Raw genomic sequence first — 241,530 nt, forward strand, 5'->3', positions numbered from 1 at the left:
GCAGTGGCTATTCACAGGCGCGATCCCGCTACTGACCGGCACGGGAGCTTTGACCTGCTCCGTCTCCGACCTGGGCCGGTTCACCCCTCCTTAGTCAACCTGGTGCGCCTCGGCTCCCCGTGGCTCACCATATTGATGCCGGCCTTAGCGCGGACGCCCGCTCGGCATAGCGCACTGCAGCCCAGAACTCCTGGGCTCAAGCGATCCGGCGGGCTCAGCCTCCCGAGTAGCTGGGACTACAGGCGCGCGCCACCGCGCCCGGCGCTGGGCAGCGCGCGCTGCCGCCTCTACTCCCCTCACGGCGCCCGGGACAGCTCCGGCACCCGCCGCTCACACCCAGCACGCGCTCACCCGCAGCTGCCGACGGGAGCGCCCGGGCTCCGAGCTGGTGCTTCCTCAGTACAAACCGCTATTCCTTCTCAGGTGATTTGTGACCAGTGCCTCATCGTGCGGTGTAGCTGGGGATCAGGGGCGTCTCTGTGATGGAATTTCTTTAACAGAGTGTTTCTGTGCCTCCTCCCTCCCCTTTCAGAAACTTCTCATTTGTTCCCTCTGTTTCTCTCGTTTCCCCCAGAGAAAACCCCGTGACCCGTGCCCCTCTGTCCCGGTAGGGATTCCCGGGTGTGTCAGTGCTGCTCAGGCCTCAGCGTTCACAGATCCTAATACCTTACTGTCCTGTTCTCCATGCAAAATAAAAACAGGTCTCGGGCGGCACTACAGGGACTGTTTACACACACCATCCCACTACTGAGCGGCACAGAAGCTGCTCCATCTCCAATATGGGCCAGTTCATCCTTCCTTAGGCAACCTAGTAGCCCCTGGCTCCCCCAGGACCACCACCCCGATGCTGGCCTTAGCACAGACACCTGCTCTGACCAGCTCACTGCAGCCCAGAACCCCGGGGCTCAAGCTATCAATCAGCCTCAGCCACCCTGGCACTTGGATTACAGGCACAAGCCACTGTGTCTGGCTGTTTTTAAGGCTTCTGGAGGTTCCTTGACGGTCGTCTTGCTTGGGTTTTGCCTGGCTACACAGTGGCAGTGGGGGACTGAGAGAATGTCCTTGGGTTGCTTGTATTTTATGTTTAAAGATGGGTAGATGGATAGATGGAAGAAATTTCTGAGCACAAGTAGGTTTAGGCAGCTGAGAAAGCCCAGACTTCTTGTTTTGAGCCAGAAGAGGCAACTTGTGATGCTTTCTTTTCATTTTAAACCAAGTGAGTTGTATCAGGGAGTTCTACCAGCAGCTCAGTAAGCTTGATTTACTGAAAAGCAGGTGAGAAGTGTCCCCACACCCTGCTTTGAAAAACTCATAGAGAAAGCCTTCTTGATTCACCAGTATTTTCCTAAGAGTGAAAAGCTCAGTGACAAGGACATAAATGAACTGTGACAGTAAATACTTGATGGAGCTGAGTAATGAGATGCTCCTGGGAGCTACAGCTTCATCTCATTCTGGAGCAGACTGCCTAAGCTGGCGGTGTTGGAGGGAAGCTGACTGACTCACAGGTGAGTCAGAAACAGAATCCTCTGAGCCAGAAACACAATGTGAAGTTCTGCTCCCTGTCATTTCCCATTTTAATAGTTACATCTATTGGGATCCCAAAGGTCTGCCTGTGTCCTGCACTGTGGCCTTTCACCGCTACCAGAAGTCACAACACACGCCACCAAATCACGAGCGCACCTGAGTGAGCAAGGCTGGGGCAGCACCTTCATGTCAAACATCTGTGGGAAGTGCTTTTGCCTTTTGCCAGTATTACTCCGTGCTTTTGTGATTCTGGCACGGAGAGCTGGCGAGCATGGAGGAACGTTGCCAAAAGAGGCTGGGTCCCGCTCTCTCACCCAGGCTGTGCTACAGGGGCTGTTCACAGGCGCGATCCCACTACTGACCGGCACGGGAGCTTTGACCTGCTCCGTCTCCGACCTGGGCCGGTTCACCCCTCCTTAGGCGACCTGGTGGCCCCCGGCTCCCCCAGGACCACCATATCGGTGCCGACCTTAGCGCGGACACCCGCTCAGCACAGCTCGCTGCAGCCCAGAACTCCCAGGCTCAAGCTGTCCGCCAGCCTCAGCCTCCCCGGCGCTTGGATTACAGACACAAGCCACTGTGTCCGGCTGGCCACAGCTCCTGCAGCCTCCACTCTCCAGCACACAGGGAGCAGCTCCTCTGTGCTCACCATGGCAGCCAGGAACAGAGGCAGCTGGATGCATTAATGCTTCAGTAACACAGCAGGAGCAGGGAATACAGGAAGCAAAATTTAGCTCTTCAAGTTAAGATACTTTGCCTTAGAATCACAGAATAATAGGGGTCGGAAGGGCCCTGCAGAGCTCACCCAGCCCAACCCCCTGCTAAAGCAGGTTCCCCTCCATCAGGTCGCACAGGAACATGTCCAGGCGGGTCTGGAAACCTCCCAGGAAGGAGCCTCCACACCCTCCCTGGGCAGCCTGGGCCAGGGCTCCCTCACCTCAACAACAAAGGAGTTTCTCCTCCTGTTCCGGTGGCACTTTTCGTGTCTTAGTTTATGTCCATTATCCCTGGTCCGGTCACTGGACACTATAATAAACAGCGTCGCCCCATCCTCCTGACACCCCCTCTTTAGGTACTTATCAGTGTCAATGAAGTCCCTCCTTAGTCTTTTCTTCTCCAGGCTGAACAACCCCAGGTCCATCAGCCTTTCCTCCTCACAGAGATGTTCCAGTCCCCTGATCGTCTTGGTAGCCCTGAGCTGGCCTCTGTCTAGAAGTTCCAAGCTGTTGTAGGCCAAAAAATTCAGTTCATTGTCTTTCTCTAGGATGTGTCCAGTGAGAGCTCAGAAGAATTTGCTTAATATAGTCTAAGAGGCAGCCTCCTTGCTGTAGTGAGTGCCTGCAGATGTAAAGAAGTGTTTTGATTCTTAGAGAACAATACAAAAGTATCAAAAATGTAAGGCAAGAAGTAAAACGTAGGAGCTTCTTGCCTTTATCCATTCACCACTGCAATAGATAGCTGTCCACAAACACTTTCACTGGGTATTTGAGATCTTCACTCTGTATTTTGCCTCTCTGAGAGGCCTGTCCAAGAGACCTCTCTCAGATATCCCATGAAACTGTGCAGCTGGCCGGGGCTGGGGATGCTGCAGGTCCCTCATCTCTCTCTGGCTCCATGAAGACCTGCAGCTGCAAGGACAGCTTGGGACCACCGTGTTCAAAGCCAGCATTTAGTCTAATCCAGAAGTGTAGACTGCACTGCTGCTTTCCTAGCAGTGCAAGGCAAAGCTGATCCCAAACAATGCACTGCCATTCACAGAATGGCTTTTTTTTTTAGGTTTCCCCGTCTTCAGATACACATTATTTCATCAGACACCCTTAGCACTAGCCTGAGCAATCCCCCTCTTCAGATACACATTATTTCATCAGACACCCTTAGCACTAGCCTGAGCAATCTTTGGTGGCTGCTGCTCTGCTTTACTCAGGTTGTCCTGTGTATCCAAAAGAGCAGAACCAGATCCTGAGATCGTAAACACTGCCAGAGAGCAGCATCAGCCCAGCTAGAGCCTCTTGCTGCTGCATCCACCTCCACCAGCCCTCTCTGGGCTCTCTCCTCCACAGCTTCTTGCTGGGCTGTTGCAGGGCTGGTGCTTAGCCCTTGGCCCTGACTAGAAGGCTAAAGACACCAAAGGATGGTGTCTGTGTTGCATTTCTGATGTGCAGAGGTCAGGGTTACAGGTGTAACTCCTGCCTAAGCATGGACTAGTCTCTTGTTCCAGGCATGGACATAACTCCTGCCCAAGGCTAGACCCACCAGCAGCCACCCAGGAGGCATCTAAATATTTCTTCCACATTGCCAGACCCAAGTTAGTGAGGCAAAGTCCAGGGCTAAAGTACACACACAACACTCCCATCTCAGAAAAGACAAACAAGATATTCCCCAGTGCTGCAAAGTCCTTAAGGGTGTCAGGGCTGCATGGAAAAGAGAGAGACATCTTTTTCTGGGCTCCTATTATCTACTTAAGGAAGAGCTGTCTGTGACAGCTGGAGTTTTGGTTAAAGCAATTAGGATAATGACTACGGGGTCATGGGCATGAGGAGATGTAGGCTTGACGTCCACAAACAGGGGAGAAACGCAAGTTGTCTACACAGAAATAACAGTGCTGAGCTGGGAGCTGGGCATGCCACTCCCCTCCTCCTACCAGTGACACAGGGACTTCTTCCTGCCACAATAAGCAATTTTTTCATCACATGAAAAAAAAAGACAGCAGGAGGGAATCAAGACAGCAGGGGCATGAGAAAATCTGATAAGAATGAGGTTGGCAGACTGAAGAGGGACAAAGCACAGCCAGGGCACAGATGCAGAGTTCTGACAGGGGTGCTGGCCCACCAGCACAGAGGTGTGCCCTGGAGCAGCTCCTGTCCGCCAAAGCAATACCTGAAATAAAAAATGAGGCCACTCAGAGCTGAGGAAACCTCAGCTGCTCATCTGACAGCCAGTTGCTGAGTCTAGCTCAGCAGGAGCTCCAGGCTCCTGCTGTGCTGTCCTTTGCAGGAGCTGCAGCTTTGTGAAAAGCTGGGCTCCAGCTTCCTGGGCTCTGGATCACACTGAGCTCCAAACTTCCACTCACAAAGCTCTTACTGTGTCTGGAGCCAGAGACCCTTGGAATGACAATAAACCACACCTTACAGGGAAAAAAAGCGCCTTTGGAAATTGCCTGCAAAATCCCTCTGCATTAGAGCATGGATACAGAACACAGCAAAATGCTGACCTGCAGCACTGACTGCAAAGTACCATCAGCTGTGCTTCTTGGGCATCCCCTTATCACTGCCATGCTTAGCAAGATACCAGGATGGCTCAGAGCAGCTGGACATCTGGGATCCAAAAACCTCAGGGTGCAGGTCTTCATGGGGTCAGGCACTACATAGAGGCAAGTGCTGAAGGTCACTGGTACATCTCCTGCTCTGCTGCTGTGGGTAAGTATGGGGTGTGAAAATGCAAAAACCAAGGGGAGGAGGAAAAGTCTCAGAAGTTATTTTTAGTGTTGTTCAGGCTTCATGATTTTGCAGGCTGATATTGTCACAGTGGTCATTCAGTATTTCGACATATGAAAACATTCTCCACCTACATTTCCCCTGTCTGCTCCTGAAAATAACCTGTGAAAGGAGAAGCCAGCTTGTTTGCCAATAGTAACTGCAAAGGCATTTGATGTGCTTAAGATATGAACCAAAACCCAAATAGCCTGGAGACCAAACTGTTTTTCCTGCTGGGAAGCCACTTTGGAAGAGCTCTTCCATGGGAGGCTAGAGGAATATCAGAGAGACAGGACAGGGCTTTCTCCTGCGGAGAAATGTGAGATTTCCAGCGATTCTTCAGGGCCCTCATCATTACACTGCTCCAGCACACGCAGAGGTTAACAGAAATCTACTGCCAGCAGAATACAACACCCCTTTCCACCTCTACTCCTTCCCTAATGCTGTCACAGTGACCTCATGGGAAGGGCCCCTGGACGTGTTTAACGCCAGGCTGCCGGTAAAGCACACGCCTCTGGAGACGGCAGGTTCAGTTTCCTGGCCAAGCCCAGCTGTGGTTGCACAGACACAGACACGGCAGAATCACAGGAAATGGGCTGAGGCGCCCAGGGGGGCCACCTCCACCTCTCCCTGCCTACAGGCAGCAGGGACCACAGCCAAGCACTCATGGAAAGTGCTTCTCTAACCTGACTCACCCCCAGAGAGGACACTTGGCCCATTGTATCCGGTATCTCAATGATATGAAATCTACCAGTGGAATGCGATTGTAATATCAAGGCTGTAATTTGTTTTCACAACAGAAGAATTCATCTAACATAGATATTAAACCCAAAGCATTATTTATATTCCCTTTTCCTTCCTTGGAAAGCCACAAAGGTCTTTGAAAGGCAACAGAACCTTTTCACATCTCCCTCTGCCAAAAGAGGAGAGAAAAGGAAGAACTTAGGGAGAACTTCTTCCCTGAGAGGGTTATCAAGCGTGGGAAAGGGCTGCCCAGGGACCTGGTGGAGTCATCATCCCTGGAGATATTTAAAAGACACATAGATGAAGTTCTGAAGCTTGGCAACGTGAGGGGAGGGGTTGGACTCAATGAGCTTAAAGGTATTTTCCAACCAAAATGATCCTGTGATTCGTCAGCAAGATGAGCCATGTCATATTAAAATAGGTTTGTTCTGATAATCCAAACTGCTTGGGAAGGTAGTTACATTCAAAGAGATAAAACCAAAAAGGGCTATCGAACCATTTCCTTGTTCTGATGTGCTGCCTAGTACTTCAAATTGAAGGCTAGTGCTTTCATTCTCTTTGCTGTGACAGCACTCGGATCACTGCTGCAGGACAGAACATGCAAACACAGCCCTACAAACTCCTGGAAAATATAGTTGGAAACCTTGGTCCCTGCACTGCCCATGTGTTCAGGAACAGGCTACCCTGCGGCCAGGCCTGGATGACTCATCCAAAGGTCCCACAGATATTTGCCATCTCTTCCCCCAGGCTTTAACCCACAATCACTCTCTAACCATAATTGCTTTTCACTCTCTGGGCTGTAAATCCATATTGGCATACAGCAGGCAACCCTTCCAGCGACAGGTTGTCAGCCAGTGCTTACTTTTAAAATATTTAACTTCTGCAGGCTACCCAGTAACTCACTGAGTGTTGCCAAGGACCCAAGGTTTTTAATTCTTAAGCAGGCATGTGAAACTGAACCCCTTCTGAGAGATCACATTTTTCAGGTAATCTAGAACATGGTCTGATTATTGTAAACGCTTTTGTTGGGTATTTGACCTTGAAAATCAAGTAGCAACCTAAGAACCTATGCTATATTGAATATATATTGCCTAACCTGTACTTCTTTCCCTGTGGGGGCTGGTTACAAGGCGTAGACTAGTATCAACTTTCTGCAGCTGAGCACTGAGATTAAGAGTCTGTTTTGCTCAGACCATCACACTTCTTCATCTTTAATGACACATTTCCATCTCGCAGTGACTTAAGTCGCTATCTTAAAAATAAGAACCTGTCTTTTGAAACATCTTGTGCTGGGACAAATTCACACATTAAATGCTGGTAGCACAAGCTGCATTATCTCCTGGCTCTCCACAGTAAGATGCAGTAACTCTGCAGGGACTCAGCAGTGGGGTTCCTCAGACAACAAAGCCTTTGTTTGGTTTACTAAGTTACACTGGTTACATTCTGCTTCCTGTCTACAGTCCTTTCTGTTCATTTACGGAAACAAATATGACTCTACATAAAAACGTTTCAAAAGCAGGTGGTGCTCTCTCACCAGCTTCTCACCCATTCTCTGTGGGGCTGGTAAATGTGAGCCACAAGGATACACGTGCACAGGGTTTATTAGTGACTAATTTGAGATCTTAACTATCGAAAGTGCTGAGTTCTCAAATGTCTTTTTGCTGTATATCATCCTGAAGTGCAATAATAGTTACTTCAATAACACATGCGAAACCATGTAAAATCTTCTGGTGCAGAGACAGTATGGATAGAATGTTCTCCTGAAGGGCAGGGAGAATCCCAGAAATAAAGCCCAGTCCAGGTGAAAAATCATTTGCCTGAGCAGATCCCACTTCTCTTCTACTGCATGTAGCCACATCCCCATGTTCTCAGATCAGTTTTGGATTTCCTGTGTGAAATAGTGCAGCACATCGCTTCTCCTTGTCAAGTTGTTAGGCTTGCATGATGGCAAGATCAACTTTGGATGCTGAAGAACACAGCACTGTGCAGCAGCTCAGGGCTGGTCCAAGCTGAAACGTGCTGATCAGCAGCAGAGGCAGCAGTGGGAGAGGTCAGGGAGTCGTCATGATGCCCAGTCCAGCTGCTGAGGGACAGGACAAGCAGCTGCTGAATTCTCAGAGACCTGTGGAGCAAAGGCAGTTGAGCAGAAGGTGCTGACCACAGCCTGGACCAGCACGGCTTGTCTCAGCCATGGGCCCACCCACGGCAAAACATGCAGCAGGAAAGGAGCGGGCTCAAGCTGGCAAAGGCACAATACAGATTGGAGCACCCTCTGGTTTGCTGATATCAAGCACAGGCATGCAGGAAGCCTGTGGGGAGAGGAGGTCCTCAGGAAGTGGCACTGCTGCTTACTCAGCGGGAGGCCTCTTTGCTTGGAGATCAGCTTCTCAACTGCTCTAGTGCAAGAGCAGCTGCCTCCCTCCCTGAAAGCAACTGCCCTCCTCGGCATGCGTGCAAGTATTTCACAGGTCTCATCACTTCCAGTTTACCAGGAGGGAAGGAGCTCAAGAAAAATGGAAGACTCACCCTTCCAGCTATTTGCCAGGTGAAATAGGTAAAGGTAAAGCCTGCCAAGCCCCATCTGCAGACAGTCCCCAAGGATGAAGGGCAATGCAGCCACCAATAAACCTCAAAAAGCCACAATTCAAGAGGAGAGGCCCAAGGGACAGTACATCTGAGTCCAAAACTGAGGGAGAAGGTGACAGAAAAGACACTTCCCAACTCTGCAGTTACTCCTTTCAGTCTGTGCCTCGTGGTACCCGCTGGCAGGTGTCACGGGGCTGCAGCACAGATACCAGTTGGTGTTTCACTGGCTGTGCTGCTTGCCAGGCACTGTCCTCCTTAACGCTTAAGCTCCACGATCCTCAACTGGTGGATTCTGGGAGAAAGCACCAAAGGTAACTGTCAGCTATGAAAAAGCAGAAAAACCTCACTTACAGTTGCACCTTCCCCTTAGTGCTTTACACAGTCAGAACAGAAACCCTAATGAGACATCCACTTCCTGAAGCCAGAAAATGCTTCTCCGAGGCCAGTGGGCAGAGCAATTAATGCTTGCACAGGGATAAAGGCAGGATTTTAAAGCTCCGATGTCTCCTTTCCCAAGTATTTTGGTGAAGACCCATCATGTCATACTACTGCTGCCTAATAAACTGCCCTAAGCATTTACTGGCACGGCAATGGTCACATGGACCAGAGAGGAGTAGAAACCCACTAATATCCACATCCTGATGTTAATTTTAGCCCTGCTGGGGAGTAAAGTTGGCAGTAAGCTCTATTTAGATAAATTTCTCATACGAGTGAGAGGAGACTGAACCGGCTGTATTCAGCAGGATCACCCTGGCTTGCTGCAAAATCCCACGCCAGTACAGTACTTAGCAGTATTATCTGCTGCTTTAAACACAAGAGTATGACCTTTGGCACTGCCTGATGCATGCAGGGAGGCTCTGAGCCCCAGAGTCAGCAGGCTGAACCCTTGGCGCAGCCTGCACGTGCTCATTAGGAGAGGCCACGGATGGTGTGTTTTCCTTGGCATCCTCGCTCTGTGCTCGCTGCATGAAAGGGCAAGGCTTCCTCAGAAACTCTTATTGTCATCCCCTTCGTAATTCTGTCGTCTAGGAAATCTCCCATTCTTCTAGACTTTAAAGACACCGAACGATTTCCTTTTTGCTGTCCCAAGGGGGATTTGCTTTGCATGAGTCACGTAATCACAAGATTAAAAAAAAGCCTGCCATAAAAATTAACCCCAAATTGGGTATTTTGAAGGGATGGGAGGATATGGTGAAATCTCTCTCACACAATCGCAAAGGAGAGTGCAGGATTTGGTTGCGTCCAGAAGGTGACCATGTCACCTGACCTTCCTAAAGGCTGACCCCAAAGTAACTGCGGCACATTTTGCTGGGTCTGTTTTGGATGCTGTTTCCTGCATCTGCTCCATTAGCTCAGAAGCAACTACCAACACAGGCTTTCTTTCCTTTTCCCTTCCTCCACATGCCCTGCCAGCAGGAATTGGACAGCTGTGGGTACACATATGACTTGGACCTGCCAGAAATTTATTTAATAAAGGTGATACAGCTCACAAACCACTTCCAGTTATCAGAAACAGTTGCTGCTGGTTAATCAATTGAGCCCTGGGTAATCATGCGGGAGGAGACAGCACACATAAGGAAGAGGAGGACCAGCAAGGGGCTGCTTTGAGTCAACCTTACTGGTTACTATGTTGCCTGTGTGTGTCTTTGTGCCTTTCCTAGCTTCTCTGCATCTTTGGACAAGTATTGCTTGCACCATTACAACAGGCAGGCAGCCCCCTGCTCCAACATGCTAGGCCTGGAGGACCAGCCTCCTACTGCTTACACGTACCGGCCTCACAGGCACGTCAGTGGGAGCGCAGGGTTGTGACATGCTGTGCCTGTGAAACCAGCCAAACGTGTGTCTGCCATGTATGTGCAGAGGGAGCTGCTCTGCGTCACACAGGGCGTGCTGGGGCACCACTCCAGGGAGGGCGGGCAGGGACTGCGGCCAGGTCCATGAACGCTGCGTTTGGTTGGCCACAGCTTGAATTTCACTGAGCTGAATTATAGGGAGCGACCCAAGGCAACAAAGAGCCACAAACCTTATGACACTACACATGACAGAATGGCTGAGGACCTTTGAAGGTCATCTACTCCAATCCCCTTGCAACAACTAAGGACGTCTTTAACTAGATTGGGGTGCTTAAAGCCCCATCCAATCTGACCTTGAATATTTCCAGGGATGAGGCATCAACCAACTTCCTGGGCAACCTGGGCCAGTGCCTCACCACCTTCCTCGTAAAAAAAGCCCACCTCAGCATCCTAAGATGGGATTTCAGTTTTACACAGGGGAGGCTCTTTTCGGAGAGCTCTGGCAGCGGCCTACCACAGCAGGTCACAGGTATGGTGGGAAAATTGGTCAAAGTTACATCCTCACCTGGGTGCCTGGCTCCTGCTGCCCTTACTCCTGCCGACTGCCCTACACTTCTTCCCCATCACACTGGCCTGAGGGTCCCGCCGACAGACGGAAAGCCCAGTGCCCACGCAGCGCCCCATGCCCCAAAGCACTGGAGTGCAAACCCTTGGAGCCCAGCCCCCGCAGCCTCTCCAGGCTTCTCCTGCCTGAGGATCCACGGACACCAGCGGTCGCCCGCAGCTGTGCCACGGCTGTTGGCCCAAAAAATCGGAAACGAACTCCTTAGCACCGATGTGGCACAGAGCAGCGGCGTTCCTCTATCACAGCGGCGGCTGCGCAAGGTGTCCCTGCACCGGCCCTGCGCTGCGGACGGGGCGAGAGCGCGCCCCGTGTACCTGGCAGGGGAGGGAAGCCGTTCTCTTGTGTGGGGCACTGGGGCCTCGCTGGAACTGTTTGCGAGCTGTTTGTAAGCTCGGTCCCGCCATTCACAGCCAAAGCATAACCACCTGCTGTCCCCAGGCTCCCTCCCTCAGCCGCTTCTGAGGCTGATTGCGAGGGCGCCCCGCTCACAGGTGCCTGCGCGGCAGATGAAGCCGATAAAACACTTTTAACCCTTCGCTTGCAATTCCCTCCCCACTCGAAGTCCAGGTCACGGCTGTGTGAAACAGCCGGGGCGGGCGGGGACTTGGGGGTCCATAACCGGGAAACCCCTGCGGTGCGGTACGACCCGCGCCCGCTCCCGCCCCGCCCGGGCCCGCTGACGCGCGATCGCGCGGCGCCTCTCCCCACGCAGGCCCCGCCCCGCGCCGCGCGCGCGCAGCCGCGCTGGCCGCGGGGGGCGCGGCCGGGCCCGGGCTCGCGCGCGCACCTCCCCGCGCGGAAGGGGCGGGACTCCGGCCGCCGCCGCCGCCGCCGCCCGGGGCCGCGCGGGAAGCGGGCAGCCGTGCGCCGCCCCGGCCGGAAAGGGGCGGTGCGGTGGCGGCGCGCGGGCCCCGCCCCGCCGCGGTCCGTGCGTGCGCAGGCGCGGGCGGCGGCAGGTCCCTGCGGGCGGGGCGGGGCGGGGCGGCGCGCGCAGGCGCGTTGGCGGCCGAGGGGAAGTGAGGCGGGCTCGCGCGGCGCCTTTTCCGGCGGTGCTGGCTGAGGGAGCGGCGCGCAGTGGAGCCGGCCGCGACCCCGCGGGCGGCCCTCAGGTAACTGCCGGCGGCTCCTCGCCCCTTTTCCCGCCCGCCGCGACGCCCCGTCTCACGCTCTCTCCGTCCCTTTACAGGCAGGACGCGGAGCCGCCGCCCCTGAGCCGGCATCCATGAGCTGAGGCGCCGGGGTGGGAGCCAAGGCAGGAGCCGGGCGGAGCCGCCGCCTCAGGCCCAGAGGAGGAACGGAGCGCCGCGCGGCCGCTCTTCCCGCGGCGCCCGGGCGGCAGCGCACGGCCGGGCCTCCCCTCGCCTCCCCCACTCTACCCTCCCGCCCCGCTTCTTCCGCAGCCGCCCCATGCGCGGCCGGCGCTGAGCCCCGCCTGCCCGTGCCCTGACACCCTCCCCCGCCGGGCCGACCCTGCTCCGCTCCGGCCCCCGCCCCGCGCGGGCTGCTCGGGTGGGTCGGCGCTCGCCCTCCGCTCCCCACCCCTCACCCCGGAGGCGCCGAGCCCCTTGGATGCCGCCGAGATGGGCAAGGTGCTGTCCAAGATCTTCGGCAACAAGGAGATGCGGATCCTGATGCTGGGTCTGGACGCGGCTGGTAAAACCACCATCCTGTACAAACTGAAGCTGGGCCAGTCCGTCACCACCATCCCCACCGTGGGCTTCAACGTGGAGACGGTTACTTACAAAAACGTCAAGTTCAACGTGTGGGATGTCGGGGGCCAGGATAAGATCCGTCCCCTCTGGAGGCACTACTACACGGGCACGCAAGGGTTGATCTTTGTGGTGGACTGCGCCGATCGCGACCGCATCGACGAGGCCCGCCAGGAGCTCCACCGCATCATCAACGACAGGGAGATGCGGGACGCCATCATCCTCATCTTCGCCAACAAGCAGGACCTGCCTGATGCCATGAAACCCCATGAAATCCAGGAGAAACTGGGCCTGACCCGAATCAGGGATAGGAATTGGTACGTGCAGCCCTCCTGTGCTACTACAGGGGATGGACTCTATGAAGGGCTGACATGGTTAACATCCAATTATAAATCCTAATGAGAGAATAACTATTTAGTCTACAAAGAATTAAAAGAAAAAAATAAACCCACGTGGCTTTCCAGAAGAATGATTCTCTACTGAAAAGCAAAAACAAAAGCATCCATAGGATTTTGATCACCTTTCTCCAGTTACCACCCTTTCCTTCTGCACACTTGACTGGATTCCTGTTTTAACTCTTCTTGCTTGGCGTTAGGATGCTCTAATCTCCGAATGTGACACGAACACAAGCCCTAGATGCTATGGCAGACTTCCAGCAAACAGGGGAAAGACACATTGTAGACTTGCTAAGTAACTTTTTTTTCATTTGTTTTTTGTTCCTCTTGATAGCCCTTAATGATGGTTTGGTTATTTTGGGGGATGGTTGGGGGAGGGGTACCGTTTTCAGTGTATGCTTTCTGGTTCTACTTTTTTGATGATATATATCTATTTTTTCCCCCCTTCTATCACTTGCTGTAGATTGCTACTTTTTTGCATTCATGCAGAATATGTTGATAGGTCTCTACTTCATCTAGTAAACTGAAAATTATTGCTTAAAATCAAACTGCAGTCTGTCTTTTTATATTAAGGACTCTTTTTTTTTTTTTTCCTTTGAAGTTCTGTTAATCTGTAACTAAGTGGCTCTCAGTCTGTCTTCATATCTCGGACTAATAGCGAAACGAATTCTTGCCTGCAGTGGCCGATAGCGAGAATGCCATTGTAACGTGTTCAAAGTGCATCTCGGGCGTCGTGTTAACTAAGTCATGCCAGAACTGCTTTTGAACTGTCAGCTGTGAAGTTCTGAACCATACATCTTGCATGAGAAGGGATGCAAATAAGTTCCCCATCCTGCATAGAGACCATATAGCAAATAAGACATGAATGATGTAATAGTCCCAGGGTAGATAGTGTTCGGTTTTTCCTCTTGCATTGCGGACTTCACTGCCGTTCAGCTGCAGTTTTTGCTCCTCGTGGCAGTCTCCTGCTCAATGCAAGAGAGGTTCCTGCTGGAAAATGCAGCAATAACGTGTAAGCGGTGCAACAAGTTTTACTTTAAATCACAGATGTTTAGGCAAAAATCTAGCACTGACTTGCCTGTCTTGTGATCGAGACCAATTGCTTTCATCTCAAGACAGCTGAAGACATCTAAACCTTGCAAGGATTTCTGGTTTTATTTTTTTATGTGACATGAGTGTAGTGGAGAAACTCTCCTGTTTTGGTTTTTTTGGCTTTTCCATTTTATTGCTTCTATGATTTTGTAGGCTTCCCCAGGGGCAACTTTTAACTGAACTTGGTAAATCTGACACCTGAAAAATAGTCATTTGGAGGAAAACTCTTATTGCTTTAGTTTTTTTTTCCAAGACTCGGCCGACCTCGTGCGAGTTGTCGCAGCCTTCACCGTCTTGTCTCCATCGCCGGTTGTTGCTGTAGTCCTGGAGGCAGGGAACTGTGTTGGGTGTCTGAAGCCAGTTGTTGAGTAACTAACTCCTGAGAGCTGGGAGGAGAGAGAGAGAGGGGGAGTACACGACTATGAATGTAAACTTCCATCATTAGTTCTTAAAGGGCAAGCAGCTCATTTGCCAGATCACAGTCTGCGGATGTGACTGGCAAAAAAGAAAACCCCACCCAGAATGAGTGTTAAGTAGGGAAACTCAATCAAGTATTAATGCTGGGTGCACAAAACCACGTTAAAGCAGCTGGTTCTTATTCAGCCTTAAGGATTAACTTCAGATTTCCTCGAGGAGTTAAACTCAGTTGGGGAATTCTAGGAATGTATGCTACAAAACCAGAAGAAAATGGCTTTTTTTTTTTTTTTTAGCTCTTTTTGTTTTTCCCAAGGCTGTAAGTTTTACATGAAATCGGGGGCATTACACTACATTTCTACAGTGTTGACTCTGCATGCGAAGTACATTGTACATGGAGCTCTTACCAAAGATGTACGGGAAGCTAAAAATACTGAAATCACTTCTGAAGTTGAATGCTTTGGACCACTTAAAACTTTCTTCAGAACCTGTTTCCATGAGACTCCTCCTGGCCTGAGCCTTACATGGGACTGGAGGGGCTCTTGGTGCTGGAAGATAGAGCACTGATGGACTGTAGGCCTTTAAGTTAGAGTCTGCCAAGGCTTCATGTAGAGTAACTCTTAAATCTCAGCTGTAAAGAGGAGGAGGTGAGGGTTGGGGTGTTTTTTTCCACTCAAGGCTTTTTGCCACTGGAATATCACTGCTCTATTTTCTAGCTGCTTATTTTATTTTTCCTGTTGATGTAACTTAACAAACAGCGTGGTTGGTATAAAGACTAAAAAAATACAAGCGTATGATTACTGTTTTCTTCTGGAGCATAAATAAAATAGCCAAGCACAAAGTAAATGCCTAAACTGGAAAACTTGAAGCTCTATTAATGGTTCTTGAACTTTCTTAAATCCATTCTCAGTCAACATGACAACTCGGATAACTTCACTTTTCATCTAAGTTGATTTACTGCGTTGGGGCAGACGTCGGGTTAAGTTGAACTCACGGTTTTGTATTTCCTTAGTAACTTTGTTGTTCTGTTTTTGTAGGTGAACAGAAACTGATGTTGCTTCTGTTTTTTTTTTCTCTTTTTTTAATGTCCTTTTTTTTTTTTTGTGTGGGGGTGGGGGGGTGAGAAAAAAGTTACTGAAACGTGCAGCAGAGACGTCAAAAATAAATGGTCATTGCTACTGAACAAGAGACAGAGGTTTCACTTTCAACATGTCCTTCCTTTAGAGGTTGTAGCTGAAGCTCACCACGAGCTGGTGGCTGTTGAGCAGTACACGCAGCCTGTAGGGTAAAAGCAGCAATCTGTAAGAAATCCTGTGATTTGATAAAACAAAAAGCTTAAATCTGGAGTTTCAAGTGCATCGATTTGTGTTCATGTGAATTTATGGAGTAAGTTTTGAATGGCGTTATTCGTGTCTGACAAGTGAATGAGTCTGTAGCCTGTGATCACCCTGACTTAAAAAGTAAACAGGAATTTTGTGTTCTCAATATGGCTGTAGTGTTGGTAAAGAACTAATAAGCAGAAAATAAAGCAATTACACAGCGGTGCTCTCCTGGTATGTTACTTACACTTAATGATGAGAGACACAGAAAGGGGCAATATGGTGCTGGAGCAGAGCGTTCTGAGGCATAAAGAGGTCTCTGTTCTGTATCTCACGGGTCTGAAAGCCTAGCAGTAATTCCTCCGAGACTTAGATTAGTGACTATTTTTATAAGTGGCAAGGATGATACTTCTTTAATACTCCCACGTGCAGTTAACAGTCTTTTAGCAAACTTTTGTGTCACCCTGGGAGTGCCTTGGCTCCGTGCAGGGAGGCAGAGGGGCCGTCGCTGCGTGGGACGGTGCCCTGGCCCATGGAGGACGGGACTTGGTCGGAAAGGGAAGATTTGAGGCTGGTGTAAGACAAGGGAGTGATGCACAAGCGGGTCGATGAGTGAATAGGGGTGCTTGTGGCATGACAGATGTGGCGCTGGGGTGTCTTTGGTGCCTGAATAGGAGCCTGTGAAAGGACTTGGGCAGGTGCAGCAGGGAATGTGTGGGGAGGGCCAGGGCACAGGCAGTGGGCTACAGTTACTGCAGCAGCTGCTGCCCCAGGAGAGGCAGGGGTGGCACAGGAGCCACCCCAGGGCCCAGCTGGGCTGGGTCAGGGGTGTGAGGCCAGGCATCTGCCCCTCAGTACTGTGGAGCTCTAAGGAGTCACCAGGAAGCATTGCTGGGGCAGGTGGGAGCCCCTGGGTGTGGGGCAGCCGCAATCCTCCACGAAGCCTTTTTCTTCCCGGGTATTTAGGCTGGGCTCTGTCTACCTGACTGGCAGTTAAGGGTGTGGCTGTGTAAATGAACCTGCTCTGACTTAATTAAACTTCTTAGCGTTTGGAGACAAGGCTCCAAAAGAGTAAACTCATGTGTGTGTGTCTCTCATTGTAGTAGTTAGTCATTTTTCAAAATGCCAGCACTTATCTCTTTCCATCGGACCTTTGTTCCAGCAGCGGTTAGTGTGGCTCTCCCAACACCCTCCTCAACCGTGCTGTGACTCACCCTTCAGCAGGGCTTTTTCCCCAGTCACAGGGCCACACTCCTCGTGGATAGACCTCGGAAAAAATGTGCCTGCCAGCCCTCATTGGGAATGAACCCTGCTAATGTGACAGCCCTCTCCAAGGAATCTCTCTCAACTTAAGGAAAAAAAATCAGTTACACGGTCAAAACAGCTGCTGGCTGCAGGATCTGTGGTGGCTGTGGCTTTGCTGATGGACCTGAGAGTTGTTTCCACTGGGAGTGGAGAGCTTGCCCTGGAGCAGGGAGGAGCCTTGGTGTGGGCACCGGGACTCGAGCTCCCATGAGCACATGACGGCCTTTTGATCTTCATTTTTTTCCACTCTCTGTCCAGCCTGCAGCGCTCAGTGTTTGGGATCTGAAATCACCTCAGCTTTGGTGCTTTCTGGAAAAAAAGAGCTTTCCCACCTTCCCCCTCACCTTGAGGAGAAGGGTCAGCTTGCAAGGGCTGGTGGTGGCCTCTCCAGAGGAGCTCTGTTCCTCTTCTGCTACCTCAAACACAACTCTGGCACGGCCACCGCCTCGGTCCCTGCGATCCAGAACAGTGTCTGAGGAGACACTTGCAGGGCTTCAGGCTGGGCTTGGTGACTTGAGCACCATGATCCACCTGACTTTCAAACCTTGGGGCCCATCCGCCAGCGGGAAGGGGGAAGGGGGTGAGTCAGCGCCCGGCAGCGCGGCAGCGCCGGCAGCTTGTGGGAAAGGCGGCTTTCTCGGGCGGCAAACCGGGCGCGCGGCGCAGCAGCCAGGAAGTCGCTCTGCTCTTGCTGAAGAACAGGTATCTCTGGCCTCCTTAAACAAGAGGAGGGGAGGAAAAAACCCAAACTGAAGATGTGAGTCATCTGCTGAGTTCTTCAGTCTCAGAATCTGGCAGCGTTTAACAGGCCCAGGCCCTCATTTCGCCTCAGGAGAAACGTCCTGCCTTCAAGAGGATGCATCTCACTCCTCTCTGACTGGTTTCTTGGGTCGTATCTTTTAGGATGGCGTTAGAAAAAACACTTACTTGGGATCAAATGAGTATTTGCTTTGTGAGAAATTGATATCACTTGAATGCTGACAACACTTGAAATGCTTCTTTTGTTTCATAGGAGTATTTGGATGAGTGCAGCCCCAAATCACCAGCAGCCACTGGCTCAGTGTAGGTGCCTCTTGAGCCTGACTGCCCTTCAGAGTTGGTGAAAACTCATCCAGTGCTTAAAAAGAGGAGGAAGCTGAGGTGTAGATAACAAGCTGAACACCTGAACTTGTGTCTGTGCCTAGAATGGATTCCTTGTTTGAAATAGAATGGGGTAAAGCTGCCTGGGCTGGGCGCCGGCTTCATCCAAAAGTTTCTTTCTGATGCAGCAGGAAGGGAGGTTTTCTCTCACTGTTGCAGAAGACGAAAACTTGTGGAAAGCTGCAGCAAGGCACTGTGTTGTGTGCCAGCCGCTGCTTGGTTGGGTTACAGGGATGCACTCGATTCACATTTTGGAAGGGGAAAAGTGAAAGACCTGGAGGCAGCTTGTGCTGTACTCGGCTGTCCTCCCCTGGCCCCAGCAGTTCCAGGAGAGCAGGACGGGGCCCTGGCTGGCAGCATTTTCCCAGGCTTAGCCAGGACTATTTGGGAAGCTGCTGCTGCTGCTCTTTGTGTGCCTGACCTGTGGCCATCCTTGTCCCCAGGCCCATGGGTGTCCCTCAGAGCAAGGCCCATGGTGGGGCAGGCGGCCTCCAGCCCCTGCCTGGATCAGCAGACAGGAATGAAAGAGAGTGTCCAGGACCAAAAATACCTCTGGCCTTCATTTGATGTTGGCATTGGAAGAAAACACGGGTTCCCTGCAGCAGGGCAGTTGTGTGGCTCTGTCATGGTTGGCGGGGGCACTGACAGCTTCTCATCCGGGACTAACATCTGCTTGGCTGCCTTCCTCAGAAGGAGACTTTGCACTCCACATGTGGATTGCATGGTCCTCCTGCTGTTGATATCTGCTGGTTTTGCCCCAAGGAGCTTTCTGCATTTCCCCTTTGAGTAGAGGGGCCTGCTGTGGTGAGGACACTCCCCTCATGGCTGTTACCTCTCAGCAGCAGCCCGAGGAGCACTCGGGCAGTTATCCCATTAGCTCAACATCTGCCAGAATGCCCTTTCCCCACAGGGGCTGAATTAGTCTGGAACGGGCCCAGCTCTTTGGGAAGCTTTTCCTGTCATGTACTTAGGGCTTTCAATCTGCTGCCCAAACCGCGACCAAGCCCAGCGCCTGTCCCTCACTGTAGAGCAGGAAGATTTTGCAAGCAAAGCCGTGACATGGCTCTACCTTTCCTTCCATTTCACTCCAAAGCAAGTCTAAGTGTAAATTGCATAGTGTTTAAATGTTCAAATAACATCCTACACATCACATAGATCCTCATGTTTTCCATTGAAAGGTCATTTTGGCTGCGATGACCTGCACTGGGCCTGGTTTTCATGTTGGAACTGAAAACAAAAGCATCTCAAGGGGGATGCGAAGGGCAGTGGCAGCAGGACTGATGCCGCTCGTGTGCTTGATTTCTTCTTGCTGCCTGATACAAACGTTGGGGACAAACTTCCCCAGGACCTGCTGGTGTGAAAGTTGCTGGCAGCCGGCTCTGCACTGACTCGCTGCCAGCGAGCTGTCCCTGGATCTCGTCCTGGCTTGTCTTACAACCTGGGAGCAGTTAATGAATTCAAAGTCCTCCAGCCCTTGCCTCCAAGCATCTCGAGTATGTGGCGTGTGTGAGGCAGGGACGCTGCTGCCCGGGCACCGGTGGTGCTCCTGGGCTGCTCCTGACAGGCTCCTGTGGCTGCAAAGGCACCTTTTTGCCTCAGACCTGCTTCTGGCCATGCTTGCTGCTGCTTTCTGGCCCTTTTTAGGGAGGAATGGGAATATTTTGGACCAGGGTAGTGGTAAGTTCTCCCTTAAGTAGCACTGTCCGTAGCCTTGCAGCTGCAATCTCAGCTCAGGTCCTGCCTTACCTGTTTGGCTGATACCTAATAAAGAAACGCTCTTCTGCATTTTTCCCCTTGATATCAGGTTACTCTCTCAAAGCCGGTACCAAAGCTTCCCAGCTTTTGTTTCCATTATGGACTATATTAATGATTTCCAAAGGAGGATGCATCTCTCCACGAGGATCAGCTACAGCTTTTCACCTTGTTTGAAGCTGCACACGCGTTTCCTTCAATCACAGCCATCCATGTCGTAGCTTGAAAACCCCTTTCTCCAATGCTACCCTCACTTTGCTCATAGTTGTCTCTTTCTCACATCCCCCCCTAGTTCTGCTGTGCCACAGTTGTGCCATGGGGGACGAGAGACTCCACACCTTTTCCTTCTTTCAGCTCCTGGTCTGCCCAGAAACGCTCCAAGTAGTGAAACTGGTTAATGACATTGATGCCGAAGCTGAAGGAGTGTTGGCATCTGAGCGGCATCTGTGGATTAACTCGTTCCGCCCGGTGTTTGCCAACTCCTCGGCAGCCTGATGCATTATTCAGCGACCAGACCGCTTTCGGGCCTTTGGAAAAACTGGAGCTTCCCACCACATGAGGGTTCTATGAATTGTGTCTCCTCCGAAGCACACAGCTTCCTCCTCTCTTGGATTGCTCATGAACCACAAGCTGCCGAATGCCGAGCCCCGGAATGTTTTGCTGCCGCTTCCCGTAGCCGGGAGAGGAGGCTTATGGCAAGCAGGCTTTACTCCTGAGCTCCAGCCCACCTCCCAGCCAGAGCCTTGGGAAAAAAGAAGGTGCTATTTAAGGCATTGGATCTGTGGACGTGTTTAACCTCTGCACAACTCCCCAGCATTCCCAGGGTGCCAAAAAAATGTGTGTGGCAGCGAGGAAAAGGCTCCGGGACAGCCGCGTGGGTATGGAGCAGCCTGCTCACAAACCTGCAGTTCAAGCTGGGGCACTCACAGATGACAGATAGGGAGGGTGAGGTGACTAATGAAGAATAAATATCCTGTTGCACCCTCCTTGTAGGCAGCGATGGCTCAACACATGGAGGGAGGTGGGAAGGGGTGCAGTAGACTCCATCCGTTCTCCTTTTGCCTGCAGGTGTAGGAGAGAAAGGAGAAAGGGAGGAGCTGTTACAGCTGGGCTTCTGCCTAGAGAGATAGGGGATGAGTGAGAGGAGAGGGACTGCGAGGGGATGGGACAGTGACAGAGAGACTCTGTCTTCCTCAAATGCTTTTGTTTCCATTGGTTTCAACAGCAAAACCTGGATTGCTGCATCCTTTCCCATACTGCAATGACACTTCAGAGCTTATGCCAGCGGGAGGGATTTGTGGGGCCAGCAGGCCCAAGACAACAATTTTACATCTCTGATTTTTCAAGGTACTGAGAAGTTGTTGTTATCAAAGTCCCTTCCTCATTTTGGAAACATAATTGAGATGATGCAAATGCCAACACGGCGCTGGTGAGGGAGGGAGTGCATGAGTGAGTATGTGAGGGAGGGAGAGAAGGAGGGAGTACCTGAGTGTGTGAGTGATGTCCCAAACACCCATGCATGGCATCACTTGGATGTGATGTGGTGGCCTCAGTGGGAGGCCCTGTGCCAGGCTGGGGTGGAGGGTTGAGGGAGCCTTTCCTATTGATGCTCAGAGCAGAGAGCCCAAACGTCCAGTGCTTGGGGCACCACACTGTTGCTTGTCCACCCTGGTGTTGCCAAAAACTGTGGTGGTGAAGGTCCAGGGCTGTGTTGGGGGTTTGGATTGGCTGAGCTTGTGACGGAGTGACTTGAGGGGGCTGTTTGATGGGATTAGAGAGCGGAAGCTGGAGCAGGAGACTTGAGGGACCAGAGCAAAACTTTCTCTGTGAGGCTGGACTTTGGGTTGCAGCCCTGCTGCCCTCCAGAAGCCCACCCTGCCTCGATGCATAGTGGGGTATGAACACATGGATGGTGTCTGGATGCAGACCTGAGATGTGGGTCAGGTACTGGCCAGCTGACTTGGCCTCAGGAGGGAGCGAGCCCCAGCGAGGTGAGGGGCTCTCAGGCTCCCCCTTGGGCTGGGCAGCACTGAGGCTGCACCCGAGCTCTGCACCTCAGCCGCCATGGCCAGTAGTGGCAGAAGTGCCCAGTAAAGTCTAAGGCTTGTGGGAAAAGCTGTCTGGGTGGCACCTTGCTGTGCTCTTGGAGCAGGATCCCAGGAGGGGCTGCTGAGGCAGAGGCAGGCCCTCACACTGCGCAAAGTCCTTCCGCAGAGAGATTTGCAATAGGGAGGAGGATTTTGCCAAAATAGAAGAGCTTCCCCCCACCCCCTCTAGGTCTCTCCAACCACACAGCACTCAGCAGTTCCTCTTTTAGCACCACGTCTCCTAAATAGAAAAAAAAAGTGTCGAGTGCAGCTTTTCGGGAGGCTGCGGCTCAGTCGGTTACAGCCCAGCCTCTCCCCTCCCGCCTCCCGCCGCGCTCCCCGGGCCACATGCGATCCTTTCCGGCCTGAGCGCACGGCCAAGGAATGTATCTGCATATACACTCTGTGTCTGGAGTAAGTTAAGGGCCAACAGGGAGGCTTTTGCCAGCAGCAAGCAGGAAAAAATGATGCCCAAGTTGCCGCTTCCCCGGTTCCCTTTGGGTTTGAGACGTCACCCGGGAGGCAAGGGGCCGCTCCGTCCCAACCTCGGCGTCTGCGCCTGTGCCACGGCGATTTCTGCCTCTCCACGGTCCATAAAATCTTTGCCAACTGCAACCAAAGTATTAAATCTGGTTGGCTTGGAAGGTAATGCTGGCTAATAAATAAACAGGCTTGAGAACCGCCTCCCCCCATCTAGTGATCCAGTATTGCAAACGAGCGTGTCGTTCCACGCTCCGTGAGACACCACAGGAGGGTCTGGAGGGTGACGAAACCAGTTAATGCTGGACATGAAGCTGCCTCCCAAAGACACCAGGAAATCCAGAGTACAGCTGTCCTGGCATGGCTTGTCTGGCAAAGACTCTCCCTGTGTTGGGAGTGGGGGTTGCGCATGGTGCATCCGTTTGTGGGCTCCTGGTCCGTATCCTGGGAGAAACACCAGGTCTGGGACTGTGGTCCAAATCCTCTCCAGCAGCTTTGGTGGGACTTGTGCTGCCCCTCTCTCCCACCAAAATGTGCCTGGAAACTGCCAGCTGGGGTGGAGGAGCGGGAGGACCAGCAGCAGACGGTGATCCAGTGCAGCAGTGTGAGCTCCCTGAGCATCTTTCCACGCCAGCTGCTTTGTCAGCTTGGAGCTCTTGGAAAAGAAAAGCGAGGGATGATGTTTCCATAGCAGAGCCAACATCTAACGCACTCAACTTGGCTGCAGTCCGTGCATGGGGCCGTGGTCAGGAGCGCTGCTGGATGCAAAACCCCCTTTAAATGTAGATCTAAATTAGATCTAAACCCAGTTCTGTGTGTGTGCTGGTGGGGAGCTCACCCCAGCCAAAACCTCACGCTGCTGGAGACAGTCACTGGAGCCCAGCACAGCAGCACCAGCAAGACTTTTGCCAAAATTTTGGGCCCCTGACTACAAGAAGGAGATTGAGGTGCTGTAGAGTGTCCAAAGCTGGGCAACAAAGCTGGGGAAAGGTCTGGAGAATGTGTCTCATGAGGAGCTGGTGCTGTCCAGGCTAGAGAAGAGGAGGCTGAGTGAACATGATCACTGTCTGCAACTCCCTGAGAGGCAGTTGTAGTGAGTTAAGGGTCGATCTCTTCTGTCCAGCAATGAACGACAGGACACAAGGAAATGGCTTCAAGTTGCCCCAGGGGAGGTTTAGATTTGACCTGAGGGAGAACCTTTTCACCAAGAGGTTGGAACAGGCTGTCCAGGGAGGTGGGGGGGTCCCCTACCCTGGAGATATTTAAAAGACACATAGATGGGGTGCTCAGAGACATGGTTTAGTTTAGTGATGGGCTTGACAGTGTGAGGTGAGTGGTTGGACTCGATCTCTAAGGTCTTTTCCAACCCAAGTGATTCTATGCTTCTAAAAAGCATGTTGGAGGGGCTCTGTGCATCCCCCATCCAACCCAGTCCCTGCAGCCACAAACGAACAGGGGAGACTGGATGAGGGCTAGCACAGGGGGAGGAATGTGGTGGGGAGATCCTTTCTGTGCCCACTCCTGTGGGCATCACTCTGGTTTTTACATTCACACCTCCCAATTGGTGAAAGCAGAAGCCCCCAATGACCTCTGCTAGCTTCAATTGCAAAGCTTTATATGCACATAACAATGAACTGCAAAGGTTTCTCTATCCTGGGGGTCAATAGATCCCCAGCTAAAAGCATCCCCTCCTTGGAGTGTCTGCAGGAAGCTGGAACTTGCTCAGACCCCAGAGGAGATGGAGATGTTCGTGAGTTGGGACTCTGGAGACAGACGTGAGCCTGCACAGACATCCTGAACCTGGGGCTGGTGAGGCCTGTTTGGACCCCGTGTTTTACTCCAGGGTAAAACCTTCATGCTCAAGTCACAGTATCTCCTATTTTTAAGATTAAGCAAAAGCCTCTTTACACTGCTGGACGGCTGCTGAAGGAGTCACGGCAAGGAAAAGGACTCCGTCGTGGCTCCTGGTGCATTTTGGGCAGACACAGCATCCTCGCTGGGTCTGTGGAAGACTCAGGGACTGGATCTGAGTGCTTCTGCCCTTTTCTTACATGAGCATGAAGCCTTGGGAGTACCCCCCACCCCTCAGCATCCCTGCCTTCCTGGCACCAGCCCCCCCCTTCCCAAAACATGCCCTCCACAGAGCTCTGTCAGCGCGGGCCGCCCCGGCAGCGTTTGCAGGGCGTTGCCCGCAGGCCTTTCCACTGAATTATATGTAACACTTGGGTTTGGGGTTTGTGGATTTTTTTTGGAAGGAAATCGGTTGCCAAGCAATGTATCCATGGCCCTGCTTCCTCCTCACAAACCAAGCCCTAAAAGCACAAGTACATCTGCAAATATCTGTCACATCCCAAATGGGGTGGCAAGAGGCTGAATCACAGGTATCTGGTGGAAAAGCCGCTGGCAGGGTTGGGGGAAGGTTTCCTTTTTGTTTTCCAGAGGCTGCAAAGCTAGAAGCGGAGTGTTGTTTGATCCTGGAGGATCCAAGAGATGTGGAGGGATCCTGAGGCACCCTAAAGGCAGGGCAGCAGTGAGCTCTCCCCATGGCTTTACACCTGGCATGTATACCATCTCCTGGATGGCACATCATATAAAAACACTGAGGTTTCCCCCAAAGGAAGGAACAGCCCTGACACAGAGCCCTTGGGGGGATCAAACCTCAGAGTGTCAACGCCAGAGAGCGAAGGTGGGCACCTGCAACCACGCTGCTCCTCCATCACTGTCACCCACAGGATGCTGGTGGGTGTGGGTTAACAAGGGGGTCAGTACTGACCCGAGTCTCACCCTTGAGAGGCTGTTGGTGCCCATTTTGCCTCCTTGGGGAAGCTCTGGTGGGAATGATGGCACCAGCCCCGGGATCAATGTTGGCCCTGGTGCTGACGAGCATTGCCCACAACGCAGCCTTGGGTGAGGCCATGGCTTTGCCTCAGGCACAGCCCTGGGCTGGCACCCCAAAAGACAACCATGGGAGGGTTTTACCTCACGGCAAAGCTGAAGGATACCACAGCTTCTGATGTCTTCCCCATCTGTTCAGCTTCGGGGGGAAATCTCACCCGTGTGCTTTCCTCATTAGCCGCTGTCATATTTTCCACACACAGCCTCAGTGCTGTAAATTATTCTCCTTTCTCAGCTGAGGTTTCTTAAGGAGCTTTGACTCAAGGAGGTGTCAGCAGCCCCCCATTTCCTACCTCGAGCCTGCAGCGGCACTGAGATGCCCCTGCCCCCCACATCCCTCCCCACATCTATCTCTCAAATATATCTTACACATAACATGCAGCTAAAACGAAAGCAAGAAGGTTGTCTGTGCCGCTGCAGCTCTGCAAACTCCCCGTGCCAGGGACAGGCTGTGAGGTGGGGGACAGAAGGGTGTTTTAGCCCAGGAGCAAACCCCCAGTGTCGGCACAAGGCTCGGCGGATGGTGCGGAGGGTTCCAGCAGCCTGGGTGTGTGCAGGAAGGCAGGCTGTGATTTGCATCACCAGATCACAAGTTGCTTTTAAAGGACGTGACCTAATTAAGTTTCAGCTCTTTTCAATATGATTTTCATACTCACATGGCTTTTTTTTTTTTCTTTGGACCTGAGTAACCAGCCATCCCTGCAGGGACATTTCGGGCTTGGAAGAGGAGAAAACATCTAAATTCTCCCCAGGAGTGGCTGTGGAGGCAAACCCCAGGTCTCTGCAAAGCCCTTCTCTGCTCCCAAATTTCACTTCCCCTCATGAAGTTGACAGGCTTCCCCTCATCCCCATCAAAGCTCATCCAGAGATAGGCTCAGTGAGTCAGGACTCCTGGGGTTGGCAGCAAGCCCTTTTCTTCCCCAAACCAGCTGATTTGTGCAGGAGAAGTTTGCTTCACCACAGGGCTTTTAAATTCTTATTTATTATTCCACCATTTTTGCTGCTTAAGGCCAAAAAAAGAGAGAGAGTTCTCATTGCACCATGTTTGCTCCCCATCCCAAATACCACCATGACCTTTGCTGTCTGAGGTGGCTGAGCAGATGCCACGAGAGTGGGAAAAATAAATCACTTGGGTGGCTGCAGTGGCGTGTGATGGATTGAAAATGGGAGCAAGGGTTTTCTTCCCAGTTCCCACGGCTCATGGTGTGAGGGTAGGCTCAGTTAGGGTTAATCTTGTGCCCCCGTGGACCAAACATCCATCCCAGAGCCGCGTTGGATCTTACTCAAGATGCCTCCAGCCAAGATGGGTCCCATCAGACCCCCATTACCCTATCAGGGCTTCTGAGCAGAAGGTGAAAACAATCATGCCTCGCAACCAGACCTCCCCAGGAGGCTTTTAAACCCCAGCAAATATTGCTTTGTGTCTTCCTTTTCCCCGCAGGGCTGTGTGGGGAGAGCCCATGTCCCTGAGGAAGGAATCCTGGGTGGGTTTTTTGGCCGGGTGCATGGAATACCCTGTGTTTCCTCGTTGCTATAGCAAGGAGGAGAGATGGGATTTTTGTGCATGGGTTGGTAAATCGAACCCGTTCTGCACGGCTGATTTGCCCTGCAATTAAGGGCATTCTTCACTTCCCCTAGCAATTAGCATAAAGAAAACCAATTAACTCCTGCACAGTGGATGCTGAGTGCCGCTTTCCACAGCGTAAAGCCCTGCTGCTCCCCTGCGTTTCCACACAGCCAAAACCTGTTGATGAAAGGCATTTGTCATAGAGTCAGGGAATCAGTTTGGTTGGAAAAGACCTCTAAGCTCCTGGAGTCCAAGGCCTCCCCTCACATCGGCCACCTGGGCACATTGCTGGCTCATGTTCAGCTGCTGTTGATCAACCCTCCCAGGTCCTTTTCTGCCAGCCAGGCTGAGAGCAGACTCCATGCTGATGCCTGGTGCACTCCAGCATACGACACTGTGGCTGTGGGCTGTGGCCCAGCCCCTGTGGGAGCACCTGTGAGTCACTCTCTTGGCTTTGCTGCACCTCATTGATGTTAGAGTTCGGCTGTGAAATGGGGATTTGGGTCTAAAAGGAGATTTGTTGAAGCTTCCTGGCCATCCTCAGGCATGCTAGGGTCTGTGTCTCCCCTCTGCCTGCTGCTCCCAGCCTGTACCGGCCCTGTGGCAACGCCGTGCAGCGGCATTCACTTTGCTGAGCGCCCCGAGCAAACCTGCAGCGGGTACAAAACACACCTCCACTTCCCTCTGGCCCCCTCTGCCACTCATCCTCCCTTTTGCTCATGGCTGAAGCTGTCTGGGAGCGCGGCGTGGGCTTGGCCACGGGTTTTACCCGTCCCACCATGGCTCTCACACCACACACGCCCCAGCTACGCCCGTAATCCTGGCCGTGAGGTGTGGCAGGTATTACCTGTTCCCAGAGCGCTCCAACTCGCCCTGCACAGCTCAGGCTGTCCCAAGCCTCTCCCTGGCTCCCCCAGGTCCTCCCCCCACATGAATTTAGGTCCCACGTGGCAGCACGCTGGCTGCTGCCTCTCAGACCAGCATCAGCTTTGCCTCCCTGGGAAGTGGGATGGTGGCAGCGGGGACGAGTTGAGCTCTGTTTCCTGCCTCCCAAAATAAATACAGACCTTCCTGGCAGGAGAGGCTGGCAGTGCCTGCCAGAGATAAGGGGTGACAGGCAACACAGTCTGACCTGGCTCCTGCAGCACCACCGAGTCCCTGGGATTTGTCCCCAGGATCACCCATTGCTGCCACATCCCACTGAACTTACCTGGTTGACACTTCATTTCAGAGGCCACCCCAGGTGGCCCTGGGCAGCCTCTGGGCAGGGAAGTGACTTGGTGACTTCCAGCTACCAAACCACGTTGCTCTCTCAGCTGCACCAGCTTCTCCTGAATTGTGGTTTTCTGAAAGAGTGGCCAAGCTCTGACTGATGTATCAGCTCCGGGAGCAGAGCCAGTGCCCTCCCAAGCTCAGCATTGCCCCAGATCCCAAGTGCTGCTGAGGGATGTGCCCTGGATGGCGGGACAGGCAGTGATCCAGTGTCTCCTCACTCCATGGCAAGGCCCAGAAGGGTCCCAGGGGGTGTCTTGGGGCCCCTACACCACAGCTCAGGGCTTGTGCTTTCCTCAGGAGAATTTCTCTCATCCGGTGCCAGTCACCCCCTGCCTTACCCCCATCTTGCTCAAGAGGAAACGAAACGGCTGCCGTTAACGACGGGTGGCCACGTGCAGCCCCCCTCCCTTTGGCACAGCTTGCGGGGGTTATCCATGCCACCCACCACAAACTGCAGGAGATATTTGGGTTGGGTGGGTAGGGGGTTGCTATTTTAACACTAATTAGGTGTTTGTGTCCTGGGTCTGGGGACTGCGTGCCCATCCTGGTTGGATCATCCTAATGGGTTCCCTGAAATCTTATCAGCAGAATGGCCAACATCCAGAGGATTTGGGGAGCTCATTTCCCACTCATTTCCATGGAAATGAGGCGTTTCGACTGCTCTGCCAGAGCAGGAGCCTCATGGTGAGGCAGCAGTGTCAGAGGAGGCCCCCGATGCTCCTCTCTGAGGCTGGAGATGGCACATCCACACCATCTTTATGGGGCATTTTTGGTGTTACTGCCCTCTGTGAAGCTCTGAGCTGCTCTCTGTCAGCGAGAAATGAGAGCAAAAAGCACAGCCCCATCCTGGGAGCTGCTCACTCCTCTGCCTCGCCTCTGCATCCCCGTTTGTTTCAGCAGCCTCAAGTTTCAGAAGGGGCAGGATTTGACCCTCTGGGTACGCTCAGTACTTGTAGCTAAAAGGACTGCAGAGAGAGTGTGTCTAGCTGCTATCAAATCCTGCAGAATGTCACTGGGACAGGACGGCTCCATTGTCTGCTGGCAGCTGCTGGGTGGGTTTCAGGAGCTGCCACTCGGATTAGGGATGTGGTGGGGGGGATGGCCGTGTCCCATCGCTTGGCACTGAGCAGGTCAGCCTCCTCCATGCCCAGAGCATCCATCATCCCTGGCACCCAGCCCTCAGCCCCAGCAGAGCCAAGGGGTTTGTCCACAGTGGTAGTGAACCCCGGGATCCCCCCATCCCCGAGGGCCACCCACGGTGCTGTGACAAGTGATTACACCAACCGTCCTGAATACACCGAACTCCATCCCGCAGCCCCCACCAATAATCCCCTGGGACAAAAGACCCCTGAGGGCAGCTCCTGCTCCCCACAGTAATTCCTCCCCTGTGCCCTAATCCACATCCCTTCTGTCGCAGCGGCCAAATCCAATTAACCGTGCAGGGATCGCTCACTGCCCGGCCCTGCTGCTGCCCAGCGGAGCCGTTATCGTGGCTGCCGCGTGTGGGGACCGTCTGTGGGGTCCTGCCGGGCTGGGCACTGCGGGGTGGCACTGCTGGGGCTGGAGAGGGGCCATCCCTGCAGCTCGTGGCCGTCGCTCTGCTTGGGGTGACTCTTTTTCCCCACTTTCCCCTTTGGCGTGGCCATGGCACTGGCACCCACGGTGCTGCTGTGTACAGCAGCGCTACGGCAGCTCTCACAGCCACCCAGGGCAAACTTGCCCTTTGCGTAGTTTACCATGAGCTGCTCAGCTCCATTTCACATCTAATTGAATCAGAGAATCATTTCTGTTGGAAAAGATCTTTAAATTTATTGAGTCCAAGCCCTCCCCTCACCCTGCCCAGCCCACCACTAACCCATGGCCCTCAGCACCTCAGCTCCACGGCTGTGCAATAGCTCCAGCGATGGGGACTCCCCCACCTCCCTGGGCAGCCTGGCACAGGGGCTGACAGCCCTCTCAGGGAACAAGTTGTTCCTAAAACTGAGGAAGACTCAGAGGAAACTTGCAGAACGAGATGCTCTGGTCCCAGTCCTCAGAGGCTGGCTGGGGTTGGCTCTGACCTGGCCGTGCTCCCAGTGTCAGGATGGCTTTTCCCATGATCTGATTTGCAAACAAATCAAGGCTGGTGACAGAGGTACTGCAGTGAGAGGACGTCCCAGGAGAGCTCCTGCCACGAGCAGGGTGCAGCCAAATAAACTGCCCAAATGTTTGTACTTGCAGCCTCTGCCAGGGCAGTGAGGATGAACTTCAGCTGTGAGATTGGGATGTGAAATCAGAGGCTTTGGGGATGGCTGAAGCCCGTGTGACAGGAGGGAGGAGCATTGCAAAGGGGAACTGGAGGGTGCAAAGCGGTGGGAAGGGGTTTGGTGGCAACTTCCAGGGATGTGTTACTGGGGAGATGCCACCTTGCTGTGCACAGGCTGGGGGAAAAGGTGCAGCAGGAGGCTGCAGAGTACCAGACAGCACCTTAAATCCAGCAGGGAAATGTGTGGAGGTGGAGGCTGAGTCCAAAGGGACAAGGTTGGACCTGGCCAGGGGATGGCTGAGGGCAGCACGAGGCATCAACCGCTGCCCCAAGACCCGAGCTAATGTTTAGCTTTGGACTTTGCCAAGTTGTCCAAGGGGCAGAGGAGGACAAGGGCAGGAGACCTGTGAGGGGTGGAGGGTGGCTGCAAGCCAGGGCCAAGGCTCCTGCATGAGCTCTGGCTCAGATGGGAGTGATTTCTGGGTGTAATTTCTACTGGTTTGGTCCTGCTTCAGGAGAGGTATATGTTTGCTGACAAGGCCTAGCCGAGCTCCTCAGTTTACCTCAGCCCTTCATAAAACCCTCAGCCCTTCCTGATTTATTTTCCCCCTGGCACACGGGGCTTCAGGGGAGTGTTTGTAAGGGCTGCACTAAGGGGACAGGGTTGTGGAAAGGATGAGGAGCCTGGTGGCATGGCTGACAAGGCTGCAAAAGCATCCCCAGGGCTGGCCCGCGGCTAAGCATGTCCTGCTGGCCTGGATAACCCGCCCTGCGAGGCACCTTGGCTCTATTTAAACCCCCCTCTCCTGGGACACTATTAAGGACATGTCTGTTCAATTGCTCTGTCACTTGGGTGCAGCCTGTCCCCATCTCCACCCCTGCTCTCAGGCAGCTCTCGTTTGGCCATCGCTCCGAGCCCATCACCTTCACCCTGCAGCATCCCAGATCTTCACGGTTTGAGTTTTGCCTTGCTGGGAAATTTTGCACAGCAACATTTTCCAATCCCAGATTATTCTAATGACACTGCCGAAGAGCTAAAAATAAGAGGAAGGCATTTTCTGCCTCTCCCCCACCAGCCGCTGCTGGGAGCGCAGGGACGGCAGCGGGAGCCTCCGAGGTGTCTGCAGAGAACGTTTGGAGAGCATCACACCTCCCCTTTCCTTTCCCAGCCGTGGATCTTTAAATATCTGGCCCAAATCCACATGCGTCTGGAGCTGCTTAACTCTTTGCACTCAAATCAAAAGGAAACTGGGCACTGAAGTTGGGCTGAGGGAAAGGGTGCAAAACTGCCTTGGAGCTCCTGTGCACGCTGGGGCAGGGAGCACCCAACCTGCAGGAGGGACTCAGCCATGGCTGACGGGACAGGGTAAAGAGAGGATGGGACCACGGGAATGGGGTGAGGAGATGGGGTGATGGGGATGGGGCCATGAGTATGGGGCGAGGGGATGTTGCGATGGGGATGGGGTGAGGGGACAGAGTGATGGAGATGGGGTGATGGGGCCTTCCCGGTGACCATGGGGACCTCCCAGCTCCCACGAGGCTCGTGGCATCCACCTGCCCTGACCCATCGTTTCTTCCCATGCCAGGGCCCTTGGAGATCTCCAGGTCCTGTGCGTGATGGAAAAGGCTGTGATCCAAGATGGGAAGTGACAGCTGAAACCACACAGATTCCCTCAAAGTGATGCACATCAAAGCGATGCATGGCCTAAAACCCAACCCAGACATGTTGGGGTTAGCACCTGAACACATTTGGCAGGGACAAGCAGTCAGTGAGATGGCTGAGCTGTGCTGATGTCACGACAAGTAGGGTTTTGAGAGCAGAAGACAGGGGTGGAGGGACATGCTGCTTCCCAAACATGGCTTTTTGGAGCTGCTTCCTCCCTGCCGCATGCCCAGCTGCCAGACTTACCTCCAATTTACCTCAGATTGTACCTGATGGCCTCAGGCTCAGGAGCTCGTTCCCTGCCCAGGCTGGGGATGGCAGATGAGCCAGCATCTGCAGGAGGCAGAGCCCGGACGAGCTGGGCTCAGCAGTGATCTTCCTTTCAAGGCAATGCTCAGCATGGCATGTGCCGGGTTATTTCTCTGTTTTAGTTTTATTTGAGGCATCTTATGGGGTCACTGAGGGAGGCTGGGGTTTGGGAATCCACAGGGTTGTGTGGACAACTTTCCCCCCATGGCCTCACCAGCCCTCAGAGGCCACCACACCTCATGGGTCGAGCCTGCGCTGCCGACCTGCGCGAGGAGAGCAAAACCTGCAGCTGCTGCCGAATACGGCACACGGATAAAACCGTCACTAACAACTCCATTCACAGCTTCAGAGCAGATTCCCAGAGCCTGCACCGGGAAGGGCTCTGGGCATCGCCCTGAGCACGGAAACTAGTCCCAGCACACAGGCAAGGATGCATGAGGCAAGCTGGGGACCAGCCAGCCAGCCCAGGGGCAGATCCAGATCCAGCAGACACAACTGCACTTCTTTTTTCCCCTCAGGGCTGCGCAGGTCCTGATCTGAGGCAAATCAGCCCCCTGCAGCAAAGCCCTGGGGCCAGGACTCCGCTGAAGCTGAGCTGGAGAAGGGCCAGGCTCGAGGAAGAGAAGTGGCTGATTCCTGCCAGGGTGGAGGGGAACAGAAACACCAAGGGGTGGAATGGCTGCCCCTGTCACGCGCCCGGGACCGCGCTGGAGCGGGGCAGCTCAGCCCGGAGAGACAGATGAGTCAGAGGTTTCAGGCACAATGGGAAGCGCGGGCTCAGCAGCGACAGGGACGTGCCGGGACGGGGACGGGTTGGGTTGGGGCCTGAAGGCCGCTGAGCGCTGCCTCACCCTGAGCAGAACCTGCCGGGGCTGCGGGAAGGAGCGAGGCGTTTGGTGAGGAAGGGCCAGGCTGCGGTGGGTGATGGTGTGTGAGGGCTGTGCCACGGGGCTATGGCGTGGGGCCACGGTGTGGGGCTGCCTGCCCTTCCCAGCCTGCACTGGCAGGGCCACACCGACCACAGAGACGTTTCCAGCCCGGCTGCTTCTCCACCTCTCTCCTGCCCACTGACACCTTCTCTCTTAAAAAACCAAAACGTGAACCCAGAAGTGGAAGAGGAGCAAAAAAAAATCACCAGCCCTGCATGGCTGCCCATTTCCAGTCACCCTGACAAGCCCTCAGCTGCCCCACAGCCCCCAGGGCAGCTCGCCAGAGCAGAAAGAATTGGTACTCACTAATTCCAGGTGTGAAGATGGAGGGGCTGTTGGCAGCCACACAGCCTCAGGAACACGGGTCTCTCAGCTCGCAGCAACAGGATAAACCTCCCACAGCAAACCTGGGTGAACTCCACCATCCACCCCACAGGGCAGCAGGAAGCAACTCTAGAAATGTCTCCAAAGGCTAAGGAAAGTTGTCCAGAATTGCAGCCACTGCTTTCTCTGCTCACCAACATCTTCCCCTTCCCATGAGAGGAGTTCCTCAAAAGAGGTGACTGAACTTGGGTGCCAGCATGAACCACCTGCACCACCATCCTGCCGAGGCCCCAGCTTGCAAAAAACCTCACTGTTTGCTCAGTAGCAGGAAATAAATCTTTTATTTGAGACAGGGAACTGCTGTAGAGAGGCCAAGGAAGGGCCATCATGATGAGGGGACTGGAACATCCCTCTGATGGGAAAGGCTGTGGGACCTGGGGCTGTTCAGCCTGGAGAAGGCTGAGGGAAGACCTTATCAACAGTGATAAGTACTCAAAGGGTGGTGTCAGCAGGATGGGGAGACACTTTTTATTTCTGCAGTGTCCAGTGACAGGACACAGGGTAACAGGTGTAAGCTGGAACATAAAAGTTCCACTTAAACATAAGGAAAAACTTCTTTACTGTAAGGGTGAGGGAGCCCTGGCCCAGGCTGCCCAGGGAGGGTGTGGAGGCTCCTTCTCCGGAGGTTTCCAAACCCGCCTGGACACGTTCCTGTGCCCCCTGATGCAGGGGTATCTGCTTTGGCAAGGGCTTGGGCTGGATGAGCTCTGCAGGGCCCTTCCAGCCCTCACCAGTCTGGGATTCTGTAATTCTTTTCTCTGTTTCAGGATGTGCTGGACTACAAGATGGGGGTCCCACAGCTTGTCCACCCTGAGGGTGACAGGGCATTGTGTCACCTTCAAGCCCTTGCAGACTGAACTGAGGCCATGCTGGGAGGCTGTGATCCCCGTCCTGCATCCCTCCTTGCCTGCTCACGGGACAGTGCCTGCAGCATGTGCTGGGCCAAGGAGTCACGTCAGCATTGCTCAGTGGCCACTGCCACCACAGAGCATCCCTGTCCCACACCACCAAGAAGCAACTCCAGGCCAGGCTGTCTCAACACCCAGGGTCCGAAATGCCCCCCCGCAGTAGCTATCTGTATCACAGGCACCCAGTCAGCCTTGCCCAGCCCTTTTACATAAAGTAAGACAAAATTGCCACAGTTTTGGAGTGGGTTTGGATTTTTTCTTTCAGCCCTGCAATCTGGGATCCTGTGCTCATCATCTCTGTCCTTCAGCCGGGCATGGCCCACCCCTCAGGGACTTATGAGGTGAAGACCCATCACGGCTGGGGATAGGAGCCCTTGTACATGACCCCCCGGTGCCAAGTGTTGCTGCGGCCTCTGCAGCAGCTCCTCAGCTGATCGGTCCCAGGCTGGGGGGCATCTGATTCTTCTAAATGAACAAGAGCAGAGCTGAGCCCTTTGCCCCTTTACCCAGGACCCACTGCAGCTGGTGGCAGCAGGAGCAGACCCGCTATAATGGACAGCCTTTTCTAACATCATCCCTTAATGCTGCAGGCAAGAGGCAGTATTTTCTGAGGAAAACCCATTTGTCCAGGATCACATGTCACAGAAAATTGTTACACAGCTGCAGAGGACAGACTTTCCCAAGCAAAGCCACCAACCCCGTGGGACATGTGGGAGCGGGTCTTGACCCCGCGTGGTCCCAGGCTGGGCTGTGGGGCCAGGGGACGTGTGGGAATTGGATGTCTGGGCCTGGACACTGGCACAGCCCAGGGCAGCTGCCCACTGTGCCTTGCTCTTCCCAGGGAAGAAACAAAAATAACCACAGAGTGACAAGGGTGAATCTCTCAAGGTGCCACAGATTTCTGAGCTGTGTCCTGACTAATGTTGTGACAAGAAGTGACCAGTGATTCACACGGCTGGTGCTGAGCAGGCATGAAACACTGAGGTGGTGCCCTCAGCGGCTGTCTAGGTGGGAGTGGAAGCCACAGCGGTTGCCAGAGCAGAGGAACCAGCCCAGCAAAGCCCTGTGGGGCCACGGGCCACCGGCCCCACCATCAGTGCTGCCGTCGGGACAGCAGGAAGGAGCCACCCGCAAGGCCGCAGTCCGAGGTGAGCGTGACGCGATGTCCTGGGCTGCAGGCAGCACGGCTCTCTCACGGCAATCACCCACAGGGCACAGTTCCCACCATTCCAGCAGGTGTTGAAATGACTCCAGAAAATTACCTATTGTTTGTGACGTTCAGCAAACACCCTGGTGTCCCAAACGTCTCTGCCTGAGACTAGCGGCACTGAATCAGCTCCACAGCCACGGCACAGGGAGCTCTGCTGCTCTCTGTGAGGCTGCAATCAGACTTTGGCAAGAGAATGGGTACCCAGCTCAGACATGGTGGCTTTGGTGTTACAGCTTCTGTGGCAGAGAAACATAGAACTGTTTTGGTTGGAAAAGATCTTTAAGCTTATCCAACCCCTCCCCTCACCCTGCCCAGCCCACCACTAACCCACGGCCCTCAGCACCTCAGCTCCACGGCTCCCCCACCTCCCTGGGCAGCCTGGCACAGGGGCTGACAGGGAAAAAGTTCTTCCTCAGCTCCAATCTAAACCTCCCCTGGGGCAACTCGAGATTGTTTCCTCTTGTCCTGTCATTCATTACTGGAGAGAAAAGATTGACCATCACTTCACTACAACTCCCCTTCAGAGAGTTGCAGAGAGTGCTCCTGTCTCCCCTCAGCCTCCTCTTCTCCAGGCTGAACACCCCTATTCCCTCAGCTGCTCCCCAGCACACTTGTGCTCCAGCCCCTTCCCCAGCTCCGCTGCCCGGCTCTGGACACGCTGCAGCCCCTCAGTGTCCCTCTGGCAGTGAGGGGCCCAACCCTGAACACAGCACTCGAGCTGCAGCCTCACCAGGGCCCAGAATAGGGGCACAATCCCTGCCCTGGGCCTGCTGCCACACCAGTGCTGACACAAGACAGGATGCCCTTGGCCTTCTTGGACACACTGCTGGCTCATGTTCAGCTATCTTGGGAGGCTGCTGCTGGCCTGCTGGAGCTGAGGGAGGGATAAGTTCTCCCGTGGAGAGCACAAGGACAGATCTGGGCCAGCACACGGCTGCAGTGGCCTGGGCAGGAACAGGAGCTGCTCTCAGAAGGCTTCGTGTCCCCTGGACCAGGGGAAGCCCAACACTGGCAAAGCTGTGTGCAGGCACTGCCAAGTGCCACAGCCAAACCCTGCCAAAGAGAACAGAGGCTTGCAGGAGTGGTGCCAACACATGCTGTCCCCAAGGGGACAGCGCCAGGACAAAAAGCCAACGGGGACAAACGGGACGGGTAAGGGAGCAGAGAGGCCAGTGAGAAGCAGCATTAGCACCTGCCTCTCACGCCGTTCTCCATGAGGGCCCCAGGCCCACTCCTGGTTAACAGCATCAATCCCTGCGCCATGGCACCCACTCCCCGGCTCAGCCTCAGCAGAGGATCCCCATCCCCTTTCCAAAAGCCCTTTTTCCCCTCCAAAAAAGCCGCTGTTTCATCTGGTGGCTGCACGGACAGGATGCAGGAGGTGGCAGCCAGCGCACAGCTGGCCCTGTTTCCTCTTCGCAGGGCCCAAGCAGAGGCAGCAGAAGCGGTTGGCTTTTGCCTCCCCGCTCACAGAAGGCGCAGATGGCGATGGGGAGACAAGGTGGAGGGTGACAGGACCCAACCCCCACCCCCAAAAGTCCCTCTCGCCCAGTGCCGTTCAGAGCTTCAGCGTTACAGGCGTGAAGTTGAGGGCACGGAGCAGCAGCCAGCGGCTGCGTGGGGGAAAAGCACCACTTCCTCCCTTTTTCTGCCAAGCAAGATCTGAGGCACAGACAAAAGGAGGTGCCGAAACTGCACACCCCGTAGGTAAAACACAATGATTGTGCCAGCACCAAAGCCCAGGGAAACGCTGCTCCCCGCTCCCCAGGGCCTGCAGCCAGTGAAGGGGCTGCCAGAACACGGCCCAGCTCTCGCTCTGTCCTTACAGCACACCTTTGGCCAGCTCTTCTGGAATGGAAGTTCCCACCAGGGAAGCTGTGCTGGCATAAACACACCAGCAAATACCTTCCTGCAGGCCACTGCTTAATTAAGGGGCTCTCTTCATAACACCTTAACAAACGATGTGTGCAGTTAGGACAAATTGTGGTGCTCTGCAAGCCAGGACAGCGCTTCACAGCGTGAAGTTCACAAGGAAAACTTACTGGAGATGCCAGGCCTGAGCTCAGGGCAGGTCCAAAAAGCCCCCAGGGTGCCTGAGAACCCAAAACCACCACTCTGGAGACAATTCACCAGACTTAGCTGGAATACTCGGGTTTCCAAACTGGAGCACTTGGGCTGTGCCACAGACCTACAGGGCACAGTCCGGGCTGTGGGATGCCACAGGCAGCCACCACTGCTTCCACTAGAGTAGATGGGAGATTTCTTTTGGAATGAAATCTGAACACCATGCCTGCACAACAAGAAGAGGCATCTTGGTGAGGGAAACTCACCACAACAACCAATTTTCTCAGAATCGTTTGAAGGTGTCAAACTTCATTTCTGTTGGAAAAGACCTTCAAGATCAAGTCCAAGCCCTCCCCTCACCCTGCCCAGCCCACCACTAACCCATGGCCCTCAGCACCTCAGCTCCACGGCTGTGCAATAGCTCCAGGGATGGGGACTCCCCCACCTCCCTGGGCAGCCTGGCACAGGGGCTGACAACCCTCTCAGGGAACAAGTTCTTCCTCAGCTCCACTCTAAACCTCCCCTGGCAAAGCTTCAGGCTGTTTCTTCTTCTCCTGTCACTTTTAACTTGTGAGAAGAGACTGATCCCCACCTCAGAGAGTTGCAGAGAGTGCTCATGTCTCCCCTCAGCCTCCTCTTCTCCAGGCTGAACATCCCCATTCCCTCAGCTGCTCCCAAGCACACTTGTGCTCCAGCCCCTTCCCCAGCTCCGCTGCCCGGCTCTGGACACGCTGCAGCCCCTCAGTGTCCCTCTGGCAGTGAGGCGCCCAACCCTGAACACAGAACTCGAGCTGCAGCCTCACCAGGGCCCAGCACAGGAGGAAAATCCCTGCCCTGCTCCTCCTGCCACAAGCCAGGATGCCCTTGTCCTCCTGGGCCACCTGGGCACACTGCTGGCTCATGTTCAGCTGCTGTTCCATCAACCTCCCCCAGGCCCTCTCCTTCCAGCAGCTTTCCAGCCCCTCTGCCTGGGGTTGTGGCACTGCCACCTGTATTTTCTGTCTGCACAGTACCTACCACATGGCAGCCCCTGCCCCTGGAACAAGACTCCCAGGAGCTCTGCAACAGAGGGACACCACAAAACCCACAGGCTGAAATAAAACAAACCACCCCACCATCTGAGACCCAGCTCAGGTACAAAGCTTTTATTGACTGGCTTCCTGGGCCATGGGGTTGTGGCTGCTCGCAGAGCTGCCTCCTCACAGCGTGGTGCCCAGGAGCTGCCGTGAGCACCACAGGGCACGGTGACCGTGGCTCTGCCCAGCAGAGGCAACTCCAACACTCCCCACATCTGCCCTCTCGGTCAGTGCCACGAGGATCCAGTCCAAGGAGCCCACTTCTCCCGGGGCCTCATGCCAAGTCCACCACCCAGAAGCCATTTTCTGTAGCTGAGTCACAAACCACACTGGAGACAGTCCCTTTGTGGTGTTATTCTATATCCTCTCCCTCTTCTCCAGAGCTCTACCAAGCTGCCAGAGGACAGATGCTGTGGTCAAAGATCTCACGCTGGAAAACTCTGTGAAGGGATTTAAGGCATACGGGGTACAGATTTTTAAGTGGCTCGTTTCTGTTTAAGCATTAGACCCACATGTTGTGTCAGCACAAGATGCAAAGTAGGTTCTTCATGCATAACTGTCTGCTCCAGCAATTCACCAAAAATGACCTAACCAACCCAGAGAGGTGCTGTGTGACCTGATCTAAGCAAATCTGCTTTAGCAGGGGGTTGGGCCAGCTGAGCTCTGCAGGGCCTTTCCAACCCCCATCATGCTGGGATTTGGGGATTCCAAGCACCACCCCTAGAGCCCGGCTTTGGGGAGAGGGCTGTACAGCACAGCACACCATCCTAAATGCAGCAGTGGGCATATTTTTATGACTTCGGTGCCTCAAAACTCAAGTTTTGAGATATCACTGCACTGCAGTGTGGAAGCAGAAGGGCAAGCCAGCACACGGCTCAAGGACAGCCCTGCTGAGGACAAAGGCTGGCCCAGGCAGAACACAGGGTTTCGAGACAAGGCTATGCACAGGCAGGGCTCTGGTCTGCAGCGTGTCAGGGTCCCTGATGGTGTTTCACAGCCTGAAGCATCACCCCTGGAACACTCCACCGTGCCCCACAAGCAGCAGCTCCACGAATTCCTGGCAGCTTTCGCTGTGCCCATCCCATTAACCCACCGTTGGTCTCCTGTGGATGTTGACGATATGAATGTCCTCACTGCGATACTCCTCATCGTGCTTGTCCAGAGGGATTTCCTCCAGCTCAAAGTCCATCTGAAGGAGCTGGTTATTGGAGAACACACAGATCAATTCATGTGACACCGACTGCCCTTTTGAACTTACCATTTTCAGGTACAAAGAATCCCAGAGTGATGGGGGTTGGAATCACAGAATGTTTAGGGTTGGAAGGGACTTTTAGAAATCAACCAGTCCAACCCCCCTGCCAAAGCAGGTCCATCTAGAACAGGTCACACAGGAACATGTCCAGAGAAGGAGCCTCCACACCCTCCCTGGGCAGCCTGTGCCAGGGCTCCCTCACCTCAACAGTGAAGTAGTTTTTTCTTATGTTTAAATGGAACTGTTTGTGTTCCAGCTTCATCCCATTACCCCTTGTCCTGTTGCTAGATACAATAGAAAAAAGGGATGCCCCAACCTCCTGACACCCACCATTTATGTATTATAAATATTAATGAGATCCCCCCTCAGCCTTCTCTTCTCCAGGCTGAACAGCCCCAGTTCCTGCAGCCTTTCCTCATAAGGAAGATGCTCCAGTTCTCTCAGTATCTTGGTAGCCCTGCGCTGGCCTCTCTCCAGCAGTTCTCTGTCTCTCAGATCATCCCACTAAAGGCCTTCAGCTGCTTCCCCCTGCTCTGTGCAGCATTTACCCACACTTTAACTTCCCCAGTGACAATTCAGAGCTACAGACGGAATGACATTTAAGAAAAATCTAAAAGCTTGTGGTAAAACATTTTGCTTCCTCCAGTCTCCAAAGTGCCAAGTCCAACCACAGCACCTGCCTCTGTCTGCCAGCCCTCTTCAACCAGAGGGGAGGGGGCAAAAAACGGTGGTAAAACCCTGCATCAAGTCTGCAACGTGCTCAGAGGATTAACTTGGCTGAACCCTGGCAGCCTAAAGAGGGAAATAAATTACAAGAAAGCATAAATCATCCAGAAACACCCACACCTATTGTGTTTATTTGTGGGAGTGGCACCTCATCAGAGCTGATCTCAATTAGAGCAACCCTCCTCGCAGCCAGGTCCCCACAAGAGTTGGAGGCATGGCTAATTACCAAAGAGGTGCTTTTACTAACACATACAAATGGCCTGCAAGTCTTGCCCTTTCCTTTTTTTCTGTAGTACTGTTATTACTATGTACAACTCAGCCCTCCTGCAGGAGGGCTACTTTTCAGCAGGCTTCACAGGCACACAGCTACATCCTGCACCAACCATCACCCCCACAACCCAAGGAGGGATTCAGCTGTTGCCTGTCTTCCTTTTGTTCACCTACACACAAGATACAGCTGGAGTAATTAATTCCATCACCCATTAAAGACGTCTGGGTACAGGGGGGAAATTTTGGCAAAAGCAGCTATAGCACTTAGCAGAGAGTCTTGAGTTCCTTAAGCTGCTCTGGAGAACTTTACCCATACTTTCCCTCTGCTTTCAACAGAACATGCTAAAAGAAGAGACATTTTCACCAGTTCCTCATCTTCCCAATAACCCCTGGGAACACCAAGACAACCACTGCAGAAGGAAGGCAGCAACCAACTGCCAACCCACGTGCTCCTACAAAAAGGACTGTTTGACCTGCTTCTGCAGGGGCGTTGGATGAGATGATCTTTAAAGGTTCCTTCCAACCCTACCATTCTATGATTCTATGATTTTGGAAGGCATCCCAAGCTCGAGAGGCTCACAACAACCTATGTAAGTCTGCCTGGATCAAAAGCATAATCCAATTAGGATTAATAAGGCAAGAAAGGTAATTTCAAACTTTTGAGGGAAGGAAAGCTCAGCCAGCATCCACAAGGTCTCTACTGGCAAGCTGGACAAGAGTTTCAGGAGCCACCATCCGGATTTTCTGCCCCATCTAAAGACAAACCTGCTTCTCCTGCTACAAACCCGACGTGCAATCAACATCACTTGGTATGTGTAGTGACTGCCATGGACATTCAGCTGATCACAGAATGGTGAAGGGACCTCTAAAGATCATCCAGTCCAACTCTCCTGCTCAAGCAGGTCCACCTAGATCAGGTCATGCAGGAACGTGTCCAGGCGGGTTTGGAAACCTCCCAAGAAAGAGCCTCCACACCCTCCCTGGGCAGCCTGGGCCAGGGCTCCCTCACCCTTACAGTAAAGAAGTTTTCCCTTATGTTTAAGTGGAACTTTTTATGTTCCAGTTTATGTCTGTTACCCCTTGTCCTGTCACTGGACACTACAGAAAAAAAGTTCACCCAATCCCCTTGACATACACTTTTCTGAGTAGCCCCAGGTCCCACAACCCACAATCTCTCATCAGAGAGATGTTCCAGTCCCCTGATCATCTTGGTGGCCCTGTGTTGGCCTCTCTCCAGCAGTTCCCTGTCCCTCTTGAGCTGGGGAGCCCAGAACTGGACACAGGACTCCAGATGAGGCCTCACCAGGGCAGAGTTGAGGGGGAGCAGAACCTCCCTCGACCTGCTGCCCACCCTCTTCTTGATGCCCCCAGGATGCCAATGGCCTTCTCAGACACGAGGGCATATTGCTGGCTCATGTTCAGTTTTTTATCAACCAGAACTCCCAGGTCTCTCTCCACAGAGCTGCTCTCCAGCAGGTCAATCCCCAGCCTGTAGCCTGATCCCCGCAGCCTATAGCCCGATCCACTCCAAAGACCTCCCGTACCCAAGCTATTTCCCTGCTGTTCAAAAAGTACCTGTTAAAAACACTCACCTCAAAGTACTTTCTCTCGATTTCAGGATTCTTTCCCATAGTCCTCTGTTCATAACAGCACAGGACACACGTGTCAGGGCCAGTAAGGTCCTTCAGCGTCTTCAGTAACGGCTCTAACGACTGCCCAAAAGAGTTAAGTATTTCCCACTTAGATCTCAAGTTCATTTTACCTGTACAATAACCTCTGACTTCAGAAAGTCTTCACCCAAGGGAGAACTTCTCCAGTTTTGCTTTTTAGGGAGTTATTTTTAGTTCTTTAACTGGGACAAAAAAAACCCCTCTGCTGGAAAGCAGAGAGAAAGGGAGAGGGCACAGGAGAAGAGCTTCAGACTGACCAGGGAAACTGAGCTAGCACCAAAGCTACAACACCCCCCATACTGCTGAGTGGGCATTTCCTTGAGGCCCACAACAACGACTATTTCTTAACATATTTCAGGAGTGAGAGTTTTCTTAAACGCTCCTGGAATGTGGCTCAGATCCAGACCACTACGTGTGGGCACGGGACCACCATGCAGGGAGCCAGCGTCAGGGGCTGATAGACCACTGAAAGGGCACTGGGACACAAGGTTCCTCAGGACATTTCCCTTCTCTTGCAGCTTCTGTTAGCAATCTGTGCACATCCTACAGAGCTCCAGATATAAGGAGATGGGGCGGAGCACAGCAACCACTTTGCTGGAGCCCGACATCTCCTTTTGCCTTCCCATGGGAAGTGTGAGGAACACTGAAACAGTGCAGATGTGGCACTATAAAACAAATCTCCGGTTGAATCCCAAATGGCCTTTAATCTGTTAAAAATGCCTTTCCCAGTCTTGTTCTATGTGTTCCTTTAAACCACGGGGCCCATGACACAAACACAACATTTATTTGAACACGCTGCCCAAGGAAACCCTCTGTAAGGCTTTTGCAAGGTCCTTATTTACCTCCTCATAGTAAATGCAGTCAGCCATCAGTATGTAATCCGGGGGAGGCTGAAATTCTGTTACATCTTCACCCCTAAAAAGCAGAACAAAAAGAAACAAGCTTCAGTAACGATCCAGCACAAAACGAAAGGACTGAGCATTCAGTTAAATACAGTGTTCTTACACTGAGCTGCTCTTTTGCAGAAGCGTTTTTGAGTGTACTCAACTTAACAAAGCGAGAGGAGCCCCGTTAAGAGCCGAACAGAAGCATTAAAGGATCATACAAACCATTTCAGTACCTTGGCTCGGACTGACCCCGTGACCAGGTGTTTGTTGTTCTCTATATTAACCATCAACAGCTCCTGCAGCTCCTCGAGGTCGGTGACCGTCACGTTTGCCCTGAAACACACCCCCCGGCGTTACGGCGGCGTCCCACCCACGTGTAAAAGACTTCGCGGACGTGAAACGGGACTAAGAGGCGGGGAAAGGGGCAGCCGAGCCCCGTCCCCAGCACGGGCCCGGCTTCGCCCCGAGCCGTGCGGCGCGGGCCGGTCCCATCCCCATCCCACCCCCACCCCCATCTCATCCCCACCCCCATCCCACCCCCATCCCATCCCCACCCCCATCTCATCCCCATCCCATCCCATCCCATCCCCACCCCCATCTCATCCCCATCCCATCCTCATCCCATCCCCACCCCCATCCCATCCCCATCCCCATCCCCATCGCCATCCCATCCCATCCCCTGCCCCCGCCCGGCGCCGCTCACCCCAGCGTGGCCGCCATGATGCCCACGGCGCCGGTGCCGGCGCCCAGCTCCAGGACGTGGCGGCGGGCGAGCGGGCAGGCGCCGGTCTCCAGGAACTTGGCGAGCACCAGCGCGGCGTCCCACACCACGCAGCCCACGCCGCCCGCCGCCCGCTGCTCCAGCCGCAGGGCCGGCCCGCCCCGCCGCTCCAGCTCCCGCACGAATCCCGCCATGGCCGCGGCGCGCCGCCGGCCCCTCCTCCGCGGGCCGCCCCGCCCGCCGCCGGCAAGCGGCCGTGGCCCGGCGCCGCCTCGGCTGGGCCTGCCCGGGCGCTCCCCGCCGGCCGTGCGCCCGTACGCGGGCAGCTCTGCAGCAGCGCCCGGCCCGCGCAAGCTGCGCCACGTAAAGCGGGCCCTGGCAGCTCCTCCGAGGTGACGTGTGAAGGCCCTGCAAGCGTCGTCTGGGCTAGCCGTGGTCGTCAGGGAAAAGAACTGAAACAAAGTAAAGCATTTTATTTTAGCGTTTGGCGGCAGCACTGGAGCAAATGTAAAGGTGCTGCTTTAACAGGGCTGCTAGAGGGGAGAAGATTAGGCACAGCTCCTCTGGTGCTGCAGCCTCGTGTACACTCGCCGCAGTCCCGTTTCCCTCAGAGGTGAGAAACCTGTCTGTTAGCATTACTGTATATGGAAAGTTAGAAGTAGTTAGGCTAAGGTCTGTATCGAGGCCTAGTGAGCAGTGTGGGATGTTGATGTAACCTAGCAGTCTAGGGAACTAGTGGGGCATGCTGAGCTTGTGCATTCTTGCTTAAACAAAGCAAAGAGATTAGTGAAGAATACTGAAGGCTGAATCTTGTTTTTCTCAAAGAAATCGTTATCTCGAATGTTTACCTGTTTGTTATCTATGGAAATTTCTGGTTGAGGATTCAGATAAGCATAGTCTCAAGTAACTACATGAAAGAGCACAACATAATCCTAAAGTCTAAGAAAACTGGTAAACATCACGGGGACCTGATGAAGTAATCATTTGTGGAAAGTATATAAACTCTGTGAAATTTTCTGTTAGTGGGGGCTCTGACTTTGGACACTAGTCCTCAGGTCCCTAGGGCCCTCAATAAAGCACCGCATAAAACGACCTCGGTTGTTTTGTGTTTTCCTTCGGGAACGGGCAGCAGTTTTCTGGCGACCGCGGCAGGACTCCGAAGGTGGCTGGGGCGGTTCGCGTGCTGATTTACTCCACGCCGGCACCGAGAGTTTCTCGGGGAGTCATCGGTTCGTGCCCGACCCCCGCACCTGGCGGACGACTGCTATAAGGTAAGCCCATAGGTGCTTTATTTTCTGGTATGGGTGCCTGCTCATAAGACGAGGCAGCGATCCTCGCTGAGTTGGGCTAAGACGTCTTGGTGGATGCCTAGGCGCCGGCTGTAAGACGCGGCGAAAGCTGCGCAGGTCCGGCACTTGCCCCTCGCGGCGTCGAGAAGTGGCAAGTTGGTTTGGTACTGGTTATTGGTTTTGTGGTTTTTGTTTGTATCGTTACAGTGTCTGTGTTTGCTGTTATTTTGTCTGCTGTTATTTTGTTTCGTGAATACTTGAAATGATGCCGCTTAAAACTTTTAAGCCGTTAGTTCAGTCTAATAGTAAAATCCCAGGAAACACCCCATTAGGATGTTTGCTGGGAAGATGGAGGAGTGCTGGATTTTATCAGGATTTGAATAAGGGTAAAACGATAAACTATTGTAATCATTGGTGGCCTTTATATGAGTCAGAAGGGGGACCAGCGTGGCCCCTAAACGGTACCGTCTATCTGGGTATTATATCGCCTTTGATGCAGTATTTACGGGACAATGAGAAATGGGATGAGATCCCGTATTTGGATTTGTTTTATTATTTAGGGCGAAAACTGGATTGGCAGAAGGAATGTGGTATTTTAGTTTTGGAAACAAAGGAATTAGGGTGTAGTGAATGTAAGAAGAGATCGATGTGTGTTAAGTGTTTAGCTGCCTCCTCTGGTCCAGAGGAAGATTTATCGTTATTAGTTGCTCATAGTGGACAGGGTCCCTCTGCTCCACCCTATGTTCCGCCTCAGATGGAACAGGATAGTGAGGACGATGATAATGAGGAGGAAGAAGAGGATGAAGATGAGGACACCAGGAACTTGGATAAAATGTTAGAAGTTGCGTGGAAGGTTTATAATAGTAGGGGAAAAAGAATCAGCTAAGCGGCAACAAGCAGGTATACTGGCTGCAATTCAACAATCAGGAGGACAAAGGGGCCGAGGTCCTGGTAGGGGAGGCTCTGCCCAAGGAAGAGGTGGTTATGGTCAGGGAAGAGGGGGATTTCGAATGGGAAACATTAATCAAGGAAAGTTAGGTTTTAATCAGTGTGCTTTTTGTCGACAGATAGGACATTGGAAAAATGAATGTCCTGTGAAAAATGGAATGGGGGGTGGCGCCGGGACAATGGGTAGTTATCCTATGCCTCAGGCAGATGTCGCCTAAGCCCTGGTTTTGGGGAATTACCAAAATCAGAGCTGACTAGAGCAAGGGTTAAAGGTAAGGTTAGAAATAAATGGTAAAGAACAGGAATTCACAGTTGATACAGGAGCTACTTATTCAGTTCTCAACAAAAGACTGGGAACAATAAGTGATACCACCGTACAGGTGGTAGGGGCTATGGGTCAGCTGGAAGAAAGACCATTTTTACAGCCTCTAAATTTGAAATTTGGGGGAAAGGAATTGGATCATCAATTTTTTTTTATATGCCCAATTGTCCCAAGCCCCTGTTTGGAAGGGATTTATTGTCTTTGTTAAACATGAAAATAATATTTGAAAATGGGAGAGTAAAATTGGAGATTCCAAATGAAGAAATTGGGAAAATTTTTGTAATAAAGGAAATAGAACCTACTCCCATTCCAGAAGAAATAGATCAGGCAGTTGTACCCTGGGTATGGGAAACAGGGACCCCAGGAAAGTCAAAAGCTGCCCAGCCTGTTGTTGTAGAACAGGAGAAAAAAAAAGAAAAAAAAAAAAAAAAGCCCAGCCGGTTAGGGTTAGACAATTAAGTTGGAGGCTAGGAAAGGAGTGGCTCCACTGATAACCCAATTTGTGATTCAAGGAATTTTACAGGAATGTGAATCTGAGTATAACACTCCTATTTTTCCTGTAAGTAAGCCTAATGGTAAATATAGGCTAGTGCAAGATTTAAGGGCCATAAATGAAATTGTAAAGGACATTCACCCAGTGGTCGCTAACCCTTATACTCTGTTAACATCTGTGTCGGAAAGATTTAAATGGTTTACAGTAATTGATTTAAAAGATGCCTTCTTCTGCATCCCGCTGGCATTACCAAGTAGGAAGTATTTTGCATTTGAATGGGAAGATCCAAATTCGGGAAGGAAGAAACAACTGACATGGACACGGCTTCAGCAGGGTTTCAAAAACAGCCCCACTATTTTCGGAAATCAATTAGCCAAAGAGTTGGAGGAATGGAAGACTGAACAGGTAAGAGAATCTCCATTCTCTTATGTGATTTTGCAGTATGTGGATGATATTCTGTTGGCAACTGAGGAAAAGGAAGTTTGCCTGAAGCTTACAATTGCCTTACTGAATATGCTGGGACAAGCAGGATATCGAGTATCTAAGGAAAATGGAGGTCTTTGTGCCCCATATGGTCTTGGCTGTCCTGGAACAAAAGGGGGGTCAGTGGTTATCATCCAGCAGAATGTTACAATATCAAGCTATATTAAGAGAACAAGATGATGTGGAATTTAAGATAACTAACCATATCAACCCAGCAGAATTTCTTCACAGCAAACAGGAAGAAGGGGAGCTGGTTCATGATTGTGTAGAAACAATTGAACAGGTGTATGCGAGCCGAGCAGACCTAAAGGACACACCGTTAGAAGATTCAGATTGGGATCTCTTTACCGATGGATCCAGCTTTGTGGAAAATGGAACCAGGTATGCGGGATATGCGGTGGTCACAGCTGCACAAGTGATTGAAGCAAAGGCTTTAGCCCCTGGGACATCTGCTCAAAAGGCAGAGATAATTGGACTTACCAGGGCATTAATTTTGAGTACTGGAAAAAAGGTAAATGTATGGACTGACTCGAAATATGCCTTTGGAGTTGTACATGTTCATGGTGCCTTGTGGAAGGAACGGGGACTGTTAAACTCACAAGGGACTATGATAAAACATAGATCGGAAGTTCTCGCCCTGTTGGATGCGGTACATAAACCAGAAAAGGTAGCAGTAATGCACATCAGGGGACATCGTAAAGAAGAAGGAAAGATATATCGAGGGAATGAACTAGCAGACATCACTGCTAAAGAAGCTGCTCGACAGGTTTGGACTCAGATGGCTTTAATACCAACCAAGGTGAGCCCTGTTTCTTGTTATATGATTCGGGGACCAAGCTATTCTGCTGATGATGAGAAATTGGCGACATATCTAAAGGCCCAGAAGAATGCAATTGGATGGTATGTAACGACAATGGGACAAGTGATGGTGCCCAAAAATGTTATGAAGTCCATATTAGAGACTGAACACAATAAATGCCATTGGGGAGCAGAGGTGTTGGTAAAATTTTTGAAAAAGGAAATAATTTCCAACCAAATGTTAACGCTGGCGAAAAGGGTGAATGCCATGTGCCCAGTTTGTTTTATTTAAAAAAAAAAAAAATCCTATTGTAAGGAAACAGGTGCAGTTGGGAAAATTACAAATAGGACCAGAGCCTGGAGATTATTGGCAAGTCGACTTTTCAGAACTTCCAAGGGCTCAGGGACTTAAATACCTGTTGGTGTATGTGTGCACCTTTTCGGGGTGGCCAGAAGCCTTCCCTTGTAGAACAAACCAAGCAAAGGAAGTGGTGAAAACTTTGTTGAAAGAAATAATACCTAGATTTGGAGTACCACTGGGATTATCATCAGATAGAGGCCCACATTTTGTGGCAGGGATAGTTCAGGAGGTGGCTAGGACGTTAGACATTACCTGGAATTTACACACTCCATGGAGACCCCAGTCTAGTGGTCAAGTAGAAAGGTTGAATCAAACATTGAAAAATCAGATCAAAAAGATATGTCAGGAAGCCAAACTTCAGTGGCCCCAAGCTTTGCCGTTAGTGTTACTTAGGATTAGGATAAAACCTAGGGAAAGGATAGGAGTAGGTGCGTACGAGATACTGTACGGCAAGCCTTATCATGCCACCGTGTTAAAAGGAGACCCACATGTATTGGGAGACCAGGTGATTTTAACTATGTTATGTTGCTCAATAGAGTTCTCAACGCCTTACGGGGTGCCCTTCAATGGAATCGGCTGCTCCTGTTGGAAAATCCAGTGCATGATATTCAACCGGGAGATCAGGTCTATGTGAAGAATTGGTTCACAGACTCACTGAGAGAGACATGGGACGGTCCCCATCAAGTGATCTTGACAACTTTCACAGCCATAAAGGTAGTGGGAATCGACGCTTGGATCTACTACACTCGAGTCAAGAAGGTTCCAACCGAATGGGAAACCCAAGTGGTATCCCCCACTCGAATGATATTTCGAGCCAAACAGCATTCTTAACTGTTGTACTGTTGATATTATTGAAAATGGTATCGGTCAATGGATTTGTATTTGTCACTGTTACAGAGCCTGTGGTTACTGTTATGGAAGGGATGGATGTCAATTTAACCTGTGACATTGCTGATGACCAAGGAGCTGGAGCCGAGGAAATAATTGCAATTTGGAAACAAGGACAAACCAGATTGACTGCAAGTATTGTTACTGTTTGGAATAAGGATACCCAAAAAAGGAAGTGTTACCTTGCAATTTACTAATTTAATGTTAGGAGAAGCAGGAGTATACATGTGTTTGGTGTTAATTCGGGAAAATTTTGATTATAAGCGAATAGATTTGAGAGTAGTACCTTGGTCCCCGATTCAGGAGGGAGTAGAACTAATACCAAAAATAGCTTTAATGGATATGTGGGATGGCCCACCCTTGAGGATAAACTGCGCATTTACTTCACAAAGAGAATGTGAAGCCCTGGTTCAAGTTAAAGGGTGGAAAATGGGACCTCAAGGATTGTGGGACAGGATCGAGGAAGGAATCAGTTGGTGGAATGTGGGGAACAGAGGGATAGGATGGCTGAATTATACTCAACCTCTGTTGGGTAAGATGGATGGACAATATCTATGTGTAGTTGTATGTGGACCCTACTCTAATTATGGAAAAAGAAATGTGCAGGGCCGACCTCATTTGAATCAAGGAATTAGGGCCACACAAGGGGTGTATCAGGCCAATGAAGGGAAAATAGTTATTTTAACATGTAAAGTGAATCCCAGAATGAGTTTTTCAGATTTTGGGTGGTGGTTTGGAGATAGCAGTATACAGCCTGGAAGGAAATATCGGATAGAGAAGAGGTTAGGCGGCACCATAGTATTAATAATAAATGATGTACAGTCAGATGATGAAGGGATGTATTGGTGTTGGATAGCCAAAGATGCGTGGTGGGCCCACTCTAGGATGTTAGTATCATTAATTAGAGGCAAATATAGCCGAAGGAGAATACGGGATCTAGGAAATGGGACAATAAACTTCCATCGAGATGAAGGACGGGAAAACTTAGTGGTTGGGTTGATTAGAGATTTTGGAATGATTCAGAATGTATCTAAGATTACAGCATGTTTGCCACTACCTCAGGCTGCAGGTGAACCTATACCCTGGGGAATTATTCCAATAACAACCATGCCAGAAACCTCTGTTAATTTTACTTGGAACTGCAGGCAAGTATCAATAAAGTATGAAGAGTGGATAAATGGGTGTTTAATAAAGGGGGATTTAACGGAAAAAGAGTGTAGATCATTGCCAGAGTATTATAGATGGGTTAGAACAGGTCCTTATGGGAGAGGTGGCAATATTAAAGGTCGCTGTACAGTAGATAGTACTCTTCCAATAATTGGATATTGGTGTAGTAGCACAAAAATAAAAGTTGAAAAGATTAGGAATGAAGAGATCTTCCAGAATGTTACACAACAACAAACTTTGGAAGATGAATGGGACACAGTATGGGGACCTGGTTTGTTGGAATCATATAGTTACCTAGATCCAGTACAATGGTGTATACAATGGACAGGGGAGAAAGATCAGACTCACGATAGTGTGATGGCTACATACACTTCCGTGAGACCATCCAGAGATCAGAAAGAAATATGGAACTGTACGAAAGTTTTTACTTGTGACTCTCCAGAGAGTCAGATAGGTTTAGTCCCTGTTAGAGTTCTGCTGAAATGGGGGTGTGAATGTCGGGGATACAATCATACGATTAAAGACTAAATAAAGGGAGATGTACATGAGAAAGGGATGTATGGAAAAAGGGTCATCAGTTGCAAATCCACTACAATCAGAAGTCCAGGAAACTTAGTTTGGGTTATGGGTCATGGGCAATGGACCACCCATTTACCAGTTGATGGTCCAGTAACTCAAATAACATTGGGAGTTCCCACATTATGCCCATTTTGGAGACAATTATAGCTCGGAAGAAAAGGGAAATAGATGATGATATCAAGGTAGAAGATGAGTGGCATGAACCAAGTGATGGAGTAAAATTTGGCTGGGCTTTAGAGTCTTTGTTTGCACAGGTTGCATCTTACCGTAATAGGGAAATGTTGTATAAGCTACTGGGCCAGACTAAAAGATTAGCAGCAGCCACCAAGAAAGGGTTTAAGGATATGAATTTGCAGCTACAGGCAACTAGCAGAATGACTTTGCAGAATAGAATGGCCTTAGATATGTTGCTGCTGCGGGAACATGGGGTCTGTGGTTACCTGAGCAAAAGAATTGATCACTGCTGTATCCATATTCCAAACATGACAATCGAAGTAGAAAAAAAGATATTTTAAAATTGGAAAAGGTTGAAACCGAAGCCAAAGAAATTGAAAAAGAAGCTCAACATAATTGGATAGGAGCAATATTTGATTCATTGGGGCTCCAGGTCTCTGGGTGGATTTCCTCAGTCATCCAATATATAATTATGTTTGTTATACTATTGATGATAATTTATATAGTTTACAAGTGTATTTTAGGAACCATTACCAGAGAAAAGCTCAACACCTGCAGATTAATGAATGCGATGACCAGAAATGGAACTGGAAATGGGTCTCCTCCTCCATCATATAAGGAAACCACTACTTGAGACACGGACAATAAAGACAGATGATGTTGAGCATCCTTGCAAGATAGAAGAATGCTCAAAAGGGGGGACTTGTTAGCATTACTGTATATGGAAAGTTAGAAGTAGTTAGGCTAAGGTCTGTATCGAGGCCTAGTGAGCAGTGTGGGATGTTGATGTAACCTAGCAGTCTAGGGAACTAGTGGGGCATGCTGAGCTTGTGCATTCTTGCTTAAACAAAGCAAAGAGATTAGTGAAGAATACTGAAGGCTGAATCTTGTTTTTCTCAAAGAAATCGTTATCTCGAATGTTTACCTGTTTGTTATCTATGGAAATTTCTGGTTGAGGATTCAGATAAGCATAGTCTCAAGTAACTACATGAAAGAGCACAACATAATCCTAAAGTCTAAGAAAACTGGTAAACATCACGGGGACCTGATGAAGTAATCATTTGTGGAAAGTATATAAACTCTGTGAAATTTTCTGTTAGTGGGGGCTCTGACTTTGGACACTAGTCCTCAGGTCCCTAGGGCCCTCAATAAAGCACCGCATAAAACGACCTCGGTTGTTTTGTGTTTTCCTTCGGGAACGGGCAGCATGTCTTTGGAGGCCACGTGTAGGAGCTGCCCTGGCACCATGTCCCCAGCCCTGGAGGGATTCCACAGCCCTGTAGCTGTGGCGCTGAAGGACAGGGGTTGGTGGTGGCTGTGGCACTGCTGGGTTAACAAAAGAGCTATAGACATCGTGATGTTAAAGGTCTTCTCCAACATAAACCACTCTGTGATTACTCAGACCTTCCTGATTTAGCCCACAACACTAAACATGACATGAAACACCAACCAGCTAGAGGAAAGATGGCCATGAAGAAAATTTTCCCCCTGTGAACTGTCTGGAAACTAACACACAGTGATTCAAAATCTACTTTAGGCTGGCTGAAAGCTAACACATGCCGATTCAAAATCAACTTCCCAAGTTCCACCGTGCTGCCTGTAAGCACGTGCAGTCCCACTAAAGCCAGGGGATTGCTAGAAATCCTGGGTGTTGTACACCCTCATCCAACATCTCAAAGAACAAAAAAGCTTTTAAAAAGCAGCTGAATAGGAGTTGACTGTGCCTCAGCATTTTTAAGTGCACGGGCTCTTCATTTTTACCTTGGGCATGTGGAAAGAAAGTTTATATAACTTTATTTTTTAGCGTTTCTAATGCTAAAATGCTAATGCTCACTCCCTTCCCCAGGGAGGAGTTACTCTATGTGCCAAGGATTCCAAATCCTATATCCAAGACTTGTGTATTTCTGAAAACTGGAGTAAATCTGCACAAAAACCCCTCCAGAACCAAAAGATGTTTCCTTTGTCGATTCTTGGTTTTGATCTGCTACAGCAACATCATAGCACCCAAAGGTATTCTGGCTCCAGGGCAGGGGGAAACGCTACATCTCAGTAATTCAGGTTAGGGTCACTGGAAACAACTAGAAAGATGTTTCTTTTGCTGTTTGCCTTCACATCCCGTGCATTTATCTGCAGTTTTCTGAGGAACTGCCTTTCCTCATACAAGTAAACTTCGAACCCAGCAATTCAAGTTTCCCCTCTCTAGCGTTTTCCTCTTTGTCTCTATCCCTCTAATTATGAAGTCACCAGAATGTTAATTTATCGCTACCTTGGCATTCTCTCAAACCATACTGGTGGGAATCCGACTGCTTTTAACCGCTTTGGTGGCCAAGCAGTTGGCTTGGGAACGTGTGTTGCTGTACCTGCCGAGGGGCTGAGGTGTCTGGCAGGTTAACAGGCACAGGGGATGGATGCTTAAACTCCCAGGGAGCTGCCAGGCCCAACTGCAGACCAAAGGCCAACCAAAGCTGAGAAGAGCAGCGTGGAAAACTGGGGTGTTTCTGTATCGCCAGAGGCTGAACCAAACGCAATTCCCAACCTCGTCCTTCCAAGGAACACGCACTGCTCAAGTTCTTACAAATTAAGACTGGGGTGATTTATTAATCTTGTTAAGAACTCTGATACAAAGCACAGTAAAAGGCCACAGACCAGTAAATAAAATGTGGCTTCTGGCCACGTTATAAATGCTGCTACAGTACTACCAGTGAAACAGACCCACTCTCACACCGGTTCAAACAAGTCGTTCGACTGGCAAAGAAAAGTTCCATTCACTTATCAGTTTAAAAAGTTTAATAAAGCTTTAAGTGTTTGCTGGTTTAAATGCTACCAATGTCCAAAACGGGCTCACGATCGAGTGAAGTGAGATCTAGAGAAAGGTATTAGGTTTGGAAGGCGAGACTGTCCCTAAGCCAGAGGAAACGCTTCTGACCCTAGGAGGTTGCAAGAGTAGCAGACTGTATTATAGGCCTCAAGTCACTTACATTTATACAGGTTATTAGCACGATCTGTAAATATACAATATAAACAATTGTACATACACGGCAGGGAGCTTTGTTCTGCAGGACAGCATACAACTCTTTAGCTTAAGACCTCTCTTCTCCTACCGAAACAAAAAGGCACATCTGAACAGGATGCATGCTGAGCAGTGGGGATCCTTTCCCGCATCCGAGACGCTCCGTCCCCGCTCACCCTTTCTGCAAATAACCAAGGCCAACAGAATGATTTTGGTATTTAGATTTCCACCTGATACTTTAGATTCGTTTCTCCTTCTCAGCAACAAATCAATGGCAATTAAGACACAGCATGACAATACTTGAGGAGAGCAGCTCTCACCCACGAGCCTCCGAGCTTACACCGTCAGAAGGCAAGTGACAACGGGTGAAGGCAGCCCATTGCTCCTTGTTTTCCTGGTTGTCTTTTTTAAAAACCCCAAAGGCCACTAGTGCTCAAATCTGACAAACAAACAACAACTCCACAGACACACCTTTTGTGTTTTTTTGGCTCAGTGCAATGAACTGATGTCAGTTTAAACTCCTTTAGTGTAGTTTGCAGTGCAAAAGGCCTGGTTTGTATACTGGCATAACCGTGGGCACTGTGGGTGTGAAACAAGGCCGTGCTGCTGGTCACCTGAGGGTAATGCTGTCGGGCTGGAGTGTGTGTGACTCTGTGTGTGTGTGTGTCTGTCTGTCTGTGTGTGTGTCTGTCTGTCTGAGTGTGGTCTTGTTTCCCCCCCCCCCCATTTAAACTTAGTTGGGTGTGTTGTTGTTGACCAGCAGCACTTTAAGAGCGTCATTTGTGAAAGTACTAAAAGACACTGCCTTTGTTTTTCTGAATAAATAAAACAAACAAACAAAACAAAAGGAACTTTACAAATACTATTCCAGTGTCAATGACTACAGCGGCTACAGTCATTGAGGAGTTTCTGCGTTTTCTAGCAAAGACAGTCTGTGCAAAGGAGGGTGGGAGAGCTCCCGTTTGTAAGTCTTTGGTGGCAGTTTTGGTAACTGAGGGCTGGAATTGTGCCGGGGGGGGACGGGGGGCGCGGGCGGGTGGGCCAGGTTGTTGTGGCTGGCGCTGAGGACGCAGCAGCGGCGCAGCAGCCTGGGGGAGGGTGTGCTGGGAGGGGTGCCCGGAGAGCTGGGGCCCGTGCTGGCCTCCCGCAGCCAGTCTGGGTCCCTGTGCAGGCGTCCCACCGGCGGCGGCTGCAGGTTCAGGGGGTAGTTGATGAAGTGTTCGGGCGGGCGGAGAGGAACTGGCGGTGGGGTGTCAGGTAGAGGGTCCCGGGGGGGTGGAGGAGGGGGGCTGTGCAGCGGCTGGTCAAAGGTGCCGGTGTGAGCAGGAGCACGAGGCTGGATCTTTGGAGGTGGAGGCTGCCGAGGTGGGATTGCTGGGGGATCGTCATCCGGCTTTAAACTTCCCTACAACGTTACAGAGAAGATAACATTGTAAGAAATGTGGCTGTGCAGGCAGAGGAGTGTCTGACTGACAGCACTCTGCTCCTGGGGCTGTCAAAAGCATGGTACTGCCACAGCCCTGCCTTTGATGTGAGTGCAACCACTGTGCTCCTAAAGCAGCTGGCAGAGTTTGGGCATAGAATCCCAGCATGGTGGGGGTGGGAGGGGCCCTGCAGAGCTCATCCAGCCCAATCCCCTGCTAAAGCAGGTTCCCCTCGATCAGGGGGCACAGGAATGTGTCCAGGTGGGTTTGGAAACCTTCTGAGAAGAAGCCTCCACACCCTCCCTGGGCAGCCTGGGTCAGGGCTCCCTCATCTCAACAACAAAGGAGTTTCTCCTCCTGTTCCAGTGGCACTTCCTGTGTTCCAGCTTGTGCCCGTTACCCCTTGACCTGTCACTGGACACTATAGAAAAAAAGTGTGTCCCCACCCTCTCGATACCCACCCTTTAAGTACTTATCACTGTTCATAAAGTCCCCCCTCAGCCTTCTCTTCTCCAGGCTGAACAGCCCCAGGTCTCACAGCCTTTCCTCCTCATAGAGATGCTCCAGCCCCCTGATCATCTTGGTAGCCCTGTGCTGGCCTCTCTGCGGCAGTTCCCTGTCTCTCTTGAGCTGGACACAGAACTCCAGATGAGGCCTTACCAGGGCAGAGGGGTAGGAGAACCTTCCTTCACCTGCTGCCCACACTCTTCTTGATGCCCTCACCAGGATGCCATTGGCTTCTTGCCCATGAGGGCACATTGCTGGCTCACGTTTATTTGCTGCCCACCAGCACTCCCAGGTCCCTCTCCTGGAGCTGCTTTCCAGCAGGTCACCCCCAGCCTGTACTGGTGCAGGGGTTGTTCCTCCCTAGATGCAGGACTCTGCATTTGCCCTTGTTGAACCCCAGGAGGTTCCTCTCTGCCCAACTCTCAGCCTGTCCAGATCTGGCTGAATGGCAGCACAGTCTGTGGTGAATCAGACACTTGAAACAAACTTCAAAAGGGCAACTGGAGCACTGCATTTCGAAGTCTTTTAGACAGCAAAGTCTGTTTGGCTTAATGGTTAGCCTTGATAATCTGAAAGATCTTTTCCAACCTAAACAATTCTACAATTCCATGATTCTAGATGTTCCCTGATTTATTATCCAAGTTAGTCAGCAGAGGAGAGAAATACCTTTGCATTGGAAGCATCCTGATCCATCTTTTTTCGTGGAGGAAGTGGAGGTGGGTTTTGAGGCTCGTCACTTAGTTTAGGAAAGCTACCCCACGAGCTGAAGAAAGTCTCTGCAGAGAAAAAAAGCAGGTATTTCACTGCTTGTGCAAAGTCTGAAGAATGTATGCTGGAATATCAAAACCCAAGTAGAAGCAACTCAAATAAGCAGGTCTTTGTGCTCAAAGAACCATTAACTTCAGTTGTACAAAGTCCTCATTTGTTTCTTTAATCAGATATAGACCTCACAAAGTGATCTCCTATTTCCAGAACCTTTTTAGCAGGCAATGCTAAAGGACAGGAAAATTAAGTGAGCTCCCAGTGAGCACTTCACTGTCTCTTCAATCCTCTTGATACTGCAGAAGTCACCCCATTCAGCACAGGGCCTGCAGTGTGCCCACGTGCCTGGGTGGCACTTTGGAGTGGAGGTTTGTTCCCTCTGCCATATGGGTACACATTCAAATTTGGAGATTTAGAGGCTCTGTTAACAGCTCTGCAACACTTCTAAAGCAGGAGGATTAGATACTGAAGTAATCACATTAACTCCTACATTTCCAGTCCCTCCTTTTAACAGAGGAGAAAAAAGAATCCTCCAAGTTAAGAAATAAAACCACTCCCTGACCTTTTGTCACACCTTTCCTTTTTCCTCTCAGCAGAGAGAGTTCTGTATCAGTACATTAGGCACCACCTGTACTCTCCAGCTTGAAACTGTAATCATGTTATAAAAAAGTCTATCTGCTTGTGTAATAAAGGAGTAAAAAGAGACGCTGAAAACACAGATCAACACAGGATGTCTCACAGCTGGGGTACAAAAAGAAAAAAGCCTCCTCGTTCCCAGCAACAGAACAATTATCTTCACTAAGTGGTACCATGAAATTAGCAGATTGCTTCTTCTGCAGCATTAGTCAAACAAAATAATCACCAAGGACATTCAAAATAGAAGCAAAATCGTGCTAAGGCCTGGGGGAAGAAGACCAAACCAAACCCAGACTGAGAATTTTTAGGCTTTACTTGCCACTTTACTGGACACTTAACTTTAAACTTGTACAAAAAGAATCCTCTCAGAACCCTGATGAACACAGCCCACGTTTTGACCCCAGATTTCACATCTTAATTCCCATTCAGCTCTCCTGAAACCAGGAGCAGCAGAGTGAAGTGAAACATTTAACAGAGTTACGGTACTCACTCGACTGTGGCAAACTGACAGGAGCGAAGATGCTGTTGTTACCTGTTCAATGAAAAAGAGATTACAGACTTTCCAGGCAGAACAGCTGCACTACAGCACACAAAGTGATTGACCTCAGAAACCACCACAACCCCCGAGTTTAACTACTGCTACCATGAATTAAACTCTCCCATGTAAAATATTCCTGAACTGCAGATTTAGTTTTGCTGGGAATTAAACTTCATTATTGTACCCTGCTCTGATGCTACCATGTTGATGTTCACTTCCTCTGATGCCCAAATGTCCTCAACATTTGCCAAATAAGAATTGTTCATCCCTTTTGCCTGCCATCCTAGGCTTAATTAACCCACTCTGCAGCCTCTGCAACCCTCCCTGCCCTCTGGGGCAGGGCCAAGATTTGGCACACGCTGCTTTCAGGACCAGGCAGCTGCTCACAGCTACAAGCAAAGCTTGAGAGCATTATCAGTTCATCCAAGTGTCATTCTTTAAATCTAGACTGTGTTTTGGAGTGAGTGCCCTGACTATCCCCACTTTTGGAACTCATCTCAAAACACACAAGACTGGATTCCCTCCAAAGGGGATGAAATCAGAAGCACTCAAGTGTGTTCAGTCCCTGGGATCACTCCAGAAACTGGCGCTGAAGGGGATGCCCGGTCCTCAGCATCATCTCAATACTGTCTGTGGCAGAGTAGGCACGTCCCCTGCATGGGACAGCCTCATGGGGACCATCTCCCATAGCAGATTGTCTCAGCTCCCATAGGCAAAAAAGCCTGGCAATGCCAGTGTTACTTAACTCCTTATAGCAGGGGTTTCCAAACTGAGCACTCACACAAAAATGTCACACACAACTAAATTCTGCAACTTCTGCTTTTAACAGGCTGGTGTACGCATCAACACACCTTGGCAGCCTGAGGGACAGCAACACCAATGATTACAGAATCCCAGCATGGTTGGAAGGGCCCTGCAGAGCTCACCCAGCCCAGCCACCTGCTAAAGCAGGTTGCCCTTGAACAGGGGGCACAGGAACGTGTCCAGGTGCTTTTGGAAACCTCCTGAGAAGGAGCCTCCACACCCTCCCTGGGCAGCCTGGGCCAGGGCTCCCTCACCTCAGCAACAAAGATACTTTTTCCTTGTGTTTAAGTGGAACTTTTTGTGTCCCAACTTTTGTTCATTACCCCTTATCAAAACCCATAGCACATTTACCATAAGAACTGTTGAGATCGAGGTCCAGGAACACGCTGAAGTCTGAAGAGGCAGACACTGGCGGTGTAGACGGTGTGTTGGGAGACGTCGGTGCCGACGCTGCCGTTTCATGCTCCGCCTCAGTGATTCTGCTGAAACTTATCTTGCTGGGTTCCTTTTCCAGAGGCAAGGGATGACTTCTCAAGGTGCCAGAGGTGGAGCCATGCCTGCCCGTATTGGGCCTGATCCCGGGAGATTTCAGGGGGTACGTTGTTTTTCTAGGCTGGAGAAAGCAGAGCTGGGTAGTACTGCTGACATCTCAGCCAGCAGAACTGCCACGTCTCTACGGGGTGTTATTCAAAAGTACTTCTCAAATACACCTTAAAAAGCAGTACAGCCTTTCTACAATTGACTTAAGGTACGTTGTTACCTGTACAGCAGCAGTTTACTGAAAAGCTCAATAAATCTTTTTTCCCCAGCTTAATATTTTAAAACTAATTTAATCTTTTGTCTCCCCCCAGCTATGAAGAATGCAGACTCGGGTTTCCAATCAGGACAAGACACAGCGAAGAGCAAGGCACAACCCTGGGAGAGAGTCCTTTCAAGTGCTCCCCCAGGCCTGCAGAAGAGCCTTCTAACAACATCTTGTAAGAGATGCTTTGTGCTTTTATCACAGAAGGTCATCAGGCCGCTGTGTGTGTCTGAGATCAAGGACACGCTGGGACACACGTTGTCTACCTCCTCTGGGTTAGTCAGGACAAAATTCTTAGACACACCTCAGTGGTGTGAATGAAAGGAGCCTCATTAGACTCAAGTGTAACACAGCACAGATCAAAGCCAACCCTTTGAAAGTGAACTGTGTTCCCATCCCATGGTGACATGCACGGCTTCACCGCGTTACAAGACCCAGATCTGGACCTGCCTCCAATTCCAGTAAGAATGTCTAGTTTGGGACTGGTGAACTATAAAGCATCGATGCTCAGCTGAGTGAGACTGGCAGCATGGATATCTATTTGTAGAAAATATTTTAAGAGAAACCACTGTAAGCAGCACTTTTGCAACAGTAATTTTCTTCCTGCATTTGTAACACCACCTTACTCATTCCTCTAACAGGAGACTGCTAAAGTGCTCTCCCCAAAGTCAGAGATGTCTCCAGTACAATTCCAATATCTAAACCCCAAGTATTCTAGAGCAACTTTATGCTTAAAAAAAGAACCCTGGGCTCCAATAGCTATTTTTTTTAAAGGCAGAATTGCTGCTCCCTTGAACTGAACTGTATTTTGTTTGGCAAAAAGGCTGCACCTGGTCAATTCTTTGGTTTATGCAACCAAGCAAAACGTTTACACAAAAGAAAAAGAGAAATTGGCTTCCACTTAGAGAAAGTGTAATACTACTTATGTATAAAATCAGTATTTCAATTCATGTTTCATAACATTTCTTTGATACTGTGAACTAAGAAACGTTACCACGTGTTCCATCAAATGACTGTGTGGTAAGAACCCCAAATTTAAACAGTTACATTTTAGGCTTTGGGGGAAAAAAAACCTGTTCATTGAAGTAAAAGTACTTTTAAATCAAGTTTTGCTGGAAAATCATCTCATGATACCGAATTCTGAAGGAAATATAAATAGCTGATTGAGTGAAGTACACTTTCCTTTTCACAGTGGCTAGTGGTTTCAGGCAGTTTGTTTGCAGGACGAGACTTACAAAGCGAGGTGGTTGCTTGCAGTTTCGCGGCTCGATTTCTAACGACTTGTTGAACAGGTAATCTGTAAACTCTTTTTCTGGTATCTTCCCCATAGGATTGAGGTTTTCAAAGAATTTCTAAATGAAACAAGGGCATCAGTAACAATTCAAAAAGAAGCATGCACATAGAATTTGAATGAAATGCTCCTAATTCACTGACCAAAGGAAAAAACAATCTAGCTTTTCGCTATTGTGAAGCTTAGCTCCAGGAAAAACAGAGGAAAAACCTTCCCTGAAACACACACAAGACAATCCAGTGCATGAAACACTCAAGCTCATGCTCTGTTTTCTGACACAAAAGAATGACCTTGAGTCAAAGAAATGGAAATTTAAGTCTTCTGTAAATTGTTTGCTAGTATTTTTGCCTAGTGAATCCTGCACAGCAGTGATAAAGGCCAGGCAACAGCATCCACTACACTTGCCTCAACAACATGGATCTGGGAAGGAGCAAAATCCAGATGCTGGAGCTGTGGAGGCAAAAGCCGTGCTGGTGCCATTTCTCAGAGGTGCTTTGGATGTGAACAGTGAACTACAAAGACAAAGAAGGGATGCAGGACAAAAGCAGGAAGGCCAGAGGCAGGGACAGAGCATGGTGCTCCAGCACAAGGGCTGGAGGGGAGGCATGGCAAGGATAGGAGTGGCACTGAGGGCACGGAATGGGACAGAGCCCAGCAGCCCTGCACTGGCTGCTCCTGATGCAGTGGCAGTCTCTGGGTGGTGAGATACAGCATTTGACAGTTGTTCTTTTGGCAGCAGAAATGCTGTCATCCCATGAACTTAAATGTACTTCTTGGCTTAACAATACTGTAAATCTAAGCCCTTCCCAGACATGTCCACAGAAATTAAACCTCCAATGCAAACAACATTTTTAAAGGCAGCATTATTGCTCATTTCATTCTCCATGTAACCAACTCCTTTGCTGCTTCCTGCTTGCTGATGTTCACCAGCTGGGACTGAGAGCTGCCCACACTGCTTTATATAGAGAAGGTGACAATTAGCCATGCACTTAGGAAGTAGGGCTGGGTACTTAAGCTAGGCTTTTCAGTCATTATTACCTCCATATAAAAACACCTCCCTACTGTTACCTGGCTTCTTGTTTCAGCATCTTCCCTTAAATTATCTGGGATTCACAGAATCCCAGCAAGCTGGGGGTGGGAAGGGCCCTGCAGAGCTCATCCAGCTCAAACCCCTGCTAAAGCGGGCTCCCCTCCATCAGGTGGCACAGGAACGTGTCCAGGCAGGTCTGGAAACTTCCCAAGAAGGAGCCTCCCTGGGCAGCCTGGGCCAGGGCTCCCTCACCTCAACACCAAAGAAGCTTTTTCTTGAGTTTAAGTGGAACTTTTTGTGTTCCAGCTTTTGTCCGTTACCCCTCGTCCTACCACTGGACACTACAAAACAAAGACTGGCCCCATCTTCTTGACTCCCACTCTTCAGGCATTGATAAGCACCAATAAGGGCCCCCTCTCAGCCTTCTCCAGGCTGAACAGCCCCAGGTCCTGCAGCCTTTCCTTCTCACAGAGATATTTCAGTCCCTTGATCATCTTGGCAGCCCTGCACTGGCCTCTCTCCAGCAGTTCCCTGTCTCTCTTGAGCTGGGGAGCCCAGAACACAGGACTCCAGATGAGGCCTCACCAGGGCAGAGTAGAGGGGAAGGATTCACTAGGCTTTGTCTAAGGCAGGTGACCACACAAGTATGCTCTCACTCCTGAAGTATACTGTCTGGCCCTGGTGCCTCCCCACACTTGCTCAGCTCTGCCATGTTGAATGACTGTCAGTATCTGTGCTGGCCTACGTGTCCCCTGACTGTGAGCAGGGTTTGCAGACTTTGGTCAGAGGTGTCATAAAAAAATGTCGAAAGGACTCTGGCACACACAGAGCATTTTAGGTCAAAGGAACCAATTTTTCTCCAATAAGTTATTCTGTTTAGTCAAGTGTGTCTTCTTCATTCTGTTTTGTTGCCAAAAAAACCTCACTGATGTCAGGCTGCAGAACAGTAACAGAATGAAGAAGACTCAGAACATGGAATCCAAGGAAGTAAATCCCCACTTTTGGCCAGTCCTTTGTGGTGGTACTTGGTTGTCTACCAGCCACTGTCCCCTCTCTTCCGATGGCCACTGTTCTTGCAAGATTAGGGCTAGTGCTAAAAGATTATTTGGCAATTTCTTGTCTTGTACATTCTTTTCCCTTTCTTATCCCCAAAACAGATATTTAATGTTTGATTACCCGAATTTCTGGCTCTACCCGTAAACAGTAAGGCTGGTTTTGATACTGCTGAATCTCTCCTGTAATTTCAGCCACTTTTCTTCTCTTACTGAAGTTAATTAATTCTTTCCCTTGTCTTTTAAGGAAGTCAGGATTCCCTTCTTCTGTCTTCAAAATATTTGTTAGGTATATTCCTGAGAAAGAAAAAGGGATTTTTTAAAGTTAATTTTCATTCCCAAGAGCCGATTTTGTTCTTTTTGAAGAATGCCAAAGCCTGAGCATCTGCAGTCCATTCCCTTTAACATCCCAACAGTTTATCAGCTGGCAAGACTGAATGAAGTCTGCATTTTACATAGGAACAATGAATTATTAAAATGTTTTATTTCCTTCACATGAGCTACTGAGTTTAGAAAAAAAAATCCATCTTCAGGTCACTGCCAAAACCAGAACACCAATGTGGAGGGAGGCAGTGTTTAACAAAGTAAGGGCATATGCATATCAATAGAATACCACCGACTTCCATAGAAAAAGACCCTAGGTGTTTTACCTGGTCTGGTGGAAAGTAACACTGCCCAAGGTGGGGGGGGTTTGGAACCATGCAATCTTCCAACCCCAACTATTCTATGAAGTCTAAAATCATTACAAACTCAGGAAGCCAAAAGTCACACATTGTATCACAGATTTGGTCTTTTTTAGAGCTAAACACTTTAAGCACTATTTAACACCTCTGCACCAAACAACTTAAGACTGCCAACACACACGTCAGCCTGCCCTCGTGTTACTTACCAAAGAAAGGCACACAGGGTGGATTGATGGACTTCAGCTTTGCTAGATACTTTTTAAAATGATCTTGACTTAATTCTACTGCTTCATCCAAAACTTTTTTTTTCCTTTCCTGTAGTGCCTGAGTTGTCAAAGAAGAAAAGAAAAGCTGTGCAAATCTTGTCAATAGGATGGTTAGCAAAAAAGACAGGCAATTCCCCAGCTCTCTTAGCAAAACTGAGGGAGCACGATGCAGACCTGAAAGAACCTCTTTTGTAAATGTTTTGCTCTGGACTACAGCACTATCAGTACAGCAGTTCAGGCATGTGAGGCATGAGGCTACTGTAAACAGCCTCATATTATTTGGTCTATCAACTGTACCAGCATAATCCTGTCTCTTTAATAAAAATCAAACACTTAACTGAAAAGCCTCATACTGCCTTTCAAAGACATGCAAAACCCAAAATATTTATTCATGCTCCTTTCCATGATAGTCAAGGGAGGCTTTGCTGCCACATCCTAGGCATTTCTTTTCTAGGCAAGGGAAAAATGAGAGTCCACCGCTTGTGTAGCAGCTTCTCTTCCCATTGTCCATCTAAAACATTTCAGTGGGTATTTGTCTGTCTCTGACAGTCTGAATTTTCTGGGACTCTCTCATCCAAGAGAAGTTCTTGTGATCAACTGAAATCTGAGTTTTAGCTATCCCCTCCCCATGTCCTCCTACCCCCAAATTTCTTCTGTAGGTAGAAACCGTTAAAGTGTTCCAGGGTTCTCAGCCCTAGAATTCTGCTTTTTCATACCCATACAAAACTGGACTGAAGCAACAGGTTCATTTCAGACAGGTTAAGGAACAACAACAGAATGGCCACAGCATTTCCACTTTTAGGGCTGAACACAAGTGAGAAAACATCTGCCAAAAAGCTTCACTTCCCATTACAAACCCTTGGAGACATCCAGCCCATCTCATGTTTTCTCATAAATAACATTTCACACTTGTTTTCCTCCATGGAAGCAAGTGTGACATGGAGATGATCTCTAAAGGTCCCTTCCAACCCCTGCCATTCTATGATACTGCAGATTTTCCTTCAGAAGTGAGTGTGACACATATCTAGATTCTGATTATTTGGCTTTTCACCCCCCCTCCCCCCCCAAAGCAATGCCCAAAACTTACCTCAAATGTGTGATCTAGTCTGTACACTGACACAGAATTCATTGCACTGACAATCTCTAAAACACCATTGAAGTTATTCAGATCTTGAAACACCTGCAGGATCTCTATGATCCTGCTCAGCACAGCCACTCTCTCTTCAAAGTTCTCTGTTTCCACGATGCACCTAATTAAAAGAAATAATTAGAGAAACACTGATGAATAAAAGCTGACATTTTGCTGGATACTAAATCTTTTTTTTTTTTCAAGCAAAGACTGTACAGTACATCCAGTATATGCACATTTTGGCTTTCTTTCAAGAATCTCAAGCATAAATTTATGTAATCACGTCTTACATGTGTTCAAGTTGGAAAGTCAAGAAAGGTTTTGGCATAGCCTGTAAAATAATCAAGTGAACTACAAACAAAATCACAGATTCCCAGAATAGTGGGTGTTGGAAGTGCCCTCTAGAGCTCTTCCTTGCTAAAGCACATTTCCCTTGAGCAGGGGAATTGAATGGGATCCAGGCAACTAGGGTATCTCTTCTGCCACTGTATATGCAGTGGCATTTTCAGCTCCGTGGGTTAGGTATACACATCTGAGGTGCTACACCCTTCTGACATCAGCATTATCTATGTTCTCAGTAGTACTTCATCATCTTCCTTCCCCAGACAGTGCAACAGGCTGGGGCAGAGGTGCTGCAAAGCTGCCCATTGGAAAAAGACCTGGGTAACTTATTCAACAGCAGCTGAACACAAGCCAGCAGTGTGCCCAGGTGCCCAAGAAGGCCAAGGGCATCCTGGCTTGTGTCAGCACTGGGGTGGCAGCAGGACCAGGGCAGGGATTGTCCCCCTGTGCTGGGTTCTGGGGAGGCTGCAGCTCGAGTGCTGTGTTCAGAGGGGCTGCAGCATGTCCAGAGCCAGGCAGCGGAGCTGGGGGAGGGGCTGGAGCACAAGTGTGGTGGGGAGCAGCTGAGGGAATGGGGGTGTTCAGCCTGGAGAAGAGGAGGCTGAGGGGAGACATGAGCATTCTGCAACTCCCTGACAGGAGGTTGTAGCAAACTGGAGGTCAGTCTCTTCTCCCAAGTAATGAAAGACAGGACAAGAGGAAATGGGCTCAAGTTGTCCCAGGGAAGGTTTAGATTTGAGCTGAGGAAGAACTCTTTCCCTGAGAGGGTTGTCAGCCCCTGTGCCAGGCTGCCCAGGGAGGTGGGGGAATCCCCATCCCTGGAGCTATTGCAAAGCCGTGAAGCTGAGGTGCTGAGGGCTGTGGGTTAGTGGTGGGCTGGGCAGGGTGAGGGGCGGGCTTGGACTCGAGGAGCTTAAAGGCCTTTTCCAACCAAAGTGATTCTGTGATTCCATGGCTTCATACAAGAAGGGAGACAGACTAAGATAAAGGGACAGACACAACAGTGCCGTCATCAGAGATGTAGACAAGCAGTGCTGAGTCCTGCACTGTCTTTGACAGCCTTTGATGTACTGTAGAAAAGTACATAGCACCCATACTGACCATGGAGTCATCACTGGAAAAGAAGTCTTCCAGTCTCACGTGACTGGCATCACACGCACCCCAACCCAAACCTGCCATCCCAGTAACGCCCTATCGCCAGCTCCCGAGTCAAGGCAATGCAACTCCAACCTTTTTCTCTCTGAATTTCAGGAGGAGTTAATGTCACCACGCTGTTACACCGCCTGTACTTACTTTTCAAACCACAGAGTAAGATTTGTCGTATGACGAATCATTTTCAGTAGGTTTGGGGAGTTAATTTCCTTATCGTCTTTAGTCCACACACTGCCAACGAGTTCAGAAGGCTGCACGGCCCTGGTGTGATGACACAGCAACATGCACAACAATGATCAATACAAGGAATAACTGTTAAGTCCCATGTTTGCATTCAAACACGATTTCTTCCCTTAATCTTGACCTGATATTTCGCAAAGTCAGTCCCATCTAACCCACTGAAAACAGTTACTTAAAACAACCTTTTGACGCCTGTTTGAGCACAGGAGGAAATAAGGGGTTTATCTTAATTGAATCTGGCATTTCTGAATAAGCATTTGCAGATAAGAAAATTACAAAGCAGAAAGTTTAGTTTCCCTAAAATATCTTGAAGACAGGTTTGGTTTGGTTTGGGTTTTTTTCAAATGGGAAGCTGGTGTATTTGAAGCAATCTGCTAGAAAAGCGGCTGATTTCAATAGAGAACCTGCTGTCACTGAAGCATGAAAAGATGCTTCACCTTCGAGCTTTGTAAGACCTCAAAGAATTCCTACCCAGCAAAACCTGAGTCTCATATCAAGGCTGGCTCTACTCCAGAAGACAGTGGAGCACTTTACAAAGAAGTTTTCCACTGAGAGGGTTGTTGAGCACCGGAACGGGCTGCCCAGGGAGGTGGTGGAGCCCCCACCCCTGGAGATATTCAAAAGATGCAGAGATGATATTCAAGAGATATCAAAAAGATGCTGAGGGACATGGGTTAGTCATGGGCTCAGCAGTGAGGTTAAAGGTTGGACTCAATGATCTTAGAAGTCTTTTCCAACCATAGTGATTCTTTAATTCTTACAGTACCAGACTGAAAAACCTCTTCAGAATTAGAGGACCCTATATGTGTGTGTGTGTGTGTAGCTATATATATCAAAGGCCTTTGCTGTGCAGTTAGAAAGGAAAAGGAGACAATTGTGTTCTTATTTGATGATGCAACAAGCATTTCTTATTAATGTAACGCTACATTAATAATGTGTTGCTTTTTATATTATATAACACTATGTAGCTTTTATTTCAATAGCATATAATAATATATAATGTTACAAACTATACTAATAACAATAACGTTGCTTTTAAGGAGGAGATGATACATGTTAGTGTTATCCACTCATAATATTTTAGTGTCCTTCCTGTACTTATTTATGTTGTCAGAAGGCTGATGTGGAGATAAAAACCACCCTTTCTTCCTCCCTGCTTATTTTGGTATCAAACAGATGGCATGAAAGGCTCTTTCCATAAACTCTGAAAGTCAAGAGGATGTGCTTTTTTTCCCCCCCCTCATTTTACAAATCTCATCTCTTTCTTGCCCAAATAATCTGAGACACACAGCTGAGCTCAGTCCCTACCTGTAGAGGTCGGACTCGAGGAGCGTGAGCTGCCGAGCGATCTCGATGGGGTGCAGAGTCATGAGGTCCAGCGCCTCGCTGTGCCCCACGCGCCAGATGTGCCACTCGATGGGCGGAGGAGGGCTCTCAAAGGTGATGTTGTGACTGACTCCATTTGCTGCAGCTTTCTTTCTCTTGATGATTTTAGCAATCGATTCCACCCACTTCTTCATGGATTTTCCTGCAAAACAAAAACCATTAAAAACGCCTCATTTTTTAATACCATCTCCAGTGACTTCTGATAACAAAACCAGCCCCCCAAGGAGTTGTACGTGCCCTCAAAACTCTGCATTTCTGCATGCAAATGTGTTAGGTTTGTAGTTCCTTTTCTTTCAGCTCTTATGGGCTGTTGCACCTGTATCAGTTGGTAAACAGAGACTCGTGAACAAATTTTTGGGGGCCCAGTTGAGTTTAAAGGCATCTACTGACAATTTGACTGGAAAAAAGTCATCTTGTATACACTGTATTTTATTTTCCCCCCCAGCTGCAACCAGCTCCACACTGACTGCTGGCTTCTCTGCTTAGAGAGGAACTAAAAAGGTAAGCAAGCTTCAAGTGAGATCTCTGCAACATGCTGTTCTAGTGCACTGCAGAACAAAAAGGCTGGGCAAGTACGTGTTTATGGTAACAGTGCAACGTTTACAGTACACAAATCGGTGGGCAAGATGGGAAGTACATTCACCATCTCAAGAGAAACAGCCTTTAAAGAGCTAACCAAAATGGAATTATTCCTCTCTGGTCAGCAATAGTTAGCATGGAGATCTCTGCAAAAGATAAACTACCATTCTCTAAGATTGTCTCAGAATTATGTTTCCCAACGTATATTTTGGCAATCTAAAAAGGAAAGGCTAGAACTGCCAGGATAACGACTCCAACTGACATGCCAACACTGTCACCTTCCACACAGGCTGCCAAAAAACCCCTCAATCTACTAGTTCATAAAGGATTGCTCCAGAAGAAGCAATACCCAATAGCTCAAGTATCCTCTCCTAAAAGGATAAGGATTTTCAGATGGAACTTTTCAATACATGGGAAAAGAACGAGATGGGAAAAAAATAGCCTCAGTAACCAACAGAGAAAGAGCTGTCTACAGACACAACAGGGAGAGGAGGAAGGTGAGAGTCTGAATGGCAGGGTCAGGCAAGGAGGAACATTACTGTCCAGAAGTAAATACACTGAAGAGAAATATCATAATGCTTGATGTAATTTTTGGTAGCTGTTTAGGCTCTGGGCCAAAGCTTGCTCATGCAAAGGAGAGTCTCATAAACAGCTCAATTAAAGGCATTAAAATTACTCATGTGTGTAAGGACATTCTCCTGGCAGGATTAGACCAGCAGGTTGTAAAAAAACATGTGGAAGAACACCAGGACCACCAATGACCATACCTCTTACACTGGAGATAAATGTCTCCAGTCTCTCTAGTAACTCCAGATCTCTTTCAAAATCATAAAAATGGTGCTCTACCCAGTGACGAAAAACATTCAATATCCTGAAGAAAGAGAGAAAAAAACAGTTATGGTTTGGTTTTAAGGACTGCTGAGGCTTATTCCACGTAAACACTGAACAAAGCACAATTCCACAAAAAAACCAAATTGCTGATTAATATAGTTGTCAACTAACAATATAGACATGTGGACAGAGGGGTAGAACAAAGATTAAGCATGGCACCCATAGTCGCAGAAGTCCCCAGGTGGTTTTCTTACATAAAGAAAGCTACTGTTGAGGAGGTTTCAGAAGAGGACAAACTTACCAAACTCAGACAAAACTGGTATTTCTACTGTAGTTTTAGTATTTTTGTTTAAAAAACCTAAAAACACTAACTAGGATCTCCCATTTGGTAAGAAACAAAACTGCAATTGTTTCTTTCCTACACACAAATTTCAGCTTGGAAGTTGTTGCAAGTGTACTGCCCTTCTTTTACAACTCTTTAATTGTACAAATGGCCACACTAGATCCAGCACTTCCTTTCAGCATACAATTCAGAGAATGCTTCGTGTTTTCTCCACACTTTGTTAAACAGATTACTAACAAGTAACCCTCTCTCTCAAAGTGGACTACAGCTGCTCTTCTGCCTTCTACTCTGAGGGTGTATCAGAATGCAAAACTGTTTTGCCTCTTTTTCAGGTAAACAAGTTGAGCTCGTACCTCCACATTTTTTATTTCAAGTGTGCCATATCACCTTACCTGAGGGGTGAGCAAAAATCTCCTGGGCCAGCTAACACAACACATGTTCCTTGAGCCAACTCAGCAAGTGGGACAGGATGATGAGGTTAGTGGAAAGCCCACAGCCTCAGACACAGCAAAGAATGAGATATGGTTACTCCTGCCACATTGTCTTTGCAGAAGTGGCTCAGCCATATGCAGAGCACTGTTAAAACTCCTCCACTCTTCCCAGCTCAGGATATTAAGGTAAACCAGAACTAATTGAGTATGAAACTGTTTGTGGTGGCTCAGTGCTGTTGAGTCAAGGAATGAACATCTGAGAGGGACAGAGCTGACAACTGATTGTGATCTGCCCGTCTGTTGTGAGTCAGAGCACTAGAGAAGTTGGCTGGTTTAGCTCAGCAGATGAAGGGTGCTCTCTGTGAACAGATGGAGAATTAAATATTTCTCCTCTTCCTAATCTCTAAGTTAAAGAATAAGATTCATCCCATGAAAGAATGGCTACCCAAACAGATCATTTTGGCTGGAAATTAATGCCAGCTTCTACCTGTCAAAAGGAGCAATGTTTTGAAACAAGTTCCCAATAGCAGCAATAAAGGATGTCATCTAATCATCTTTGCCTTTGGGATATCACGGTAGTAACGCTGAAAAAGCAAGAAAGACTGCCTGGGTCTGCTGACTGCATTTCCAGCTTAGCATCTCCACTTTCCCATGATCTCACATGCACTTAATTTTGTCAGATATGACCATTCCCATGCCTGTGCACTGCACAGCATCTCTACAGCATTTGCTGTGAGATGGGGGAGGAGGGAAGGATGAGCATCTTCATATTCTCCACCTTCTTTCCAAACCTCAGATCTCTCTGAAGTAGAGGTCAATGCTATTAACAATATTGGAATTTACAATGTGCTGGGCATGTCAACCTAACAGCTCAAATTCAGGGCCTTATTCTCAACTGTAACACAGTTAAGAGTTTCAAGCTACTGGAAACATGTAGTATCTCCTGAATTCAAAGATTAACTGTGAGCCACAGAAGGGTGTGTGATAAATAGCAGATTTAAAACACACCTCCTCAAGCAGGCACGGGGAAGGGGACTCAGCTCACCAGCCACGGCATGAATTAGGCAGCAAACAGTAGCTGTCATGATAAGAGTGCCCTTATCTCTCAAAGAAAGCCAGAAACCAACACCAAAGACCCTGGAAACTTTGGAATCGTTCAAAAGGTCTCAACTCAATAATAACACGTGAAGGCAAAAGTGATGACTTGTGCTTGGAAATTAAGAGCATGAAATATGGTTAATTGCTGCCCCAAGTTTTTTTACACGTTCCAGTTCATTGGTAACCACTTGTCCTGCTCAGTCAGCCGTGCTGCAGGAAGATGCATTTGTACCATACAAAGGGGCACTGCAAAGAGGTCCTCAAACAACTTCCAGCCTAGATGGTAAAGGAGGTTATAAAAAACTGCAACAAAAGTGATACAATGATATTTTAACTTCAGTTATGTCCTAAAAGCCCAATCTGTGTGAGTTTCTATGCAGGGGCTCTGAAGGCACCTATGCAGATGGTTGCAGAAACAGTTACCAGAAAACAGCAAGCTGAAATCAGGGCATGTATGTGCCCAGAGGCAGGTTGCAAAGCTCTCTCAGGAGCTGATAACTCTGGAGACTAGAGCTCCTGCTGAACTCACAGGAGCTGATAAACTGAGAACACCAACAGCCTGATAAATATGTACAAGGCCATGAACACACACAAGTAGCAAGGTTACACCGAGGCTGTATAACCTGGACTGCATCCAAGGTGGTGGTGGCCCCCATACAGGCATGAAAACTACAGAATTCCACACATATATACTTACATTTCTTAATTGCATTTCTTTTTATACATATGTATGCAGGCAGGTACTTGACAAAAACGAGACCCCTACGTGGCTTTCTGAGCACCTGCCTTGAAGGTAGTGGCACATCAGTGTGACCCTTCAACTTGGATTAAACTGCTGTTGCTCTGAACAAGTAGCTATGGATGGTTGTGTGTGGTATGGCACTAACTGAGGGTACTGTGCTCAGAGTATCTGCCATTAATAGTAACATCTTGATGTGACTAATAAAAACAGTTTAACAGCAAAAACTGTTCTGGCAAATATTGCCTGTGACCTGTGTCCCCTCCTGACTTGATTCACTGTCAGGAAAACAATTTGCCTCATTCATGCTAGAAATTCACGTTGAATTGTTCCCCAAGTTAGCTTGGTCAGCAAGACCTTGAAGATTCACTGCAGCCCACTGCAATGTGCAGTGTAGACAAGAGTCTCCGGGTCAGTCTGCAAACACACTAACAGGGCTGGGAAAGGGAGTAAAACACCAGTAGGAGTGAGGAAAAAGAAAAAAGAAATGGAGAAAACTATCTTTATAGGGACTGTTAACACAAAATCCATTCAATCACACCTGCTTTACATAGCAGCCACGCAGTGTTCTTGTGGGTGGTGATCACAGCTGTGAGCAGGAGAGAACCGAAGCACAGTTGCAACAACAACAGAAGTCAGTATGACTAATCAGAACGTGGTTTGGGATATTAGTCTGGTTGCAGACAGTGATAAGTCCCTACTTGACAGCACAGCAGTCTCCAGAAGAGATTACTGTCTCCAGGATCACCATATAATCAGTGAACTCAAATCTGGCTTTAAGAGAACAAATTTAAAGGCAAATAAACCTGAGTTGCACTGGTTGGACATATTCCTTGCGAAATCGCTTCAGGTCCGCGCCGATGGGCTGCTCCCCTTTCTCGATGGCCAGCCTGTCTGCTTCTGTAGGCTCAGGCTCTGGGATTTCAAACCTAGGAATAAAAGCACCAACAAACTGATGGCAATTAAGATAAACCACAAGCCCTTTATGTAGGACATGAAGAGCAATTGCATTTACAAAAAAAACGAAATAAATTCAGTGTGGTGAATCTCAAGCACCTGTCTGACAGCCAGTTTGCCTGGAACTGCCTCCTCCCCTGCCAACACACCCAGCTCTTGCCCTGGTCATTAGCTAGCAAGATGTCTAGACTGGGATGTAAGGTTTTTAACTACCTGCTAGCTTGATTAAATGAAGATTAGAAGAAAGCTTAAGAGCAGCTTTATCACGCTGTATTAAAATGTTGTTTACAGTTAGAGTCTGTGCCTTTCAAACAAACTGTTTAGAATACTTCTGTTCTCATTTGCATCAAGATTCTGTCAGACTCAAAAACACTCTCAACAGTTCAAAACATTTCAATTCCACATCAAGTGTTCTAGTTAATACTTAATTCAGGTCACTGACTTAACCAACTGGGGAAAGGAAGCTTGCATCAAAACCTTGCATCGCCGTATCCCGTTTGAAAAGTTACTCTTCCGTGAGCTTCACTAAAACATTTGCCACATTGGCACTGAGAACCAGAGCAGAAAAGGAGCAGGTAAATACACAAAGCCTTTCCATATCTTCAGAAAGGACGAGCACTGCTTACCTTTCAATCAGTAAACTCAGCAGCTCCTGGGGCTTGCAGAAGGAGCGGTATGTGGTAAGGAAAGTACGTACAAAATTAGGATCTGGAGAGACAGAATAAGAAAATGGTGTGGGGGTTTTTATCCAGTTGTAAAATATCAACAATAAAAGACACACTCACAGAAAAGGCTTAAAGTCTGGAAAATACACTGAGGTTCTAAGTCAAGCACTGTCACTTGAAAAACACCAGAAATTATACTGCTTGTGAAATCTTCGTTGAGTTCTTCCATGCCTTTCCCCTGCAGAAGCGTTCACCTGCACATACTACATTCTCTCAACAACTGTGTCTCAGCTGTGGCTTGCTAATGGTGTACACTGTGTATGCAGCTACTGTAGGGTTTCATAAAGACAAAGCAAACACGGCAGAACTAGGCTGTCTACTCTCTCAACACCAAAAAACACCTACAGCGCTCCAAGAAAATGTTTGCCTTACCTGCTCTGAAAAACTCCCCAGCAGTGCAGATCCCACACCTGCCCCAGCCACACACAGCAGCACCCAGCCACCCTCTGTAGAGCAGCAGAGGCCTCACAAAGCAAATACCTGCAGCAAGTTCCAGACGTTGCAGCTCTACATGCCACCACACCTCCCCCTCTTGCTTTTCTCACCGCCACAGTAGGCGTGTTACCATGAGATGTGCCTATCCACAAGCCACCACGTGTTTTATTGGGCCCACCTCGCTATACTATGAGTATTAAAGAAAAAAGCATTGTTCTCTTAAATCCTTTGAATGCCACTCTCTTGTTCAGAGTTTGATGTGAATGAGCAAGTTGATAAATCACTTCACAATGAGTCATGGAGGCATCATCTGGTCCTACTCCTGCCACCTCCATAGGAGACACCCTCACAAGGGTAACAGCAGCAAGCTGTTGCTCTGGTACGGTATGTAGCAGCCTCCAGAGCTGCCTGGGAGCAAATGAAAGCTGAAATACAGGAAAACCAGGCCTAGAGAAGTGCTTGTGCATATGCTCACTCGGAAGTATGGATTTTGGATTGCTGGGAGTTTCTTTTCTTCTTGCTGTCCTATGAATAGCCTTGAATCTGTCAGCGTTAGGTGCAGGTGGCTTACACCAGCAGTCTTCCACTGGTGGGCAGTGAATTTCTTTCAGTAAGCCCACAAAAGATTAAGATAAACATTGCTTTTAAGAAGCTTAAATTCCCTGCAGAGCACTGCTCGGTATTTTTAAGGGATCCATATATAGGAACGTACTTGCAAGCTACAATAGTGCTCTCATTCTGTGACAATGCTGCTGAGTTTGCACCGCAGCCCTGTGCTGGCCTCTCTGCTGCCACAGCGCATCTACATTCACTCTGCTACTAGTTACAACATTTTAAAAGTAATCCTTGCTCCTACCACTGAACAGGCAGGTAGTATCTCTGCTCTGCAGACAGGAGCTGCAGTTCTCTTAGCACAGGGGCTGCTGCTCTGCTCTCTAACCTGTGCAGGTTCCTTTATGTTAGTTCTGAAATGATTTATTTTTGTAAATGACATTCTCAATGAAATAAAAATTACAAACAATGTGCTACTTATAGTGGCTCACAATTTAAACTCAAGAGTTTACTAACTCTGTATCTGCTACCTCCCATGGTATCCTGGCCTCAGCTGGGAAAGCAGAGCCTGGTTGCTGGACTTGCCTCAAACCAACCTGAAACTAACGCAAACCTACAATAAACTGACAGTTGAAAGAAAACCCTCATCTTGACCTAATGACAAACAAAAAGCAGCAGCAAGAACTGCTGAGAGTCACTGCACATGCTGCCAGTCATCAAAACACCCTTGTGGAGGCTGAGGCAGAGGATTTTCTTAGTCTTGGCTCCAAACACTGTTTGGAAAAAGCTCACAGAAACCCAAGAGGCAATGCTTTCATTGAAGATTCCCAAGGCCCACGTGGCACGTACTTGTACTATACAAGCCTGCAGATACACTGTCAAACTAATACTCAAATACAACAGTACATTCAGGAGAAGAGCTAAATTCACAAGCCACTGAAACCCACTGCATTTGAGAAATGTGATGACACAACTACAGATGACTTGCATACCAACTAGTCACATCACTACTGAGCTTCAAAGGGGGAAATGCTATGTGAACATTTGTTTTTTAAAAATAAACTCCATACAGCTCCACACTACCCAGCCTTACAAAATAGACTCACTTAAATACCAGGTATGTTTGTAAAAAGCAGAAAGGAGACCATTATCGTTTGAGAAGTTGTACAAGAAAACCTGCATGCCACTTCTGCCAGTATTCTTCTGCCAGCCTCACTATGGCCCCTTTCAGGGCACGCTTCTCACCCCAAACCCAAGGTCTAATATCTTCATCAATGTTAGCACTTCATCTAACTGCTTCCAGGTTTCATTTCTGTGGAAAGGCTGAAGAATGCCAACTGTGATCTGCACCCTTGTCTACCAAGAGACTTCACACAGAAGCAGGCTGACACATCATAAATATAACCTCCAACCTGCTTTAGCCATGGTAGTCTCAGATGAAACCCACTAGTGCCTCCTGTTAGACTACTGGTGCTTTTTTAGGGGAAGAGGGCAAGGCTTGTACACCCAAAGTGTTTTTACAGCTTTGCCAGTTGATTTAATAATAGATACTGTGGTTTGGTTTCTTTTCTTTTCTGCAAATCTTGCTTTACATTTAATTAGATGCAGAAAAACACCCCAATCAACCAAAAGATAAAAGGATTAATTTCATCACCCACACATGGGTGATCATAAAAACCCAAAGGCATACCTGCATACATATGGTAGGTCAGCCTTTCGATCAGCTTCACAACGGTCCCTCCTTTGATGATAGGAATGCCATTCCTGCTTTGCAAGTTGTCTTCAAACACAATGTTATCTTCAGAGTCTTCCACTACAAAACGATACACGTTTGGGCTGGGCAGCCTCAGCGGCTGTTCATTTTCCTCTTGCAGCAACACTGAATCCAGCATCCTATCCAGAGTACTGCGATACTGGAGCGAAATCAGAGCGGCCATCCAATTACCCTTCTCCTCAGCAGACTTGGCAGCAAACAGGATGCTGTTGTCATCTTTAGACACCAGTTCAAAAGCATGTTTATATTCAGACGTGTCATCTTTGTCTATGATCTGTATTTTCCTCATGACAATTTTCTCCTTCAGTCTATACTCGGCGCTGCTGTAACCGGGAAGCCGGGACTGACCGTGGTTAGTTTTACAGCTGATCATTAAACCATCGAAGAGAAAGATGTGGCGTTCATGTTTGGCCCCTATCTTTGTCAAGCCACCTTCCATTATGAACTCGTTACAGCACTGCCCAATATCTTTGCCTTCCCAGCCATCGATATTTTTCTGGATTTCATTCATTTTCTTGATGGCCAAGTGCTTGCTTCTTATTTGCCTGTTATAGAAGCGACACACTGGATCCCTTGAATGAATAAAAGAAAAAGTCAGGACAGGTACATTCCACATTTGCCATCGCAAGAGACCAGAATCCCTCCCCCCCAAACCAAAATTACCTGTTTATATTATTATTTCTTTGCCCTAAATGTGTCCTAACCAAGTTTACTGTTCCATATAAGCCACTGGCATTGTTTTGGCTAGGGAAGGAGGACGATATTGCCACTATTCACATAAGTGGACTGTGAAGGTTTGGGCCTGTTATTCTGTTTACAATGAAAACTGGCACAAAGACATGCCTTGAAAACAAAATACACAGATTCTCTAACAAGAAAGAAAAAACCCAATCACAATTCCTTCCACATCATTTATCTTCTACTCTGCCAACTTTTGCAAACCAGTTTTGTGGATTGAGAGGGGATCTTATTAACATTTACGAATATCTAAAGGGTGGGTGTCAGGAGGTTGGGGCATCCCTTTTTTCTATTGTATCTAGCAACAGGACAAGGGGTAATGGGATGAAGCTGGAACACAAAATGTTCCATTTAAATATCAGAAAAAACTATTTCACTGTTGAGGTGAGGGAGCCCTGGCACAGGCTGCCCACAACGTTGTGGAGTCTCCTTCCTTGGAGGTCTTCAAGACCCACCTGGACGTGTTCCTATGCCACCTGATCTAGGTTGATCTGCTTCTGCAGGGAAGCTGGACTAGATGATCTCTAAAGGTCCCTTCCAACCCCTACCATTCTATGATTCTATGATTACCCAGGCCGCCGTCTTGGGGAGTGTTTGCTGTAAATGCGCTCCATGCTGCACTGAAGGTTCAGAAGAGCTGTAATGGCTTGTTTCAAGCACTCCCGATCCTCTTCGTCTTCACTGCACTCCTGCAGTTGCTGGGGCGTAAGAAACATTTTTTGTTTCAGACTTGTCTAATTTATAGAAGGGTAAGAAGACTGCTAAACATTCTTACACGGTGTTATCTACAGGACTGCTTGAAGCCAGTGACTTCAAGTCAATGAGAGAGTTATTACCAGAAGCACACTCAAAACTAGGTCTGTATGGAACTAAAAAACATTTGTCAGATATTCAGGAAAAGTCAGTAGTAAATACTCAACAGGAGAAAGCAGCAGGGAGTTTAGAAAGATAACCCTTTACCGAGAGCCAGTGCTAACTGTCAAGACACTGTTTTTCCTGTTACCTTGTCAATAATAATCTGTTTCACGACTGATTTTACTGAATAGCTTGGAGGTTTGAAATAGTGGAGGAATTAACTGTGAGTAGTTATGTAACTGTGAGCAGTATTCCTTCAGTGAGTCAATCTCAACATTTCAGACCAAATTTAAAAGACAGAATGACCAAGATTCTCTCTTTGCTGCTTACCCTTCTAAATTCTGCCATCTTCAGCGAGCTCATCTATTTCAAGAAGAAATGTCAATTTTGTGGGGTGTCAACTAAAGTGAACACTCTTAAAATATTACCAGTGTAAATAAAAGAGAGCTTTCTTTTTAACCTCTTCCATGCTCAAGACTGTATAATTGGGTTTTTTAAGGAAAATTCAAGCAAATAGATTGCTGGGCAAACTCAAAACAATATGCCACGCAGTTTTGGATACACTCTGCTTTACCTACATACTCAAAGAGAAATCTTACTTACAATCACTCAGCATGGCAGAAGCCTTCTTTTCCTTTCCCCACTATGTTCCCTCAGCAAGGATATGTAGCTTCCTCTAAAAGTAATTGAGAGAACAGGGTTTGACCAGATTGGCCCACTCTCTTCATGTAATTTAAATTACTAAAATGTTTATTTTTTCACATGCCCAAACATCTTCCATCTTGCATATTACAGAAATGAAAGCTTCACGGCCAGAAATTTCTGGGAAGTTTATGAGCTGAGGAACAGTACAGGGAAGGGAAAAATAAGATGTCTACCTCAGTGGAAACCCTTCTTTTCCTTGTTATCAGTCACAAAAGAACATAAAAACAGTGTGAAAAGATCACAAGTGCCAAATCATAAAGGTGGGAAAAGCTACTGAGTCTTATGATAAGAGACTCTTTCTCCTCACGTGCCCTGAGCAGATTTTCTTAAATCTCCTTTCTAACAGGGACATGTTTGTCAATCAACAGACATCAAATGGGGCAAGCTTTGCTTTTCATAACAACTCCCCCCTCCCATTTGGAAATAATCTAATTCATTTCTACACCTCAATGCATAGATTCCTGAAGATGAGGCCCATCACGTGAAGCATATCTCATTCTCTGTAATTACTGGACTAACATCTGCTTAACTTGCACCCTTCTGATTAAACAGTAGATGCAAAAGATATGCTTGCTAGACAGAGAAAATATGTCAATCTCTAGAAAAAGGAAAAGAGTGTCCTGCTTGTGCCAGATGTATTTAAAATAACAGTGATGATTAACGGTGAATACTCACTATTCAATTTATTGTACAGAAAACAGTAATGAAAAACACTGTGCACCTAAATTACAGCACAGTGATCCTGTAGAATACTGAATGGGGCTTCTCTGCCAGTCAATGATTAGGTAAGAGTGGAAAAGATCAAAAGGCAGAATTTCATGTGTTTTGGGTTGCTTGATAACAGCACAGCGAGTCATAGGCAAGAGTTAGGGGTAGTCTTGTGCAAGGCACAGGAGAAGGAAGGCTATACTTTCTCTTTAACACAGAAAAGCCTTCCTGGACTTGAACAGATCTCTGCTTACCTTCAGGATTTTAATGATATGGGCTTCTTGCTCAGGATTTGGATGGATTATATTGCCCCTTGAGCATTGCATTCAATGAATAATGTTTGGAACTCTGGTATCCACAGGTGCATTTATGAAAGCATAAGCCTGATGAAACATTAAGCTCTCCCCTACATTGCCACCATTAAGGTGTTCATCTTTGGAAATGTCAAGCATAGCATCTTAAACCTGAATACTCTGTTATTCAATTAAAAATATAAGAATATAGTTGGGTTACTTGTATGCAAGATCTAACAGCTCCTGATCACTACCACTAGTTTGATTTCTTTAGTGTGACTCTCTTCAACCTTTGCTACCATCATTCATTCCAAAACTACCTATGGCAGGTTCCTTTTCTGTCAATATTTGAACAAGGAAACAACTCTGAAGTGACATCAAGGCCTGCCCTCTGCCTCCACGTGCCCAAAGGCTATTTCCTCATGACCTCTACATGGCTGCTAACGAACAGCTGTCAAACCAAATTCAACTGGAGATCTCCAAACGACATACAACCCCTCTGCCTCTTCCACAGAAGAGCCTCTGCTGCAGACCCTGCATCAGAGGCTGCACAAACAGGTTTTTGCACTGAGGAGAAAAATTCTAAAGCTTGAAAGAGTTTTCAAGCTTTTCACACTTCAGTTTCACAAAAGAGCAAACACTGAGGTCTACGCTTCTGTACATCAGTTATTACTTATCTCCCAATTCAGTAGGAGGTCTTTGGTGACTTTCTTTAGGAGCAACAGTCTCAATCTTAGCCTCTATCCCTACCAACACCAGGAAAATATGAGAGTTCTGTTGCTTTTCTGCTTCCCTTTTTGCTGCATTTTTTTCAGCCAAGGTTCCTAGAGACAAATACAGTGGTAACAGAGTGGCAGTACCAACAGTTTGTAATACATCAATATTGCTGAACAAATACTTTCTCTACCCCTAAAACCTCTCTGCTTTTTAAAAAAATCACTGCTGTAAATTTAGGATGTTTTAAATAAACCTGCAACTGAAGTGATCACAACAAAAGACTCTGTATTTACCATATTCACTATGGAACGCTTTGTAAGATTCCTGCTCTGCTCTGTGCTCAGCCTTTGCATCTGAATTCTAATTCTATTCAGAAATCTTGTATACTGTGGATAAAGGTCAAACTTAATCATTTTCACTGCTGAAATTCCCTGGCTAAGAAAACACATTGCCTAATACTAAATTTCAGGCAGAATCCTGCTGCATTATCCAAGTGAAAAATAGGAAAAAGAAACAACAAAATGTGGTTTTTGCACTATCTGCCAGACTTCATTCTTCAAAGACACGAGGAAATTTAGGAATGTGTCATGTATAACCTGATCCTACCAATATTAATGGGAGTTACAAGCAGTCTCAGGGTCCCCAAGAGACAGAAAACTCTTGCAGTATTATAGATTTAAGACAGGCTATCAGAACCAAAGTGTGCCATGGTTTAAAATATAAATAGTAACCACCGTTTCCTGTCACTGAAGAGAAAACTACCAAGTTTGCATGCAAAGCATTTAATTTCTTAAGTTCTGACAACACACAAACTCTGCTCAATAAGGCATGGATGTTAGTGTTTCCCTAAAAAACAGACAGAGGCTGTGCAGCTTGTAAAATCAGTCAAATGCTTTGTTTCTTACAAAGCTGTACCACATGACTTCATTCTTTAATTTCATACTGATGCACTCCATTTCCCAGCTTTAAGACACAACAGGTCATTAATTAGCCTGACCTTCAGCATAATACAGGTCACTAATATAATTTTGTCTTTTAAGTATGAAAGAAAGACATTTTAAGAAGTTCCAGAGAATCACCATATGCAACTGACCCTCAAGGAAAAGGAAGCTGCACTAATTTGAAAGAGACCTATCAACAAAGCTATCACTGCTCACTTCACAGAAAGTCTGGCAGAGCCATGCCATGCTTCTGCCCCTCATCCTTTAGTTCCTGGATTGGTTTGTTTTCCTTTCACAGAATCATAGAAACATTCCGGTTGGAAAAGAGCTTTAAGCTCATGGAGTCCAAGCCCTCCCCTCGCCCTGCCCAGCCCACCACTAACCCATGGCCCTCAGCACCATGCCTTTGCAGAACACCCCCACCTCCCTCTGCAGCCTGGGACAGGGGCTGACAACCCTCTCAGGAAAAAAGTTCTTCAGCTCCAATTTAAATCTCCTCTAGGACAACTTGAGACTGTTTCCTCTTGCCCTGTCACTCATTACTTGGGAGCAGAGACCAACCTCCACCTCACCGCAGCCTCCTGTCAGGGAGTTGCAGAGAGTGCTCCTGTCTCCTCTCGGCCTCCTCTTCTCCAGGCTGAACACCCTCATTCCCTCAGCTGCTCCCCAGCACACTTGTGCTCCAGCCCCTTCCCCAGCTCCGCTGCCCGGCTCTGGACACGCCGCAGCCCCTCAGTGTCCCTCTGGCAGTGAGGGGCCCAACACTGAACACAGCACTCGAGCTGCAGCCTCACCAGGGCTCAGCACAGGGGCACAATCCCTGCCCTGGTCCTGCTGCCACACCAGTGCTGACACAAGCCAGGATGCCCTTGGCCTTCTTGGCCACCTGGACACACTGCTGGCTCGTGTTCAGCTGCTGCCACCAACACCCCCCAGGTCCTTTCCCTCCATCAGCTTTCCAGCCCCTCTGCCCCAGTCTGGAGCGTTGCCCGGGGTTGGTGTCGCCCAAGTACAGGACCTGGCCCTGGGCCTCGTTAAACCTCATATATTTGGTCTTAGCCCATCCCTCCAGCCTGGCCAAAACCCTCTGAAGAGCTTTTAAAGATGTTCTTATACAAACAGAAGCTTTATGAAGGCAAATATTAAAACTATGGCAATGTAAAGTTTCTATTCTCAACAGAGACAGTGCAGCAATCTGGAAAAAACTTCATTAACTCTTAGGGTTGGTTTGGGTTGGTGGCAGGTTTTTTTTTAAGCTTTGTGAACTGTTTTCTAAACTGATTATCAATAGAAATGCTTAAAATATTTACAATTTCTTGAGACACTTGGATACAAACCTTTTACAAAACGTTGGTAATGGATACACTGGAGATGGGTTGTTCTCAGGTCAAAACAAATTACCTTTATTTTTACTTATCTAAATGAGGATATGCAAAGCATCAGAGTAGACATAATGAAAACAGGACTCAACTTGAAAATAAAAATAAAGAAAAAGGGAATATGTGCCAGATATTAACTACAGACCTGGGCTTGAAACAACTGCTATTTTTTGGCTTGATATTCCTTTAGGAAATTTTATAGTGTATTATAGATAAGTTCTATGTTGCAGTTTCCTTTTCTTCCCTGGCACAAGTAAATCCTTTGAAATACAAACTCCATGGAACATGTTGTACGTTGAGAATTTAATAGTGTAATTTCTGTTGCTATTTCAAAATGTCAGCTATAGCCACAGGATATTTCAGCCGCTTAATTTATGTATATCCCAGTTAGTTAATAATTCACTTACCCTCATAAGCCTTACAAACTTTCCCAACACAACGGGGCAAATAGTGACTTTTTTTTTTACATTATCCTCAGCTACTTTAAAAAAACCTCCAAGTAATATCCATGATTTTCTATTTGCATTTTCTACAGTAATAGTGTTTTTTCTTATTCAAGAATGATTATTAAAGATCTCAGACGTTAAATTTCTGCTGACTGCTGGCTTCTCTTCTCATAACTCACAGCAAAAACATTTGCTTGTAAGCATAAAAGATATACGCTTAGTTACTTTTTGGCTCTTGGCTGTTAAACCTCAGGGAAATAACTACTGATGTGAACCACCTTGCTAGCATACATCAGAATAAAATACATGCAAGTGATCTGTGGTCAAACCAATAGGGACTGTTATTTTCTAAAATAAGTAATGCCTCAGTAGGCAAAATTGCTCATAAATACGGACTAGATGCCAACCTAAACAACTTGTATGGTAAAAGTCCTGAAGTATGTCCTACAGGAATAACTTAATAATCTGAATTAGAAATCCATCAAGCCTGACATTTCACCCCTGTCATTTCTTAGAAGACAGAAAATGAGAAAATAATAGTTCTTTTTTTTCATTCCTCCTCCATATGGAGAAAGTGTGCTATGCTATGAAAAATTGTGCTTTTTGCCCTACTTCTTCCAGTCAGGATTCAGGATAAATAATTGAACATTAAGAATGAATTATTTTGGGCCTGATAAAGGAAGTGCCTCCCCAATGGCCAAAATAAGATCAGCTGGGCTGCAACTGGAGCGTGACTTGAGACTGCAGATACTGATCTCAATTATGCTTGGCTTTTTGTGAACAGACAAAAACTTCAGAACTCAGGGAAAGAAGAAACTAGATTTGCATATTAAATTTTAAACTCTATTACAATTCAAGTTCAATAAAGGTTTAACACAATATAGTTACTTTAAATGTTCCCACCAGAGCAATAGATGCTTTTGAAGGGTTTTTTTACAGGATTTTACTTTTCAGACATATACTAAGTGGTGCTTTATTCTCTTTCAGTTTTCAGAAGCAGTAAGTAAAATCTCTTTGCCTACTTAAAACCTTAGATTCTCTACACTAAGAAGTGTTTTTAGCAGAAAGCAAGAATGTGGCTTTATTTACCTGTAGTAACTCAAAGTAGTGCAAACAATGATAGACTGGGATAAGCATGAGACGTGGGAGGACATATCGTACTGCTTCTTTAAAGCCCTCAGCAGTAGACTGAAAAGGAAAAATGAACAGGATTACTTACACTGAAATACTCAAAATGGGACTGGACAAGGCTGTGAAGTTGGTACACCTTTGAGGAAGATGGCTGTGGACAGGGTGTCCCAATGACATTACTCTCTGCTTGCATCTAGTAGTAAGGAACACGATAAAGTCTGCAAAAACATTTTTGTCTACTGAGACTATTCCTGAAATTCATAGACACATAAATGCTCCTACATCGAGAAAACAGAACCTGAAAACACCCTCTTCCAGACACAACATCTTTTTCCATCAACAGTTATGAGTGGATTTTGATGCACAAATCACTAGTGAACCCACAGCTCTGCAAACATCCTTAACCTCTGCAACAAATGCTGGCACAAGCTGCCTCCTTAAAACGGTAACCAGCTGGATGGTCCCTATTTTTGCCTGAAGTAGTAAATCATATCTAAACAGTCAGAGGACCAAGTCCCCACAAGTCATTTTACAAGCATTCTTTAATTCATGAAGAGGTGCTTGTATCAGTCTCTAGCACCTCTGTGTTTCAGCATAGTCTGCAGAACTCAATTAACAGCATTAGTCTGAGGTGATAGCACCTAAAAATAACGTCTACGGCTACACTGCACACCTTACTTTCCAGCGAATGGTCACATCCCAGAATGCAGGAAATGGTTGAATGTATTTTGAAAAAAGCTTATATCCATTTCCAAAATAGCGTGTTTTACCCTGGCACACAGCTTGCTGCCGGGAACACTGGAATGTTAAAGACCAGCCAGGACTGTCACACAATCTAATAAACTCGGCACCAACTTCCCTCTAATGTTCTCCCCTCCCAGCTGTGCTTCAATTTACATCCAATGTACCACAGAAACACTGAGGGCTCATCAAGTACCTAAGAAACTGGTATTAGTATCTCCTCTCCCTCAGAAGCTGAGAATGCCAAGTTTATGACTTGGAAATCTTTTCCCATTCCCAGCAGCTAACCAACACAGTAATTCAGGCTGTGAGATAAGGAGAAGTTTTCCAAATGATGGTGAAATCCCTGGCATCTTACAGATCAAGATAACTATTGAACAGAAACTGAATTACCTGATCTCCTTTTTGGAAATGGTATCTCCCCCTGTTTAAGACCTCTAGCTGCATCTCTGCAACTGCCAGAGACAACTGTCCAGAGCCCTGAGTTTGCAGAAGCGTGAACATTCCCAGGAAAGCCCAAACCCCTCTATGGTGAGGAGAGGGAAAGGAGGTGAGCTTCACTGTCAAATGACTGTGACCAACTCAATCTGGAACAGGGCTTTGGGCTTTAAATTTGCTAGGCAAGTGGGCCTTACTTCAATCACACCAAGTAGTATTTAAGAGTGAGACGATCCAGCTTACCGAGCCTCAGAGCTGAAGAGGAAACATCTGGAAGGAATGGCTCAGAGGAACCTCAGCTTGCAGAGGTGTGTGTCCCAGTGAACTATACAAACTAAACACTACTACCATGGGTTTAGCTGGGAGCACCACTGACCCAACATTTCCTCAGCAGCCTTTCTGAACACAGCTCAGTCTCCTGAGCAATAGTCTTTCACAACTCTGCCACATTGGTGAAAGGAAGTAATAAAAATGAAAAAAAAAAAAAAACAACAAATCATGGCTGACCTTGCTGGATGGTCCTATTAAAGCAATGACTCAAGGACAACTGTCAGTCCCAGCTTCAATGCTGAACAAGGAGGCCTGGGATATGTATGGAAGAAAACTAAATTATTGTGCCTGGGTGCCTGTGTTTGGCACTAAAAGGCAAAGCAGAAATAGAAGTGGTGGGTGTGAGAAGTCAACATCTGTTCTCAGGCAAGAAAGTGATGTGAGGACAAAAACAACCTGCAAAGATTCATGGATGGGTCAGAGCTATGTCCAGTTTTCAGAGAAAGAGGTAGAGTCCAAACATCTTACACTAAAGAAAGGCCAGAATGGAGAGGTGTTCCTGCTCAGTAGGAAGTAAAGAACTACTGACAAAATTAAAACCTTTGAAATATGAGAACTCAGTGGTTTTCATTTATACTCACCTGGAAGTGGAGAGCAACAGCAGGTTTTGCCATTAAGTTATTAAAATGCTCATTAAATTGTGGAGATAGAATATCCTGGGACAACGTTTCATATGGATCAAAGGCTTGTTCCTAAACAAGAACAGAGAATTATACACATACATGAAGGGTGCAAGATATTTCTGTTCCAGTTGGTACAATTAATTTCTTCAATAAAACTGATACACAAGGGGAACTCTTCAAGAAAAGATCGATTTTGCAAAACAAATATTCAGTAAGCCACAAACCTTTTTCACTTCCAATTTTCAAACACACACCAGGTTTTCTCAGCATGCCTCAATCTCACCACACATCACTAACACAAACTTTGTTTTCCTGAAGCACTGGGAGCCAAGAGAATTTCTTGCTTTCAGCTCATCCACATTTCACACAGAATTGCAGTTTACCTCCACTCTGTCAATGAAGACTGACACTTTGGAAAGCAGTGCAGGTAAAGATGAACTTTAGGGACTGTCACAAGGAGGCATTGTTGTACTACCACCATTTCAGGGGACATCACCTAAGAATGGTCAGTTGTAGGCACTGTGCTCCTCCTGCACACTTCTCTGGCTGGGAAAAGTATCTCACTCTAGGAACAAAGCAGCTACTCTGAAAGAGTCTCAGAAGAAAGTCCTCTAATGACACCAAAGGTTTCAGGTGCAAAGATGATGGTTCTGGATGGAGTACCCATGCCTGTGATTCTGTAATATCAACTAGAGCAGGATGGGTTGAGAACCTGACTGTACATGAATCTCTGCAGGAATAATTTATGGCTGCTCATAGATCACCTGCTCTACAGCCTGTCAGACTGTTCCAGCCTCTACAGATTCATTGGGCTGAATCACTCACGAATCACTAGGTTATCTGGGAGTGTGGCAGGATGCCCAGGATAAGCACATACCTCTTTTCACCTTAATGCAGAAGTGCTTGTCAGAATACAGGCTGAAGAATTTGGGAGTTCTAAAAATCACAAAGGCTAATTTGCACATTCAGGTGAAGCCTCAAGTCTTCCATTTGCAGAGAGACAAGGGGATTTCCTACCTTACTCATGGGGCTACTGCAATGAAACTCTTTGTGGGGAGGAAAGGCACAGAATGCACTCTCTTTTCACATGCAAATTATCATCATTACTCCCAACTCTCATCAAGTTCTAATCACCTCTGTCCATTCCCATTACATTGCATCTGGGAAGGGGTAAAGAGGGGGGGAGGTTTGTCTCTTCAGCAGCAGCAGCTGAAGAGAGATGATCAGACTCTATCTGAACAGGCTGGTTTTCTTAAACAGAATCTGAATCCAGTTTAGAGCCTGGATTTTTTTTGGTTTCGTTACTCCACAACTGCCCACTACCTGCAAGCATGCAATAAGAGGGTCTTATTTTACAACATCCAGATTAGAGACACTGGACAATAACATTGCATAACACAGTTTCTCTTTGCTGTACTAGCCAACAAAAAATGAACATAAATCTCTGCAGAAGCAGTAGGCCAGCCATGGGGTGTGGGTTCACCTGCATCCAGAGGTAGTAGGCACAAATGGAGAGATGGCTGCAGGTGCTCCCTCCACTGGTCCATTCTGCACTGCAGAAATGGAACTGCTTCTCAAAATGTAGCCTTGCATGCAAATCTGCTGGGGGAGCCAGGCCAAGACATTTTATTCTGTGCTGTTTTTTAAAACTTTTCACTGCATTTTAGAAGGGTTTTCAGTTCCTTCCACTCAGGCTTTGATCAGTATTTTTAGTTTTTGGGTTTGTTTTTTGAACACAAGATCGGAACAAACTGCCTTAGGTATCTTCCCCAAGAGAATAATAGAAAAGGGGGGTTTTACATCTGCAATGTTGCAAAAGTTACTGAAATATGAAAGGTGTTAACTTAAGGCCTATATAAATTATCTTAATGCAGCACATAGTTCTGGACTGGAGCTTGTACATTCCAGTCCATTTTACTGTACTGCAATGTTGTTTCCACCTTTTTTGCTTTGTGGATACAAACTTCTGTGTAAATGAAAATACCAGCATAGCAAGTTTACAACCTACTGATAACAACCTTGCTTTATTAGCTGCCTTCTGAAGACCACTTCAAGATACAAAGCCCCTCTGCCCTCAGTTCTGAGGCTCTCCAGACACCAGCTGAACTAAAAAGATTATCTCAGGCAATCATTAAAACACATTGTTATAGATAAAACTGTAAAAGTTACCACAGAGTACATTTTTTTAACCAGCACATTAACAGACATCCATCTCCCACTCATATATGTCAGGCATCAAGTTTTTTAACTCCTCCACATCAGAAAAAAATGTTTTATTTTTCCCACACTTCCTTATCTCACAAACACTACAATATTTATGTTTAAACCTTCCAAAGAACTGATGCAAAAAAATCCAGACAAAGCAGGAAGATTCCAGCTTGCAAAGGTTGTTTGTATTTAATTATCCTTCCAAACAAGTTGAAGGACCTTTATCGTGGAAACACTAAGTGAACAAACCTGGCAGTGAGATAGGCAGAACAAATAAACACTTCACTTTCATATCTCTCTTTAATGATCCCTTTTGCAAATACTCACAGAAAGATGATCTCAACACACGAGATGATCAAATGAACAGCCTAGTTAAAGTAGGTCTTGCTCTGTATTAACTGAATTATTAAATTCAGACTTACTATTTGCATGAAAAGGTTTGTAGAATAATCTGTTCTTCATTTCTTGTTGAAGTTTTTTCAGTTAATGAAAATCAGGTGAGATTTTTACTTGTTTAAAAGAATTTGTCTCCCTTCATGCACAGGATTGCCTAAGAGTAGCTTCTGCAATAAACTGAGATATGTATGTTTTCCAGGACAGTGCTGTACTACTTAAAATGTTAAGGGTTTGGGTTTTTTTTTTTTTAATTTTAATAAAATAGCTGCTTTATTTCATTGCTCAAATGTTTCTCATCTTTATATAAGCAATTATGCTTTAACAACTAACGAGCTAAGACCTAGGCAACTGGACTTTCCTACTGAGGGGTCACGAGTAGTTTATTGAAGTAAAGGCAGGAAAGCTTTCTGGTATGTTCCTAAGTGAGTGGCACATGGGCTGAAGAACCTGTATTCTTCACATCCACAAAAATGTAAAGCTTTTTTCAAACAGTACTGGTGTGTTCATGCAGTCCTCACATTTCAGAAACTGAACATATGTAAAAGCAAAAGTTCTCATCGTTTTCTTTACAAACACTGTAATTCTAAGATAAAACTCATAAACTTCACATTCACCATCTGGTTCATCTGAGATATTCTTTCTCTCTCAGGCCAGAACACCTCATTTGACTTCCTCTAATACAGTCAATGTGGTTTACATCACTACGTTTACATTTTGGTTCCAAAAACAGGGCTCAATACACCTCTCAAGAAAAAGCAGACTCCACTGAAACACGTCTAAAGACACCAAGAACCCTACACCTACCTCTGTAATTTATTCCAAGAGTTAGCTCCCCTGAACATTAAATAGGTGTGGTGGATTTCTAAGCTGAACTATCCTCTTGCCTTTCAGATACTGCATTTTTGCCATGTAACTCTCTGCTGAATTCCAGAGGAATTTTTATTCTGTTTTCTGGTCATGAAGGTACCTATACACTCATCCTATTTTGGATAAACTGAGTTCTGTCTCACTGTAAAGCACTCACTCAAAAACTTTGTGACTCTCTTGTAGTCCTTCCTGTATTTCAATGCCCATTTTTAAAAAGACCCCAACAGTTAACAGACTGTTAAGAATATTCCAGTGCAAGTCACATAAAATCCTTGTGCAGCATCCTCCCTTAGTCCTACTCCTTAATATCCAATTTATGGGTCAGTGGGTGTCTGTAACAGTAAGCTTCTGTTGAGTTCCATGTCTGTTTTGATCCTTGAGTGATTGTTTTGCAGAGACATTTCCTATTCCAGAACAATATATTTGCCTGAATTAAGAACATATTTTGTTTGAATTAGCTCATTGCCCAGCCACGCAAGTCACTCATCTTGCAGATCAATGTCCAACTGCTATGATTTTTGGCTAGCCCTGGGCCTGACACCAACAACTACAAAAATCAAAGCACCACTTTCTTTCAGTAAGCAATCCCAGTTAGTTACTTTTCAAATCCACATCCCTACAGGGTCGTAGCAATTAATTCCCACTCTGAAATAACATTTTAAGCTTTGTGCTTACCTGCTTGATATAATTTCTATGACAGGTAGAAAACACACTTTAGCTTACCTGCTAAAGAATGGGTAGGGCAGATTTCTGTTTAGAGCTTATTGGAAGGACATTTTACAACTGCAAGTTTACTGGAGGTAAGAGTCACAAACAAAAGTTTACCAAGAAAATAAAACAATCAGCGATTTAAAAAAAACCCCAAACTCCCCAGACTCAAAGCAGCACCATACCTCTGCAAGATCCTCAAAGCAGCTGCCAGCCAGAGGGTGAGGACTACTTTCATCAGTCATCTCAACAGTATCCTCAATCAATCCTAAAAGCTTCACTGTCAACTCATGGATGTCTGAAATGTTGCTAAATATCACATCGATATCCTGCAAACACAAACCGTATCTTAGTTGTGCTTAGAGTAGTTTCTTTTGTTTATGTAAATATCAGAGCATTTTTCATGAAATCTGAACCAAAATGGAGATGGAGACAAGAAAAAACTAGGAAGAAAGTTAAAACTGTGTGGTCTTGCCAGCCCTGCAGGCTTGCCTGGGCACATCCAGTCTTACACAACTCTCACCCTAGTGAAGAAAGCACATCATCCTTCCCAGGCCAGGGCTGCTGCCAGCCCTTATGGGACAGGCTGCTCAGGGCTGTGGACAGAAACCCCTGGCATCTTCAGCCACAACTCACAGCTGTTATTTTCCCTCTTGCCCCTCAGAACACAATAGGAAGGAGGCTATTTAAAGTAGCTCCAAGGTCAGATCCTCTAAATCACAGGTAAAAGTGAAAGCAGCTACTTGGCTACTTTAGTAGAGTACTATCTGGGTACAGAGGAGGCATTGGCAGCTTCCTATTCCAAACTCTCCTTTCAGATTTTTCAAATCCACACACCACACACAAACCCAACTAGTCAGACCTTTCCAATGACCTGCACTCCTCTCTTCTGACCCCTGTAAAACACACTTCTTGGAAGCCTTCTCTACCCCAACCTAAGACTGCACAGCTTGCTTGACCTCCTGCCAGTGACAAGACCATGGCAAACTCTCCGTGGGAACAAGCAAACTCAAAATTTCTCATACCCACTCCCACATAACAAAAGAGTATTCCTCAGCTCCAAAATACCACTCTCTTCTTCTCCCATCATCTTCCTTTGAATTCTCTCCCTACATTCATGTAATTCTCCAATATCCCATCAGCTGAGGAACCTCCCCACTGTGTCCTGCCGCCTCTTTTTAACCTGCTGGTACCACTTAAACATCCAAGTTCAGGTTCTGCTGATCTCATCCCCTTCTCCTTCCTCCCACAGGAAGGATTCATCAATCTCTTACTATTACTACTTCTCTTAGAAGAGCTGGGCTTCCTTTTTTGACTGCAGCAGCCTGAAAAAAGAATTTGCCACACATGTAATTTTGGTCAAATACTTCAATCATTTATCAAGCAGAGATTCCCTTCACAGTCAGTCACACACTACAGAATCCAGGGCCAAGGGCTGTTTAACTTGTAGTTTCTGCAGATGGGGGGGTGTCCTGGGGTAGACCTCAAATGTTAATTCAAGGATTCACCTGCATTCACTGTACACACAAGTAGATAACTGAGAATTTTTGTGTGAAGCAACAGCGGAATGATTACCTACATGACCAAAAGACTCCAGCATTGCTGACATCTCACAGGCAATCATGTCCATTAAGCTTCCCTCCAAGAGCAGCACTCCTAATGGCAATTCCTCCCTTTTATTCCACAGTCAACACTCACTAAGCACTGACACACAATAAATCAAATTGAATTTTTGCCTCCACACAGTTAACACAAAATTGATACGTTATGGCAGCTAATGGAGCAACTAGCATTACACATCAATAACCTACTAAAGGACTTACAGTAGGTGTGAACAGTTTTCTGTTTGACAGGAAAGCTTCCCGAAACACTTTGATGATCAGATTCAGCTCCCGCAGATATTGCCTTTCCTCTGCAATTTCATTTCTCACTAGGTCATAGTAGTTGAGTTCCCCAGAAGAAGAAGGCTCATCTTCACAGAGAGAAACCAAACCAATGTCATCTTGATCAAACATATCCATCAAAACCTAGCAAAGAAATTGATAAAAATTACATGCAAGCCTGATTTTTACACTTGGCTTAAGCGCAGCTATTTCAGTGTGTTCAGAGAAATCCTCTGAGTTTTTAATACAATACTTTCTGTGATCACTTTCACAAGGGAGTAATATTTAAACGTTGGCAGCAGAAGGCTGGATCAGTTGCCAAAGCCATTTTCCCCTTTATAAGTTAGTATGACCTAGAAAACAAGTTACAATTCATGCAGAACCAACTTTAAAAACAAGGCATCTTGCATAACCCTTTGACAAAACCCTCCTGATAAAGATAAAATTAAACAAAAAATGGTTCTCATTTTTCTTGAGATTAGAACTAAAGGTCTTTTCTGTATTACAAAGAAGGAAAGAGCTGCCATGACAAAGTAGCATCAGGACTGTAACACAGTCAGGAAATAGAAGATATCATCATTTTCTGTCTTCTCATTGCTGTGTGAACTACTACTGTTCCAAAACTTAACAGGATCGACCTAAACTTAAGTCTTTACTGTGACAGCTCTGGTATGAGTGAGGAGAGAAGCTTCTGCATTTGACTAACTCCAGTCTCTCCTCCCTCCTATCCTACTCTGGATGTACCTTCTGAAAAACCGAAACCCCTCCACCACTCTTTCAATCCCAACTCCTTACCTTATCAGCACACATTGATACTTTAATGTCCTGCTGGGAGATCTCAAAGTGTCGTATATTGAAAACATAGTTTCCAGCCAGCTTTAAAATATCAGCCGAGATGTATTCTAAGACAGCCACAATATAGAGAGAGACGTGGTAATCTACCTTATAACCCAGGACCTCCTGCAAAATTAGAGAGAAAAAGAGGGAAAGAATCCAACTCAACTATTTATTACAGAAATTAATCAGAATAATTAACACACCGAGTTTTCTACTGAAATTAATCTTTTAATAACCTTTCCTCTAAAAATGACAGTCCTGAAAATAGGGTGTTTTCAAGGAAGGGACTTCACTGGAGCCACTCTTGTATTTAGATTTTAGCCTATATCAATGATAACTGAAAGACTCTGTCTCTGATCTCTTTTTCTCTTCAGAAAAGAATATGCTTCATATTGAATTGTTCTTGATGGAACAAAGTTGTATTTCATCAAAATACAGCCTGTACGTTCAACCTGTTAAGTACTGCAATCCATTTTAGTCTTTGGATGAACAACTAAGCCATCTAAATCCTTGCACAACATAAAATCCTTAAAGTTAATTATTAAAGTCTGAACAGAAAACAAACAGGATGAATTTTGCATGTTCTTCTTGTGCTACATGCTCCATGTTCTGCAGAGCATGCACCACATGGCTTCTTACTCCTGAGGGTTCTATCACAGGTAAGTACAGGTAAGCTCGTGCATTTGAAGGTGTCTATGTACACACACTTCTAAATCAGATAGCATTAAAAAAAAGCACCAGTGTTGCCCTGGAAGATCTTATTTAATGCCAGTTTATTTCCTAAGGTGTCCTCCCCTCTCATTAACGGCCACAAACTGAGACACTGCATGTAAGAACACAGTGACTATGCCTGAAAAAGTGCTTTAATTCCTGCTGATGCTTGAATAACGTTTTCTGGATGCAGCTGGAAATTCTGGTGCAACAATGCCACCAATGGAGAAAAGCATCTCTTCAAGCTATGAACAAAAAGCAAAATCAATACCAAAAAAAGTATTAAAAAAGAGCAGTTTGAATGAACCTCAAGGTATTGATTCAGCACTGATCTAAAAGTGATTAAACACTGATCTAAAAACCACAGTGCTGCTTTACCATTACCATAAAACCCTTGTACAGTGTGAATACATGCTTACTGTGTGACACTAACACCTGCCTGTAAGTAAGGAGCTGTTCTAAGTAACATGACATCTAAGTAACACGACATCTCCTCAAAATCCACCAACAATAAAGTCAGTATTTGGTCTTCTGTCACACCTTTGCAGATCTATTGATTTTAAAACCAAGGCATCAGTGACATTCAACAGTAACTGAAAGGACATTGACACACGTCTTAGTTGACGGTATACAAGGAACAGGACGTTCTTGTTCTCTCTCCTATTTTGGCTTCTGCAGCACTTTGAAACAAATAAAGGTGTCAAAACAGCGCTCCTGAAGTAGGTAACATCTTTGTTTGGATTTTATTTATGGTAAAAGCTAACTAGTCATACTTCAAAGTAGAGTAATACATGTCTACAACACAATGAATTTAGGGAATCTACTCTTCTTACTACAATATACTCATCCTGTTCTATTGTGACTCTTTACTTTTTCAGTCAATATATAAGAAACATCCCTAATTTCACACAAATGAAAGAAACAGTTTAAAGGTTCTGCTGGAGGGCAACAACGCAGCTGGGGGTGCAAGGTGGGCAGGAGTCATCACAGGTTGCTGGTTTAAGCACCTTTAATAAAGGATGTATTTTGTCCACTGGTAGCAGGAGAGGGTTTCTTCTCTTTCGTTTCTCTATAGCAGACTGCGCGTCGGCAATCGCCCACTTGTCTATTGGATGAGGAAATGTCTTTTGAACACGCTCCTGTCCAAACAGAAAGATGCACTTAGATTAACCACACTAATCAAAGAGAAGTTTTAAAAAAATAAAACAGCAAATTACTTCCCCTGTAGTATAGGCAATTATCCTCCTCCTCAGTGTTTGCAGTACATTTTCCTAACTGTTCACTCCTCCTGGTTGCCCAACTTGGCTTCACTCCTTTCAATCATCCCCAACAACCTTCCTTCCCTACGCAGGAAGAACTCCTTCAAATCTCTTAAAACAACTCTTGCTCTATGATCTTTGCATCAGAAGAGCAGCAAGAAACCTCAGCTGAGACCAGGAGCCCAAAATATAAACAACATCAGGAAGTACTAAACCGTTTACAGTCTATATTAAAAAAGAAGTTGGTATTGTTCCTATTTCATGACAGAGCATGACTTGCCCTACATCAGATTGAGTTCATGACAGAAATGGAAAACAAGTGCAGGATCTTCTAACTAGGAGAGCTGTGATTCAGGAAGAAGGATGGCTGTGATGGACTCCTCAAGCCCACACAGGAGCATACTCCTCTGCACAACCAGTCACCTGCTCCAGTTTACAGCCCCCACTACCATGGGAAACTGTATGCAACTTTAGGTTACTCCTACATAGATTCACATTTCAACAGGTGAGATGACCCCCACAGCCGAACAAACAGCAGTCCCACACTTCAGCAGCCCTACCTAACCATGCACAAGGCCCCAGTCCCGCTTCTCATGAAGCCCTCCAGCCCTCCTGCTGCAGCCCCTGTGAGCTGGGGAATTAAACGCTGAAAGGATGTGTCTAAACTGAACTCTGATGGCTGCTTAAGTGACTTTGGAAAACTAGTTTTTTTAAGTGAGACCATTCAGGAGGGAACAGTGATCATCATGTGCTGCTGGTCCCTTAGCCCAGCTGGCCCTGCCAGGCAGGCATGGGATGCGCTGCAGTGCCGTACCCCATCTCTGCTTTGAGCCTGTAACCCGGGCCACAACGAGGTCTGCACAGGTGGTAACTCTTAGAGGAGAGATTTTTATAAATGAGCTGAAGAATGAGCTGAGAAAAATGGTGAAAAATCTTTGATAAAAACATTTTTGCACACACTCCAAAATCTCACAGGAGGCCTTCTCACAGGTCTTCTCAGAGGCAGCTTGCATGTGGCCATTTAAGGCTCAACTTAACAGGCTGTGCCAGGTAAACACATGGTGACCTTTCCTCTTGGCCAACAGCCCAAAGCCCTGGGCTGGTTAACCAAAGTGAACTTGCTTTGAGATTCTACCAGGAGATCACCTGCGACACAGACGTCATGTGGCATTCAGCTGTCCTTCAACTCCGCAGGGCACTCCACAACTAACACACGCCTTTTGTGCCCAGACTTTACTGGCTCCCAGTGTTTTCTTGGGAACAACGTGAATGGCTTTTTCTGTTTATAAAACTTCCATAATTTGAGATTTTAGACCTTGATCTTGAAAGTATTTAAGGATAATATTAGGTACAAATAGTTCCATTAACTCCAGGCTGTTATGTAAGTATCTGCACGCTAAAGTTTAGAGATCACAGCTCTCATGTTTTCTCTTAACAGCTAAAAACAGGAGGAGCAGAGGCCTTTACTTGTGTGCCAACACTGCAATCTCACCAACAACCCCTAACACAAACCTGAATTCTGATTTCCCTGCTTTGGAAGACTCTGAGTGCATTAAACTACACAATAAAAATGTTTGGGGGAACCCTTTCCCATTAGTTAGTTAATCTTAGAACACAAAGCTAGTTTTAATTGTTACATTTGCCAAGTGCAACAAGGTCGTCTTACAGCCTTAAAATGCCAGGTACATATAAAATACAACACTCAGGATCTAGTGTTGGCTGTTAGTGCTAACCATGATTCAGAGCTGTCAGTTGTCTCAGAAGGCTGGCTGTATTGTATGCAGTTTTGCACCCAGTGATTTGTGGAGGACACACATATACACTGAAAGTTATTAATTCATACATAGACAGGGTAATTTTATCATCTCGTGACTCAGAAGTAGAAAACTACAGAGCTGGTGTGCAGAACAATCAGTGTTATCTCAAACTGTCCTCTGTGCTGAAGGACAGTTGGGATCAGCTGGGAACTGGCTAATGAACAAGGAATTTCTCAGCTCCACAATCAAAGTTCAAATCCAGACTCAAGGTAGTAACAATCCAGGGAGATATTAAGGGACTACGAAGTTTTGCTTTTATTTAGTCACACTATACTCTTTATGCATCAGTATTACAAAATACATTAATCATAAACCAAAATGAATAATTAATGAATTAACTCCATGTTGAATTAAGAGCAATTGCTGCATCTCAGTAGAATCTGAAACCCCTCAGGCCATTCTTTTGTAATTTTATTTCCATGACACATATAGAATATCAGAAGAGAACATCATTTTGGTTTGTGTTGAAAATTCCAGACATACAGATTGCTTTACAATTAATACTCTACAAAGCTATAAGGGGTCACAGCTACACAGGAGCACTTTCTCCCTGCAGACTGTACATGGAAGTGCACTCCACTGAAGCCCTCATTTTGTAACTGATGACATGAAAGCAGACAGCTGCAATAATACGAGAGCCTCAATGAGTTCAGTAAAGTTCCAGGAACGTACAACTCTATTCCCTCAGCATCACACTCCAGGCCTAGCAACAGTAATCTTTCATTCCAATATTACTTTTTTTCCTGTTACAGTTATGTAAAAAAGTAGGAAAACTTGCAACATCCTTCCATCCTTGAGTCCACAGTGTATTTATGCAGCAGAAAATCCTTCAAAGTACTCTGCATTTCTAAAAATAATGCTGAAACATAAAATTCTCACCACTTCTATTCTGAAACCATGTATAGAAAAAACGATTTTCCAACTAAGCTTGCTTTGTGAAATCTCAATACTATATAATCCTTTAGCATTAACAGGCTCTGCTCTTCAGGCTCACCATGCTTTAACTTCAATCTGCACTGCACAAAATACCTCAGTCATTTTGCTAGCAAGCCCTTGGTTTTCCAGGATCTAGTCTTACCTCTACATCTTGGACAGTCCGTGGCTGAGCAATGCATAGTTTGTTTAGCAGCTGCAGTATTAACTCTTCAATGTAATAGAGAGAATCTTCTTTTGCTGAAAGGTTTGGGTGAACCTGTTGCTGAACCTGTCCAAAAGAATTGAAAGAATCAGAGTGGGGATTTTTTTCCCATTTAAAACTGTACAGATGGGAGAATCAGGAAAAAGCACCTCCAGTGATTTCTCACAAGCTTTCCTATGTAATTAGGATGGCAATTCCAACTCCTGCAAAGCTGGCATCTCTATTCAATTAAAACCCAAGTGTTTAGCCTCTACGGTGAGGAAGAAATTCCAAGCCAAGGCAGATTTCTGGCAACGATGCCGTGAAAACAATCACTGCAGGTAATTCTGCAGTTACTCATCCACAGAATGAGTAACATACAGTTATGTTACTAACCCTATTAATGAGTACTGGGTGACTGTGAACAGAGAAGGTGCATGGACCCACCAGAGGAAAAGACTTAATGGGCAAGGACACCAGGATAAGAGAACTAACCAGTCTGGCCGGGAATCGGATTGATGTGCTGTCAAAACCTGTGGCAATAAAAACCCACAGCCATGACACAGGAGAAGGGCAGGAACAACTCTTTGAGATGCCTCAGAACCCAAAAACTAACTAGGACATGACACACTGTCTGAGGCTTGAGAAGGAGAGATGTGAAATACTTACAACAGAGAGGGAGACCTAAGGAAAAGCATGAGTCAAAAAATCAGGAGTGTCAAGACTAGGAAAGGGGCTGTGAGAAAAGCTGACTTCCACCTCCCTCTAACCAAAGGCAGGATAATGCCTTTTATCTCACCTCAGCAGAGATTAATCACAGCTTTTGTTTCCAAGGCTGAGCTAGACCAGTCAACCTCAGAATGTGCCCACACAAGCTAAAGGGCCACAACCAATTTGCCCTGGTCCAGCGTGGATGTTTTCCTACTAAAAATCCCCTACAACCAACCAACCATCCCACCTTAAAAACAACAAGAAAAGGGCACTCAGGAGTTAGTCTATATACTCAGTTTTCCCTGGCAGCCTCTCAACCAGGAAAGCACTAACTAGATCTTAAAAGTATAGCCAAAAGATTCTTAAGCAATACAATCCAGGGAAACTCCCTGCTCCCCCCATACAAAGTTTATGCTAATCACCTCAATAAAGGTAATCTTACACACTTACACTGGCACTCTGTATGTGGTTTCAAGCACAAGACAAATGGCTTGTAGTTCCTTGGAGCAAGAAAATAACATTTTGGGGTCAAACACTGATCCTCTGAAATACAGGCACTCCTCCCTCAAAAGACAATGGGTGAGTGCACAAACACTGGGGAGGCTCTGAGGGCTCCCTTCAAATTAATTAAGTAATCACCTCATAGTGATACTTTGGGGCCATTCAATTTGCAGTCCCGTGGGCTCTTGTAAACTGTGCAAAACCAGCCCAACAAGGAAGTAAGGTGTCTGGCTGGCTTCCTTCCCCACCAGCCGCAGAGGGAGGCGGGCAGAGCTGCCCAGGAGCCAGAGTCACTGCGAGGAACACTGGCTGCTCCATCTCCTGCTGTGCCACAGCCTGGAAGAACTGGGAACAGGACTGCACTTTGCCCCCACACCTCTGCATCAGAGGAGAGGAAAAGCCAGGACTGAGGTTCAAGGGTAAGTGCAGAGTCCTGCACTTGGGGAGGAACAGCTCCCAGCACCAGCACAGGCTGAGGGTGACCTGCTGGAGAGGGACCTGAGAATTCTGGTGGGCAGCAAATGAGCCAGCAATGTTCCCTCATGGGCAAGAAGGCCAATGGCATCCTGGGAGGCATCAAGAAGAATGTGGGCCGCAGGTCAAGGAATGTCATTGTCTAGTTCTCCTCCCACTCTACTCTGCCCTAGTGAGGCCTCATCTGGAGTTCTGTGTCCGGTTCTGGGCTCTCCAGTTCAAAAGTGGCAGGGAACTGCTGGAGAGAGGCCAGACAGAGCTACCAAGATGATCAGGGGACTGAAGCATCTTCCTTATGAGGAAAGCCTGCAGGAACTGGGGAGAAGAGCCCGGAGCAGAGAAGGCTGAGAGAGAATCTCAATAACACTTGCAAGTATTTAAAAGGTGGATGTCAGGAGGATGGGATGACACTTTTTTCTGTTGTGTTCAGTGACAGGACAAGGGGTAACAGGGGTTAGCTGGAACACAAAAAGTTCCATTTAAACATAAGGAAAAACTATTTCACTCTTGAGGTGCAGGAGCCCTGGCACAGGCTGCCCAGGGAGGGTGTGGAGGCTCCTTCTTGGGAGGTTTTCAAAACCCATATGGACATGTTCCTGTGCAACCTGATCCAGGTGGTCCTGCTTTAGCAGGGAGTTGGCCTATCCCTTCCAACCCCTCACCATTCTATGATTCTATGACAAGCAACAGGTAAGGAAAAAAAAGTTGAAGATCCATGGAGGGGACCACTAGAAGGGGCTGCTGCTGTACATCTTCAATATCCTAGAAGCAGAGATGATGACTTGGATGGAAAAGCCTACCAAAGTATTGCTCGAGGTCAAGGGAGCACAGATGGGGAACTCATGTGCCATCAACAGGATCCCAGTGTCTTGGGGAAGTGGGAAGGGAGATACACTGAAAATGTGAAAACATACTCTGGTGCCGAGTGTGTTGGAGTTGGTAATTAAGGTGTTACACAGTGGTGAAGACAGACTGCTGATCGTGGGCTCCTATGAGATGAGATACTCAGGGAGAGACATCCTTCCAGGTAACAGCACACATTTCTAGTGCTTAATTCCTCTGGCAAAGAAATATGTTCATAAAGCTGTTCAAAAGTGAAAGGAATACACATTCTTCTCCTCATCCAGCTGTCCGGTTTTCTTACAGAGTTTTTCTATCACTTCCTAAGTATCATTTAGTTTTCTGCACCTCAAACATGACAATCTCTCTGCTTCATGTGACTTGCACAGCTGAAATGTATACAACATCACCTACTACTGAAAGAAAACAACCACTCACCCTCAAAAAAACCCAAAATCTCTCCTTGAAAACACTTACTTAAGGCTGTAGGTTTTCAACAATAGCCAGTGCTTTTCATGTTCTTCCTGAACACTAGAGTTTAATTCAGAAAACAATGGAAAACCAGGAAGTGTGGAGTTAAGGTCCCGCCACGTCTCTCTTACAGGAGCACTGCTACAGTAAAAGTATTAGCTAGCTAATTAGGAAAGAAGATGAAACTGTATTTCCCTTACAGTGAATGATGCTCCACAGAAGTGACAAGAACAGGAGATGTAAGAAGATGTGAAAGGGAAGCTGTGCTTCCCCTGTAAGGCAAGATGGGGAACTCCCCTTTACTCTGTCAGATCACAGCCATTCTCCTCCTCTTGTGAAGGTCACTGCTTTTAAAAACAGACACCACTGCCACAAATAAAATGGCTTCACTTGTAACTAACTTCAGTTCACAGCACTAAGCAGCTCGTGCCATACTTTTCTTAGCTTTCTCAAGAGCACATGGCTATCTAACATGGTTGAGGACAAGCAGAGGGGCACGCAGCCCTCTTCCAAGGCTGGCAGAGGATCTCAGCTTCACACAATGAACACAAATTTGGAGTCAATTTTGTTTCAAAAGGAGCACAACTGACAAAAAAAGCCCAACATCTCTTGGTTAAGAAAATTCTTCCCAGAGGATTTCGAAATGAGCTTCCATTTGAAACAATACTGGCAGCAGCAAGGGCCCAGAGGCACTCATGCACTCCCTGATTTTATGAGAAGTTACTTTGACAGAAGGGCCTCTACTGAGAAAACACAATTTCATAGCAAGACACTCTTCAAATACTTAAATCCACATATTGCACTAACCAGCAAGAACTCTGCTGCAAAAACTCTGAGACAAAGGTATCAGAGAAAACAGATTTTGTTACCTACAGATTAAGAGTAGCAAGATTATTTTTTACAGCATAATTCACACGGGATTACTCCTTCACGAGGCCATCCACGGAACAGAAATAACAGGTATGAGTCCCACAAGCACGGCATTTAAACATGGCCCTAAGGCCTTTCTGGGAGAGATGCTTTTATTTCAGATGGAAGTTCTTACACTGCTCCTTCCCTTACTCCTCCTCTTTACTTCTCTCTGCTCTTCCACCCCGCAACATGGGTGTATCTGATGAAAATCCAGGGGCTTCTCCTTCCTTCTGCTGTACCCTTCAGCAGATTTAGGAGGGGTCTCTGAGAGCTCAACTGTATCTGTACAAGCAGTGGCTCAAGAGGAGACTGAAAAACCCTCTAAAGGTAAACCTGAGATCTTTCCCTTGGTTCCTTCTGAGAGGCAGGTTCTGCACCACACCACAAAACTTTCTAGAGAAAACAGGCATCTGCAGAGATGAAGTCAAGCTCAGAATTCCTTCTCAGTGAGATGTTAATCACCCTCACAGGCCTCTGGGAAGAAGCCTGTAAAGAAAAGATGAGGATGAAAACTGTTCAAGGACATAAACATTATAGGACTAGAAACATGCTGATCTTTTTTAGAACTAATGTAACAACAGGCTTAATTTTGAACTGCAGGAGTTCTGGCATGAAGCCTGAATCTCAGTAATATCTGGAGTTGGGGAAATTCAGAAGACCTGAGTACGAAAGCAATGGTCAATGGGTTGTATCTGAAATAACAACAGCCAAGAGTCAAAACTGCAAGTCAGCATCTTTTTAAGCTGTACTAATGAGACCAGCTGGCAGGCTGGCTACACTGTCTAAATGTATTTTTACAGAATACACGTCTTTTGGTAGCGCAAACATTTTCAGAAAGCTCCACAGTAAGCACATGAGCAAAACAAGAGATTGTTCATAAAACAACCCAAGAAACAGAAAAATCCCAAACCTGTGCCATGCACCTCGAGTGGCCAGGACAGCACATCCCACCAGAAACACAGGAATCCATATTGCTGAAAGATTAGATGACAACACACCCCTTTTCCACTTAAATTCCAAACAACCTTTTCAGAAAACAGAACTGCACCATCACCTGAGATTTCAGAACAAGTTTCTCATTTTAAAAATGCCACCACAAAATCCTTTAGCATCATAATGTAACGTTTCTGTACTTGCTAAATTGCATGTCCAACTTGTAAACTGTTTATAACAGAAACTACTCATTCCCCCTCTCCCCTCAGAGACTGATTTCAACTTAGAAATTATTCATATTTTACTTGCCTAGTAAAAACACAGTTATACTAAACCAGTGGAGAAGCAAAACTTTGCAAGGCTGTTTGTTTACTTGAGGAACAAAGCATATAAATTTGGGAGCATGAAAAATAATTAGGACACACAAGTTAAGTATTTAATATAGTAGGCTGGTTATGGTCTTGCCAACACTTGTCAGTGTTTCCATACACTGTGTCTGAGGTGAGGAAAACAAAGCAAGCAGCACTCACCCCACACCAACATGCCGAAGGCCACGAGAAAAAATGAACCCGACAAACATCTGGTCTTAGGTTGGGTTTTTATTCCTTCTTATCTTTTCTTTTCTGAAGATAACACTGCCCATCAGAGACATAAAACATCTGCTCCAAAGGCATTTTTAATCACTCACCAGGATGATGCTCCCAGAAGAAGAGGGGAACCAGATATAGTAACTTAAAGGCCCGAGATGCTTTTTGTCAGTAAAAGATGACAGCATTGATCTTCCCAATTTTCGAGTACAACTACAGTATAGTTCTTCGGAAAGAGACACAAAGATTTACACATTTGAAAGAGATATCCCAAATAAAAATGCACTGTCAACCTTTAAAAAAATGCACTTATTTCTGACTTTATTTCCAGTACAGCAAGTTCTAGATGGCCCATCTCTCCAGTCAAACTAACAAGTGCTGAGAGAGGAACAGTATGAAATAGTCTCTTGAGGAAAACAGAGCTGAATGATTGAGCTACATACAGCATTTTAGCTTTTTCATTGCAATTCTAAGCATTTGATGCATAGTTATCAAAATAAAAAATATTCAGATAACACAGTAACTGAGCTACAAAAAGCATCTCAGGTGTAGATCACCCGTCAGCTGTCTGACCTCAGAACACTGTTACGCGGCTGTTACAGGGTGGCTTAACAGGGCTCTTACATCACCACTTCAGGGTAAGTAGCATTTTTTCCATATTTAGCTGTTTAACTACTCTTCTCTGCTCATATATTCTAGTTGAGATGAGAGTGAATTAAAGGAGAATCACAGCGGGTGGTGCAGAGAGCAGACTGCTTGGGAAGTCTGCTTGGGTGCAGAAACTGAACCCCACAGTTAACGGCACAAATGCTCCTAAGCTGATGAGCAGTTGGTTGAGAAATGAATGGTACATCAAATGTGGAGCACCATCCCTCCCATCTGCTGCTGCAACAAGCTGTAGCACAGAACACATCTCAATGTGGCTGAGAGCCCTGGCAGTGTTCAGCCTCGAGAAGAGGCGGCTGGCGAGGAGCATGGTCACTCTCTGCAGCTCCCTGACAGGACACTATAGTGAGGTAGGGGTTGGCCTCTGCTCTCAAGTAACAAGTGATAGGACAAGAGGAAACAGCCTCAAGTTGCCCTAGGGGAGGTTTATATTGGAGCTGAGGAAGACAACCCTGAGAGGGTTGTCAGCCCCTGTGCCAGGCTGCCCAGGGAGCTGGGGGAGTCCCCATCCCTGGAGCTATTGCACAGCCGTGGAGCTGAGGTGCTGAGGGCCGTGGGTTAGTGGTGGGCTGGGCAGGGTGAGGGGAGGGCTTGGACTCCAAGAGCTTAAAGGGCTTTTCCAACCAAAATGATTCTCATATCTTCACAGTCTCTGCTTTTCTACACAAACACAGAAAATCTCCTTTCTCCAGTTGACTTGTTTCCTTTCACTCACAGTCAAGGAGAAACAAACATGTGGCTGTTTACATGGTACACAAACACCTACATTTTAATCTTAGAAAGAGATGGAAAATTATTTGTATTTTATCCATACATATAAAATGCCTTGTTTAAATTGAGATAAGCGCTGAATGAGCTAGGCACAGACTCTGCTCTGTGATATGGAAGTAAAACACCATAGCCAGTGTGGGGATGGCTGCACATACATCAGTCTTGAATGCTGCAAGCTTCTAAGTCTCCCTCAACTCTTCAACACATCACTTGCCCAGAACACACTCTGAACACAGCACCCATAGGTTCCCTCTCCCTGCTTTTTACACAAAGCCCTTCCCAAGAAAAAACACTCATTCAGGTAGACTGAATTATTCAAACAGGCCAGTAACTTTTCAATTAGGTCTTTAGGAGATTTAAAAACAGAAGCTAGTTCATGAACAACACAGGCCAGCAAGGTGAGTTTGGAGATTATGTTTGAAGTGAACAGACATGGAGGTGCAGAAAGATTAAGTGGTGAAAAGTAAAGGTTACATACTACTCAAAAGGGGGGGGGGGAAGGCCAAACCTTAAATTTGGAGTCACTTCTTTGTGAACCAAATGGTCAATGAAATGACATTTTAAAATTAGGGAGAACAGAGGCCACAAGTATGGGAAAGAAAGATGTCCTCCTCAGCATATCTTTTGACAGAAGTAACCTGCCACACGCAACGAATGGCAGCACAGCACTCATCTGAGCAGCCTGGCAGAAAGGCAATCGCTGAGGTAATTACAAAAGCAAACAACGACTCAACAGGTTCTCCAGAGGAGATTAGATAACGCTGGAGCTGTGCAAAGAGGAGAGGTGGAAAACTGGGGAAAGCAGGAGAGGTGGTGGAGAGGAGACAAAAGAACACGGCAAGAAGTGAGGTGTTTGAGTGAGAGAACATGCATGGAACTGGGTGAGAAATCATGAGAAGCACAGGCTGCCCAGCTCTGCAGCATTTGGCTTACCCCAGACCCAATGGCGCAAGGGGAGCAAAAGCACAAGAGCCAAGTGGACTCCCTTCTGCAGCTAGATAGCCTCCCAAGTCTGAGCCAACACAAATGCTCATCTCCATGTTCCAGCTTAACAACACAGGTAGGAAGTGTTTCTTCTGCTACTGCTTTTAAACACCCCAGATTTAATTCATTTTATGCCACTGGCTGAAAAAACTCTTCTAGTATCATTTGCCAACTGCAGATTCCAGTGACAGGACTGAAGCTGAACAGTGGAAAACACCAAAAGGCATTTCTTTCTTTTAAAAAAAGGATTTAAGTAAAAGGACCAGTCTCTTTGGTTCCAAATTTTATTTCCAATAGTGAATATTTATTCTAGAACAATAAAAAGCCAGCCCACATACTCATAGGGGACTAAAGTCAACCTGTAGTGACAACCGAATGCCAATGGGAATAAAGATGTGGAGGAATCATCTTATTGTTCACAGGCGGCTTCGCAGCCTCCACTTCATGGGGACTTGCTGTTCCACTTCCCTCCAGCCCTCCAGCCAGTACTCTCTGTGAGCACAGGGTTGGGAGAGAACAACAGGATCTCTGCTTCAAACCTGTCCCGTCTACCTGTTGCAAGGTAATTATCACCAGCACTTCCCCTGTTTGCTGTTCTTCCAAGCTGAGGCATTCCTGTGTGTAGCAACTACAAATCTGTGAAGGTTCAGGCTTCAGAGCTCCATCAAGTATCTTTACTCCAAGCCAAACAACCTAACAGATTTAAAAACTAAATATAAACCATTACTTTGAAACATCATAATGAGCAGCTTTACAGTTGAAATTATAATGCATTAAATAATAATGCATGCAAATTAAATTAGCAGGCATTAAATAATAATCCATTCTAATGACAGTATAATGCATTAAATAATTCTAACCCAAGGGAGCCAGATCCTGCAGTGAAAAGCGTGCAGGATTCTCTCCAGCTCAAGTGAGACAGGGATCTGCTGGAAAGAGGCCAACACGGGGCTACCAACATGATCTGGGAACTGGAACATCTCTCTGATGAGGAAAGGCTGCAGGAACTGAGGCTGTTGAGCCTGGAGGAGACTGGGGGGACCTCATTAACACAAGTATTTAAAAGGTGAACACAAAGAGGATGGGGTAGCACCTGTTTCTGTTGTATCTAGTGACAGGACAAGGGGGAAGGGACATAAGCTGGAACACAAAAAGTTCCACTTAAACAGAAGGAGAAACTTGTTTGCTGTAGAAGTGAGGGAGCCCTGGCACAAGCTGCACGGGGAGGGTGTGCAGTCTCCTCTGGAGGTTTGCTAAACCCACCCGGACCTGTTCCTGTGCCCCCTGATTGACGGGGAACCTGCTTTAGCAGGGGGTTGGGCTGGATGAGTTCTACAGCTCCCTTCCAACCTCTACCATTTTATGATTCTGTGAGAGGGCAGTGGAGCAACCAGGCAGCAGCCCCTGCACAAACCCTATTACCAACCAGAACTCAAAGCACGCAACCTCACCCCAGAGCTGCGGCATTCCACATGACCTCCCTTATGCCTTAAAATCAGAAGAGCAGCAGCACTAAATTAATGTAAACTTCAAAAACGCCCTCAGAACAGGCTTTTATATTTCTGTATGCAACATTTGCTAAGAATAAACCCTTTAGTCATGCTCCAGAAATCTGATGAGTGGTCCAGAGCAATAGTGGAATTGTTTTAGAAAATGCACATAGTGTAGAGTGCCACAATTGCAGCGACGTGTGTAGTGCCTGCAGAAATACATTAACTGTTTGACAGTCTCCATTTGCAGATAATGGAGAAATATCAACACAATAATAATTACAAGTTGCCTGTAAGTTTGATTTAGAAAAAAACCCCGAAGAACAAAGTGACTGAATGTGCAGCTTTTGGTTACCGAGATGTATTTTTAATTTGCCAGCAGGTTTGTAAGAGCCTGCACCAATGCTAATGCATGCTAAACACACACACACAAGTATTTTAGGGCAAATAAATCCATATATATATGTCCAACAACACGCTGTGCATGACAGTTAAAAATACACACTAGTTCTGCGGAGTCACAGGCTTTGTTTTGAAGACCTATTCCAAGTGATTTGGATGGGGGTTCACTCCATGTAGCCAGGGAGGATGTTTGGCATTAATGATGTTTCCAATTATAATTCTGAAAAAGCTTTTATACAATGCACATCCAGCACATTAAAGCTGGGACCTTCAACAGGTCACTAGGAGTTGCATACTCAGCTGCTACCACGAAGATTCATGCTTAGTTTTGTTAGGCTTCCCTCTAATCCCAGTCTGAGACTAATAGATATCTCATAAAATCATTGATATCAACCTGCAGGATTAATTCAGTTCTGAAAAGCTTCACCTGGAAGAAAGTTGATCGGCCTGCAGGAGCAAGCTTTGGCACAGGATCTGTGCTAGGAAACCCAGTTATGAAATCCCAGTGCCAGCTTCAGAAACAGGTTTCATGATTTGACATCTTTTCCCTCAAAGGCCATTGGACCACAACAACGAAAAACCAACCAAACCCACCTGGAGAAATCGAAAACTAGGAGAGAGCCCCCAACACCCTGTCCTAGTTTCAGCTGGGATAGAGTTAATTTTCTTCCCGGTAGCTGCTACAGGGCTGTATTTTGGGTTTAGGCTGAAGAGAATGTTGATAGCTCAGGGATGTTTTGGTTAGCACAGCATCGGGACATTTCTGCTTCTCCCCCTGCTCCGCCAGTGAGTGGTACTGGGAGTGAGAGGAGGCCAGCATGTGCACAAGAAGCTGGGATGGAACATGGCAAGAAGAGTTGACCCCAGCAAGCCAAAGGGCTATTTCATACCACACAATGTCATACCCAGTATAGAAACTGAGGGGTCTGCTGAGGGGGGTGGATCATTGCTCAGGCACCAGTCAGCAGGTCAGAAGCAATTGCAGTGGGCAGCACTTGCCCTTTTGCCTGGGATTTGTTTTTCTTCATTACTAATATTTATTCTTCTCATTGTTGTTATATTTTATTTTATTTAGTGTTTATACTTGTTCTTATCTTCACCCATGAGTCTTGATTTTCCTTTCCGACTCCCCATCCTACAGGAGGTGTGGGGAGGGAGCGAGAGGCCACCTGGGGCTTTTTTGCTAGTCTGGCTGGAACCATGATGTACCCCCTTCCCTTCCAGCATCCCCCTCCCACAGGAGGAAAACCCCCTCCCCAGAGGGTCCCGATCCACAGGGACATGGAATAGGACATGGGCAGCCGTGGTGGGGGAGCAGAGGAGCCCCAGAGCTGCACTGCCCCAGCGTTGCGCGGCTGCCAGCACCGACATCCTGGGATCCCAAGCCCAGCGGCCAAGCTGCGACACGCGAGAGGTTTCGGCTGGAACAGCAGCCTACATGCTGCCAGAATCGTTCAAAGAGACACTGTGATCCATTAATAACTAAAGTCGGTGTCTAGATTAAAAGCCTTCATCAAGCTTAGACCGTAGATCTGTTTGAAGTGATTTACTTGCTCCAAACAGCAGTTCAAGGAACCATAACCTCAATGACCAGATAAAAACCATTGCTTACGATTCCTTTGTGTTGACAGGACTTTTATAACGAGTTTCATTCCACTCACTTCCTACTTTGGTTTCCAGCACAGCAACAGGAGAAAGTAAAATGTTTTAGTCAGGACGTGGTTGTCCTGGAAGACAAGGCAATACACAAAACTGCTTTAAAACTTCCAACTTGATTCCAACGTGCCAGTGCTAAGGATGTGACAAAATAAATACAATAAAACCTACTTTAAAACCTAGTTTAATGATGTCTTGCCATTCAGCTTTGTTTTGTCCGCACAAAGACTCAGGCTGGTAGGTACAATTTAGCACCTTCTACTCACCTTAAAGACATATGACCACTTAAATGCATACAGGGCACTGCTCAAAAGATAGATCCTCAGTATTTTTTTCATATGTTAAAGTAAGAACTGATGTATCTTACCATTTTTACCTGACTTGTTAAGTGTCAGCTGCATAGAATTAAAGTAAATGCAAGGGTTTAAAAGTGGCTTGAGAAAAATAAGTGACCTTAAACTTGCTGAATGTATAACAAAAGTGCCCAGAGCTCTTCAAAGTGTATTATGGACTTAAAGTTCCTGAAAATACTACCTGCTGTTAGTGAACTGTACTGACTTGTTATCCAGCTCCACATCCCTCTGCATTTTAGAATTAAGATTTCTCATGCCTTACCATGCACAAGGAAAACCAAAAACTCCTCTTTTTGTACTACCAGCTTCTCTTCTTTAAGCAGTGTCCATTAAAGGCAAAAACACTTTCAACAACGAGAAACAGAAGACTATCTCTGCACTTGCAGCACAGGCTACTGAGACAAGGACTCAGCTTAGAAGATCAACATTCCAGGCTTTTTAAGTAAAAAGTTTCTGAAGCACAGATTTTCTTGAAAACTTCCAACACAAAAGCAACCGGCTCAAAAAGACCAGACCAGAACTGGCTGAGAAGTGGACTTTTCAACCTCTTCAGAAGGAAACTGCAAACTGTTTGGAAAAAAAAAAAAACAAAGAAACCAAACCCAACCGTGGTAACGTTTTCTAACTCCTGAAGCTAACAAAATCTGCTGCTCTGCCACACTCTCCGGAATCAGTGCCACACTTTTCAGCTCTCCTATAAACAACGGAAATGCTCTCGTCTCATTATTGAAGTGAAAACACGAGATATAAACAAAACAACCCATCCATTTTCATCTCCAGCGTTCCTATTAGGGCATTTGCATCCTTTAAAGAGATATTAAAAGTGACAGCATCTCCCTAACAGCCTGGCTGCAATAACTGGAACAATGATCCAGTTTTGCTTTGACTCACTGATACTGTGTGTTCGTAGAAGAAATGCACGTTACAGTAGGATTGCCTCATGCTGAAGGGTGGGTACTGCAGGCGAGGAGCTTTCCCAGGAAGGAAAAAACAAAACTGTAAGCAACTACAAACTTTTACAAGCAGTCACTGCCATCAAGACACTATTTCCTCTGGTTTAGAAACTCTCCGTTTCTTTTCACCAAAACCAAACATACAGAGAGGTCAAGAATTAGTAACAGCACCATGAATCCACCAACTTTTACACTGTGTTTTAGAATGATGATAACACCTCTAAAGTTTTAAAGATGTCGTTTTGGTCAATCTGACATAGCTATACCTCACATTTGGGTGGCTGCTGGTTGGTGTCAAGATGCTGTTTTAAGTCAACGTCCAGGGATGAGAAAAAGAGCACTCTGCCATTCTCTAAGCTTCCAGAGACACCCTGGAAAGCAACTACCATGAGAAGGAGATTCAAAGTAAAGAGGAAAAGATCCGGGATCCTTCAGACAGGCGATTAGTGGTTTTTATGCCAGCCACAAGACTACTTAGCTGCCTTCAGTGGCTTTTAATACAAGTTACACAGAGACCCAAAACAAATGCAAACCTGTGATTCTCAAGGAAAAAAAAAAGATATAGAGAGAATCATTACCCCACATCACTAAATCTATTCTTGGAAAAACAGACAAAACAGCCTCACGTGAGTGCCTGCACTACTTGTCACAGCACTGCCCAGCAACAGAGATCCAGATCAACTACAGAATGGTCCTCAACCTTTGCAATGGTAACACAGCAGAACAGCATCACTCTGGCCATGTCCCACCAGCCTCAATTTAACCCACTCCCTTTGCACCTGGGGGTATCCCACCAAAGGGTGGTGGGCTGGGGGCTGCGCTGCTATGCAAAACACACCACAAAATGATAAAATCCTCTCCCAAGTCAGGCTAAGTGGTTTCCCCACACAGTTTATCTCATTCACACAGAGGACTGTTGTTTCTCTCTCCTAAGAGAAGACTCTCTGGCTTTAACACGTACCACATAGCCTTGACAACTTGGCATTACAAGAACAGCAGAAGCACCTCAGTTGGGTGGTCAGCCAGGGAGCCTCATTGGGGAAGGGGCTCGGAGGAGCTGTCTGGAAGAGTGTAGCAGGGAAGGGATGGAAGGGTGTCCTCCCACAGCACACCTCAGAAGCAAATCAGTAAGATCACCAGCGGCCTCAGACCGAGCAGCCCGGTTAAGAAGGCGGGGAAGGGACTTTTGGCAAGTGTTGGTGAAGGAGGTGAAGCCTCTGACAGATGGAGCAGAAGTTGCTAGGCACACATCCTCACCTGACAGCATCTTCACATAAAGAAGCACCGAAAATACGGCAGAAGCAGGGGCACGGCCCGGTCAGCCTCTTGCGGGGGACCCTGCCTGAGTGGGAAAGGAGGGGGTAGGGGGGAAGACGCACCTCCAGAGGCCCCTTCCAGCCCCCATCCCCCCTGTCCGCGGGTCGGGCGAGCACACGGGGTGAAGGGACAGGTCGGAGGAGGTGGCGGGCAGGGCACGACACGGTGCAAGCAACGGGCGGACGCCCCTGCGCTGCCCGGGAAGGCTGCCGAGGGTACGGGCGTCCGCAGCACAGCCGCCAGCCGGCCCCAGGCGCAGCCCGACGGGCACCTGCACCCGCCGGCGGGGCGGCCCCGGCAGCCCCGGGACACCGATGGGCGGGGGGGGGGGGGAAGGGGCTGTCCCGGGACCCGCTGAGCGGCGAGAGGCGCAGGTGCCGCCCGTCCTCCCCCCGCTGCCGGCGGACTGACCTTGCGCAGGGCGGGCACGAAGAGCCCCCGCCATTTCGGGCCGTTCTCCTCGCCAAAGAACTCGTAGGGCTGCGGCGGCGGCTGCATGGCGCCCGCCGGCGGCTCCTCCGCATCGGGGCCGCCCGTCTGGCCGCTCCCCGCCGGCTACGGCGCCCGGGGCATGGGGCGGGGGGCGGGAGGAGGGAACGCCGAGAGGAAGGAGATGCCGCCGCCGGCACTCGTCAGGGCCGGGCCGGGCCGCGCTGGGCTCTCAGCCGCCGCTGGGCCGCCGCTCACCCCCCCGCCCGGGCGGCCATCACATCCGGCGCGGGAGGGGCCGGGCTGCGCGCCGCGGGCTGAGGGCTGAGGGCCGCCCGCCGTGCGCTGACGGGGCGGCGGCTCCGGCGCCCTCGGCCCCGCGCGCTGCGGCCCCGCTACCGCCACCGCCCTCCGCGCGCCTGCGCGCCCGCCGCCATCGCTGCCCCCTGCCGGCCGCGCACACAGCCCGCGCACACGGGCCCGCCGGCCGGCCGGCAGCAGCCTCCCTGCCCCGCGGCTCCACTGCTCCCGCCCCGAGGCGCTTCTCCTCCCTACCGCGGCCGTCACCGTTCCCTCCACTACCTGAACCGCTCCGGTGCAGCTTTCCCTCCTTTCCCTAACTCTCACGTCTTTACGTGCACCGCTCCCACCTTTGAGGACTTGTCTATAAAGCGGGCGGAAAAATTAAATCGGGGTCAAAAACCCGCCTTTCCGCCAACAAGTGTCGTCCTTTGTGGCGACAGATCTCCCGGAGGAGATGGGCTCTTGCAGAGGCAGCGACAGCTCCTTTTGCTCTGTGGTCCGAACCTTCCCACTGCATCAGAGCGGCCTGGGAGGTTTCCAACAAAATATTTCTTTCCCTGGGAAGACACTTGTTCATCAAATGCAAACCACGAATAAAAAGGGCAATCCCGAGTGCAACTTCAGGGTAACCACGGTGAGATCTCCAGACCTGCAGAGCAGACAGTATTCCCCTCTGCAGCCCCAAATGCCTGTGCTCTTCAGAGTAGGATGGTCCTCCATTCCCTCATTCCCCATTGGAGCCCAGACCACTTCACAGTGGGCAGTGGTGACCAGACACAATGAAGTGCCCTTGAAAGAGCTAATTTTCTCAAGAGCAGCCTCCCAGTAAGCTATGACCCAGGGCACTCATTTCTTTGCAACAAGCCCTAATATGCCACGCTCTTCCCAGAGTTTAGGACTGATGTTACAGGACGCTTGGGGGGAATAAATGTGTTTGTACGAAGCTTAATCAGAATTTCAAAAACTACCAGGTGCCATTCCAGGTCCAGATCAGGGTTAAGACCAGTTCTGTTCACTGCATCATTAGATCCATGAGAGAAACTGCTATGACGTGTGGCAGGCGCAGGTAAGATAAAGGTACTTCAGAAAGACAAGTTTGGTCATGTGTTCCCCTTTCAAATAAAGTGATCCCTATTCTATACAGCTATATCCTGCCTAACTCAGATGAGAACTGGCACATACCAGTGACACTCTGTAATTCAGGAGAAATACACAGGCCTTCCCAGCAATTAAAGCCCCAGTTATTTTAATCAGAACAGAGAACGACAGAGTTATTCATCAGCCACCCAAGGGAATCAGACTTTTAGGAAACAGAGGCTTTTAGAAAATATATTTATACATTTTCACACTCCATGGGCTGCAAAATTTATGTATGAAACCCCATTATCACACTTCTCTGGGGTTATTCCTTTAAAAAAGATTTACCACTAGCTCTAAAAATATAACCATTTCCAGAGTGCTACGCAAAGAGTCGTCATTTCAAAAGCTTCAGGTAAACTCTACCCCGAAATAATCACCTCTTGAGAGTGAGCAACACAGCAGGCTGCGCAGTTAGACGTGGTACATGGCTGCTGTACCTTAGTGCTCTTTATTCTGTTAATACACGTTAGGGCCACGCCTCGTGTGGGAGGAAGGTGCTTTTGCAATCCTTTTGTAGCATTTACTGTTGGCAGGCAACACTTGTGGTGGGGAGTGGAGATAGGGTTGTTGCATTGTGGAGATACAACTCTTACCCAGCACTAGGGCATTTTAGCTTTCCAAGTGTCTGAATCTCTGTCTAGTGTTACTGTGGCTCAGGATAACGACCAGAGTTTTTCCTTGAAGGGCTTATTATTTGAATGTCCAGGTTGTCTTTGTACAGGAGTCACGCTTCTGGTAAAGCAGATGTCACCAAGGGGAAGGAAAAAACAAAGACAAGAAAAAGACAGGTTAAGTCCTTCCTTTCTCCCTCAAAAGCAGCTCAGCTCTGTGCAGTACAAGCATGCACTGGCACACCTGACTCCTGTGCTCACACACTCCCTCATGCATGGCAGAGTATTGAAAGGAACTTTCAAACAAACAAACAAACTAAAAAGAAAATAGTATGGCAAATTGCCTGGCAGCAAACTCCCCACAATTATCTGTATTACCCAACATCCTGTGAACATCTGCTGCAGAAGCATTCGCAAGTACTTTGTCCCTGAGGCCACATAATTCTTTTTTGTAGCAATTATGTAGAACACACCAAGGTACTCAGCTAGCTTAGTGCCAGGCTTAACGTCTCTCTCTAGTTTAAAGCACGTTCTCCACACAGACATCCTTCCAGGTGCACCTTTGATAAAACTTCAAAACATCAGTAAGGGTTCAGAAGAGACACCAGCACTTTCTAGGCTGCCCTCTTGCCAGCCATGTGGGACACGGGAAGTCTTCCTGACTCACTGTTTGGGCTCCAAGGGAAGCAGTATGCAACATGACTCAATTCAGACAAGTTTCTGTAGCTTCCCTCCCTCTCATTTGCTCTTACAAAGACCATTTCCATTGGATTGCTCAACGTGTTGTACAAAGATAAGCTCCTTTTCCATTACCAGTATTCAAAGGAAAAAAAAACCCTGATCCCAAGCCACTGAAGTAGTTTCTGATCAGTGCTGACTTCCCAGACCTGAGTTAAATGAAAAACGACTGTTTATGTACACACTTTAATTTCAGCTCTATGAAAAAACAGAGACAGCAATCAGATAGAGCATATCTGAATTGCACATCTAAATTGACTTGGGTTTGGTAATCCCTTGTTAGGCTTATTTTTCTCTGAAATACTCTGCATTCATGTAGAAGGCTCTGAACAGTGTATTCAGTCTCTGATAAAGCCCTTAATTCCATATCAGCAGAACCCTTAAGCGGGTCTTATCCCTCTATCTCCATTACTTTAATGTAAGCTAGGGGCCTTTAGACTCCACTTTAAACGGAGTCAGAGAGAAAGCACACAGAGAACCATCCCACGCTTGTGGGTTTTCAGAGGACCCACTGCCTTCCCAGAGCCTGAGGAGGAGGCAATGTTTAGAGCACAGGCATGAGAAGACCATGTAGGGAACCCCATCACAGAGGCTCCTTCCACTCTGTTACAGTCCTCTCATGCTGCACCTGGCACCAGCCCCTCCACAGGTTGTTCCTGTTCAGGTGCACAACCCTTCTCTGTGCAAGGGCCTGTTGGATTCCTTCTAGGAGACAGCTGCATTGCACTGCTTCCTGCCAGGCACCAAAACTCCTTCATTCATGAAGCAGAGCAGCTGCGGGCCAGCAAACATCTCAAACGCTGCTCTTGCAAGCAACAAGTTGCCTGTTTGATCTTTGTCAGCAAAGGCTGCAGAGTTCACTAGGTGCAGACAAGCTGCTACACATACAAGAGGGGTAGAGCTGCACTACACCTGCCAGTCAGTCACAGGTCGAATCTTCGCTTCACTTCATCTGCGATCATTTTTGCGATGGCAAGGGAGGAGGTAGCAGCAGGAGAAGGGGCATTTCTGACATGGAGAATTCTGCTTCCAATATCTCCACTGCCTCCATCGAATACAAAGTCATCTACTAAATTTCCATCACTGTCCAGTGCTTGAGCTCTCACTCCAGAGGGACCCCTGCAAAATAAAAGAGAAGCTCACCATGAGAAAGAAAACAGTTTCTGCAGTCAGAAAATCAGTTGTGTCTGACCTTGAGAAGGTGCCCGGGGTAGCAGGAAGGAAGGCAGGCTGTGGAGTCAAAGCCCAGTCAGGCTTTTAGGGGAGCTCAGGGGAGTTTAACACTTGTGAGACAGAGTGGGAGATGTCTCACAGATGTTACCGTAAAACAAGGGCAGGTAGCCAAGCAGAGGATCTTCCTGGTTATGAAGTTACTCTCCTCCCCACATACACAAACATGCCCTGTCTTTTCAAAAAGGAAACCTTTTGTTCTGAAATAGCAAGTCTTGTCAAACATGAATTTCATGCCAATGGTATACTGCCTGAGCTGGACAACTCCCTTTTACCACGCACGAGCTTTTCTTATTCTGGGTTTTCTCCTTGCAAATATTTGGACAGTTAAACCACCCTCCACACACTTAAATGCCTCATCTTTCCTCACAAGTGACTTCAGCTCCTTAGCACTTCCAAATTCCTTTGAATTACTTTCCTCTCTCTTCACACAGTAAAAGGCTGAATACAATTTTACTGAGATGATTAAACTAAGTCAATATTCGCTCAGTAGCAACTCACAGTCTGGCTTCCCCTTTGAATTTCTTCAGTGTTTTGCTTTCTTTGTGAGCTCAGATTATGTTCAGGCTACTGACTGCATCACTAGGATAAAGAGACCCTTTCTTTCCAGTGAAAATGTCACAACTGTACATTTCAGCCTATGGAGAGTGTACAAAGTCATACAAACATCCATCAAACTTGCCTGCACACAAGCAGGCACTATACAAAAGGCCTTCCTGTAGACATTTTCTGTGCTTTGGTAGCACTCACAGCTACACTTGCTACTGTTAAAGAGAATAAAACAAGAAAAGTCTTCTTCACCTGAGTACGTCACTGACGGTGACCTCGGGGATGAACTTCTGCAGTTCCTTCACCTGTGCACTCAGGAAACAGGCTCTGTACATCTCACTCAGTCCATAAGACAAGTTCCTCAGCACAAGCTTCCACAACCCACTGGAGAGAGAAAAAGCAACTGCAGGAAGAACAAATCTTGCACAATAAATGCAGCTGTGTTTAACTCCAATGAGGTGGCAAGTCCAACTGCATGGCCAAAGGTGCCCAACATCAGCAATATGACTATATCTTCTACTCGACAGATGTGTGTTTGTCTTTCCCTGCCTCAGTAAACCTTGTTAACAGAGTTGCAGCATTGCTTTTACATGCTTTTTGGGGGGAATTATCTCTGAACTCTAGCTCTTCCTATGTCTAAGACTTTTCTCCGGTCCAATCAAAAGTCAAGAGACTTGAAAACCCACACCATGAGGGTAGACAGACACGCCGCTCGAGACTTTTCCTCCCCAATCATTCTGAAAAGATTGGCACACTCCTAAGCTTTCAGTCAACTAATCTTGCTATGTCTTTGCAAATCTGGTTTGCTTGCTTTGCTTTCCTCAAGCCTTACTGTACAAAAATATAGACAGTGATCAAGATCCTTCCAACTCTTTAATAGACTGCGTTGAGCTCTTTGCCAGAAAGCTATTTCCCAGTTCCCTGACCTGTTTTTCAGCCTCTCCTGGGATCTTCTCCAATATTTTCATGTTCTTTTTCAAGTCGAATTTCTAAAATTGAGCATTTGCTCTGTCCAGTCCCTCATAGAAAAGCAAGATTCCTCTCAACTTCCACAGATATTCTATTCATGTATGTTTGCAGTTTTAGCAACGATCCATAATTCCTCTGACATACTTTCTAAGTCAGCTTCCTGGACTGCATCACACAGGATCACAGAATGGTTGGGGTGGGAAGGACCCTCCAGAGCTCATTCAGCCCAACACCTTGCTAAAGCAGGTTCCCCTCAATCTAGGGGCACAGGAACGTGTCCAGGAGGGTTTGGAAACCTCCCGAGAAGGAGCCTCCACACCCTCCCTGGGCAGCCTGGACCAGGGCTCCCTCACCTCAACAACAAAGAAGCTTTTGCTTGTGTTTAAGTGGAACTTTTTGTGCTCCAGCTTTTTGTCCACTGCCCCGTTTCCTGTCACTAGGCATTACAGAAACCATCACCCCATCCTCCTGATAGGCTTGTTAAGTGTTGATGAGATTCCCCCTCAGCCTTCTCTTCTCCAGGCTGAACAGCCCCAGATCCCACAGCCTTTCCTCCTCACAGAGATGTTCCAGTCCCCTCAGAATCTTGGTAGCCCTCTGTAGCCTTTTGTAGCATTCATGGCCTTAAACATATATCCTGGACATTCTTTTATTAACGCAGCGTTTCAGACAACTCTGTGGTCTCCCTTCCACGCATCCTCTGCAAGTATTTTAATCACACTGTCTAGGTTGATTAAAATACTACACTGTATTGGACCAAAATCAGTCCAGGAAGAGCTCCACCAGTACCTTCCGACAAGCAGCCACATTCTCAGACCAGCTCAGACATGTCTTGGTAGTTAGATCACGTAAGTCAACTGTCCTGGAGAAGTGCACCCTCACCAGCACAGCTGCCTTGAAACACACCAAAAACTTGGCAAAAGTAGGCTTTTTGACAAGAACTAGCTTCCTTGGAGTCACAAGCTGACATTTAAATCACGGTGTTTAGCAGACAAGAAGACATTACCTGTATGTTACAGCATCTAAAAAGTCTCCAGGGCTGAAGTCAAACAATCTGTAGCCCTCTCGCTTGAAGGCCAGCACTGCGTTGGGACCCAGCCAAATGCTGCCATCCATTCTTGGTGTGAAATGAAACCCCAGGAAAGGGAAGCGAGGATTGGGCACCTGAAGTGGGACACAACAGTCATTACAGCTGTTACAAACCAGCTCTGGGAAACAGCCACATAACCACTGGAGTCAACAAACTCATCCAGGTAAGGGGCAAAACATCTGAGAGGGAGAAAGTAAGAGACTTTTACAGCCTGTTGTGTGAGAGAGTGAATAAAACAAACTGAAACACAGAAAACAAGTTGTCCTCCTGATAAATGGAAACAAGTGAAAAAGAAAGTCAATTTGCCATTGTATTTCCAATCACTACAACAAAATTGGTGTCATGTAACCATATAACCGGCTCCTGCACCGCTTCTTCTGCTTAGTTGTGCAATTGTAGCAGGTAACTAACTTGAAAACAGAGCAGGGCCAAGTAAGACTCCATCTTGGGTAAAAGCAAAACAAACAACCAGGAAGAAAAAAAAAAGTACACACGATTTCTCAGGGTATAAATCAAACCACAACAAAACCAATTCACCAGTAGTAATTAGACTGCAATAAAATAGGTGATATTAGGAAAACCTCCCCGTTCTGCAGGGCTCCAACAGCATGTAGTTAGCAAGCCTGATTAACGCTCACAGCATCTGCAGTTTCTTTTCTTGCTTGCTAACAGGATACAGTGTAATTGTGTGCAAAGACTGAAAGAAGGAAGCTGTCTATGTGCAGACACAAGCATTAAATTCTCACACCTCCTCATGTGCTCCCGCTTCAAGATCTTTAGCTACTTAGTAACGGTGACTGCAGAGGTGACACTAAAGAGTACTTCTCTTAGAGAAGCATTGTTATGACTGAAAAGTGCTTTAAGGCACTTTCATTTTCCAAAATAGGCTTTTATACAACCACCTCACAAACTGCATCCCATTTCTGGTAAGATATCACTAAGAGTCATGCAATTTTCTAAACTTATTACCATATTTGGCCATAACAACAACAAAATCAAAGGGTACAAGGTATCCTCACATAGACACAAAACAAAGCTGGACGGCACCCTCCCAACCCAGCCAGTTCCTCCCTCCCATCCCAAGACAGGATTCTGAATCATTCCCAGGTGAGGTCAGACAAACATCCAACATCCAGGTCCCAGGATTTCTCAGGGGTGATCTACCCCGGTGTTTATCAGGCAAACTGATATTCCATCTTTAGAAAGGCTGTATTCAATGTACTGCATGAATTAACTGACAAAAAAAAGGGGGTGGGGGTGGTGTCAAAACTGGTGAACTGTGTTCAGTGTTGGGCCCCTCACTGCCAGAGGGACACTGAGGGGCTGCAGCGTGTCCAGAGCCGGGCAGCGGAGCTGGGGAAGGGGCTGGAGCACAAGTGTGATGGGGAGCAGCTGAGGGAATGGGGGTGTTCAGCCTGGAGAAGAGGAGGCTGAGGGGAGACAGGAGCACTCTCTGCAACTCCCTGACAGAAGGTTTTGGTGAGGTGGTGCTCGGTCTCTGCTCCCAAGCTACAAGTGATAGGATGAGAAGAAAAGGCCTCAAGTTGCCTCAGGGGCAATTGGAGATGAGATGAAGAACAATTTCATCTCTGAAAAGGGCTGTCCAGTCCTGTCCCAGGCTGCTCAGGGAGGTGGTGGAGTCCCCATCCCTGGAGACACTCCAAAGCCACGTATCTGTGGGGCCAAGGGCCATGGGTTAGTGGTGGCCATGGCAGCGATGGATAAACAGTTGGACTATGATGAGCTTAAAGGTCTTTCCCAACCTCAACAATTTTATGATTCTATAAAATAAAATGCTACCCTAGGAATTCACCCTCCTTGCCTCCTACCTGCACTTTCTGTCTGGGACTGCTTTTCCTCTTCACACTGTCTATATTAGACGGTAGAAAGATTTCCCTTTTTCTCCCACATCTATTTTTTGTCACACAAAGCTGACTCAAGGATGAGGTTGAGAGGCAAACACCTAGATCTGAGCTTTGGGTATTAGTACATAAGAATAAACTCTCCACCTCAGTAATTCATTATTTACTGTTGTAAATAATCTGCCTACAGATTTATTTCATAACACAACGAAAGAAGGCAGGATTTTGCGGGCATGTGGCTGTCGTACTTCATGTTTCATTACTTACTGACAAAAAGTAGCAAAAACATAATAAAACAATTACAACTGGCAATAAGTGCCCACATGGTACTTCTACTAATTGCTTAAGAATAAAAAATATATATATCAGGCTGTCCTGTAGGAAAGGAGAGGGACTTTCTACAAAAGCATATGCTGACAGGACAAGGGAAACGGCTTCAAACTGAGAGGAGATTGAGATGAAGTATGAGAAGAGGTTCTTTCCTGTGAGGGCAGAGAGGCTATGGCTGCCTCATCCCTGAAAGTGTCCAAGGACAGGTTGGATGGGGCTTGGAACAACCTGGTCTGGTGGTGTCCTGGTTTAGCAAGGAGCAGCTTTTGCTTGGCAACAGGGGGAGCGGGTTGCAGTGAAGACCCGGTAAAGAGTTTGCGGTCTCTCCCCCAGCTCCTGGGTTCACACCCACCTCCAGCCCGGCTGGGCCAATCTGGCGCCTCTGCCATCACTATTTAGGGATGGGAATTTGAAGTGCTGGCAGGAGGTGTAAGAGTGATACAAGATGGAGGTGACCACGCGGACCCTTCAGCCAGAGAAGGAGGAAGGAAGGAGAAGCAACAGACCAGAGACCCCTCTGCAAGCCGTGGCGAGGATGCAGCTGTGCCCCTGAAACCCATTCAGGGCCATGGCAGGACTGAGAGCCACCAGCAGCTCCGTGTGAGTGAGCCCGGGCGGGCGAGGGACTGTGTGGGGAGACGGCCATGGCCCAGGCCGTGCTGGAGAGCCTGCACGCCGCAGAGCAGCCCCACACGAGAGGCAGAGAGGAGCTGCAGCCTTTGGAATGGGTGCGCGTCGGAGCAGCCCGTGCAGGGCTGCCATTTGTGTAAGGTACCCCATAGACTTGCAGGGAGGACTGGGTGCAGAGTCCACCTGTCCTGAGGAGGGAATAGACTGACTGAAACCCCCACTCCCTGCCCCCCAAACCCCTCCCCCCGCCCCCCCCAGGCCGTTCGGGAGTGGGGGGGAGGAGGTAAAAACCCCGGGATCAGGGCAGGAGGTGTGGCAAGAAGGTGTTCTTAAAAAGGCTGGTTGAACTCTTCATTGTTGTACCACTCCGTGTTGTTTTATTTTGGTTATGTTTTGGGTTTTGGGGATATGTTTTAGTTGTTGTATTAAATTATTTTCTGTTTTCTTCCCCAAGCTGAGTAGCCTGGTTTGTTTTGTCCTGAACTTTAAGAAGCAATTAAGCTCTCCCTGCCCTTTGGCAATTCTCAGCCTCTTTGGTACCTGAGGCTAATTGTGGTCTTTTGTTCCCTGATGGGCCTAAACCAGGACAGGTGGGAAGTGTTCTGGTCCATGGCAGGGGGTTGGAATGAGATGAGCTTTAAGGTGCCTTCCAACCCAAACTGTTATGGGCTTCTGTGAAAGCAACTGAGCCTCCGCCTTCCATCACTGCCTGCAGCCTGCCAGAAAACCCCACGGGATATTGCCCTCCTCAGAGCAGGCCGTGAAAGACAAGCGAGAGCACATACCGGATAGATATTTCCTTTAACCATGTAGCACTTCTCCGGCTTGAGCACCAAATAATCTCCCCGGAAGGGCACAATACGTGGTTCAGGGCTGCAGCCACTGATCTCAGACAGGCGGTCTGAGTAAAGTCCTGCACAGGTCACAATGTGCCGACAGGAGATTTCCTCACCCTGGGGAAAAAAAAGACCAAACACATAAAAATTCAATGTTTCTACTGAAAAATCACCCATCACCTATGACTCTTGGGGAAAAAAAATGAGTTAGCATCAGAAAGAAAACCAAGCATGGTTTTAAAAGGAGGTAAAACATTTAATTGCTTCATTTAGTTCTTTATAATAGACTTCTTTATATATGTATCTGGAGGATAACTACCCTAAAATGGCAGTTTATTGGACAGGTAAGACTGGAAGAATCTTTTTTACAGAAAAGGGGTGGGGAGGGGAAGAAAAAATAAACCAGAACATAAAAAGAAGTCCCCATAACACAAGAGCCTCGTGCATTACACAAGCACACTTATACAGGGCAGAAGCCCTGTCAGCAGTGAAGACTCTGCTCCTCCAGCAGACTAAGGGTCTCCCCGTGGCACCCCCTCACCTCTGCACCCCACAAAGCCTATGCCAGGCTACCTGCAGCTGCAGATTTCACCCCATGCACTGGCAGAGGTCACACCACTGAACAGGAGTTTATCCAGAAAGCTACACAAGCTCATAGCACACAGCTCAGAGAACCACAGAATATCATCTGGGTTGCAAGGGACATTAAAGCTCATTGTGAATGTCCCATGGGCAGGGACAACCTCCACTAGGCCAGGTTGCTCAAAGCCCCACCCAACCAAGCCCTGCTGTACAGAGAGCTGTCCAATATGTAAACATCTTACCATCTAAAGAAATACACACAATCACAAACTGTTATTTAGCTAACTCATAGTATTTATTTTCAAATACTATGGGTTTCTTTTTCTTCAACTAAAAATGTTTGCATAAAAATAATAAAATACAAATGACTTGGTGAGAGATTCTATGATTCCATGAATCTTACAGATTTTGGCAGCTCCTTTTGAATGAAAGAGCAGAAATAGAGCAGGAAAGCAGCAGCACTAACTTGAAAAACCACCACGGGAAGGTGAGGTTGGAGTTTTTGTTTCCTTTTTTTACCCCCAAGGAGACTTCAGATATTCTCTCCTGAAGGTGAAAAGATTACAGCTACATTTCTTGTGCAGCATTAACTGACTTGCACAGACAAAACCAGTAGATTTATCTGTTGTGGCTTTCTGATGACAAAATGATCCTAAATGCCTCCTTATCATTTTTATAGATGCCAAAGATCAAAAGCATACATCAAAAGAGGTGTTTCTCACCAAATTAAGGAGTCCTAAGTGAGTCATGAGAAACAACAGGCACAGGAATGTGCAAATACAGAAGACTAGGGACATACATAGTTAAACACAAGTTAGGCAGCAGAAAGTTACATCTCATTATTCTTCCCAGTACACAGTAAAATCTGAGCATGCTCATTGTTAAGAATGGATGGCAGTTGTTTCATAAAAGCAGTCCTAGATGACAGTGATCATGTACCAAACAAGAGCTTTTTAAACTTTCTTTTAGGGAGCTGATTAATTTGTCAATTAGAATGAGAGAAACAGCTTCCCCTTCAACAAATAAATCTTCAGCTTTGTTCTTACCTTTGAGTTCCGAACGAGGACTGGGTAATTTAGTCCTGTAAGAGAATTAGACAGGAGAACAGATTAATAGAGCATGTGAGAGAATGTGGGTTATGGAGCAACTACTGGACATAACTGATACTACTGGACATAACTGTACTTCTGAATTAACAAGGTTTTCTTCTTCCAAGATACAGACCCAACCCGCCTTTTAGGATAAAGAAAAGGCACTATCACAAGAATACACAAGCACTATTCAGCTAAATGGGATTTTAGTAGGAGCAAACAACTTCCTTCCTCAGTTTTACTACCATTTTCTTCCATTGGCTTTAAATGATTCAGCTGAAGGGTGATTTTGGAAGAAAAAAACAAACCCAAGAGCTTGCTTAATATTCTCACTGACATAATTCTGCCTTGAAAGGTTCAGAAACGTCATTTCAGTTAAAGCAACCGTGTTTTGAATAAAATCTTTGGTGTGACTGTAGTAAATGGAGGACAAAAAGCCTGCCTTACCCTCTTTGCTTTCTGAAGAACTTTCTTTAGCCATCTCCATGTTTGTAACTTCAAAATCAGTCAAGATCGTGCCACCTGCTTCCTGGAAGTCTTCGGCATAGGACTGGGCCACTTGCTTGTAATTCACAATGCCAGTGTACGGAGAATCAAGGGCCATCAGACCCTGAAATAGTAGTAAGCAGAGTGAAGGCTGTATGTGGACTTTGGTGTTCAATACAGAAATCATTTTATCTAGAACAACGTGTATTGCTCCCGAGAAGGGTGTACCATTGTATCCCCATCCCTGGCTGCTTGTTTCTAGTCCCTCCCTGTAACAGCTCCAGTCTTTGTGTTTGACGACAATCAACTTGGCAAAAGCTACTTCCCGTGGATTAAGGGATCATGTAACTACAGCACACACAAATCTTCTTCACAGGGCACTTAAATAGGTTACCTAACTTTGGCTTCAGCTAGTACGTACTTATATTTCACCATGCACTATGCAATTTCACCTTCAAATCACAGAATCACAGAATGGTGGGGGTTGGAAGGGACGTCTAGAAATCATCTAGTCCACTCCCTGCTCACTCACGTCCACCTAGATCAGGTCATGCAGAAACGTATCCAGGCGGGTTTGGAAACCTCCCAAAAAGGAGCCTCCACACCCTCCCCGGGCAGCCTGGGCCAGGGCTCCCTCACCTCAGCATAAAGAAGTTTTTCCTTAAGTTTATGTGGAACTTTCTGAGTTCCAGCTTTTGTCCATTATCCCTTGCCCTGTCACTGGAGACTACAGAAAAAAGTGTCACTCCATCCCCTTGACAAACATCCTTCAAATATTTGTAAGTATTAATGAGGGTCCCCCTCAGCCTTCTCTTCTCCAGGCTCAACAGACCCAGTTCCCGCAGCCTTTCCTCATAAGGAAAGATTCTCCAGTCCCCTGATCATCCTGGTGGCCCTGTGCTGGCCTCTCTCCAGTTCCCTGTCTCACTTGAGCCGAGGAGTCCAGCACTGGACACAGGACTCCAGATGAGGCCTCACCAGGGCAGAGTAGAGGGGTAGGAGAACCTCCCTCGACCCGCTGCCCACACTCTTCTTGATGTGGCCATTGGCCTTCTTGCCCACGAGGGCACATTGCTGGCTTATGTTTATTTGCTGCCCACCAGCACTCCCAGGTCTCTCTCTTGGTGCTACTCTCCAGCAGGCCAATCCCCAGCCTGTCCTGGTGCAGGGGGTTGATCCTCCCCAGGTGCAGGACTCTGCATTTGCACTCGTTGAACCTCACGAGGTTCCTCTCCGCCCTACTCTCAAGCCCGTGGAGATCCCACTGAATGGCAGCACAGCCTCTGGTGATGGGAGACTGGGAGCTCCACCTGCCGCACAGCTGCTGCCAGTGCCTCCTGTGAAGCCAAAAGCTGACACCCAGCACTGCCTGCCCTGCACAGCAGGCAGGCAGAAAAACCCCTTCCAAGTCAGTCAACAGCCTGGACTTGTCCCAGCCGAGAGCAAGGTTCAAGTCCAGTGTGCATCTAGAATTTTTAACATTTCTCAGAGATGTTTTACTACCTTTTTGGTATAGAGGCCCAGTTTCTCACCTAATTTTTAACATGCAAGATAGCATCACAGTATTTTCCTAGTTGTGGCTATAAAATAAGGATAGAATCATAGAATTGGTAGGGTTGGAAGGGATCTTTAGAGATCATCTAGTCCAACCCCCCCTTGCAGACTAGCAGGACTTCTTTACCTCAGAGAGACACCGCAAGTGTAACTGCACCTAAAGACTTTCAGCCACTTGGATACTACAGTAGCAGCAGTGTCCAGGACAACCAGAATGGTTGGTAAAAGTGTATCTTCCACAAAACCTTCCTCACCACTTGATACTCAGTGCCAGGGTTTATAACAGCACTGAGCTCGGCTCAGGAAACCAAAGCAAACAAAGTGAGACCCATCTGAATCTATTCACCTGCAGAAGCAAATGCTCAGCTGGATCTTGAACATGCAAAGAAGGTTTCAAGGAGTGGACACAAGATATTTATGGGAAGAGCAAAAAAAAAAAAAGGATTCCTCTCCAGAAAATTTTTGGCTGGAGCTCCAACCACTCACAAGCAATGAGTCATGCAGCTACAGCAATAGCAAGCTGCCAGATGAAACAGTGTGAGGAATTTACGTGCAGGTTTTCCTTTCAAGCAAAGATATACTAAACAACAGCAAATCTGTATTCCGTAAACCACCCACGTTTATCCTGCTGTGAAAATAAACAGGCTGGGAAGTGCTACCTAAAAACCACACATGTAGGAAGCAACGGGACTGAAATTGGCTTGATCCAAATCTGCACTTCAGATGGGAAGGAATTTTCATTGCTGCACTATTAAGCTTACTGTAAGTGAAATTAACTTCAGTAGGAAGAAGAAGAATCTTCCTAGGATACACTGAAGTATAGCAGCTCTAACCCGGGCAAAGGAAACCCTGCCTATCAACCACAAGAACATACAAGCAAGCACCTGCAAGAGGGAGGAGAAAAAAATAAAAGAAATCTCTCATTGTTGTTGGTGAGAGAATCATGGAGGGGTTTTATTTCTCAGCATCATCAGGGAGAACTTTATGTCTGCCTAAAGCTGGGAAAAGGATGGAGCTTGCACAACCCGCAGGCTCTGTCCATTTGCCTAAAAATTCAGTCCTGCACAGGGACTGAGGGACTACAGAGTCTCCTACCTGAACTCAAGTAATTCTGATTCTTTTGTAGGATTGCTTGCTCTGTAATTTGTGAATTGTGAAACAGCCAGAGCATCGTTTGCAATTAGCATAGCAGTAGCTCTTTATGACTTCAGCACACAGAGAAGTGATGAACTGTGAACTGACATGAAAGAGAATGAGGGAAGCAGGAGAAACTTGAACGGAAAATGTCTTCAAAAAGGATTCTGCAGGATCACTCTGTGCTGTGTTAGACCTGGTCTGACCTGTATGTGATAGCAAATGCCTATGAAGGGTTAGGCAGAGCTAAAAAGCTCCAGTAATAAATGGATGCATTTATTTTTGTTGACAATTGTATTTCTTCTGGGTTTTCAGGCTCTTTTGGACTTGTCATCCACTCAAATCACCTCAAGGCCAGAAACATACCTATCTTAAACTAAAAGAACAATGTCACCAGAGAAACTGAGGCCTCCAATGCCAAAGAAAAAGCCAAGCAAATCCCTTACCCTGCAGAAGGGCTCTTTTGCCTGTATTTCCTTTGGTCCAATCAGCTTCAGACCTGGGACGTTGTTCTGCAGCCCTCTCTCGTACAGAGCTTTGAGTCGTGGAATTTCATCTTGTTCAACGGCCACAATTAGCTTCAAAAGAAACACAAGGCACACCAGTGAGCAAAATACACAAAGCCAGTGCATGGTTGGCATCAAGCCCAAACTATCAAGCAACAGTGAATGAGTGAACTATAAATCAGGGGAGGGAAAATATGTTTTATGCCATTAGTTGCACTGGACTCTATGAAGATCTGCTGTTACCCAGAAAGCACTAATATACTAGCAAGAGTGAAAAGCAAGTGCTAAACTGTAGTTTAAGTTCCTGTCAATGGATAATACTTGCTACAAGTACATTGAGATTGCAAATCTCAACAGGAAAGAAGAGAATATGACTTTAAAGAGCCACTAGGATGCTCCCAAAAATAAAACCAAACTTAGCCTGAGATGCACAAATCTCAAACACTCTTGATATGAGAGCAAGGACATGTTCTGACATGGTGTCTAAACTCAGCTCCACCAGCTTCATTTCATTTAACCACATAGTCGGCTCACAACTATCACAAGAGATTTATCCAGACTATAAATTATCTGTGCCTTGTTTGCCCAGACTGTACAACTAGTAGGTCCAGCTCAGGTCTGGCAACACGGGCATCTTCGTGTTGAGAAGGCACCAAGTTCTCCAGGCCTGGGACTGCTTTGTGTGAAACAAGCTGTGAAGCCTCACCATCACCTTCCCTGGAATAAATACTGCTGGGAAAGGTTATGTGGAAGTACACAACCTCAGTGCCAGCAAACGACTAACAGTGCTGCTGGGTCAGTGCTAGCCCTGCCCAAGCTCAAACTGGCTCCCACAAAACAATTCTCAGAGCTTCAAATTGAGTGCAGGCTTTTAACATCAGGTGCATTGCTGAGCAAATCCACAGTGCCACCTTGTGACCAGCGCTGAGGCGTCAACACAGCACTGTCTGCACCACCCGCCCAGCTGCAGGGCTCACCAGCACTGCCACATCTGAACGAGCTTTGGCTTCTACCATTGCCTGGGCTACTTCACTTCAAGCCCCAGAGTAAGAGAATTATTATTTCAACACAGAAAGGGAGCAGAATTGAGTTGCTGGAAAGAATCATAGAATTGTTTTGGTTGGAAAAGACTTTTAAGATCATCAAGTCCAAGCCCTCCCCTCACCCTGCCCAGTCCTCAGCACCTCAGCTCCACGGCTCTGCAATAGCTCCAGGGATGGGGACTCCCCCACCTCCCTGGGCAGCCTGGCACAGGGGCTGACAACTCTCTCAGGGAAAAAGTTCTTCCTCAGCTCCAATCTAAACCTCCCCTGGTGCAACTTGAGGCTGTTTCTTCTTCTCCCGTCACTTGTAACTTGTGAGAAGAGACTGACTCCCACCTCAGGGAGTTGCAGAGTGCTCATGTCTCCCCTCAGCCTCCTCTTCTCCAGGCTGAACACCCCCATTCCCTCAGCTGCTCCCCACCACACTTGTGCTCCAGCCCCTTCCCCAGCTCCGCTGCCCGGCTCTGGACATGCTGCAGCCCCTCAGTGTCCCTCTGGCAGTGAGGGGCCCAACACTGAACACAGCACTCGAGCTGCAGCCTCACCAGGGCCCAGCTCAGGGGGACAATCCCTGCCCTGGTCCTGCTGCCACACCAGTGCTGACACAAGTCAGGATGCCCTTGGCCTTCTTGGCTACCTGGGCACACTCCTGGCTCATGTTCAGCAGCTGTCACCAACCCCATCAGGCCCCTTCTTTCCATCAGCTTTCCAGTCCCTCTGCCGCAGCCTTGAGTGTTTCCTGGGGTTGGTGTGGCTCAAGTGCAGGACTCAGCCTTGGACCTTGTTGAACCTCATCCCATTGCCCTCAGCCCATTTATCAAGAACAAATCAAAATGGCAGATTCACTCTGAAGGTCATAATTTCCAAAACTCATCTCTTGGAAGAAAAACCACAACCAGGCCTGTGCCATACATTGTAACACACATTGTACAGCCCCGGTTTTCAAAGGTCAGCACACACAGCAGTTCCTGTACCTTCCCACACTGTTTGTACGGTATTCCCTTCTGGTCACAGTACTCGTAGCAGAGGGCTGCACCTTGCACACACAGCTTAGCTTTCAGAGATCCAGGTTTGTAGTAAATCCCGCTGTGAATCACACCACTGTTATGTCCACTCTGGTGATGAGCTAAATAGAAAGAAAAATATGCTATTAAAAGACATGTTCCCCTGTCTGATTCGTACCTTAATTACTTCAGCTGTCAGAAGAGTAATTTGATGCCCTGTCCCCCATCAGTGTTACGAGAGATGCTCAAATAAGGTAACTGCACAACAAACAATTCCTCTCTTGGTCTCAAAAGGCTAGAAAAACACTGACACAGCAAGATCTAGTTAATAATAATCCATCACAGCTTGCAATGTGTTGAATCAACAGGGAAAAGAAAAAAAACAAATGACAAGTTTTTCTCCAAGAGCTCCAACTGCAGGCCAATCAGTCCAAATTCTCTGCATGTTAAAATGAAGAAATCCAATTTTTAAAATGAAATGCATCATTTTGTGTCTCATCTAACAGTGTCTGTGCAATCCTCCATTTCTTCAGATGTGCCAGCAGGCCTGGTAGGCTTTTCATGTATTTGTGAACTGCATGAAGTCACTACCTCCTGTCTGTAACTAAGCAAAATAGAGGTGAAAAACATTACAGACATTTTTATTGTAGTAATTTGGGCTCATTCTCCTTAAAATGTTGAGTCACAGAGGTCATTCCTGCTTCACACTCACACAACTCTTAAGGGCTTTGTGTATGTCCCATCTAGGGGATGAAAAGCCACTTCCTATCAGACTCATTAACATCTCAAGAGCCCCCAGGGCCAAAGAAGGCCAATGGCATTCTGGGGGGGCATCAAGGAGAGTGTGGGCAGCAGGCCAAGGGAGGTTCTGCTCCCCCTCTACTCTGCCCTGGTGAGGCCTCATCTGGAGTCCTGTGTCCAGCTCTGGGCTCCTCAGCTCAAGAGAGACAGGGAACTGCTGGAGAGGCCAGTGCAGGGCCACCAAGAGGATCAGGTGATCATCTCTCCTCATGAGGAAAGGCTGCAGGAACTGGGGCTGTTTAGTCTGGACAAGAGGAGACTGTGGAGGGAACTCACTATCTAAATGGTGGGTGTCAAGAAGCTGGGGCATCATTATTTTCTGTTTTATCTGGAGACAGGACAAGGGGTAATGGACAAAAGCTGTAACTCAAGAAGTTCCACTTAAGGAAAAACTTCTTTACTGTTGAGGTGAGGGAGCCCTGGCCCAGGCTGCCCAGGGAGGGTGTGGAGGCTCCTTCTTGGGAGGTTTTCAAAACCCACTTGGACACATTCCTGTGTGACCTGATCTAGGTAGACCTCTTTTGGCTGGGGGGTTGGACTAGAGATCTCTAGAGGTCCCTTCCAACTTCTACCATTGTGTGATTCTATGAAAGTGTAGCCTACCTGATGGAGCCATTTAAAGCAAGAGCTTGGGCTCACAGGTCTTATTTTGAGTTAGTCACTGACATGATCATTTGGAGTTGCTCCTGTGTACCTGTACAGGCACTTGATGTGAAAGACTGCTTACGATGAAGCTGTGCTCCTACTTGAGTGAGCCAGAAAAGCTTTCCAACAATGAAGCGACAGGGCGCATTCTTTCTAACTTCAAAGCCAGGACAGATGTCCAGGTGCACAGAGCCTCCTGTGGGACTGGGAGTTGTGCCACCTTACTGTGACTCATGCTGGGTCAGTAACCAGCGATATATTCCCAGTTATTCTTGTTAGTTCTTTACCTGCAACCTCCCATGCATGTGACAGGACTTTACAGAGTGTATTCAGGGATATACAGGAACACAGGGCAAAGACTGGTTTACACTTTTGGCAATTAACAGAGTAGACTTTGCCCAAATCAGCAGCTCCCACACACTCTTAAGCAGCTGTGCTTCCCAACCCTGCCTCTCTACCCATCAACCAGAGCTGTTTGCTGCTCGCTCCTCATGCCCCATGAAAGTGCTGTCCTAGCACCATTCCTCAGCTCACCCTCTCTGCCTCCCATTCAGTGCAGCACTAAGTCAGGCCTGTCCTTGCCCCCCTGAAACCTGCACTGCTCCTGAGTCCTTCACCCCCCTTCTCCTTTTCCTTGAGACCCCTGCTGCTGCCATTAAGAGCTCCTACTTTCAACTATTACGGGGCAACATTCAGTCTTTAAGTTCTAACCAGAGGTCCCAGCAGTGAAGCACAAAATGGTGACAACTTGGGTTCTCCACTGAAAGACACATCTCTGGGTGAAGGGAGGAAGAACCACTCCTCTCCCTTCCCCCTGTCAGGGCAAAGCCAGCGATGCCTGGGAACAAAGACGCTCATCCCGGGGGCAGTCTATCGCCCGCGTCAGTGGTGAGGGCAGATGCTCTCACTGCTGCTCGCCCATCCAAAAGCAGAGCTTCCCTTGACACGTATGTTCATGAAATACGGGGGTTCTGCCGAGCGTGTGCTTCAGGAGGACTTTCTGGTAACCGCAGATAGGGGGTGAGGAGGACGCACTGGCACCGTACCTATCTCCTTCTCCTTCTCCAGCACGGCGAAGGAGAGCGAGGGGTGTCGCCGGATGAGCTCCCGGGCCGAGGCCAGCCCCACGATTCCCGCGCCCACCACCGCCACGTCGAAAGTGCTGCACAGAGACAGACCCGCGCCGTGAGCTTCCCCGGCCGGCCGCCTGCCCGGGGGGAACCCCGCCTCCCGCCCCGGCCCGGCCCGGCCGCGGCCCCTCCACGGCCGCCCTCCCGCCCCGCGGGACGCTGTGAGAAGGCGCGGGCAGGGCCGCTCGGGGAAGCGGTGAGTGAGGATGGCGCAGGGCCGGCCGCCGTCCCGCCCCGCGGCCTCACCTGCGCTGGCGGCGCTGGAGCCGCCACGGCGCCGCGGCCCCGCCGCCCGCCCGCTGCCGCCTCAGCGCCGCCGCCGCCATCTTGAGGGCGGGGACACGCAGCGCCGCGGCGGCGGTGAGGGGCGGCCGGGGCCGGGCCGGGCCGGGCTCTGGCATGCTGGGGTGCTTGGTCCCACGGGAGGGCATCCCGGCCGGGCGGCGGGGCCTCCTTCCCTCAGGGCGCCGCGCTGCGGGGCTTCGGCCGGGCTGACGGTTCGCTAGGCCGTGAGGGGAGGCTGGCGCGGGCTGTCCGTCCTGTGTGTTCGGGGGCCGACGGTCCCAGTAACGTCTCCGTTTCCCCTCTCTCCTTCGCTTCAAGATCGTGATGCTGTTGCGAAAGCTGGTGCCGTCGGTGTGCGGCCAAAGCAAGCTGCTGCTGCCAGGCGCCCGCAGGCACTTCTGGGGCTGGCTCAATGCCGTGTTTAACAAGTAAGAGTGGTTCGGCGTGCACAAGTCTCTTAACGGGTCCCACTGCCTGGGTGTTAAATCCCAGAGCAAAGCCATTATTTTTCAGTGCCCTTTCCCCATGCCGGGCGTTGATGCTTGGCAGGTTGGTTCCTTCCCTGTTTCCAGTTAAAAAGCTGTGTTCCAGAAGCAGGTGTGTGTTTTTGCTCTCCTGCCTGGGGTGGCCGAGGCAGTGTGAGTTCTCTCCTCAAATGCTGGCCTTCCTTTGACCCTCAGCTGTGTTTAAATCAGTAGCACAACTATCTCCCCTTTGCTTATTCAGAAGAGCATCCAACCAACCTGTCTAACAATGTCATTCAGCCCCAAGAGGGTTTCACATTAACTTTTAGGAAGATAAAGCCTTTCTGTGTGAAACCCTTTCTCTACTCACAGTTCTTGCCAGTAGCTAATAGTTTTGTCTTCTGTCTTCTAGTTCTGTGGAAAAAGTTGCATGCTGTAGCTGATTGCTGTAACGAGGTGGGAAGCTCAGCCAGACAGGAGTCTTCCAGGTCTCTGCTTCTGCCTTCAGCATTCCTCATCGGTTAAAATCCTTGGATCCAATCAGGAAAAGGATCTCTTTCCTAATCCTTTTCCTGAATGGATTTTTTTTTGGGAAAAAAAAGTAATTATTGAGGTAGAAGGGTTCAGGAATGACATACATGTGACAGGCAAGGAGAGGTTTTTATGTAATCCATGCTTGGGAAACAAATTTGCAATTGTTGTAAAGCCTTACTTGGGGTAAAGGCATTTTTTTCCTCTCTTCTTACAGACATGGAAGGAAACAATCAATTAGAAGGACTAACACAAGCCAAGCCAAGTTGCATTTGTATTCTTATTCTACCAGAAGTACCAGCCATTTAAAACAATTTAAACCCCCCTCATGCCAGGCTGATTGAGAACCAGCACCATCCAAAGAATCACCTATAAACCACTTCCAGTAAATCATACTCATACTTTCCTGACATCTTACCTTGCTCATCACCACATATTTGTCCTGCAGCGTCGTTATCACCAAGGCAATAAAGGTGCCAGGGTGTGGAACGCGTGTGAATGCTCTCTGTGTCTCTGCAGGGTGGACTACCAACGGATAGAAGCTGTTGGCCCGGACAGGGCAGCTTCGGAGTGGCTGCTGCGCTGCGGCGCCTTGGTGCGCTACCAGGGCTCTCAGAAGTGGCAGCAGGACTACAACGCTCTGCCAACGGGGTCCCTGGGCAAATATAAGATAGAAGCAATCGATGCCACTGACTCTTGCATCATGTACAGAGGATTTGACTATTTAGGTAATGTGGACACAGCTGAGCAAAGATGAAGCCGAGTGGTCTTAGTTCTTTCCATTCTGTCAAAATGTGAATAACTGGGTCATCTTCCTTAGCAAGAAATCTTTTAAAATGGCTCTACACGTATTCAGTGGTTCCTAAGGCTTTGCAGGAGGTGTAGTGTGAAGCAGCAAGAGAACTTCAATAGCCCTTACCCGAAGTGACAGAGCACTAAAAGAATGTGACAAAGATTTGCTGTTTCATTGAGCTCACGGTTTAAGCAGTGAGGAGCAAAAAGCACTGCTTTAAATGTTCTTTTTCTTCTAAACCAAGTGATGTTTTTGGTGGTGTGTGAAGTCATAGTACTGCTTGTCCTCCAGGCACTCATGGTGTCTTCAAAGACAAAAAGAAACAAGCAGCAAACACTCAGTTTCATACCAAATGAGAGATTAAAATTGTTAACAAAAAACAAAACGGGGAACAGTTGGGTTTTTAGTTGCTTGCCCATGTCAAAGCTCTTGCAATCTTACCAGAGGACACAAACCCTGGGGGCTTCGTGTGTTGGGTTTTTAGTTACTTGCCCATGTCAAAGCTCTTGGAATCTTAACACAGAATACAAACCCCGAGGGCTTCAAGTGCTGGAAGCACCACAAAGGGACTTTGGAGATGGATGGTGTGTCATAGCCTCACTGGAGAGAGGAGCGCGTTGCTGTATGGGTTTGGTGGCAGTTACTAAATGGAAAACTTAACAACCAGCCCAGGTTGTTCCCAGTGCTCGGAAGCCAGCACTCATTTTTCTCTTTCCAGATGGTCTTGAACATGTCACAGAAATCAAGCTGCAGATGTGTATTTACATCCAGGACCAGTGTCTGCAGAGGCTCAGTGAGACAAAAAATCTGCAGCAGAGTCTCCTCCAGCTGAAGATCATTTCCTGTGGGAATGTCACAGACAAAGGCATCATTGCCCTCCACAAACTGAGGTGGGTTTGCTGACGAGCTCCCCCTGCTCCCTGGCTGTTACTCCCAGCAGTTTTGGGGTTGTGCTGACTGGAAGGGCTGAGGTCTGATGTCTCTGGGCTGTCTCAGCCATGGCAGGGCTGGGACCTGACCTGAGTGGCAGCCTGGAGAGGGTGGCACTGCCACTGCTGGCACCGGCACTTCAGGCCTGGTTGAAGCCAGTGTTGAGGACAGCTCTGAAAAGAGACGTGGGTAACAGTCACATCTTCATCAGCCTTCTCAGTTACTGTAATCCCAGTTATCTCGTGCTCTCTGTGGGCTGAAGGGTCTCGGGGCAGGCCTGAGTGCTCAGGCATCTGCAGCACATCCGGGGGTGTGTGACCCACCATGGCCTTGAAGTAACTGGGAATTGGTTGGTGAGCCACACAGTTAACAGACATCTGTGAACAGAAAACGTGGTGGCTTGGACTTCACCACAGAATCATCCTACAGAAAGACTGTTACCCTTGGACTTCATCCCACAGAAAGTTATTACTCGAGACTCTCTATTACTCTGATTACTATTTACATTAAAATAACTTCTACTCAATTGCTATTGAAATTATTAACTACTGTTTAATCTAAAGGAAGCTTCACAGTGTAGGGGGGCCTAGGGTCTCTTTCTATGCCATATAGAAGAACTGAACTTCTGGTAAGCTAAAAACTTTAAGCACCCACTTCAGAAAAAAATGGGCCATCAGAACCAGTAACCTTTTAACGTACTTCAAACAACTGTGGTAGAACAATCCTTTGTCTAATTTCAGTGTGGACAGTTAAATAGCTGTTACTGACCTTTCTTTTGAAATATTTACAGGAACCTTGAATATTTGTATCTGAGTGACCTTCCTGGAATAAGAGAGAAGGAAACCACTGCTCAGGTCCTTCAGCAGGCACTGCCAAACCTCCAGCTGGAGCTGGATTTAGAATAAACACAGTTGCACGGAATTGACACGTATTTGATTTCACAGTGTTTATCTTGTGTTGCAAAAATGAAGTTGTAGATGCTATTGTATTTCCAGGTGTGGAAATCAGCCCAGGTCTCCCCGTCCAGCCTTAAAAGCTCTGTGTGGTCTTTTGTGCAATTAAGCTTTATTAAGCTTTAACTATATTGTTGAATCAAGGACAAAGAAGGCAGACTTGTTTGTGTGGCCATGTTTTCCCTGGTTTTATAGGAAGCTGTTAATACCTCGATTTGAAGTTCTCAGAGCTTTTACTGCACAGAAATTCTTGTGCACAAGGACAGTGGGAAGGTGGTCAGAAGCAGCAGTGCTGTACACGTGCTGCATGCTGTGGCTGCTGTGGGAAGGAGAGCTGTTTACTCACTGGGCAGCTTGCCCAGGCAGAGGGTGCTGGGTTACTAAAATGGAATCATAGAATAGAATCAAAGGATGCTTTTGGTTGGAAAAGACCTTTAAGATCATCAAATTGAACCATTAACCCATCACTTCCATGGCCACCAGTAACCCATGGCCCTCACTCCCACAGCTACATGGCTTCGGAATCCTTCCAGGGGTGGGGACTCCACCACCTCCCTGGGCAGCCTGACACAGGGGCTGACAACCCTTTTGGGGAAGAAATTGTTCTCAATCTCCAGTCTAAACCTTCCCTGGCACAACTTGAGGCCATTTCCTCTTGTTCTGTCAGTTGTTACTTGGGAGAAAACACCGACCCCCACCTCACTACAGCCTCCTGTCAGGGAGTTACAGAGAGTGCTCATGTCTCCCCTCAGCCTTCTCCAGGCTGAACACCCCCATTCCCTCAGCTGCTCCCCATCACACTTGTGCTCCAGCCCCTTCCCCAGCTCCGCTGCCCGGCTCTGGACACGCTGCAGCCCCTCAGTGTCCCTCTGGCAGTGAGGGGCCCAACACTGAACACAGCACTCGAGCTGCAGCCTCACCAGGGCCCAGCACAGGGGGACAATCCCTGCCCTGGGCCCGCTGCCACAAGGCAGGATGCCCCTGGCCTTCTTGGCCACCTGGGCAGTTAGAGCATATGCGCTTTTTTTTCTGTTCTTCACACTCTGACACAACCTTTGTCTGAACTGGGGAGATCTACAGGCAGGCAGTGTGGCCACATTGATACTGCACTGAGGAAGGGAATGGGGCTGGGTTTAGGGAGAAGCAGGGTCCTTTAGGCCCTTGCAATATTTTTGCTGTCTGCTGGCATGGCCTGAATTAGTTCAGTGTCCTTTAACGGCATCCCTATCACTCTATCAAAGAAGAGCATGACATCCCAGGTTTGGTGGCAGGGAAAAGCAGTGGGCAGCGACTCTGAGAAAGCAGATTTTGTAGCCATGTGTCAGACACAGCTTTCTCTGCACAGCTGAGAGACTCTTCTCCCTGATTGTCTCATGTCCTAGGAGGGAATGATGCTGAGCACTGGAAAGGATACCACTCTGCACTAGGTACCTCACAGAGATGAGTTACCTCGGTGCCTTCTGGCACAATGGGTAGCACAAATGGTGTCCAGAAACAAAACTCCCTCCAGCCTGGGCCATGTCCAGGGCTGCTGGGTTCTGCTGCTCACACATGACATGTGCACTGGATGAGATGGATGAGTATCCGTACAGAAAACACTGGAATGCCAAAACTTCCTAAGAGTAACCAAAACTACCTTTGGACACAACATACAAGATTAAAATATATCAAATTATAGTAAGAAATAAAAGGTAGACAGGTTTGCTGTGAGGATGTGGCACCTGCCCCAATGACAGGGCTTCTACCGTTGAACACGGAACAGCACCAGGAAAAGAAAACATTTTGCTCTGGGTTTCAAGTAGAAAGAGGATGTTCCCTGCCCAGCAGTAAAACTTGGTGCAGTAAAACACGTCCAGTAAATTGGAAAAACAAGCTACATTTATTCAAAATCAACACAATATTACATCCTGAGATTACAGAAAACCCAAGAATCACTCTAGTACAGATGCTTGGGCAGAATTCCTGCCCCTGTCTGGCCAACGTTATAAAGTATGTTCATGAATTGCTCTTGATAAAAACAACTTCTGCAACACTACAGGCAAAGGACTTCCCTGTTGACAAAAGCAAATGCCACCAACTTCACCATGCAAAGAAGAAACTAGCAGGAGAAATGCTGAAAAGACTTAGTGGTTATTACTAAAATGCTCTCCAGGGCCTGCTGAGCCTTCGACCCAGTTCCAGTCATTACCAGTTAGTGCTTTGTGATCTCTACGTGGTCTGTAAGCCAGAGGTACCTTTAAGCACTGCTATGGCAGCAGGTTTACAGCCACCTGGAGTGGTTGAGTACCTCCTGTCAGGTTTGGCTCCACCAACGCCTACACCTGGCCTCTACTCCTGCGGGCCACAGGTTTCCAGCTCCCCAGGGGACTGGGGACTTGGAGCCATTGGCAAGGTTGTGGGTACCCCTTCTGCCAAGCCTGAAACACAGTGATGGGCAGGCAAGGGGGTCTGGATTCACACTGCAAACACTGGGCTGCAGTGGTCCTGAGCCAGGGCACCACCACAAGGCAGGGCACCACAGCAAGCCAGTGCACAATCACCTATTAAAGCAGAACAAACATATTGTCCTTTGTTCAGAGAACAGTGACTAATGTGAGCTTGGAGTGCTCTCTGTGCATCCCTTCCATTACTGACCCAGAGCACATCACAGACCATTTCTGTATGTCAGAACATCTATTGATTTAGTTTTCCACCACCTATCCTCCTTTTATAACTCCTGAATGACTTGACCTTTGAACAATAAGTTGTTTTTCATCCGCTGTCCTGTTAGATGTTGGGGAAATGGCAGTTTGATTTCCTTGTTTTGCAGCAGTACTTCTTGCTGTCCAAGGCTGGCAGAGCATTACTGATGGTTAACTGGGGCAGGTGCTGTAACTAAAGGAAAAGTTACATCGTGTGTGTGTGTGTTTGAAATGAGAACAAAGCATGCACATCCTGCTTCGAATGGAATATAAGCAATAAAACTACTCATACTGGAACTCCTTACTGTTCAGAGAGTCATGGATCTGGGGTTCTACCTTGGGACTGCAACCAGAACAGCTCACATAAGGGATTTCCTCCCATCATCCTGGGCAGGAAAGACATTACTCTTATAGCCTATGTCAGTTTGCTCTAGGAATTTATATGCTGTAGCAATTCTCCATCGTACACCTCCAACTGCCCTGCCTGTTACCCTGCAGTCCAGCAGGAAAGCTGCCACAGGGAATGCGGCTCATGGGAAGAACGAGCTGCTCAGTGACTCTCATTTGAGACTTGGCTGGAGCCTGCAAAGGCTGAAATGTCCGGGAGACATTCACTTGGTGACTCCAGCTGCAGAAACACCCAGTGCAACATCTGCAGCTGAGGGAGGGGATCACATCTTGTCAGCAGTTCCAAACTGAACTGGGCATTTCTGACATCTCCACAATTTGGGATTCAAAAGCATCGAAAAGCTGCCAGAGCACTCCAAATCAAAACAGCTGCACGAGCCTGTCCAGTTTGTCCAGCTTTGCTGCTATTTTCTGTTAGGAATGGCCACTCCTGGATAAACCCTGTCTGTGCTGCTTGTCCCCAGTGACCCCAGCGCAGAACAGTTTGTACTGTGCTACCCTTGAGCAAGGAGTTTCTTTTTCTCCTCTGGCCTGAGCAGGAGCTCTCTCACTATGAAGTGCTATAGTGTGAACCCACCTCCCGGGAGCTAAACAAGGAGAAGCAGCCCCCTCCTTAGGCACAGAGCAATAAATACTACTATGAAAATGTTACCCCTGGCACGTGCTTCCGAGGCAGCCTGGCTGGTTTCCGAGCTGTTTTTTCCTTCCCCAGCTCTGCTGCCTCCCCAACGCTGTTAAAATAGGGCTGGTGCAGCAGCTGCTCACATGTCTGCCTCTCCGCAGGGTCCATCTGAAGGCAACCCTTAGAAAAGGTGAAGGGAAGTGTCTCACAAGCTGCTCAATAAATGGGCCTGCACAACTCCAGCTACTCACCATAGACAATGAGTATTTGCACAGATACATGTGCTAATCTTTTTTTTTTCATGGATCTAGATGATCTCTAGAGGTCCCTTCCAACCCCCACAGTTCTGTGATTCCCAGGGTGGCCTTTCGCAGCAACAGCAACTGTGGCCAGAGGGACAGTTACAGTTGCACAGTGGAGCAAATCAGCGAGCCTCCAAAACCACTTAAACCCAATTACTTTCATTTGAACTAGGACAACTTTCTTAGGCAGGTGAAGGCCCTTCTGCACTAGCTGTGTTCATCCACTGTTTAGCAGAGCTGGTACTACCCACAGCTGTGCTTTCTTTTTAATGCCTCTATCCTCACCATTCCCATTCACCACATCTCAAGGGGAAAATATGTTTTCCACCTCTAAAATAAAGATGAGTGGATTAAAAGTCCTCTCCAGATCCCCTCCAGCTTTATTTCCCAGTGAATCCCTAATAATTCAGTAGCCAGCTCTGAAACCACTGGCAGAACAGACTATTTGCTAAGTCTCAGTACAGAGCTCTTCCACTAGCTGTAGTTTTCTTACCTTCATGAGAGATAAAGCAGAGTATGAAATATTAGGGAATTTCATTTCTAATGGCTCCTGGAGGGAAAAAAAATAACCCAATGAGTGCACTCATGACATTAGCAAGCTTTTCATTCCTCAGGGCACAGCTCTCCACAGCAATATGCCCAGTACTTCACAAAACACAACTGCCACTTTGTGTGCCCTGAGGAGAGCTTCCTGGCACTACCGTGGGTGGGCAGGTGGGCTGCTTTGCCACCGAGCACAGAGAAAGCATAACCCAAAAGGGCTGTCCACCCTTGGCACAGGCTGCTCAGGGCCATAGTGGAGTCCTCATCCCTGGAGGGATTCCAAAGCTGTGGAGCTGTGGAGCTGAGGGACGTGGGTTAGTGGTGGCTGTGGCAGTGCTCTACTTCCAAAGCAGATGGGCAAAGAGCGGCAGGAACATTTCTCTGTGCAAATACCAGGTCTTAGCACTGGGGACAGGTTGCTGGTCAGTGTGTGCCTGGAGGCAGCTCTTACCATGCTCTCTGGATCTGGAATTCTCACCCCACTGAAGAACTGGTTGGTGCTGAACACTTGCTGGTGCCTGGGGATAAGATCTCCTTTGACCAAGAATAAGAAAACACAAAGTCAGATTAATTGGCTGGTTTTACAGTGCCTGCATTGAACAAGCTTATATCCTCTAATGAGGTTGATGTCATTCAAGAGAACATCTAAAGAGACCAAGTACCACCAAGTGCTCTAAGTAGCTCAAAGAAATTCAGCTGGTGGGAGCAGTTTTTGGAGAAGCACTCAGATACTGGGCATCTTCCAGGCCCTGAGCCTCTGTGTGTGAAGCAGAGCAGCTTTCATGAGCTGTGGCCACTACAGCCTTGAAAAAGACACATCACTATCCATCTCCCCATGACAAATGCCCAGATGCCATTCCTGCATTCTTTTGGCAACTGAGAATTTGGATTTACACTCACAAAAAGGCCCCTCAGTAGAACACCACAGAGTGAAGTGGGAAAGGCCCTGGGCTGCACCATTATGCCTGCCCCATGCCAGCCCATGTCTCCACTGTGCACTGTCTGAGCTCAAGATCCACATGAGAGTGAGCAGGAGAAGGTTGCTCAGCATCCTTTGCAAACACCTCATAGGATTTGAAACTCCAGCCATGCCACAGCGTGGATCCTTGCCCAAGCATTAAGCTGATCTGGATGATGTAGATGAGGGGATTGAGTGCACCCTCAGTTAGTTTGCAGATAACACCAAGCTGGGTGGGTGTGTAGATCTGATTGAGGGCAGGAAGGGTGTTCAGAGTGCCCTGGCCAGGCTGGAGTGATGGGCTGAGAGCAATGGGATGGGGTTTAACAAGGCCCGTGGCCGGGTCCTGTAGCTGGGCCACATCAACCCCAGGCATCGCCACAGGCTGGGCAGAGGGGCTGGAAAGCTGATAGAGGGAAAGGGCCTGTGGGGGGTTAGTGACAGTGGCTGAACATGAGCCAGCAGTGTGCCCAAGGGGCCAAGCAAGCCAAGGGCATCCTGGCTTGTGTCAGCACCGGTGTGGCAGCAGGCCTACGGCCTTGTTTCCCTGTGCTGCGCCTTGGTGAAACTGCAGCTTGAGTGCTGTGTTCAGTGTTGGGTCCCTCACTGCCAGAAGGAGACTGAGGGGCTGCAGCGTGTCCAGAGCCAGACCTGGGGAGGGGCTGGAGCACAAGGGAGCAGCTGACGGAGGTGGGGGTGTTCGGCCTGGAGAAGAGGAGGCTGAGGGGAGACATGAGAACGCTTTGCAACTCTCTGACAGGAGGCTGTGGCTGAGTGCTGACAGTGTTTTCTCCTAAGTAATGAGTGACAGGACAAGAGGAAATGGGCTCAAGTTGCTCCAGGGGAGGTTTAGATTGGAGCTGAGGAAGAGCTTTTTCCCTGAGAGGGTTGTCAGCCCCTGTGCCAGGCTGCCCAGGGAGGTGGGGGAGTGCCCATCCCTGGAGCTATTGCACAGCCGAGGAGCTGAGGTGCTGAGGGCCGTGGGTTAGTGGTGGGCTGGGCAGGGTGAAGGGAGCCGTTGGACTTCATGAGCTTAAAGGGCTTTTCCAACCAAAACAATTCCATGGTTCTGTGGTTCTATAATGAGAGCAGCAGCTAACTCCCCTGCTCCCACCATCCCTGGGCTGGGATGAGGGCCTGGCAGAGCCCTGCTCGGTGTTGCAGCAGTGAGCAGCGTGGGAGACCACAGTGTGTCGCAGGGAGGGTGAGTGGGGCTCCCATATCCCCTCTCCTCAGGAACACTGCCCTTCAGCATCTTCAACGGGAAAGGGCTCCTAAGAGGCCGCCTGTCTGCATAAACATTCCTGTCTTCTCTGACTGTGGGAAGGGGCCAGGCTAACCACAACCATTCCAGCTTTGTTGTAATGTAACTTACAACGGGTGAAACTCATTTTGTACCCTCCTGGGGCTGTTATATAGAAAAGAGCTCAAATGTGGCACCAAGAGGAACGTGCTGTAGCTTTTCCCCAGTGCAGCTTAATGGCCCCTTTTTTAAAGCCTGGAGCAGCTCAGAGCAAGCAAAATGTTAAAACCAATTCTATAACCAAAAAGCCTGCACAATAGCCAAGCCTCCAGAGTCACACAGCTTTGACCAAGAAGCACTGCATTAGTCCATCACCTGGATGAACAGGCAATTTGTTCTGGCTGAAATCCTCTCACTAACAATCAATTACACCTCAACAAGCCTGACAGAAATGTATTCTGGAAGATGAAGCAATCAATGTTGAACTCTTTTTCTAGCTAAGGAGCTTATCTGTTTAAAGCCATTAGCCACCTTTACAGGTTTACAAACTGCTCAGTAAAAATCACAATTCTCAGTTCATTCCCACAGACTTCAGTCAGAAGTGGAGGTTTGCTCCATTCCACTCAAGAAATCATCTTACACCTCAACATCAAATAGAACTGATGAGACTGGATTAATTGATATGTTACAGGGATAATGGCTTTTGTATTTAACCTCTGTTCCAAATCCAGAATGACTTCCAATATTCTTTGAATAAAGACATACAGGTGGGACAGTCAAACCTCAGTGTTCACGCTCTCCTCCTCAAGCAAAGACCTCCAAAGCTGCGATGAACTAAATCCAACTATTCATTTTCTGGGACCACTTTGCTTGGTACCAAATGATGAACAATACCTGAATCTTTCAGATCTTTATGCAAAACATACCTGGTCCTTTCTGACTTGAGTATCTTACTTTCCTTTCTTTGTGGTGGCAGGTGAAGATGTGGCAAGGGCAGCAACAAAGGCAGGGGTTTCTGTGCCTCCAGTGGGGCTGGCCCTGTGCTCCCCACACCCCAGTGGTTACTGAGCCACCCCAAAAGGACCAGGAGGGGCATCTGGTGGTTGCCCAACACATCCCACATCTTTTTTAAACCATCTAGCACAAGAGCCAGCTTCCCAGAGGCCACTGCTGCTAAAGAGAGTGGGAGAGTGGTTTCAGGCCGTTTGCAGGCCATGATCCTCCTTACACAGCCCTGTCCACGGCCAGCCTTCAGCTACAGCCTGACATTGCTGGCTCAGACAAGCTGAAACCAATTCTGCCCCTCAGATCATTTTCTGAAGAACTGCCACCACCCATGTGGATGCCAATTTTTGTTTCCCCAGATCCTGCCAGGATCTGTAGAGGCATCAGCTACTCTAACAACACAATCTCCTGACAACATCATAGAATCATAGGATCCTAGCATGGGGATGGGGGTGGGAAGGGCCTTGCAGAGCTCATCCAGCCCAGGCTCCTGCTAAAGCAGGTTCCTCTCCATCAGGGGGCACAGGAATGTGTCCAGGTGGGTTTGGAAACCTCCTGAGAAGGAGCCTCCACACCCTCCCTGGGCAGCCTGGGCCAGGGCTCCCTCACCTCAACATCAAAGAAGCGTTTCCTTGCGTTTAAGTGGAATTTTTTGTGTTCCAGCTTTTGTCCATTACCTCTTGTCCTGTCACTGGGCACTACAGAAAAAGGTGTCACCTCATCACAAAAAATGTCAGGAGGTTGGGGCAGCTCTTTTTTCTATTGTATCTAGCAACAAGACACGGGGTAATGGGGTGAAGTTGGAACACAAACAGTTCCATTTAAACATAAGAAAAAACTATTTTACTGTTGAGGTGAGGGAGCCCTGGCCCAGGCTGCCCAGGGAGGGTGTGGAGGCTCCTTCCTTGGAGATCTTCAAGACCCACCTGGATATGCTCCTGTGTGACCTGATCTAGTCAGCAGGTGAGTTGGACTAGATGATCTCTAAAGGTCCCTTCCAAACCTACCATTTTATGATCCTATATTCTATTCTATGATTCTATATGATCCTCTTTACATCCACCCTTTAGGTACTTGTCAGTGTTGATGAGATCCCCCTCAGCTTTCTCTTCTCCAGGCTGAACAGCCCCATGTCCCACAGCCTTTCCTCCTCACAGAGGTGCTCCAGTCTCCTGAACATCTTGGTAGCACTGTGCTGGCCTCTCTCCAGCAGTTCCCTGTCTCAAAGATGCGTATGTGGAAGTCACGCTAGGAAAACCCATCTCCTTTTTAAGGCAAATAAGACCTCAAAGAAGCCAGCACCTACTAAAGGGAGGGATCCACTGGGTAAATTCACCTCCTGGCTAACCCCATTTCCCACCAGAGAGGAAAAGTCCTCCCAGAGAAGTCCTAGAGCTGCAAAAGGCCTCTGGACAGCCAGGACTGTGTGTGGAGCAGGGGAGACACTTACCCAAGGTTCTCAGGGACACTTACCCAGGGTTCTCCGGATGAGGTACAGCTGGTCGACGTCAGACTTTCCAGGCCAGAGCGGGGCCCCAGCCAGTAGCTCTGCAAAGACACAGCCCAGGGCCCACACGTCCACGGGAGGCCCATACTGCGTGTCTCCCACCAGTAACTCCGGAGAGCGGTACCACCTGGTAGCCACATAGTCTGTGTAATAGTCACTGGGGCCAGCTAGGTTGAGGTCATGAAGGAGAGAAACAAACAGAAATGGGGGATCAGAAGGATGCAGATGAGCTGCCACCAGTTGTTACCCACGTTGGGGCACTTCCCAGGCGGGCAGTTGTAGGAACACGGTGAGTCACTGGCCACTAGCAGAACCCAACTTTGGAAACACTTAAGATCTGTCAAAAATTAAGGCTGTATTTTTCCTCCAGATAAAAACATGCCGAGCTCCACAGCAGGGCCCTGCACCAGTCAGTGGTCAGTTCTTGAAGCCCACGTGATTTGTCTGAACAAGAGCTAAACCAAAAACCTGATTAGGGCGTTATTTACCATGGAAAATGTGAAGCCATTGTTTGCAGAGCCAGAGGGGCTCCTCCTGCCAGGGAACTCCAGCTGTGCCTCCAGCGTTGCATAAGCAACAACATCTGGGCAGCTCCAAGATGCCCAGGACCGGCTTCCATCTGCCAGTGCCAGCACCACCAGCTGCGCCCGCAGCGAGCTCAGAGTTTGCTCACAGAAGCATTTGGCAGCACAGTGTCTGGGCTCACTCGCTTTAAGCTGGTTTGGGGCTCTCTGCCCAGCCTTTAGCAGAGCTGCTCTGTGAAAACACACCAGCCCTTTTACAGGATAATTTATACCTGCATCAGACAAAGACAAGGCTGGTGTCTGAAAGCAGGGCCCTACACTTCCTTCACAACTCACTCAGTATGCGAGCAAATCCAAAGTCACAGAGTTTGACAACAGAGTGCTTTGTTATCAGGATGTTCTCTGGCTTTACATCCCGGTGGATGCACTGGAAACAGAAAAAAAAACCAGGTTAGAAGCAAGTACTTAAGCTGATCCTTGGAAAAGAACATCTTAATTCAGCCACATACACCTGGCATGTTGTGGAAGGCACTCCTCCTTGCTGAAAGAGATGATGAAAGGTTTTACTAACAGCAGCTAATGCCATGTAGTGCTAGGAAGGACAACAATCCTGCCTTTACCTCACCTTTGGGATGAGATACTGTGCAGGCTCCCAGCTCCAGCTGCACAGCCCTGTATCACTTGGACAACACTGAGTCACCTCCAGCTAGGAATCTGTGAGTGAGGTTTGCATAGCAAGGATTGTTGTTAACTCGGCTCTGCAAATGGAGCTCACTCCATACAGCTCCAGGTAACACACTCCTAGTAAGAGACTTGCCTTTGCAGTTCTAATGAGAAGTGCACAGGTCCTCTGGGACCAGTTGCTGGATGAAGCCCATGAGCTGTATTTACTGAGAACCTAGTAGACAAGCAAATGACTTTGCTGGCAGAGCTCACAGATGAGATGAAGGCTACGGTTTAGATCTATCCTTGTAGATTCCAGAGCATGCCTGGTATTCTCTCTGCTCAGCACAGCTGAGACACATCCAGAGTTGCGACTTCAGCTTTGGGATCCTCAGTAGGAAGACAGGGACATACTGGAGTGATTGGAATATCTGACATCCAAGGAGAAGACGAGGGAGCTGGGACTATCACTGAGCCTGGAGAAGAGAAGGCTCTTCAATCTATTACACAATTTATCAATGTGTGTAAATTCCTGATGGACAGGGTCTCCTCAGTGGTGTCTAGTCAGAGGACAACAGGCAATGGGCACAAACTGAATACATGGGAAATTCCATTTAAACATAAGCAATTGTTGTGGTTTTTTACTGTGAGAGTGGCCAAACACCCAAGCAGGCTGTCCAGAGAGTCTGTGGAACCTCCATCCTTGGAGATATTCAAACCTTGAATAGAAAAGTTTCTACATGACCTGTTCTAGCTGACCCAGCTTTGAGTGGAGAACTGGGCTGGGTGATCTCCAGAGGTCCCCTCCAACATCAGAAATTACGTGCTTCTTGAGAAGTTGCCCTGCCCAGTGAAGGTTCACAACAACTGAATTTGGGCTTGGGAAAGAAATTCTGCTGGTCAAACTAGCAGAGACCTTCCTTTCTTGTGCCTGTGTGTGAGAGGTGTGCTCCACTGAGGGGTCTAGTTCATGTTGTCCCTCCTCTGCCATCACCTCAGTGCAAACACCTTGGACTTTTCCTAGTCGAGCTGCTGGTATATTGTGTCTCCTCCTGAGGACCGAAATGCTGCTTGTTAAACCAGCATCACGAAGTTCCAAAAAGGGCAGCTGCATAAAACCTCATTACCTGTGATTTACAGCAGGTCAGACTGCAGCATCTCTTTGTTCCCTTGGCTTTAGAACTCCATTAAATCTTTCAGACTGAGTGGGAGAACAGAAAAAAAAGCGCAAAACAAGAAATGCTGGAAGCAGGACAGACCTATGGCCGAGTTCCTGTGGCTCAGCTGGACGTAATTCTCCCAGCAAAGACAAAACACTCATTCCACAGCGATCTCCTGCCTGACTCCTAAATCTCTAATATTGGCAGATAAACAAAAACAAGGATAATTCCAGCTGTTTGCCTAAAGAATTTATCCAAAAGGCTCTTTCCTTCCCTGCTGCTTTCTACAAAATATTTCCCCTCAGAAACCAGAGGAGGGGCTGTAAAACTGGTTTACTGCGTGTAGTTTTTGAAACCTTTTTAACTGGACACACGCTTTCATGCCAATGGCTATCAACAGAAGGACTTTCTGGGAAACCAGTAGCAGTTTCCTCAGCTGATCAGATGGCTAAGCCAGTTTTCTAAATGTCAGTTCTAACACATGGCAGGGGAGCACACAAAGATCTGGTACTGCTCAGCTTTGAGGCTTATCTAAGGTCATTAGTGCAAATCATTCCTTGACAGCAAACCCAAGGGATCTGTGTGATAGTACATGCAACTGTTGTGAGTATACAGTACTATTTTAGATGTATGTTTCCTGCTGAAAAGAGGAAATTTCATCTGGCTTCATCCCATGAAAGCTCTGTCATCAGGAAAATGGCAACAGAAACTCCTTCTCCTGCACAGCCACGTTACAGCCATTGTTAGTGATGTGAGGGGACTTACATTGTGCTTATGGCAGAAGTTCACAGCTTGGAGGGTCTGCCAGGTGATGCTCTTCACTAGATGCTCTGGCACTCTGTTTTTAAAAAAGCACATTTTAATTCTGGCTGTTAAAAATAACTTGACTATTACAGGAACAAGGAAGAGGAGGCCTTTGCGTGCTGACATTGTACAGGGCTCTCTGAGCAAAACCTGGTCAGGGACCAAGTCGGAAAGCTCAGAAAAACCCCACCAGCTGCATTTTGTGCTATAAATAAGTTACAAGAAATACACAATAACCCTCAGTCTGTTGATCTTCCACTGCAGGAAACCTGTTATGCTGGGCTGCTGATGGTGGAGAGGCTGTTTGTACCTCTTGCCACGTTTCAGAGCTGAGGCTGAGCTCTCACCTGCACCTCCTTGCAGAAAGCAATGCTCTCCTGTGAGGTCACCCTCCAAGCATCGCAGAAGTAGCAAAGGGAATGGCAACAGCACTCCCAAATCAGGCAGTGTGATAAGAGAGAGAGGATTTTATGGCAGCTAAGGACATGCCAGAGTGTCTGGTACCCCTCAGTCAGGACCAGCATGAGGCCTGCCCACTGGCAACCACACATCAGTGCCTGTGAGTCTGTGTTAAACCCTGTCTGGTGGCTGTGCTTTGGCCTCCTGGCAACCCTCCCGAAAGGCCAGCAGGCACCTCTGACTCTGCAAGTGCACAGAGAATTGGAGGTGATGGACTATCTGTGACATAGATGTATGCTCTGACTTGCAAAGCTGTCACCTCATTGATTGTCAAGAGCAGACAGGTGACCAAAATAAGATAGTGTGCATCTCCTCCCCTTCACTGGCTGGCAAACACCTCAGATAAAGAAAACCTCTGTTAAAGATCCATCCTCCGTTCTCTCAGTCACTGTGCAACAGCTCCTAAACTTCCTTGGCTGTCTGTAGTGGGAGATGGCAGAGACCTCAGAGATGACAGCTTTGGCACTTTCAAGCTCAAATCCAATTTTATTTCATGTGTTTAATGCTGAAAAGCTTCTGATTCATCATAAAGAAAAAACAGAACAAAACACATCCGAAACTAAACCAAAACAATATGCAGGAAGCTTGTTTTTTTCTTTAAGGCACTATCTGCTGTCAGCACTGAAGGCCTTGTGCTGGCAATGCTGTTGCAATGCTAGTTTCCTTGCAGAAACATCCAAGAATGATGCTGCACTGACAGCCTGACAAGGGATGAAGTCAGTCAAATGACCTGGAAACATGGTGCAAAAAGTCATGTGCCCGCCTACCTTAATCCTGACCACAAAACACTTGACCATCTGCTGTAGCAAAGATCAACCAGGCTTTACTCGTTTGCTCACAAGGGAACTGAAAGCAAATGTGGTGTACTTTCTTCAAAGAGGGCTATCCATCCTCTTCAGATTCCAGGTGAAGAGGTTCAAACTGGGGTGAAAGCTGCTAACCAGCTCACAAAGCAATCTGCAGGCTCTGTTCTCCTTCTAGAGCTCCACATCAGGGAGAAAGAGAGTAACAGGCTCTTGTTTGCGCAATCCCCAATTAGTCTCCTGCAGATAATTCATTTCACTCCAGGCCAGCAACATGATTTATGAACTCGTGCTTAGCATTGCCACAGCACCAAGTCACTGTAAATAATTAGGGACAATGTATTCAGCAGGAGTGTCATTTACAATGTGTCAAAAGAGCAAGTCTGTCCTAGAGAATGCTCCTTCTGTCCCTGCAGCTCACACTTTGTGCAAGGGCCTGTCTAAAGAAGAGGGAATTTGACCTGAGGCTGAGCAGTGAGGTGCAGGCACAGCTCTTGCTAATTCCTGCCAATCAACACATACTTCTTAGCACTGCAGCATGCCAGGGGGCTAGAAGTCAATGATCTGTCCTATGGGCCACCAGTGACATCACCACAGAGTGTTTTAGGTGCTCAGTGACATTGCCCCAATGCCCATGACCCATCTCTGCACAGCCTCCCACACAGCAGGCCTGGGGAGCAGCTGGCAAGTGGGCTTCATGCCCCCAGCCCACCCACCACCTCCCCAGCAGCCCAAACCTCTTTGCAGTGAGAAATAAGATGCTCCCAAGCCACAGGGGTTTGCTGCTGCAGAGCCAAAGATCAGCCAAACGCTCAGGCCCAGCATATTGGTCTCCTTGGTGAGCAGCTCTCAGCAGCAGCACACACAGGCCATTGTTACACATGTCATTGCTAAACCCCAGCAACAGAGCAAGTCCTGGGCACTGGGCTGAGAAACCCCTGTAATTAATGAAATTCCTCTGAAAACTCTGCAAAGCAGCAATGCCACAGACACTCCCTGCCTCCTTTGCTCAAAGCTCCCCATGAGAGACGGGCCACTCACCCCTGGGGATACTTGTCCAGCTCGTGGAGAACTGTGCGGTCACAGTACTCAAAGACCAGATGCAGCCTCCTCTTCCTCCTGAACACTTCCAGCAGGTTCACCAGGTTGGGGTGTTTCAGTTGCTGTAACACACAGTTGGAGGGACTGGTTAGTTGGGAGTGGAGCAAATGAGGAGCTGCTGAGGGAGCTGAGGGTGTTCAGCCTGGAGAAGAGGAGGCTGAGGGGAGACATGAGCACTCTCTGCAGCTCTCTGACAGGATGCTGTGGTGAGGTCGGGGTTGGTCTCTTCTCTCCAGTAATGAATGTCTGGACAAGACAAAACAGCCTCAAGTTGCTCCAGAGAGGTTTAGATTGGAGCTGAGGAAGAACTCTTTCCCTGAGAGGGCTGTCAGCCCCTGTGCCAGGCTGCCCAGGGAGGTGGGGGAGTCCCGATCCTTGGGGCTATTGCACAGCCGTGGAGCTGAGGTGCTGAGGGCCATGGGCTAGTGGTGGGCTGGGCAGGGTGAGGGGAGGGCTTGGACTCCAGCTTCTTAAAGGGCTTTTCCAACCAAAATGATTCTATAAAAGGTGAGTGGGACGGTGCTCTTGTTACCTATAAGGGTCTCAAATCCTTGAGCTGAAATCTTTTACACAAGCACAGCACAATGTGAAGCAGCAGCTCAGCTACAGCTCAGCCTGTGGTGTAGTTATTTTAGGAACTATGGGTAACAAGTCAGCTCAGCTTCAGTGAGTGCCACGTAGAAAAGATGCTCACACATAAAGGAAATTATCCTGGTGCCCACAGCTATTCCAGCAGCCTTTCATGGTACGTGTGCAGCCTTTGACCGTACCACAATGAAAAGCAGCTCTCTCTAGAGAATAGCTTGGGCAACCACACATGGTGAGAGCTTGTCACGGGCAAACAGCCATTCAGGAGAAACCAAGTGCTTCACTGACAAGTGTAAGTAAAGCACAAGTTCTCAGCTTAGAATCCTGGAATGGTTTTTTTGTTGGAAGGGACATCTTCCACCAGACCAGGTTGCTCCAAGCCCCATCCAGCCTGCTCTTGAACATTTCCAGGGATGGGACAGCAACCTGTGCCACCCTCACATGGAACAACTTCTTTGTAAATTCTAATTTAAATCTACCCTTTGGCTTCGCCAGTTTATTGTCAGAATCTGAAAGGGTTGATTAGAAGAACTTTTACTGCTGCTTCTGCCTCTCAATCCACTTCACCTGCTCATGCCAGCCCTGGTAGCTCAGACAGCTTCTTCCCACACACAAAGCCTGAGCACAGCAGGGTTACGCAAATGCAACAAGGGTGGACATTAATGGACCTTCTCATTTCCTGTTCTTTCGACCACATTTTGGGGGAGGGCTGGGAGGGGCATCACACAGTGTTCAGAAAAAGAAACAAAGAAAAGCCAGACCCAACTCTAGAAAGTAACTTCTTTCCAGATGACTCATGGCACCATGAATCCCCTTGGCTTGCAGGGACCTGTATCCACAAGGGCTTTGCTCAACCAAGGCTTTAGAACAAACTTTTTAAGCAAGGAGGCTGGAAAGGGCATGGCCTAGGAGTTATGCTGGCCCCATCCTCCAGTGTGCCACTTAAACCACCTGGAAAAGCCTGCAATGGAGAAGGAAGCAGAGGTTCAACACTAGAGAAAACTGCAAGAGGCCTCAACTGAGGAACACAGCTGTTTGGGGAGCACCCAAATATCCCCAAGGTGAAGGATCACTGACATCCACAACTTAAATTCTGGGGCTAACCAGTGAAATCAAGTAAAAGAGCGGGTCAGTAGAAGACCCCACCACACCTCACAGCCAGGGGCAGCCTGTCACAAGCAGGAGGGCTATGGCAGGGCCTGGTTCAGAGCTCCAATGAGCATGCTGTGGGAACCTTTGCAAAATGCATTTTATTCAAGTGTGTCACTGTAAAAGCTCAAAGAGAGACCTTCCAGTAGCTCCCTGCCTCTAGGGGACTTACACTGAACCCAAACTACACTAAGCCCTCATGCCAGCACACACGGTCCTCGTCAGTGTATGGAAGGGGGCTGTTCCAGCCCTACCAACTGGCAGCAAGGAGCTGATCTGTCTAAACAGCATCTCTTCCCACATCCATGTCTTGTTCCTTCAGTCCCACCCACACAGTGTAAACCATCTGCCAGCATCAAAGACCTTCGTGCTCATCTGGATCAAAACTGGGTTGCAACCAAGATCTTACGAGCCCCTCTCCTATGGAGACACACTGAGAGTACTGGAATTGTTCAGCCTGGGGAAGAAAAGGTTCTGGGGAGACCTTCCAGCAGCCTTCTAGTCTCTAATGGAGATGACAAGAAAGCTGACGAGGGCCTTTTTACAAGGGCCTAGAGTGACAGGATGAGAGGTGATTGCCTCAAACTGAAAGAAGGGAGATTGAGATGAGATGTAAGGAGGAAGTTCTTCCCTGTGAGGGTGGTGAGGCCCTGGCACAGGTTGCCCACAGAGGCTGTGGCTGCCCCATCCCTGGAAGTGTTCAAGGGCAGGTTGGATGGGGCTTGGAGCAACCTGGTCCAGTGGAAGGTGTCCCTGCCCATGGCAAGGGGTTGGTGTAAGATGAGCTCTAAGGTCCCTTCCAACGTAAACCATCCCACGGTTCTATGATATTGACCACTTCATCAGCCCTCCATGGGGAGTAAATAGTCCTCCATGGTAAGCAAATACACCAGGTGCCTTCACTGTTTAGCACAAGTGTCAGAAGGGCTGTCAGGGAAATCTTCTCTGACCTGGCTACATCTACTCATATAAGAGACACCCTGAGTCCCCATGGCAGGACTGCTGGGTAAAGCATCACACCACAAAGGAGAAGGCTTGTAACACCTCCTAAGCTGGGTATTTATCTAGTAGCATCTCCATTCATTTCCTTGTCCATTTTACAGAAGATGGTGAGATACAGAAAACTGCCTACAAGACTGCTGCAAACCCCAGCAATGACAGTGATTGTCCCAGGAACTCTGTGTACACCATTGCCACCTATCCTCTCAGGGATACCCACAGCGAGCAAAGCACCGACTTGCCAAGTGCATGTTAGACAAAACCCAGCCTACCAGCTCAGACCCCACCACGAAAGCCAGGCAGCTGCCGTGGCTCTGGTACAGCCCCTTCCCTCAGCAGTCCAGCAGCTCCTGATAGGCTGTGTAAAGTGGCTTCTTCCCTTCCCATGCACTCAGTGTGTTGGCATATTATGTTCTCAGTGATAACAGAAGTATCTGAGAGCAAGCTGGCCCTCCAGCAATGATGTTGTCTAACTTTCCCCTGTTGCTCTCCACAGATCTGCCTGTCAACATGGGCAAACTGCTGGGCATGGCCAAGCCTGCCAGCGGGAAGAGGCAGATGAGCCAATCTCTGTAGTGCTTAGATTGCCTTGTCTTTCAGAGACAGACAAGGATGAAATAATTGCCAACTGACTGTAAAGCAGGAAGAAAGCTGAATAGACAATAATTGAAATGTCTGGAAAACCACGAGCCAGCCTTTGGGAGTGACCCCATTATCACTTAGAAGTATCTAAAGTGTGGATGTCAAGAGGACACTTTTTTGTGTAGAATCATAGCTCATTAAGCTCATGGAGTCCAAGCCCTCCCCTCACCCTGCCCAGCCCACCACTAACCCATGGCCCTCAGCACCTCAGCTCCACGGCTGTGCAATAGCTCCGGGGATGGGGACTCCCCCACCTCCCTGGGCAGCCTGGCACAGGGGCTGACAACCCTCTCAGGGAAAAAGCTCTTCCTCAGCTCCAATCTAAACCTGCCCTGGGGCAACTTGAGGCTGTTTCCTCTTGCCCTATCAAAAGGAAATGTATGTATGCATGTATGAGATGTAAAGCACGTATGACAGCTGGAGCAAGGGATTGCTAAAACAGCAGCAGTGCATCTCGCCACCTGCCCAAAGCCCATGCAGCCTCTTGAGATGATCCTTACATGAGTCTCCCTCTATTCCATCTCATCTGTGGAGAGGTGTATCTTTAAGGAGAGTCCAGTATCCACTGACAGGACACAGGGTAGTGGACATAAGCTGGAACACAAAAAGTTCCACTGGAACAGAAGGAGAAACTCTTCTGGTGTTGAGGTGAGGGAGCCCTGGCCCAGGCTGCCCAGGGAGAGTGTGGAGGCTCCTTCTTGGGAGGTTTCCAAACCCACCTGGACACGTTCCTGTGTCCCCTGATGGAGGGGAACCTGCTGTAGCAGGGGCTTGGGCTGGATGAGCTTTGCAGGGCCCTTCCCACCCCCAGAATTCTATGATTGCATGATTCTATGAGTGACATTCAGAGAGCAGCATGTGCCTGGGGACAGTCTGTCCTGGCCATCCTCATGCATGCGTGGAGCTGGGGCTTCTGGAGACAGCAAGCTTGGGCTTGGAAGCACGAGGTCTATCTGTGCTGCTTCAAGGGGACACAGCTGTGTGAACAAGCCCTTGCGCACACAGAAGTAAATGAACCTGCCTGTGTGAGGCCTGGAGAAAGGCCTCTGGGAGTAACCTTGCCATGTCATGTCTCTGTGTCTTGCTCACAGCCAGTCTACATGGTGGGGGCTCTCTGGGCAGTCAGCCCACTGACCAACGTCTCTTGTGCACACAGAGCCACCACAAATCTGCCGGTGACCCAAGCAATGTTCATGTCTTGTGCCACGGGGATTCTAAAGCCATCAATGCTGCTGGTGGCCTGTTGCTGGCAGCATCAGGATGGGCTTCCCTTCCTTGCCCTTGCTTGGGTGACAAGGCCACTTGTCACCTTCTGCATACTGGCCACATGTCCTGTACAGGCTCTTCCCCGAAGTTATAAATGTTCCCATGACAAGATGCTAGGGAGTACTTTCTGTTTCAGGTGTGAACACAGCTTTGCACTGCATTTTTCTCTCATCTTCACAATGTCAGAGCAAAGGACCTTCTCAGCCTCCATACAAAGCTGGGGAGCCAACACCCTTCTGGAAGTAGCAGGCATCAGTCACCACAGACACAGATGGGGCTTACACAGAGACTCCCTTTGTTTTCATGTTATTTACAGCTTTTCCTACAGAACTGGGATCACACAGGGCATTTTGACTCTCTTGCATACAGCACTGCTCTCCAACCCCACCTCCCATGGCTCCTGGCCATGAAAAGCCCTTTGTCTACAAGGTATTTACTGTGTGGAACAGTGATTTACCAGGCCCTGCATTTTTCACTGATGAAACACAACCTCACTCTATCTTTGACAAACAGTTGTTGCCTAAGCCAGGAAATACTCAATAAACAAACAAACAAACTGTTACTATTTACAGAGAAAAAGCTGAAAAGATAATCAAGCAGGTCTGCCCTCGTTAAAATCAACAGCTCTCGCTGAGGAGGCCCTGCCATGGTGATGTCAGCTCTGCAACCTAAAGGGTGATACATTTCCCATCTGCTCTGCAAGAGCATTCTGCAGCGATTATTTTGCTTTTTCAGATCCAAAGTATCATTTAAATTCTAATGTAGCTCCAGCACTTTTTACTCAAACAATACAGCTACACGTCATCTGTTTTGAGATGGAAGAAAAACTTGGGCTGTTTCTCCTCAAAACAGAACTCAACCAGAAATGTGATTTTTTTTTTCCTAGATGACAACACTTCCAGGATGGCATCCAGGCTTACCTTGCCTCTTTTTGCAGTGGGTAGGGAATAAAGCCTTCATATTCCTTGGGCAGTAACATTTACACCACTCAGTTATATCTAAATGCTCGATAAAAGATAAACTAACAGCACAAAGAGATTTTGGGAAAAGAAATATCACAAATATTGTACCTGGCTGAAAAATTTTCACTAAGCTGCAAATCAGAAAGTTCCTTGGTCCCCAGCAAGCACATTAAGGCAACTCACTGGAAAGCAACATTGAGTGCAAGGGCCAGCAACCGCTGCTGGGCAATGAGCAACGGGCAGAGAAGAAGCCTGGGAGGGTTGGACTGAAACCAGAGACCAAGGCGCTTATGAATTTTGGGAAAGAAGTTTTAAACAAAAGGCAACATCTTTGTGTGTGTTTCTGTTGAGTTTTGTTAACTCCAAAGTCCTAAATCATTGGCTGTCTACAAGAATGTTATGTGTCTAAGCTGTTTCTTGTAAAAAGGAGACCTACTGGAAGTCATCATTTTAAACTAACGTGCTGTTAACGAGGTTCTTTAATCAGTTCAGTGTATTCAAACTATGGCACTTCTGCACGAGAACAAGAAAGCTGAAGAATGGGGAGATGATAGAGGTGTTTAAAATCATTACTTCTGTGAACACACAGCTGAGGGTGCTGTATGCCAGCACCCAGCAGGAATTTTGTAGCAAATGAAAGGAATTACTTTCTCACACAACAGGCTCCTAAAGTCATGGCACTCTCTGCCTCGGGACACTATGGAGACCAAATAAATACAACAGTCCAAAAAGAGACAGGATAAACTCCCAGCAGTCCATGAATGTCTGCTAAGTGTGAAGCAATGGGTAGAACCTCTGGATAGAAACTTTGCCCAGAAACTAGGTGTGTAAAAGGAAACCTCACCCCGTCCTTTCTCTCTTTCTCCTGGGTTTCTCCTCATTTCTGCATGCTTGATGGACCCAGGGCAGGACTCACTGCAAATGTTCCAGTGCTTTTATTGCATCAGGAAAATGAACACAGAGGCTGAACGAGTGACCTATCTTTATGTGAGGGTGAGCTTTCACACATTAGTCAAGAAAGCATCAGCAGAGACAAGGTGTCACCATGGTTCAAGGTGCCTGCTCTGCAGTTGCTTCCACCTGTAAATACCTCTGAGCCTATGCAGACCCCAGCATGCAGTACACGGATGGATCCCACCTGCATGCCAGGCTCTGACACAACCAGAAAGGGCTCAGAAAGGGTGCTTGTTTTAAGGAGCTCGGGCAGATTTACAAAGCAGGGAGCCAGGTGAGCCGTGCCCCAAAGCTGTCCCCCACCTTGAGCTATCTAGGATTACCTTTTGCTTTACACTGCCTCCACTGTCTCTGGGGGTCATCAGAGCGGGCAGAGGGGCCACGGCCACCGGCCTGTCATACGCTGTGCACTGAGGACAGGAGATCATGGGCCCCACAGTGGGACAGAGCCTGGATCAATCCCCTCCTAAAAGGCATAACAACGACTCTGTTGATCTGTCTCCACTACCTACAGAAAAGCCTACAGGCAGGTCGCTCTTTTCTGTGCCTCAGCTCCCACCTGCACCATCTGCAGTGTGACAGCCCGGGCTGAAGAGGATCACCTTGTCCCCAGGCAGGTCAGTCCCAGCCCCAAAACGCTTCCAAGTGTCGCTGGCACCGACCTTCTCCCAGAGAACTGATTGACGTGGGCACCGTACGTACCGCTCCCTCACGGCCCTGCTCTTGGCTGCTCCCCGCACCCCATCTCCTCGCTTCGCGCTCACGACGCCCCATCTCCACACGGCCGCCCTCATGCCCGCCTTCTCCCCGCCGCCTCGTTCCGTCCCTCAGGCGCCCGCGCGGGCCGCTCCCTCGGGGCTCCCCAGGCGCGGCCCGCCATGGCGGGGCACAGCCCGCTGCCCCAGCCCCGGCAGCGCCCAAGGCGGGGAGCGAGGCCGAGAGGGGCGCGGAGAGCCAGCGGGGCCGGGCGCCCGCCCACCTTCAGCATGCGGATCTCCCGCAGGGCGATCTTCCTGATCACCGGGTCCTCCTCGGACTCCAGGAACTTCTTAATGGCCACGATCTGGCCGGTGTCCTTTCTGCGGCACTTGAAGACGACGCCGTAGGAGCCCTCCCCGACCTTGCCCAGCTTCTCGTACCGCTCCATGGCGCGGGGCCGCCGCGGTGCAGGTCCCTCGCCTCTGCGGCAGCACCCGCGCCCCGCGCCCGCCCTCCCACCGCCTCGCCTCGCCTCAGCTCCGGCGGGGCCGGCGCCCGCCCTCCCACCGCCTCGCCTCGCCTCAGCTCCGGCGGGGCCGGCGCCCGCCCTCCCACCGCCTCGCCTCGCCTCGCCTCGCCTCAGCTCCGCCGGGGCCGGCGCCCGCCCTCCCACCGCCTCGCCTCGCCTCAGCTCCGGCGGGGCCGGCGCCCGCCCTCCCACCGCCTCGCCTCGCCTCGCCTCGCCTCAGCTCCGCCGGGGCGGGCGCTTGGGGGCGGAGGGGTCGCCCTGGCAGGGGCGGCCTTTGCCCGTCGCCGGGACGCTGAGGGAAGGCTCCTCCCCGGGGCGGAGGAGAAGGAGGAACCGCCGCGGTGGAGCCGGAGAGCGGCAGAGGCGGTCCCCAGGGAGGGAGGGTGTTCCCTGCCGGGGCCGCACGCACCCCTTGCGGGGCTCAGCCGCCCACTCCGGTCCTCACCTGCGCCTCGCCGCCCCCGTCGCCGTTTTGTCTTCAGCCCTCTCCCCCGCTCGGCTATTCTGCGTGGGTCGCTTTTACTCAGGAAGGCTTCTGACGCAGCTGTCCCCAAGCCCTGCAGAGCCACCTCAGAAGTCCATGGACTATGCCACTAAGGAAGCTCCTCAAAGGAGAAGTCAAATGGCAGGTCAGTCCACAATCCAAACCGCCTTTCCACATAACATATACAGTCTGATGCTGAGATTCATAGTGGGAACAATGTCCTGCAGAAGAGGAATATTTACCTCTATTTATTTATTTACCAGTAACTAACAGTTGTGTTGTCCAAAGGCACATTCACAACCCTCCTTTTCGCTCTATCTCAGCACATCCCTGTGTACAGATGGACTGAAGGGTGAATCAAAGTAAGGAGATGGCCATGATGCAAGGGCAAAGCTTGTATAAACTTCTCTAGATCCTGCTGAGATTGAGCTACGTCCAGGCTGGAGCATCAAATGCTCATATTCATGTTTCTTACTCTTAACCAACCCTCCTTTGGAACCCAACAGCCACCTACCTTGCTGTTTGCTGGATGAACTGGGCAGGAGGAAATCAGCCTCTGGTTTTCAAGCCAGACAACTCACAGGCACAGTGACTCCAGGCTACTGGCTGCAGCCCTGTGCTGAAGCAGAGCTCTGGTGGCACATGGCTGGGAAGTTTGCCACAGCTGTCCAAATTTCTGTGCTATCCCCCATCCTTCCCTTTCCTCCAGCTGATCCACTGTATGTGGGATGTGCCGTGTGGCTCCCAGGCAGGCTGTAGGATTGAGGCCACACTTGGTGAGGCCTGGATCAGGCCCTTCCCACTGACTGCAATAAACCCCAGTGTGTTGTTCCCAGCAAGTCCACCACACATCTCGGTATCAAATAAAGCATAGTTTATTTGGCATAGACTGAAATGAATTGCAACAGACATTTAGGTCTAACAAAGCCTAGTTACACAAACTGGAAGGAGTGCAGTTAGATTCTCAGTTACAATCTAATGACTAAACAAGGTAAAAAGTACATTTCAGAAAGTCTCCCAGTCTTGTCCTTTCCATTCGGAGACAGAGTGGCTCACTGATGTGCTGTACCTTTCATCTTTAGAGATGTCACCACAATTACAGTTGTATTTTTCAGCTGCAATGAGTTTCGTCAGGAAATCCAGAGACTAATCAACAGGCTGCTCTTAAATACTCTTTGTACTTCAAAAAGCCTGTTTTACGGCTTTCAAGCTGAATGTGTGAACGTTTTGCATCAGATAACTAGTATCTGGACAGCTGTCAAAAGAGTACTGAGGGAATGAGCGAGGTTTTGCTTTATAAACTCCAAAACCACACACTAGGCTTTCTCAACCCCAGCTGAAATGTCACAAAACCATACAAAGATCCCAGAATAACCTAAAGAGTCTACAAATGGTACTAGTCAGAGACAGCGAGAGCGGCCGGTTCAGCCACCCAACGTGCAGATCTGCTGTGCTGTACTCTGCTGAGAGGAACGAGTGAGGCTGCAACACCAGGAAACAGATCATGCCAAACATGCCACTGCCTATAAAACCAGACCAGCCAAAGCATTTTGGAATATGCCATTAGAAACGCTTGAAGAGCTACAACAGGAGGCTTGATTCAATGAGGACCCTCCTAGATTCCGTTTTTTACGATTCAGCAAATCACCAGTCATTCATGTCATTCAAAGGAAAATACTTTCAGTTCATTACTTTTGCATGACAGTGTCATGACCTAAGTTGTTTACTCCAGTTACTCCCCATAAATATCCAGATTTTATTTACAGATTGCTCTAGTCCTTTAGAGATCTTACTTTAAGTGTTTTCAAAAGACGATGCCAAGGATTAGGTCTGCAGTGAATGAGGTAAGTGGAGTGAAAGCATTTGCTCTACAACATCTACACCTGGTGCTTCACCTTAAAGACTTTGTAGACTAGAAGTTACATCTTTTGAGGGTTAATCACCAATCACTGACACCTACAGAGAAGTAAATTCAGTACTAACTCAGTTTCTTTAAAACACGTCCTGCTTTTAGTACTGCGGATCCAATGACAGCTGACCGCTTAAAACACTCTGATGCTTTTGTTTGTGGACTGATTTTAAAGTTTTACCTGTACAGTTACTATTTTCTAAACCTTGACACAGTTTCAGAACTGAAAAGCTTGACTTGATTTAAATATCAAGTCAATAACAAGAATTAGTTTTGAATGACAATGCTAAGTGGATAAAATGCTAAATTGCACGCAGGTCTGTTTTTGCCTTCCAGACCTTCAGAACAACACAGAACTCCAGCTGGACCGAGGAACACAAAGGCATTACTGAGTGATCACGTGTGCCGAGTTCATTCCGTGGATGTTAAATTATGGATCACATAGGCTGGTGCCCAAGCAGACAACCCGGTGCCCCATTCCTCAGGTCGTGAGTTAAAGATCAAACCGCTCTGGCTCTGCTCTGGCAGCGGAGCCCTCAGACAGGCTAAGCCACTACAACACACTTACCTTGACTACTTTAGAAGAATGATGTGTGAAGCCTCTTGTCTGTCTTTGCTAGGAGAGCAGAGCACAGAGAAGGAACGGGCAGCAGCACGCTGCGGGATTTAATCTAATCCCCCCTCAACTGCAGTGTTCATGAACCGCTACTGTCTCTGCCTATGGACTGTGTTTACTTACATCAAAGCTAGCAGGTTAACGTGAGGTAGTAAAACCAGATGCTCTCCTGTAGTCAGTCTACATTTATATTTAATGGTACCTCAAGAATTGTAATTAATGAGGAAGACAAAAGGAACTGATGTGACTCTTTAAAGGAGAAAGACAGTGAGAGAGAGAAAAACGCAGGTAAAAAAAAACAGGGAAAGGGACAAAGGGATTGAAAGCTCGAGTATAGAACACTGGTTCTTATCATATTTATTCATACTGCACAGCTGGGGAAACAACCATTCACTCCCAAGCGAGCGTCTGCCTGACAGCAGCTGGAAGGCTGTACAACAAGGGAGCTGGTGAGCTCAGGCCTCGCTAGAGGCTCCCCTCTGGCGTAGTACAAATAAACTACACGTCACGGGAGCTCGGTACGTGGTGCTTCCATTCGTTATGGACGAGGGCTGGGTACGGTCGCCACGTCACGTCACGAGGCTTACCCCTCATTTATGAAAATAAAGCATAGCTATTTTTGTACATTTATATATATATATAAATATATATATATAAAAAATACACACTGCTGGTCAACTGAACACACATGCACACACACACACACGTATATTGTACACACCCACCCGGTAGCAACATGTCTGATACCAATATCCTACCTTGTGTACACACACCCTACGTCTAGTAAATAACAAAATCCCTTTTTTTTTTTTAATGGCAATTCTGCAGGCAGAAAATCAATACAAAATACTTTGTTGTACAAAATTGCATTTTTACAAGGTGGACCAACGTTGTGACATACCCCTCAGTAATGCACTACAGCCCTACAACAGAAAAAGAATAACCAAACCTTTATACAGTTGTAAAAAAACCAAAACTTGTAAGCTGCTCTGCAACCTTTCTTTGCTAAAGTTAGATACATTACACCATTCTAGCAGCAGATTAATAAATAAGGATTAAATAGTCTATTATACAAAGCCATACTGAATGGCTGATTTAAAACCAAAAAGCTTTGCAGGTACTTTCACTTCCTACACACACCTTTTTTCTTAAGAATAAGACTCAGTATAAAACAGGGAAACAGCCAGCACTAGACCTGTATCTACAGAATACAAGGGAAAACCAAGGGAAGTAAAATATTTAACAGTTTATGGCACCTTTACTGCATAACGTTTTCTTAAAGGCTGTGTTTCCCTATAACTCATGAGTAAAGGTCTATTTATCTCAGCTTTTATTAAGCAAACTTGATATAACCAACCACACAGTGGCAAGAGACAGATCAGCTGTTCCCAGCTGCAAAAATGTACTGATTTCCACCCTAAACCAACATCATTTAGGCGTCGAGAAAAGAAACACAAGTCACAGTCCCGCTCCTGCTGAGTTTTCCTAATGCTTCTTTTTTCCTGGTGTGGCAAGTTCAGGCTGTTTATTTGCGTTGGGTCACTGTTGCTTAGTAACTATTTTCATGTCCAGCCAAGATGTAGAGATTGCTGTGTGCAGTTGGATTCTCGGTTGGCCTGCTTTCTAACACTACCACTCTGCAACCAAACACAAACAGAAGCCAACAGGGTTAGTGACAAAACACAAAGCTCATGGGATAGCTACCGAGGAGGAACAACCTCGTTGGTCCCAGGGTTCTACAGACTGGAGGGATACAGGTTCTCCTAAAGATCTGAGGTATTTTGTTCTTCAAATCAGTCTCATTTCCCAGCATCACTTCAGATACAAACAAGGAACAGAGAACTAGAAGCAGCTTCTTGAACCAGAGTCTGCTCTTCTCAACCACAGGCAAGTGTGATGTGTTCTGAAACTCTTCCAAACTGATAGCCTCCACCTTGAAATAAGCCATGTCTTCTGCTTCTATTGAGAAGTTATCTCTGAGCCACAGTGCTGTCAGGAGACATGACTCTCCCATCATCTGCAGCCCCAATCTGTTGACACCTCCTGCATCTCCTGATAAGTATCAGCCACTAACCCATGAAGTTCTCCTCACTTCTAAATATTTATCAGCTGATGGGTTCATAAGCAACACTCAACCCCATCTCAGCCTTTGTCCTGATGGATCATGTTTCTGTAGGCTTCTCTGGAAAACATGTCTCTCCCTGTCTTGGAACGCTGACCACCGTCTCCCACACCTCTGTCCCATGCTGACCCTTGACGATATCTCAGCAGCTGATACGACTGGGCCTTTGACTTCCCCTTTTCCTTCCAAATGCTTAGCTCCTGACTTTCTCTGCACCCCCTCCTAGGACAATATCCTGTCATTTCTCTCTGCATTTTGTTTTCAAATAAGCCAAATGTGCCGCTTGACCTCTGAGATTCTTCAAAGGGAGCCTGTCTCAGAGTTAGCATTGCACACACTCCCCTCCCATGGCACATTTCTCAAAGTTTTCAAATCAGTCTCACTCTTAATAGCCTGTGCCCCTGATCTTCACTTCCATAACTGGATATTTCTAAAGTGATCCAAGCCAAAAAGGTGCTGCTGCATCTCACTCACTTGAACAGTAGAAAAGACTCCTGCTCCATCAGTACTGAGATGGAAAAATACAAAACAAAGGATTGGGCAGTTCAGTGAGATCAGAATGGAAGAAAATGGCTTTTTCTGCACAACTGCACACAGTACAAGGTCTTCACCTTTACCTCCAACCTCAAAACACTCTTTGCACCAAGTTGTTATTCATTGTCTGCTATGTAAGTGCAAGCAGAACCAGATGAGAGGCTGCTTCCCACTCCTCTGTGTGTTTTGGATAGTCTTGTGTTCACCAGTTCAACAGAAATATGAAGGTATCAGTTCCAGTACAGAAAAGCCACTGAAGGTGGCACAGACATGCCTACGCTGACACACGTGGCTTGGGTACCTCAGCAGACCTTAGTGAAAGCTCATTCTAGTAATAAACCGTCCCCTGCTTTGCTGGGGGTGACAGGGAAGGCAATGACCACTGCCTGTCTGCACAGGGGGATAACAGACTGAAGGGGCATTGTCAGAGGTTGCTCTGTGTTTGTATTTCTGAGATCTCAGAGTCAGCAGTGGCAAGTGATGGGGCACAGTGCATCCCCGGTGACTCAGGTGCAAAGCAAAGCCTTGGGCTGTTTCTTGTGTAGGCTGCCTCTCCTCTCCAGAAGAGCTGGTGTGCTCTTGGACTGGGGATCCACGTACTTACAGGAAGCAAGTCAGAGACAGGCTTCTCAAAGGCCAAACAAGGGAGCAGATCAGGGATTAGGACTGATTTCTTGACTCTCTACTGTTGCATTCAGTACCCTGGCTATTTGAGAAACCTCAAGTACACATGTCCAAATCTGGAGACTAGGCAGCTTCTGCTAAGGTTTCAAACCTAGAGGCAGCTGCAGCTCTTCACAGCCTCTGTACTCAAAAGGAATCACTTGGATGTTACAGGTAATGCGTGAATTTAGCCCACTGTGCATTAGGATCTCTGTGCGATTGAGTTTGTTTTGCCGTTTCCAGACCTCAAGGTCCAGAGCAGCAAAGACTGTTTTTAAGTAACAAACTGCCAAGATAATTCACCAGTTCACCAGGAAAATCCAAACCAGATGCAGGCTTTTCCCAAAGTGCACTGGGCATCCTGCTTACCACAAGACAAGGGCATCTCTCATCTCTCCCTGTCACTCATCTCACTCTGTACCTCTATGTGCTTGTGTTTGTGTCCACACTTCTACCTCTGCAGTGGAAACTGGGGTCCCAGGGGCTCTTAGTAGTAATTCTGGGTGCAGATGTAATCACTACTTAAATTTTTGGCTATTGCAGGCAGAGACAGGGTTAGTGCCTCCTCCAGGACTGCCTGCAGATAGATCTGTGGTGGGCTGGAAGCCAGTTCCATCTGGAAGCTGGAAAGCTGGTTTAAAGAAAAGGTTTCTGTTTCTTCAAGGTGATTACCTGTCTGAGCCCAGCAAGCGGAAAACCCTGGTTTCATCTGATATCTCTTGGGTGACCTGTAGAAAAATAGAGACATTTAGGTCCATTTCAGTGGCAAAATTAAATGTATTGGTCTGAGCTGGAAGGAAAGAAAACCCAAAACCATCAGCCTCTTCAAAAATTCCAATCCAAATGACAGGACTCAATCAGATTAATTGATGACATGCAAAAAAACCCCAGTGGAATGTTATGAAATTAAAAACATTGTGAATAATTTCTGTATTGTAGACTGTTAGCAGTCTAAACGACTTAGTGACATGGATGGAGTCTGTTGAGCAAGTTTTGTCAGCAGAGGCTGACTGGCTTTCCCAGCATTTTCACAGAGGATGCCATCAGAAGGGACAGTGTTCTTTTGGAGAAAAGGACACAAAAAGGGTGTCGTCTCATTTTTTTTTTAAATAAAAAGTGGGATGTTTCCAACTTGAGGTTTTGATCCAAGAAACCCAAATGCTGCTTACACCAGATCTGTACTGGCTCTGTGCAGAACCAGTTCAGGAATCTCTGATGGAGACAGAGCTGGCTAACAGCCACTAGCAGAGCAGCTAGAGGGGCCAAAGGATCAAGTGGTAAATAATGAGGAAGAAGAAATTCAGCCTGGAGAGACTGGGAGATTACTTACTTCATCTGACTTAAAGCTTTTGCCCTGCATGCCATGTTTCCAGAAGGCCAGCACACTGTCTTGAAGGCACACTGCAAAGGAGAAACACAAAATCAGACCCCAGGGCGGCTTATCTGAACCGGAGAAACCTGGGTTTCTCACCAGTGGTGTGGAGAAAGTTGTGTGGTGAGACTTGGACTCCTGAGAGAAGAACCAAACTCCAAAATCACTGTAGAGAAACTAGACTGAAATGACTACTTGGATGTGAGATGCACATTACTTTTTAAAGTGCAGTTCAATCCATATCACTCAGCCATTCCCTGATTGCAAGGACAAGGTAGGCATCTTTTTCCTTTTCTCCCTTTCTCTTCTGTTCTCTGGATCTTTGTTTTTGTAATGACTCTGGAGCAAACACCAGGAAGCATATAAACATTTTGCCAACCAAAACACCATGGGCTGCTGGAAATTACAGATCGTTGGAGTTGTTATATTTACTTCAAAATATGTGTGAGTGTGAAAAATGGGAGGAGCCTTCCATTCAGGGCCAAGAAGAAAACACAGCAGCTACCAGCTCTGAATGGTTTCATTGCCAGCCTGCTGAACATAATGGAAGAAGAGCCTGGTGTTCAAGCAGTGTTACAGAAACATATTTTACATCCTGTTGTATTTTCTTAAACACTACTTGTTTTCCTTTACTATTCCTTTGAGTCTCATTTTGTATCTGCTCAGTATTAGCCATGTCCTAAATACAGAGAACAAAGGCATTCAGCAGAATGCTGAGAGCAACGTTTGTCACAACAGCCTTCTACTAATCTTCACCTGCTACTCCCCACTCCACCCTGCAATCAGAGAACAGAGAGTTGTTTAATACCCTGAATTCCCAAGAGATCACTTGGAGTGCAAATTACTGCTCACATTATTCAATGTCAGCTGGTAAGTGCAAGACTTGGGGCTAAATGCTTCTGTCTACGAATTCCTTCAGGGTTCAAGGAAAAGGCTGTGGTTGAGTGATGCACATGTCAGCAGGACACTGAGTGACACAAGTACAGGAATTCATTAGAGCATGTCAGAATTCAGGGGAGAATCACAGGCTTGATTAAAAATATCTTCCTTTAGGATGGGTCTGACATATCTAAATAGAGATGCTGTATAAAAGAATGTGCAGTGCTTCATCAACTGCTGATAAAACACAAAATACCCGTGTCAAGAATCCTTTAAAGGTCAAGAACCTCAAATGCAAACTGTACAGAAGAGCCAACAAAAGCAAGTTGTGTCTTCACTGACTTTGATTCCAGAAACAACTTCAGTTTCTGAGATACAGAATTAATAGATACTGCTGAGAGCTTATTAGAGTGGAAATACTCACTTGACAATTACAGTTCAAGTTTTAGAAGCCAGGCTGCCTTCCTCTGGTAGTCTAAAGACAGCAGCCTGTCCTCTAAGAATTGGATTCGAGTACTGTCACCCAGACCATTAAAAAAACTGACGTGCTATCACTTCAACTAAATCTTAGCTTTTAGAAGACTAACACAAGTTTCTGTGATACTAAACCATTTTGTCCTCCCCAGGGGTTTTCTCAGAGCTGTGGAAATGAACAAAGACTAATCAGCCTCTTTTTTTTTCTTTTTTTTTCTTTCCAGACAAATCATGATACACGTTACTTATCAAACAGAAATGACACCAGATGGAAACACACACAGCTTGGACACACTGTGTGGCTTGTCTGCCTTGCTTTCCTCAGCATGTCAGGAGACAAAGACAGTTCACAGTATCCTGACACATGCAATTTTTAGTGTTCTGGCCCCACTGGGTGCACTAGACTAGTCTAGATTATTCAAAATCCCTCATCACTCATCCCTCTAAGTTCTGAAGTCCTCGAGAGACAATAGAGAAGCAAATCACTTACCCACTGACTCAATGCAGAAATCAAAGCTCAGCTCGGAGGCCAATTTCTTGCTTGACTTCAGTTTCCCTTGTAAATTCACAATTTTCACAAATTCTCAAGAAAAAGAGAAAAACAAATCTTAAATCCCACTGCTTAAAAGGTTTTCTGACAGTTTGAAGTATGAAAAACTAACTTCATCTTTTAGGCACAAAGAAACACACAAGCTCGACATCTCCAGTATTTGCCTGAAATGAATCCGAGGGCATCCTTCTCCCCAAATAAACACTGAAAATCGTCTTAAGACACTTTGTATGTTTTTAGACTCTACTGACAGCCTTCCTGCAAACAGCAAACACTACAGAGATGTGAATACAACATAAAGGCTGGAAATTCAGGCATACTAAGTCATTGCAAGGTTCTCACTAAGGTGTTAACCTCTGAAGAATGCCTGTGATGGAGTGTTAGCTATTGGTGCTGCTAGCACATGCAACTGGCAAATGTCAGCTTTTTCCAAGTAAATTCTGAACATTTCTGACTGGCATATATTTGAATTCTGACCTGCAATGCTGCCTTACATTTCATTTTGAAAATAAACATGAATGATACACACTTGAAGAGGGAAAGTGGAATCACAAGAGTCTTTGAACTGTGTCTTTGGGGAAATATTCCAACACAAAGTAAAAGTGAAGGGAGAAAAATTAACTTGGGCTAGAGTTAAAATCAGTAACTGTGACAAAACAAGTTTTGCAGTAAGTTGCCCAACAGAGATGTGTTACTTACTGTCCAGGCAGACGAGAACAGTGTCTCTTTCCAGCTGTGTCACATGAATGGCATCTAACTGCTGATTGCCTTGTCAAAAAGAGAACACATTATTTTATATCACATCATAAGATTGATCTCAGCCTCCCCTCAGCTTCCCACCAAGTGCTACGGCCTTTTTCACTACACTAAGAGTCTTTTGAAATCTACAATATTTGTGACTCTTTTAAAATTGTTTAAGGCTATAAAATCCCAGAATGTTAGAGGAGGGGTGCAGGGCCTAAAGGACAAACCTGTGAGTTCAAAGCAAGTATTTAATGTGAAAGCACTACTGTTTATTGGCATAAACTACATTTTATGTTACAGTTCAGCACAGCAAGTCAGCTTCTTTCTGAAGGGGCACAATAATCATAGAATCATAGAATGGTAGGGGTTGGAAGGGACCTTTAGAGATCATCTAGTCCAACCCCCAATAATGAACAAAAGCATCCCCAATAATGAATAAAAGGAATCATCGAGGGAATCTTTGCTCTTAAAAAACTGCTCTTTTCCTCATAAATCCACATCTGGAAAGATGATTGTGCTGATATTAAACTAGATTTAAGACTTTATATAAATGACATTCTTGGTACAGATGCTAAAAAGCAGCACTTAAATGTATAAAACTATATCCAACAAAGCCAGCAGAGCAAAGCATCTGCAAGATATCAACTAGCTTTTGAAGATAAACCAAAATCTTCTACTTATTAATAGCCAGATGAAGATGACAAGCCTCCCCTAAGGGCTGGAGGACAGACAAGAATGCATTTATGTGAATCTTTACACAGGAAAGAAGGGGAAAGAGGAGTAAGACTGATCCCAGGAAAAAGTATGCAACCACAAATGAGAACCCAATCAGCAGGGTCTGCATTACCACTTAGGGAAATGTATCAAATAAAACATGTGTCTAAAACTCAAGTCTTTCTTTAAGAGAGATAGTTTACACTGAAGTTGGCAGGTGATCACAAGAAGAACCCAGGAGCAGCTTCTATATGCTTTAGGTTGAGCAGCTGCAACACTTGCTTAGCCTAAAGGGTTTCCAAGGGCTTCTGAGGAAGGGGTATCCAACAGTCACCAGCCCATAAAATGGCTCCAAGATGGACCATCACTCTTACCTGCACCAATTTCTGTAAACCATGAAGAAGCAGAGTTCAAGTTGATTGTCTCAAAGTGAACCACCTGGTTTGGTTCAGATCCCTTACTGATAGCTACGCAGACCATGGGGTACTCCTGCTCTGGTATCACCAGCATCTCAAACACATTCAAAGGGCTCGGCAAAGGAAAATCAAAGTGCTGCAAAACACAATCAGGAGGCATTTGTAAAGTCTATTTTTAACCTTGAAATAAGAAGCCTAAAAGAGCAGGCACAAAGCATAAAAGACATAGCAGCATTTTTCACTGCTAGTAAGAGTGCTTTTTTAAGGCAGCATGAGCTGTGGAGCAACATTACGTTGTGCAGGGGTATCTGCCAGCCTGTTATTGCTAGTACTGGGCTTGATCCAACTGACTGACTTCAGTCACAAGATTTTCTTAGTCAAAATGTGTCAAGCCAGATTTTCAAGTGCTCAGAGCCCACAAATGGGACTGGACTGGGATGTAACTTTCCATTGCAAATTCTGGAAAGGTTACTTCATCAACCATGTAATGATTAAAAGTTCTAAACTAAAGCAAAATACTCACCTTTATCAACATGAATTTCTGCATTGGCTCATACCACTGTAGTAGAACAATTCCAGACTGCAATGCACCACACAGGTATTTGTGTCCTGTGTATGGATTTCGTACTGTACAACACAAACAAAGAAACAGAAAAACCTTTTTGAGTCAAGGAACTTCAGTGCATACTTGAAAAAAAACCCAACCCTGCAGCTATTTTTACAAATAATTTAAGAAACAGCATCAGTTTCACATTGCTAATTGCCTTCTGGCTTGCTATTCCAATAACTATAGTGATTAATTTTGTGCTGCATTCCAGGCAAATTCAATTATGTCTGTAATTAATAACTAGCATGTTCTTTGAGTCCCAGTATAGAGCCCAAATGCTGAATGGCCAGAAAAGCTGCAACACCTTCCTCCTGGGGCTGTGTGGGAGAGGCAGTGAAAGACCCAAGGTCAAGTTGTGATTTAAATAAAATATTCCCCAGCAGTGAAGATGGCCCATAACTTCTGGTGAGCTTTGACAGCTGATGCAGTGATATGATGAAGGGCTTGGGGTTTGGTTTTTTTCAGCTCAGTTGGACACAAGATCAGCCTGACTTCAGGAATCATCTGTAAATATGCCTGCTGTAGACACTTCACTTGAGCTAAACAGGATAGTCAAACCTACAACCAGGTACTTTATAGTCTGCTTAAATATTTTATGAGCAGAAAGGTACAATTTCACACAGTACTAAGGCCAGTTTTCAAAAGGTACTCTGTAGAAACCCCAAGCCTTTCTGAAAGTCAGAGAAGCCACAGACAAATCTGTAACTTCAGAAGCTTTAACTCTTTTGTGTGCACTTAGAACTTGAGCATGGCTTCACTCCTCAATTATATTCATGTCCAGCCTTGTCTTTGTGAAAACATTCAAGTTAGCACCACTAAAAGTTGGATTTAGGTCAAAATTTGAGCCAAACGGACAAAGCAGAAAGAGTATTTGTGTATGTACAATGAGTCTGGGATTCTGTAAGAAGTGTTACACGGTCAGGCAGGCTGAGGGTGTAAGGGACTGCCTGGCTCGGGTGCCAGCCTGACACTGCTGACCCCACACATTCACTTAGTCCTCTAGAGCTTTCACAGCTCTCAAAGAAAGCCTCCAACACCCATCAGCTACATGCTACTGGCATTCGCCAGGGCTCCTCTTTGGACCTCACCCCAGACAGCAACATTTCTAGGTTAAGAGCTGACGTGAAAGATGCATTTCTACTGAACAGCATAAAGACCCCTGCATTACTGAAAAGGAAAGCTAGGCACCAGTTAGGCAGAGCATTAATGCAGTCTTATTGTTTTCTGAACAGTGAACTAACTAGAAGTTTATTAAAAAGCAATGAGTTTAAAGCTTCCAATGACAAAGGCCAGGAAAAAGAATGGCTGAACTGAAGAGCTACTCACCTATACAGCATTTGTGGCATCCTTTTGTATCAGGGATCTTTGTTGTTAAGGCAAACTTCCTGCAATAACAGTTGTGAAAAAACACATCAGCAAGAGATGTCAAATGCCCTTCATGCTGCCAGGTCAACAGCACAAGCAGTATTTAGAGGAATCGTCACTTGTTAATAGTTGTCTAGAAAGGAAAGATTTGTACCTTGGTAAGATTTTGTCAGGAAACCTATGGGTTTGAATATGAGCAGCTAATCCTGTTTTTTTTGCTTGTTCAAACAAAGCTATTAAATTATGAGAGTACAGCTGGAATGTTTTCCCTGTAAGAGAGAAACACAGAGTTGACATCATGCCCACATCTCCAGCAGAGAACATGTTCAAAAAAAGGTAGGTACAGAAAATTACCTTCTAGAAAAATGGGCCACACACGCCAGGTATTTCAAGTCCAGTTAGAGAGAAAAATAAAACAAGACAACAATAATAATGCATATAGAGAAGAAATGGCATTGAAATGGCAGGGAGACTTACAGAAACATTTTTAGAAGGCTGTAATTATACAACAATTAATTATAGCTGTATTTTCCATACTTACAAGTCAACAGAAGTGGTGTTACACAAAGCTCTGCATGTTAAAGGCACACTCCTGCAATTAGTCTGCTTGTCACAGTCCCTCTGAGTCCTATCTAGAATGTCCCATGCCGGAAAAACTGATAAAAAGCCCCCTTTTTTTCAAGAATCAATCTGACAGATCAGTAGTATCTCACAGCCACCTCATTCTCCTTCAAACTGAAACTGGTTTTGGTTTAGGGTGGATTTATTTTCTGAATCTGCTCCATACCAAAGCTGCTGCCAGTCTACAATACACTGAGAGGGATTAAACCCTACAGCTGTATTTTGTCAATGTAATGTACCTATGTTAATGCTCTCCTTGTTCTGTCCTGATGCATGAAAGCCATCCCAATCCTGACTCTCCTAGGTCAGGGAACAAAGAAGAAGATATTTGGATTCTCCAGGCACTTTCAGTCAAATTGCAGCCTTGGCAATTTAACCAGAAAACCCTATGGTGGGACACTGCAGTCAGCTGCCTCTACTACTTGTAAGCATCCAGTTTTATCTCTGAATGACTTTCCTGTTAAAACACTCTTGAAACGAAGCTTCTTATACAAACACAAGAAACAATTCAGAGTTTTCTACTTCAGTACAATCAAAATACATTGTACTGAACTTTGACTTTAAAAGTTTCTCTTTATGATTTTATTATTTTTCCCTCTATTGATACATACCTGACAAGGACATTAGGGTGTTATTGATAACATACAGCCAGGTGCACTTTCGGGGAAATAACTAAAGAAAGAAAATATTTCCATTAATAGAAACACACAGGAATGTCCAGCCATGGTTTTCTCTGCCTCCAGCACCACTCCTGCAGGGATCCACACTGGAGAGGGTCCCAGCTGCAACTACAGTTTACCCTTTTGGACATTTGTTTAGTCTTTTTCTCAAGCTAAAAGTAGTTTTCATTCCTTCCCTCTTCTATCCCTGAAACTTTCAAATTTCATTTTTTTTAAAGCTTCTTAATTAGCAGCACAGAGCCCGAGTGGGACAACTGGCAAGCCTAGAATACTATATATAGAAAGATACAGCTTGCTCAGGAACAACTGCCACAGGAAGAAAGAGAACATTATTACAGAAACCTACTAAACCCCACAAATGTTAGAAGAGAAGGAAAAAAAAATCCTGTATTTTGTGGGCCTTATCTGCTTGGTCATTTGTGTTAGCATGTTTCTCTCTAAACAGACACTTCATGGAAGGTATTGGGACTTTTTTGTTTCAGAGGGCAGATATTACTCACAGGCAGCTAGTCTACATTTGAGAAGATTGAGAATCACAGAATGTTAAGGGTTGGAAGGGACCTAAAAAGATCATCCAGTGCAACCCCCCTGCCAGAGCAGCACCACCTAGAGTAGTAGGTGGTTGTAGAAAAAGACAAGACTAAATGTATTGAACAGTTCTCATAGGCAAGGTCCTTCCCCAGGAAAAGAATTCCAAGAAGAAAAAAAGGTGTTCAAAGGATTAAGGTGTTTCTAAAGGAGACTATTAGATAAAAGTCAACAGCAGATGTTCCACTGAGGGAAGTCTTTGCAAAACACAGCAGAAGATGCTCAAATCAAGGCTGTACAAAAGAATGACTGTACTGCCTAATGCAAATGTCCATCTACCCTAATATCCATTTCCAACAGTCACCATAAAGTGATGTGATCTCTCCTAAAAATGGTGAAAACTGGAAAAAAATGTCTATAATACTGCACTTAGCACAACTGTGCCAGTCACAAAGTTCTTCAGCTTAGAAACCTGCTGAATTAGATAGTGGCTTTATGCATTTCAGTGAGCTTTATGGATTCATCTTCTATAAGTTTGTCCAGTCTCCCCTCTGAACTCTGATAACTCTTAGCATTTGCACCTCCACACTACAAAAAGTCCCAAGCACATTACCCACTGTTTATTTTTAATTTGGCTCCCACTAGCTCCATTTACTGGCCTCACTGGAAGAGAAGGAGAATTGTTGTTCCCCATGAACCAGCTCTGAGCCACTCCAAGACGTGCAGATACTTCTTACTTCCCTCCTGATGCCTTGAGCACCACAAATACATAAACAGAAACAAGGATGCCATGCTAAGGATGAAGAAGTAATCACAAGATAAGCCTGAGGGAAGATATAATTAGAAAGGTTAAGATGTAAATCAAATTACCAACATAAGAGAAACAGAAATACAGGGTGAGAAAACAAAAGGCTTGGCCCACTGCATGACAAGAGAGAAAGACTGCAAGATGAACACAGTTAACTGCACTGGGGTAAAAACTTGTGCTAGAAGCAGAAAAAGAATACATTACACACTATTTTAACTGGATGTACTCATGTCAGCAGGTCCCAATAAAGTTTACTTTACAGTACTTAAGAACTGGCTCAACCCCCAAGGTCTCAGTAATGGTTAGCTTCGAGAACTGGTAGAGGACGACCAAGGACCTCAACAAGGACAAACACATAGCTATGCCAAATAAAAAGGGTAGTGGGAATTGCAAAATAGTCTGACTGATTGTCTGGATATCCAGAGGAACACAGGAACAAGCCACACGCTTTTACCAAGGGGTAGCAAGAGCTGTTAGTGCAGACTTGTGCAGGACAGGCTATACCTGAACATCTCAATTTCATTCTTTAACAGAATAACTGCCCTGCCAGGGCAGTGAAACAATAAGATGTGAAATGTATGTGAATGACCTTGTCCTGTGTGCCACTTCCATGTGCAAAGTGAGAAAATACAGGGTAGAAGAAATTGCAGAAAGAAAACACACAAGTGTTGGACATATGTTGGGACCTGGGCTATAATGAATGTTATGGACTCAGTCAGAAACGAAGAAAGTCTGGAGTTTGTCTTTGAATTGCCTTCTACAGCAAAAAAGGACAGAAAGGAATGCCTATGTGATAGCAAGTTTGAGCAAGGGGAAAACCAAAACAGCAGATTGTAACAGAAACAAGGTCAACGCAAGAAGATAGGACAGGACATTAAACTAAGCATTGCTAGAAGACTGAATAGAGCATTCAATTTAGCATTATATGATTGATTGTACTTGACTTATAAATTGTAACATATGTAATTAACAATAATATAAAGTTAACTAAATGTAAGGTAAGCATAACCATAGTGTGAGAGAAAACTAACTGAAGGCTGAACAGATGGGCTGATATTTTAGACACAGTAAGGCCGATGTTTTAAGCACAATAAGGATGGTGCTTTTACACAATGAGGTTGGAGTTTAAGTTGTTACAAAAGTGAAACTTTGAGGCCTTATGCATAGCGTGTGATGCTTAGTATTAACTTTTTGCCATGAATTGTAGCACGTAGACAGCATTTGAAAAAGGTATATAAGTGATGATTATGTGACAATAAATTGGAGCTGATGCACATCATATTGGTGTATGGTCACTCCTGTTTCACGCAACAAAGAAGAAGAAGAACCCCTGCACAAAGAAAAAGGAACCCTGCAGACATAAAACCAGAATATCTGTCAGCAATTTGCTAATAGAAGGAAAAAGTAGCCTGCAGACATTTAGTGTCTTCTCTGGGTCTGGTTCTATTCAATATTTTAATGGAAAAACTAACAATGGAATAGAAGTATGCTTCTGAATTGCAAGATATTAACCTTGGAGAGACAGGAAGCACTTTGGAAGATACAATCAGAACTAGAAGTTGGAGAAACAGTTAAAAATGTGCATTTGGTGGGCACAAATCACACAATAAACTCAACCAAGGAAACAAATGGCACGGCAGAAGCACCGGGGCAAAGCCTCTGTGGTTCAAAGTGGCCCACACCTGACCTCTGCCAACCGAGAATGCTCTCACAGAAAAAAACCCTTTTGTTTTGGGGTGCACTGAATGTTCTTTACCTCCCCATCTGCTGAGGCTACAAACTGATAACTTCGTATTCAACGCTATCCTATTGCATTCAGGTGCACCCTCATTGCTCAGTCTGAAAGAATCTTCTAGTTGAATTAAAATTCCCAATTCTCAGCATCAAGCCCTTTATAACCTTTTCTTGCTTTTGTCTGTACTAAACTACACCCTTGGTGAATCTTCTTAAGCACAGATCTCTGTGCAGCACTCCTTCTGTGAAAACATCTTTTTTCTCACAATTACTCATAGGTAGGCCCACTCTGCCACCTCTGCTTTCTGTCCTGTTCCATGTCTCAACAGCCTGAAGTGCCTTTGTGAACTTCCTTACAAATCTGCAAGTATATAAATCTCATTATCAAAACTCTGCTACTCCTGATGCTAAAAAAGCAAATGTAACAATACCATGATTGCATGAAGTGGCTTTGGAAAGGGTTAGAGAGTCCAAGAAAAACAAGCCAACAGTTATTCATTGGTGGTAACAAGGCCAGCTAAATGATATGGCTGAGGGCTTCGGCAGCATCATGGAGAAGCAATATGCCATCTAGTGGAGATGAACTGGGGAGAAGGCAGGTAAGCAGTCATCTCCAAGGCAAAGGAAGATGTTAGTAATGAACTCCTTTGAAAGCAGCAATGCACATGCAGCAACACAAAATTCAGGTAGGCAGGGCGACTATCAGATTTTTGGACTTCCATTGCTGGCTTTGATGTGAATCAGGTCATGCCACAAAGCCTGGTATCCCATCTATCTCCTCTAATACCAGCCCTTCTTGCTCCAGAATATCCTCAAACCTATTCTGTATGTTCAATGTATCAAAACTTACCTGTTCCATTGTTGCTTCGTGAAGTTCATTCAAATTCAAAGTATAGATACCTTCTTCTGTGCCAAAGATAATGTACTGATCTGAAAAATATAAGAGAACAGGATTATTTCACAAGCTCATTACCCCTTTGGCAGCAAGTGAGTTTAAAACACATACCAAAAATAACTTCACCTTTAGTATCTGGATGTATCCATGATGTTGCACAATTAATCTTCAAAGGACATCCATCAAAGACTTTGGAAAAACACGCTCCCATCTGAAAAACACCAACACTTAAACTTGAAACAAGTCTCCAGTACTAAGTATCTTCCCTTCTGGCACTTCCCTCTCTTTTTTTTCAGACACAAACTTACTTTAATACGTCTCGACGTAAAACATTTTTATAGTCCCCAGAATCTACAATGCAGCTTTCCAAACCTTCTCATAACTCATTAACCTCCTCATAGTACATTAACAAAGAGGGATCAGAATGATAGGAATGACTTTAGAACCTACTGGGTAAGAACAATACTGAGTATAGAATGATAGAATCGTTTTGGTTGGAAAAGGCCTTTAAGATCATCAAGTCCAACCACTAACTTCACACTGCCAAGCCCAGCTCCACCTCCAGGGATTGGGCAGCCCAAATATGAAGGGAAAAACATGAAGGGAATACAGGAAGAATATGAAGGGAAAACAAGCAGAAATGTTGAAGTAATAACACCCTCTAGCAAAATCATATCTCCTTTCTCTTTTCTAAGCAGGGACTGGCACTGGAGATCCACAGAGCCTCCAACCTTTCACATCCAGACTGAATGGTGAAAGGAAGTTTTTAAGAAAAGGAAACAAATACTGTGGATCCAGTATGCAAAAAGTAACTGGCTATGAGATGCAGAGAATCACCCCAGGTGAGCTGGTGGCTTATTCTAGCATAAATCTTCTAACAGGAGAGTGATGCCACGACGTAGGCTTCCAATAACCCCTACTGCAAATGAGGTTCCTTACCAGCACCTTCGGCGTTGGTGGCAAACCATTGATTGCTGGCTTCTGTGGGAAGAAAGATAGATCATTAAATACCTCCCACACACTGATATAAAACCACCTAGCTAACATGACAGTGAAATCAGACAGAGCACCATACTTACAGGAAAATCTCTTTTCTCTTTTTTCCGTGGCAGCTGAGGGATTTGTCCAGACCCTTCTGCATTTTCCTCGATGAGTTTCAGCATGCCATCCGTATTTCCTGAAATGAAACCCAAGGGCATTTTCTATCTCACTTGACACACTGAAAAAGAAAAGCTTTTGCTGTCCTACCCTCTCTTCTCCCCTGCACCTCACAGGAGTGGAGAAGCGAGAGCTGCAACTTCCATGTGCACATCTCAAGTAGCTGAACCCTTCCAAGGACAGCTGGCCACTCTTCTGCATGCTAAGCTACACAGTAATTCAGGCTTTCCAGTATCCAACAGTCCCTGGGCCAAACACAACTGAGATTAAAGCTGTGGCAAAGTCCATCCTCACAGATGATCCTCCCTGCACACCTGCTGGGTTTATGCTATTCCTGCAGGCCAACACAGAAATGTATTAACTGGCTGAGTGGGCACAATGTTTTCACCATGGGTCATGGCCCTAATAAGAGCCAACACACAGATAAAAGGGAAAGTTGCACCTCGTGATCAGCTTGTATTTAAAAACATTACTGAAAATAGCTCTAGAACTCCAGAAGTGATTTCCTTCTACAGGAAGCAAGTCACCTTTAGGAAACGGAACATTTACCTAAGTCACTGTATCTCGCTGTGAGCAATCCAGGGCTGCTGATGCTGCTAGTCATACCAAGGAGGGAAGAATCAGCCTGAGGCCCACAAACAGGGATACTTTGTCTCCTGTGAGCTGGTGGGGCTCTGTTCTGTGAGTCTGGGAAGTGTTTTATTGTCTGACATTTCTCATCATCTGGGAGGTTTTCCTCAGGATAACTGTTCATTCTCGGCTGCAACAAACCAAAGAGGTGAAGGTTACCTGGGAAATGGCAACTGGAAGCATAAACTTCAGACACGTTTAATTCAAGTTAGACTGCTGCTACATCAAAAAAGATAAACATCAGCATTTGAAAAAAGAAGTTTGGCAGCAGATTAATTTAAGAGGTATTCCTTCTTTGACAGAAAATCCCAGCAGCAGGCAGAACACTGAACAAGGGGACATCCCACACAGCATGCTCTCGTTAGAGGGAAAATACCTACAGGTCACACTCAGGCAGTGTGCAAAGCCAAGAGTACCCAGAGGTCAACTGCAAGGCAGCAAAAAATATGAAGCTGCATGAAGTCTGTTAGTAAATGGTATTTGTCAGAATGTATTGCCTACTGAGAGCATCGGACAGAAGTGCTGCAGGTGCTGCACTAGTGGGAGTCGCCATCTAAAACTCTTAAAACCCATCGTGTCTTACCTTAGGAGGTAGTGGAGGTGGCCCTGCTCGCTTTAGTGTTGATCTGCAACGAAAAAGTGCAGGAGTCCTCTTAGTCAAACCAACAACAGAAACAGAATTACTTGAGAGCACAGACCATAAATGAGCCAGATGCATAGAAAAGACGGGTCACAGCTTTGCACAAACTGGGTTAAACCAGAAGTCCAAGAGTGGGAAAAAGGACGTTAATCTTGTTAGAAGTGTTGTGTTCTTTATAAACTCATGTTCTTTCATAAATGCCAATGTTATAGAGCATTCTGCGGCAAGGGGTATTTGATATTAGCAAATAAATACATGTTCAGGAACTAGTTTGGTGCAATTTGCAGCTCTGGATCAGACAAATGTTTGGGCACCGGAGGAGTTCACATACCCCACCACAGCTCTGCAGGAATACTTGCCCGTCCTGTCATCACATGGCTCATGATCAATGGATTAATCAACACAAAATCAGCTTTAATATATTAGGCATTTCCAAATGTACTCTAAGATAACCTAAGGAAGGAGAGCAAGGGAAGAAAGCATTGCTTTGCAGACATTCTCCTGGCGGTCAGGTAAACAGTGAAGCGTGTGTTAGGTCTTTGAGTGCAACCAGCCCTCACTTATTCATGAGTGGCAAAGCTGCCTGCAGCATTTTAAGGGGAGAGGTTTTGCCAGAACGCTGCCTGCTTTAGCGAGAGCCACATGGAGTAAACACAGCAGTACATGAAGGACGTCCACTCACTCTTCAACATCTTCACTCCCATCTCCAAATTTTGTAAGCAGTCCCCTAGGTAAAATGTTTGTAGAATTAAGAGCTCTGCTCTAAGGTGGACACGTGCAACTCAACCGATTGTGACGCCATTTAGTTTCATAACAACCATCTCCCAGCCTTTTGCAAGATTAAGTGTTTCTCTCTTATTCACTGCCTTAAGCCCTTTTTCATTGAGTATGGTCCTTCTCTTCCCCTCACTCCCCAGTGATTACTGTAACTCTTCCATCAACTCATCATCTTTCATTTCCCGACCTGGTATTTTCAATAGTGCTGAGAAGCCAAACAACGGTGTGATATAAAAGAAAGAAAAAACAAAAATATGAGAATAGAGGAAGTTACTGTGATACAAATGGAGAAAAGTCCACTTGCCTTTCAAAACACTTCCAAAAGGAAGTTTCCTCCTTTAGTGATAGACCCTAAAGACACAGACTGTTTCCCATTACAGTGGGAATTTTTGTTCCAAAGCTACCCAGGGTCAAAAAAAGAAATTGTGACTCGAGGATCAAAGCACCCCTGAAAACACAATACTGAAACAAACAAAAACTGATAAATTCTGCAAAGTGATAATTCTCAAGCTGTGTCTTACAAAAAATAAACTGCATTAGATTTAAAAAAATCTAAACCATAAATCTAAACCTAATAAACAGCATTCCTTAGTATCCTGTTCTGATGTGAATTCTAGGCTCCTGCATTTAGGAATTGTGAGGTGGAAGAGATAGTTTGGAAGCTAATCTCAGTGTTCAACCAGGGCCAGGTTTCTTCAGGCTGCAGCAGCCCAGTGCAGTCCAAGCCTCTGCATGCAGAGCAGACATCCCAAATACCCCACCAGCTCACACAACCTTCCATGTTCCATCATACTTCACATCACCCACTGAGGAATGACCATCGGGGTAACAAACAGGAAAACAAAAGCATATTTTACAAAAAGCAACCCAGTTAAATTTTAGATTGATGTAAAATTTCCCTGAAAGTTACTTGTGAAGGGAAAGCAGCAGACACTTGACAACAGGAACTGTTAACAAATTTAAACCACCAACAAAACCACCTCGATAATACAGAAAATCTAGGAAAAAAAAAAGGATTTAAAAATGCTATTATAAGGATGAGAAAAAAACCAAAGAAACAAGTTCCATCATTAGGTACACACTCTGGTATTCCCCCTTGCCAATCCACTAAGTCCTGGGTCAAAGATATCAATCACCACGCACTCTGATAAAAGCCAAAGGGCATGAAAAGCACGGGCTCCCAGCACACATCCTCTCTGCACATCCCTGGCATTACTCAGAATTGCTGGGACAGAAGAGCTAAGCATTTCCTGTTTATCTTTTCAAACTGGAAGTGGTTTCCAAATAAGCAGCACAGATTCACCATCCAAAAACTTTATCCTGTCCTCCTTTCAATACTAAACCTGTATCTATGTACTGATTTACAGCCCTAGCAACATCTGCTACAGCTACACTCATTCTGCTTTTAATACAGCCTGGTACAGGCAATCTTAACACTGCTACAGAAACAGAATCAAATCGATAAGTCACTTTGCTGGGAGGAGTTTCCCTCCCTCCCTCCCTGCTCCTCGACCCCGCAGATTCCAGCTGTCTGCAGAAAAGCCAGCACTCATGACAAAGGCTTTCAATCTGCAGCTCCTCAGGGTCACACAAATAAGCCCAGAGAGGAAGGAAAGCAGTCACTGTCATTCCTGGCAGGGGAGAAGCAGAGCCTAGATGGCCACCCCAAACTTCTACCATGATGACAGGGAGAACAGAAAACCAGGTTAAACTTATAAAGACCCAAACACTGGCAATCATCTCATCACAGCCAGCCTTCCAGGAGGCTGCAATGTCAGCTGACTGTTTATGCAAGACTTTATCTGCAAAAAAGCCAAAGTAATTGTCTGCTATTCGGTTCCAAAGAAAGATGGGAACCAGCCTCTTTTAGCTGAGCGATTACTTCAGCTGAAATTCCAACTTTCTCTACTTACGTGCATCAATCAGTATTACTGAACCTCCATATTCCTCATTTCAAGTTCAAAGATTCCCTTTAAGGGCAGAATCCAGTATTTTTCAGCAGAAGGAAGCCACATGGCTAATAAATTCAGTCCTAATTTGGACAGTTGTGCTGCCTTACCTCAGACCTGCTTTATCCCAGGGGAAATCAGTTACAGCATATCTTTATCTAGTAGATTTCACCTCAGAACTTGACTGTATTACAGATTCCACAGATCAGACATCCACAACAGAAACAATCATGCCATCATACTGAGCTTGGTAAAACTAAATCTTCAGAACTGGTTTCTCCTTCCCTTTCCTGGAAGTACATGACTTCAGGGCTGCAAAGATACTTTGCCACAGCAGGTCATAACCACAGCTGTGGCTCAGAAGTGGAAGGGCAGCACAGGATCCTGAGCTCAGCCCTAGCGAGGTTATCAGCTTTGCTTTGGAGGATTGACTTCAGCTGTGTTATTTCTGTGTGGCAGCCATAAATCTTCACTTTCCTGCTACAACAAATTCAAAACAAACTACTGTTCAGAGATGAAAATCCATTCCCCAAGGGAATGATCAACCAACCACAGAAGGAGCACCACATAACGGGTAAAATTGTGTTTAACTTTACAAATATTACCGTGCATTATGGCTTATGATTTTTCCACCATAGATGAAGTATTCTTTCAGAGTGCATTTTCATTCTAAGTCAAAGAAATAAAATATGTTTGCAAACTCTGGACTTACTTGCTGCTTCCACCATCAACAAAAGGATTCCAATGCGAAGCAAAGTCAGTGCCAGCTGCCACAACCTGAAGATACAGAAATGTTGGGTTTTTTCCCCTCTGTCAAACTTCAGTACTTTATCCACAGCATATGAAGAGGCCTGGGAGATTCCCAAGCGCTGCAGAATGACCCATAAAGCAGTAAAATAATATTCCAAGGTGAGAAAAAAGGGTTTACAATCTCATCATAAGGCAACTCTTGAAAAGCTATCTCATTCTTCTTAGACTGAGACTTCAAAGCAGCACCTGGAAATGGTGCAGTGCCACTATCAAGTGGCAATAAGTAACAGGAAAACAAATTATTGAAAATTCAGGAAGGATTTGCACTCAGGGCACTTCCAAGACAGTCTTTCAGCAAGAGAAGACCCTGCAGCCCCCTCCAAACCTGTATGGGATGCCAGCAGCAGAGGCTAGGAGCATTCCTGTCAGTAGATGTGGCACTAAGGGGAGTCCACCAGTAACGTGAACCAGCTGAACTCGTACCTACCTGGTGAACTGCAGCACAGCTGTAAACACCAGGGATGGGGCTATCTCTGGAGTGCTCAGCACTGATGTCTCCAAACCTCAACTAAGAGCAGCTGTTGTTATTCACAACACTTATTAAAAAATGGAGCCCTTGTGTACACAGGCAAATACTGAGGCTAAAGAACGTTAATTAGCTGATCTGCAGTAAACTGCTGAGGGCTGGAACAAACAGCAGCAGCTCACAGGGGGTAGAACAGGCTGCATGCAAACTGGCAATCTTCCAAACAAGCAGCAGCAACTGAACCCCAATGACAGAAAGATCAGGGACTCAGATGCTGAGTGGCCTCTTCACATTGTCAAATTAATTGGCACAGGTGGGTTTTTTCTCATCTGAGCATGACTTTCCACACAAAGCATGGAGGGCAATTCATTTTCTTTAAAATGTAGCAATTGTCTGGGGACCAAGAGAGCTCACGACTATTTTTCAGAGACACCTTACTGAGACTTGAACCACAAAACAAACAAGACAATGATTTTAATAAATGAAGGAAAATCCAAACCCATCCTCACCATTTCATCCCGAGCTTCTGTTTCTTTCCGCAGAGGGGGCTCAAACTGCAGCTTATCAACTGCAAAACATTTACATTTTCAAATGGAATACACACAATTTTATACTAGTGCCCTTCTCATGCTTACTTCAGTGAAATGCATGTTGTGACAGATATAAATATTATGTACACAACACTTAATTTACCTATAAAAATATGACCATTGCTTAAATACCAGCCTTATTACCTAAATGCTTGTTTGCAAACACAAAACCCACAAGAAAGAAACAGGCCAGAAGTAAATACCAAGTCATTATATGAAAGTACACTAAAACGTTAACTGCTTAACCACATGTTACTTCTGGTGCATGTGAAAGAGAAGAAAGAGGCTTTTGAACAGCAAGCTCCTAAAAGTGTGATGTATATGATGCAGAGGAGCAGAGAGCATTTAAACTACAAAATTCATATGTTCAAACTTAGAGAAATATCATTTCTTGCCTCAACATTCCAACTTAGACCCAACTGAGTAGTGTGTTTGTATTGTCTTAAAAGAAAAGAAAAGTCATATTAAAAGAAAATGCATTATGTTAATGTGCACCCCGGTGAGGACAGCTGTTTTAACAACAAGGGCTTCATCGAGGTCAAGGAAAGGTTTCACTTACAAACTTGAAACAATGTGCAAACACAGAACACTACAGTTTTTCCTGTATTTTCTTATCACACTGTAACACCCAAGGCCCTCATGTGAAAAGATGCCCTCCTAATTATCAAGTCACTCATGTGTTTTTGATGTTTGCACATGGTTTTGCTGCTTTAAGCAAAGCTGCACGGTCTGACAGGAATCACAGAGCTGGAAGGCCACACTCATGCCAAGGTTTCCACATAAACATTACGATGCAGCAACGAGATGGAATGAAATAGCAGAAAAATATGCAACTTTGCATTTTGGTTTTGGAAAAATATTATTGAAGAATCACGTCTACGTGCTATTTCTTCTGGGTTTGTTGTGCCAACAGTAGAAGAGATTTTCCAGAGTACACAATAAAAGAATGACACCAACAGCCTCCATTGGTAGAAGCAAACCATCACCACGAAATGGACAAAGCACATGAGGAACTTACAGTTTATCTCTGAGGCCGTTCTTTCTGCCCTAATGTTCCTGTTTGTAGAACGAATCGTATGGCGGATAACAGAGTGAGGCTGCAAGGGTTATAAACAGGAAAGCTGAGAGAAGTTGTGTGGCTTTCTGTTGGATCTCAATCAACAATCAAGCCACCAAGAAGAATAGCTGTTGCAGTCATACACTTTAATATGCACAGGATCCTTCTATACACCCTCAGCATATGTGTGGCAAGCACCGTAGCAATTTTTCCTGGCATCTCCTGCACGGCAGCCCTAAGAATGTTGGGGCAGTGCCTCTGTCAAGTTGCAATCTTACATTCCCAAAGCAAAGATATTTAAAACCATAGTTTTACATAAAGACAGAAAACAAATATGTTCTCACCTCAAAATCGTCATCATCGACTTCACTGTAGTGTGTATGGTTGTCAGGATTATTAACTTTGTCCAACAGCTCAACTGCTAAAGATCTTGAAAGACCAGGCTGCCCTACAAAGCTATGCTAGAATCACAGAAAAGAACAAGTTACAATATGCAAGTGATATGTAACTTCTATGAATACACATCCAATACAGAATGTTACTGAATTTTGCCTGCTTTCTGGGGACTCCACTATTTCTTTAATGACTCCTTAATGGACAGACTTTCTAACTCTTCCATAAACATGGAAAAGTCACACTTTCGGCCACTTGTCAATTAAACTCTGAGTCAAACAAACAATTACACTCTAACTTAACTTTTTACACAAGTAGTTCAGTTGAGTTTATGAAGCAAAAATAGATACATGAACAACTGCTCAATACATTTGTTTTCTGCTTCTGGGTGACAGGAAGGGTCAACGTCTTACACAGCTGTGTCTAGGAGGCTGAGACACCCATTTGCAGGAAGGACAAGGCTGAAGACAGAACATGAAGCAGACTTCTGTAATTGTTCCTACCAAAAACTGTTTTAAGATCTTGATACTGAACAAAATCTTGGTGCTTCCTACAGTTAACCAATGTCTCTCTCCTTCAGATTTCATCACTCATGTTTTAAGATGAGAGAAATAAATCGGTTCTAGTTTGCTCTGTTGTCCACTGAGAAGCAAGAGATCTCTTATGGCAATCAGTAAATGTTCCAAGTTACTTACAGCAAGGAGTCTGTCTGCTGTCGGTCTCTTCTTTGGATTTTTTGTAAGTGCTATTTTGACAAAATTATGGAATGTTGATGACCTTAAAAGAAAAATGAGGTTTTACATCTAATTTGTCAAGGAGGTATTTTGATTTTAACACAGTTACTAACCAGATTACAAAAGGGAGTGCTAAATTACAATGTCATCCAGGTTCCTCATCTCAGGTTTGAATAATTACATTTCCAAGTTACCAAAACAGAGGAAAACCCATTTGATTAATGGAGATTATGTGGAAAGTTTTGGTACAGAAAGTAAACCAAACCTGTATGGTGCTATTTCAACTTTTTCCCTTTTTAATTGTTACAGAATTAGGTATCAGAAATAAAAATTGTGAACTGTGTACCGAGCAAACCCCCAAAAACTAGGCAAACTTATCAATTTCACTGTTCTGGGCTACAGGCAGGAAAAGAAAACACAAAGTTCTAGACAGAGACTCAACCTATTCTTTAAAATGTTTTGTTGCTATTTTCAGGACAATTTAGGTGACTGTGTCATATCTGGATTAGGACTCAATGTCATGACTGGACCTACAACCTTTCAGGCATTTTTCTCCCAGTTGCATTCGTGGTAGCGTGTGTCTCTGGGGACAACATTAGCCCAAGTTTGCTTGCTTTCAAATCACATTACAAAATACATTTCCTCTTCCAGTCTTAGCACCTGAGAAGGCAGCACTGCAGAAGTGGATTGGCTGGCGTTACACTGAGCAGTTCCAATACAAGAAATATGCACTTAGAAGTTATATTCTGGGAAGTATTCTTAGAAGTATATTTCTGGGAAGGAACAACCCCAAGCACCAGTACAGGCTGGGGGTCAAACTGCTGAAGAGCAGCTCTGCAGAGAGAGACCTGGGAGTCCTGATTGATAATAAGCTAAATATGAGCCATCAATGTGCCCTCATGGCCAAGAAGGCCAATGGCATTCTGGGATGTATCAAGAAGAGTGTGGGCAGCAGGTCAAGGGAGGTTCTGCTCCTCCTCTACTCTGCTCTGGTGAAGCCTCATCTGGAGTCCTGTGTCTAGTTCCCCCTCAAGAGGGACGGGGAAGTGCTGGAGAGAGTCCAGCACAGGGCCACCAAGATGATCAGGGGACTGGAGCATCTTTCATATGAGGAAAGGCTGCAGGCTCTGGGGCTGTTTAGTCTGGAGAAGAGGAGACTGAGGGGTGATCTTATTAACACTTATAAATATCTAAAGGGTGGGTGTCAGGAGGTTGGGACATCCCTTTTTTCTATAGTAGGTAGCAACAGGACAAGGGGTGATGGGATGAAGCTGGAACACAAAAAGTTCCACTTAAATATAAGAAAAAACTACTTCACTGTTCAGGTGAGGGAGCCCTGGCACAGGCTGCCCAGAGGGGTTGTGGAGGCTCCTTCCTTGGAGGTCTTCAAGACCCACCTGGACATGTTCCTATGTGACCTGATCTAGGTGACCCTGCTTCTGCAGGGAGGTTGGATTAGATGATCTCAAAGGTCCCTTCCAACCCCTACCATTCTATGATTCTAAGTGTTTTCTCCTTTTCTCTAGCACACATTTGCCCACTCAAACAACCTAAGGTAAAAAGACTGAATAGGAGCATCTTGAGTAAAAAATCCAGCACTGTTTTGGGCCTCATAAATAAAACGTTAGTGAGTGTGGGACAAAATCCTGCAGGCCCAAGGAAGGTAGCACAGGTTAAAGAAATCAAGAAAGGATTAAACAATTACCTGTCCCACTGACAGTGGCTAATGCCCTATAATAGGAATTAAGGGAAAAGGGTAAAAATAATGTTTTTTCCTAGAACAGAAAAAGAAGACCTAAGAAGGGAGTTTCACTTCCCTCTGGATCATTGGCAGGGATTGATTTACATAGACCATGTCCCACACTCCTGGTTTTGCTATGTCAGAAAATATCTGCTGCCGGACCTTAACCCTCTCATTTGCTTTCAGACACCTATAACGACCAACTAGTTGTTTCTCAGTGAGACTTCCTACATGTGAAATCATCTCCCAGGTTCCTGGGTTTAAAACTAGCATGCACTATTTTTCACTGTCTCCCTTCCTCATTAATGACAAATTGTTTTTTTCACGTTATCTACAAAATATTGAACAAAGGAAGGAGCTGAACCTACCATTTTGCTTTTTCCTTTAGTTTTGGTGGTTGAAAATTACTTTTTGACATTAAAAACAGAGCTCTAAAGGTAAAGGAAGAATAATGTTATTATATGGTTAAAAAAATAATCAATATCTAAACACTTTAATACTTTACAGTAAGAATCAAACTAGTGAAACAGGATTACAGCCTATAGTGTGTTAGAGGACAGACAGTAAAACTGGCAATTTTCTTATCTTTAAGTAAATCTTTTTATTGCCATGGATAATCCTGTTAAACATAAGGCTACAGCTTCTGTAGCAATTTACTATCCAGTGACAGCAAACCTGTACCTTTTCTTAATCAGATTGTTGATGACACTAAAAACAAATCAAAAATTTTGTCTCTAATTCAAATTCTAAATGTAAGTCTTCAGCTTCAGGCCAATGCCTTAAAACAGACACAGCTGACGCAGAAAGTAGATGTCTGATGAAGGAATCCTAGCGTGAGTTTCTAGGTCTGAGCTATAGAGAAGGTTAAACTACATCAAGACAGTCCCTGCTGGGACTGAAGGTGGTCCTAGAGATGTAAGCAAGCCCCCAGGCAGCAGACCTCATGGGGTGAAGATCAAACATAGGTGGCTGAAGCTCTGCAAGTTCAATTGCCGTTATGCCAACTGCCCAGATGTCGCAGAGCTGGTTGTATCCACCGTTCTTCTCCACCGCTGCAACCTCTGGGGCCATCCTTGAAAAGCAAAACGCATTGTTCATGGAGAGAACCAGCTGCCCACACACAGGGGCACAAAGCACATGACAACCCTATAGCAGAACCTTCCCCGAGGAAGGTCTGTCAGGGAAAAGCCTGACGTCCCCCTCCCCTCTCATGGCATTAGGGGAGCAGAGAAGCACACAGACATGAAGTGTTTTGCCCGAGGTCATGGGCTGGACAAGGGCTAGGAATAGAACCAGTCTCATGATTCCTGGTGAAATGCTTTAATGACCAGATAATCTTCCTGCCCTCAGTCCTCCTTCTCCAACAGGATAAAGAGGGCAGCAAACAATTAAAAGCCATTGTCTGGCTAAGCTGTATGTGCTCGTTCAGTCTATACCAAGAATAGTTCCTCAGGCACCTCAACTGCATCACAGTAATGCTAGAAACCAACAGCAGTTAAATTTGCATATATAATCCACCTCAAGAGTCACAATATTTGCATATTAAATGCTGTCTTGTACAGACAATCATCAGAATAGATGACTAAAAGACAGTCTAAAATCTGTTTCTCTTCACAATTCTTTCTGTACAGAAATCAGAAAGACATCATTTTGTTTATTCACTAAAAGTAAAAGAAGTTATCGAGAAGCTAAACAACCATTACATCTCCAGCAAAAGGATAAACCTGTGATAAACAGCAATCCTGCCTCAAATATCAGATAGCTTGTGTTAGAGCAACAGATCAACTCCAATCAGTGCTTCCCAGGCTTTTACCCTTTGGGTATTTTACTTGGAGGAAAGGGGATTTAGGTAATCGCTACATATAATTTTAAAACACGTGTCCATACTTCAGTGTGTGTATTTTGGAATTCTTAGCATAAATACAGACTTAGCTTTGCACACAATCACAGCAATCGATGTAGTTTATTACCAGTAAGGGGTACCAATAAATGATTTCCTCTTTGCAATGGTGGCTGTTATTTTTGCTGCTACACCGAAGTCAGCTGGAAAACAAAATAGTCATAGTTTTAGTAATCTCATTTTAAGGCCTCAATTCTACTCTAGGAAGTATCATGCTATGAAAGAACAATCAAGTTTCTCATCCAATTTAAAAATTCATTAAGCTTCAACAGTTAAAGATTAATAACCATATCAGCTAATGTCTTCACTGACATGACTTCAGATTGAAAAGATTAGTTTCTACATATAGCTCACTCATGATCCTGGCTCTGGTATTTTTCCATCTCACAATAAAGCAACCTCACAAAATTCAGTGGACCTCCAATCTAATATTCAAGAGGAAAAACAGCATCATGCTTTGGAAACGGTGCTATTTCTGTGTTACTGAAGGGGGAACTGTGTGGGGACATACATCTGCTCTCATTTCTGAAGACTCTGTCTAGGGGACAATAATCCTTTGCTCTCAGAGCTGCAGACAATCAGGTAGTCTTGCAGAGCCAAAATAATTCAAGTCCTTTTTTGGTTTTATTGCATTTGTAGTATGATAGCTGGAGGATAACTGTGCGCAAATCTAACTACTTTAGCAGGCAAAGGGAAGGTAGGAGTGCATGACCCAAGTTTAATGCAGTTAGTGGAATCTCCCCTCAGTTTCAAGGTTTTACTTGTTTTGGTTCCTTCTTTAAGAAGCCATATCTTCCCGGCACAGCACGCCTGTCCACCACAGGGGAGGAAACATGTTGAACCACATAGCTTTTCTGATGAGCACCCCATTCCTTCTCCCAGGATGTCTGCTCCCTCCTTCCTGCAGAGCCCTAACTACATGTAGACTTCTATGAAGTGAGGCACCAGACAAGCACACAGGGGTTTTGGAGGCAATGTGCTGAGATAACATGAGATTCAGCCTGTTTGTGCTGTGCTAAATGCAGAGCATCACCAGAGGAAGACAGCAATATAGATCTCTTCTGAGTTTTTAGCTGTAGACCTCAGAGCACTTGCAAAGGAGGAGAGTTTCCCCTTCTGCAGCTGTATGGAAATGCCCATCATATGCTGGGAGAGAGGCACAGCCAGGATTAGGCCCTGCCTTGCTTTTCCACGGGCTGCTAGGCTCAGGAGACACTGTCTGACCCAACGGATCACTGGAGGCTCTGAGGAAGAACTGCCATTCTGGCTAGGAACAAACATGTCAATATTCAGGTAACCCCAGCCTGGCCAATTCCAGGGAAACCTGGGAAGCTTCAAGGCTTAGTGGGTGAAAAAAGAAATTATCTGTATCTTCTTGACAGAAAGCAAAACTTCTCATCTTGTACATATACTAGGCCACGGATACACACCTTCTATAGTCAACTATTGCCCCAAGTAAGAGTAAGAACATCTTACAGTGCAACACCAAAAGGTTCATGCTGCTGAGAACTATAATAACATTGACTGCAACAATACAGGAGATCTGCTGTATTATGCTTTTTCATTTGTAGCAAGCTCAATCTTTGTTGTGCACGTGCTGTCCAACATAAACTAAAACCTTCCAAGAGCTGAATATTCTTCTTAGAAGATGTGGTGTCTACATTCTGGTTATTTTTTTTGTCTTAATAGAATGAAAAAAGTAAAAGACAACTTGCTAAATCAAAGTATCCCAGATTGTACCATAGCTTTTGATTGATCAAATGAAAACCTTCCCATTTGCTTTCTGTCTCATTATTAAATTCAGAAAACTTACCCAATTTGACATCTCCATGGTCTGTTAGTAGAATATTTGCACCCTAAAACACACAAAAGATAAAGCTAAGAATCTTTAATCAGGAGTATTTTTTTGCACTAGAAAGTCTAGTTTCTCAAAGTTCCAAGTTACCTTTATATCCCTATGCATTTTGCCCTTCATATGCAAATAAGCAAGCCCCTAGAAATAAGAGAGACACATCATTTTGCCATTTGTCAACATGCTGCAAAGACAGTTCCATTTAATAAATTTTAATTATTCTATGTGTTTTATCTGAAAGCAAGGAACTTTGAGATCTGCAGATAAGGTGTATGCTGGATTCCGTTCCTCACCTCTCCCAGCTCATTTAAATCAGCTGTGGTATAACATTTTGCATAGATCACAGAATCACAGAACCTTAAGATGCATGTGTATTTTCAAAACAAATCCCAAGATACATCACCTTTTCCCTTTACTAAAATTAACTCTATTTTTGATGTCCTGAAGGTTTCACCAAGCAGGTGTTCAGCCTTTAAGCTGCCCTTCCAGCAATACGAGTCCCTGCAGTAAAAAAATCAAGAATAGAACTGACAGGCAGATGAGTTCACAGATGAGCCTCTGGCAGTGACCAGTTCAGCCACAGCTTCAGGGAGAGGTGTGCGGCTTTGTGGTTCTGTCATGTAATTACCCCTGGATATACAGAGCAAGGAGAGAAAAGTTCCTCTAAGAAACAAGCTGCCTGCATCTTCTTATCATGTAATTAGCAGTTGCAAAAAGAATGAGAATGTCAGTCGTCTGGTTGCAGTATTTTTCCTCCACAAATTATCAGAATTTACTCCCACAGACCAAGCAGGGAGTTTAAAATGTGCTTTTCTCATTACTAAGCCACTTACTGTTGCTTACTAGGTATTGGCTGTTTTCCACAACAAGATTCAAAAATTTGTCCTAAACAACTGCTGCATTGAACCACTGCATTAGAACAACCGATGAGAATAACCCAGTCAACAGTGTGGTCACAGCCTGTGAAGACCCCTGTCCCCTACTGCTCCCTGAAATCAAGAGGCTCACCAAAGAAACTGGAGCAGGGTTGAGTTTCAGTATTTTGGTCCTGCAGTGAGGTCCACAGAGGCACTCTCCCTTGTGTAAAGCCCTTTACAAATTACAGCACAGAAGCAGCACTGCTCTGACAATGATTTTAAGCAAATACTTGTACTGCATTACTGGAGTTCCTTGATAACTTTTATTTACATTATGGAAATTAATAGATTAACCCTTCTTAATTAGTTTCAGTTGGATTCTCAGTGCTTATAAACTTAAGTGTTGCATGGCAGCACGTTCTGAAATCATCTTCTGTATCTACTTTCTACACATGGAGCAAACACTTTATTGTATACCTGTGAAAGTACAGTACCTGTAAAGTTTCTCTGCATACATATGCAATTTGTAACTCTGACAGAGGTCCTGTCACTGAAAATAAGGATTAAAAAGTGTGTGAGTCTACAATATATAACACACAAACAGCATTATGAAGCAGCCAAAAAGTGGTATCTCCATGCAAAAGTTAAAGACTCATTTCACATTAACTGTATTTTACATTGAGCTGAGAAGAGGGTTTTGTTTGCTTGTTTTACAGAAAGGCTTTCTGTAAAAAACCCAGCACCATCACAGAAGACAATACCCACAGTGAGAAGAAAAGCTGTTTTGACAGAAATCTAATTATCATTTTACAAGTAACTTCACAGTAACGTAACATCCTGTATTTTGAGGAAGGTAAAAAACAACAGAAGTGACTTTTGCTAATTTTTGTAATATGAGAAATGGGAATGTTCTATACTGGAGACCTACGGGACTTTGAATTATTTTAAAGGTATTTGTAGTAACTGGTTAAAAAAATGAAGCAGAAAGAGCTCTGGTATACAAAAACTCCATGTTACAAGTTTAAGGCAGAACAAGTCCCCAGACCGTTTTTTAAGCAACATCAATAAATTCTTCTGCAGAATCAATGATTCTAGATGAAACCTCAGAGAGGAAAATAACAACAGAAGAGTGGTATGGTGCTGCAAAGGGGAGGGAATAAAAAGTATTTTTTACACTTTAAAGATCAAATTTTGAGATTTCCCAGTGAAAATTGCTTCCTCGCAGCATGTACATTGTCTATATCCAATTAGTGTCATTTCTGGTTGCAAAACTTTCAGAGGCCTTTTTCCACTCCTTGGGTAAGGAGATAACCTGCTTCTGCACGTGGCATTGAAACATGGGCTGTGAGAAGCCAAGACGCAGGTGAGCTCCGAGTGTACAGCAAATGCAGCTGCTGAAGAGCTCTCTACTGCAATAACTCTTTGGGTCAGTCTCCTAAGCTCATACAGAAAAATAAACAATGTGATGATTAAAAAATAAAGCATGTTCCACCCTAGAATGACAGGGCATTAGCCCAAACCAACAGTCATCCTATTTGAAAAGTGCTCTCAACAAAATCTGTTGACTGTGGCTGAAAACCACTCTTTGTGCCCTAAGAAAAACCACGTGCAGTGCCTGTCCAGTAGCAACCATTCCCTGATAGTTTGCTTATTATTTGTTTTTTTTCTTTGCTGAAAGCTTCCAGAAGGTATAAATGTTTAAATACGTTTCAAAGTACCATGGTAAATATCTTGGAGGGATCCCCCACCGCAGTATTCCATGCATATCCACAGCTTCTCACGGCTATCAAAAGAAAGTTAAAACACAGGCATTAGAAGCTGATTGATCTGTAGACAGAACAGAGCTAATAATGGTTACGTAAAGGATTTTCTGCTGGTCTTGATCACTCTGTTAAAAACATACATTCTGCTATATGAGTAGCAGTTACACATTCTACATGGTATTAATAATCTCAATGTAACAAAACAAAAGTTCTATGCCAGCCACTGAGAAGTGTTTAAACATTAGCAAATGTAAAGAGTGTTGCTTCAACTTTTAGCCACAGTGGAGAGGATGCAGAATAAACACCTGAGGTTTGTCTGCTATCAACAAGATTAGATAACAGAAAACTCAAAGTTTCACTCTTTGTTTGAAATTATTTAATTATATCTAAAACAACACTTCTCATGGCCTCCAAGAGGGGTCCCTGGAATTTAGAAATTCAGCCATTTTCTTCCTGTTGAAGTCCATTTGGGCTGTACATATTACTTCAAAAAATGGAGCCCTTCAAGAAATCAAAGGATGAAGCCTCACAGAAAAAGACCAAGCAGACAAAGTAGTGATACATATTCTCACAGAGCCAATTGATAAATAGCAGAGTTCCACAGAAATGGAAAATATTCCCCATCTTTCTGTATAACATTTAATGTGTGGACTTGAAGATGCAGCCAGTTGGCATCATCTTGTCTCTGCCTCTCAGAACGTTCCATCTGTTACACTAGAATTATGAAAAATGTTATTAGCAGCAGCTCAGATTTGGTGTTTTGCTCTTGCAGCTCAGCAGTTATACTTCCCCAATACCAAGACTACCATTAAATAAAATACCTTAAAGCAATTCTGCTCTAGATAGAGAATGAGTTGGCTTTATATTGGAAGTGCTAAACGTTTAAAATCTGCTCTGCAAGTGAGTAGGACTGGATACATTGCAAGAATTTCTAGAGGAAGTTTCTGTTCTTAGTGATAAAAATATTCCAGCCTTTTGGCCAGTAGAGAAAACAAAGTATTAGTCACTTTTTTTTTCCAAAGCCAACTGGGAACTGAAGGGAATTCAACCGAGACAAGAACATTGAGAGAGGACATAAGCACTAAACCAGGCTGAGCATTGTTTTAGGAAAGAACAGCAGAAATGCAGGCATAAAAAGTGGAGTTTACCTGAGATAGCTCCCAAAATAGGCCACTATGTTGCAATGTTTGCATTCTTTAACCATATATATTTCTTGCTGTATCAATGAAAAGTCATCTCCTGAAAAACAGGAAGCAGCCACAGTTACACCACACACGACTGAACACTCACAGAGATCTGAAAGTGTACACATAACTCAAAAACAAGCCATGGGCCTTGATAAATGCTAAGCCCTTCATGGGGGTTTCCTAGCACTGCTCAGCAATGGTTATCTACATACACCATCCTCTCAGTTTGCATTCTTTGTTACATGCTTTGCACGAGGCACAAATATTTCTTGCAGATCAACAGAGAAGGGCTGGCCTGGTGGCCTGAACATGATCCATCAGTTAAGACAGCTCAGCACACAGTGAGAAAGCTCTGAAAAGAAGCAAAGGGATCTGAGAGAGGGAAGGGAGCATGTGAGAAGCCTCTGGAGCAGCCCCTGTGCAGCTGTCAGATAGCCCCAGCTGAAGCTGATTGAGTTTTACAGGGACAATGCTGCTCACTGCACAAAGGTACCAGCAACAGAAGGGAAGATTGCTGCAAGCTAATTCTAGTTCTTTGCCTGAAACCCAAAGAGATCACACACCGTAGGCTCCTCATTAAAAAGTGTTTCATTTCAAGAGGACTCTGATAGAGCATATGGCCTGCACACCCACTCAGCCACCACTGACTCAGAAGAGAAGCAAAAAGTCCTCAGCACAGGCTGCCTTGTCATGGCAGCATTTTTGGATGAGCACAGCTACATAAGCACATTTGCACATTCTAAATACCCTTTGCAAAGAAAGAAAGAAAAAAATCTACTGCAAAATATCTTATGACCAGAGCAATAGCCTGGCACGTTTCTGACACTTCAATTTAAAAGGACAAAAGCCAACAGAAATTTTAAAAAACAATTTCATAGATGCAACAAAGTAAACAAATAGATATATTTGTTTACTTTGTTGCATCTATGAAATTGTTTCATAGATGCTAGGAAAAAATTCTTAATTCCCCTTCCAAACAGTGGATGTCCTCCCCAGAATCTGGAGCCAGCCCAGTGCTGGGGTGGATGGGCCTGAATGGCAGCAGTGACACATCAAGTAACATCGGCACAGGCTGACAGCCTCTCTCTGAAGAGCAGCATTGCCACAAACCAGCCTGTTAGGCCATACTAGACGTGTGCCTGCTTTGTGATCATTAATATCTCTATATGTATGTTAATACTCTTATTCTTCCTTTGGCATCAACAAAACTTCAACCAGCTTGCAAGATGTGAAAGACTAGAAGTTAGAATTTAGATAAAGGTTTTTGATAAAACTCTGCTCCAGGCAGTATGGGAACCACCACGTTCTCTCTAGGGAAAAACTGGTTTGTGTGTTGGGTTTCACTATTAAGTCTGGGATGCGTAACCCAGAAAACATGTACTGCTTTGTACAGCTCCTCTTAATTTATATGATTTTGACAAGTCCAAGAGGTCTCAAGCACTGCTGTAAATTCTCTTTGGATTCTTCACGTGTTTGTTTGACAAGTAACAGCGTAGCTAGTATTTTTAACAACCTCTTTAAGAAGAGTTGGGTTTATTTTCTGGGCTTTGAAGCAACTTCCCTACATACAATAGAACATAGCAGATGTTTACAGATACAGCCCATTTGCTATAATGACAGAATGGTAGGGGTTGGAAGGGAACTCTGAAGATCATCCAGTCCAATCCCCCTGCTCAAGCAGGCCCACCTAGATCAGGTCACACAGGAATGTGTCCAAGCTGGTTTGGAAACCTCCCGAGAAGGAGCCTCCACAACCTCCCTGGGCAGCCTTGGCCAGGGCTCCCTCACCTCAACACCAAACAAGTTTCTCCTTAAGTGGAAGATTTTGAGTTCCAGCTTTTGTCTATTATCCCTTGTCCTGTCACTGGACAATAGAAAAAAAGGGCTGCCCCATCCCCTTGACAAACACCTTTCAAATAACTGTAACTGTGAGTGACCCCTCAGCCTTCTCTTTTCCAGGCTGAACAACCCCAGTTCCCAAAGCCTTTCCTCATAAGGAAGACGCTCCAGTCCCCTCAGGATCTTGGAGGCCCTGCACTGGCCTTTCTCCAGCAGTTCTTTGTCCCTCTTGAGCTGGGGAGTCCAGAGCTGGACACAGGACTTCAGATGAGGCCTCAGCAGGGCTTTTCAAGTGATCATGAGCTTTATGTCTCAATGACTAGCAGACTTTTCCTTATGAATATAACCATGGAATACAAAGGTAGAAGGGAACACACTTGTATGAGTGCATCCCTGACTGATTTCAGTAAATCCTCAATGGCTTTGTGGAGTTCAATTGTATGGAGAAACACTTCACTGGGGCAGGAAAACATAAGTAGAAGAGTTTCAAATGTCAAGAGTCTTTTTTTAAACAAAAATAGTATTTTTTTAATAATGAAAAAATGCAAAGGCAACACAATTTCCATAAATTTAGCACAGATTTCATGCTGTGCTTGTTTTGCGGGTTCCCTTTCAGCTACAGTTTTGCTTGAATTAATGCACCTTGCTCATAAATGCTATGAACAAAGGATTTCTGCCGTTAAATCAGATGGATTAATTCTTCCCGTTTCTCTGATAAACTTCCTGAAGGAAATTGTTGAATGCTCACAGATAACTAACTGGTGCATTTTAAAGCTACAGAAGTTAGTCAAGAAAATCAAACCTAAGCAAGTTTGGAGGCAAAGGCCTTGCACCTCACATCAAAGAAGGTACTGTCTTTCTCTAACCCTTCTAGCTGTCCATGAGGTCAGAGCATTGAATGCCAAATCCACGCCCTCTTCTTAAGCTTCCATCTTCAAGTCAAAGCATCTTTGATATGTCAAAAGCAGCATCTCAGAATCATAGAATGGTAGGAGTTGGAAGGGACCTTTAGAGATCATCCAGTCCAATCCCCTGCAGAAACAGGTCCACTTAGAAGCAGGTCACACAGGAATGTGTCCAGGCGGGTCTTGAAGACCTCCAAGGAAGGAGCCTCCACACCCTCCCTGGGCAGCCTGGGCCAGGGCTCCCTCATCTCAACAGTAAAATAGTTTTTTCTTACATTTAAATCATAGAATCATAGAATGGTAGGGGTTGGAAGGGACCTTTAGAGATCATCCAGTCCAATCCCCTGCAGAAGCAGGTTCACCTAGGTCAGTTCGCATAGGAACATGTCCAGGTGGGTCTTGAAGACCTCCAAGGAAGGAGCCTCCACAACCCCTCTGGGCAGCCTGGGCCAGGGCTCCCTCACCCTCACAGTGAAATAATTTTTTCTTATATTTAGGTGGAACTGTGTTCCAGCTTCATCCCATTATCCCTTGTCCTGTTGCTAGATACAATAAAAAAAGGGATGCTCCAGCCTCCTGACATCCACCATTTATATACTTGTTGATTCCCCCTCAGTCTCCTCCAGACTAAACAGCCCCGGTTCCTGCAGCCTTTCCTCATAAAGAACAGGTGAATATTGTCATGTATGAAAATCACAATCAAGAAGCATCCCCATAACAGCAAAAACTTGCTGGCAGCAGCTGGAATTGCCCATTGACAGCACATTGATTGGGCTGCTGAGCATGGAGCAATGGCAATGTCAGTTCTAGGAACTGGGATTAATGGGCAAAAATTGAAGGTGGTTTTGGCTAGAAAAAGACTGACAGAAAATATTAAAATCTTCATGCATATTAAAGAATATCAAGGGTCTGGGAAGAAGGGATAATCTGATCTCCAGTTTTATGGTAGGACAATTAGCAATGGGCTTAAAATGCCTTAACCTACTTTCCCTGTACAGATGAAGTTTTTCTTACCAGAGTAACATTGCAACACTGATGTCAAAGGGATGGGAAAGTGTGAAGCTTCCCATTAGAGAAATAAAAAAGAAAACACTGAACAAATATCCAGGAGTGAGCTAGGCAGATTGTGCTTGTAGGGGAGGAAGACATAAAATATGACCTCTTCATTTGTAATTAATAAATGAAGACTCTATGCAAGAAATGGGGTTACCTACAGAAAAAGTCCCCCCAAAAAAGGATTTGGAAGAGGAAATGGTGGTGCAGGCTAAATATAGACAGGAAGCTGATTGAAAAGTAGCAAACAGATGGAAAGAAGTATCCATGAGAAAAGTTTGGCTAAAATATACCAAAAATGATTCTGAAAGATCAGACACAGAGATAGGAGAGATGTATAGTCGTTCAAAGACGACAAGAATGAATTCAAAACAAAGGAATTCAGAGTTTCCAGGCAGCTGGAGTATTGATCTTGGCACAAGACACTGGAATAGTGTAAAAAAATTAAATATCCTTGGATAGCATGAAAAAAAATAAGACAGTAAGACAAAGAATTTGTAGAAAACACTTCATCGAGAGGGAGACAGTCAGATAAAAAGAATTAGATCAATGGTGACAATATGTCCATACAAAGAGGTTTTCATCTGTTTTAGCCATCAGAGATTGCTTGATGCTAAATAACACGGAATTGGAAAAATGTACTTTTTGTCTACTCACATGTTTGCAATTATGGGTTATGTGGCATGCTGAGCAAAAACATCATTTGGGGAGCTGCTGTAAATCACACGAGCAGCGTGGTGAGTCACTCCAGCTTGCTACTATTATGTAATTTCACCTCTGCAGCGAGACACACAGGACACAACGGAGCAGCATTACAATGGAATATTCTCTGCCGATCACAGCTCGCAGTCGAGGCTGCTCTGCTTGGCACAACCAGCTGCTTGTTCTCCAGCACAGCTGGCAGGGAGGAAGAAGACTGCTCAAATTTGCATTGTGTGATGCAATTGGATCAGATTTCAGAAGCTAAGCAAAGCAAGGCCTGGTAGATTCCAAATAAATCCATATTTAAAGAGGAGATCATTGAGTAAACTGATGGCCTGTTAACACTTGTGCCTACCTGCAGACAATACTTCTCACCTATGTGAAATTGGCATGGATAGATGCCTTGCCAAGTTGTTCTACATGGAGAGCATGTGTCTGCTGGATCCACAGACCCCACTCTGCAGCATGGGAAGGATCTGATGGCTCTAGTGCCTGTCATACAGTAATACCAGGTCTTCTGAGCATGCCTGACTGATGTTTTTAAAGCAAGTTTATTTCTGGTAATATTTTCATGTGCTCCACTGACTGCTTTGAGTGATCCTCAAGATCCTGCAAAAAGATGCAGGGTCACTTTTTACAGCTCTTCCTGGGCCAGCTGTGAATCCCTTTATTGTCCAGAAGGCTCCTCGGGGAAGAAATACACAGAATCACAGATTCTTATGGGTTGGAAAGGACCTCGAAAGATCATATAGTCCAACACCTCTGCCAGAGCAGGACCACCTAGTTACTGTTTGAAATTGGTCTATTCTGCATTACTTCAGTGCTGCATCACAGGGCTGATGCTGTGTGGGAACAGAGGGAGGGACAGGCAGCATCCTGAGCTTGCACACAACTGGGAGGAGCAACTGACATGCACAGTGTCACCAAAGGGTGGGACAGAAGCACTGATTAAAGGCCAGATCTTTGAGGTGCCAGCACTTCTGCCCTGAGCTAGTGTCCTCAACATGTGGTCCTCATGAGTCCCAGGATGCTGGATAGACACATCAAGCTGCCTGGCAGGAGGTGTGACGTGCTCCAAAGCCAACCCACTGAGCCTCGCTAGGGAGTTTGACTGTGAATACTTTGCAGACCCGAGATTTTTAACACTGTAATTAACATTTGTTATGTACAAGTGAGATGCTGTTTATCAACAGGACTGGGTGAATACTGCTGTCTGGGAAGGTGAAGGATGGAGAGCAGGGTCGTGCTGTCCCTGATGAGTCCAAATGCTTTCACTGTATTTATACGATCGAGGGACTTTCACCTCCTGAGTTTGCAGAAGCAACTATCATCTCTGCTGCGACCATTCCTCAAATGCTTTTTCCTTCAACAACTTTAGTTTCCAAACAAGGAGATGAATCTCCACAGAGAGTGGCATCTTTGCAGAAACCATTCAGCCCAGCATACAAACCCCATAGCCAAGCAGTATCCATGGGCTGTCTGCTCCTCTGTGTTCATTTCTAGATACCCCCATGCTCTTCAGTTCTCACTCACTCACTCCAAACCACTTTCCTGAACCTCGTGAGGATTCTCTCTCTGCTGATGAAAAGGATGGCTTTCCCAATATCCAGGCTTTTACTTAGATTTGGGTTTGCTGCCAGTCTTTTCCCCCTACCCTCATTAACTCTTGTTATCCAGTCCCCATTTAGATAGCTTGACATACAATACGACTTAACAACAGCTCCCAAATATTTTTGGGACAGTGGAGAGGGTGCAAGGCATTACTGCAGCATCCCATCCCATGGCTATGGCCTGTACAAAACTCCTGCTTTCTTCACTGCACTGCATTGCTCTTTACAAATCATTTTAGAAACAGAGAACAACCATTTTAAAGTTTCACTAAGAAGGAGAGTAATTTAAACCACACAGAAACATCTGAGCTGTTCTATCCGTACCTCTTTTCTTGGGATTCAAGGAAAACTGCAGTCTGACAGAAAGAATTTAAATTCCCCAACATGAAGCTCAGAAACTTGATTCTGAGTAGGAAACAGTTATTTGGAAACACTGATGTTTCCACCAGCAAATTTTACTGCCAGGCATTTAGCTGTCAGCTGCTAACCACTGATGGTACTGATTATCTCTTCACTGATACAAAATACTACTGATGGCAATGTGCTGCCACACGAGTTCTGCAGTAAGTAGCACACAAGTGTTTGGAGTGACTGGCCTAGCACCTGAAACGGTTTCCCCATGTATGTTCTCTTCTGCCCTGCCTGGATCCTAATTATGAGCAGCCATGTCAACATATAACCTACATTCCTATTCCTCAATGCTTTCTACCTTTTCCTCTCTTCTTGCTGTATCTATCTACTGCTGTAATTTCAGCCTTTCATGATCCAATCTTTACTCTTTCACCACTGCCTCTCACTAATGCTAATTTTGTCAAATGATGTGTCCTCCTAGTTCACACTTTCACAACCTGCCTTCACCCCAAATGGACCTCTGTGTTACCTTCCAACTAAAACGTGGGACCTCTCAACTCCTTTCCTACTCATAATACATCCTGCCCTCACCACAATCTCTTTTAACGGTCGTCTTCATCCAAGAAATACTTCACCCAGTCTTGTAAGTGAAAGCTTACACTGCATATAAGCACGAGCTCACCCACCCTGGACTCATACATTTCTGAAAGAACAGCAGATGATAAACACCAAGTAAAATTAGACTGGATTTCAAGAAGTTAAATATCATTAAAATGCTGGGCACTCTACATCAGAAGACCATGCCCTCTCTGTTTTGGTTTGTGTACTCTCCACAGGCAGGCTGAGCAGTTGTATGGTCTGCAGCAGTACCATTCAGGCTACGGCACAGCACAAGGCGATGTCTGGCCTTTAATGGCTTTAGCACAAGTGGAAACTCAGGGGTTCAGCCCTGGTAGCTCCAGGCCAGATTCAGCAGCACTGTAACAAGCTGCACATCTGCCTCTCCCAACAAAACTGTGTTGGTGTCCCCCAGGCTATAGTGATGCCAGCCTGCTGTCACAGGAGGTGGCAGTCAGCAAAGGAGCACAGGGATCAAAAGCAAAAGCTTCTGGTAGTGTCTGACAAGCACATAAAACCTGTGTCTGTTTGAACCATCAAGCACAAAGCACACTATCCCAAGCCTGACCAAGTTACACACCATAAGGCAGGGAAGGTGTAAGTGGAACTGAGAAGTTATTTTCGTGTTTCTTCAACCCTTGTTGGTGCTGCCAACGACAGTTCAAACCCTGCAGGTTTAGTTTAAATGGGCCTCAGGCTTGTTGTTCTCCATAGCTCACAGCATCCCAAGGGAATTTATTATACAGAGAATAGACTGCGTTGCCAAAATGTCGTCCCTCAAAAATTCCCAAAATATCCCAGACTCCACTGTGCTACAGTCGTGGTCCAGAGAGGACAAACCTCCACTGCAGCCTGACTCATTCCCACAGCTCTGTTCCTGTGTGGAACATCAACCTCCACATCTGAACCATGAGATACAAAGCAAACACAATGAACCAGATTTGGTTCTGAATGTTCTGAGCACTGTACTACACACCTTTGGATGACTGCTTTCCCTTGTACAAAACCCCTTGAACAGTTCCAACTCCAGTTTAACATCCAATCTGAAACAGATTAACTGGCTACTTCTGGCCTTCACAGATACCTCAGATGGAAAACGGAAAACACTGGACCAAACTAATACCAGCAAGAGATTTTTCTGTAACCTTACAAAAGGTACAGAGCACAACAGATTAACACCAGCCCTCTGAGTGTCAAAGGTCTCTCTGGGCACTATTTATCATTCCAGCAGTACTTACAATGGCCATTAGCATATTTTCAAATACCTTGTACATTACACTTTCCCAATGAGAAAGTTCTGTGAAAGAAAACTACGTTGGCAAATAGTCACCTCTTTGTATTGACTCCTCACTTGATTCATCTGCTAAACCCATAGAAGGAAGTGGCTTTAGCGTTTCAGACGGTTTTGGCTTCAACGCTGCTGAGTACAGTTGGATTAGTTTCTGAAATAGAATTGGCTCCCAAATTATTTGAAGTATTTACACTCAGTGAATGCTGGGAAATGTCATTAGCGTGCCATAATACTTTTGCCTAATGCTCTCCAAAGTCTATGCCAGAAAAAAAAGTGAAAAACACTGTCTATTTTGATCCTAGCAGCACAGCTTAAGTAACTGTGGTAGCAAATCCAGCATACGACCCAGAAACTCAAATAAATTAATGACAGCAACCTTCTAAGTAGGGAGTTTATTGCCTTTGTCTGGAGAAGAGACAAAGGAAGGTAACAGAAGAAACAAAATGCATATTCAAGTTGGGGTCTTGGCTGTAGTCTTGGAGTCTCTTTGCCTATCAACTCCCTTGCTACCTGCAGTATATGAGGGAATAACACAAACAAACCACAACCCATCCCCTCCTGCCATGTCAGCAGTTTTGCCAAGTCTCCCAAAACGCTGCTATCTTATTGTGTGCAGTTTCTTGTGGCTTTAATTCAACACATTCCTTACCTCCTCTGGGGCACTCTTTGCATCAGAGTCTTTTGTCTTCTGGTCCCAATCCCCCCATCTATGTATTAATCAAGAGTTGAGTTTGAAGCTTTTCTTTTTCCATCTGCTAATTAATTCCCATCTATGAGCCACCTCCTCCTCCTCCTCCTCTCCAAAGGACAGTGCATATAAATCACAAGTCTATTTCTCCGGTGACAAACTTACAACATTTTTACCACGCTTTTTCTAGTTGTGTCCTACAGTCTGACAGGAGCTCGTGCTAGTGCTTGGAAGAGCTGCACTCCCTGAGGGACCGCCACAGCTAGCTGTAACAGCTTCTGACTTTGGCCTGGTCCAGGAATTGATGGTGCTCTGCAAGTACAATGCTACAAAGCTATTCAAAACCTTTAAAATTAGTCAGAACACTGAAGCAGAGAACGGTTTGTTTATTTTTTTAATAAAATCTGGAAGATTTTCAACAGCATGACTGCAAAGACAGTCAGCTGCTGCACAGTCCAGTAACCCTGCAGAGCCAGTAGACATCCCGTAGAACTAAAAACAAATAAATTAGTAAACAAATGCCATGAGCCCTCCTTAAAAATAAAATAAACTTCTACCAAGACTCTCTCTGTGGAGACAGATCTGCGAGTTCTGGTTGATAATAAACTAAACTTCAGCCAGCAATGTGCCCTCATGGGCAAGAAGGCCAATGGCATTCTGGGGGGCATCAAGAAGAGTGTGGCCAACAGGTCAAGGGAAGTTCTGCTCCCTCTCTACTCTGCCCTGGTGAGGCCTCATCTGGAGTCCTGTGTCCAGTGCTGGGCTCCTCAGCTCAAGAGGGACAGGGAACTGCTGGAGAGAGGCCAGCACAGGGCTACCAAGGTGATCAGGGGACTGGAGCATTTTTTTTTATGAGGAAAGGCTGTGGGATCTGGGACTGTTCAGTCTGGAGAAGAGAAGGCTGAGGGGGATCTCATCAACGCTTACAAGTATTTAAAAGGTGTTGTCAAGAAAATGGGGCAACACTTTTTTCTGTCCTGTCCAGTGACAGGACAAGGGGTAATGGAACAACAGCTGAAATACAAAAAGTTCCACTTAAACACAGGAAAAGCTTATTTGGTGCTGAGGTGAGGGAGCCCTGGCCCAGGCTGCCCAGGGAGGGTGTGGAGGCTCCTTCTCAGGAGGTTTCCAAACCCACCTGGACATGTTCCTGTGTGACCTGACCTAGGTGGACCTGCTTGAGCAGGGGAGTTGGACTAGATGATCTTCAGAGGTCCCTTCCAATTCCTACCATTCTGTGATCTTGTGAATACCTCTGCCAAGAGGCTCTGGGTGTACATCCTATGGATGGAGAGCACGTTGGCAACATCTAAAAGATGTATTAAAAAAAAAAAAAACAACAGAAAAACCAGAAGAAATCACTTCCCTGTGACATGTCAGACCAACAACATAATTAAACATTTAAGGCATGGTGCTAATTAAAATGGGATTGTCAATAGTGGTGACTTAGGGCCAGAGTCTTGCACTTTTCATGGTAGTGCTTAAGCAGCACCAAGCAAAGGGAGAGGCTGCTCACCCTCTGGTGAGTCCTGCTTATCCCTCAGATCTAACAGCAGAGGATTCAGACTCTGCTTCAATGCAGTTCTTCAAACTCACAATAAAACAAGACCTACTTTGTCTCAATCAGGTGCAGCAACATGAACACTCGAGGGAGTCTCTCACTGCATTAATAACAGGTTTATACCAATCTTTTTCTGTCATCAAAGCCTTGCTCTGCCCCAGCAGAGAGATTTCCCAGCAGCAAGATTTCACCTGCTGGGAAATGGTTCACTCTTCATGGTACCACAGCCACTGGGTTTCCACCACAATTAACGTTGCCTAATTGCTCTTATCGCTGCAATCCACATAGATAAAACCATCCCTGGTTGGCTAGGGAAGGTTAGTACTCACAGTCACCCAAAGGATTAACTTCCTCTCTGAGTCTCCCCAAGCTGCTTCTACTTTCAGCCTTCAAAACCATCTCTTTGGCTGCACAGTGAAGTGGATTGCAGAACCAACCAGAATTAAAATTAACCCTACACCGAGTCAGGTATGAGGCCCTTCAGCTCTGTGTTCTGTCCCCAGCAGAGGATGTCAAGGAAGTATTTAAAAACAAGTCAAACAGCGATGGCTGTCCCAAAACACCCTTCTGCTCTCCAGGGATTTATGGCCCAGAGAAGCCACTCTGTCATAGATGGGAATCTTTGTATCCAATAGTTTTTCATGTCTTTTTCTCTTGTGTCAATTTGCACATTTGCCTTTTGCACCTATGTAAACAGAACTTAGTACAATGAGGAGTTTCACAGATCTTGCAGAGAAAACCACATTTCCTTGCTGCTCAGAATCTGCCATTCACTTGCTGCACCCGCTGCACCTAAACCTGCTCCCAGCTCAGTCCCCTCGTCTGCTTTCCCCTAAATACACAAGGGATGTGGTGGCACGGGGATGGAATGAAACACACCAGGCCGAGAGAACTATCCTTCTCATTGCCAGATACTGCTTTCCAGTTGAGAAAAGCAATCCCCCAACTAGTGGAAAACCCACACTGTGCACCACATCAAATGATCACAGGGTGAGATGCAGTTCTGCTCCAGAGAGGTTACCATCTAACAAGCTCAAACAGCTGAGGACTGTTGAAGGAGCCAAAATGGCTTGCAGAGGTCGTGCTGGTGGGAATTAAGGCCATGCCCAAGGTTCTGCCCACTGACCACCACTCTCTAAGAGGTCATAAGACCATTTATTCTGGTGGGAGCATGCAGGTTCAGAAACTCAAAGACTTTTCTGTAATAGGGACTGAGCCACAGCCACTAACATCTGAACTGTGTTGTGTGTATGAAGCTGCATTTGCAGGTGATGTTGTTGACTCTGGAAGATGAGAGCTGCAATGGAAACAATGGTACCACCAGCACAGCCTGCTGCTCCTTGTTTACCTGCAGTGATACACCTCAGTGGAAATTTAAAGAAAGAAAGAAAGAAAAGCTAAAGAATCAAGCTGAGCCTTTCTTTTTGTTTATTCACTGGATGTTTTGTCAATTTTTTTCAACTGAAAAAAAATTTCTGATTTCAGGAGCCTTTAATTGTTAAAAAACATAAACACTTGGAAATGAGACACCACGCCCATGGGAAATCTTACATCAAGCAGTCCAGCAGGTAACATACTTCTCTTGGATATGATAAACCTCAAGTTACTTTTTTCATGATCACTTTACAGAAGAGACTAGCCATCACCCCAAACACTAGGCAAGAGTCACTCTCGTGCTGTCTACATCAATTCACATTTAGTTTATACTAAAAGTATATGAAAAGTTTCAGCAGAAATCCTTAAAACTACCTCGGAATGCCTCACAGGTCAGTAGGGAAACCAACATCCTGTGAGGAGGGATTCACAACTGCTGGGCTTCATTGCAATTAAGACAAAGTGGGCCTGAATTTCTCTTCCCCTGTGTTCTCCAACAATGTGACAGATGGGGATTTCCTCTCCCACTTTATAACCAGCACTGCTCTAGTAGTCTAGTTTGAGCAGAAGAAAACAAGGAATGGGGTGAAGCCATCAAAGCACTCCATTTAAGAAATGTTCCCAGCTCTTTTTTCCCACACTCATTTTCAGTTTGGTAGAAACTGCTTTGCTGAGTTAACTCCAATTCATGCACAGCTGCCTGACCATTTCAAAACAGCTGAAACAGCAAAAAAAAAAAAAATCAAGAGATTCCATAGATGATTGTTATCTTAACAAATATTAACAACTGTAAAGACATTATCACCCTTCTCTCAAAGTTTTCATCTGTGATTTCACAACCAAGAAGTATAGGGTAAGGCACAGGGCATTAAGCATTAATCCTCATGTCAAAGGCTTGAGAATTATTATTCAAGGCTAACAGACAATTGGAGAAAATTTAGTTGCCCTAGAAGTCAGATAATACTAAACTTCTATGAAAACTGAACACAGTCACTGCTATTTAAAAACAATAAAAGTCATTAAAATGTTTGGTTTCTAGGACTGACTCTCCAATCAACTATATACAGCACTGGCCATAAGGCCCTCAGTGCAACAGGAGCTGGTTGGATGCCTTGGGTAAGCACCATAGAATTTGAAAAGTTCTGTTAGCCCATATTTAACAGAAAGTTGGAGGAACCACAAAATACAACAGCAGGACAGGCAGAGCCATCTCCCAAGGCTCAGCTCTTAAGGGATGAACATGTGGAAACTGGGAGGAGAGAGAGCAACCTTTCCACTTATCAAGGACCTACAGACATTAGTGTGTTTAAGAACCCACAATGCTTCTCAACCCCAGTGAGTGAACAGAACCAAGCAACGGTGAACAAATGAGACAATGTATTTTCCCAAGCAAGAAAGAGGAAGATGGCACTTCTACCTCACTTGCTAGCAATGTACTGACACTGTAAGCTTCCCATCAAAATTAGAGTCTATCACCACACACAGTCATGAATAGATGCTGGTGTTCAGGGAATGGAGACATTTCACTGCTAGTCATCAAAATCTTGAATTACAGAAGATTGGTTGGCAGAGACCTCCGGAGGTCTGTGGTCCAGCCTTCTGCTCTAAGCAGAGCTAACTGCAGAGTCAGGGCGCCCTGCTCAAGGCCTTGACCCATCAATTTCAGAAAGTCTTCAGGGATGGAGAGCACGTCACCACCCTGGGTCCTGCCCCAGAGCACAAACACCCTCCTCATGAAGAACTGTCCCCATGTCCAGCTGGATTCTCCCTTGATGCAGACTGTGCTGGCTGGCTCTCACCCCTTTGCTGGGCACTCCTGATGAGTCTGCTCCAACTGTTGAGTTATGACCGAGGAGATAAAAAAGCTCCTCTCATTTCCACTCAGGACACAATTTCTGATCTCAGCTCTCTATGCAGGAATCAGATTAGGCTTCAGCTCAGCAAATCTCTTGGGCAACAAGTGAGCTTCTTTTTCACTTTCTGCTTTTAGGAGGAGCATCAGAAAACACATAGGGACATGACAGTGTGAGCCATCCTCCTCCCTCAACACAGGTTACAAAAAAGATGACACATTAAAAAGCACAGGGCTCTGTTTTTCCCAGTGCACCTTTGGTGAGCATTGCACTATTGCTTGTTCCCTTCCCCCTTTCAACTCACACAGCCTACCAGTTCCACAATTTACCATCTGTCATTGATCTTCTCTTGATACTAACAACACACTGTAGCTGCAACATCTCTTTATGCAACAATCAATAAGGCAGATAAGAACAAACAAGGAAACAGTGAGTATAACACAGCCAAAAGCAATGGTACATCCTGCAGTGCTTCCTGTCATCTAACCACTGAAATAAAAAAACCCCCAAGTGCTTCTTTCGTCTGGAGCTTCGCAGCCGTGTGAAAATAAAAACATGGAAAAAATGAAAATGCAATTCAAAAATATAGAAAAGAATGTCAAACTTACCAGGCTCTAACTTGATTATTTTTACAGCAGCCAGTTCTCCTGTATGAAGATTTCTAGCCTGAAATAAGAGAGTTAAGACATAGTTAATTTTACTGCAACGGCATCTCACACAAACTCCCAAACTGATTTACTATGATGTCACATTTTTAAAATATGACACAATGTAATTAGCTGAGAACAACCTGGGTGAAGGTTATCTGGTTTTGATATTAGCACATCAACTCAGTTGGAGTCATGACGCATTACTGGCAGTTCCTTTCGAGACTTTATAAAACCCCAGCTATCTGCCAGCAACCGAGAGTTCATGCCTCTCCAACATCATTTTTAAGGGCTGCTGAAAATGAGAAGTGTCTGCCATCCGTGCTCACTGGGGTGGTACCAAATCACTGTGCCACAGCACTACGTGTCAATACACGGAGCACACAGTGCTCAACCACCTATCTCATGGGGCTAAACCTCAGTGTACTCTGAAAGTGGAACTGGTGGGTGGAGGGGCAGGGAGAAGCACTGCAGATGCAGCACCAGTTAATTCACAGCTCCCCAAGAACAACTTATCTCTGCAAACAAGCTCCTTCCAGCAGATGCTGATTAAGGTGAGTGAGTGGTCTCCATGACCCTCAAGAAGGAGAGTGGGTAAGGAGCTCCAATTAAGCCTTCCCCAAACCATCCTCTCCAGGTACACTGTGAACTTCACACTGAGAATTCAGTGGTAGAGAAAAATGTTACCAGAGCTTCAGATACAGAAAGAAGAGATTTCACTAACATTTTACACTCTAGTAAAATGAGCTCTAAATCACTCAGGAACCATCACCAGAGCTAAATGATATTATTTTTAACAAACAACCTGATCATCTAAAAGTTACAGGAGTCTAAACCCAATGGTTTCTTACTCTAACAAACATGCAGAGTATTCTGAACATATGAAACCTGGTTAAAAGGTAGATTATAGAAAGTTCCTGGTTAGGTGAAACTGATTTGGGCAGTTACTTAAGATAAGGATGCAAAGTAAATTTCCCCCTGTGGACTAAAGGAAGCCACCACAGAACAAAATACTCATCTCTCCCGTATGGACAAGAAGTCGTCTTAACAACAAGTAAAGCAAGAACTTGAAAGATAAACACCTCGGTTTTGTCAGCACTTAATGAAGCTTCAAAAACTAGAAAAGCTTTCCAGACAGGGGAAAAAAAATCAAACCAAACAGCAATAATTGGCTTTTCAAAGTCCTGTAGTGCTCAGCCAAGAGATGGGTGTTAGAATGCATGCCAAGGACACAAATATGACTCAGCTGAAGTAAAAGGAAACCTGGACAACTGTAGAACAGAACCAAACATCTGAAGCCAACAGACCAAATCACTGAACACTGAGAGCTATCTGCTAACCACAAAGAAAACTTTACCACTTATTAAAGTGTCTTCCTACCAGAGGGGTTTTTAGACCACAGCAAAACCATTGGTATCCTTCAACGTCCTGAAGCAGCATGCACTCAAGCATGGACAAAGGATCAGGACCTCCCTAATTCTATTGCACCTAATGATACCATTATAAAACACAGATGTTCTTGTAAGAGACCATGCACACTATCTTGGTGGAGACAGGGAACCTCCACTATCCAGGCTCCTACTCACAAGCCACCAAGTTATCATAGAATCACTATGGCAAGAAAAGGCCTTTGAGCTCATCAAGTCCAACCCCTTCCCTCACACTGCCAAGCCCACCACTAACCCATGGCCCTCAGCACCTCAGCTCCACAGCTTTGCAATAGCTCCAGGGATAGATTCCACCACCTCCCTGGGCAGGTGGTAGAGTTCTAATGCTTAATAACCCTCTCAGTGAAAAAGTTGTTCAGATAAAGCATGTTTTCCAGAACACCAGCTTCACTTCTGAAGTACAAAAGAGATCATATTCCTTAAAAATATTCATTTTCCATACAAGCAATATCTGCCACTGCTACTGTTATGCTGAAGCCTGATGGAATGGATATAATCTGCCAAAGGTCTTTGGTACGCAGACTGTTGGCAGGGTCTCGAAGGTTCAGGCTGGAGGACATTACTGCAATTACTGGCTCTCAGTTCTCACATGTGTCAGGCCTCAGAGCTTCAATAAATTGTGTCTTCCTGCTATCCAACATTACCATTAGGTTTTTGCATATAATCTATAGCCTAGACATGTGCTATTTTGGGTTTCGACCACGAAACTTTGGCTGCTAGAATAGAAAGCTCTCCATCAGGTTGGTATTCATGAACTAAACACATCAAGTTATCTGAGCCATTTGCCCTAAGACTGGCTTTCTGGTCGTTCAATTTAGAATCCAACACATTCTTGAGCTGATGACACCAGGACCACACGTGCTACTTAACTCTTTTTGTGCCAGCACTAAAGGCACAAGTGTTCCCTCATCCTATATATCCTTGGTTGGGGTGCTCAGAGACACAGAAATTGTATGAGATCTTCACTCTAGGCAACTGCATTGATAACGTCCAGAAAACTTGCCCAGCTGCTTCCCAAGAGACATCACCTGCCTGCAGATGTAACTGATGGCTTTTGTTCCTTCATCTTGCACTACACCAGCTTTACAAGCTGCTACATGCACACCTCTCTGCTGTCATTCTTGTTTTTTAAACTTTTCTCTTCCACACCTTTCTGTCAGCTGAAAACTTGATCAATAATGAATTACTGTTATCTTGCACATCATTAAAAATATAACAAGGCAAGGGCTAAAATCTGGTTCTGTGTGGTACACACCTAGATATGACAGCTGTCAAATAAGCGTTCCTCAAATCATTTTGAGACACGTTAATTAAAGACATTCTAAACTCATTTCCTATGGCTGACTACAGTTTTCATCCTCATCTCATGAACTTTGATGATCTCATCTGAATTCTAGTATTTCTACTATTTCAGTCTAATGGAAGTTAAAAACTACTAGATTTCTTACTTTCATTCTGCTGGCCTTGATTCCTTCAATATATAAGGAGGTTTCCTAAGAACTCATCTTGACACTAAAGGCTCAAAGAGTAAAGCTCAGCATTTGCATAGCTCCCTCCTTCACTGAAGCCTACATCAACATCAGCAATGATGTCTGGTTCCCACATGACAGAAGTGGAGCCCCACTTCCCCAACAGATCAGAGGACTTGCTGTAAGACTTTGCTCTCAGAGGAAGACAGAGCTTTTGCTGTCTGTTAGTACCGATCTCTATTTTATTTAATGGGACTCAACACTGAAAATTATGTTCCACATTACTCAGAATGAAAACTAAAACTGCAGGACTTTGGCAGAAGGATTGCAAAGCTTCAACAGAACAAGAATGGGACCAGAACAAGGGTATATTGGAAGGAGGTGAGCCACACAGTCAAATTTATTTTGCTCAATGTCATATATAAAACATATTTACCGAGAAAGAAGAGCTAGGTAGTAGTCTTTTGGTTACCTCTTCTTCATCTGTCCTACAGCCTGCTATAGGATGAGTGACAGCATCCCACAGAGCACAGCTCTTTCAGAATATTTTAGCAGAAAAATACTAATGTTACAGAACACCTCAGAGAGTCTGTGTTGAAACTAAAACAAATCACAACTGTCCCTATTTTTTTTTAATGTCCCATTGCACAGTTCTCGTAACATAGGAGATTCCATGTCACTAATGTGACAACACAATAATCATTACACTTTTTTTCCCAGCATGTCAGCACCAGCCAGTACAACCCTGAAGCTGTACCTGGGAAGATTAAAGGTTCCTTTAAACTCATGGTCTTGTCTCAAACAGAAAGTGGTTAGGAGCTGAGCAAGGAAACGTTGACTACCTTCCAGATCTACTCTCCCAGCAACTGAATCATGATCTGCATGACGCCTGCTTCAACAAGGACTGGCTGCAGACATAGCCTGTGTAAGGCTGTCAGTCTATGAGCAACACAACATTCTTCCAACCTAGGTACAACATCAGTGGTGTGTCCCAATGCCGCACTCAAAGATGAGAGGTGTTTTACTAGTAGAACTTGAGTTTTGGAGAGTTGGAAGAGTTTTATGGAATTACATACACAAAAAATCATTGTGTTTTCCCACTGAGACTTAACTTTCAGAACTGCATCAAAAAGCTGCTGTGGGACGGTGGACCCCAGTGTGACACCCATGGCAGCCTGTGTGCAGTGCTTCCTACCACAGACCCAAGCAATGCACACATGAAAATATGTTTCAGGTAGGACACTTTCTGTAGCTAATGTCCAGAAATAACACAGAAAACAGGCTTCAGAATCAGTTATGCACTCTGCAGTTTTGATTTATTTAAGAACACAAGCCAAACAATTCCACCCCACAGGATCCACAGTCTTGAGCCACGTGAAATGGTCAAAAATTGGTGAATCATTTCACTTGGACACTTGAATGCAAGTTTACGTGCCCCATCTCTTCATTCAGTCACCATCTTCAACACTGAAGAAGAGAGAGAGAAGTTTCAGACAGCAATATCACTTTCATAGCCCCCAAGCTAGTATTTTCAAGTTTCATGGATAAATCCTCTCCTCACCTCAACACCATTGTCTGAGCAACAGTCCAATTCACCAGAAGAGCCATTTGTTCAACCATGCCCTCATTTAATCTAATCATAATTGAAGCTCCTGTGGCAACCCTCCCATCTTATTCATCCCTTGCCAAGATTCACTCATCAGTGACTGTGACCTTTTGCTGTCTCAAGTGCCGCCTGCTCCCCCTCAGTTACTTAATATACTTTGAAAAGGTACCTTGACCTCCTGCCCGGCAATTGAAACAGAAGCCTCTCATTGGCTTTCTGGTTTCTGAACTCTTACACTCTACAACTCTTAATGTGCTCTATGCAGTTTAGGTTCCCCCTGTGCTGCACTGTTCTTTTCACGTCTCACAGCATCAAACAGACCCCTGAATTCAAATACCTATCTCTCTGAATTCACATCTACCGGTGCCTAGAGCTCTTGGCCAACTAAAGTGACCCAGAGAGATGTCTCTCCCGGGCTGCTCTAAATCCACGAAAACAGCCTTTTGTAATACATACAGGAAGCACAGTAGGTATTGCACTTATGGTTAAGAACAAAGAACCCAAAATACTATGGGCATTAAGGCAACAAAAAATAGACCTGATACAGGATACTTGAACAAATCAAGACTACTGCATAAATATACCAGAAGATAAGTGCACAAAAACTTGGAAACAACAGATGGGATCTTGAAGGTGCCACCACAACCAGTCCATTCATGGAGTAAAACTTCATGGAGCAACCATCACAGCTTGGAGCAACCATCACAGCTTGGAGCAACCATCACAGCTTGGAGCAACCATCAGACCTTTCATCTGCACTTCAGGCATGAGTTTTTCTACATGAGCATTTGGGTTCCACTTTGTGGTGTACTATCCCACTCCTATATGATATAAACACTTCCACAAACCTGCCACATTCTGCTTCAATTTTTTTTATCCTACTTCCAAACCAGTCACACAGAGAGATGGGATGCTTTTGCAAAGGACTTCTCAAGATGAAGCCCCTGATTCCTTGCTGCTATTCCAAGCACACAAGAAGAAACCCTCAAGATCAAGGCTGCAGACTCAACAGAGACCTTCCACAAAGGACAGCAAGTCCTTAGGAGGCCTCAGTAACTCTTAACACAAGAGGTTTGGTGGCTTCATCATTTGCTTGAGGTTTTTTTGTGAACAAACAGCCATGAAACTCAGTACTCAAGAGGCAATGTTAAGAAATCCAACAGGAACTGACAAACTAGAATAGGTTTCTGATCTGACCAGTTTACCATTTATCCTTCAAGTTAAGTGGCAAGTGATGTGTTAGAGAAGAATTTCATCTTGGTGGATGGCAATCTGCTGGTCTGTAAGAGAATTTGAACAACATTCTAATGCAGAAGTTCAAGTAAGTATTCCTAGTGTTTATCATAATTAACTGTACTGTTTTGCTTACTCTTATGATCTACAGAAATCAGTCTGTCAGTTTTAAAAAACGATTTGTAGAGCTGGAAAACTATCAGGCAGCTAAAGCAAAGAACAGCAATGCTGGACACACTCCTAATGAATGGGAAAGAGAGGCTTGTACTTCTGGAACACCATCTACTTTACCAGCTAAGTTTAATATTCAGACTGCAGAGCTGGGTACAGTACTGGACTGAACAAAGGCCCTCCTGCTCAGTGCTGAGACTATCTCTCAAACAGATGCGGAACACATCTTTTCTTTCACGTGCAAAGGTCTATGAATGAATTCAAAATGCAGAAAAAGGAACAAAAGAGGATAGTTTAAAAAAAAAAAAGTGAAATGACTGTCAAATATTAATGCAAATCTTGCTGAATGGGTTGAGATCTATGCCAGACAGAAATAGCCTTCCCTCGCTTTCTGGGTCCTCGCAATGCTCTGTTCATCACCAGAGGTGTGCCAGGACAGCTCACATGTGAAGCAGATGTCTAGCTAATCTATGCTACTGTAAAAGAGAAAGATACTCAACAATAATTTCTAATTTTCAGAGCTGTTTCTCTTTTAGGAGGCAGAAAGACCTAGAGGCAATTGTTCACCCCACAATCTTCCAGCTGGATTTCTGTGACAGAGAGCAGTACCAGGCTCCTTTATAGTGAAAGGCACAGAGGCTTTCAGAAACTGTTTCCCCAGCAGAGACTTTGTAGACTCAATATACTAAAAGAGAATCGTCTCCTAAAACACTGTTCCTACTTTTCAGGATGAACCAAAAATAGTGATTCATACACTAATTTTCCTTTTTTATATGTGCTTCTGAATTTCTTGTGTCGGCAGCACTACTAGAAGAGCCATCACTTTGATATCAAAGCTGAATATTGTACAATGACAACCATTGATTTTGTGGGCACTTGCTACTCCTTGTCATTCAGATGAGGGACAGGCATCAATACAAAGCAGGAGGCAAACTTCACACTCCCTGTTTTCACATTTACAGTATTTGCAGTTTCCCTTACTGAAGGAGCAGATCCCAGAATATACAAAAGTAACAGGGTTTAAATAAATTCCACCTTAAAATCTGGAAATCAATACAGTAGGATCTGTGACCAGCACTCATAAGTACAGCTAAAATGCAAATAAAGCTTAAATGTATTTACTTTTAGTGGCAGTTGGTGAAATTTAGATATTGTATCTCTTGGCAGAGAAAATCGGGAGGAAGGGAATTTACCTTTCATTCACCCACTTCAGACACTTTCTTACTCAAGGCCAATTAACTCAATCAATAAGAGATTAAAAGCTCATTAATGAAGTTAGGCCACCTCCTTTTATTCTAACACAGAAAACCAGACTAAGGATTTGTATAAGCAAAGTGGCTTTACAGATCTCAGCAGCCGCTAAAATGTTTAATTCTCATTTTAAGCAATAACTACAGAGAGACAATATGAGTAACAATAATAATAAAGCAAAGAGCAGTGCACTTCTCAATAACATTTATTTAGAGGGAGGAAAAAAACACAAAACATAAAAGAAGTCAGCTAAATGCTTCCAAGTAGAGGTTGGTTATTCTCCTATGAAATTTTCTTGGCAAATCATCCTTCGCAAAATATTTGGCCTGATCCTTCCAAAATTGAAAAGCTAAAGCTAGAAACAGACCCTGGCCACAAAAACACTATTTAGCAACTAAAGCAGCACAAAAGATACAAACAAATACCACATGAGGAAAAAAAGGGTCCAATTTTGACTTGCAGAAGACCACTAGCAAAAATCAAGAAAGAAAATCAAGAAAATCAAGAACTTTTTCAAATTACAACTATGTGCATTAGACTGTTTGGAAAAACTACTAAAATAGCTCAGTTTCCCAAGGAATAATACATTTTTTAACATAACAAGATCACATAAATCAAAGAAGGCCCACAAAGCTGCTAATATACTTAAAACTCAGTGGATGCCTAACATCTTTACTTACCAGGGAATAAAATAGGGGTAAAAAATCCATAAAATCAAAGATACATACGATTTAATAACGTATTTGTTAATAACAAATTAAGATGGATTTTAAAAGGGTTTATTAATCAGAAGACGGGTAAATTCCTATGTTGAATACATAGACCAGGACAAAGAAAAGAACCCCACGGTATCATGGGGTACAAATTCAAGTAACATGTAACATTAAGAGATTATATATTTTATGAGCTGCAGGGTAATTGTGAGTTGATCAGACACAACAGTCTCCAAACATCCTTATCAAGTCACGACAGCACTATTAAACCCACTTCATGCAAAAGGAAGACATCAATATTTTTGTATTTCAGGGAAACTATGAAAAACTTAAGATTATTTGTATATAACAAGGACAGAACCACTAAGCAACATGCCACAGTCACGCAGGAAATTCATGTCTGGGGTGCAAAGCACTGGAGTGTGCTTTCCCTTCACAAAGACCCTGTCTTCCTAAGCAGTAAAAAAGTTTCTGAAGGCCAACAGATTGCCTTTAAGCCACTTATGCTGCACAAATGAATTTAAGACCAATATTTTACTCTTTTTAATACCAAAGAAAGAGACATTTTTTACTGCTTAGCTTTGTAACTATGAGCTAACACACAATCAAATGTGCCTCTTGAGAAAGGCAGAACGGAGGAACCACTGCTGGTATTTTAAAGAGAAGAAACTGCAGCTTTAAGATCGCAGGTCTTGCACCATCCCTATCTGCATGCAGCTTCCTAAAAGACCAGAAATACTTTTGGACACGCTTTCAGATTAGTCAGAACAAAATATCCAAGTGTATCCATTCTGCTGCAGATTTTGGTTTTTTATTGAAACTACTTTGGCTAGAACTGCAGTACTTTGTGCTGTAACTGAGCCATATGTGCAAGCTCGTTTTCAGCTACAGAGTGTTTGGACAAACTCCTCTAGCTTTTCATGTCACACACAGTCTCTTCTGCAGTACCAAGCCTTCTGAACCCAAGGTACAAATCTCTATCAGCTCCTTTTCATTACTGTAATTTATTTGACAGAATCTAGAGAGGTACAGGGGGAAAATATAGACTTAAGTAGAAAAATCTAACTCCAACAAAGCTGTCCTGTAATTGCCACCTGAAAATTTCAGTTCCTCAGAGATGAGCTCACAATTACAGAATTCTAAGGAGCAAATGATAAAGTTATCTTCATGAAGAAAACAGGTATGGGTGTTTTGTTCTTTGTTGTTGTTGTTAAAGAAAGCAGAGACCAGAACAGAAAGAATTAATAAACAAGCATCTCCATAAATCAAAGAAATTGTTTTAAAAAAAAATAGTTAAAAACAGGAGCAGGAAGATCCTTTTCTGCCCTAAGATTAACCTTTCATTTGGTTGTCTTAAATCAGTTGTCAGCTTCTTGTGGTGGAAGCCAGGTAAGAAATTATTTCCTCTCAACTTCAACTGTGTGCACATGTGTATACATACTACAGTACCCCTGCCTCATCCTGACTACAGGTACAGTACTGCTGCTCACCTCTTTCTCCTGGAATAAAACATAACGTGTATTTGCAATCTTAATTTTGTATCTTATGATGATGATGAAATAATGATGAGTTAATATTTCTAATTCAGTAGGCAATTACAAAATCACAGCCTGGAATTCTACTGAAATAAAGAGAAATGACATTTCAGTAAGCTTTTTTAATGAGGAAAAATAAAACTTTAAATGTGCCAGATACATGAGAAAAGTTAAGTATAAAGTACATTTTGTACTTATGCTGATTAAGTAAAGAGATGAAATATGCTGCTGTTTCATTACAGACGGTATCTTTCATGATTCTGCAGCTATCTTATCCTCTTATACTTAGTTTTTAGGCAGAATGCAGAGAAAATAAACTGTTTTGATTTTTCTTCCTCTTTAAATTGTTTGCTCAATTTTGACCAACCCACTCATTTAAATGATGTAACTTGAAAAGAAGAAACTATTTTTTTCTACAGCTTAATCTGCAGTTGTCAAACACCAGTTTCACTTCAGTAGCCTGGTTTCAAGCATTTGGCCAGTGACTTCTTCACTTCACTGGTTCAACTTTCTTTAAAAACGGGACTGAAAACATGCTGCTCAAATAATAGGCATGCTACAGAGATTATACTATTACAGTACATTAGGCTTGATGATTATACTGGAATTTTTAATAAATAGTTTTACACTTTAATATACTTGAGAAGATTTTCCATCTTGCCTTATTCCTCTTTTGTTTCTAAATACTTTAACTTGCCTTCGCTTGACCCCCAATGGACCCCTGAGGCTGTTTAGGCAATGTCTCTCCATCCCAGGAAGCTACTCAGCCTGACAATCTGCTCTCCGGCTCTGCAAAAGCCTACATTTCCCACCCCCAACAAATGTAATCCCCTCCCTTCAGCAGCTGTGTGGATTTTCCATGGACCAGCCTTCCTGAGCCAGACACCACTAAGGAATGTGTTTGAGAAAGCCAGAGGAAATCAAGATAGAAAGTCTGAGGAACTGTGCGTGGCCTGGCTGCTTCTCCATTCCCAAAACTACTACTCAGCCCCCAAGCACACTCTGCTCTAGAAAACAACGTGTGTAAGATTTCCTCTTAGCATGAAGTGATAACACCAAAGGGCTAAATAAGCTGCCTTGTAACACTCGCTCCCCAGCATCCTTGTTGTCCTAAGAACTGCTCTCTTGGGAGATTTGATGACCTGCATACTCACTTAGCAGAAAGGAGCAGGTCACAGCACCTTCAAGAAGTAAAACACTGACCTGTGGGGTTTGTTTTCTTCTTATGTAAGACAGCAGCCAAAATGCAGAGAATTAATGAAAAAAAAGCAGTCCTGTAAATCAAAATAGACTATAGTCACACACTGTCCTTAAGTAAGGTCCCTGCAAGGCATGATCTATCCCGCAAGTCTGTTCCACCTGCAGGAAGCTGAAGGTTTCGTTACTGTCCTTCTCTGCACACAAACAGCAGAGACTGAACTCACGTCATCAATGGGCAACCACACAGGGATCACATGCAAATCCCACTTCAAGCTTTGGAAAACTTCCTGTAGCTAAATAAAATTATATACACAGATGAAGTAATGAAAGCAGAAACCATGAGAGAGTAGGAGGGACAAAGTCATAACGTCAAGATGAACTAAACGTCCAGTGAGACCACATCCCAGGGGAAGATAAAGCTGATAAGGAAACAGCTTGGCACCACATCTCTCAGGGCAAACCAAGGGCAGGTAGCCTGGCTGGCAGGCCTTCTTTAATACACACTCTCCATACACTGCCTGAAGCACCAAGACTGAGAAACAGAGGCAGTAATTGCTTTACCTCTTTCAGAATTTCATCTCATCATGCTTTCACAGAGAAAAGCCACAGGCTGCCTGTCCTCCTCCACCCCTACAGGAGCTAACTTTGCTGCTCAAGCCAGCACAGTCAGTCTGTACTCAAAACATCCCACTGTAGGATTTAGACAAGCTTCAACACCCACATTGTGAGAAAAAGGCAAAAAATATATTCACATACACTAAATGGGTGATCAGTTGTGACTGCTGAAGCAATGGCAGATCATAAAACATTCTCAAGACCTCCCTATCCTCCTAAGTCCCTTTGTCCCCAGTTTGATAGTTAGAGAGAAATTTCAAAACAGATTCTCTAGACAGGAACTATTTGCCAGTTTTAAAGGCACTATGTTAATCGAAGTTAGTCATGCCTCTTCACAATTAACCAAAAAGAAAGGGATCAGAACAGTGCTTTAAATTTCAATGCAGACATGCCTGACAAAACAAAATTGTATTATCAGAAACTGCTTATCCTGTGCAATTACTGAACCAGACACCTCCTAAATATGATGCTGGTGAATGTATTTTGAAGATACAGATACACTCCACTCTGCATCAGAAGCCCCCACCCCTGGTGAGCTGCTAAGGCTACAAAAGCAATGCCCACAGAGCTGAGCTATCTTGGTTCCCTCTCTCCATGTATCATACTATTATTCTCTCCTGCAAAAGAAATCATCTTAGGGCAGAGGGCATTTAAAACAGCAATGCTTCTTTCCAGTTTTAAATGAAAGGAGATTTCAGCTGTTTAAGAGAATCTATCTTATTTCAAGTAACACCACACCCCCCAACAGACAATACAACTCTGAATAATACCTGCAAGGGATACATCGAATAGTCTCCCTTACTCCACTGCAGACCAAGTGCATCAGAAGAAACGTTTTAGCTGCTGCTATTTTCAAGCTCCTTGTCAATACCACACAAATCCCTGGAGCTGTTAATCACTGGAGAGCAATGAACACTCATTAGGCATTGCTCCCTATCAAATCTTAATTCTTTATATTTTAGCAAGATGAATTACATCTATAAAAGATGGTAGGCCTCGCTTTTATTCTGTCTATCACATTTACATGCCTGTGTGAGAGACTTTACCACCTATCTTCCCTTAATATTAATGACTAAACCACCCAAACATCTTTGGGAGTCTAATGATTATAATCCAACTATTATGTGTCTGGACATTAAACAGTGAGTTAAGGCGAATGTAACACAATTCTATACTACTTCAATAGCAATGACCAGCCATAAGCCTAAACAGACATACACACAGCTGAGAACAGAACAAAAATACAGCTTCTTGGGGTGGACAATTACATGAAATATAGGAAGAAATGATGACTTTAAAGATCCACAGGAAAGAACTACACAAAGAAAGATCAAGAACAATTTGTTATCAATAAGGCAACAGAGTCACCCTGCAATGACCTCTTTGCTGTGTGAAGAGAAACAGCACCTGCCTTTCTGGAATGTCTCAATATTCACATTTCAACAGGCTACAAATCCAGCTGTTCACACTAACCTCAAAATAGGTTTCATTCAGCTTTCTGGAAAGGTCCAGTGAAATATCACTCGTCTCTATGAAAACATGAGCCTTCTATACACTATATTCATGTGGAAGACACAAAATCAGATTTTGGAGAAGAGTATAAAAAATGGCCTAAGGATGCCTTTTTGACAGATCACTTCAGTAACTCACAGAATCACAGAATGGTAGCAGCAGTTCTGGTCACCAGCACTGTGGGTCAGTTCAAAGCTCTGTGAGGTATCCCTGACCGCATCTTGCATGCACTTTTTACTAACTTCAGGAGCAGACAAAACAATAGAAACGAATACAGCAATACAAAGGATAAAAGACTAGGGAAATGTATTTAAAGAGGCAAAGGCTTTAGAAGAAAAGCCTTGGCACTTCCTATTCTTCCTCTGTTGCAACAATTTTTCCATTTTTTACTGCTTGCTCATGATGTACTGACCAGCATCTGCAAAAACCACATCTTAGTGTCCCGCAGTCTCAAAAGTGAGCAACTTTGAGATGATGCTAAATGCACTAGTCCCATAATTTGACTACCTCTTGACACAGCTGAGAAGAACATGTCATCCTGTGTCCAACAGCTCTGTTAGCAGTCACTAACCCAGAGATAAGATAATAGCCCTTTCCCTATTGCCTTGGCATCTTCCTAATACATATAGGTAAGGAAATCCTCTCTTGAATTGCTTTCTGTGAGATATGACAGGGGCATGATGGGAGCAGCACCCACAAAACAGATTTGCTCCATACCTCCGGTCCTGACTGAAAAAGCAGCCAGGAAGCAATTCCTTTCCTTGCTCTGTTGTGTGCTCTTTTCACCAAAGGAGTGCGAGAGCTCCAGAGATATGGTCAAGCTGGGGCTTCTCAGCACAGTGTTTTTAACATCTGCCACAGGGCAAGGTAAGCTTTGGCTCTTTGAGCAGCTGAGAAGGTCCTTGCAGACACTACCCACCACGCTAACGCTTGGGTGAAGGAATTTAGAAAACTGAAGAGTAGAATGGAAACCTCTCTGTACCCAACACTGAAGTTTTCCCCCAAACAATCTATGAAGGAAGAGCAGTTTATCCAGCCTCCATATGCGAGGAGCTCCTGACAGCTCAGGTCTTCATGTGATGGAGACATTTCCTGCAGGCCAGCTGCAGGGGGATACATGAGCAGGCAGATCTGGCTCTCAAAATGATACTAACAGGCTAAATATTATCCCATGGATGAATATACTGATTTAGCAGAGCTGGTTTGGTAAGAATAGACTTAAAAGGTGTTTTACTCTCAAAGGAGTGGCTCTGCTATTTTGATAAACCGAAAGGACTCCAATTTTTCAGACAAATCACTCTTGAACAGATTCCGTAAGTGAGAAAAGGGAAAGGGGGCGAGAGCTGTAGTAACGCTGCGTGTGTAAACACGCCCTCCAGCCTAGCAAACCACAGCCTGGGGAAAAACAAGGTGGTGCATAGAGAGACCACCCCCCCCCCCCTTCATGCTAATTAGAGTAAATATACCTGTCAGAAAGGTCACTCTATTTGGTGAGTCCAAATGGTAAGTTCAGATAAAGGATGTCTACAATACCACTTCATACCATACCAGGTATGCTCCACAAGATTTGTGGAAGGACTGGTAGAATAAATTGCCTTTTCCTATTTTTCAACTACTGTCAGGGTCAGGTCTGACTTATTTACCTACTCCCATTAAAAGCTGGGTACTATCTGGTTTTTATAGATTACAAATCCAAAATCTTGAACAAAATACCCTGACCCTCTCATTCACCCCAGAATTCCCTTAGGTCTACCAAAACTGCCATAAACTACAAATCAAAGTCTGCTGTATCCACCAAACCTCATTTGTGTGACTGCTCTTATTGCTAGGAATCCTTCAGAAATTGGGAAATAATTATTCTAGCTTCTTGAAGAAAAATAACATCTGAAAACCTAAGAGAATGGCAATGTCAGAAAGTCTTTGCAGTCTGAAATGTAAGGGATCGACATTGCCTTGAGTTGAAGAACATTTATGAATATGGAGATCTACCTGTTTTGTCCTGTTCTCAAATGGAATCACCTTTGGCTGATGCTGCTGCTTCTTTTTACATCCAGCCACAGCCAAGAAGCCAGGTGCCAAACATGACTAAAGGTAGCAAGCGTATTTGTTTTTCCAGCTGCAGAGCGGACGGACAGTTGCTGGTGTCAGCGAAATACGTTGGCAAACTCCGTCACAGCCTTGTGAACAGGAAGAGCCGCTCTCTCCAACATGGATAGCTGCGTACTCCTACCATGCACCTCTGCTGAACGAACTGGGAATCACTCAGACACCTCATGCTGGAAATCTTGAATGCATTCCACATTATCCAAGTGTGTTGTAAATGAAAATGATCACTGTGTCTTCCGGGGACAAGAATGTGCTCTCCTTAACTCCTTCCTGTGCAAGTCCCTCACAGACTGTACCATGAATAAACAACAAAATCATCTACCCAGCAACATGTCACCTGAAGGAAGAGCATTAGGCAGTAGTAACACAACTGAAGACTACATCACAGACAAGGCTGATACCAATAGGACAATAAACTCAACAGAGCAGACCCTTGCTTTCCTCAGTGGCTTAAGAGACACTGAGAACAGCCTTGGTACTACTAGCTGATGGAAGTACACTGAAATGTTGCTACCACTCTTTCTTTAGTTCCTCTGCAGACCTAACCCATGAGGACAACACTCTTCAAAAGAGCTGGAAAAGTAATCAGACCTTATTTTTAAGATTTTAGAGACTACTTGATTTTGAAAGTAAGAGACAGGGAGAAAGAGACAGAAGGAGAAACACTCTATTCCCACCACATAATATGCCATTAACAGAAAACATGAGCAACAGGAATTAATATTTAAAGTCAAACAGTTTCAAATATTCCACAACAACAAAGACCAAATTCTTAACAAGAAAAATTTACAACTATTACAAATGGAAAAGCAAGGGCTTATCTACAACTCATGAATATCCTAACAGAGGGTATCAATAAGCCACTGAACATCTTAGTTCTCAGCAATATAGATAACTCCTACTGATTGCATCCTAAAAGGAAAGCATGCAATTTCCCAGAAGAGAAACTCCCCAGCAATAAGAACAAACTCAATAGCACTGGTGTGATGACATTTTAATCACCCTTCATATGGAAAAAACAAGAGTATGCAGAGTTCAGATATGGCTACAGCAAATACTGCTAACCAGAAAGCTTTGATCTGGAGAAGTGTTTAATCCCCTGATGTGACAGATGTTTTATGGTAATTCATACATGTAATCAATGTATATTCACCAGGGCAGAAGTGCTGAGCTGGGGATGGCCAATGCAATTGGCCTGCATCTGCCAAAAGATACTCATATAAAGTTGGGAGTATGTGACTAAAAACTATCATAGCCATAACTGCACTCTGGTATTGAAACAAAGTCTTAACATCCCATTCTCAACCTCTTGACTTTATGTAGTAGAACATTTCAACTGGTAAATTTTTGTGATCTGTGAAATTAGACTGACACTAAGAATCATTTTCAAAATATCAAATTCAGGTTCTTAACAGCCTTTGAAAGCACCAGGAATTATACTCCAGAGCTCTGAAAATAAGATACTGACCCTACAAAAAAAATCGAACAAAATCGAACTCAAATTGTACAGTCTCCCAGTTTTATCGTAGAATCATAGCATGGTTTAGAACAGAAGGAACCTTAGAGTTCACTTTGTTCCAACTCCCCTGCCATGGGTAGGAACACCTTCCAGTAGATCAGGTTGCTCGAAGAAACCTGGCAACCTTTTTTAAAAAGAAATATCTCTTTTTTTGAACTGTATTTGAGCAAAAGAGTCTCTGTGTGTCAGGATCCAATTTCATTGCTCACTGTTTTCCTGCAGCAGTGACCAGTGAGTGGCAAACCAGTACAGGTTTCTTCTAAGTTAATGCCTTTATCTGGTGCAGGAGATTAAAAAAAAAAAAAAAAAACAAAAATCCCAAGAGAAGAAGAGAGACAGAGCAAGTGACTCAAGAATGAATGAAATTTCCATGATATTCACTAAGAGGTATCTCATTTACAGGTAGTTTCTGCCATGAATTTGGTCCATGTTCCTCCCCCTGAGCTTACTTTTAAAGAAATGTTAATGCAGCACTGTTCACAATCCTGCTTGGAAAAACCCAAACAAGACAGCTTTAGAATTGCTGCTCAAGATCATATTTAATCATTGCCTCTCAGTGAGGACAGACATCCAGCTATTCATCCCGCAAAAACAGCCTGGGGAGGGTGCTGGGCTGTGCAATACACGAGCTTTCAGCTCAGTTGCCAAACAAGAGCATGCAAAAAGACAGTCTACATAAGCCACCCTTTTGTTCCCCTTCTGCAAAACTGAAGATCAGTTAAAACCCTCTTTGGGGCACTTGCATTAAAAACCACAAAAAGCCAAGCCCTGTGTATCTGGAGGAGAAGGAGATGGAGGAGGTAGTAGCAAATGGAAGTTTTTTGTACCCTCAACAGGCTGATGGTAAAGGCACTCACTCTATCCTTATTTATGCAAAGGGTCTCTCACCATGACACAGGGTATCAATTCCCCTAAATCTCTCCACTAAACCTATTCCACATCATTAATAAACACTTACATGGAAAGTCCACACAGGAAATCCCAGTAAAATACAACGAAATTATCACCCCAATAGAGCGTTTGTTTTCCAAGTCCCTTCAGGACACTACCATCTACAAACACATTTAACCTAACAACATGATGTTCTGATGCAACCAAACTCTGCAAGCTAACCAAAACAGGCCAGACTTACACTAATCCAAGTAATTCCAGCAAATATCATGGACTGCAGACACACGTACTTATAGAGCTGCTGGTATGAATTTGTCATCAAAACTGGCCTTATACAAGCTAGACTACAAGGCCTTATTGAAAAGCTGCAGGTTCACTGACAGGTCATGCTGGCATGAAAAGCCATCCTGGCAAACATCTAACCATGCTATGGGAGTTTACCTGGGAGGGGATCTGACAGACCACTTCCCAGGGCTAGAGATTAAATTCCAGTTACAGTTTCTAGCAGCTGGTTTAGCTTTCTGCTCTAAGACACTGGTCAACTGGATGTTTCTGCATTAACCACACACACAACATCTATATCAGCATGACCATGTAGATGTGTGACCAGACATATCATTCTTAAGATACTGCTGTGAGACTTTCATCTGTATGACCAAGGAAGAAAACAGAAATCTTGCCAGGAAATCCAAATGAACATCTTGCTTGTGCAGTGTGAAGGAATATGATGCTAGGGACACTATCCATTTGACAGAGAGTTAGGACAAAAAATATACTGCCAGTATATTAAGTTCCAGTGAGTACCCAAGCTTCATTATTACAACCTCGTTCAGAAGTCCACCATTTATGACAGCTTGATACAGTGCTTTGAGAGAGAAGTTATTCCAATGGATTACAATTGGTTTAGCAGTAATATCCTCTATTGAAAAGAAATTAAAAAGCTTCTCCAAGACAGATTAGACTACTAACATGTTAGAATTATAATGGAAATTATACTTCCAAGACTGGTAGACACAAACTTGCATCTACTTGCACACACTGAATAGTTTACTTACAGATGATTTGTCCCTAACCCTGAAATGCACTTTGGGGAATAAAAACATATCAAACCAACATCAACAATCCAGTACTTATGAGCGACCCTACAATCAACCATTGTGTGCCATGTGACAGACGAGGAAAAAAAACCCCACAAACACTAAGAAAACACATTTCAGTTTTAAGCTTCCATAGCAGTAATGAAAAGTGAAGTGGGCAGGAGATTTTTAGAAAGGCCTTAAATATTCTTCTGTAACCTAATAGTGAACACAAATATTTGCTTAACCTCCACCTTCAACATCCAAAAAAGTACTAATTACTCTAAAAGCTACCAAATGGCCCAAGAAGAATCTGCGGCACGAACCACCATCACCAAAAAGCATCTGAGGAAGGGGCAGATCTCCCACAGTCAGAAAGCCCGTCTCATTTAGACATCCTAAAAACAACTGTGCTGGTGACTCATTAGTAGCAATGAAGCAGAGAAACCTCTTGAAGAGGTGAGAGGAAAATTCCATTATAATTTAAGAGCACTCTCTAGCAAACTTTGCCCAAGCTCTGCAACATAACAACAGTTGGATGTTCACTAAGAAATGCATTTTATAAACACTACTGACAGCCCTCAGTGGGCACAAGATGTGCCATCTGTGCTAAGAAGAATAAAAGTACAATGTTTACACATTAAGTCCTTCCAAGAAAAAAAACGTTTACCTTAGTTAATTTTAAAATCAACATCAATGACTTAAAAAAAATTAGTCTGCTTTGCATCTTTGTCATAACAGCCAGTGCCATCCAATTCAGTATTCCCTTGATATGGTTCCTCCCTGTTGCAGGGCTTTATAAAAACAAAGAACAAACCAGTGACCTAGAAACAAATGTAGGCTCTCAAACTAAGCTCATTAATTTTATACTTGGTTTAGACCCATAACAACATCTAAAAAGACTGTCAAACACTTTGATTTCTATTTGCCAGGCGGCACTGTGAGAAGGTTTGGGTTTATTCCCATCTGAAACTTTTTCAGGAATCGAAGGCACATTTTTCATAACCCAAAGAACAGAAGGAGGAGAGAGGGTTGTGGTTTTGATTTTAAAGGGGATATGTTTACATGGCACGGAGCAGAGCCATGCATTCAAACCAGCTCCGGAACCGGAAGCTGTATGACATGTCAGCACAACTCTCTGCTAATTACCAGGATAATGAGAAGCAGAGTATTCCTTTTTCCACAGAGAGCAAAGAGATGACATAAAAATACTTTTCTGCAACACAACTAGTTATTGCTTGCCATGCTGCCCTGTACTATGCAGACATACTCAAACAAGGTAGCTCAAGGTATGCCGAGTTTTGGGTTTATGAAACCCAAAATGTCCTTTTAAAGGATTTAATGATAGATTAAAAGTGCTCAGCAAGGAAGCTGACTGATCTGTGCACAGCACTCTAGAAGAAAGGAGAAAAAAAGAAAAAAGGAAGGTAAATAAGGTAAATATGCACCAAGAAAGCTTTAAAAATAACTCCCCAAGGCCATAAGTAACCATTTCAAAGGGGTGACAGGAATGAGATCCATCTATAAAACTTCAATTTGAACATTAGCACAGAGCCCTCCCCCAGCTTGAGCAATTACCTCTGCCTTTCATGTGGCAGAGTAACACACCTCTTCTTGTACGGTTGGTTGTGTCAGGTCTATTTTAAACACACTCAACAGCACTACAAAGTAAAACATCACAGCCACTATTCCCATGCAGCTGAAAATGCAGTCTGCCAAACATAGGCCAAAAACTTTTGAGGCTTTCTTTACAGGCAACTCAAGCCTTAAAGCTGCTGGGCATCCCTGACCTTTGGAGAAGGGGCTCATCTCTCCTAGAGAAGCACATAGGGAGGAAGACCCCATGCCAGCACCTTCTGCTTCCCATGGCTGTGGTTCTAGCGATGTCAGCACCAGTAACCACTATTTCAAGAGTATCCATTGGACTTGTAGCGCTAACTATACTGCAAGCTGTAACTCTGTCCCGGCATCTGAATAGCTTTAATCTGCTTCTGCCTTTCATGTGCTATTATTAACCTCAGGGATAAACTTGCATTCTTTTAATCAGGTGCTTTAACTGATGTGTTCTGGAAACAGGTACAGTACATAGATATACCCTCTACCTTGTTTAAGAGTAACGTGGAAAGCATTATCTGCAATACCCACCAACTCAAACTTCTAAGAAATCAGTGCAGGGACCATTAAGATGGACTTTTCTCCAACACCACAAGCAGAAGTCAATTCATTTAAAGTGCCATACCCATACAGGAAGGGAAACATGCTTTACCAGAGATGCCCCGAGTCTACTGGTTACTCAGGAGCCACTCTGTCCGGCCAGTCCCTTGACGCCCCGAGTCCAGCCGCGTAGTGAGGAGAAGCCCCGGGGCAGAACTCACCTTGTAGACATCGCCGTAGGTGCCGCTCCCCACCCGCTGGATCAGCTCGTAGTCCTGCTGCGGGTTCCGCCTCTGGATATCCCCGCGCGGCCGGGCCGCCGGCTCCATCTCCTACCCCGCGAAACCCCCGCCGGGGAAAGGGGAGCCGCGGTCGCTTTCTTCCTCGTCCCTCCAGCCGCGGATGCTCCTAGCGCTGCACCTGGACCATGGCTCCTGCGTCGGAAAGCGCTAGCTGAGGGAGAGCTCCCGGGGCGGGCGCTGGGCCGCGGCTGCTGAGACAAAGGCAGGCAGCCGGCGGGTGCCACAAACGCTAGCGGCCCGGCGGCAGGGGCAGCGCCTTCCGCAACGGCTGCAAGGGCTCCCCGGGGCAACAGCGAACAGCCGAGCCCGGCGGGAAACAGCGGCCCCGGCCGTTGTGGGGAGGGGAGGTCCCGGCCCCTCGGCGCTCAGAAGGCTCTTGCGGCCCGCCCGCCGCCGGCCGGGGCAGCCGCCAAGCCCGCCTGCCCGCCGCCAGGCCCGTACCAAGGCCGGGCCGGCTCCTACCTGCGCGCCCACAGCCCTTTGTCCCGCCGGAGAGGGAGCGCCTCCGCCTCCTCCCGCCGCAGCCCCGCGCTCCTCCCCAGCTGCAGCCCCGCTGTCCGCCGCGGCCCCCACGCACGCACCGCCCGGCCGAGCCGAGCCGGGACGGGTCGAGTCGGGACGGGACAGCAGCGGCCTCCGCGAAGCCGCAGCGCCACAGCGCGGCCGACAGCACCGCCGTGGCCCTTCCCTCCCCTCTCTTCTGCCCGCCCCGCGCCGGCCGCGGGCCCGGGCCTCCCCTCAGCATTAGCAGAATGTGTGTCAGGATGCTACCGAGAGGCTGCTGCCCGCCGCTGCACCGGGCTGCGCCGCCTGCCCCTCCTGGCGGCCCTCAGCCGGTGGCGGCCTGGCCCGGGCCCGCAGGCCGCTCTGCCCGGCGCTGACCGGGCATGTGGTGCCGGTGTTCCCCTGGGGCCCGGCGGCGGGGAAAAGGCGGCGGGAGGTGCCTCTGCACAGGGCTGCTTGTGGGCCTGGGCGGGACTGCAAGCCCCACTGCCTGTCTAGAGGTGCACATCGTGACCCTCCGCTAAGGGAGGTGAGCCACGGGCTGCCATGTCACAGAGTCTTGGAGTCACAGAACAGTTTAGTTTGGAAGGGACCTTAAAGATCACCTCACACTACCCCCCCTGCCATGGGCAGGGACACCTTCCACTAGCCCAGGTTGCTCCAAGCCTCATCCAACCAGCCCTTGAACATTGACAGGGATGGGGCAGCCACAGCCTCTGTGGGCAACCTGTGCCAGGGCCTCACCACCCTCACAGGGAACTTGCTTACCTGTCATCCAAATCTCTTTCAGTTTAAAGCCATCACCTCTCATCCTGTCACTCCGTACCCTTGTAAAAATTCTCTCCCCATCTGTCTTGTCGGCACTTTTAGGGACTCAAAAGGTTGCTACAAGGTCTCCCTGGAGCCCTCTCTTCTCCAAGCTGAACAACCCCAGCTCTCCCAGGTTGTCCTCATAAGCGCTCTGATCATTTTTGTGGCCTGCTCTGGAGCCCTTGTAACATGTCCATGTCTTCACTATGGAGAGACAAGTGTGGGGGCAGACATAGCTTTTAGGCTGTGACCCTTGGTTTGAGACAGGAGAAAAGCCCCCAACTTGCCTAAACCACATATATAACATATATTGAGATCCATATGTATACTTTTGTCAAGCACTGGATTGAGTTTTCCATCTTTGACACCAGAGCTGCTCCTCCCTTTACATCCTGGTAGGGGTTATCACAGCTGCCATAGCAAAAGCCCCCTCCAAGCTGAGCACTGGAAGCTGATCTACTCCCAGAGAAGCTCCGAGATGCAAGAGGAGGAGGAGGAGGATGTAGCAGCTTGAAGGAATGGGCATGTAGACTGGGTAGGACTCCCTGTGTCAGTGAGTCTCATCCTTTGCAATCTGGATTGCAATCTTGCAGCCACATCACGTAATCCTTCTCATGGGCTAATCAAGCACCATGGTATTTAGCTTTGTGGGCAGCCAGTGCAATGATAGTCACTCATTAGAATTAACTCAGACTTGTTGGAACTTGCCTTCTTGAGCTCCTAAAGTGAAAAAAGCTTCTGAGAAACAGCAAGATGGAAAGTATTCAGTATCTGCCTTTCCCTCCTTGCAGAACAATTATTCTCAGCAAAGCAGCTGAAATTCTGAGTGAAACCAACCTACGGTCTCTCAAATGAGTGCTACACAGTGTAAGAAACAGAAAGGTGGGGATACGGCATAGAGGAATGCTGGAATTAGCAGTAGTATTTGCTGCATGTAAAATCATGACTGCTTAAAAAGAGACGTGATGGTTCTAGACACAAAAACCACCACATACTGAATGCAGGAAATAGATTGGCAAAAGTTAGGTAGAAAAAAATAAATGGATGCCAGATGTACAAGTCTATTTGGTGTTCAGGACTCTGGATTGGTTAAGAACAAATTATTCCTCCTTAGCAGTCAGATAGCGCACGCAGGTCCAATATAGTCTATGGACAAAGCAGCAGGATACTGATTCTCAGTTTAAATGGAGCCTGGGCTTTAAGCTTACTCCAGCACATTGAAAAATCCCACACACAGGCACCTGAAACAGCACTGCTGATTGTGTAAGCTTTTCCTTCAAAGCACAGGCTCGGTGGCATAACTCGTCAGGATCGGTGTATTGCTTTAGGTTAAACTCTAAGACAATGTATGCAGACTCTCCAGAATTGCACAATGGCATTTGATTTTATTGATGTTTTATTGATAGGCTCTTTTGAAATGGCATGTGTCAGAAGCAGGCTCCAAAACATAACCTGTCCTGCTTCCAGGAGACAGGGGAGCATGGGACTGCAAACTTAAAGAGATTCGCATTTAATTTCCCCTTGTACTCTGAAAGCCTTCTACATCCTGTACATTCTCTCCAACATAAATACGTATGTTTTCCTGAACGCACAGCGAATAAAGAAGAAACTATTTACCCTTTAGGGAGCTGTATTTCCTCAAGCAATTTTTAACAAAACAATTACCTTTCCCCCATAAATTAGCTTCCTGCACTCCTGATAGCAAGCTGTTTGCTTCCTTTTTCTTTTCTCTTCCTTGGCTGAGGGTTCAAATGCTGCTTTTCCCTCTACTGATTCCTCTACTGATTTGCTGCTCTTGACAAACCATCAGATGACAGTACAAGAAAGAGGCCATTTCGTTTTCCAGTAGCAGATGGTACATTAAGACTTGGCTCCTAGAACGTCTTACAGATCCAAAGGCAGTCTGATGACTGCAAGTTAACACAAAGGCTCCTCCCTGTATTAACCACAATTTTGTCCTTGCTGGGTTAAGTTTCACTTCACACCTGGGGGTGTAGCTTCCCATCCCATATTGCTGAAGAATGAGCTCCCAGAGCCTGCCTTGTGATTTGAGCCTTAATCCACCTTCCCCAGCTGGCTCTCAGTTCTTGCTGGAAGCACTACTGGAAAGTACACCTAAATAATAACAGCACCAGGAGTGTATTACTATTGCCATTTCACAATAAGAAAAATGGAGTTGTGCAAAATGTACGCTGCAGGACACAGGCAGACACTGTACACTGCCAGGCATGGACTCTGAAACACAAGCTGATTCCCACTCCCTATTTTCCACCCTTGACCACATTGCTTTTCTGGTCAAGCATGTTGAGGAATGTGCTTTTTATGCAGCATCTTTCAACTGGATGGGTCCCAGCCTTAAAAGGAATGTGAAGTGGTTTTACATAAGGCATTACATAGGATTGCAGAATGTGATCTGTTTGCATTGTAGTCTTAGGAATGGCCAAGGTTATTTTAATGAGACATCGAGATTCATCTCATAATGGTAGATGCAAAACTGTGGAAATTTTCTAACTAAACAATACAGTAAAAGGTGGTTTTCAAAGGGAATGTGTCATGCGTGTGAATGTCAAATAAAGAACTCTGAGCTATGAAACAGCAGCATGAAGGAAAAATACTTCAGCCCCAGTTTTTATGACTGCTAAAGTGTGTTTAATTTCACTTAATCTAACAATTGCACAGGGAAGGTGTTCAAAACTATTCTGAGGGATTGCTTCATGTTTGTGGGGTGTTTGAATAAATAGATCAGCTGCATAGCAATGCAGAGGCTGAAGACTCATGAATCAACTTGAGGGCTTGCAGCATTTCGTGCTCATTGATTCTTGCAGTACGCTATATTTTACCTCAAACCTCTTGAGGAGACAGAGAACGCTCTCAAGAAATCCTGCAGCATCCTCCCTATGATTCGAGGTGTAGCTTTGTTTTCTAAGTTTGCAGTTTGAGCCTTTCAGGCTGGTTTTCCTCCCTAGTGAAACACATGCTGTTGCTACACCCCATCTCCCCATGGCCAGGAGCGAGGGGCCCGCAGAGGAGCTATTTCAAGCTCTCTGCGGGCAGCTTCGTGCCATGGAGTCCAACTCTGCCTGTGACGGGAAGGATGCTGAAACTACTAAAGTTTTTTGGCATCACCAGTGATGTTAATGCCACTTTGCCTGCCTGCTGAGCTCTGCCAGTTGGACCAAGAATAAGAGAAACAGGGCAGGTTTTGCAGGGTCTCTTTCTGCTGGAATGGCCCTTTGGGGCAGCTGGGGTGGCAGTTGTTGTGGGCACATGATGACAAGTATAAGAGATGCCTGGAAAAAACTAAAGATCTTAGGTAAAGGGTCTCTGAAAGGAGCACACTATTTCTGTGACAAGAGCAGAAGGGAGGAGAGGTCTTAGCAAGATGGATGCACACAACACAGCCAAGGGAATAGCTTTGGGCAAGACACAAAGAAGGAAGAGGAGATGGCATTCAGGTCTGTTAGATGCTTTTTACATCCAGCAAGAGAAATCACTTGCTCAAGAAAGCATCAATCTCCCATAGACTGAAGATCTCTCCAGGGGTTGTTGCTGAGATGCTCTGGGAAGAGAGAAAAAACAGTAAGGGAGAGCAAAAGCCTTTTTGGACTCTCGGGAGACTTGTTTCTCTTGGAGGAGTAGAAGAATTAAATATGACATAGCTCAGGCCTTCATGCCAGCTTTAACTGAGGCTCTTGTGCAAAGATTTGTTTTCCACGGAAGGAACAGGAGTGCTAGTGGCTATACATTATTTTTGTGTCACCCTGTTTACGTAGATATATCTCAGGAGACTTTGCAGCTGATTGTGCTGTTTGCATTCAAAGGAAGGAAACCAGCTGGATGCCCTTCCCTCCCACGTGCACACGCAGGAGGGCAAAGGTGAAGCAGGCAGCTCTGCCAACAGCAACTGCTCAGCATAAGGATGCAGGAAAATGTGACCACTAAATGCACTAAAATCAGCTTTAACAAGGCGATTTCAGAGCACTGCCTGGAAACATGTCTGCTCCTCCTGTTTCCAGGTGCACAAACCTGGCTGGAACATATTGCAAATATCTTACTGAATCATGCAGGCAGGTGGATTTGGTTGTTTCTGCCAAGATGCAAGAGGAACTGGAGCCCTTTCCCTGGATGAGGTGTATCTTCAAGGGGAAATCCTAGAAACAAATTTGGCACGCAGAGATTTTGGCTTGGACTTAGTAAAGCCACATTGCAAATAAGACTGGAAAGGAAAGAAAACTACAGCATCCATCTGCCTGTCAGTGCAGGAGAGAAAGAGCAGATTAAAAGCAATATTGGAAATAGATGGGGAGTTGGGCTTAGAAGAAATCTTACTGACATCTAAAGAGAAATAGAGGAAGAAAAAAATAGCTAGTCCTGCAATGCTGCTGTGTCTCAGCATCTGTGATAGAAATGAATGGCTTGGGGCTGTGAGGCAGTGAGGCTCCAGACACAGTGCCGAGGCACACACGGATGTGTCTGCAATATCATCTGAACCCACAGCTGGGAGTGGGCTATTTTATTCAGATCCAGCAAAACCTTGCAAGAGTCCTGAGGATGCTCTTTGGGGTGAGGAACCTACTGGAAACCAGCCTGATAATCTAATTCAAGTTAGAAAAGTTGCATTTGTTTATTGCTGGACTTCTGCAATATTTCATTGTTTCGGTGCTCAGCACTGACCAGAGCCAGGTGGTGCAAAGTTGGTCCCTGAGGTGAAAATCAGGCTTGTCTCTGAACACATGCTGTGGCTGGTTTGGTTGAAGTTTTGCAATGATGGCTCTTTATCTACACGGCTTTTTGGATTCTTAAGTAGTTGACAGAATCACAGAATGGTAGGGGTTGGAAGGGACCTCTGGAGATCATCTAGTCCAACCCCTCTGCTAAAGCTGGTCCAGCTAGATCATGTCACACAGGAATGTGTCCAAGTGGGTTTTGAAAACCTTTAGAGAAGGAGCCTCCACACCCTCCCTGGGCAACCTGTGCCAGGGCTCCTTCTCCCTTACGGTAAAGTAGTTTTTCCTTATGTTTAAGTGGAACTTTTTGTGGTTCAGCTTTTGTCCATTACTCTTTGTCCTGTCACTTGAGACAACAGAAAGAAGTGCTGCCCTGTCCTCTGGCATACACCTTTTAAATACTTGTGTTGATATGATCCCCCCTCAATCTTCTCTTCTCTGGGCTGAACAGCCCCAGGTCCTGCAGCGTTTCCTCATCAGAGAGATACTCCATTCCCATGATCATTTTGGTAGGCCTTCACTGGTGTCTCTCCAGCAGTACCCTGTCCCTCTTGAGCTGGGGAGCCCAGAACTGGACACAGGACTCCAGATGAGGAGGAGAACCTCCTCTAACTTGCTGGCCACAGTCTTCTTAATGCCTCCCAGGATGCCACTGACCTTCTTGCCCACGAGGGCACATTACTGGCTCATGTTTAGTTTGTTGTCCAAATTTCGTTCAGTTCCTTCAATTTACAGAGCATCTTCTAGAAGGAAGGACCTTTGCTTAGACTGTCTAAACAAGCCATTTAATTAACTGCTGAAATTCTATCTCCTCTATAAGTGAAACATGAAGGCTCTGTTACAGTGTGCAATCATGTTTACAAAAGAAGGAAAGATAACTCCTCTGGTTGCAAGCCCCACGTGAATGTAGGCGGTCATAACACTGTTCAGGGTGAGAAACAGGAACAGCAGGAATAGAAGGATTTCCTAAGCAACAAAGATCTGCTTCATTTAAAAATATTTCAGTAAAAAAAACCCCAAACCAAACAGAAAGATGTTAGGAAGGCTTCAGCTTTCAAGAGTGGGGAAAAAGCTAATTCTGTTTTATCACTTTTTGATATTTGCTAGGATTTGTGGCCTCTTAACCCAAGAATAAGGGTAGAGAAACTAAAACAGCAATGACAAAACACTGCCACAAAGTGTAACCACTTGGGAGAAGTCCCTGTGCAATTCTCTTCAAACACAATTGAGATCTATATTGCTTTTACTTTCCCATGCAATTAAGCAGAACCAGTGAAAGAGTGAAGACTGAGAAGGCGGAAGTGATCACAATAACTGTGGGGAAGAAGTGAACACAATCAAGAACTTCATATAACCATGGTAAAAACAGATCTGTCAGTTGGGGTTAAGACAGCACCTTGCCTGTGTCATGGCAAAGAAAACTCATGGGGATGACACAGTTTCCCTCGACAGCAAGCCCTGGCGAGTACTTGGTGGCTCCTGAGAAAGAGCAAAGATTTTGTAGCATCCCTTTCCCACCTCTTACATAAGTATTGCACAATGCTGCTGGTTTCTGTTTGCAAAGGGCTGGGGATATGAAAAGCAACTGTAAATGCTGCCTGAGTAAGTGGGCCAGTCGAATCAAGGTGAATTATGAAACTGCCCCTGCAAGCTATGTGAGAGATAGATATGATAGATTGAAATCCAGGTTTGTTCCTAATTCTGGGGCCTTTTCAGCAGTGTCCCCCAGCACAGCAGCTTAGAGACCCCTGGTTGTGATCTCTCTCTGTGAGGTATTTTCTCTTTATGCCTTTCCCCCATTTAGCATTGTTTTTCCTCAAGAACCCTTGTGCCCGTTCAGCACATCTGCTGTGAACTCAGCTCTTTGTGATCTGGCAACTTGGGCAGCAAGAACATAAATATTCTTCCTAGGAAGGTCTGTTTGCACCTGGAAAAGTAAAGGAAGGATGAACCAGTGGAGTGAAAGGATGGACAGTGGAGTGAAAATTAATAAATGCTGAGTCACCTCTGGAAAGTAAATAATCTGCAAAAACTCTTGATTTGTGATCATAGGGAATAATGCAGGAAAAGGCCTTGGGAGTTACACAGACAAACCCCCCTGGCATAGCACAGGATTAAACCTCTTTTCTTTTGATACCATGTGCTATAATAGAAAGAGAAAGGAAAAAAAATGACAGTAAATGGGGCAGTACAAGCTTGACCTAAGCAACAATTCTCAAAGGGAACAAAGTAAACAGGACCTGAGCCCACCTCAGTTTAATTAGACTTTCAAATTAACAGATCTCCTTTTCCATCCTCCTTTTTCCCCCCCTCTCTCCATTTCCCAGCTGCTTTTCTTTTAATCTCCTCTTTCAACCTATTTGAATCACTCTGACAGTC

The 241,530-nt window shown here is 46.1% G+C and overlaps 8 protein-coding genes across 14 annotated transcripts; 3 read left to right on the plus strand and 5 right to left on the minus strand.

Moving 5' to 3' along the window:
• The first annotated feature begins 11,756 nt into the window (after positions 1–11,756).
• On the plus strand, positions 11,757–13,397 carry ARF6 (ADP ribosylation factor 6). The gene is made up of 2 exons (XM_061998294.1): positions 11,757–11,854; positions 11,932–13,397. Exon 2 carries the CDS (start codon positions 12,326–12,328, stop codon positions 12,851–12,853), a length of 528 nt encoding a protein of 175 aa, XP_061854278.1. The 5' UTR covers positions 11,757–11,854; positions 11,932–12,325; the 3' UTR covers positions 12,854–13,397.
• A 25,580-nt stretch (positions 13,398–38,977) lies between these two features.
• VCPKMT (valosin containing protein lysine methyltransferase) lies at positions 38,978–44,683 on the minus strand. Its single transcript, XM_010209285.2, has 6 exons — positions 44,472–44,683; positions 43,991–44,101; positions 43,724–43,796; positions 42,804–42,923; positions 40,057–40,161; positions 38,978–39,403 (listed from the first exon to the last, which is right to left on the minus strand). Exons 1-6 carry the CDS (start codon positions 44,681–44,683, stop codon positions 39,389–39,391), a joined length of 636 nt encoding a protein of 211 aa, XP_010207587.2. The 3' UTR covers positions 38,978–39,388.
• Positions 44,684–44,809: 126 nt separating this feature from the next.
• LOC133625630 (uncharacterized) lies at positions 44,810–53,089 on the plus strand. Its single transcript, XM_061998201.1, has 2 exons — positions 44,810–45,102; positions 49,720–53,089. The coding sequence occupies exon 2, from the start codon at positions 50,273–50,275 to the stop codon at positions 51,764–51,766; it is 1,494 nt and encodes a 497-aa protein (XP_061854185.1). The 5' UTR covers positions 44,810–45,102; positions 49,720–50,272; the 3' UTR covers positions 51,767–53,089.
• A 1,671-nt stretch (positions 53,090–54,760) lies between these two features.
• SOS2 (SOS Ras/Rho guanine nucleotide exchange factor 2) lies at positions 54,761–114,079 on the minus strand. The gene is made up of 23 exons (XM_061998559.1): positions 113,790–114,079; positions 99,319–99,444; positions 96,172–96,303; positions 94,412–94,576; positions 93,557–93,760; positions 91,919–92,062; positions 87,513–87,623; positions 85,381–85,479; positions 78,818–78,945; positions 77,426–78,081; positions 74,650–74,731; positions 73,873–73,995; positions 70,392–70,495; positions 68,968–69,187; positions 67,561–67,680; positions 65,884–66,046; positions 64,737–64,854; positions 63,972–64,144; positions 61,710–61,826; positions 60,024–60,285; positions 58,821–58,862; positions 57,599–57,708; positions 54,761–56,406 (listed from the first exon to the last, which is right to left on the minus strand). The coding sequence occupies exons 1-23, from the start codon at positions 113,874–113,876 to the stop codon at positions 55,897–55,899; spliced, it is 3,996 nt and encodes a 1,331-aa protein (XP_061854543.1). The 5' UTR covers positions 113,877–114,079; the 3' UTR covers positions 54,761–55,896.
• A 1,332-nt stretch (positions 114,080–115,411) lies between these two features.
• On the minus strand, positions 115,412–129,473 carry L2HGDH (L-2-hydroxyglutarate dehydrogenase). Of its 2 annotated transcripts, none has more exons than XM_061998603.1 (8): positions 129,389–129,473; positions 126,216–126,378; positions 125,724–125,758; positions 124,045–124,212; positions 120,354–120,511; positions 118,631–118,762; positions 117,512–117,718; positions 115,412–115,982 (listed from the first exon to the last, which is right to left on the minus strand). In XM_061998603.1, the coding sequence occupies exons 2-7, from the start codon at positions 126,370–126,372 to the stop codon at positions 117,523–117,525; spliced, it is 846 nt and encodes a 281-aa protein (XP_061854587.1). In that variant the 5' UTR covers positions 126,373–126,378; positions 129,389–129,473; the 3' UTR covers positions 115,412–115,982; positions 117,512–117,522. The 2 variants fall into 2 exon arrangements, with proteins under 2 accessions (XP_061854587.1, XP_061854588.1); XM_061998604.1 differs by having other exon boundaries at positions 117,488–117,718.
• A 4,540-nt stretch (positions 129,474–134,013) lies between these two features.
• Positions 134,014–138,119, plus strand: DMAC2L (distal membrane arm assembly component 2 like). 2 transcript variants are annotated; one of them, XM_061998606.1, is made up of 5 exons: positions 134,014–134,267; positions 134,675–134,784; positions 135,871–136,079; positions 136,863–137,034; positions 137,865–138,119. In XM_061998606.1, the coding sequence occupies exons 2-5, from the start codon at positions 134,681–134,683 to the stop codon at positions 137,977–137,979; spliced, it is 600 nt and encodes a 199-aa protein (XP_061854590.1). In that variant the 5' UTR covers positions 134,014–134,267; positions 134,675–134,680; the 3' UTR covers positions 137,980–138,119. The 2 variants fall into 2 exon arrangements, with proteins under 2 accessions (XP_061854590.1, XP_061854591.1); XM_061998607.1 differs by lacking the exon at positions 134,014–134,267 and adding an exon at positions 134,416–134,431.
• Positions 138,120–139,883: 1,764 nt separating this feature from the next.
• CDKL1 (cyclin dependent kinase like 1) lies at positions 139,884–160,560 on the minus strand. The gene is made up of 9 exons (XM_061997936.1): positions 160,350–160,560; positions 152,751–152,872; positions 150,409–150,481; positions 148,157–148,247; positions 147,263–147,463; positions 143,035–143,117; positions 142,534–142,590; positions 141,769–141,918; positions 139,884–140,901 (listed from the first exon to the last, which is right to left on the minus strand). The coding sequence occupies exons 1-9, from the start codon at positions 160,515–160,517 to the stop codon at positions 140,794–140,796; spliced, it is 1,053 nt and encodes a 350-aa protein (XP_061853920.1). The 5' UTR covers positions 160,518–160,560; the 3' UTR covers positions 139,884–140,793.
• Positions 160,561–161,941: 1,381 nt separating this feature from the next.
• On the minus strand, positions 161,942–233,754 carry MAP4K5 (mitogen-activated protein kinase kinase kinase kinase 5). 5 transcript variants are annotated; one of them, XM_061998560.1, is made up of 33 exons: positions 233,573–233,754; positions 233,030–233,242; positions 212,271–212,328; positions 197,779–197,869; positions 196,586–196,650; positions 195,362–195,417; positions 194,104–194,151; positions 193,972–194,014; positions 192,229–192,301; positions 191,199–191,330; positions 190,627–190,689; positions 188,479–188,560; positions 187,735–187,851; positions 187,352–187,430; positions 186,253–186,311; positions 185,180–185,244; positions 182,424–182,468; positions 181,685–181,727; positions 181,021–181,231; positions 180,393–180,490; positions 180,253–180,294; positions 179,440–179,524; positions 179,269–179,348; positions 175,280–175,340; positions 174,202–174,316; positions 174,009–174,067; positions 172,599–172,702; positions 172,034–172,211; positions 170,901–170,969; positions 170,142–170,234; positions 168,257–168,327; positions 167,599–167,654; positions 161,942–165,244 (listed from the first exon to the last, which is right to left on the minus strand). In XM_061998560.1, exons 2-33 carry the CDS (start codon positions 233,135–233,137, stop codon positions 165,157–165,159), a joined length of 2,637 nt encoding a protein of 878 aa, XP_061854544.1. In that variant the 5' UTR covers positions 233,138–233,242; positions 233,573–233,754; the 3' UTR covers positions 161,942–165,156. The 5 variants fall into 5 exon arrangements, with proteins under 5 accessions (XP_061854544.1, XP_061854545.1, XP_061854547.1 ...); XM_061998561.1 differs by having other exon boundaries at positions 233,030–233,298; XM_061998563.1 differs by lacking the exon at positions 194,104–194,151.
• Between the last annotated feature and the right edge of the window lie 7,776 nt (positions 233,755–241,530).

This window comes from Colius striatus, chromosome 6, assembly GCF_028858725.1.
Source record: "Colius striatus isolate bColStr4 chromosome 6, bColStr4.1.hap1, whole genome shotgun sequence".
In the NCBI taxonomy this organism is placed as follows: domain Eukaryota; kingdom Metazoa; phylum Chordata; class Aves; order Coliiformes; family Coliidae; genus Colius; species Colius striatus.

Bases quoted from the DNA above. Each gene is read 5' to 3' on its own strand.
- ARF6 (XM_061998294.1), top strand. From the start codon at position 12,326: ATGGGCAAGGTGCTGTCCAAGATCTTCGGCAACAAGGAGATGCGGATC.
- VCPKMT (XM_010209285.2), bottom strand. From the start codon at position 44,683: ATGGCGGGATTCGTGCGGGAGCTGGAGCGGCGGGGCGGGCCGGCCCTG. The intron at 42,924-43,723 runs GTAAATAAGGAC...TCTTTTGGGCAG, and splicing joins ACTGCATTTACTATGAGGAG to TCGTTAGAGCCGTTACTGAA. The intron at 40,162-42,803 runs GTGAGTGTTTTT...TCCAATAACCAG, and splicing joins TCGAGAGAAAGTACTTTGAG to CTCCTTCAGATGGACTTTGA.
- LOC133625630 (XM_061998201.1), top strand. From the start codon at position 50,273: ATGTTAGGAGAAGCAGGAGTATACATGTGTTTGGTGTTAATTCGGGAA.
- SOS2 (XM_061998559.1), bottom strand. From the start codon at position 113,876: ATGCAGCCGCCGCCGCAGCCCTACGAGTTCTTTGGCGAGGAGAACGGC. The intron at 99,445-113,789 runs GTCAGTCCGCCG...TCTTTTGGACAG, and splicing joins TCGTGCCCGCCCTGCGCAAG to GTTCAGCAACAGGTTCACCC. The intron at 93,761-94,411 runs GTAAGGAGTTGG...TTTCTTTGCTAG, and splicing joins TATCAATGTGTGCTGATAAG to GTTTTGATGGATATGTTTGA.
- L2HGDH (XM_061998603.1), bottom strand. From the start codon at position 126,372: ATGGCCCTTGATTCTCCGTACACTGGCATTGTGAATTACAAGCAAGTG. The intron at 125,759-126,215 runs GTAAGGCAGGCT...ATTCTCTTACAG, and splicing joins TTCTTCAGAAAGCAAAGAGG to GACTAAATTACCCAGTCCTC. The intron at 120,512-124,044 runs GTATGTGCTCTC...GTCCCACTTCAG, and splicing joins TTAAAGGAAATATCTATCCG to GTGCCCAATCCTCGCTTCCC.
- DMAC2L (XM_061998606.1), top strand. From the start codon at position 134,681: ATGCTGTTGCGAAAGCTGGTGCCGTCGGTGTGCGGCCAAAGCAAGCTG. The intron at 136,080-136,862 runs GTAATGTGGACA...TTCTCTTTCCAG, and splicing joins CAGAGGATTTGACTATTTAG to ATGGTCTTGAACATGTCACA. The intron at 137,035-137,864 runs GTGGGTTTGCTG...AAATATTTACAG, and splicing joins ATTGCCCTCCACAAACTGAG to GAACCTTGAATATTTGTATC.
- CDKL1 (XM_061997936.1), bottom strand. From the start codon at position 160,517: ATGGAGCGGTACGAGAAGCTGGGCAAGGTCGGGGAGGGCTCCTACGGC. The intron at 150,482-152,750 runs GTGAGTGGCCCG...TTTTAAAAACAG, and splicing joins CTGGACAAGTATCCCCAGGG to AGTGCCAGAGCATCTAGTGA. The intron at 147,464-148,156 runs GTGAGTTGTGAA...ACCTCAACCTAG, and splicing joins TGGATTTGCTCGCATACTGA to CTGGCCCCAGTGACTATTAC.
- MAP4K5 (XM_061998560.1), bottom strand. From the start codon at position 233,137: ATGGAGCCGGCGGCCCGGCCGCGCGGGGATATCCAGAGGCGGAACCCG. The intron at 187,852-188,478 runs GTAAGTAACTTG...CTGTGATTCTAG, and splicing joins CAGCAGACAGACTCCTTGCT to CATAGCTTTGTAGGGCAGCC. The intron at 165,245-167,598 runs GTAATCACCTTG...GTTTGGTTGCAG, and splicing joins CGCTTGCTGGGCTCAGACAG to AGTGGTAGTGTTAGAAAGCA.